The sequence below is a fragment of the Bos javanicus genome, chromosome 3 (assembly GCF_032452875.1).
Source record: "Bos javanicus breed banteng chromosome 3, ARS-OSU_banteng_1.0, whole genome shotgun sequence".
NCBI classification, from domain to species: Eukaryota; Metazoa; Chordata; class Mammalia; order Artiodactyla; family Bovidae; genus Bos; species Bos javanicus.
Window position 1 is genome coordinate 24,430,437 of NC_083870.1, and position 288,358 is coordinate 24,718,794.

General features: G+C 41.8%; 1 protein-coding gene, 1 long non-coding RNA gene and 1 other non-coding gene across 6 annotated transcripts; 2 read left to right on the forward strand and 1 right to left on the reverse strand.

Moving 5' to 3' along the window:
- The first annotated feature begins 7,444 nt into the window (after positions 1 to 7,444).
- TBX15 (T-box transcription factor 15) lies at positions 7,445 to 133,254 on the forward strand. Of its 4 annotated transcripts, XM_061409613.1 has the most exons (9): positions 7,508 to 7,592; positions 7,858 to 8,932; positions 82,263 to 82,476; positions 87,519 to 87,620; positions 89,510 to 89,681; positions 90,866 to 91,033; positions 102,456 to 102,520; positions 118,601 to 118,698; positions 130,758 to 133,254. In XM_061409613.1, exons 2-9 carry the CDS (start codon positions 8,728 to 8,730, stop codon positions 131,540 to 131,542), a joined length of 1,809 nt encoding a protein of 602 aa, XP_061265597.1. In that variant the 5' UTR covers positions 7,508 to 7,592; positions 7,858 to 8,727; the 3' UTR covers positions 131,543 to 133,254. The 4 variants fall into 4 exon arrangements, with proteins under 4 accessions (XP_061265626.1, XP_061265597.1, XP_061265605.1 ...); XM_061409642.1 differs by lacking the exon at positions 7,858 to 8,932 and having other exon boundaries at positions 7,445 to 7,592; XM_061409621.1 differs by lacking the exon at positions 7,508 to 7,592 and having other exon boundaries at positions 7,639 to 8,932.
- LOC133243128 (uncharacterized) lies at positions 61,860 to 79,344 on the reverse strand. The gene is made up of 3 exons (XR_009734981.1): positions 78,962 to 79,344; positions 63,767 to 63,872; positions 61,860 to 62,534 (listed from the first exon to the last, which is right to left on the reverse strand). It is a non-coding gene; the product is annotated as an uncharacterized LOC133243128 (long non-coding RNA).
- A 129,158-nt stretch (positions 133,255 to 262,412) lies between the features above and the next one.
- On the forward strand, positions 262,413 to 262,519 carry LOC133245408 (U6 spliceosomal RNA). Its single transcript, XR_009735672.1, has one exon. It is a non-coding gene; the product is annotated as a U6 spliceosomal RNA (small nuclear RNA).
- The last annotated feature ends 25,839 nt before the right edge of the window (positions 262,520 to 288,358 follow it).

The following is a 288,358-nucleotide window of genomic DNA, read 5'->3' on the forward strand; positions in this document are numbered from 1 at the left end:
CCTCCCCCAAGTCACAGGCAGAGGGAACCTAGGTGTGCAAATTGTATTTATGTGTCTTTGTACCAAGAGAGGTTTCAGTTCTGTTCAGTTGCAGGTATAGAATTCTAGCTCTAGAGCTAGATTGTGTGTATCTGTGTGTGTGATCAGTCACTCGCTTTGTCTGACTCTTTTATGACCCCATGGACTGTAGCCCGCAGGCTCCTCTGTCCATGGGATTTCCCAGGCAAGAATACTGGAGTGGGTTGCCATTTCCTTCTCCAGGGGGATCTTCTCAACCCAGAGATAGAACTCTCAGTCTCCTGCACTAGCAGGCGAATTCTTTATCGCTGAGCCACCTGGGAAGCCCCTAGAGTTAGATTACCTGCACTAAAAGCTGTGAGACCCTTGCCAAGTTACATAACCTCTCCCTACCTCAGTTCTCTCATTTGTTAAATGGGGCTGGTAATACTATTCTTGGTTCATAGAACTTGAAATGGGTAAAACAGGCTAGTGGGCATAAAATGCTTAGCACAGGGCCTGACACAGAATAAAAGGTTCAGTAAATACTGGCTCTTCATAAGAGGTGCAGACCAGAAAGAGTGGAGATACAGAATGAGATGTGGTAGCAAGAGAAGAAGGCTGCAATTCTTCTCATCTTTTCTCTCTGCCCTTCCTGGAAGCAGGGGCCTCTGGATGGCATTGCCTTCTGTTGTTTTATTGAGCTGGGTCAAAAGTTCTCTTTCCCAGTGAAGATAGCCAAGGAGAGCAATACTAAGGGCAGGTGTCCGTGGCGCAGTTCCAGGCCACCCCGGGGCCACTGGCCTTTGCCCCTTAGGAGCCTCAAGCCTCCTGCGCCCCTGGTGCTGCACAGACCATTGAGAATTAGGCGAATGTGGGTTCATGGGTTGTCCTGTCCTGGAAATGCTTTCAGTTACCTGAATTTGTTGACTGTCTTATGAGATCCTTGGAAAGCATGTGACGTTAAGTGAATATTTTTCCTAATTAGGGATAGACAACTTTCCTCGCCCCTGGTTTTCTGGAGTCGGTGGCTGTGGGCCAGAGTTCAAGGTCTTCTGCAGTTTGAATGCGACCAGCAGTGGGACTTCCCTCACCTACCTCTTTCCCAGTGGCTAGCCTTGGAACTCTGGCAATGTCTGGCTCTCCAGACACCCATCATGTTTCTTTGTTCCAAAAGACTTTTTGAGTTATTTAAAAAAGCAAATAGTTTGTTTAGTTATAAAACAATATACATAACTGCTTTTGTATTGCATGTATGGAGATTACCAAGGAGGAAAGCCCTATTGTTTGGACAAATGAGCCCTCAAAATTGTTTTTTATATGTGTAAAAAATCCACTTGATATGCATATGTTATATGCCATATTACATGTGGTATATATTATATACATCATACCATAGAATACAAAACCATATGGCTTTATATTCTATGGTATGTAACATGGTTTTATATTCTATGGTATATAATATGGTTTTATATGATATATGTGTAATATGTATATAATATATACCATCTGTATAATACGGCATATAATATATGCATATCAAGTGGATTTTTAACATATATAAAAAACAATTTTAGGGCTCGTTTGTCCAAACAATAGGGCTTTCCTCCTTGGTAATCTCCCTACCTCTGCTAGTTTAGGTGTCACCAGGGACTCAATGCATGTAACCGGAGAGTTCCAGATTCTTTTCTACCCCCTTTGGTTTGGTTTTGTCCAAGAAGGGTCAGAGAGGTGGCCTATGAATTATGGACCAAAACTAAGGAAAAGTCTCCTATGATCTTGCTAATGCCTTTTACCAGCCCTTCATCTGCAGCCTGAGAACAGAGTCAAGCACACCTCTGGCCACCCTAGCTACCCCAAGAATTCAATTCCTCAGCCCTTCCTCATAGCTTCATGGTCAGAGAGCTGTTTTTCAGTCTTTCTTCCATGATGGACAGTTTGTTCTCCAGTCATGGGAAGGGAGAGAATGATCTGTAAGGAGGCTGAAAATTCTACTTGGTCTCATTTTTGGGTGACAGTTCGGGGCCTGGTTAGCTGGTGTAGTTCTATCGAGGACATTTTGCTCTTGGGTGGCCTATTTTTATTAGTGAAATGTAAACAATTCTGGCAAAAAAAGTCATCACATCAAGACCCTAATACCACAAATCCTTTGACTTTAGCTGCTGGTCCTTGTGGACAGCCCTATTTCAGTGTTTCAGGAGTCCCTCTCCCTTGCCTCACTACCGCCAGCCTCAGCTCCCCCTCAGGGATCTCAGGGAACTCTCTTGATCCCAAGGTCCCTGGCAGGCAGTCTTAGGTTGTGGGGCCTGGCGCTTCTTTCCGCAAGCTTTAGATAATCCTTCCTCTCAGTGGAAACACTAGAGAGAACTGTTAGCCTTGATTTAGCTAAGCACCTGCAAACCTAGCAAGAAGGGGGAGATGGGGAGTCACAGTTACGGGGCAGACCTGGAAGACCTGGGAGGTGGCAGGGCAGAAAGAACTTGAAAAAATGCTCTGCCTGGGAAGTATCTGGCTTCCCAGGTTTGGGGAGGCTGGCTGGCTGAAGGGTGGAAGGGGCTGCAGGCAATTAAAACCAAGCAAGACAAAATCCTACTGCTTCTGCTTGGTCCTGCTGTTTTTTGTGGCCCAGGCTCCCAGTCCCTGCTGGGCTCCTGCACTTTGGAGAGTGTCCTGGTCTCACCCATGCATTGTGTGACCCTCTCAGGCCTGAAGGCTGGGTACTCCTCATTTTCCCCTTCTTTCCTTGCTGGAGAAACCTTGACCATCTCTGTGCAGATGAAAAAGAGCAGACTAGGGACAGCCACCTGAAATTAACCTTCCGGAGGCAAGGGAGAGCCCCAGGGAGCTGTGGAGTGGGGAACTGCAGTGGGGAGACCTGCCCAAGGGCCAAAGGCTTGTAGATTTTTGCAGCCTTTGGGGTCAGCTGAGTGTGTGACCAAGATGTTTCCCCCATGCGTGTGTATTATACTGTGTATATACCCAAGCACGTCTTGTTCCTACATGCATGCTTGATTCTACAAAGGCATGTGGCTACACGCGTGTAGCTGTACACTGTGTGTACCAGCATGTGTGTGCTGCCAGATAGCTGTAACCATGACTTTGTGTTGGTCACGCAAAATAATGCATGAGCCTTGTACTTACGAGCTTCCTATAAAAGAACGTAGTGGTTGCCGGTGTACCCGCATTTATTTCAAGGTGCATGATATTTCGCTGGCGGCCTCAAAATCCGCTTTGATTTGAGTTGCCTAGGGCGGCCAAGCAACCCTGAGCTCCTGAGGATGCGGAATGTTACCTTCCAGCCCAAACCAAGCAAGGCGAAGAATAGGGGATGGAGGGCATTCCAGGAAGCCCTCTCGCCTGGAGCCCCAGGCCCGCCTTCAGTAGGGCCTCGGTACCCAGAGGCTGGCTCCTCCCTCGCGCTCAAGGGGGCTCAGCGCAGGCTCGAGGTTTCGCTTCTTGCGAAGTCTGGCCGGGCCGAGCCGGCGCCTGGGGCGGCGGGCGCACACCGAAGGCCTAGGGCAGGCTGCCGCTGCACGGGACGCCCTGGGGAGAGAGAAGCCGGACCTGAGGGAACAGGATTTCCTCGCCTCTTGGGCGCGGCTGCTCGGCCGGGCCGCACAAGGCCCCCTTTGTGGAGGGGCCCGTCTCCGGCGCAGAACGAAGTAGGCGAACAATAGCGCAATGTTGCCGCCCGCCGGGCCAGGCTCTCCCGGTTACACCACGGCCGCCGAAGGCGAGGAAACCGGGTGGCGCTTTTTTATAGTCGCAAATATAAAATCGGGGCTTTCTCCCCTTACGCTCGCCCCCTACCCCAACGCCGATAGAAAGCAGATAAATTTATGAAGGGCGAGCTAAGAGAATAATTACAGGGTGAAGGCCGTTAAATTTTATTTCCAGTCCCAAAGGCAAAACCTGCGATTTTATTGCAAACATCTGGAAGGACCGAGAGGTGGGCACGCTGCTGGTTTAAAATAAAAACAAAAGATTTTATTTCGCGAAAACAAAAAAACATCATTAAAGACCCTTTTGCCCCCACGGACTTTTATTTTTAAAAAGTGCGAGGGGATGGTTGAGTAGTCGAAGACGCACGACGGCCCCACAGTTCCCAGTATCTGGACGGAGCCGAGCTACTGGAGATGAGGTCCACAGGAGTGAGCCCGGGCTGGTTCTCGGGACCAGCACTAGGCAGGACTTTCCGGAAATCCATTCCCAGCCCACGCCCACGTGAGGGCTCCAGGCCAATTGTGCCACCCAATAACTGGGCGCCAATTTGGGAAAAGAAGTGAAAAGTGGGTCCATTGGCCTCACATTCCCTGAAAATTCTAGCACAACAGTAACAAAACCCCAGATCTGCCCAGTTTCCTACCGATTATCTTGCCTGCTTTGCTTGGTTGTAAGGTAAAATTTAGGAGAAGAAGGGGGCGACAGAGAATGAGATGATTGGATGGCATCACCGAATCAATGGACATGAGTTTGAGCAAACTCCAGGAGATGGTGAAGGACAGGGAAGCCCGGGGTGCTGCATTCCATGGGGTGACAAAGAATCGGACATGACTGAGCGACTGAACACAACAACAAAGGTATTTGGGACCCCTTCACTCTGCCATCAGGGAAACTGAGTCCATGGGGCATTCATCCATGTGCCTAAGGTCCTATAGCTTAGAACTGAATGGGACCTGGTTGCTAGGCTCCACCTGCCTTGAAGTCCTCTAATGGTTTCCTCGAATCCCACAATTGCCTTATAGACCGATTTGAAGTTTTTGTTTAAAAATTTTTGTTTTTAGTTCGTTCCTCAAAACTGCAAAGCCACAGCATTTGGTGGATCACCTTAGTATTATGGCTTTTCACAGTGGTGGTGTTTAGAGGTATTTAGTGTGGAGAAACAGAAGGAAAGGACAAAACATGTGGAGGATGTAGGGTTCCATTTCTTGTATTTTTGTTCCTATCTTGCAGAATTCTGATGTTCCTTTGGAAAATCAAGTTACCTGGACGCAGTCGGTTTTAGGTGAGCAGGCACTAAGCTGCCCTTCTCGTGGCTTGACTTTCCTCCTGTCAAGGCTAGGCCTGAACGTCCACTGTCCTTATGCGATGGGGGTCCTTGAGCGGCTCTTCCCTCTCCCCTGCCCCTCTGACATCTCAGGTGCTCAACAACTTTCTCATCCTTTTGGGTACCCTGCAGTGGGTAGAGTAGGGCTTCCAGCTTGGTCCTTGTCAATCATCCTTAGGCCCGAAATAGACCTGAACTGGACTTACCACCTGTAGATTTCACCCAAGGGTGAAACAGGGCCCAAGGGTGGAGCCTATGTTGGGGAAACCTGGGGAGTGCCTTAGGAATTAGAGTCAAATATTGGAGACCCCACTCTCATTCCTAAAGGTTAAAGAAGAGAGAAATTGAGATAACAAGAGGGATTTTGAAAGCCCCTTGATGTAGCGAGTAGAAGGAAAATGCAGACCATATTCCCAGATAATTACATTTAATACCCCCTAACTCTGTTTTTCTTCTTCTCTCTAGTTGCATAGCCCTCCTGCTGAATCTTTCTCCAGACCTTCTGCCCTGTCAGCACAAGATCACACACCAAGTGCATGCCCCTGGGAAAAACTTAAAATTGATCCCCGAATTCACAGAAAGAAAATTTCCCTGCCCCTCCCTTTTACCCAGAGGAAAAGTCCTATTTTCATGGCTGTTCTAAACGAGTGTGGCTTTGTTACCATCCAATTTGTTTTAATGGCCTAACCCACAACTCTGGGATACATGTGTATGGGGGATGGGGGTGAGACAAGGTATGTGCAACCTGAAGGAAGGGTATAGGAGCTCCTTTGAAAACTTTGTGTAGATTATATGCTCTGGCGAGGGGTGCAAATGCAGGATGTTGAAAGTACATCTCATTTTTCTGTGTACAACTCTTGGACATGTGTGTATGGACATTTACATTGTTCAGGCCTTCTAGATCTGCATCTAGGTGGTGGGTAACGAAAATGCCCTCTTTTTGAGAAACTTTCATGACCTTGGAGTGGGTGTGAGGCCTATGGTGCAACACCCAGGCTCTGAGCAGGGTCTGAACCCTAAAGACCTGCTGGGGCCTCGCTGTCTGCTGTTCACATTGGGTTTCGAGATCTGTGAGAAAAAGGCAGGCAAGAGGCTACCAGAGGGAGATGGAACATACAGGGGGCAGGGGAGGAGGAAAATGCTGGGAAGGAATAGAGGTCTGCCCCATTGCTACTCCATCGGGACTGATCCTGGCAGGTGCTGGCCAAGGGTGGTTATATCAGAATTGGGAGCCAACAGAGAGGTCTGAGCTGTAGGGGGAAGGTAACTGCGGGTTCCTGGCCTACCTTCTGTCCAACCCCTGGAAATGGTGGAAGCCTGGGCAGTGGTCTCTTTTGGCAAGGTCACCTAAAAGCAACCCTGAGTGGTGAACTGAGGTAGGAGACCCTGCACCTGGTCACCCTGGTTTTTGCCTGGCAGTGAGGTGGGAGACGCTGAAGGGCTGAGTGCTGGATCCCAGGGTTTGGAGTGCTGCTCAGGGACCCCCAAGCCTGAGACGCAGGCTCCTGGAATGCCGAGGAGGCCAAGCCTAGCTGAATCATCCTTATCCGGTGGCTTTTCCATTATTCTTTCTGCATTGGCTGAACGGGATAGCTTCATCTTCTCCATGCTGGAGGCCCATTGGAGGGGGCTCCAAAGCTGGCCTTTTTCTCTCTCCTCTCAGAGAGGCCCAAGGTACATTCAGGACATACATTGTTGCCTCCAGAACCAGAGCACATCCAACTGTAATAGCAAGAACTAGATTTCCTGGCTCTTCCGTGGTCAGTAGGGGAACGTGGCTTTTCAAAGGTCCATCAGGCCCTCCCTTCTCTCCCCAAAGGTGGAAGGACCGATAAGCGCTCGTTCTTGGGGAGGGTTGGGGGCGCTGCTGTGGAACAGCGTGGGCTCCTCTGCCCTAGGCTTTACGGTTCAGACTCTGCTCAGAGCCTGGGTGTCGGCATGACTTTTCTGCTGGGGCCTCTCGGTCTGCCCTTCGCATCCGGGAGCCGGCTCTTTCCTGCCTCTTTCTTGCGCTGGGATAGAAGCTCTGGACCAGAGCGCTGGGACGATCGGATCGTGGCCTGGGCCGTCCTCCGCGAAATCCGAGACTTTTGCCAGCTTGGCAGGATAAACTTTTTGGCCCCTCTAAACTCACTCTGCGCTGCATTGCGTGCGCTCAGGGTCTCCAGCGGCCCGAGACCAGTAGCGTAACCTGGGAGGGAGTGTGTGAAATCAGGATGGCCCAAAGTATTGGATTTAACTCCCTTAGAAATCCCGACAACCACGCTGTCCTGAAAGATTTTTTTTTTTTTTTTTTTTTTACGATGGGGAGGATCAGTGGGGCGGGGAGAGCCGGGCTCCCGAGGTGATCGGGTTTGAAGGGAATTTTGAAAAAGCTTCGTTTGCGCTGTCAAAGTTCCCGTCTGCCCTCGGCCAGCCCCTCTCGGCGGGTTCTCCAGAGCCAGCGCCCCGAGCAGGCGAAGCTCGGTTTAGCATCCACGCCGAACGGAAGGACAGCATTTGCTGCGTGCGGGGGCACAGTCAGGATCCGCCTGCCGAGCGCTTGGTAAGCCGGGTGCCCCTACGCCGGCCTCTCGCTTTGAGGGCGCCTACGTCACCTTCTCTACCAGGTAGAGCTGGAAGGAGGCAGCGATCTTTTTGTTTCCAATTACAAGACCTTGGGTAGTAACGAGGCTTTCTTGTTTGTTTCTTTCGTTTTGCCATAATCAGAGTTGCTTAGGAACCTATGAAGCGAGGGAACTAGCAGATCTGAAAGCATCTGGGGGGCAAGCGCGATTTTATTGGAATCGTTTTCTGGTGTATTTGGACAGGTTGACGTTTTGTCGGAGCCCCTCAGTTCCAGCTCCGCATTTAAAATGACCCTACGCTTGCAGCGACTATGAGACCTAGCAGATTTGAAAGGAAAAGGTATGAATTTGGGACTTGCAGGAGTTTGTAACGGCACAGATCTGACCTCGACTTTCACCCCCGCCCCCCACTACGAGGAACCGTGGGGGACCGGGAAGCCAGGAGTTAAAGTCGGCCCAGGAGCATCCCGGGGACAGCCAGCGCGGAGCCTTGGCGCGAGCCTCAGTCTCTCCCCCCTTTTCATTGGCCCGCGTTCTCAGGGTTTCTCCAGTTCCCTCTTCGCCATTGGTCGGGGGCTGGCTTTTTTTTCCCCCTCAGTCTTTCTCTTCCTCCCCCCTCCCTCTCCCTCGCCCCTCGGACAGGAGCGCACCGCCTGCCCCCAGCTCCTCGGGAAGGGAGGAATTTAGAAAAAAAAGTTTCCCAGAAGTTTGGATCAGAGCAAGGACGGGAAGACCAAGAGAGGAAGAGGGAGAGGGAGGAGAGAAAGGGAGAGGGAGGAGGGAGAGAGAATAAAAAAATGATGAAGTCCAGTCTACACCGCCTGTGAGCGCCTGCCCGGGTGGGTGGGAAGCAGGACTCGGGCGCTCATGCAGCGAGCGGGTGGCGCTCCGGGCGCACGTTCCTAGCGGCTGGGGCAGCCAAGGACGTCGGTCCTAGCCGGCCGTGCAGGGCGCAGGGGGAGGGTGCCCAGGACCCGCGGAGCCGCTGCCTCAGTCTTGGCCGCCTCGCCGCCGCCTCTCCCGGGCCCGGCCCGGTGGGCGCTCGGAGCGTGAGGGCTCGGGCTGCTCCCTCTACAGTGGGGGCGAGCGGGAGCCGGGGTGCGGGCGGCTAAGATGAGTGAAAGGAGAAGATCTGCAGTCGCCCTGAGCTCTCGAGCACATGCCTTCTCCGTTGAAGCCTTGATCGGCTCAAATAAAAAGCGGAAGCTGCGAGACTGGGAGGAGAAGGGGCTGGACCTGTCCATGGAGGCGCTGAGCCCCGCGGGCCCACTCGGAGACGCGGAGGACGCGGGTGCGCACGGCCTGGAGCCTAACCCGGGTGAGTGCGTGGAGCCGGAACGCGGGAGGCGGGCGGAGGGGGGACGCGGGGAGGCGAGCCGGCGGGGAGAGTGGCGAGTAGGAAGGCCCTGACCGTGACGCCGTCTTATTCCAACGCCGGTTTCTTTTTCTTTGCGCAATGCCTTGAGGTTTCCCCTAATTCGCTGGAACCAATTTGGGGGAACTGGCCTGAGCCTTGCAGTTTCGTCGCCAACCTCAAGCCAGAAGGCCTACTTGCTCGCATCCCCTTCTCTTTTTGGGAGCAGAATGCAGTGTTCTCCGTGTCCGCCGCTGAGAGGGCTGCAGGCCCCTGGGGTTAAGAGGGGCGAGGATCGAAGGCAACGGCCCGATCGCAGAGGAGCTGGGATTCGCTTCTGAGAGCTCCGAGGACTGGCACGGAATTCTCCGTCCAACACCCCTGTGGAAATTGCCGTTTGTCCCGTTTAGCCTGCAACCTCGGTCCTTTCCCTTCCCCCACCAACTTTTCTGGGACTCAAGTTGTTGTGTTTCTCCTACTCCCTTCGACGAGGGAGCACAATTATATTTCTACTTCGTCCGCATTTGTGGAAAGAGGAATGGGTGTTAGCCCCCTTACGCTGCGTCCGGGACCACTCTTCAGAGCCCATGTCTTTGCGTATTTGTGGGGAACGGTGCAGTATCGTGTTGAATTTGTACGCATTCTATGCACAGTTATATGCACATAAAATGTAAAACACCGGGCGGATGTCGGTGTCAATATTTTAACAGAATCTTAGAAGGGGCGGGGAACAACTTAACGTTTTGTATTAAGTGCCAAGATTTCAACTGTGCAAAACAGTCCGGGGGAACAGCTGTTGTCGGAAGAATTTTGCGCGCGCGCGCGCGCGCACACACACACAAACACACACACTCAGGCTACGCTCACTGCTTGGTTTAGCGCTTCAGAAACTTTCCAGCCAGGATTTGTAAAACTTTTCGGGAGATGCTCCTGCTGACCAGCTAGGGCTGGGGAGTAGATTTGGGTCAGAGCGCCGGCAAGTCGGAAGGGGGCGGCGGATCGTAAAGAGATGAGGGGCGGCCGCAGGCCCATGAGCTTGGGGACTCAACTTGAGGCCCAGGAAGGAGCTTGGGGGCTGGAAAACTGGCCGATCCAAGGAGAGACAGCTGTCGCTTACATTTTCTCTTTCGGCAGTGACAGTTCAATTTCCATGCTCCCGAGGCTAATAATAACGCGATTAGCGGGTGACCTGCAGAGACAGAGTTTTATGAATTCTCCGTGTTCTTGCGGCCGGTTACGGTATTTGGGTTTAGTGCTGGGGAATTATTTTTATTAGTCGATGAAAAGAAAATTAAAAGGAGATTTATTTCATCCGCTCAAGCCTTTCCCTGTATTTGGATGCGGGTGCCTGTCCACGCGGACCCCTGTGTGGGCAATCCAGAAAGGAACGCGTGGCTAATGTGTGTTTCCCATCTCTGGACAGACCCTATTTCCTCACCGCACTTATTTGTTGTCAAAATCTCCTTTGGGCCTTCACACAGTTTAGTGGAAGTTCTTGCAGGTCTTAGGACAGCTCATAATTGGGGAGGTTATTTTATTTTATTTTTGCGATGGTGGAAAAGGGAGAAGTTACTTAACTGAGTATGCAGACGCTCTGTCCTGTCCTCCGGTACTTTTCTCTGGGAGAGGGGATACAGGTCATAGGGAGCTGGTGTAGGGTCGCGTGTCCAAAAGGATCAACACTCGGATCATAATAGGGGACTCAGCTGGCAGTTTTCTTTCTGAAGTTCTTCTCAGAAAATAATGAGGAGAGAAAAATGAAGATTTGGAACAAGGAGAGACCAGTTCAGGGATGTGAACAGGAGGACCTGGTGTCCAGAATGCTGTTTCCTCAATCCTCCAGGATGGGGGTAGGGGTTGAGGACCTAATAGAGAACTTTACCTGACAGAGAGTTGAGGTAATGAGTTCCCATTACCTTTATAACTTTTTTTTTTTTTTAAAGGGCCTTTGGGTTAGAGAAAACGAAATATGTTTGTGGGGCAAAGGTCCAGGAGGAGGAAATAGCTGGAAGCCAAGAGCACTGGAGGCGCCTTCTTCAGAGCCGGGCTGCATCCTGCTGAGCCTCGTTCGGTGGTAGACCAGGGGAATCTCCAAGGTCCCTGCAGTGGCCAAAACTCTTAGGACCAGGACAAACAGGATGTAGAATGAAAAACAGATCTTTCATTCAAAGTGCGCTCTGATGTGGAGGCTTTGCAGTCAGGGGAGTGGAGGAGGCAGAGCTTTGGGCTTTGAGCCTGGAGGGTAACACTGGAGGGCTTGGGGTTCCTTTTAGACCTTTCTTTTTGTCTCTAATACAGGCCGCTAACAATACAAAGGCAGGGCCACATGTAAAGATGTGTGTATGATGGAGGCGGGAAAGGGGGCGCAGGGACTCCCATCATGCCCAGGGCAGTGTCTCTGCCCGGCTGGGCCTTGCCACTGTCTTTAAACTTTCTTCTCCCAATTAGCACAAGAGGGGCTGGACTCACTGTGGGGCTCAGCTGCCCTAGGCCGATGAGAAATCAGGAACGGGAAAAAATCCCACCACGACAAGAATATTACCAAGGGCCTGGGGGATTAAACAAACATGCATACGTACACTGGCCATCCGCCTTAGATCAGCTGTATTTATCATTCTCTGTTTATCATTCTCACCATACCCCTCTCTGACCCGTACCATCGTTTTCAGCCCTCCCTCAAAATCCCGGGATCTACAGGTAACTTAGGGGTCCGATTTTAATGCTCAGCTTTTATTTATTTATTTATTTTTCTCAAAGACGTGGCTTTTGCTTTTTCACAGCCCGTTTTTCTTTCGGCGTCCGGACAGAGCTGGCTTTAGTTGGCGCCGAGCGCGCCCGCAGCCTGGGGCGCCAACCTGCAGCAGCAGGGGACCGGCCCGGCCTGCTCGCTGTAGGTCTTCACACATCAGAGGACACACAGTATGTATTTCAAAATTTTCCACCAAGCCTGGTGGTTCCCCGCCTCCCCCAGACCCTGAGGCCCTCAGGGCCCTGGAGGAGGGCCTGCGAGGTACCCTCATTTTCACACCCAGGCCAGCACTCTAGTCTTTCGGAGAAGCCGCCAGGAAACAGCCTCTGCGGGCTGCGGAGGGTCTCAAAACCCGTCTCCGAAAAGCCTGGCTCTCGGGTTGGCTTGCCCCCCGCCTCTCACACAGCAGCAACGGAGGAAACTTTCGAGCCACGATCGCCGGGAACAGCTGCTCCGGCGGCTGCGGCCTTGGAAGTATATTTCGGGCACGCGGCGGCGCCATCTGCGTTCGGACCGCAGCCTCTGCTCCACCCGGCTTCCCCAGCTCCGGTTTGGGCCTTTCCCGCCCAAATCCACAGCCCAGTGCGACCGAAGCCCGATCTCCCGCGGAGAAAAATAATTTAAACCTTCTGCGAAGGGATTTCCCCTTCCGAAGTCCGTAGGCCTGAGCCTCTGCAGCCAAGGCGTTCGGCGGCGGCCTAAGGAGGTGGCGACGCACGCGGGTGGGCACACAAAGCAGGCACACCCAATAACGCCAGGGAGATCCGCACGCACACGTGCACTCACGTCAGGCGCTCGCGTTGTCCCAGGCGGCCGGCTGCGCAACCTGTAGTAGAATAAGACAAGAAAAAGCCCTCGCGGTTCCCAGGGCCCTTGCTTCCTTCGAATGATCAAAATTAACTTGTCACGGGGATTAATCTGCCAGTTTATGGTTTGTTCGCTCAGAGTAGAACTCCAAGATTTTAATCCTGTCCTCACATCTCTAACCGACTCCCCCTCTCCGCAATATGGAAACACAAGGGTCAAAACAGAGGAAATGATTCTTCACTTATGTTTAAGTAAAGAGGAAAAGCGATGCGTTTGAGACTGTGGGGGAGAATATACTTGTGCAAGGCAAGCACCAGCCAGGGCGCAGGCCGCGGCTTGGACCCTAGTGTTAGGGTAGGAGGCGCGCGGCGCAAGACGCTTAAAGGTCTTTTTCCGGAAGAACTTCGGTTCCTTGGTGGTGCGTGCGTCCCGACGCCCGTGCAGGCCTAGAGGTGCCGGCTCTGCGCCCTGCAAAGAAGCCAAGTGTGGGGCCTTCTGAACGTGACCTGGGTGTCAGGTCAAAACAGTCTTCCACTGTGGCTGCCTCTTTGGTAATGACATTGTGTCACGAATCCGAAAGGGAGTGAAGGGGTAGGCAAGGTCTGAATTCGTTGTAGGCCGGGTTAGGATGGTGGTTTGCTGGGGCCTGACTGCCAAATGCCTTTTTTTTTGCACGGTCTGGGAGAGCGCACCGCAGTGTCCCCAGAGAGGTGGGGAAGGGAATGGAGACGTTCTGCGTAAAACTCCAGTCCTGGCGTGATGGCAAGACGGAAGGCACTCGGAAGGAGATTATTCTAACGCGTTTTATCCCATGAATCGAGCAAAGTGCTCGAGGGCAGTGGGGAGGACAGAGAATGGAGGAAATCCTGATGCCCAGAGTTTGGACTGTGGTGGAAGGAAAGTGGATTGGGCTGTGGTTTGCACCTCCGCAGGTCGCCCCCTTGTATCCCGCCACCTCCACTTGCAGGTGAGGGAGGTTTCAGAAACGGGTGTAAAGCGTGTGGAAGGCGCGCGCGCGGGAGATGGGGTGGGGCGGGGCGGTGTTTTGGCTTCATGGCTACTCGGTGCAGGGCAGCCCCTTGCCCGGCTGGCTTCTGCTTCTCGGAGACCGGTCCGAAGAGCGCAAGCCTAATGGGCGGTGAAGGCTTTCCTAGACAGATCAGCTTACAGCCTAGGTGCGCAGCGATTCTAAATTCGCGTCTTCCACGCCCCACCCAACGCTGTTTCTTATAGAACACTTTATTTGGATTCAGAACTAGCGCCTTTGGGTTTCCTGATTTTATACGCAAAAACTCCCAGAAAGAAAAGTTCACGAGGTGACGTTCATGCAGGGGGAAAGGGGAATTAAATTTCTTACAGTGGAATTTGGATCTAAATTATATTGATATATATCTGCATATCGGCTGCCATTTCCTGTGCGTTTCCCCATTACTTCAAATGGTGTCTTGAACATCTTTTAATTATTAAAGAAAATTAGATTAGCATATTTAATTAATATACCTGGCACGTGAGGAGCAAGCCAAAAATGGTATGAAATGCTTAACCTGGGAGCTAAAACTGAAATGATTGGGTATTGGTGGTTTGTGTACCCCGATTTATTTGTATAATTTCCTTTGTGTGGACAAGTTTAATGGAAGCAAGTCCCTCATCATGAATCCTTCATTTTGGGCCACAAAGAGGGAGGGACAAATACATTTTGGCTCAGAAGACCGAAACATTTTGTTCATCCAAGCCTCTCTAAGGGCATTGCTAGCATTAAAGAATGAAATATTCCAGGTCTGTCACAATCCTTTTCTGTATTGCCAAAATTATAATATTAGTAAGATGAGAGCACTTTTTTTGAGATCCTGGTTATGGACTCTAACAGAAGTTTATTTCTCATACCCCAGGAGAAAAATGATTACTTCTTAAATCTGAAAGTTTCTTCTCTAGGTGATGGTAGGTTTTTTTTTTTTTTTTTGTAAGCCAGGCTGAACTGTGCAAATTCCACAGGGATAAAGAACAGATTGGCATTTCACTTTCCTTTCTGGAAATGCAGAAATCTGTCCAATGATTGTTCAAGGGTGTAACTGGTTATTGCTTTCTTACTCCCAAAAGACAAAGTAGTTAAGCAAGGGGAGAATATTTGAGTGGCTTTTTAAGTTTTAACTTTTGGGGATATTTTTTCACAGAGAAAAGTAGGGAGCTGATGGAACGTGGAATCTTTCTCCCTTCTTCCTCTCATCCAGGTGATTTATTTTTGCTTTGCCTTTTCTGGTTTCTAGTGAGCTTTGAATTTTATATGTGCATGACTGAGATACTCAGGGGTCTACACTGGTTAGAGCAATTAGCAAATTTAGAAATTAAGGTCTGTTTACACTTCTCCGGGCATGGATAATCATTAGTTAATTTAAGTGAGGCCCTTGTTCTAAGTGTCAGGGTGGAAAATGAGACTCAGTAGGGAGGACCGGAGGTGAAATGGAAAGAGGTGGGGAATTGCAACTGGTGACAACAAATCAACATTTATTCCCTGCCATTAATGGCTTCACTTTGAGGCAGGGCAGGACATTTTTACTGACTACAAACTGATGATGAGTTTTTGATGCCAGAAGTGAAAATAGGCCCTGAAATCACTACTTTTTATTCTGTAAAATTTGCATGTGTTTATATACAAATTTATGCATTAACATCAAGTTCTGAATAGGTCATAGATAAAATTTCAGAGAAAAGAAACTGCTTTTTTTTTCCTGTTTGGAGCCAGTTTAACAAACTGGGAATATCTAAAATCTGGGGGGCCAGAGATTTTGTCATATCTAGATATCCTTTGACAATTCAAGAGTATCCTGGACCTGAAACTTACAGTTACTGGAATTTTTATTTAACTTTCAAATTAATTGATTTTGACTAAAGGCTAAAAGAAAACACCAGAAAATGAGACTGTGCAGGTGTAATTGAAAAGAACAAGGAGAGTGGAAATTTTTCTAATGTCTAAATTTTTCTTTATTTTGTGAATAATGCCATCTTCCTTTTGGATGGACAGAGGCTGCCTTGTATTCCGAAGAGTAATTTCATCTTCTCCCAAGAGGAGACTTAAGGGAACCACTAAGAGAAGTCTGGATAATAATGATGGTTAATAAAAATCATGAGAGAAACACTGTGATTTGAGGGAAATAATTTAAGAATATAGGAAATGTATTTAAATCTTGTCTTTATATTGTCTGCAGTATATTTGCTGAGCTATTTCCCAGTTGTCACACACTTTAGAGGATTGCAAGAACAAACCATCAACCCCCTAATTGTGGATTGCAGGAGTAATCTCCTAATATAGCCTTCTTTTAAAAACCAAAACGCTACAGATAACAGTAGAGTTCCTCTTACAAGATCTTCATTATACACCTAGCTGGATCATTAGAGTTCAGTGCCTAGTTCTCCACCAGGTGAACCAAAATTCTGACCCCGAACACCCCCTGACTTTATTTTGCTATCCCACAGCCCAGAGCGTAATGTCAAAATCTCCAGACCGGGGTTTGGAAAGCAGTTAGGTCCCCTTAACTTTCCCCTTTCCCGTCATCTCCCCGCACCCCGACATCCTTTTCCCTTACTCCAACCTCCTACACACACCTCGGTCGCTCATTTTTACCCCCTTAAAAAAAAAAAAAATTCAGATGACGTTTCATTGAGGAAGGCATTGGGATTGCATCTCTTAATGTGAAACCATCCCTGGGAAACCAGGGCCCCTCGGGTGACTGTCACGAGTCGGCGAATTGGGCCGCTGTCGCGGCTGCCGGCCCTCCGCCCCTCGTTACTTGCCCGGGTGTCGGCCGTCTCGGCGAGGGAGCGGCGGCCGAGCCTCGCGGCGCGCGGTCCGGGGTTCCCTGCTCCGGCTCTCGAGGCTGGGCCTGGCCGATCCGTGGGCCCGCAGTTGCCGCGGGGCCTTTGAAACCAGGGCCGGCATACTGAGGGATGGTGGGTGCATTTCTCAGCTCTACTTACATCCTGGAGAAATGCAGGGACAGTGGGGGTAATCAGGAGGGCTTTGATGGAAGATTCCCGTCCCCCCTCCCAAAGAAAATTCGGAGGCGGTGGTGGCGGGGAACCCCAACCCAACTTTAAATCAAACTGGATCCAAGGATCTTACACCTCGCGCCCTGGGGGAGTTTGAGCTTTTGCTTTCATCAGGCTAAACACATTTTCGGGGAATCAAACGCACTTCAAACATCAGCAATTAGAAACCAAGAAGCCCTCGGCTCGTAGAGTTTTAAAATCCCTAACCATTTCCAAATGGGTGATTTCTAGGGTCAGTCACTATCATAGCCAGCCCGTTAAAAAGGAAAGTCATTTTGTCGGTTCGAAACGCAGATGATTCCCGGATGCGTGGGACTCATAACCCAGAGATACTTCTTTTCAGGAAGCCCGCGTTGCCCACCGAGACAAAGGGACAGCAGGCAATTGTTCTTCATGCTGTTCTTGGAGATTTGAAACAATGAAGTAATGCGTTTCTCAGAAAAGCAAAGAAATCACTCAGCTTTACTAAGTAGATTGAGAAATGACTATATTCTGCAAGAAGCCAGCCAGATGGCCTCCCTTCAAGAGCTGAGCGTTCGCTGCGAGGGAAGTCCCGCCTCGAGGCATCCTGGTTCCCAAGCGTCAATCACACCAGGTCCCAGGGCCCAGAATTGTAGCCTAGTGGATAGGTGACTTGGCTGTTTCAGGCCTCCCATTCTTGCTACTGAAAAATACTCGCTTTTCACAGTGGGGAGGGGCACGCATTTGGGCCGTAAGTGGTTGTGAATGCAGCAGTGCTCTCCCTGGATATGACAAATCTTTCTTAATTCAGTTGCCTAATACTTTGATTTCTTTGCAGCAAAACTGGAGAAGGGCTCCGTGTATATATATCTATGCACTGTATATGAAAAGAAAGGGCTTAGTTAGAAAATTAATTGTATACGCAAGCTTGCAGAGGAATACTGAATTGTGAAACATTTCAGAAACTTTAATTGCTTACATGGTTATCTTTGAGTCTTCACTACACTACATTGGACACAAGCCCTTGTATTCTAGATTATATCCATGTATTAAGATAGGAAGTGGGCTACACTAACTTAAATTAGACTAGATTCTAGTGCAAGCTTTGTTATTAATGTTGGAACCGAGGATATTGGTTTTAAAGGCAGACATATAAATGGTGAAAAAAAAAGTTTTAAAGTTGGTTCGTAGCCACTGATGAGGCCTTGGTTCCTGGTTCATGAAATACGAGAGAGGCTTAAATAACACCTGAGGCCCCTTTAGCTATAAGATTCTGTAATCCTGTTAACTTAAAAAATAATTTTTATTTTTTCCTCCTAATACAACTTAGCTATCATTTGACTCATCTGGGAGTTGGTGATGGACAGGGAGGCCTGGCGAGCTGCAATTCATGGGGTCGCAGAGTCGGACACGACTGAGCGACTGAACTGAACTGAACTGACATCCTTTACTTTGTTGGAATGAGGGAAGTTTTATTGCAGTTGTAGAAAGTAACAGTAATAGCAACATAAGACCAAAAAAAAAAAATTTTTTTTGTAGCTAGAATTAAGAGCTTCCATAAAGCTCTTGAAAAGTTTTTAGATTAATATCACATGTTCAGATGTCCCGGATCAGTGATTTCTAGTCTTTGTGTTTGATATAACCTATTGTTGCTTGTGCGAACGCCCAGGGCTCTCCTGCCAAAAGAGTTCTATGGCATTACTGAATTTAAAAGAAATACAAGTTATTTTTGCTTCTAACATTTTTTCTGCCATTCTCAGAAATAGCTGGAAAAATTCTATGGATTTGAAAAAAATGAAGACTGAGGAAAGCAACTTAAGCACTGGTAAACTGAGTTGGTGGACCACCCTCCCACCTGGCTCCACCCCCCAGAATCAGTTGCCCCTCATTTCTATCTGAGCCTGATAGAAAGCACTAGGAACTATTTTCCATGTCCAGTCTGCTAAGCCGAGATCTTGATCTGGCAGAGATGTGAGAATGCTAAAAGGATGACTTAGTAACAGGCAAAACGCTTGTCAACAAGATAGATCAGAAGACAGCTTAGCATTCAAGACCTCTATTCATAGCTTCTGAACTTGAGGGCAGGGTCAGACGAAAAGACTGGGCCCAGGACACACTGAGGAGGGTATCTCATGTTTCTATCTTGTGGGACTTTATTTCCTTATAGACTTCTACAGTTGGAACCCCAGTGACAGCTCCCCGCCTCAGTTGCTGCCCTGTTCTCTGCTGCTCTAGCCCCTGTGCAGAATTTCTTTTGTTATGGAATTTTAGATTTACTGGTCATCCTCTCTCACTGTTGCCCTATAAACTGCTGTGGGGCTGTCTTCATTGCTTTGTATGTCTAGAGCCTGGTGCAGGTGGCTGGCACAGAGCAAACACTTAGTAAATAATAAAAATATACTGATAATGCAATAAGAGCAATGATAACCAATTTATTGAACACTATGTGCCAGCCACTGTGCTGTTATATAATTATATACTATCAGTATAATGTAATATGTGTAAATATATATTGTTATATATTATAGTAATAATGTAATGTGATATATAACAATATATATTCCAAATAATTATATATAACAATTATATATGTATGTAGATTTTCCAAAACACTCTAATGAGATAGTTATTTGTATTATCGTTTCAATTTGTTACAATGGGTGGATTGTAGAATGGTTAAAAGCTCAGGTTTCTGGGGTTAAACAGCTTGTGTCTGAGCCCTAGTTCCAACACTTGGGCAAATTACTTAATCTCTATCAACCCCAGTTTCTGCATCAGTAGTAAGAAATGTATTCATCAGAAGGTGGTTGTGAGGACTAAATGAGATAGTGCACATTTAAAGAAAAAAGAATTTAGCATGGTGCCTATTATTCCTATCAATTGAACTGATAGTGATTACTCACCTTAGTGACTAGTTTACATAAGAAACTGTTGCAGATTGTAAATTACTATAGCCCGTATCCCTCTCCCCCAATCTTTTGGTTTAAATGGGATGTTTGGGACTTGAAGTGGGATCCCCACTTGGTGTACATAGCCTATGGTTGGAGACAGAGGACAGGATTTTAAGTGTGCATGCCTTAACTCAAACTGAACTTTGAAAGCCATTGCTATTCAGGGTTCCACTGAGGCAGGAAGCCAGCACCTGAGTGAGCACCGGAGGGAGGGAGAGAGGGCTTTCAAGGGTGGGGATCAGCCAGCTGACAAACATTAGGAAGAGGGTCTGGGCAGGGGCTATGGCTGGGGAGCCTCAGCTTTACCAGCTCTTCAGGAACTCCATTCTGGCAGCAGACAGAGGGGCCTTTCTGGATGCAGGGAAGTGGAATAACTCCTGTGTGTTTCTCTTTGGTTAGTTTTTGGAGCCCAGAAATCCCCCAAAGGTCAGGTTTTATTGTATAGGAAATAATGTTCATCTTCATAAGGCTTTGTTTGTAAAGCCTGTCTTCTGATGGACCCCAGGATTCTGGGCAGAATGGCCAGTTTAACCAGTGAGCTGAGGCTGCTGTGAAGGATTTTTAGGTGCTGCTTGGTTGAATTAAAGAGAGAGAGGGAGAGTAAAGGGACTAAATGAAAGGGAATCCTATAACTAAGCTGACTGTTGGGAAAGAAGACACTGGGAAGTCTTTTTCCAGTGAAGCAGAAGAAAATGCAGCCATTCTGTGAGAACTCATATCTGGCTGCACACTTTTGCACAGTTTTCTTCCTTCTGGAAAACAGAAGTCTGGATTTGATCATTTACTATTAAAAAAATATAGCTACACCTCAGACTTTGTTTATATTGATTCTCCACCACAGTGGGAGAAGGTGCATTCCTGGGGAAAGAGGAATAGAGAAAGGATCCCTCCCAAAGCCTCCCTCCTTCAAGGAGCTAGGGCCCTTCACCAGCAGCACTCAGGTCCTTCCTGGCCATTCAGAGGAGGGACCTGCTTTGCCCTGACTGGAGGCAGGTCTCGGTCTTCAAAATAGACTCTCTGCTCCACATTTGATCAGATGTTTCCATACTTCCAATCTTACAAGCATCATCTTATCTCAGCATGCCCACAGTGCTAGCTATTAAGAGCTTTCATGGCTAGAGAGTGGACCCTGTACCAGTCACCATGCTGATGGTTTTACTCACCTTCTCACTGTATACACGCTATACACTGTATAGTCCTCCAAGGGAATTAATTGTTTCCCTGTTTACAGAAGAGGATGCGTGCATGCTGCTAAGTCAATTCAGTCGTGTCCGACTCTGTGTGACCCTATGGACTGTGGGCCACCAGGCTCCTCTGTCTATGGGATTCTCCATGCAGGAATACTGGAGTGGGTTGCCATGCCCTCCTCCGGGAGATCTTCCTGACCCAGGGATTGAACCCGTGTCTCTTATGTCTCCTGCATTGGCAGGTGGGTTCTTTACCTCTAGCTCCACCTGAGAAGCCCGCAGATGAGGAAAATAACTTGCCCACAGGCACATAGCTCTAGGTTACTTTAGCTGGCTGGGCCAGAGTTTAAACACAGCTCCACATGGCTCCAGAATCAGTCTTAACCATTAGACTGTATTGCTCCCCACTGTGGATGACTCTTCAGTGCTTTAGAGAGAACTTTGTACTTTTGTAGATGGAAACTTATGCTTGCTGTCTGTGCTGTTCCCCTAAAGTGATTGTTAAATCGTAAATAAGAGAGATCTCATTTATAGTTTCTGGTTCTCTATCTTCCTTTCCTGTTTTAAGTCCCTCTAGCCCGAAGGTGGGCTTCCCTGGTAACTCAGTGGTAAAGAATCCACCTGTGATGCAGGAGACTTGGGTTTGATCCATGGGTCAGGAAGATTCCTGGAGGAAGAAACAGCAACCCTCTCCAGTATTCTTCCCTGGAAAATTCTATGTACAGAGGAGCCTGGTGGGCTACAGTCCACGGAGTCGCAAAGAGTTGGACATGACTTAGTGACTGAACAACCAACAACAAACCCTAAGATGCCTTCTTCATACCTGCTGTAGAGGCCTCTGTGACAGCAATTCAGGGTTGAGTTTATAAGCCATAAACTCAACTCATATAAGCCATTTTTGGAATGGGACAAATACAGCCTTTTCAGCATGACTTGCTTTGACTTTAATGCACAGAAATCTCAATGTTTGAAATACAGTGGCTATATATTGAATTTTATCTAAAACCTCCTCATCCTAAATCCCCTCCTGCAGTGAAATTCAGGGGAAACTTTAACTGCTCTGTTTTACCCATTCCTTTCTCCATTCACAATGGGATGGATGGAATCTTATTGGTAATTGATTCAAAATGGAACAGCTTAGAAACGTATCAGTTGCAGTGACGAGCAATTCGTGCATTTCTAAGTGCTGTTGATTTTTTTTTCAAACTCAGCAATCACAGCTGAAATCCCTTTGCCATGGATTGAATTTACAAAGGAGGAGATTCTGATTTCCACAGTGGCTTCTTTCTAATGCCCAAAGATTAGGAAACTGCCTTGAGGACCCACAGCAAGTACACTCGCTCTCAGAGTCACGGCTTTAACTTTAACCTCTGAGTGACTGCTCTGATTCATTTATTTTGTAACAGCTCTATTTAGAGCAGTCTAGTTCCGTATGGGATCAGTTATTTGCAGAAGTCTCTCATCCCGATAAACGTTTACAACCCAGAACTCCTTTACTCTTCTGACGCACTATAAGTGGGTATGATCCAAGCAGTGAGTTTCAGGAAACTTAGCAGTGGGTTTCAAGGGTTTTTGGTTGACCTGTTCACTGTCTTTCCATCATTTCTCACCCCCTCCTTCACTCAGAGTAACCGTTCTCTCTTAGGAAGTCTGATGCCTCCAACAGGGATTTGGAGGAAAAAGAATCCCCCACCCCTACCCCCAGTTTCAGTGTGTAGACTTAAGTATTAATGTGTTTCTTGGCCCTTTAATGGTAAGGTCTATCATATTCCTGTCTATTGTGCACAGTGAAAGAAAAATGGCTTTTAGAAGCTAAAAAGAGAAAGATGTCAAGTCAGTCTCTGTTTTCAAGCTTTACTTTCTCCTTTTGCCCACCTTGCTCTGGGCCGGCAGTGATTGATGAGATTTGATATGCTCTCACAGCAACAGAAGCATATGGATCTCTGGGCCCATTTCCTTTCCCAAGGAACCCATGTGGAGCCAAACTCTTGAAATATAGAGTGTGGCAGAGGATGAGATGAATGCTGCAGTCTTGGGTGATTTGCTGGATTTCATCCATGAGATGCGTCCATTTAGAAATGTAGATGCTTCAGGGATCTGGAATCAGCCAGGCCTTGGCCAGTTCAGTGTTCCTTCAGTTCCTTCAGTGTTCGGAACACTGGTTGCATGACCAACATTAATCCTGGGAACGTTAGATCCCATCTGCTGCAACCGTGCATTACCCAGATTAGACTGTGACATTACAGAGATTTAAGGCATCTCTGTGATATTCTGACTGGGTGGTAGGTACGACAGAAGGCACTTCCTATGGACACAGGACAGTTTGACTGCCGTGGGAGCGAGCAAATAGTAAACCATGGCCTAGAGAGTGACTCTGTGTGTGTGTGTGTGTATAGGGAGGGCTGGGGGGTGTTATGGAGAGCTGGGTGTAACGGTTCCCCAGCCTGCGTGGGCGAATTGGTTCCGGATGTTAACATTTTTTCCTTGGGGCTTGACTACATTCTTCTTTTTCTTTGCCTGTCTGTTTTCCTGCCCAAATTGTTAGGCCTGTACAGCTGTGTGGCTCATTGCTGGTGAGTGTTGAGAATGACAGATCTGGCTTTAAGGCAGGGGCAATTTGGGGGCATGTGTGTAGGTAGACTTTTGAGATGTTTTCATCCAGCATCTTTCCTAAACTTTGAGGATTTTTTTTTCAATCCATCATCTTGCCAGCTGAGTACCAACCCTATACTGTATTGGATGGCCTCTGTTGGGGAATGAGTATGAAATTCTGTAGAAAGCAGACGGTCCTTCATATCCTAGAAGCAGAAGAAACCAGCCAGTGTGGGAAACTAAGATAACAGATGGAAGCCAAAGAGGCAGCCTGGTACAGTGGAGAAGAGCATGGGGTGCCGGTTAGGGAGGCTGGACCAGTGGACGTGGTTCTGACTGTGTAGCCTGAAGTTAGTGACTGACTTCTGTGCCTCCAGTGCATCCGTGTACAATGAGGGCAGTAACACATGCTGCAGAGCTGTTGTGAGAGTTAAGTGAGATAACAAATGCAAAGTGCTTGGCACAGTGCCAGGCCTATGGAAAGTGCTCAGTGTTTCCATGCTCATAGTTATGCTGTTGGTAAGTTGAGAACTCAGAAACTCTCCAGTGTTCTTATGAGAAACCTTTTGGTGAGTGTCGGACAGCATTGTCCCGAACTACCCTTCTTAGCTTATCTCCACTGCTTGCCCTATTCCCTTTACACAGGCTGACTTTTTAAAAAATGACATACACATTGTATAAGTTTAAGTTATACAGTGTGTTGATCTGATACATCTATATACTGAAACATGATGACCGCCTTTTGTGGTGAGAGCATTTAAGATCTGGTCTCAGCAGCTTTAAGGTACATAGTGGAGTGTTGTTGAATATAATCGCAATGCTGTGTGTTAGGTCTCCAGGACTCATTTACCTTCTCTCTACAAGTTTGCACCCTTTGACTAACATCTAAATTCCCCCACCCCACCCCTGCTACTCACCATTCTACTCTGTTTCTATGAATTCAGCTTTTTAAAAATGCAATGTATGGGTGAGATCATATAGTATTTGTCTTTGTCTGACTTATTTCACCTAGCGTAATGCCCTCAAGGTCCATTCACATTGTGACAAATGGTAGGATTTCCTTCTTTCTCCTGGCTGAATAATATTCATACACACATATGAGTATATATATGTATATGCCCATTTCTTTATCCATCCATTGATGGACACATTATTTTATTTTTTACTTTTATTATTATTATTTTAGCCTTTTTTGGCCATGGCACACGCCTTGTGGGATCTCAGTTCCCTGACTACGGATTGAACCCCGGCCACAGCTGTGAAAGCGCCAAATCCTAACCACTAGACCACCAGGGAAGTCTCTTTTATTTTAAAATTTATTAAAGTATAGTTGATTTACAAATTTGTGTGACTATCTGCTGTACAGCAAATTTATACATGTATATACATTTTTCGTATTTTTACATTTTGGCTTATCGAAGTATATTGAATATGGTTTCCTGTGCACTTAGTGTTTTTATGTCTTAATTATTGTGAATAATCCTGCAACAAACATGGGCGTGGAGATCTCTTTTTCAGTTCAGTTCAGTCGCTCAGTCGTGTTCGATTCTTTGCGACCCTATGAATCGCAGCACGCCAGGCCTCCCTGTCCATCACCAACTCCTGGAGTTCACTCAAACTCATGTCCATCGAGTTGGTGATGCCATCCAGCCATCTCATCCTCTGTCGTCCCCTTCTCCTCCTGCCCCCAATCCCTCCCAGCATCAGGGTCTTTTCCAATAAGTCAACTCTTCCCATGAGGTGGCCAAAGTATTGGAGTTTCAGCTTTAGCATCAGTCCTTCCAATGAACACCCAGGACTGATCTCCTTTAGGATGGACTGGTTGGACCTCCTTGCAGTCCAAGGGACTCTCAAGAGTCTTCTCAAACACCACAGTTCAAAAGCATCAATTCTTCGGTGTTCAGCTTTCTTCACAATCCAACTCTCACATCCATACATGACCACTGGAAAAACCATAGTCTTGACTAGACGGATCTTTGTTGGCAAAGTAATGTCTCTGCTTTTTAATATGCTGTCTAGGTTGGTTATAACTTTCCTTCCAAGGAGTAAGATCTCTTTTTGGAATATTGCAATTCCTCTGGACAGAGGCCTAACTTTTTATCATTCTCCATGCAGTTGTTTCTGCTCCTCCTTCTGTTTTGAGTACTTTTTGCCTCTCCTTCCCTGAAATTTCCTCTGAAAAAAGTTAATACTGCTTCTGAGACTTATCCTAAGCATCCAATGTAACAGGAATATTCCAAGATGAAAAAGAATAATTTGATATAAATGTTAATTGGCATGATGTACAGAATCAAACATAGGATGGCTTCAGAAGAAAATTACATGTATCCATGCAGAGCTCATGTACAATTTGGGTATTGCCATAGGGAATGAATTTCTCAGATGTCACCAATTTTATCTTCATTTGGAGTCCACTGTAGGGAACTCCTCTTTTAGGGGCCTGTCTGTAATCTCCTCTCAAAATTGTGCCAATGTGCTGCTGTGATTTTATAGTCATAAGGCAGTCTCATTTAGACAGCCTACAACTATCAAGTGTGTAGCCAACATGGTAAAAATACAGAGGTCCCCCACTGGCCTTCATTATCACAAAGCTCCTCTTGAGGGGAGGTCTTCACCAAGTAACCTGATTTAGACTGTTTATGAGGAAGACTCCCATTCTGCCTCTGGTTTCACAGAATTCCTGCAAGCTTCACATTGCCAGCAGGGAAGTAATTAGTTTGTTTGTTTGTTTGTTTTATTGGGGTATAGTTGCTTTACAATGTTGTGCTGGTTTCTGCTATGCAATGAAGTGAATCAGCCATATGTATACATATGTCCTCTCCCTTTGGATCTCCCTCCCACCCACCTCCATCTCACCCATCTAGGTCGTCACAGAGCTCCGAGCTGAGCGCCCTGGGCTATGCTGCAGGTTCCCTCTAACTATCTATTTTACACAGAGTAGTAGTGTATATATGTCAATTCCAATCTCCCGGTTCATCCGTCAAGCCCCCCCTCTCCACTATGTCTGCATGTCCATTCTGTATGTCTGTGTCTCTATTCCTGAGCTGGGCAGTAATTTGAATTTAGCTCTTTCTTGCCTTAACATCGTTTATACCTATTATCCTCTTGTTATCCTAATAGATAGGCATTAATCTTTACACTCGGGCAGTTGATGCCTTCAGCCAAGAAGACAGTGACTTTGTCTGTCTCTCTTGTGTGGCCCTCTCTGTGCACATGCACACGCTTGTACACTCTCACAGTACTTTTGATTGGTCTTTTCTACATTTTAAAATTGGTTACAGAAGAAGAGGTAAAGTCAAAGCCTGTAAAAATCAATACTTTGTACCTTTCTTATGACACTTAACACATTTTGCCTTGAGTGATAACTTTTTGGACAGCATATTTGTTTTGTAAGCCAACTAGACTGGAAAACCCTGGAGAGCTCTATGTCTCTCTCATCTTTGAATCCCTATTAGGTCTCCATGAACATTTGCTAAACTGAATCAGTAGTTGTCAAACTTTAGTGAGGGGTATGGTAAGCACAACAGCCACTTTAGAGATGATTTGGCTTCTAGATGCTCCTGGAGAACAACCTGAGGTGTTTGCCAGTTGCCTCTAGGTGTAGTCTTGGACATGTGAGTTGATATCTTTATACTCTTAAGTCTCTGTCTCTAATGGAGATAAGATCATCAGATTTTAGTGAGAAGGAAAGAATTTCTAGTTGTCCCATTAACAAGACATTTTTGTAGCTAGGATTTACCCAGTGCTGTCTGCTTGGAGTCTATTTCAGAGCTCTCTCTCTGACCAGGCTTTAGCATTTGGAAGCACAATTAGTTTGTAGGAGTAACTGCCTCATCTTACTGTATATGTCTCAGGTCTTATGTCCATGGCAGCCTCTGCTTTCTGCCCAGCAAGGGAGAAAAAGAAATAGAATAAAAGGCAATCTGAAAACCCCCAGTGTTAACAGGACAAAAATATCTCTAAATGAAAGACAGATTGCACAAGTTTGCCTGAGAAAGTAGCATTGGGTTCAGCTGAAGCAGAGTGTTAGAAATTCTCCTGGTCATTCCTTCCATGAGCAGCAGGAATACATGAACCAACTGGCAGGAGGTCCCAGCTCAGGGCCCGGTCCCATGCTGGGAATGAAGGTGAACTGTCAGGAGGAAAAAGGAGGAAGCCCTCTGAGACACAAGGGAAACTTTGAGGAAGATGGAGAGGCACATGTGTGGAAGCTCTGAGAATACTTTTCAGAACAAGCACCATCATAATGAAGAGTCAGGGGCTGAGATACACAAAGTGACAGGTACTTTTTGGTACCTGTCAAATCACATATAAGACCGTTAATACTGTCTGGGAACTGACTCAGGCCGTCAAGGAGAAAAACAGCCTCACTTCACTCTTTCTTTTCATTCCTCATGTCCTGTCTCACTGCCGTGTGTGGCTGGAACTCACTTTAGAGGATATGGCTCTCCAAACTTGTCTTTGTTTGGGCTCTTGGTTTAGTGTGCTCACGGTGGCAGCTGACTGTTGGGACTGACCCAGTATCATCGTGGGTTCTGCAGGGCTCAGGACTTTCAAACCATCATTAAATTTAAAACACAGCAGAGGGAAAACAAACTCACATGAAAGCTGACAGACCTGAGGTGAGTTGATGCCTTGAGCTCCAAGCTGTGGGAAAAAAGACCTTCTCCGCAGTTCATTTATTTATTTTTTATTGGAGCACAGTTGCTTTACCATGTTGTGTCAGTTTCTGCTTAACAGCAAAGTGAATCAGCCATATGTGTACACACACGTCCCCCCTCTGCTTTGGATTTCCTTCCCGTTTAGGTCACCACAGAACTTTGAGTAGAGTTCCTTGTGCTCTACAGTAGGTTCTCACTGCTTATGTCTATTATATGTCAGTCCCGATCTCCCAATCCATCCCATCCTCCCTTCCCCTCTTTGTATCTGTATCTTTGTTCTCTGTGTCTGTGTCTCTGTTTCTCCTTTGCAGATAAGTTTATCTATATCATTTTTCTAGATTCCACATATATGCATTAATATACAATATTTATTTTTCTCTTTCTGACTTACTTCATTCTGTATGACAGTCTCTAGGTCCATCTGCATCTCTGCAAATGGCATCATTTCATTCTTGTTTATGGCTGAGTAATATTCCGCTGTATATATAGACCACATCTTCTTTATCCATTCATCTATTGATGGACATCAAGGTTGTTTCCATGTCCTGGCTATTGTAAATAGTGCTGCAGTAAACATTGACGTGCATGAATCTTTTCGAATTACGGTTTATATGTAAACAGCAGGGTGATTTTGAATCTGTCTTCCTCTAGTTGACTATTTTTGCTCCTGAATCATGAAGATGCTTCTTCAAAATGAGTTTGTGGGTCCCTAAATGTTAGTAGCCCACAGATTTTAGGAAATGTTGGTATCTTTTGGGATTCCAACATTCAGACCTAAGGCTTATTCTGAATCCTCTTTAGAAAGGGAATGTGACCCAGGAACTCAGACTTAGGAGGGGTACCCAGGAGAACTCACCAAGATCTAGTTGTCAGTCTTGAGGTATCATATTTGCATATCTCTGAAGGACAGCTGGGCTCTTCAGACACTGAAGTGCATCTTGATGGGTATGTGCTGCCCATACGAGGTTTAAAAGTTCATTACTCATTTATAGACATCCCGATCCTTATCTGAATGTTAAGCTTCCCTCTAGATCTCTCACAGTCCAGAAGGTCAGGATCAATAATTAGAGATAGTAAGCCCAGAAGGTCACTGCTGCATAGTCCCTTAATAGTCACACAGATGGAGTTCTTTCCGGTTTCACTGGAAAGACTTTGTCCCCATCAAGTGAAGGAGAAGGTGGGATGATCTTGAGTTTCAGGATTCTGGGAAAGGCCTCTCCTTTGAGCTGCAGTAGGTACAGAGGGTGAGTAGAGTTGTCCAGGATGCTCAGGGACTTGGTGCACATACTCTGGGAAAAGAGGTGTTTTGATTGCTGTGTCATTTGCCTTTCATGACTCACCAGACAGCTTAACCCAGATCTTGTTAACCATCCCTGTTAGGTGATAATAGTGATTATGACATTTGGGCTATTTTGTCTCAGGGCAATCCAAAAACTGACTTTTAATCCCACACACATTTATTCTTTCCAAAAAAAGCTTGAAACACCCAGTAACTCAAGATTGAATTTGAAGCTTGTTTTTGTTATCTGGCAGTGAATCTGGGCAAACAGGGAAGCTCCCTGTACTTGGCTCAGGGACCATGTTCTTTACAGACTGTAATCCAACATCCACATCACATGCTTCTCTACAGATGGGAAGCGTGGCACCAACACCCTTTTTTCAGAAGGTCAAGCCAGAACCAGCAACCCCTCAAATTGTTCAGTAGTTTCTATGCTTTTAGAGCTTCTAGGTCTTTCCTTCTTAATCTGGCAGCAACAACAAAACAGCCTGTTTACTTAGCATAAAGTCTTATCAGCACCAACTCCTCTGATATCTGAGTAGTCTCTGTAAATAAATTTATACTTAATTTTAACCACTGGGACTTACAGCTAGGTGCTGTATATTTTTTGAGGTACATGAATTTTCACCAAATGCATACGTGGACTCTTTGAATGATAGACTTACTTTTCAATGTTCAAAGGATGTTTGTTGTTTATAGGTATTATAGAATGAAATGCTATGAGGGCAAAAAAAAAAATCCATAGATAAAATGACAAATTCCTATCATATTGGTAATGCTAGATTTTCATATACCAAATTTGCTAAAAGTCATATCTTCCTATAACCAATTCTGTATTCTTTGTTGAGACTTGAAAATGGACCCATTTTGTATACTTGATGACTTAGATTTTACCTCCCTACATTACCATGCTCAGAGATTCAGTGTATTTCTAACTGAAAATAGCAGCATCTATTTTCAGATAATTTCTTAAAGAAAAATTCAAAATATTTCAGAAAGGTCAGCCTCTAAACATTGCTTAAATTATGATTAGGGAAAAGCCCTAATTCCATGTGTATAGTTAGGATATTGAATGGAAAGGCTCCTCTAAAGGAAAAACGGCACCTACTATTGGTAACAGGCGACTGGCAATGGAGGGAAGTCATTTATCCTTTCTCCACTCTTATTCCTCCATGGAGAATGGGAGAGAATGCAGCATGCCAATCAGCTGTCTTTCAGAGGTTGTGGAAAATAGACTTTTATGGTAGAGATGGGCTCTGGTTATTATTATTGTTCTGTTTCAGATAATTAAAAACATGTTATTATGAAAATTTCTCAACCTTAAAATTCCGTGAACTTTCGTGAACCCATCATCCATCTTCAGTGCCACCAATATTTTTGCTTGTCCCCATCTTTATTTCTACTTTTTGGCTGGAGTATTCTAAAGCAAACCTCAGACTTCATGTCATTTTACAACAAAGTTCTTTGGTGCTTGAGTAGACCTCAAAAGAAGGGTCATTTTCTGACCTAAATAAAATGCCATCATCACATATAACATGATTGATACTAATTTCTTGATATAATCTTAGTTAGTCCATATTCAACTTGCTTTGATTTGTCCAGAAACTATTCAGCCCTCATTATTATCAACTTTTCTTCTCTGATTTGCCTAGTTGGTTCTTTTAATGACACCACACACCCAACAGAATTCTACACTGGGGCTGATGCCCAGTGTACCTGAAGGGTATGTTACCAGGCTAGATTCTGGGGTTCCAATCCAAATATTCCTTTCAGAATATCTGGATGAGGACAAGGGGGTGAAACTTGTATTTTAGAAAAGTCCTCAGATGATTTTGACAGGCAACAGGTATGGAAACTACTGTTCTCCACCACTGTCTTTTCATTAGGAATGCCTAGGGGACAAGGGACTGGTTAGTACAAGTTTAGCTTCTTAAATGAGTGCTCTGGACCCTGTATTTTTAAAGCAATTGTAATAGTTCTGCCAGCACCCAAATAAATGTCATAACTGAGAACATTCGTTATTGTAGCAAGGACAGAAAATTACTTTCTGTTTTAATAGGAATGACTTGTGGCTATTGAAATAACGTGGGGCAGTAAAGTAAGATCTGATTACAGGCTCCCTAGGCAAATGAGGCTCAGGATGTTTTTCTGGTTGTGGCAAATACAACTTGTTATTTTATAGAGGTCATGGAAAATGAAACTCCTTCAGGGTTTTAACATTGGCAACAGAATACCATTCTGGAAGTGAATTAAATTAGAATTAAATTTAATTTTATGCAGGTTAACTCAGGGAGCTCTGCCCAACATTTGCAACTCTTAGAAAGATGTTTAGAGCTGAATGAAGCACCAAGCTGAATGCAACACAGGTTTGAAAATGAAACATTTGGTTAACCTTTTCTTTTGTCTCCATGGCTTTAAACAACTGATTTGTCTATTTTATCTTCCCTTTGTCCCTTTTCTGCCTTTAACTGATGGTTAGGATCCACTGAATTGTTGGATGAGTTGCTGTTTTGGTGGAATACAGCTCTGTCTGTTAGGCATATGGGGAACATAAGCCCTGGGCTTGATGGTGGTAAACATATTATTTGAAGTTATCTTGATTGAAATATTGCCTAATAGTGCTACTACTGACAGGTCATTTCTTTAATTTTTACTTGGTGTTCCTACCACTGTGAAATGTGAAATGACTACTAATTGTGGGGTCATTTTGGGTCCTTTAGTTTTGCAATTATTCAATGAGAGACTTGACTAAATCCAAACAATATTAAACAAATATGTTGATTAACTTTTCTGCTACAAAAATCACTGTTAATTGCTTGCAGATTCTTTAACAAATAAATATGTGGTTTAGTGAGCAGTTGTCACTCGTCTGTATCCCTAGGTAGTTGGTGAGTCTGTATTTGGAGGTTGATCCTCTAAGCATCACAGGGTCAATCCTTTTGTTTTTCTCCCATGGCATCTCTCCAGTACCTCTAATAGAATATGGTCATGGTGATATTGGATACAGTTGTTCACATGTCCTCTTGACCAGACCTGGCATTTCCTATAGGTCAGGAATCTGTCTTTAGGCTGTTATCTGCAGTCCTCACACCACCCTCACCTTGCAATCCTATATAGTTATATATAATAATAATAAAATATGTGCATGGCAGTTAATGGAATAATCATAACTTTGGGTTTTGTTTGCCTGATTGACTATTTTGACTAAACCATCAGCATTCAGAAAACTAAGATCATGGCATCTGGTCCTATCACTTCATGGGAAATAGGTGGGGAAATAGGGGAAACAGTGTCAGACTTTATTTTTCTGGGCTCCAAAATCACTGCAGATGGTGACTGCAACCATGAGATTAAAAGATGCTTACTCCTTGGAAGGAAAGTTATGCCCAACCTAGATAGCATATTCAAAAGCAGAGACATTACTTTGCCAACAAAGGTCCGTGTAGTCAAGGCTATGGTTTTTCTAGTGGTCATGTATGGATGTGAGAGTTGGACTGTGAAGAAAGCTGAGCACTGGAGAATTGATGCTTTTGAACTGTGGTGTTGGAGAAGACTCTTGAGAGTCCCTTGGACTGCAAGGAGATCCAACCGGTCCATCCTAAAGAAATCAGTACTGAATATTCATTGGAAGGACTGATGCTAAAGCTGAAACTCCAATACTTTGGCCACCTCATGAGAAGAATTGACTCTTTGGAAAAGACCCTGATGCTGGGAGGGATTGAGGGCAGGAGGAGAAAGGGACGACAGAGGTTGAGATGGCTGGATGGCATCACCGACTTGATGGACAGGAGTTTGGGTGAACTCTGGGAGTTGGTGATGGATAGGGAGGCCTGGCGTGCTGCAATTCATGGGGTCACAAAGAGTCGGACACGACAGAGTGACTGAACTGAACTGAACTGAAATGACTTTATAATTCAGTCAAGTTGCTGGCTTTTCACCAAAAAAGATCACCAGTGTCATATTGCTAATATTTTATATTTGTGTGACAGTTTGTTTTCTCAGAGCATTGTCTGTCCTAGGATGGAAAATCACGATAATCTCATTTGATTCTCTCAAAACCATACAAAATGGAGCCAGTAGTCACCGTATTTTGGAGATGGGGAGACAAATGGCCCATGATCACAGCCAGGTGTGAGCAGAGCCCTGGGAGAAAGCCATTGATTTTCCATGAGCAACCTCCCCCCAGACTCAGTACCCTCTCTTCCCTTACCCTGGGTTGGAAGACGAGCTGGAGGCAGGTAGGATGCGGCTTTACACTCTGAGGGCCTTTGAATATACACTGAGGCTCCTCTGGTTCTACAGGGCTGAGCTGGCCTGAAAGTACATGGTGGTGATGTGGAGAGTTTCCTTCATTCTTTTTGAGGAGTCACTGTTTCTGGGCCCAGAATATCTGCCTGTCTGTTTCCTTAGCTGCTGCCCAGTAGGCTCAGGAGCACCTGCTCTGTACTATTTGTTAAATTCCTGCTGAATGACAGTGATCAGTAGGTACCTCCTTCTGGGGATGGGCTTCTGTTACCTGTACACCTGTTAAATCACTGACTTCTTGGCAAATGTGTTTGTAGGTTTTCCCAGACAGGCTGAGTCAAAGCCTAAGAATCACAAGGTAGGTTCTGTATTTTTCCTCTTAAAAGTACCAGGCTCACCTCTGCATCTTAGAGGTCATAGTTGTCCTGCAAGATTCCATTCCTTAATAGAATGTAACAGTTGTTACTTATTTTTCTTTTTTTCTTACAAATTAAAAATACTCAAATAACTTGTACACATATTAAAAAATTCAAATAGCATAAGAAGTAGTCACTGAAATGCACTAAGTGAAAATTAATCTCCCATCGCTAGTGTCCTGGTTTATCACTGTAGGGTCAGTCACTGTTACCACTTTGTTTTGTATCATTCCAGGTAGAGGTATAATGTATATGAGTTGTTATATGAATGATTATATGATTATAATCATATGATTATTCATTATATGAATCATTATATACACTTACATACATATGTTTATATACAAACCTTTAAAATCAAAACACAGATTTTGGCATAATACACCCAGTACTTTGGACTTTATGAAGTTAGTTTCAAACTGTTATACTGGAGATTGTTAAATAGACATACTTACAGGTTTTCCCCTTCCTGCTGTTTTAAAAGTCCCATAGTATTCCAGTGTGTGGATTTATCATCATTTTTACCCAAACTACTTTAATGGACCTTTACATTGTTTTCAGTCATTTTCTTCTGTAAATAAAGCTCCTAGACTATGTGAGGGGGGGGCATTTTGATAGCATTTATGGAATAAATTCTAGAAGTAGAGTTGTGTGGTTGAAGTTACATCATTTAAAATTCTGATGGATGTTCCAAAATTGCCCTCCATAAAAGGTTGTGCAATTTACACTTCCACCCACAGGACATGACAGCCTAGTTTCCCACCCACTTGCCAACAGTATATTAGAAAATGTTTCCATCTTTGCTAACTAATATCCTTGTCTTTGAAAACTGTTTGCAAATTGATCTTGTCATAAATTCTTTTCAGCTCTCCCCACAACTTCCCTATTTTTTCAAGGTACAGAACTTAAGTTTATAGGGCTTTAGGGCAATTCCTTCTTCCCTTAAAATAGGCAGAGGGTTTCATTTAATCTCTCAGGCTTCCCTGTTCCTGCATTTATTACCAATCATTGCTTTAACTTATTCTTTTAGGATCCTGGGGTGCAAGTCATCGTTGCCGGAGGCTTTCAAGGTGTTGAGTCAATAAGAAATGGCAGCAAACATTTCTTGTTAGTGAGGGAGAGAATAAAAGGCATGTCACTCAGGCTTTCTGGGTGCCACTTTGGTTCAATTATCTTCAGATGTTTAAAATCAAGGCTGTTTCCAGACCATTTCAAAGAACAGCAGGGCAACCTGCTGAGAACTGTGTGAAATGAACACCCTGTTACAACTAATTAGTGTTACTGTTTTCCTTGCAGTTGGGGGTGAGAGGAAATATATGAAGGGTGTTTATCCCTTCCTGTAGTAGAAAGAGGTGGAGCCACTAGAAAAGCCTGGAGGGGGACTCAGAGTATGATTCCTACATGACTGTTCCCACTTTCCTCCAAAGAATGGCTGTGAGTAGTTATGATCCAGGCTACTCGTTCCATCCCAGAGCTGCTGCCTTCCTTGATCCATGCACAAGCTCTTCGGGTTGTTTGTACAAGAGGCCAAAGACAAATGGTGCATTCAGTTAAATTCAACAACTATTTATTCAACACTTATGGTGTGTAGATGAGTGAGGAATAGTCCCACCCTAAGGACTTTACATTTAGTCTTGAAGTATGAAATGAAGCAGGGCAAAGGCCAACAGAGTTTTGCCAAAAGAATGAACTGGTCATAGAAAACTCCTTCTTCCAACAACACAAGAGAAGGCTGTACACATGGACATTACCAGATGGTCAATATCAAAATCAGATTGATTATATTCTTTGCCAAAGATGGAGAAGCTCTATACAGTCAGCAAAAATAAGACCTGGAGCTGACTGTGGCTCAGATCATGAACTCCTTATTGCCAAATTCAGACTTTAGTTGAAGAAAGTAGGGAAAACCACTAGACCATTCAGGTATCAGTTCCCTTCAGTTCAGTTTAGTCACTCTGTCGTGTCCGACTCTTTGCAACCCCATGAATCGCAGCATGCCAGGCCTCCCTGTCCATCACCAACTCCCGGAGTTCACCCAAACGCATGTCCATTGAGTCGGTGATGCCATCCAGCCATCTCATCCTCTGTCATCCCCTTCTTCTCCTGCCCCCAATCCCTCTCAGCATCAGGGTCTTTTCCAATGAGTCAACTCTTCGCATGAGATGGCCAAAGTATTGGAGTTTCAGCTTCAGCATCAGTCCTTCCAATAAACACCCAGAACTGATCTCCTTTAGGATGGACTGGTTGGATTTCCTTGTAGTCCAAGCGACTCTCAAGAGTCTTCTCCAACACCATAGTTCAAGAGCATCAATTCTTTTGCACATTCAGGTATGACCTAAATCAAATCTCTTATGATTATACAGTGAAAGTGACAAATAGATTCCAGGGATTAGATCTGATAGACAGACTGCCTGATGAACTATGGATAGAGGTTTGTGACAAGGTACAGGAGGCAGTGATCAAGACTATCCCCATGAAAAAGAAATGCAAAAAGGCAAAATGGCTGCCTGAGGAGGCCTTGCAAATAGCTGAGGAAAGAAGAGAAGCTAAAGGCAAAGGAGAAAAGGAAAGATATACCCATTTGAATGCAGAGTTCCAAAGAATAGCAAGGAGAGATAAGAAAGCCTTCTTCAGTGATCAATGCAAAGAAATAGAGGAAAAAAATAGAGTGGGAAAAACTAGAGATATCTTCAAGAAAATTATAGATACCAAGGGAACGTTTCATGCAAAGATGGGCACAGTAAAGGACAGAAATTGTATGGACCTAACAGAAGCAGAAGATATTAAGAAGTGGCAAGAATACACAGAAGAACTATACAAAAAAGATCTTCAAAGATCACAGATAACCATGATGGTATGATCACTCACCTTGAGACATACATCCTGGAATACAAAGTCAAGTGGGCCTTAGGAAGCATCACTATGAACAAAGCTCATGGAGGTGATGGAATTCCAGTTGAGCTATTTTAAATCCTAAAAGATGATGCTGCACTCAATATGCCAGCAAATTTGGAAAACTCAGCAGTGGCCACAGGACTGGAAAAGGTCAGTTTTCGTTCCAATCCCAAAGAAAGGCAATGCTGAAGAATGTTCAAACTATTGCACAATTGCACTCATCTCACATGCTAGCAAAGTAATGCTCAGAATTCTCTAAGCCAGCCTTCAACATTATGTGAACCGTGATTTTTCAGATGTTCAAGCTGGATTTAGAAAGGCAGAGGAACCAGAGGTCAAATTGCCAACATACTTTGGATCATCAAAAAAACAAGAGAGTTCCAGAAAAACATCTATTTCTGCTTTATTGACTATGCCAAAACCTTTGACTGTGTGCTGCTGCTGCTGCTAAGTCGCTTCAGTCGTGTCCAACTCTGTACTACCCTATAGACGGCAGCCACCAGGCTCCCCGTCCCTGGGATTCTCCAGGCAAGAACACTGGAGTGGGTTGCCATTTCCTTCACCAATGCGTGAAAGTGAAAAGTGAAAGCGATATCACTTAGTTATGCCCGACTCTTAGCGACCCCATGGATTGCAGCCTACCAGGCTCCTCCATCCATGGGATTTTCCAGGCAAGAGTACTGGAGTGGGTTGCCATTGCCTTCTCTGACTGTGTGGACCACGATAAACTGTGAAAAATCCTTAAAGAGATGGAAATACCAGACCACCTGACCTGCCTCCTGAGAAATCTGTATGCAGGTCAAGAAGCAAGAGTTAGATCTGAACATGGAGCCTCAGACTGCTTCCAAATCGGGAAAGGAGTACGTCAAGGCTGTATATTGTCACCCTGCTTATTTAACTTATATGCAGAATATATCATGTGAAATGCTGGGCTGGATGAAGCACAACAAGCTTGAATCAAGATTGTCAGGAGAAATATCAATAATCAGATTGCATATCATTAATCACATATGCAGATGACACCACCCTTATGGCAGAAAGTGAAGAAAACCTAAACAACCTCTTGATGAAAGTGAAAGAGGAGAGTGAAAAGTTGGCTTAAAACTCAACATTCAGAAGACTGAGATCATGGCATCTGGTCCCATCACTTTATGACAAATTGATGGGGAAACAATGGAAACAGTGAGAGACTATTCTTTTGGGCTCCAAAATCACTGCAGATGATGACTGCAGCCATGAAATTAAAAGATGCTTGCTCCTTGGAAGAAAAGCTATGACCAATCTAGACAGTGTATTAAAAAGCAGAGATGTTACTTTGCTAACAAAGATGCATCTAGTCAAAGCTGTGTTTCTTCCAGTAGGCATGTATGGATGTGAGAGTTGGAATATAGAGAAAACTGAGTGCTGAAGAATTGATGCTTTTGAACTGTAGTGTTGAAGAAGACTCTTGAGAGGCCCTTGGACTGCAAGGAGATCAAACCAGTCAATCCTGAAGGAAATCAGTCCTGAATATTCATTGGAAGGACTGATGCTGATGCTGAAACTCCAATAGTTTGGCCACCTGATGTGAAGAACTGACTGATTGGAAAAGACCCTGATGCTGGGAAAGATTGAAGGCAGGAGGAGAAGGAGTTGACAGAGGATGAGATGGTTGGATGGCATCACCGACTCAATGGACTTGAGTTTGAGCAAGCTTCAGGAGCTGGTGATGGACAGGGAAGCCTGGCATGCTGCAGTCTATGGGATTGCAAAGAGTTGGACACAACTGTGTGACTGAACTGAACTGAAATACTTTAAAATATAGAGAAAAAGGATAAAAGAGTAAATATTTGTAGCCTCTGAAAGATTTTGAGGATAGTGGTTATAAGGTTCAGCTGGGTTTGAGTTGTGATTTTTTTTTTGTCCCTTACTGGCTCCAAAAACTTACTTAGCTCCTCTTGACTTCAATTTCCTTGTTTACTTAGGTCTGTTATAAAAATTACATAAAGGAATCCATAGTTAGTGATCAATTAATATTAACATATTTTGTCACCAGGACTGTGCCTTAGGAAGAGCTGTATGATAGCAGTATTCAATAAATAAAATGATAAAGTGTGTAATGGGGAAAGATGAGAATGGGGAGATCAGGGTTTAGTTAGGGTAGGTGAGGTCACGTGGCAGCGATGAGTAAACCCTAACTGATGCTCTTTTGCCTGAGCAAAGATGGCTGCCTTATCCCAGCTGGTGCCTTGGATGCAGAGAGACTTCAGTACAACCCAGCAGCACCCGCTCAGGTTTCAGCAGAAGGAATGAGTCAGACTTGAGTCATAGTAGTAGTTCATTCACTCATTCAACAAGCATTAACCTAGGCAGATAGGCCACTAGGTGCTGGGAGGAAGAAAGATGAAAACATACAGTCCCTGCTCTCAAGACGACAGACAGACCAACACAGAAATGTAATACAAGGTGATGAGTGCTCCAACAGAGCATGTGCAGGAACCCCTGACCCAGTCTGGGTTGCGAAGAAGCCAAGAAGTTATTTTTAAGAGAAATTTATTGGAGTGTAGTTGCTTTACAATGTGTTATTTTCTGCTGTACAGTAAAGTGAACCATCCACAGTATACATATATACCTCTCTTTTGGATTTCCCTCCCATTTAGGTCATCACAGAGCATTGAGTAGAGTTCCCTGCATACAGTAGGTTCTTATTATTTATCTGTTTTATACATAGTAGTATATATATGTCAGTCCCAATCTCCCAATTCATCCCTCCATGCTTTCCCCTCTTGGTGTCCGTATGTTTGTTATCTACGTCTGTGTCTGTCTTTCTGCTTTGCAAACAGGTTCATCTGTACCATTTTTCTAGATTCCACATATATGCATTAATATGCTATATTTGTTTTTTCCCTTTCTGACTTATTTCACTCTATACGATAGTCTCTCGGTCCACCATGTCTCTGTAAGTGGCACTGTTTCATTCCTTTATATGGCTGAGTAATATTCCATTGTGGGGGCCTCCCTCGTGGCTCAGTGGTAAAGAATCTGCCTGCCAATGCAGGTGATGCAGAAGACTTGGGTTTGATCCCCGGTTTGGGGAGATCCCCTGGAGGAGGAAATGGCAACCCACTCCAGGATTCTTGCCTGGAAAATGCCATGCACAGAGGAGCCTGGTGGGCAAGAGTCGAACATGACTTAGCAACTAAACCACCACAACCCGTATTTTATCGTGTAAATGTATCATATCAGGAAGTCAGTTTTAGTTTCCTGATTGCCACCACATTTCCCAGAAGCAGGGTCTAGATGAAGGAAGACCTGGCGTGAATTGCAGTCCCTGTGCGGCTACCCCTCTCCCGCTGCCCCCACAGCTCAGTACCATGGCCACTCCCGTTCTGTCCCTAACCTCTCTTGCAACTGCTTCCTGTGGGGCTCTGGCTCTGCCTGCCAGTGTCCATGACAGCAGGAGTAGCAAATTATTTCCCCCTCACACCGAGAGGGTGGGTTGGGCCAAGCCCAGGATAATTAAAATTGCACTTCAGCCACTCCTGTGTTGACCAGATCTTGGTTTCTGCCCTCCCTCCTCCCTTCCAAGAAATGAATAGCAAAAATTTGCTATGATTGAGTCAGAGTGGCCACTTGTCCGTATTTGCTCACACCCGCTTAGCTTGGAACATGAAAGCCTGATCATGAGGGGAACTCTTGACGGCTCACACACTAGCCTGCTTGGGAGGCTGTGTCATGTCCTATAAATGACAACCCTGTGCCTCTTGCCCTGGCATGCATTCCTGCAGCCTTTCCTTTCAACCCCCAATTTGGCCTCCTGGTCACCCTACCTTGTTATGTAAACTTTGGTGCTTTGGGGGACCAGCTCCTTTTTCTGTGGTCCTGGGAAGCTGGCATCTGTGGACATCAAAGCCTGGAGAAGCTTGGACATGGAGTCTGGCCACTGAGTCAGTGACCTTGAAGATGGGGGAGCTGGTGGCAAAGATGAAGGTACAAGTGTAGTGAAGAACTTCAGGTGTTCTCTGGGTCTGATTTGCATCACTGTTTCCATCCAGTTGCAAAAATGCATCAGGCTCTTGAAACTAGAGCTTGCTGGTGTGAATCAGATGAAACCTGAACTGTGTGGAAGGTGGCAGGTTTTCCAGTGCAAGCCTAGTGAGTGTACTTGGGTGGAAAGTCACGTCAGGCCCATAAACACAGAGAGATGGAGACACCGCCAAAAGCAGAGGCAGAAATAGCTCAGGGGTCCCCATCTTGCTTCACTCAAACCCACCAGCTCCTGCCAAACATTCCTCTCTCTTGCTCTGCCTTCCGCTTTCTCCTCTTGGTTTTTCTTTCTCTCTTCAAGTTGTATTTTGCTTTAGGGACTCTTCAGTTATATAGGACAACGGTTGTCTTGCTGGTCTCGAAGTGGCTAGGTCTTTTCCTGGACTGCAAGAGACGTGCAGAGAAGCTGGTCTCCTCCATTGGCTTCTTTCTAGGAAGCCATAGGAAACATGCCTCTCTGCTCAGCCCAAACACAGTATATCCCAGGTGTCTGACCAAGAAGGAGAAATTGGCTCCCAGCTTAGGTTTTCGTAAGAGTGTTTTTGGATGTGTTGAATTTATGGCAGATGCTTGTGCTTATTCTGGTTTGGAAGTCAGATTTCATCTCTTTCTCATTTGGTCTGTGGATAGCGCTATATTTGGTAGTAATGAATTAGGAGACTGATGTAGGACTGCCACCGACAGTGAAGAACAAATCTCTATACTTTGTTAGTGCTCAGAATGTTAAGGTGATTTGGGGAGCTGGGTAAAATACAAGAGTAATGAAACAGGTGCTGTAGCAGCAGTAACTCCAGGGAGGGCTCAGCTCAGCTTGGCAGGAATGGTGTGTTTTTTTTCCAGCTATAGAGACTGGAGCCCCTGCAGTGCTGACAGAGGTCAGGTATTGGGAATGTCCAGGACCTTCATCTCTCAGGCACCAGCCTGAGACACCTTGTACATTTCATATTCAGATGCAAAAGCCTTGCACACCTGGCAGACCACAGCTTTTTGCTTTCCAACACAGAGAGATGATGGTCTCTTTCACAGATGTCTGTAGATACATACTCTCACATACTTGAAAGCTTTCTCATATAGGGGCAGCGTGTATCCCCCATAGCCCAGCATTCAAAGTTGGGAGGATTCAGTGAGGCATTGTGGGAAGCATTTAGCACAGACCTTGGTGCAGATCAGACAGTTGATGTTTTTAAAATTTTATTGAAATATACTTGATTTACAATGCTGTATTCATTTCTGCTGTATAGCAAAGTAATGGAGAAGGCAATGGCAACCCACTCCAGTACTCTTGCCTGGAAAATCCCATGGATGGAGGAGCCTGGAAGGCTGAAGTCCATGGGGTCGCTGAGGGTCAGACACGATGGAGCGGCTTCACTTTCACTTTTCACTTTCATGCATCGGAGAAGGAAATGGCAACCCACTCCAGTGTTCTTGCCTGGAGAATCCCAGGGATGGGGGAGCCTGGTGGACGTCCGTCTCTGGGGTCGCACAGAGTCGGACACGACTGAAGTGATTTAGTAGTAGTAGTAGTAGCAAAGTAATACAGTTATATTTATATTCTCTTTCATATTCTTTTCCTTTATGGTTTATCGCAAGATATTGAATATAGTTCCCTGTGCCATACAGTAGGACCTTGTTTATCCATCCTATATAGAATAGTTTGCATCCGCTAATCTCAAACTTCCAATACTTTACTCTGCACCCTCCTTGGCAACCACAAGTCTGTTCTCTTTGTCTATGAGCCTGTTTCTGTTTCTTCGATATGTTTATTTGTGTTATATTTTAGATTCCATATATAAGTGATACTATATGGTATTTGTCTTTCTCTAGGCACTTAATTGTTGACCTTCCTTCCTCTACTCCACCTCCCTTTTCTGCCTTATCCCTACCTTCTCTCTCAAGGAAAGTTACTAGGACTTGCAATTAATTTCCCATTACATATATATATATATATATACACATATATATACATATAATGGAAGATGTTATGCTCTTTGATGATGGTATGACTTCTTTTCTCTGAGTTTGACTCTCCATTAAATAGTATTTATAATACTGAAACACTAAGCGTGGTCTTGTTCTGATCTTTTAATGAATTTGCCCATCTCACTTAGAACCCTAATCTCTATCTTTGCCTTTCCTAGGGTGAGACATGCGTTTGAAAACAGTCACTGGAAAGCAGAAGAGTCAGGGCTGGCTGAGGGGAGTTGGTAGGGAGTTGGTAAGCACCTCACAGTCACCTGACAAGGCAAGATATTGTAAAATGTGGGCTGGAACCATGGGGATTTGGTTACTTTGTGGGGAGACTGGGCTGGTGGTGATATGTGAGAAATACTGTGGGAGCAGAGTGAAGCCCTAGACTGTGCTCCCTATGGTGGGGCTGGGACTAGGGTGAGAAAAGGTATACTACACTAATCAAGATAGACAATATTACTTTAGTGAAGTATTGACAATATCAAAGTTAAGGTGAAAAAACCCATAGTGAACTAAATATCAAAATATTGGAGTGATATTTGAGCCTGAAGCAAAACGAAAAGTTAGGAGTACTGAACTTGTCTGTGTTAGTCCACTAAGGCTGCCATAACAGAATACCATGGACTGGGTGGCTGAAACAACAGATATTTATGTCTCACAGTTCTGGAAGCTGAGAAATACCAGATCAAGGTCCAGCAGGATTGGTTTCTAGCAAGAGCCCTTTTCCTGGCTTACAGATGGATGCCTTCTCACTGTGTTTTCACATGGTGGTGGGTAGGGGGAAGAGAGAGAGCTCTAGTGTCTCTTTTTATAAGGGCACTAATCCTATTATGAGAACCCCATCCTCATGACCTCCTCTAGCCCTAATTACATCCCAAAGACCTCATTTCCAAATATTATCACACTGGGGTTAGAACATTAACATATGAATTTTGGCAGGAATATAAACATGCATTTTATATTAGATTATATATAGACTTATATAGAATTATACAATTATATAGTTTATATATTTATATAATATATGTTTTAAATATGTATAATATAATTACATAATAAGAGCTTTAACATGAATTTTGGCAGGAATATAAACATGCAGTTTATATTAGATTATAATATATATAATTATATATTATTATATATATAATTATTATATATAGTTTATATATTTATATGCTGCTGCTACTGCTGCTAAGTTGCTTCAGTCGTGTCTGACTCTGCACGACCCCATAAACGGCAGCCCATGAGGCTCTCCTGTCCCTGGGATTCTCCAGGCAAGAACACTGGAGTGGGTTGCCATTTCCTTCTCCAATGCATGAAAGTGAAAAGTGAAAGTGAAGTCGCTCAGTCGTGTCCGACTCTTCATGACTGCATGGACTGTAGCCTACCAGGCTCTTCCATCCATGGGATTTTCCAGGCAAGAGTACTGGAGTGGGGTGCTATCGCCTTCTCTGATATATAATATATTATAAATATAATAATATAATATATAGTAATATATAATATAAATTATATTATAAATATAGTTATATAATTATAATATATAAAATATAATACATATAATTAATTATATTAAAGATAGGGGTATGAATCATTATCTTTAATATTTTGATTTTTTTCATCACTAATTGTTGTATTAATTTAAAAAATATTGCATTGAAATATCATTTATCTGGATTACTGAATTTTTTGGTGCTTCCTTAAAATTGTCATTCCTGGCCCTGCCTTAAGGAAACCACTACTCCTGGATCTGGGGTGGGGCATTGGGTTAAGGCATCACCCTGAGCTAAAGGATCAAGGTCTGACCACTCATTGGATTGTCCAATGCTGACCAAATTCTTCATTTCCTTCTTCTTCCTTGTTTATTTTCAAGTGTATAGTTGCATTTTCAACACTTGATTATTTTTATTGTTTCACAAAAAGTGGAAAGTGAAGTTGTTCAGTTGTGTCAAACTCTTTGCGACCTCATGGACTGTAGCCTACCAGGCTTCTCTGTCCATGGGGTTTCCCAGGCAAGAGTACTGGAGTGGGTTGCTGTTTCCTTCTCCAGGACATCTTCCTCATCCAGGGATTGAACCCAGGCCTTCCACATTGCAGGCACACTCCGAGCCACCAGGGAAGCCCCTTATTGTTTGCATTTCATCCAACACTGTGAAAATTAAATATAATATTCCATAATCAAGTCTAATTTCCTGAATTTCTCCTATGAATGAAGGTAGTTAGGAACCAGAGAACCCATTCTGAATCTTCAGTTTTGTTATCAGACTGGTGGTGACTTCTGTAATTTCAGTGTGTCAGCAGATTTAGCCTAATTTTAAAGATTACAAATGTCTCTTCAGCTCTCTGATATTATGGTGACTTTTTGAAATTTTAAAAATATTTTCTTAAATATTTTAAAACTTCTGATTTTGATATAATACTAAACTTACAGAAAATTTATAGGAACTTCTGTCTATACATATTACTCAGTGAAACTGAGTAATTGATTATATTTTGTTTCATTTGCTTTTTTGTGTGTATACATGCACATACACACATATATAATTGTTTTCTGAACCATTTATGAGTAGATTAGAGACCTCGTTCATTGATGACATGTGCTATATAACCAAGTCTATATTTAATTTTCATTATTTGTCCTAATCTTCATCACAGATATTCTTTTTTGCTGATTCAAGATCTAATCCAAGATCATGCATTGCATTTGATTGTTCAGTTCCTTTCATCTCCTTTAATCTGCAGTATAGTTCCTTAGCCTTTCTTTATCTTTTCTGACTTTTTTGAAATGCACAAGCCAGTTATTTTGTAGATCAGTTATTTTGTGTTATCTGATGTTTCCTCAGGCTTAGATTTAGGTTAGACACTTTTGGGGGAGAAACACCACAGAACTGCTTTGTCCTTAGTACACCGTATCAAAGTGCATGGTGTTGATTTCTCCCAATTTTGGTGATGTTACCTTTTTTGTTGTTGCTGTTGTTAAGAAGACACCACCTAGCTGCTTTCCTCTCCAGTTTTTGTGCCCAGTATTATAAGATATAATTGATACGTGACATTGTGTGAGTTTAAGATACACAATCTGTTGATTTTGATACGTGTATTTATGTGAAAGAGTAACCACAATAAGGTAATTAACACATCTGTCTTGGTGATGTTTACATTGATCACTTGGTTAGGGTGGTATCAACCAATTCTTTCCACTGTAAAGTTAATTTGTTTTACTTAGAATTCAATAAATTATTTATGGAGAGATATTTTGAGACTATCCAAAATCACTGCAGATGGTCATTGCAGCCATGAAATTAAAAAACGCTTACTCCTTGGAAAGTTATGACCAACCTAGATAGCAGATTAAAAAGCAGAGATATTACTTTGCCAACAAAGGTGCGTCTAGTCAAGGCTATGGTTTTTCCAGTGGCCATGTATGGATGTGAGAGTTGGACTGTGAAGAAAGCTGAGCGCCGAAGAATTGATGCTTTTGAACTGTGGTGTTGGAGAAGACTCTTGAGAGTCCCTTGGACTGCAAGGAGGTCCAACCAGTCCATTGTAAAGGAGATCAGTCCTGAGTGTTCATTGGAAGGACTGATGCTAAAGCTGAAACTCCAATACTTTGGCCACCTCATGCGAAGAGTTGACTCATTGGAAAAGACTCTGATGCTGGGAGGGATTGGGGGCAGGAGGAGAAGGGGACGACAGAGGATGAGATGGCTGGATGGCATCACTGACTCGATGGACATGAGTTTGAGTGAACTCTGGGAGTTGGTGATGGACAGGGAGGCCTGGCATGCTGCGATTCATAGGGTCGCAAAGAGTCGGACACGACTGAGCGACTGAAATGAACTGAACTGATCTTATTCCTAATCTAACTTTGACCCACTTCTTTTAGCATCCATTGATGGTTTTGTTCCATTTTTATTTCATTCAAAATATTAAAAATTTGTATTGATATTTCTTCCTTTACCTGTGTGTTATTTATTAGTGTGTTGCTTAATTTCCAAGTATTTGGGGATTTTCTAGCTATCATTCTGTTATTAATTTCTAATTTAATTATATTGTGGCATGAAAGCAGACATTGTATTATTTTTTTTTTCTTTTAAACTCATAAGCTTTGTTTTATGGCCCAGAATATGGTCTGTCTTGGCATATGTTCCATGTAAATGAGAAAAATGAGTATTCTTCTACTGTTAGATGAAGTAGTCTATAGATGTCAATTATATCCAGTTGATTGATGGATATAATACAGTGTTGGATTCAACTGTGTCCTTACTGATTTTTCAACCTCTGAATCTGTTTCTGATGGAGTGATATTGAAGTCTCCAACCGTAATAGTAGATTCATCGGTTTCTCCTTGTAGTTCTGTCAATTTTTGCCTCAGGTGGTTTGATGCTCCGTTGTTAGGCACATATACATGAAAGATTGTTATGTCTTCTTGGAATATTGACCTATGCTATGTAATCACCTTCATTATTCCTGATAATTTTCCTTGCCCTGAAATCTGCTATGTTTGAAATTAATATAGCTACTTCTGCTTTCTTTTGATTGGTATTAGCATGGTATGTTTTTCTCTACCTACTTGCTTTTAATCTATGTGTGTCTTTATCTTTTAAGTGGGTTTCTTATAGACAATATAGAGTTGGTTCTTGTTTTTTGATTCCCTCTAACAATCTGGAAAAGGAGTACATCAAGGCTGTATATTGTCACCCTGCTTATTTAACTTATATGCAGAGTACATCATGAGAAACGCTGGACTGGAAGAAGCACAAGCAGGAATCAAGATTGCCAGGAGAAATATCAGTAACCTCAGATATGCAGATGACACCACCCTTATGGCAGAAAGTGAAGAGGAACTCAAAAGCCTCTTGATGAAAGTGAAAATGGAGAGTGAAAAAGTTGGCTTAAAGCTCAACATTCAGAAAACGAAGATCATGGCATCTGGTCCCATCACTTCATGGGAAATAGATGGGGAAACAGTGGAAACAGTGTCAGACTTTATTTTTCTGGGCTCCAAAATCACTGCAAATGGTGACTGCAGCCATGAAATTAAAAGACGCTTACTCCTTGGAAGGAAAGTTATGAACAACCTAGATAGCATATTCAAAAGCAGAGACATTACTTTGCCAACAAAGGTCCGTCTAGTCAAGGCTTTGGTTTTTCCAGTGGTCATGTATGGATGTGAGAGTTGGACTGTGAAGAAGGCTGAGCGCTGAAGAATGGATGCTTTTGAACTGTGGTGTTGAAGAAGACTCTTGAGAGTCCCTTGGACTGCAAGGAGATCCAACCAGTCCATTCTGAAGGAGATCAGCCCTGGGATTTCTTTGGAAGGAATGATGCTAAAGCTGAAACTCCAGTACTTTGGCCACCTCATGCGAAGAGTTGACTCATTGGAAAAGACTCTGATGCTGGGAGGGATTGGGGGCAGGAGGAGAAGGGGACGACAGAGGATGAGATGGCTGGATGGCATCGCTGACTCGATGGACTTGAGTCTGAGTGAACTCTGGGAGTTGGTGATGGACAGGGAGGCTTGGCGTGCTGTGATTCATGGGGTTGCAAAGAGTCGGACACAACTGAGAGACTGAACTGAACTGAACAATCTTTACTGTGACAATCTTTAACTGATATATTTAGACCATTGATGTTTAAGTGATTTTTGATATAGTTGGATTAATATATACCAATTTGTTGCTTTTCTATTTGTTACCTTGCTCTTTGATCTTGTTTTTGTCTCGTACACTTTTTCTGCCTTTTGTGGTTGTTAAGTATGATTCCATTTCTCTTTTCTTAGAATATCAATTATACATCTTTTTAAATTTTTGCTTTTATTAATGGTTGCCTAAGAGTTTGTAATATACATTTACAACTAATCCAAGTGTACTTTCAAATAATATTATACTACTTCCTAGGTAGTGTGAGTGATACTTTCTTTTTCTCTTTTTCTTTGGCTGTACTATGAGGCATGTGGGATCTTAGTTCCCAACCAGGGATTAAACCTGAGTCCCTGCAGTGAAAACACTGAGTCCTAACCCCTGAACTACCAGGGAATTTCCTGATAATTTCTTATAACAACCAAATATTTCTAATTATTTCTTTCCATTCTTTTTTAAAATTGAAGTGTAGTTGACTTACAATGTTGTGTTGATTTCAGATGTACAGCACAGTGATTCAGATGTTATTGTTGTCTAGTTGCTAAGCTGTGTCTGACTTTTTGTGACCCCATGGACTGTAGCCCACCAGGATCCTCTGTCCATGGTATTTCCCAGGCAAGAATACTGGAGTAGATTGCTATTTCCTTCTCCAGGGGATCTTCCCGACCCAGGAATCAAACCCATGTCTCCTACATTGGCAGGCAGATTCTTACCACTGAGCCACCTGGGAAGCCCTGTATATATGTGTGAGTATATGTGTATGTATGGGCTTCCCTGGTAGCTCAGATGGTAAAGACTCTGCGATGTGGGAGACTTGGATTCAATCCCTGGGTTAGGAAGACCCCCTGGAGAAGGGAATGGCAACCCTCTCCAGTATTAAAGCCTGGAGAATTCCATGGACAGAGGAGCCTGGTGAGCTACAGTCTATGGGGTTACAAAGAGCTGAACATGACTGAATGACTAACATACACACACACACGTGTGTGTGTCTGTATGCATGTGTGTATTTGTGTGTATTTGAATATGGGCCTTCCCTGGTGGCTCAACAGTGAAGAATCCACCTGCCCATGCAGGAGATGCAGGTTCAATTCCTGGATCAGAAAGATCCCTTGGAAGAGGAAATGGCAACCCACTCCCTGGAAAATCCCATGGACAGAGGAACCTGGTCCATGGAATTGCAGAGAGTCAGATACAACTTAGCAATTGAGCATGCAGGCATACATATATATGCATATATTCTTTTTCAGAATTCTTTTCCAGGTTATTCCCTCCCATTGTTGAAACATTTCTGTCATTCATTTCACTTATACATATGCATATGTTTGTATGTCTGCATATATATAAATGCTTTTGCATGTATGTATATGCACATAAGCATATGAAAATAAGCATATACATATAAGCATAAAGAAATACATAAACATGCATAATCAAATACATTGTTATTATTACCTGTTGGGAAAGTCAAAGTTGCTCAGTTATGTCCAACTCTTTGTGACCCCATGGACTATACAGTCTGTGGAATTCTCCAGGCCAGAATACTGTAGTGGGTAGCTGTTCCCTTCTCCAGTGGATCTTCCCAACCCAGGGATCTAACCTAGCTCTCCTGCACTGCAGGTGGATTCTTTACCTTCTGAGCCACCAGGGAAGCCCAAGAAAACTGGAGTGGGTAGCCTATCCCTTCTCCAGCGGATCTTCCTAACCCAGGAATTGAGCCAGGGTCTCCTGCATTGTGGATGAATTTTTTTTTTACCAGCTCTACTACCAGGGAAGACCCAATAAAAAAGGTGCATGGGATCTTAGTTTCCTGACCAGGTATTGAACCTACATTCTCTGCATTGGAAGCAGGAGTCTTAACCACTATACCATTAGGGAAATCCCAATTACATGTTAGATCAATTAATAAGAAAGATAGAATATTTTGTTTTACCTTCACTTATTTATTCTTTTCTTTACATAGATCCAAGTTTCTGACCTGTTTCATTTTTCTGCTCTATGAAGAATAGTTTTCAACATTTCTTACAAGGCAGGTCTCTGGCAGCAAGTTCCCTCAATTTTTATCTGAGAAAATTTTAATCTTTCCTTCACTTTTGAAGGATAATTTAGGTTGGTTGGTTCTCTCAACTCTTTAATTATTTCACTCCACTCTCCTCTTGCTTGTATGGTTTCTGGGAAAGGTCAGCAGTAATTCTTATTTTTATTTTTCTATAGGTAATATGTTTTTCCCCCTCTGGCTTCTTTCAAGATGTTTTTCTCTTTATCTTTGATTTTTTAAGTTGGAATATTTGTGTTCAGGTACAGTTTTTTGTTTGTTTTTTAATTTATCTTATTTGGTGTTATCTTAGCTTCCTGGATCTATAATTTGGTGTCTGACATTAATTTGGGGGAAATTCTCAGTTACTATTGCCTCAAATATTGCTTCCATTCCTATTACTCTTATTTTTTTGGTATTCTCATTATGTTTATGTTATACCTTTTATAGTTGTCCTACAGTTCTTGGATATTCTGTTCTTTTTTTTTTCAGTCTTTATCTCTTTAAGTTTTCATTTTGGAATTTGCTCTTATTATATCCTCAAGCTCAGAGATTCTTTCCTCAGCCTTTTCCAGTCTACTGGTGAGCCCATTGGAGAAGGCAATGGCACCCCACTCCAGTACTCTTGCCTGGAAAATCCCATGGATGGAGGAGCCTGGTAGGCTGCAGTTTGTGGGTTTGCTAAGAGTTGGACACGGCTGAGTGACTTCACTTTCACTTTTCACTTTCACACATTGGAGAAGGAAATGGCAACCCACTCCAGTGTTCTTGCCTTGAGAATCCCAGGGACGGGGAGCCTGGTGGGCTTCCGTCTATGGGGTTGCACAGAGTCAGACACGACTGAAGCAACTTAGCAGCAGCAGCAATGAGCCCATTACAACCATTTCCCAAAGTGTATTAAAAAGCAGAGATGTTATTTTGCCAACAAAGGTCTGTCTAGTCAAGGCTATGGTTTTTCCAGTAGTCATGTATGGATGTGAGAGTTGGACTGTAGAGAAAGTTGAGTGCCGAAGTATTGATGCTTTTGAACTGTGGTGTTGGAGAAGACTCTTGAGAGTCCCTTGTACTGCAAGGAGATCAAACCAGTCAACCCTAAAAGAAATCAGTCCTGAATATTCATTGGAAGGATTGATGCTGATGCTGAAACTCTAATAGTTTGGCCACCTGATGTGAAGAACTGACTGATTGGAAAAGACCCTGATGCTGGGAAAGATTGAAGGCAGGAGGAGAAGGAGTTGACAGAGGATGAGATGGTTGGATGGCATCACCAACTCAATGGACTTGAGTTTGAGCAAGCTTCAGGAGCTGGTGATGTACAGGGAAGCCTAGGGTGCTGCAGTCCATGGGATCACAAAGAGTTGGACACGGCTGAGCAACTATACTGAACTGAATAACTATTTTCCATTTTGTTACAGTATTTTTAATCTGTAGCATTTCTCTTGACTCTATCTTAGACTTTTCATCTCTCTGCTTACATTATTCATTTATTATTGCATTGTCTCCTTTTTCCATTAGAGCCCTTAGCACAATAATGACAGTTGTTTTAAATTCCTAGCCTGATAATTCCAACATCCCTGAATCCAACATCTGACTCTCATTGTGCTGCTGTTCAGTCTCCTCAGACTGTAGTTTTTTGCCTTTTAGTTTGCCATAGGGGCTTCCCTGGTGACTCTGGTAAAGAATCCACCTGCAGTGCAGAAGACACAGGAGATTCGAGTTCAGTCCCTTCATCAGAAAGATCCTCTAGAGGAGGGTCTGGCAGCCCACTCCAGTCTTCTCTCCTGGAGAATCCCATGGATTGACTGCTACTGCTAAGTCGCGTCAGTCATGTCCGACTCTGTGCGACCCCAGAGACAGCAGCCCACCAGGTTCCCCGGTCCCTGGGATTCTCCAGGCAAGAACACTGGAGTGGGTTGCCATTTCCTTCTCCAATGCATATAAGTGAAAAGTGAAAGTGAAGTCACTCAGTCGTGTCTGACCCTTCGCGACCCCATGGACTGCAGCCCACCAGGCTCCTCCGTCCATGGGATTTTCCAGGCAAGAGTGCTGGAGGGGGTGCCATTGCCTTCTCCATGGACTGAGGAGCCTGGCAAATACTGTCTAGTCCATCAGGTCACAAAGAGTCAGACACAACTGAAGCAACTGAGTATAGCACCTGCCTTGTAATTTTTGGTTGGAATCTGGACATGTTGTACTATGTGAAAGGAACTGTAGTAAATAGGCTTTTAGTGGTGTGGTGGTAGGTGTGGAAGGGAGAGAAAGAATTAGTTCTCTAATTGGGGCACAGATGAGCCTGTGTCCTGGACTGTAAACTTCACCAGTGATTCTCAGTTTTCTCCTCCTTTTCCCTTGAGTGGGACAGGATGGATAGAGGGGTGCTGAATTTGGGTAATTTCCTTCATCCAGATAACTATAGTTACTTCTTAGGGAAGGCCTTGTTGGGAAGAGAATGCTCTGGTGTATTTCAGAATGGTTCCCTTTCCATGCTGGAAGTATGAGGGAATTTTTCTATGATAGTCACTAAAAAAGAGCTCCTGGAGGTAAAACTCACAAAAGTGTGGGATACCACCTATAACTGGCTCTCCAGAGTTGTCTCCAGCAGTTGGTCAGTTAACAGGTTAGGTTTTCCTACCCTGGCACCAGTTCCTGCAGAGGTTTGTGCTCATGGGTTTCTGCTGTACTTAAGTTGTGATTCTCAGTATCGCCACCACCCCCTCTTTGATTGGGAGAGTGATTTTCCTTGTGGCCTCATTTCTCTGACATATCTAAGCAAATCTGTTGATTTTTCAGTTTTTTTTCAGGTTTTCACTTGTTGTTAAAGTGGAATGATGACTTCAAGGTCTATTGGTAAGGATATTTTTATCTCCATCATTTCTTTTCTGTTTATTAGTTGACCTTTTACTCTAAGGTCTTTAGTTAATTTTCTTTGAATTTTCTTTGGTTCAACATTTCAAGCCTAGGTGTGACTTACACAGGTGCATGGCTGTATAATTATTATTAATTAATTTATTTTTGGCGGCGCTCAATCTTCATTACTGCACTTGGGCTTTCTCTAATTGCTGCGAGTTGGGACTACTCTCTAGGTGTGGTGCATGGGCTTCTCACTGCACTGATTTCTCTTGTTATGGAACACAGTCTGGGCATGTGGGCTTCAGTAGCTGTGGCCATGGGCTTACTTGTCCAACAGAATATGGGGTCTTCCTAGACCAGGGATTGAACTCATTTCCCCTGCATTGGCAGGTGGATCCTTAACCACTAGACCACCAGGGAAGCCCAATGTATAATTTTGATTTAGGTAATTGATTTATTTGAATGTTTGTTGAGAACTGCAATAAATCCACCAATTAACTTAATATGCTTTTGTCTAGTGATGGTTGATTGTTTGGTTAGTCCTCATAGAGTCTGTAGAGCATAAACATGGTTCCTGATCTTAAGAAGTTTATATACTTATAGGGAAGAGAAGATGAGCATATACTAAGCCATGGCCAATGTCATATTAAAGTATATAAATCATCACTGTGTTATATAGGTACCAAGAGTAAGTCTGTACCAATTCTGAGAAGGAAGTTATGGATGAGAATGAGAAGGCAGGCAAGATCTTATAGCTCATAGCCATCAGGAGAGGAGGTCTTTGCAGACCTGGGATAAACTCTGCACATTTACCTTGCCTGGAAAGATGAACTGCTTTATAGGTGAATTTTTACATGGGGCTTATAAATCTTGATGGGACACACATAGGGAAGAGTGGGCTGCTGTCACTAAGCCTTGGGTCTCACTAAATCTCCATACCCAAGCATTCCTTGGAGCCTAGAACAAGGTCATAGAGTTGAAGCAAGAGACCATGACCCAAGTAATTCTCTCCTTTTTTTTTTTTTTCCCGTTCCCTGCTTATCTTAGAGGTGGAAGCGCTTTCTTTTTGTGAAATTGTTCTGTGAGCTGTGTTTCCAGACCCTTGCAGAAAGAATATTACCTATTGATAGCAGAAAAGCATGACAGAATTTTTTTTTTTCTGACTGAACAATTTTGTGTTTCCAGACTGCCTACCCTCTGGTTGTGAATGCTTCAGGGGCAGGGCCCTGCATTATATTTTATGGCACTCCCCATTCCCTATGCCCCCGCATGAATTATCCATCTACTGACTGGTTTTCTGAAAAACACTGACTGCTTTGGGATGTGTGTGATAGGAGACAGAATGATGAAATTTGTTGACTCTTGTAAATTTAAAGCTTTTGCTGTGTTAGCTTAACATTGTGACCCTGGAGTGGCTCTACATTCTCCATCGCAGAATAAAAATCACTATAGTAGTTCCAGACCTCACTTTTCAATATATATTTACACATACATACACATATATCTCTGGAGAAGGCAATGGCCACCCACTCCAGTATTCTTGCCTGGAAAATCCCATGGACAGAGGAGCCTGGTGGGCTGCAGTCCATGGGGTCGCAAAGAGTCGGACATGACTGAGTGACTTCACTTTCACTTTTCTCTTTCATGCATCGGAGAAGGAAATGGCAACCCACTCCAGTGTTCTTGCCTGGAGAATCCCAGGGAGGGGAGAGCCTGGTGGGCTGCCATCTATGGGGTCACACAGAGTCGGACACGACTCAAGTGACTTAGCAGCAGCACACATATATCTCTATTATATATATATATATATATGTACACGTATATATTTTTCATGGAGAAGAAAATGGCAATCCACTCCAGTATTCTTGCCTGGGAAATCCCATAGACAGAGGAGCCTGGTGGGTTACAGCCCATGTGGTTGCAAAAGAGACAGATACGACTGATTGACTAAACAACAACAAAAACAGTATATATTTTAACATATTCTTATGTATTTATCTACATATATATATTAATGTAGTCTTCCCTATTTAAAATGCTGGTGACCTTTTAAAAGAAAAAGGCCCTTATATATTGAAAAGTTTCTTTGAAATAAAAATAAAACCATGACCTAGATGACCTCCAGTGGTGGGCTGTAGGCTAACTTAGAGTGAGGGAGGCATTCCTGACAACCCTAAAATGACACTATGTAGGTGATTCTATGTTGTCCATGAAGGTGGCTTCTGGAAAGATGGCTCAGATTCTCCATACTCCCTTCAGCCTCTCTTGAGCCTGATGAACCCTGAAGCTTGGTATCTTATAATTCTTCCAACCAAGGTGGTACTTAGAATTCTGCCTTCTTAATGGTATGGTTAGATCTTGTGGAACTTTAAGTCTATGCTGAATAAGAACCTGTTAAGTCACGCAGTGCTCCCAGCTAGGATGCCTGCATATATCAATCGTGGAAACCAACAGTTGGATCAAGGAAATCCCCCAACTTGAAATGAATATTGACTTGAGTTATTAAGCCCAGAAATATTTCCTGTCTTTGAGATTTGCTGGTAGGCCATGCTTGCCTTAAGTTAAAGGGTCAGATTTTCCCGTAAGCACTTGAGCTCTCTTGCTATTTCGGGTAACCACCTCTCCACACACGCTTGCTTCATCAGGAGTCGGAGCAGGGTGAGTCTTGTCAGCTATGTCCTGTGCCGCATTGGGATCTCTTCCTTGGCCAGGTTCAAGTGAATGCACTTGATGAGTTTGCCTCCTTCTGTGATCATGTTGTAGGGCTTTTGATTACACGTTATTGTAGGTAATCCATCCCCATGTTAACAGGCATTCCTCCAAGTGAGGACAAGACCTGGCCCGTGGTAGATGACGACTCTCCCTTGGGATCTCCTGGGGACAGGCTGGTGCTTTTAGAACTGCAGTGTGCCTTGATCTTAATTTATCTGTTGTATTCAATATCATCGGAAGCCAGGGAAAGGCCAAATACCTGACCTCCATTCCAGGGTTGTGATATTGCACCCATTCCAAGCTTCCTTTGATCCTTGCTGCAACAAGTCAAGTAGGAGAACGCCTTAGCTTTCCTTGGTACCCCCAAATTCATCTGACTTTGAGAATTTGAGCCATTTAGTTTTCAAAATACAGATTGTTTTGGTTGCTGGTTGGAGAAAAAAGAAAAAGCTTTGACAGTCTCCTAGAAAGTAGCTGATGAGACTGATGCTTTTCCAAGCGTCCATGTGAAGATTAATATTCCTCCCAGCCATCACCTGGATGTCATGAGATAAGATGATTCTTGAGGAGTAGTACATTGGGTTTCGTTTGATCTTCCTGAGAACTTAGAAAGGCAGGCAAGGGCCACTAATTTCAGTTTACAGTATTCATGTTAAGTCCACTCCTGCTTCAAATGAAGACAACTGCTTGGCCTGGTTAATTTTAGAGTGTTTATTTAGAACAAATTCAGGTCTGCTGAAATAATATCTACCTTTGTAGGGGGCAAGAAAATCTTCACCAAAATTCATGAAAATTTTTCATTTAGGGAAGAGAATTGTTGACTTTCTTGAGTGTAAAGGTCGATAAACTGAAGGAGAAAGAAAGAAAGGGAAAGAAAGGAAGAAAGAAAGAAAAGTGAAACAACCTGTGTGTAAAACATTAGTGCTGGGTTAAGAAGACATTGATTTCAGATAATTCCCATATGTGTAACATCATACATATTATAAGCACATGGCCTTTCTCATGTATCATCCATTCCCATCTGAAATCTTCTGGTGTGAACTGTGAAATAATGAAACTGAATTTTAAAATCTGTTTTATAATTAGAATCAGTGGCTTTGTTACAAAATCCAGTTTTAAAGAGTATAATCTCAGCTGTCCACAGGCCAGAAACCAATTCCTTGTAATATGGAAAAAATGCCAGTACTGGGTCTAAATATTTTTTAAAAAATGAAATGTCCCCATTTTCTCCAGCCTTCTTTTGTGGCTACTTTCTCTGTCTCATACTGCTCAGAGGGCTGAGCTGAGGATAGATCTAAATATAGGATGTACTGTTGCTTCAGGTGCTAAGAGCCTTTTCCTGATGGTTTCCTGCTCTTGGTTTTCTGAGACAGCAGAATTTCAAGAAAAAGAAGCACTCGATGTCTGTCTTTTGTGGGCTTCGGTGCAGGTTCTTAGCCAAAGAAAAAGTCCTTGGCAGCTTTCTGGGAGCCCAAGAGTAGCTGTGTTTCTATTTGCTGAGCCTCTGAAAGGTAGTTCACTTGGGAAATTCAGCCATACTCATGTGGGTGCCCAGTCTGGGCATTTGTGGGTGTTGGAGAAGGCAATGACACCCCACTCCAGTACTCTTGCCTGGAAAATCCCATGGACGGAGGAGCCTGGTAGGCAGTCCATGGGGTCGCTAGGAGTCAGACACGACTGAGCGACTTCACTTTTTCACTTTCCTGCATTGGAGAAGGAAATGGCAACCCACTCCAGTGTTCTTGCCTGGAGAATCCCAGGGACGGAGGAGCCTGGTGGGCTGCCATCTCTGGGGTCGCACAGAGTCGGACACGACTGAAGCGACTCAGCAGCAGCAGCAGCAGCAAGCCTATGTTAGGGCAGACTTCCCAGGAGACAGAGTAATTAAACACCTTGAACTGATGGTTGGCTCCAGGGTTGTAAAAAGTCTTATAAAAAGAGTGGACCTAAGGCTGTTGCCTCTAAAGGCCCTGGGTGAGAGGGGAACTTGCACTTAAAATAATTGAGAGTCTTGGTTTCAATCTGTGAAGGCGTGTTTGGTTTTTGGTTTTGTTTGTTTGTTGGTTTTGTTTGTTTGTTGTTGTTGTTTTTAACTTTTATTTGGAGGCCCACTGAAGTTCTTTTCTTTATTTTTGGCTGCACTGGGTCTTCATTGCTGCACATGAGCTTTCTCTAGTTGCCGCAAGTGGTAGCTACTGTTCATTGCAGTGTGCAGGTTTTTCGTTGCGGTGGCTTCTCTTGTTGCGGAGCACGGGTTCCAGGGCTAGCGAGCTTCAGTAGTTGTAGGACACAGGTTCAGCAGTTGCAGCTCATCGACTCTAGAGTAGGGGCTCAGTAGTTGTGATGCACAGGCTTAGTTGCCCCGTGGCATGTGGGATCCTCCCAGGCCAGGGATCAAACCAATGTCCCTTACATTGTAAGGCAAATTCTTAACCACTGGACTACCAGGGAAGCCCTGTTTTTGTTTTGTTTTGAATGCATGGATAGTTTTAAGCACAGAAAATTCTTTAAAAAATTACATTCCTTGTTTAGACCTGTATTATCTTCCCAGCAACTGATGGCACTGCTGGAGAGTCACATTCAGATTTCTAACACTGGTGGGGACCAGCCCCTTTCACACTTGCAGCAGGAGGGGCGGCACAGGGAAGAGAGAAAACTTTATAGGGGCTGTAGGTCTGGGGAAGCAAGGCCCATGTCGAGACAGGGGGCTCTGACATCAGGCCATGACCTTTGGAGTATGTGATACAGACTGGCAGGGTTGGGAGCAGGAAGCAATCTTGGCTGAGGTCAGTGGTGACCTTCAGGTTTCAGCACACGGATCGGGGACAGTGGGGTGTTGCAACCGAGGCCATGAGGTTGAGCAGAAAATGGCACCTGTGGTTGCAGCAGGTGAACTGTAACGACTGCCAAGGAGAGCTCAAAAGCCATTTGGAGACCCTGCCAGCCAGAAGGCGAGGCCTGAGGCCTGGGATGCCACAGATCTCCTGCTCCAGGCTCAGGGCCAAGGACTGTTGTTATTGTTACCCCAAAACTCCTCCAGTCGCCCTTCTCCAGCCGGGAGAAGTAGTAGGCAGAACAGGCTACTCCTATTCTTTAACTGAGAGACGTGCTGCTTCTTATTCTGGGGAATTTCATGTCAGCAGTTGCCTGCATGTGAAACTCCACAGAACTCAGTGTGGAACTCTGCTAAGAACTTAGGATACCAAGCCAACTGGGGACGGTGTCTCCTACACTGTTGGGAGATGAACTTCTTCCTAATTATTTGATAATCTTCTGACAGCTGCAGTTCGAACATTTCTAGTCTCCAAGAGCTTCTCATGTGGTGCAGTGGTAAAGAACCCGCCTGCCAGTGCAGGAGATGCAAGAGACTGGGGTTTGATTCTTGGGTTGGGAAGATCCTCTGGAGTAGGAAATGGCAACCCACTCCAGTATTCTTGCCTGGAAAATTCCATGGGAAAAGGAGCCTGGCAGGCTACAGTCCATGGGTCACAAAGAGTTGGACACAACTGAGCATGCATGCATGAGTCTCTGGGAAAGGAGAATCTTTGCTGCCAAGTAAATTTATTCCGAACTAGGTGTTTTATGACATTACTGATAAAGTTTATGTCTAGTTGTTGTTTTCCTGAAATATTCTGCTCTTACTGAATATAGCTGGAGGGCATCCGAATGAATGAGTCTGGCTGTTCTTAAAAGTTTACACTTGTTGCGGTATGAAAATTGCTCCTGTGTGCTTTTTGGTGGCATAAATGGCAGTAGCTATTCAGAGTGCCACAGTGACATGCCCAGCTCCCCTGTCTTCACTACCTCATTTGGCAAAGAACCAGATTAGAGTGACTGAGGCTGTCTCTTTCTTATTTGTTTTTTGGTAATGGTATTTGAATTCTACCTGGTGTTTTGATTAAATCTTACCTTCTGTAGAATGGTGAGGGGTAGCCCTGTAATTATCAAGGCATAAATATCAGATATTCATTAGAAAAAAAGTAACAGAACAGTAACAGCAAAGCCACATCAGCGGTCATGCAGCTTAGACCAGTGCCCCTTAAAGAGGGTTTTTCTGGAGGGCCTCAGCTCTGCGCTGTATTTAGAATTTGTTCTGAGAGGAAGGTAGTCATGTGTTTTCTACTGCTATTGGCAGATACCTCAGTGGTCCAGTGTGGTACTCATTTAAACTATCTTTGTGGCCAAAAATGAGACCACACTGTGAGGGCTTCTGCCCTAAGGCTCCATGAAGAGAGAGGTTCTCTTTTTCTAACTTTTTATTTTATATTGGCTTATAGCTGATTTACAATGTGATAGTTTCAGGTGGACAGCAAAGGGACTCAGCCATACCTATACATGTGTGCTGCTGCTGCTGCTGCTGCTAAGTTGCTTCAGTCGTGTCCGACTCTGTGCGACCCCATAGACGGCAGCCCACCAGGCTCCCCGTCCCTGGGATTCTCCAGGCAAGAACACTGGAGTGGGTTGCCATTTCCTTCTCCAATATACATGTATGCATTCTCCCCCAAACTCCCCTCCCACCCAGGCTGTCACATGACATTTAACAGAGTTCCCTGTGCTATACAATAGGTCCTTGTTGATTATCTATTTTAAATATAGCAGTCCTCTTTATGCCCCTGGCTCTTGGCTCTGCATTAGCCGGCTTCATTCTGGGTCCTTCGTCCCCTCTGTCCCCTCATGTTCCCTCCCAGTGGAGAAACACAGTCCTGCCCCCTGTGAAGCCTCAGGCCTCACATTAGCAGGGGAATCTCTCCTCCACAGCCACACATGCCCGGTCCCCAGGACTGTGTCACGACCTGTGGAGGGGTATTTTCTGCTTCTGTTCCATAAAAGCAGCCGTTTACAAATCTTTTGGAATCATGACACGTCTTTCTTCTCCCTCCCTATTCATTCCTCCCAGCTGTGCCTTGTAGCCAGAATGCACTAAATCAAAAGTAAAGTATTTGTTGTGTACTTATGCTAAGGGATGGTTCTTCAAGCTAGATATTAGGATATTATCTCCTATCTTTACATTTTAAATGTAGATGTATTTCAAGGGCCACAAAATGGACTACTTGATATTAGGACTGTTTTAGAGAAATCTGGGTTGGATGATGGCTACAACTATGGGACATAGAAAATAAATGAGAATCAAGAATCACGCATTCTTTATTAGGCATTTCCTTGAGAAGGTTAAAGGAAGCTGTAGACATTACTGAGTCCTGCCACAGCAAAGAAAGGAGACAGGCTTTCATGCAAGAGCTATTCTGAGGCTCAGAGAGAAAAGAGACAGGAATGCCTTGAGGTTGCTTAGAGATTTTGTGAACCTCATTGAGAGGTCTGGAGACAGCTTGAGTCTTGGATCACAATTTCAAAGCATTTGTGTTTTCTTTCCATCTGCTCACAGTTCTCTGGGTTCTGGTGATCTGGACCACCTCAAGACACTGTGCTGACTGAGAGGCAGAAAAACTAGCAGCTGCTTCTGTTACCCTCAGACTGGAAGGCCTGGGCTAAGGGCCTTGCTGTCAGATCCCTGCCAAGGCCTTTGGCTTTCTTGAATGACTTGATCACACACTGATGTTTCAAGGCTGGGTGCTCCCCAGCTGGAGCCCTGAAAATGCTTGCGTGGCATCCCCAGAGAAGGAAACTAACTTGAAAGAAACTCCCACAAAGTAAATCACCAGGACCGGATGGTTTCCATCCAAGAGTTGGGGAAGGAAATGAAGTGTGAAATAGCACAGATACTGATGAAGACATTAGTTCTCCATTAAAACCACAACTGTGTCAGAGCAGAGGAAGTTTGCTAACATGATGACCTTATTGCAGGAGGAGAGAGATTAGTGGCCTATCTGCTGCCTCTGGAAAACCTGGTCCACGTGGAAAGAATGACACAAAATATGCACAAGGACACAATAGCCTTTATTCCCTTAAAGTAGGGAAGAGGAACAGCATTGTAATTCATGCATGGCAGCATTTCAGTGGAGGCCTTGGAAAGAGTATGATAGCGAATATGTAATAACCTGTGGGCTGCTAATCTCCTGTTCCCATGCTGATGGCAGACTTCACTAATTGATCTGGCACTCATCTCTCTAAGCTTGAATCAGGTTTTATACTCCTCAATTTTGTGATCTTCACTGCCACCATCAAATGACCAGAGTTGACATATATGTTGAAATGCATTTATCCTCTTTGTCTAAGAGGATGTATTTTTATCATGGACCACATGAACTCGTCATTAAATTGCAAATAATGACAGAAGAAAGTCTTTCACAGGTAGTTCAGGAGCAGACAAGAGACATGTTACATTATTTCTTCCAAAGACTAAGTTAGCAGAACATCTAACTCCAGGGATAAACAGCTTTATCCTGGATTCAGGAACTGAATCCTAATGTGTTATCCCAATCCAAACCATGGAAGGGTCTTTCTGATGGGGAGGAAAGTCAGCTCCTCTGAACAGTCAGCAGCATGTCCAGAAGGTCCTTTTAAGAAATGAGAATCAAGTCAGCCTCCATCATTAGGCATTTCCTTTGGAGATTAAAGTTGTAGACGTTGTTGAGTTCTGCCACAACAGTAACTCTGTGGGCAAAAAAAAAGTGAGACAGACTTCCAGGGAGGAGCTACTCTGAGGCTTGGAGAGAACAGAGATAGGAATGTTGGACCCTGGAGAAACAGTAACTTTTTGAAAAACCTCAGGTTTCATTGGGACGGGCCTTCATTTCATAGAATGGGAGCAGCCTGACTCTGCTGCAGGTATGGGAATTCCATGGGCCTAATTGGAGAAGGAAATGGCAACCCACTCCAGTGTTCTTACCTGGAGAATCCCAGGGACGGGGGAGCCTGGTGGGCTGCCGTCTATGGGGTCGCACGGAGTTGGACACGACTGAAGCGACTTAGCAGCAGCAGCAGCAATGCACAAAATGTTTTGCCTTTGGACAAAACTTCTGTCACGGGTAATGATTAAAGTTGTTTGGTTATAATAGCTTTCCTACAGCCTCATGGCCTCCATATAAAGGGATATGTGATAGAGCAGACCTCCTGGAATGGACTGTAAATGATCATCTAGAGAAGGAATCTGCTTGCCTCACTAGATGGTGGGCTGTTTTTCTTGATCAATGAAAAGGTGCTACACACTTTGTTTAACAGAGAATCTATAGTAAAATGTACTTATCATGGGAGACACCCTAACTGTACTGTGATTTCTTGCTGATAAATCAGGATCTTGTCATATCACAGGGCTATCACTTGGGAGATGAGCAGGTGCTGGGGTTCAAGAGGACAGGGCAGCAAGGATATGATGGGGTCCCTGGTCATCAGATCTGGGTGCCATTAATAAGTTGCCACTCCATCGCTAGATACTCTGTGACTTTGCTCACCTCTAGAGGAATCATGGGTCATGGAATGAGATGCTGGGGAGGTCATTGTGTCTAGATCTTTGCCTTACAGGAGCTAGGGATAATCATCTTACTGTACAGCACAGAGAACTCTAGTCAGTGATCTGTGGTGACCTAAGTGTTAGTCACTCAACTGTGTCCAATTTTTCGACCCCATGGATTGTAGCTGCCCAGGCTCCTCTGTCCATGGGATTCTCCAGGCAAGAATACTGGAGTGGATTGCCATTCCCTTCTCCAGGTGACCTAAATGGAAAGGAAACCCCAAAAGGGGACATATGTGTATATATATATATAGCTGATTCTCTTTGCTATACAGTAGAAACTAACACAACACTGTAAAGCAAGTATATGCCAATAAATTTTTTTTAAATATTTAAATTAAAAAATAAAAATAAAGATCATAGTTGATTAGAGTACCTTAAGGGTGCAGTGTAGGGGAGGTGCAGATGAATGAGAGGAGGGAATCCAGGTCTTCTCATGTCACCACCCTGCTTCTGAGCCTCAGTTTCCTATCTTTAACAGGCTATATAAAAGAAATGTGGATTTAGCATGCTGTTTAGAGCACAGGGAGAAATCTCTGTGAATTAAATGATTAAATGCCATGCCGATTACTTACATTTCCAAGTCATTTGTAGTTTACAAAGTGCTTTCATCTGCATTATTTTACCCTGCTGATGACTCCCTGAATTGGGTAAGCAGTGAGATTCCTAATCCACTTTCCACAGCTATTTCAACTGAGACTCAGCAGGGTTAAATGGCTTCCTCAAGGTCACACCAAGGTCAAAACCAGGGGTCAAGCTCCTGATTTCTGATTCTGAATCCAGGGTTCCTTTCCCCGTACAGTGATAGCTCATGGAGAGTTGGTTCTATATATCATTCACTTTAATGACAGCAGAGTGTTCAGCGTCACGGCGTGGTAAAAATAGACTGTGAGGACAAGGAGGTTCTCGGTAGCAAACAAACTGAGCTCACCAAAATGTTCTCGTGGGCAGACTCGGTTGCTGTGGCCTTTAGGAAAGCCTTGGCAGTCCTGCCGAGGGCAGCGTCACCTACTCGCCACGTCCAGCTTTCTCTGAGAAGCTGCCTCTTGGCTCCAAGGCCAGACACAGGCACTGCCCTAGAGGACACAGGCAGGGCTGGGGGATGGGGAGGGGGCAGGATTTCTTCTGAGGTGTGGAGTTCGTGGGCTGAGAGCACATCTCTGATGTTGGGACTGGACCATGTGTCCACAACAGCGAGCGGGCTGGGTTTTGGCACACAGAAGGAGAAATAGCCTGGGGAGCCTGGGGTTTCTGTGCCCCCGAGGGTTTTCTGAGGGGCAGCGGGGAGGACACAGAGAGTATGAAAGAGTAAAAGTAGCCAGGCCAAAGGAAAAGCCCCATTTTCATTCACGTAAAGATAATTCATAATCACCCTACTTTTCAACGTGATGTGATATGGATTATAGTAAAAAAAAAAAAATCACACATGTATGCCATTGTTTTGGAGAAGGCAACGGCACCCCACTCCAGTACTCTTGCTTGGAAAATCCCATGGACGGAGGAGCCTGTTAGGCTGCAGTCCATGGGGTCGCAAGAGTCGGACACGACTGAGCGACTTCACTTTCACTTTTCACTTTCATGCATTGGAGAAGGAAATGGCAACCCACTCCAGTGTTCTTGCCTGGAGAATCCCAGGGATGGGGGAGCCTGGTGGGCTGCCATCTATGGGGTCGCACAGAGTCGGCCACGACTGAAGTGACTTAGCATAGCATGCCATTGTTTAGTTGCTAAGTCGTGTTCAACTCTTTTATGAGCCCATGGACGTTCTGTAGCCCTCCAGGCTCCTCTGTCCATGGAGTTTTCCAGGCAAGAATACTGAAGTGTATTGCCATTTCTTCCTTCAGGGGATCTTCCTGACCCAGAGATGGAAGCCAGCTCTCCTGCATTGCAAGCAGGTTCTTTACTACTGAGCCATCAGGGAAGCCGTCACTTGCATGTATATGTGGCTAAAATAAAGATAAATGGGAACTAAGGGATCATACAGAGAAAGTTGAGGTGGTCTCATATGACCATTTAACACTCCTAGACAACACAACCACTTTGTAAGGGAGACAAAGAAAAAATATATGTGTGTGTGTGTGTGTGTGTTTCTATTAGGATGCAGCACTAGTATTCCGTGTAACAGTCTTTTAAATATTTCTTCCTTTGGAAATGTCCAGCTAAAGGGAAATGCTTTACATTACAGCAGAAGAGAGCTTGGAAAATAGACAGTTATCCACTTAAAGAAATCCTATTAAATCAGTGGTCCTTGTCCTTTTAAAGTCAGTAGATTCCTTTGATAATTCCATGAATACCATTTATCCTCTTCCCAGAAAAATGCAAGCTCCTACAAATTTAACTTATAATTTTATGTCATCTATAAAACTCCAAAGCCCATTCATTGATTTTAGGTAAATGACCTCTCAATTTAAAAAATTAGAAATTTATCCCTAATTTCAGAAATGTTGTCATAATGGTTTTTTACACTTTTTACTCTTCCTATTGATGCTATTTTGTTAAATAAGAAACAGTGCTGAAAGATTTTGTGGGAGTTTTTATACAGTTAAAAATATCTGAGGTTTCTATTTTTGTTTTAACATTTTCATAATGTTTTTTTAATAATTGAAGCCATATAAGAAAGTATGGGAGGTGGAAATTGTGTCTTGTTTAAACAATTTTGCTAATTTTTAGGCTAGAGTTTACCCTATATTTAATTAAAACCAATATTTCTCTTAAAAATAAAATAAAAATTTAGAAATTAACATTTTATGGGATAATTTTTTCTTTACAAAAAGATTCAGTACATACAGTTTAGATGATTATAATTAAAATGTAGATATATAGCCAAGTCACATAAAATATTCTGATTTCTCTGAAATTCCCTATCCTATGTCATTGTATTTTACATATGTAGTCATTGCACATTCACATATAATTTTATCTCTGTCTTTTATTGGTTTCTCTTAAAGACGTGACATAGTGTGTATTCCATTGTAATTTATATCTGATAATGTGCAATATTTGGTATAATAAGGAAAATCTGCCTTCACTGTAAATCAATTTTGATTACATGTAGAATATGGCATATAAAACAATACTTTAATACCTACAACAGCCCACACGCCATCAATAAGATCTCATCCTTCAGACTTGTGAATTCTTAGAAAAAATTACTTCCACATGTTCCTAAAACTCCTTAAGGTTTTTGACTGGTTGGTGGTCTATTGATTCTAAATATCTGACCTGTCAAAACGCCATCTTTAAACTTCAGTGATGCATAGAGGCTTGGAATTAGCCAGGGCTGAATTTATTACAGAACAAAGGGAGGTGATGATTAACACACCCATCTGAGCAGTAGGGGGGAAAAATAATCCTTGAATGGATTAGATGCCATGATCCTAAAACCACATTCTCTGAGTGTTGGGCCCTTGCCCAGAAATGGGAAGAGGCCAAACTTTGATGCCTTTTAAATGACAGGGTATCTCCAAGGGACTCTGCTCAGGGACACTGGGGCAGAGAGTTGAGGGTCAGTTGGGAAAAAAGGCCTTTCTCTCTCCTGTGGTCTAGCAGAGTTGAGCACCTAGACCCACTGTCCGTGCAGTGACTCTCAAAACTGACAGCCCACCTTATTAGTGTTATATAATTATCAGTCTGCCTGCCTGGTGGTGATTACATTAAAGTGTAAATAAATTAAAATTTATTTTGTTAACCACTAACCAGGAATCCCTTATAAATTTTTTTGGACTCCAGTAGGCTACTTTCAAGACTGGCACAGAGCCTGCTGAGAAGATGAGGTGAATTATTATGCAGTGTCCCTAGAAGCTGAGTCATAGGCTGGGTCTCTCCATTCACTGGCAATATCTGGTAGATTCTGAGCGTTCCCAGGGTGTAATCCCAGGGAAATGTACCTTTGTAAGCATAGTCCATAAACAGAGCACCAAACCCACTTTCTAACTGGTTTTCTCTTTTTCCTCTGCCACATCTTATAAAGTTTATGAAAGAATTACCGATTTTTAAAATAGCATTGTATAAAAATGTTGATGGAGATTGACTCCTTAAGAGAATCCTCCAACAAATGGGTACCCTCCTGAGAAGGAAATGGACCATTAGGAAAGTGCTTTTGACTCTCATTCTCTGGGAGGAGGAGCCCTTGAATCACAGGCCCAGGTGCTCAGGAAATCTCCTGTCACTCTGAGATGGGCTAGGACATGGTACCAAGTCCAAAGCTTCTAAATACAGTTCAGGCTGGGTCATCATGACAGTTGCTGAACTGGCACCACTATGGGGATTGAAGTGGGAACTTTGACAGTGCTTAAATGCCACGGCCCCTGGGCTCGAAGTCTTTCTGGGCTGAAATAGGGAGAGGCTGTGCAGAGCCTCACAGGGAGGAGGGTAGGAACAACCTTGGCAAGGAAATCCTGCTGCCTCGGCGACATCACCACTCCTTCAGAAGGCAACAGACACCCAACAACACACCAGCTATTTTAGAAGCTGTCAGTTTCTGAATTGCTGACACACTTGGAGGACACTGTTTCTTCAAAGGTCATTCTGACCATTCAAGGTAGGTAGGCCTGGGGAAAAACAGAGGCATGCTGCATAGCCAAGGTGTTGGCCGAGGAATGAACGGAATTAAGTGACCTGGTCAAGATGACGCAAAGAGTCAGAAGTGGGGGTAGGAATATTGACCGTGGATTCCCAAAGCAACCTTTACCTAGAAGACAGTGGTAGGCTTGCTTTCTTTCCTTTTTAAACCCTGCTCCACCCTTTTATTGGCTATCACCAAAAAAAATCCACCAGGTTAGCTTCCTTTGACTCACTCTCTCTGGGGAGGGCTTTGAAGGAAAGAAAGAAGACAGGAGAGACTTAGGAGGTGGGGTTTACAGAGAAATTTTGTTGGGGACTTGGGACATGAGGGTGGGATTCTAAGATTGGCAAGCATCTCAAGGAGGGGGTTGGTAAATTGTAAACATAAAGATACTGCTACGAATACAATTAATCCAGAGTGTTTGTCTCACTCTTAATGCTTGCCCTGTGTCCCCAAAGTGGGTTCATTTCTACTATTAAAGAATTCAATTTTAGAATTTTTGGAGTGGATGGATGAAGTGGAGTGAAGTGGATGGGGGATGAATTCCAGCTTTGGGGTAAGAGAGGCCGGAGTCCTTTTCTTGTCTCTGATGCTCTTGTGTAAGTGGCCCTGGGCACCTAGATTAGGTCTCAGTAATCTCACTTGCCAAAGGGGTTATAATGCACAAACTTAGGTCTCACCTGCGTGCTCTCTGGGAGACTCCCTTAGGCACCAGATCTTTGCTGCCTCCTCAGGGTGTGTTTTCCTCAGCCTGAGCCATAGCATAAGTACTTTTGACAAGGTTGTCAATCTGGGGCCCGGGGACCCTGCCGGCTCCCAGCTCTTCCCTGTCGTTCCCACCTCTTGTGGAGCAGTGCCCTTGGGCTGCTTCTTCAGCCAAGGATGATCGCTCTGCTTTTCTCTTCAGGGCTAGAATTTGCTTCCCTGGCCCTATTTCCTTACTGAAGATCCAACATACATCTCTTCTCAGTGGTCCACCCTGTTTTCTCTTCTTTCAGGTTCTAGTCATTTTCCTTCTCAACTAGTGTGGCAGCCATCACAAACCAGGATTCAGTTCAGTTCAGTCGCTCAGTCATGTCCAATTCTTTGAGACCCAATGGACTGCAGCATGCCAGGCCTCCCTGTCCATCACCAACTCCCAGAGTTCACCCAAACTCATGTCCATTAAGTTGGTGATGCCATCCAGCCATCTCATCCTCTGTCATCCCCTTCTCCTCCTGCCCTCAATCTTTCCCAGCATCAGGGTCTTTTCCAGTGAATCAGCTCTTTACATCAGGTGGCCAAAGTATTGGAGTTTCAGCTTCAACATCAGTCCTTCCAATGAACACCAAGGACTGATCTCCTTTAGGATGGACTGGTTGGATCTCCTTGCAGTCCAAGGGATTAGACCCACATGAAAACTGGCCTTCTTAGCTGGCATTTCCACTGTTCCTTTGCTTTCCCTCCTTCTACCTTTCCACAATCTCTCCTTCTAACACATTCAATTCTGATAGCCTTTGTTCTAGCCCCTGAACTGTTGTCTTCATTATGTGATATTTTTCAGTTCTACATCCTAAGTTCTCTTTGCTAGAATTTGCTTTTCTCTTTTTGAAAGAACCTTCTTTCTCCCTCTCAAATATGTATTGGGAAGTGATTGGGGAAAGATCTAATCCTGTGGCCACCTCCTTTTCCAAATTATGGACAGAACTAACATTTAATATACTCCCACAGTGTGCTAGAGGCTTTGCTGGGAGCCATGGACATATCTGCTTTACTGAGGAAATTGACTCAGGCAGGTTAAATCACTAGGCCAAAGTCATAAAGCTGGGTCTTCGTGATTCTGAAGAGGGACTGTGCTCCTTCCCTTTCTTGGCAGCGTCTCTGGAAAGCCCACTTCATCACAGATAGCAGGGACACTTGCTGTGAGGGTCTGGAGGGTGCAGCAGCTCTGTGTGCAGGAGCCATCCTTTTCCTGAAGGAGAAGTCATCTCTGCACCCCTGCAATCCTGCCAGAGAGTGTGTGTGCGCATGCATGCACACACACACACACACACACACACACACGCATTACTAGTTCCAGCACTTGTAGAAGGGCTTGCTCCTTTCCTCATTTTACTCTCATTATCACAGGCACCTTTTCTCCTTAAGTTCATGTGGAGGAGAGTTAGTGTCAGGAATTTTTAAGATGACTGACTGATTGCTATTCATAGAGGTGACCAAATTCCCTGATGCCCCAAAAGATTTCAGGTTAGATGTTGCCAATTAGTTTTAATGAAACTCATAGTCCTGGAAGGACTAGCTAATGGGATTCAAAAAACTTAAAGTATGCCTGGAGGTGACGCTGTTGGGTTTTCATTGGGAACATGGCATTTAATTAAGACATCTCATTAGTGGGGATATTTTGGTCTCCTGAAGAAGATCAGAAGAAGAATAGCATTCAAGATTCTTGATATGGCTCCAGCCTTCTCTGGCCTCACCTCTTTTCTTGCTTTGCTAAACATATAGCACTTCCTTCATTCATTCATGAATTCAACAAAAACAACATTTTATTGAGTGCATAATAGATGCCAGACACTGTCCCGGGTGCTGAGGATTCAAGAGAAATCCCACAGATGTGGTCTCAATTACTAGCTGTTCTCTAAACCTGTCTGGTAGACTTTACTGCCATGCCTCTGCCATAAAATTCCCTTTCCCTGGAATATCTTTCTTCTTCTTTCCCTCTCTCTTCCTTTTCATCTTGAAGATATCTCTTCATTAGGCGCAGAAAAGACCCCTGCACTGGAAGAGGTTCTTGTCACCTCACAATTCCTACAACATTTTGTTGATACTCCTTTTAGATAATAATGAAAATCAGCATTTATGTATCCCTTTCACTGGGCTTCCCTGGTGGCTCAGAGGTAAAGAATCTACCTGCCAATGCAGGAGACATGGGTTCAATCCCTGGGTCAGGAAGATCTCCTGGAGTAGGAAATGGCAACCCACTCCAGAATTCTTGCCTAGAGAATCACATGGACAGGAGCCTGGCGGGCTGCAGTCCATGGGGTCTCAAAGAGTTGGACACGACTTAGTGACTGAATAACAACAACACAGCAATCTCTTTCAGTACTGATAAAGTATTTACATAAACCCCCAGACACACACTTTGTTAGTGATTCATAGAAATTTCACAAAGTAGGTATTAATGATATCCTCAATTTGTAAATGATGAAACTAAGGCTTATAGAGGTTAAATGACTTGTTCAAGATTAGACAGTTGGGAAAAAAGAGATGAACTTCAGAACTTGGTTTTTTGAATTGCAGCCGCTCAGCATGCTGTATGCTATGCTGGATTGTAACTGTTCAGTTAATATTAGATTCCTAATTAACCTGACCTATCTCCTAAGTGATTTTGTAAATTCCTGAGGACATAGGAACTTGGCTTGTTTCATTTTGTGCCTTCACAGTATCTAACACACTTGTGGGCCCAGGCTAGATAGTCAATAAGTATTTGTTGAATAAATGAGTGATTGATTGAATGGATAAATTTAGAAAATTACTGGAGAGGTTGTTACATTTTCTAGCCACATGGCTCTTCTGTTAATTAAACAAGATGGTCCATTATATTTGTCTTGATAGGTTGGGTGGATTTTAAACTAAGTGTAGCTGGTGGTGTCCTGAGTATAATCTAAGGATATGGCATGTTCCTGGCTATCTTTGAATGTCTGTGTTACTTACATGTTTGAAATTGCCACTTCCAAGTGCAGTCACTCCAGGAGTCATAGTTAAATTATAATTGTTGACTGCAAGTCAGCTGCTTAATTCTTCCCCTTTAGCATGTTAGCTTGGATTTGTTTTTTTACTGGTGCTCAGTGAGAATAGCCTAACAAGGTAGAGCAAGTTCTTCTAGAGCCTTTAGGGGAAGGCCTCCTTTTCACATCATGGAAATTTGGCAGATATTTGATGGTGTTTTGGTGGTGGCTGCCGTGGAGGTGGGGGTGGTGGTGGGAGGTTGGGAGTAGTTGTGGTTGCCAAGAGCAAACAAGCACTGGTTTAGGGATGAGCTAATGTGTCAATTCACCCAGAAAAAATGCCATGAGCCTCGGGGAGGGGCATGTGTTGACAGCTGCTGGCCTAAAATTGACTAGTCAATCTTGAAGACCACCCATTCAACCAGGATCAAATTTTGGAAGACCTCTGGGGCAAGAGGTTTTTAGATTTCAGTATTGCCATGTAACTTATGATCAATTTTTGGTTATTCCACTTATGCATTTTATGTACTTTGATCAAGAATATTTTTTGAACCAAGAGTTGGTCTCAAAACTTGTAATTTTATAGGGGTGGGGGGAAGAAATAAAATATTTGAACTTAGGATTGTTCTAGAAAAATCCAGGACCCATAGTTGTCCTTATTTATTCTTAGCCTTCCCAACTAACTTGATCATTGCCTTGTAATCTTATATATTAATTTGATGCTTTACTGTTTATAAAGTGCTCTCACATGTTATTATCAGATGATTTTTCCTTAAGTATGCTGCTGCTGCTAAGTCACTTCAGTCGTGTCTGACTCTGTGTGACCCCATAGACGGAAGCCCACCAGGCTCCCCGTCCCTGGGATTCTCCAGGCAAGAACACTGAAGTGGGTTACCATTTCCTTCTCCAGTGCATGAAAGTGAAAAGTGAAAGTGAAGTCGCTCAGTCGTGTCCAACTCTTAGCGATCCCATGGACTGAAGCCCACCAGGCTCCTCCATCCGTGGGATTTTCCAGGCAAGAGTACTGGAGTGGGGTGCCATTGCCTTCTCCACTCCTTAAATATAGGTATACATTTAAGACTATCAAAAGCTTTTGTGCCCTGAACTCTGACCTCAGCTTAAATAAACCAAATTATGCACAAATAGGAACTACTTCAGCTGTGTTTTCTTGTCTTTCCATGCTGTCATTTCACATTTCACAAAGTCCAAACATTTTCCAATCCAAGTATCTTCTAATGTTATTTTACTTAATTTCTCAGCTAAAGCATAAGAGTGATCTTTAGTGATCTGTCACATTTGGATCTTTTACCCAGGGAGGGCTGGAAACAGGAGGTGAAATACAACAAAAAGGGCCTTTTACATTTGTATTTATGTGTTAAATAATGTTAAGTTGGTGAAGAGACCTAAAATATTCCTGAACATAACTGCCCTCTGACTGAGAAAGGAAAATTCCCATCTGACCTTGGTTTGAATTTTCTCTTTTCTAAGGATGTTTTAGCTTCCGCAGAGCTATCTTCTCACCCAGCAGCCTGGACATTAGCTCGGTGTTTCCCACTTCAGAGTGGGAAGCTCACAACTTTGCAGGACTAGCTCTAAAAACTGGGCAACAATTGATAGTGGAAAGAGCATTACCTGTAGTGTCAGACTAACATTGCCTGCAGTGTCAAATCCCACTCTGACCCCTGCTAGTCATATAACATGAGAAAAGCTTCTTCATCCTGCCAAACCTCAGTTTCCTCACTTATAACATGGCAGCAGTAATGCTTATTCCGTAGGATTTTCTGTGAAAATTGCATGAGGCTTACATATAAATATATACCAACTATTTAGTGTAGTGCCTGCTATTTCTCTTCTTTTGTTTGCTTCCACCTTTAAAGCATGCTGGAGCACTAGAGGCTGAACCTTTGGTGACATTGAGCCTTTGTCTGATCAACAAGAAACAGATATAAAAATGACTGCTGCCACTTCTTTGCAAAGCCTCTTTAAAAGGCTTAGATCGCAGGGATGACATTGGGTCCTTGCCTGTGGTCTGCTTGTCAGTGAGAGAGGTGCTGGTTGTCAGGTGCAGAGTGCTTTAGGCAGCTGAAGGATATGTGCTCTCAGTCTCCTTAATTGGATTATTGGCATGGGAATTGCAGGCTTCAGGTTACCGCCCCCCCCCCCCCCTTTTCCCAAATAAAACTTGGACGGCATGGAGGGCTCAGAAACTTCATTCCATTACTAAAGTCATCTAACAGGCTCATTTGAGTGTTTGCTATCATCATAATTTTAGTTTAATCCAACCTGGGTTATAGTTCATTCCCTTGAAGCTCTGGAAGGGGTATCAAATTTGGGCTCAGTCCGCACTCAGGTCTGTGCCAAATGTTCTGCCTCTGCCGTATTTAGAATTACTCTATAAAAAGTTTCATCACCAGATTTTGCTAAGCTACCTGATAAAATCTGATGTCCCAGGACCAATTTCCACTGTAGAGGTCCTCTGGAAATAGGAATTACTTGAGCCAGGTACAGGGAGTGCTGCCTGGGTTATAAGCTTCTGATGTCTGCAGTGGTATGAATGGGGACACCTGAGATGACTGTGGGGGTATTGGTTTCAGAGATTTGGGGACTTAAGATGTAAATCAAGGAGTGGTTGCTCTAGCAGTATCTGATAGAGGGTACTGCTCAATATAGTCATGTCCCAGTTATTGGCAGAAACAAACCAAGAATGATTGTTTGATTATCATCTGGGTTGGGTCTTTCTCTTTTGTCTCAAACTACTTTTTCCCTTGGCTTAAAATGACACCTGAAGTCCAGTCTCATGGAAGTGACTGTCCATCTAATCTCAGAAAATTCAGCATCTCCTATCTGCCTCTAGAGTAGTCTTCTACCACCAGTCTTCCACATTGAAACCAGGCTATCATGTATCATTCATTCAGGAGATGTAGCAAAGTGTGAAGCTCAGTTTATGGAATTCATAGTCTAGAAGGGAACACCAAGCTATTTTCACTTTCATTTAAAAGAAAACTTTGGTGTAAACAAAATAAAGTCTAAACTCCATATTATGACACGCAAACATTCCTCCTAAAATATAAACTCCATGAGGCCAGGGTTTTTTGTTTTTTCTCAGATGATGTCTCAAGAATTTATTGATAGAAGAGTAATTAGTACATCTATTATGTACCAGTAAGTCATTGTCTAGTTGAGTTGAACCTGATTTTTCCAATTTATCTCACTTTCCCTCTTCCCTTATGTATTTTAAGCTCTTGCTGTATCAGTGTGCTTGTAATTTTCTAAAAATGACAAGTTCCTAATGCTGTTCTCACTATGTGAGATTCCGTCCCGATAATGTCTTTGCTTGCTCATATTGAACGCATATAAAGCTCATAGAGATTTCAAGCCCACTCTTAAATTTCACCTCATGAAATTTTCGATCCTCTCATCCATTGGCTTGTTTGCTCTTCAGAGTTTCCATTAGTGCTTTGCTCCTACATTTGTCAGAGCACCTATCAAAGACCACTGTCTTTAACAGGTTCTGTGTCCTTCCTATCATTGTGAGCTCCCTCAGAGCAAGAACTGATTTTATCTGTCTTGGAACATTCATATACAACCTGATGTATATAAAGCAGAAATGTTTGGTTGAATAAAACTGACAGTAAATATAGTTTAATATGCCTGCAATCCTTAGGAGGTAGAACTGATGTAATCTGAATTAGGCTGTCAATATTACTTGAAATGGAGAGAATACTAGTAACTCTTAGAGTTGTTTTGTTAACTGATGGTATGTGTGTAAAGTCTTAGCAGAATGCCAGTAAGTGCTCAATATATGTTGACTACTAACTCTTTGGGCTTCCCTGGTGGCACTCGTGGTAAAGAATCTTCTGCCAATGCAGGAGATGTAAGAGATGTAGGTTCAGTCCTTCAGTTGGGAAGATCCTCTGGAGGAGGGCATGGCACCCCACTCAAGTATTCTTGCCTGGAGAATCCGATGGACAGAGGAGCCTGACGAGCAACAGTCCATAGAGTTGCAAAGAGTCAGACACGACTGAAGTGACTTAGTATGCACGCATTAATTCTTTGGTTGGGACAGTTCTTATGAGCTTATCTCACTGTCCACAGTTATTCTTCTGATAACATTAGATTCTGTTTTTATCATAAAGATATAAATGTAGTTTTTGAAAAGGAAGGTATCTTCCCCTTGACTCTAATAGTAAAATAAGGAGATAGCAAAGATAAGGAAACTAAGGTACTGCAAAATGAGGTGGCTTTCCAAGACCCTACTCTTGGTTTTTCAAGCCCCAAAAGTAAATATGCCTTGTTAACTGTAGTAATAAATGATTACTTAAAATTATTAGTGAAGTGGAGATGAAATTCACCTGGCAGACTCTGATATATGTTTGGTCAGTGTGTGCATGCTAAGTCGCTTCAGTCATGTCTGACTCTTTGCCACTCTATGGACTGTAGCCCACCAGGCTTCTCTGTCCATGGAATTCTCAAGGCAAGAATACTGGAGTGGGTTGCCATGCCCTCCTCCAGAGGATCTTCCCAACCCAGGGATTGAATTCATGCCTTCTGACTTGCAAGCGGGTTCTTTATTGCTGAGCCACCAGGGAAGCCCATGAAATATGTTTTCATAATATCTAATTTTGAAATTAAGTCAAAGAACACATAATACAGGCTTTTCCTATACATGTTAACTGAATCAGTTTATCATGGTTGGGTTGCTGCTGTTAGACTTGGTGTTCTATAAGCTGTACTACAAATCCTTTATTAAACATTAAACTTAAAGGGGACTTTATAGTATCCCTAATTATATGCTCATGTGCTGTGCTATAAAGATTAAGGAAAATAGGGACCAGAATAGTCATGTGACTTGTTGTTGTTGTTCAGTTGCTAAGTTATGTCTAACTCTTTTGCTTTCCCATGGACTGTAGCCCTCCAGGCTCCTCTATCCATGGGATTTTCCAGGCAAGAATACTGCAGTGGGTTGCCCTTTCCTTCTCCAAGGGATCTTCCTGACCCAGGGATCGAACTTGTGTCTCCTGCATCAGCAGGCAGATTCTTTACCACTGAGCCACCAGGGAAGCCCAGTTATGTGATTTGGCCGAGATCAAACATTTAAGCCATTTCAGTTGTAAGGATGGCCAGCCAAAACAGTTGAAGGGTGTTACAGAATTGCTGACTGCTTTGGCCAAGGATGAATGTAGTATGATCTTGGGGAGACCTGATCATTGATTCAGGAAGCAGAAGACCAACTTCATAGGCCATGTTGTTTTTAGTTTTTCTTAGTCTTAATTTCCTCATCCACAAAATTGACATAAACATAATATGCCATATATTATATAGTATATTAATACTATCTATTAGAAACTATTAGAAAGAAACTATTTTATTATTGCTATTGTTTTGCATGAATTGAGAACTGGAATCTCTCTAAGCTAAATTGAGCTTTCTCTGAGAACTTAGTGTTACAGTATCCAGCTTGTCTATATAAAACAGGTCAGAGAGAGAAAATGAGTGACCCTATGAACTGATGGTTAGATTCTCTTTTGGAAAGCAATAGATATGTTGGTTTGACTCGGAGTCACATGCGGTTCTCCAGTGACTTGTAACTGGCTTAGTGCAGGTTCCCAAAGTTTTCTCTTTTAACTTCCTTAGTTATGCGTAACTTTTCATTTATGTTCCTGACTTCCTAAAACTTCCCTCATTACAATATTGTTCACAAGAGACATCTGATAGCCAAAACATCTATCCAGGTCATTCAAATGAGTTCCTAATGGTTATTTTTTGAAGGCAGGAAGTCACAAATTGCCAAGAATGAAAGAACCTTGAAAACACAGAAGTATTTTCTGATCTTCAAAAGACATTATATTTCTGAATGGAGGACCTGACTTAATTGAAATAACGTACTCACTATGCACTTAGGTAACCTGAGTGTACATTCTGATTAACAGATGAAATAATTTATCTGGCTAGCCTAAATATTTTATGTAACTATGATTTGGAAATGTACTTTACAAAGGAATAAATTTTATTTTTACCTCGACTGTTGATCTGGACTCTGAGATGACTATTTTAAGGGTACTGTAGAGTAGTTAATGTCACAGGTAGCCCTCACTGCTCTAGAAGTTAAAAACCAACTATATAGAATCAGTGATATATATATACACATACAATTGAATATTATTCAGACATAAAAAGGAAAGCTCTGTTGATATTTTTAATAACTGAAAATGTAATTTTTAATAACTGTTATTATGTTACAGCACCACAGATGGATCTTGAGGGCATTATGTTAAGTGAGATAAATCAAATAGAGAAAGATATTGCATGATCTCATTTATGTGTGGAATCTAAAAAACAAAAAGCACAAAACAAACAAACAAAAACCCCTAAACTCTTAGTTGCTGCTGCTGCTAAGTCGCTTCAGTCGTGTCCAACTCTGTGCGACCCCATAGACAGCAGCCCACCAGGCTCCCCGTCCCTGGGATTCTCCAGGCAAGAACACTGGAGTGGGTTGCCGTTTCCTTCTCCAATGCATGTAAGTGAAAAGTGAAAGTGCAGCCGCTCAGTCGTGTCCGACTCTTCGAGACCCCGTGGACTGTAGCCTACCAGGCTCCTCCATCCATGGGATTCTCCAGGCAAGAGTACTGGAGTGGGTGGGTTGCCATTTCCTTCTCCAAAACTCAGTTATAAAGAACAGATTGGTTGGTTCCCAGAGTCAGGAGCTGGAGGGGAGGTGAAATGGGTAAAATGGTCAGAAGGTGCAAATTTGTAGTTACTAAAATAGATACGTCCTGAGGATATAGTGTACAGCATGATGACTATAATTAATAATACTGTACTGTATATTTGAACCTGCTAGGAAGAGAGATTTTTAAAACGCTGATTGCACACACAAAAATAACTAGGTGTGGTGAAGGATGTTAACTAGATTTATTGTGATGATTATTTCACAGTATATACATACATCGAATCTTTATGTTGTACATGTGAAACTAACATTAGGTTATGTGTCAGTTAATATCTATAAATGTAAATTAATCTTTTAGAAAGATGAAGTTGGTAAATAAAAGTTGCAGAAAATACCCGAGAATGCTACACTCACAAAAGTGTTTATTTCTACATGATGAGATTAAAAGTGATTTGTTTTTTTGTCTTTTTGATCATCTATAGTTTCTATAATAAAACATACATGTTCCTTTATGAAAAAACAAACTATATAAGCTATAATATTAATTTTGTTTCCAACCTGTGACAGTTAAACAACCAAGGATAGAAAATTACATGCTGCGTTCGTGTGATTGAAAATACGAGCTGGTACCTGCATTCTGTATGTAGAAGTCGTTTGGGCTTTATTTTGTGAGAGAGCGAGACTTCAGGAGCACAGAGTATTTCTAGGCAAACAACTGTTTCTGAAAATCCTCTTCATGGGAAAACAGTGTCTCTGCCTCCACATCTTGTCCATTCCTTTCTTAGTAACCATGGAATGTTCCAGCCTTCTTAGATCTCTTTCTTCCCTGAATTCCTATGTGACATACAGAAAAATATGTAATGGTATGGAGAACTGCATGGTAGTATTTGTCTCGGTCTCTGATTATTTATGAACATTTCCAGTTTCTACTTGTTCTGTAAAGAGATCCATTGTGTACTTCAGTATTTTCCAGAATCTAGCACAGTGCCGGGCACATAATAAGCACTCAATAAACACGTAATTAATCAACACTAACTGGGAAATTTCTCAAGGTCTGGATTCTGTTTCAAATTACCTACATCGTACCTTGTATAGGGCCACATGCTGATAGGTGCTTATTGATGGATTTGATTGAAACTATAAACAGAATACTCAATTCTTCAACTCCTATGATAATGTGAATTTGGATCCTCAGTCTTTTCCTCTTTTCATTATCTTGCCCAGACAGTTTATAATTTGATACTTCTGCAATTTTTTTCAAGTCCAACATCAAATTTTTCTTTCATGAATCATGGTTTTAGTGTTTTACCTAAAAAAACAAACAAACATTGAACAGCTAACAATCTATTGGAAATAGTTGGCCACTGAGTACTTAGAACTAAAGTCCCAATTAAGCAATTTGTATAATGATCTTTAAAAAAGCTTATCTCTTTTGACTTATTTACACATGTTTTGGACTTTTTCCTAAAGTTTTGAAGTAGAATTAAAAAAAAATGATGCTTCTAATTGAGGTAGCTTGGGTTAATCCTGAAAGTTGCATTAAGAAGGATTCTTACATTCTTCAAACCACTAGAGGTAGAAGAGATTATGAAAGTTTTCAGTTCAGTCCTTCTAATTGTACTATGAAGAAACAGGTCCAATGTGGCTAAATAATTTGCCCAAGATTATTCATTAGTCCATTTCATGTTACATTCTGAATACCTATTTTATTCCAGATGATGAAGGGAGTTAAGAGCAGAGACATTTACTTCCTTACTCTGCAGCCACCATTCCCATTCTAATCCCTACCTCAATTTGGCTACCTTTAGAAATTGATCACTTAGTGCAGCAGTATCTTTCCTTTGTTTCCTCCTTCCCAAACACATGCTAGAGAAATCATGTGTCAAAAATGTTTGCTGGGCTCTACTTAGGTGGTTTATTTCCATTTGTTTCACAATCATAGCATGCTATGATAGGGAGATTTCATAGTACTTTGCTCCCAAAAGTACGACAAAACTGTTTTTTAAAAATCTTGCCTTGAGAAGATCTTGAAAAAGTCACAGTTTTAGTGATAAGCAAGGAGCTCTTGGCGTATCACAGAAACAAAATGGGATTTGGGAATCCAGACCTCAGGGGGTTGGATTACTATTGTTTGGAGAGTGTGTGATGATGTCATGGCTCTGCTGAAAGGCAGACTGAATCAGGCTGGGATAGAGATTTGTCGCTGAACTACAGCTCTCACCTTAGATGAGTAGCTCCACTTTTCTATACTTGGAAGAGATCAACATCAGCTTCTGTTTAGTCCAAGGTATAAAATGATATGCTTAGACATGGAAAATCTGGCTATACAACTTTTTAATGTTTTTGATGAAGATGATGACTGGATCAGTGATTGTGGATAAACTAAAGATTATGGGCAGAGGCTTCCCTGTTGTTTGGGAGCTTGGTTCAGTTCTGCGGTGTGTTGAATGTCTTCAGCAGTGAGGGTGAGGAATTGGGGAGGATGGAGAAAAACGACACTTGGCTTCCCATGGGCTTGCAAAGCTGTGATAGATTCTTGCTAGAAATGCTGCCTGGGCTTGAGAGAGGAACACTTTAGGACTGGAAGGAAAGAAAATTAAAGGTGTCGTGAGAGGCGTTGTTCACAGGCCTGGAAACCTGCTCCAGTTAGTGAGGATGGCTGCGAGATGGTCTGGCATTGTGTCCCAGCCTTCTTCCGTCATGTTAATGTCAAGGACTGGTGCCCAAGAGGTCCTGACCTTTGACAGCATTGAAAAGCCAGTTGTCAGAGTAAGACATTGTTGTTTTTAACCTTTCTTTATGTATGTATTTAATTAGGGGGTAGAAATCAAAATCCTAGATGTTAAGGGTGAGTGGAAGAAATACGTTTTTAGGCTTGGTTCGCAGTATCGTTTGACATAAGGAAACTACTAGCTACTCCAAGTTTGGAAAATATTAGGAGATACAATTCTTCTACAAGTAAATTCTGAAAAATTACAGATCTGCCTCTAGCATTCTCTTTGGTCTGCATCCTCCCTACTCCCCCACCCCCAACCCTGCCCCTTCTTTGAGAATAGAAGACGCAGGAGGAAAGGACCATCTGGCCCAGCATGCCAGCTTTTTATTTGGTTGCTCTCAATCCTACCTTCCTGTTTGCATCAGCCCTCCCCTCTACCCATACTTTAGAAACCAATCAAGGTGTCTCCTAAACTCATTTATTCCCTTTGTTTTAACCGCCTTCTTGGGGTAACCTTTTCCATATGCTTACATCCTTGCCTCACAACAGACTGGTTTTTTTTTTTTTTTTTAATCCAAAATGGCCTGATTGGGCTTTAGGGAAAGCCATTTACTCAAATATACAACAAGGTGTTTCTGAAGATCCCTAACAGCTTTTCATTACTTGTGATGACCAGGATATATAAATGGAGGAAAAGTTGCTGTGTTTAAAAGTAACTGACTGATGGACAGTGATGCTGCATGGTATGGAATTAGAGAATACATTGCTGTTAGCATGGAATCTTTTCCCCCAAGTTGAGAAGTCTAATCTGGGTTTGCAGCTGGAGTCTGTGATGATGATTCTTTCTTAAAATTTGGCCTTTGTTTATTCTGTTGCCCCAGTTTGGTTTTATTCCCTTCAACACGGTGACATTCACACTCTTTCTATTGCCTATTGTGGGTCAATTTTCTTCAGCTGTTGCTAGAACTTACTAAAATGCCAGATTTCATGTTGGAAACATGAAACCTCAAAGAAGATCATAAATCACAAAAACAAACCACACACACACACAAATACCCTGAGTACTGTGCACTGGAGCTTCCCAGCTTTAAGCCTCCTTTTGTTACCCCTCTCCCCACCCCATCGTGCCCCCCACCCTGCCTCCATCGTTTTGAGGCCAGGGGCATGGGGGGAGTCAGCAGTTTCTCACCTAAGGCTCAATTATTTATTTTGCAGATTCCGAGCAGAGCACAGGTTCTGACTCCGAGGTGCTCACTGAGCGGACTTCCTGCTCCTTTGACACTCACGCTGACCTGGGCCCTGGTGCTGCAGGCCCTGTGCCTGCCGCCATGTCTTCCATGGAAGAGATTCAGGTGGAGCTACAATGTGCTGACCTCTGGAAGAGGTTCCATGACATTGGAACCGAGATGATTATCACCAAAGCAGGCAGGTGAGGACAATTTCTTTAATAGCCAGATTCGAAGACCAGGAGAACAAACTTAGGAGCTGTTACGTTTTTCTTTCTATTTATTTGTGGTAGGTGGCCTTGGTGAAGCCAAAGCCACTCCCATTCACTTTTCAGCATCTGGATATCTTGATAAAATGCTTTTTTTGTGTTTATTGGGTTTTGCTGTTTTCCTCCAAGGATCACTCAAACTTAAATCACCTCTACCCTCACAAACATTTTCTGCTTGCAAATGTGTTCCAGCCAGTACTAGAGATCCATGGTACCTAACAGTCAAACAATAGATCGCCAAAGCTAGTGTTACTTCACCAACCAGTGTTTTCAAGAGAAAAAGCTTGCATCTTCTAAGGCATTTAAATCAGCCAGATATTTTTGTAAGAATTTTGTTTTTGGTAAAATTTGGGCTTAGTGCGTGCATTTTTGGAACTCTGCTGATTGATTCATTGTGTTTTACTGTTGGCTTTAAATTATCACTTTAATGGGACCTACTGAAAACTCTTTCAAAACGATTTATGTAGGATGATAAAAGTTTTAAAAACACAGCATTTCTTGAAATAAACACCGTTAATTAAGCTACTTCTTTATTTGTATCTTTACATATGTTCAGAGTTAGGTATCTGTTTTGTGCTAGATATTCAACATGTATTACATTATTTAAACTTCACAGGAGTCCTTTGAGGGAGGATATGATAATCCCATATATAGATGAGGATGCAAAAGCTGGAAGAGGTTAATTAACTTGACTAAGGCCACACAGGTAGTAAAGGACAGCTCAGAATTCTACACAAATCTGTTTGGCTCCAAAACAATTGTCTTAAGTATTTATGTCTGTTCTGCCCTTTGAATTCAAATGAAAATAAATCTGTACTGAATTTTTTAGTGTATAAGAATAGTTCATTGAAATTAAAGCAGTTATAGTGGTTTCATATTTACAGAGTCAGTCCACGTAGTCTCACATCACAGAGACCAAAAAGACTCACCTCACTGATGGTAAACCATGGACATTCAAAGCAAAAGCATGTTTTGACTGGGTCTAGTTCACTTGAATATGCATTTAGAGAAACCTCTCATTAAGATGTTACAAAAAAATGATCTTAAAATGAACCAGAAGTCTTATTCAGTTTCATCCTCCCCTGTAAACCCCCTTCCTTCTTTAAGTTTTAGTAGAGAATAAAGTCATTAAAAAAAAACTTTATTTGGAGGAGCAATTTGAGTAATTGAAGGAGAATTACTTTCAAAATACCTTTCAGAATTATTTTTTAAAAATTGAAGTATAGTTGATTTACAATGTGTTAATTTCTGCTGTTCAGCAAAGTGATTCAGTATATTCACACACACCCCTGCGCCCCCCCATATATATATATATATATATATATATATACACACACACATTCTTTTAAATATTCTTTTCCATTATGGTTTATCACAGGGTATTGAATATAGTTCCCTGTGCTATCCAGTAAGACTTCGCCGTTTATTCAGAATTACTTTCAAAAGCCATCTTTTTTTGTTGCTTGAGTTTCATTCTACATTTTGAGATGTTATGACTTGGACAGAAACAGCGATTCAAGGAAGATATTTTTATTCTTTTTCTTAGTGTTTGTTAAGGGCATTAGTTTGGTGAGAGGGGAAATACTACTTTTATTGTCTATCAGATTTTCCAGTTTTCTTTGGGGGGCAGTTTACTTACTACTATTAACATTATGTCTGTGTATTTTAATCACATTTGTTCCTGATATCATTCCCTGTTCCCTACACATCAATGAATTCAGTTTATTCGAGCACTTCCTTGACAACTCTCCTGTGATGTCATTTCATGATTTATTCTGCATTGTTTTCTTTTCTGTATCTCTACCTTCACAAATCACTTTGGTCTGAATATATGGGCTTCGCAGGTGGCTCAGTGCTAAAGAACCTGCCTAAAGAACCCACCTGCCCTTACAGGAGATGTGGGTTTACTCCCTGGGTCGGGAAGATCCCCTGGAGAGGAAAATGGCAGCCCATTCCAGTATTCTTGCCTGGGAAACCCCGTGGATAGAGGAGCCATATAGCCATGGTGGGCTACAGTCCATGGGGTCACAAAAGAGTCAGACATGACTCAGTGACTAAACGACAACAACCTGAATAGATCCAGGCATTCTGAGCACAGACGTGCAGTTTGTTCTTTATTCATATCCCTTTGTTTAGATTTAGAAACTGTACTTGTTGCTCCCATGTTGAAGTGCCTCAGCTATTAATGTTACTGTCAGTAACTCTGCTCAAGTAATTCTGGAACCACTGAGAAACATGCAAAGAAGTGTTTCTCTTCTGTAAATTTTCTTCATTCCCTCCCCATCCCAGAAATTGATTCTTTCCTTTTCTCTTCATTTTTCTTCCTATGTAGTGTCCTTTTCAGTTTTAATTTCAGTTTCCATTGTATTAGTTATGTATGCCTCTCTGTTCTTTTTTCCCCTCTCAGACCTTAGTCACCATCTACTTCTTTTCACATTCCGAACTGTAAACTTGTTGATTCAGAACTACTGTAGTCTACAGAACCCTCAATCTTTGAGTGCACCAACAGAACCTGCATGGTCAGCACCATGGACAGAGGTGTTTGTAGGGATTAATGGGTTTGGAAGTCAAAAAAATTGACCTAAATTTAGGCATAAAATGAAAACTCATCTCATTTTGTGAATATGAAAGATTAATTTTTCCTTGGGTGTTATGACGTTGCTTGATATTCTGTGCTAAAATACTGACAAAAAGAAAAAGCAACTTTGGTAAGATTTTAATGAGAGAATTCAAATATCAGCATAGAATTGAAAGCAGGAGTCACTGTGAGTATTGTTTAGTTCTTTTCCTTTGTTTTATAGATGGTGAATTTAAATGACTTCTCCAGAGCCATATAGCTCATTCATTTTAGAACTTAAGTTCTAAAGAACTGGAAAAAGACAGGTAGCATCTCCACTCAAGGTCATATAAATGTTTTGGACAAAACAGGTATTGAGTTTAAAACCATCTGACCCTTTTTCTTGAAGTCATCAGGAAATAATTTCATCTCTTTTAGTGTAGTGTAGCCCTGTGTTGCTGGCTGACAGAAACCACATTTTCTTATCTCAGGTAGTAAGAGAGAGGATTTTTCCATCCCCAGAAAGATGTTCTCCAAACATTTATATAGACAGGGCAATCATAAGTCACTGTTATTAAGAAGGGAATTAATGATCTATACATACATGTATATACCAAGGTTCCCAAATTTTTGGAAAGAGTTAATGTGAATCAAAGTGCCTCACCTACAGTGAATGATAGATTTAGTCATTGTGAGCAGCCCACAATAAAATTTCATTAGCTCGCCATAATACTAAAATAGAAGACTTTCTAATTAAACTTTAAGAATAGAGAAAGAAAATCTAAAACTGAAATACCAATAGAAGCTTCTGAAAGTTATAAAGTGAAAAAGATTTGGTAATACTGACAATTATTCTTTGCAAATATTTAAGAAACAGCCACCATCCCTATTGAAGATCTATGGTCACTCTTGTGCTTTAACCTCAAACAAGATTATGATGTCACCAACCTATAACCAGAGGACTTTTGTTTTCTGAGTAATTTTTGATGAGTAGTAGAGTGTGTGACTAGCACAGAAAGCCCCTCATGTAAACAACCAATGCACATTTGTGAGATGACTGTCTGGGGTCAGGGTATGGTCTATGGCTGTGAAATGGAGCAAAGCCAATTAGGCCATATGTGGATCAAGCCTGTGACCTTGACCTCATTAGCACCGTGCTCTGCCCAGTTCAACTAACTGGCCCCAGATGGTTAAACTTAATGCAGCATTTTGTGTACAAGTACCCTAGAGCACATTCAGGGCAATCCACATTTTTTAAAAAACTGAACACTTTTTATGTCTGGCTCCTAAATGAATGACATGCAAAATAGGCTGATGTTTTTCTTCTTTCTTATGGTTAAAGAAGAATGGCAAATTTTATTTTAGTCTCCTTGAAACTCAATACCTCTTTGGGACTGCTCCCTCTCCTCCTCTTCAATTATGAGAGTAGTTGTAAAGTGCCATATCCTGACCTCGCTTGCTTTGGCAAGTTTAACAAGCCATTGTGGTGGAAACAAGGTATTGCCCAGAGGCCACTAGAATTCATTTGGTATTTGCTTCTTATTCCACAGGGTCCTTCCTCTGACACACACGTTGACAGCCTGAGAACTTGCAGAAATTTTTCTACAGTTTTATGTGTTTAAAAAAAAAAAAACCGTTGGTGGTCCTTTGTTTGAGAACTGGTAGCACCTTCCTTCTTTTTTTCTTTTCTTAAGATATTATTTTTAGAGTGGTCATTTTCAAGTAGACAATCAAAAAGTACTTCATGATCACTGCAATTAACTGTGATAAGCTACTTAGGGAATAAGAATATAAGTTATTCAAGTGTATTAAGTATAAAAGTGTATTTAAAGATGTTTTAGGGAATTCCATGGCTGTCCAGTGGTTAGGAGATGCTTCCACTGCTGCTGCTGCTGCTAAGTCACTTCAGTCGTGTCCAAATCTGTGCGACCCCATAGATGGCAGCCCACCAGGCTCTCCCGTCCCTGGGATTCTCAAGGCAAGAACACTCAGGCAGCCCAATTCAATCCCTGTTTGAGGAACTAAGATCCTGCAAGCTGCATGGTGCAGCCAAAAAAAAAGAGACGAAGAATGTTACAGTCTAATAGGGAATGTATATACATGCACTTTATCTATCTCTTGTCTCTCCATCTGTCTCACATTAAAGATTAATGTAAAGCATGCTATGGTATAAGATCTTTGAGTGTATGAATAATCAAACAGTTCAATTTAAGTTCAGAAGAGGTGTTATTTCAGCAGTATACATCCTCAGGATATTTGATAGTGATAATTTTCAAATTGAAAAAAAACAGCCAACTTTGAGAATTAAAGGATATGGGATTTCGATGTGCTTCCTATTAAGAAGAGACTCATCAAGTGTTTACTCTTGCTACTTCTTCCCCTCTGATTGCTGAGCTTCCTGCCTTGTTTCCCATCATAGGAGGATGTTTCCTGCCATGAGAGTGAAAATCACTGGCCTGGATCCACACCAGCAGTACTACATAGCAATGGACATTGTACCTGTGGACAATAAAAGATACAGGTAATGATGACTGGCATGTGGAATTGTGGGCATCACCAGCACCCAGGATGTTCTGTAAACTCATTAGATGACACATTTTATCAGTGCACTGCAAAGAGTTGACTCACTGGAAAAGACTCTGATGCTGGGAGGGACTGGGGGCAGGAGGAGAAGGGGACGACAGAGGATGAGATGGCTGGATGGCATCACTGACTCGATGGACGTGAGTCTGAGTGAACTCCGGGAGCTGGTGATGGACAGGGAGGCCTGGCGTGCTGCGATTCATGGGGTCGCAAAGAGTCAGACACGACTGAGCAACTGAACTGAACTGTACAATGTACTGGGTGGGGAACAAGGATAGAGGATGTGCCAATGGCCTGTGGCAGAACATCAGACAGGAGAGAGGCAGGGAGTCAGAACCAGTAATGGTTTGGTCTGGATCCTCCTAACATTTCTATAAAGACTGGGATTATATAGGGACTTCCCTGGCAGACCAGTGGTTCAGACTCTAAGCTTCCTCTGCAGGGGGCATATCTGGTCAGGGAACTAAGATTCTGCATGCTGCATGGCACAGCCAAAAAAACAAAGATAAATACTTTTTTTTAAAAGTGGGATTGTGTAGTGTATGCCAGGGTAGCAAAAATCAAATGGATCTTAAGTCTAAAACTAATTCAGTTAACACTGAAAGTGATTAATGTGTTGAATGATTTGGTTTATGAAATACTAGGTGAGCTGAGATGATTTATTTTGAAAAGTGGTCAGAGAAGTGCATTAATACAGTATATTCAATTATATACGTGGTGGATTATCCTGTTGTTGATGGAGGGGAAGAATGGGAGAATTGGGTAAGGCCTCAGAAGAATATCTATTTAGGGGAATTATTGGTAATTAATATGGATTATGAACAAGTTTGCTAAATAACCTTCCTTCAGAGCCATTAAAAGGCAACATAGTCTCCACGTGTCTCACTCATAGTTCTTGTCGGAAACAGGTTGTGGCTTAATTGATCTCCTGAGTTCTCAATCAACTCAGTGAGTCATGGCTCATTTTTGAGATATTTCAGAACTTGGCCCTAAGCCCATGAATTTGGAGGTTAGAGGTGAATAGAGAAGTTCATTACTTGTATGTTAGAGGGAGTGCTGGTTAAGAAAAAAGTGGTCTTGATGTTGGACTTAGTAGGGGAGATGCTCCTTTCTTTAAAAACTTCCTTCATTTCAGTGAAAATGGAGACCGCTGTCTTAGTGCAGCCATTCCCAGAAACACCAGGACTTCCCAGTTAGTTTTCTTTGATTAACCTAGTCTCATTCCAGTGACTTTGTGGGAAAATAATGTGGATGTTCAAAACTAAGTTTTCATCAAAATGCTTCAAAACGCAGAGTCTTAGCTAAGAAATGGTTAACAAGTGAGAGGCTTGGAAGGTCTCTGCACATGGCTGTGTTTTATAGGACAATATGGAAGATGTTTTTAATAAGGAACCAAACCCCGAGCAAGTGGCCAATGGATTATATGGTTTGCATTTGAAAGGTGAAAGGTTGCAGTAAAATACCTTTTCCATAGCTAAACACGTGGATTCAGGATGCCTGTGTGCACACAGGGGTGCAAGGCAAGGAGAGGAAGAAGAAAGAAAAGGAACTGTGAGAATGTTTTCCTTGTGAGAGCTGCGGCTTTGATCATTAACCACAACACTTTTCTGCCCTCCCCCACCCATCTTGTTTCCCATTTCCATCTCTATTTCATTTTCCCTGGTTATCCACCCTTCCCTTTTGCTCCTTTGTATTCTCTGTTTAATCCTCCCTCCTCCATTTTTTTTCTCATTTGTGTCTCCTCCCTCCTGTCCCTAATTGTTTCCTGGGTCTCTGCTCCTCCCCTGCATCTGTCTCTGAATTCTCCTCTCTCCCTCTCTGTCTCAGATATGTGTATCACAGCTCCAAGTGGATGGTGGCTGGCAACGCTGATTCCCCCGTGCCCCCAAGAGTTTATATACACCCTGATTCTCTAGCTTCTGGAGATACTTGGATGAGACAGGTGGTCAGTTTTGACAAACTCAAGCTGACCAACAATGAATTGGATGATCAAGGACATGTGAGTCAAATAACCCCATCTCCTCTACCTTCCTCTTTCCCTTTTTTTCCTCTAGAACTGACTAGTCCCAGGCTGTTTCAAATGGGTAAAAAAGAATCTCTATGCTATTTTGAGTCATTTTAAGTAATTAAGCAAGCATGAAAGTTTTTTTTTTCCTCTTGTGAAATTACATTTATTACACATCTAACATTTAGCAACTGTCTGTTATGTATCAGATTGTGTTTATCAGACAGAATTCTTGTGCTCCAGGAACTCACTGTCAAGTCAGGAGAATTCAGACAGAAACACAGGACGCATTTCAAAATGCTGAAATAAATCATATCGTTTAGTAGAATAATTCTTATTATTCGTACCATATAATTCATATTATCCTCTGAGGGCAACCAACTCAGAGAAACTGTTGTAGGGGCATTTCTGGCTGATTGGTCAAGAAATTTATGAATTTATAAGAGAAGTCTAGGTCTTAAGGCTGCTGCTGCGGCTGCTAAATCACTTCAGTCGTGTCCGACTCTGTGCGACCCCATAGATGGCAGCCCACCAGGCTCCCCCGTCCGCTGGCCAGGTGTAATTGGTGCCCCTGATTTAATTTTGGCGGTTAACACACTGAATTTTCACTGAATGCCAGAATCCGCACTGGATGCTATGCATGAAGACTGAAGAAACGAAAATCATGGCTCCTATCTTTAGGGAAATGGTAACTTTCTGAGGAAGAGAGAACACCCATATCCCCTTAGCTCTCCCATAACATGAGAGAATGTCCATAAAATCAATAACAAAGTTCAAATAATGGCTTGTAAAATTTAAAGACAGAGGAGCCCATCCTGAAAATGTGAAGCAGGAAGGAACATCCGTCACACAGCAGGGGTTCTGAGACCTTTTAGTGGAGTGGAGTCTACTGGTATCAGAACCAATTTGCTCAATATTTATCCAAATGAAGAAGACACATTGCACTCACCACCTATGATTGAGATCCTCTGCTACGGGTTCTGTGTGATGTGATGCTCCAGTCACTTAGTCCTTCCAGCCATGGGCAAGTACACTGATTTCCAGTTTCCTGTATGTCTCACCTCCAATCTGTGTTTTCCTATAATGCTTTTATCCTGTAATTTGTTTGCATAAGAACTAGCAAAGATGTAGGGATCTTAGAGGCAACCCTGGAGTAATGTGTCCCCTTCTCATTTCAGATCATTCTTCACTCTATGCACAAATACCAGCCTCGAGTACACGTGATTCGCAAGGATTTCAGCAGTGACCTTTCACCCACCAAACCCGTCCCTGTTGGGGATGGAGTGAAGACATTCAACTTTCCTGAGACAGTGTTCACTACCGTCACAGCCTATCAGAACCAGCAGGTACGAGGCTGCCTTTGAGAGTCGCCTGCTGCAGCTGCCTTTAATGGAGTTTATTCATCCTTTTGTAAGAACTGCTTAGTCCTTCTCCATGGCACTGAAATGCTGGAGTGAGAGCCACCAGGCTGGTGGCGCACAGACAGCACTGGTGATGACAAGGCGATAATGCCTGGTAGCAGCTGTCAGAGTCTAGATTTAGATCAGAGACAAGATCTTTGACCAAGAGGACCAAACCTAAGTCATTTTCAGGTCTCTCTGTACTTGTACCCTTGTTTCGTGATCTCTACTACATCCTGGCAAATGTTCCTCATCACTTGAAATTCCTGAGGTTTGATTCATTCTTTCCCTTTTATCCTCTCCGGGGAGCCCTCCATCAGGCTACATCAAAGTCATCAAGCCTCTCAGACTCTATGTCAGACTCACCACTTCCATTTATACTTTCAGAGGTAGTTGGCTTGTGCTCACCAGCCACACCCTAAGATCTGTATGATTTGATGTCAGTAATATATTCATTCATTCTGTTAATATTTATTGAGAACTTATAATAGTCTCAGCTTAGCAGATTAAGACTCATTTCTTAATCTCATTTCTCCCTAAGCAAAGAAGAGTTTAAGTTGAGTGAAAGACACATAAATACATAATGATAATACAGTGGAATAACAGAGATGTGGACAGGGTGTTTTTTTTGTATTGGTTTGGTTTGTTTGTTTTTTTTTTTCTTTGGTGTGGGAAATGAGGGAAGTTTTCCTGGAAGAACTGAAGCTTTTTCTGTTGTTGAAACACACATAGAAATTAGCTAGTTGGTGGGGGAGAGGAAGAGAGAGGCCAAGTCTAGGATTACTGTGGGCATTTCTAAAAAACATTCTTTTTTTTTTTTTTTAAGAGAATGACTTGATGGATTTACAAGTTGTCTCACTTTATGCAGTTCTCTAAAAGTTACATATGAATCTCATTTTGTAAGTTAGATTGTATTTCACATTTTGGTAAATTGTCTAATTAATAGGATCCTGCAGTGAATTCTTTTCCAAAACAAAGATTTTTTTGCTTGTTTATTTTACTTGAAACTCTGCATACTTTTGTTTTGGGCCTGCTTGGAGCAAAATGGACTTATACTGTAGAACTCAATACCTTTTATATTGGACACTGTGCTCTAAGAAAGAAAGAAATAGGAAAGCTTCATTCCCTAAATATTTATTGAGGGCTTACTATGTGCCAGGCAGGTGAAGGTATGTTACACAATCTTCAGTTCATATTGAAACTTTTTCTACCTTTCATAGTACATCCTGGTAAGATTCCTTGGATACTTTTTATCTTAGGGGAATTTGATACACAACAATCCCTTAGTCGGACAAAGGTTAAGTGCTATATGGTTGTTGCACTTTCTCAGCAGCTGTAAAGTGTTCCCAACTTCAGACTTTCCTCTTAGATGCTGTATTTGATCTCAGTTGGAGAAGGCAATGGCACCCCACTCCAGTACTCTTGCCTGGAAAATCCCATGGACGGAGGAGCCTGGTAGGCTGCAGTCCATGAGGTCGCTAAGAGTCGGACACGACTGAGCGACTTCACTTTCACTTTTCACTTTCATGCGTTGGAGAAGGAAATGGCAACCCGCTCCATTGTTCTTGCCTGGAGAATCCCAGGGACGGGGGAGCCTGGTGGGCTGCCGTCTATGGGGTCGCACAGAGTCGGCCACGACTGAAGTGACTTAGCAGCAGCAGCAGCAGCAGCAGCAGCAGAAGGGCTTTACTTTGTGATGAGCCCTATTTAAAATTGTTTAAACTCTCTCAAACCCCTCAGACAGTAAAATTGCAGAGGCCATGGAGGGTTCTTACAAAAAAACTTTAATAATCAAGATTTCTTAAGCTCTGATATAAGATAGAGCAGCAGTATCAACATGACTTTTGGAGCAGTTGGGACTTTGGGATTAATTGTATTACAGAAGAGGGGAAATATAAGTTCTTCGAATAATTGAACTTTTTCCAAGACTACACCAGCCATCATTTTAATTATTACTTTCTCGTGCAGGTGGAGAGATGTGGCAATAAATATGACTCTAGAATGTAGCTTGTAGAGCAAAGTAGAACACTGTTGAATGACCCTTCCACTGCCTCACTGAGATCCATTCTAGATGCTAGGAGAGTCAGTACTGTAACCCAAGCTAAAGCTAAAACTCTACAACTCACCAGACAAAGAAAACCAAGCATGAGCATGAAATCTCTTTCAGTTCCTTTGCATTTCATAGACAATGTTCCAGCATCTGAGTACATTCTACTCATATAAATATTTTGCCTATGTCTGGACTTGAAAGAGAAAGTGAACTTTGCTCAGTCGTTTCTGACTCTTTGTGACCCCATGGACTGTAGCCTGCCTTGCTCCTCTGTCCATGGAATTCTCCAGGTCAGAATGCTGGAATGGGTAGCCATTCCCTTCTCCAGGGGATTTCCCCAACCCAGGAATCAAACCTGAGTCTCCTGTATTGCAGGCAGATTCTTTACCAACTGAGGCACCAGGGTAGCCCACATATGGACTTGAATAGGGGCAATGGTAGTTTGGCAGGGGTAGGATGCTATGACTAAGATCATGGGATTTGGTAGTAGACCTATCTGTTTGGTTTCTACCTTTTTATTGGCAAATTGTGTGACCTTGGGCAAGGTCAAACAATTTGTGTTTTCCTCTCATCTTGTGTTTCCTGGCCTGAAAGTGTCCTGACCTTACTAGGACTACATGAGGGGACATGTACTGTCACTGACATAAACCTGGCATCTGATTAATAGTAGTCAGCCTATATTGCTAAATGCCTGGGTCTGCACAGGCATGAAAGATAATGGGGGAATAGAGGCAATTTTAAAGAATAAATTTCTTATTAAGGAGAAAGAGGATTCTTGGGGACTGGAGGAGGTACGTGGGCTCTCGAAGGAATTATATTCAATAGGTAACTACTTTGATCTCTCTGTTCTCATGTCACATTGGTGAATTCATGATGTGCTGACATTCAAAATAGATGAGTCATACTCAATTCCACCCATTTTAAAATCCAGATAACGGCTTTTGCCTGTTTAACAAGCCTCCATTCCCTGGATAAATCAATAAGCATGATTGTTTAACCTTCCCTTTGGCTGTGTAGATATGATTTAATATAACACAGTGCCTTCTAATAAAGCAAACTAACCTTGGCTCTCTCCCCCAGGAATCTAGAGGGCTGCATCCTATAAGGCAGATCTGTTATGTACAATAATTTTCAAACTTGTCGTGAGGATGCCGGGTAGCATAAACTGTTCTCTTTTGTGAGCTGCATTCAGTGATTACTGTGTTTTTATTTCCTCAGCCTTCTAGATTGAGAACAAATAATACCTTAAAGCAAAGTTGTTTACTTCATATTTTTTTTTAAGGAAAGGGTTAGGGAGGGCGATGAGTAAGGAAAGAGCAAAGAGTCAGGGATAGATTCTCATTGTTCTCGGGGACTTGTCCGGAGGAGCACACAGCAGGAAGGACAGTAGAGGGGATGGAATTGAAGTGAACTGTTGTCCAGCCTTCCTAGGGAAAGGCAGTGCATTGTTCCACATACAGCAAAGGGCTAGACATTTGCAGACCTGGATTTTAGTCCTACATTTTCCACTAGCTTCCCTGTGTCACTTTGAGCAAGTTATTTTGTCTTTTGGGGCTTCAATGTGTTATTAAAATGTCATTTATTTTAAGAAATAGTGATGGCAGGAAGAGATAGTGGGGAGCTATTAATTCTCTTTATTTGGTAGAATAAAAAATTGCAATATCAATATTGATCCTTCACATGGTGGAAGGGGAGGATTTGGAATTAGCCTGTGGCATTTTGAAGCCCTGAAACCACTAATTAGGAGGAAGGACCCTTCCATCTCCATGGTGCTGGTGGTTTTGTCACTAAGTCATGTCCAACTCCTGCAACCCCATGGACTGTAGCCCGCCAGACTCCTCTATCCATGGATTACCCAGGCAAGAATACTGGAGTGGGTCGCCATTTTCTCCTCCAGGGGATCTTCCCAGTCCAGGGATTGAACCCATGTCTCCTGCATTGCAGGCAGATTCTTTACTGACTGTGCCACCGGGGATGCCCTAAAACTGAAACCACTAATTAGAAGGAAAGACTCTTCCATCTCCATAATTCTAAGCTATTTATAGTCCATGCAGGGCTGACTACATGCTTGGAACATGACTGAATATATAATTAGCCAACATACCTCTACTACCAGGTTCCTGAAGTATCTGTGATTCTGCTTCTTTGCATAAAAATAGGAGTGGCATGTGAAGAAAGAGTTTCTTTTTTCATGAAATAATTGATGCTTTTCTTGCCCATACTCTCTACTGACTGACACATAGACTCCCAGGGCTGCTAACATACTGAAGTTATTATTGCTGTTATTTGCTCTTGGAGTGCCAACTTGGCAGGCCCATGGCAGAGAGAAAAGTACACGATGCCCAGACTCTCATCGAGAAGGACAAGAGGGTAGAAGTGGGAATAAAGGTGATTCTACCCTTAATGCTTTTTCTTGGAAGAAGCTAATGCCAATATATGTCCTCATGGAATTAGCAGGAAATTTCCATGGCAGAGTCTTTGTCCTCTCTAAGGGAAAAAGACTGCTAAACCTTGATTTTTTTTTTTCCCTCCAAATAGGAAACTATATTTCAAAATGGCACAGCCCTGTCTTCCTCAGGTCACACAGTCTTATTTCTTGATGAGAATTGGCTACATGAAACCACAGCCAGGCCAGGCTTGTGTAAGCAAATCCAATAGGATTTCTGAGCCACTCATTATACCCCAAACTACTGAGCCAGTTTTGCCTTAACTTTGCAAATTAGTATAGAATTTTTGTTCATATTGGATTAAAATTTTTTTATCCTTATGGAATACTTTTCAAGCAATCTGGTAAAAAAAATAAGAGTATGTTAATGAGGGAAGTCCCTTTGAGCCTTGGTCTGGTGAAATTATACTGAGGATATTCAGATTTTCTTTGTAGGTTGTGTTCTTTATGTCTGCACTGTGCATGGTGAGGTATACCTGATTTATTAACGGCATCTATGTTACTAGGCAAAACAGTGAGGGAAAACGATTAAAATGAATAGTGGCAAGCCATAACCACCCCCTTATGTGCCATTGTCTTCAATAACTCAGACTACACAAATCAGTATAAGATTATGGAAAGAAAATCAGTGAAGAAAAATGTTTCCATAAGCCCTGTATTTTCCACGTTGCCTCATTATCATTGGACCAAGTTTGAACACAACTGCTGTAGAATAGCTTTAGTTACAACGGAAGTTACTAATAGACCTTGTTCTGATGGGAAAGGCATTTAAGATTTTTGTCTGTAATCCCTATAGTGAAAGCAAAAAGGATTGGTGGAGTTGTTTGGTCTATATTCTCTAAGGTTTATTATGGCTTTGGGACTGGTGATTTCTGTTTCACCAATGAATGAAATTCATTCACTCCCTCACTCTATGCATTCATTGAACACAAATAGCATGTCATCCTGGCTGGCTGTGGCTGTATGCATGCTCAATCATGTCTGACTCTTTGTGACCCTGTGGACTGTAGACCACCAGGCTCCTCTGTCCATGGGATTATCCAGGCAAGAATACTGGAGTGGGTTGCCATTTCCTCCTCCAGGGGATCTTCCTAACCAGGGATTGAACCCACAACTATATTTACATATATCTATCTATAATATATAGATATATATTTTCCTCCCAAATCTTTATGGATGCTGTTGTAAATAATAAAATATATCTTTAATATTGTTGAAAATAAATTTCATTTTATTTAATTGTAACCTGCATATTATAATGTTAGGCTAAGTGCAAATTTTGATTTACTACTACAATCGATGGGAGATAAACTAGCTATGAGAAAAATATAAGATAATATATCAATTCTTCAATATCCCTTTTAAATAATTGATTTATGTGGGAAAAAACCCAAATAAATTATATAATTTGGAAAAAATAAAGAGAGTGTAGTTAAGAGAGTGGCAGAAGAACCCTATATTGGAGGGGTAATCAAGGAAGACCTCTCTCAGGAGGTTAACATTTGGATTGAGACTTAGGGTGAGGAGGCAGTTATATGAAGAGTAGAGAAGAAAACATTTTAGTCTGGGGGTAGAATGGGTTTCCCTGGTAGCTCAGATGGTAAGGAATCTGCCCGAAATGAGGGAAACCCGGGTACAATTCCTGGGTTGGGAAGATCCCCTGGAGAAGGGTGTGGCAATGGCAGTCCACGACAGTATTCTTGCCAGAATCCCATGGACAGAGGAGCCTGGTGGGCTATAGTCCATGGGGTTGCAAAGAGTTGGACACAACTGGAACGACTAAGCACAGCACAGAATGCATGTGAGGGGTCTGAGCGGGGAAAGAGCTTGACACGTTCCAACTCTGAGAGCAGCTCAGTTTGCCTGGAGCCTGTGGACCAGAGTTAGGGGAGGGTGGGGAGGGATGGAGAGGCAGGCAGGAGCCAGGGCATGCTGACCCTGCAAGGCCAGGCAGAGCTTGGATTGAATTCTGAGTCCAGTGGTAAGCACTGAAAGAATGACATGGTCTGACTATGTGTTAACAAAGATCACTTTGGTTGCTGAGGGAAGAGAAGAGATTGGACAGGGACATAAGAGACGTAGGTTCAATCCCTGGGTCAGGAAGATCCCCTGGAGGAGGGCATGGCAACCCACTCCAGTATTTTTGCCTAAGGAATTCCCATGCACAGAGGAGCCTAGCGGGCTACAGTCCATAGGGTTGCAAAGAGTCAGACATGACTGAGGTGACTTAGCACACAAGAGTGGAAGAGGAGAGATTAGTTTGAAGGGAATTTAGAGTAGTTTAGTCAAAAGACAACAGTGACCTGGTCTAACTAAGATGGGAAGGCAGAGGTCAGCAGTCCTATTTGATCATAATAAATAAATAATATTAAGGGTACGGCTGATCATGAAGTATTCAAACGAACCTCCCCTGCTACTCCAGATGTACAGTGCGTGGGCAGGGATGGGTGCAGTGGGGTTTATGAGTCCTCTTTGTGGTTGCTTGGGGGCCCGTGTGCTGTCCTCTGGTCCTCACTGGCCTCTGCCGGGGGTGTGGCCTGGGGCCAGGTCTGGGCTGATCCTTGGGTTCCTTGTGTTGATATGCTGTACCAACAGGAGACCGTTCAACTTGTGCTTTTGTGTTCCTGCCTCAGTCAGACCTCCCGGGCTTCCCTGGATAGCTCGGCTCCACCTCAGGTTTCATCTAGGTCCTCTGGCTCTGGTCTGGACTGCAGCACCGCTGTGTCAAGGTCACCCTGCCTTCTCCTCTGAGACCCTGACCCACTGCAGAAGGGCCATGGAAGGCTTGGGAATCCTAACTCAGGCCTCTTCTGTATTTGTGCTGGTGCAGCCACCCCATGTGTGTCTGGAGGTGACCTGCCGGTGTGCCTCTGAGTCTCCCCAGCCCTGCCCCTGGATCTTCGTTTGAGTAGAGAGCAAAAGCACATGTAAACCTAACTACTTGCTTTTCTTTTGTCTGTCACCTCTTTTCTCATGTCCCCCTGGAGTAGAAAGGGAGGATTTTTTTTACTTCTTTTTCTACCTGATGAAAATTCATCTCATGTCACACCTTTCCTTATATAGGACAGCAAGCTGTCATTTGCATCCCTTTCTATACTGTATCTGGAGAAGGAAATGGCAACTTACTCCAGTACTCTTGCCTGGAGAATCCCATGGACAGAGAAGCCTGGTGGGCTATGGTCCATATGGTCTCAGAGAGTCAGACACAACTGAAGCGACTTAGCATCCACTATACTGAATCTACTAGGTGGCTCTTGATATGGGAACTATGGGATTATCGATGTTGTGAATACATTGATTTACTCCTCCAAAATACTGTCCATGTTAACCTTGATATTTGTGTGTGCACACACGCTTAGTCATGTCTGAATGTTTGCAACCCCTTCAAGCTCCTTTGTCCATGAGATTCTCCAGGCAAGAATACTGGAGTGGGTTGCCATTTCCTCCCTCAGGGGATCTTCCTGACCCAGGGATAGAACCCACATATCCTGAGCTGGCAGGCAGATTCTTTACCTCTGAACCACCTGGGAAACTCACCCATAGCCAAAGTTGTTGGCATAAGCATTAATTGGGGTTGTACTTTGGTGTGGACAGCTAATATTGCTCTCTTCTGCCTACAGGGTAACTAAATGTCTGCAGGGTGGTAAAGGCTTTTCATGATGTGGCCTGAGGTCAACCTCTCACGTTCTCTTCTTGTACCTTGTGCTCTGGTTACATCAGACTCTTCAGTGTTTCTTAAAAAGGTTTCATTCTGGAACTTCTCTGGTGGTCTGCTGGTTGAGAATCTGCCTTCCAGTGCAGGGGATGTAGGTTCGGTTCCCAATCAAGGATCTATGATCCCACATGCCACAGAGCGACTAGGTGTATGCACGACTAGAAAGTCCGCACACCGAAACAAAGATCCCACATGATGCAGCTGAGACCAGTGCAGCCAAAACAAATGCTTCGTTCTTTCCCACTTCAGTTCTATGACTTACGTAAGAGCTTTCTTCTTAAATGCTTCCCTTGTTCCTTTCTCCCCTTTTTGCAGATTTCATTAAAATCCCATGCATCCTTCCCAGCTTGGCTTACATGCTTCCTCTAAGGTGAAACCTAGGAGCCCTTCTGCTAGCTTGAAGCAATTATTACTTCCTCTAAGCTCTTATGGCACTTTGCCTTTATTCAAAACCTTATAACTTTTTGTTTTATGTTGTAATTATTAATACATATATATATCTTCTTTTTTCTCCTTGAAGATAAGCTTTATTGGGGAAGGCACAGATGATACACAGTACTGACTGTCCACCACTCTGCAATTGCAACCGGTCACATGGTTTTGCACACAAATGTAATGCAATGTGTATGCTCACTCATGTCTGATTCTTTGCAGCCCCATGGACTGTAGCCCATCAGACTCCTTTGTCCATGGGATTTCCCAGGCAATAACACTGGAGTGGGTTGCCATTTCCTTCTCCAGGGGAATCTTCCTGACTCAGGGATCAAACCTGTGTCTCTTGCATCTCCTGCATTGGCAGGCGGATTCTTTACCACTGCACCACCTGGAAAACCCTTGATAATAAATGAGTAAGGAGTAGCACCATCACTCTCTTCATAAAACTCTCTAAATCCCACATTAAAAACTGAAACAGGTAGAAAAGTGTTGTATTTCCTAACATTTGGTAGTATTTGTCTATTAAATCTCCATGCAGACTCCTTGGCCTGAGATACAGGGAACTGTGGGAATCAGGTTTTCAACCGTTTCTCCCAGGCCCATAAAATAGAACGTCATTATATTTGCAGGGGTCTGTGCCCCCAAAACACAGCAGCGCAATCATATATCACAAGCCGCTATCATAAGTGAGTCGGACAGGATAAGCCAACTTGAAAGAGAATATAAAATATTATAACTCCAACTTGAAAAGAAAATATGGTGTGTGGTTTATTGCTATGGATTATGGAGGAAGAAAACTGATTTTAAGTCAAAAACAGAAAAGCAGTGACAGTCTTAAAAGTCAATACAGTACTCACAGGGCAGACACTAGACTTTAGAAAGCCGAAGCTCTGGGTTCCTGCTCTGGTCTATAAAAAAATGTGAAATTGCTTTTGCTTCATTATTAGTGCTACGTTATTAGTGCCACTCCGAAGCAAAGAATGTTTAGGGGGAAAAAAATAAACTTTGGTACTTTCAAGGCAGAGTCTCTTTTTCAGAATCTCACTTTGTATTTTAAAGACCTTCAGACTGCGGCTTTAGGAAATTCTGTTGTGACAAAGGGAGACAGAAGAGGGACCTGGAAAGATTTGCAATGTTAAGAAACACTGATTAGACGTCCTAGTGATAAGTTCTGCTGGGATCAGACATGGGAAGATGTCCCTAAGTCTGTTCCCTATGTCTGCATCTCCATTCCTTCCCTACAGATGGGCTCATCAGTACTATTTTTCTAGATTCCATATATATATATGCATTACTATACGGTATTTGTATTTCTCTTTCTGACTTACTTCAGTCTGTATAACAGGCTCTAGGTTCATCCACCTCAGTTCAACTGACTTAAATTCATTCTTTGACCACCTAGAGGGGTGGGATGGGAGGGGGACAGGAGGCTCAAGAGGGAGGGGATATATATATATATAACTATGACTGATTCATGTTGTTGTAAAGCTGAAACCAACACAACATTGTAAAGAAATTATCCTCCAGTTAAAAAATAAATGAATGAATTTTAAAATTCATTTTAAAAATAAATGAATTTTAAAAAGGTAAAAAAAAAGAAATGGAAAGATGATCTTAAAAATGAAATTTCCTTAATTCTAGAATTACCATTGAGGATGACTTTCTTCCTTTCCTGAGCTTCCTAGGCCCCACCTCTAAGTCTCTGTTGTTTGAATGTAGTGAGTCATTACCATCCAGTTCAGACAGAAGATATCAAAATGCCTCCCATGACAAAGGTTAAAGGCAGAAACACAAGAGCGCAGATGGAATTTGTTGGTCAGGCCTGTTCTGGTCTGAAGGCAATAGGGTATTATATACCGAGGCAGAATGGGAGGGGATGAAGATAGAATGCAGTTGAGGGGGAATCTTGTGCTGAGTGGTGGTTGAACCAGATGACTCCTAAAGACCCATCCAACTTGGGTTACAATTGTTTGCACTGGATTTGCTCAGCCTTAGGAAGCTGCTTCTTTGTTTCTTCTGATTAACTTATGGGACTTAAGAGACTGGGTAGATGCCCTGCATCCTGCCTCATCCCGTCCTCCATTTCTAGATTTTTCTTTGGGTGCAGCCTTGACAAAAGTCTAGCTACTTTTTTGTGTTGTCTACAAGATCATTTTAGGTCATATCAGATGAGCCATACACAAAGGCAAAAAAGGCACAGCTTAAGTGGGACAGGAAATGCAGGCAATTATTTGGTTCTGTCAGGCTGAGGCAGGTTGTCTGGTGGTCTAATTGCACCTGATTGGATTGACTAAATCCATTCATTCATTCTTCACTCACTTGCTCACTCATTCATTTACTCATTCATTCAACAAGCACTTTTCAGCTACTTCCTGTGTGTCTTGTATCTGACCATTGTCCGGTTTTCCATTTGGATACCTTTGTTTGTCTGGGCAAATGATTTATCACCATTTGGGGGCAAGGAAGGTGAGCAGAAGAGAGTTTACAGAGTCACATACTGGGAAGACCTTGGTTTTTAGGAAGAAGTGGGTCAGGTGGGTCAGACATCTGTGTGCCAGGCCCAAGTCCTATGTCAACTTCAATCTAAATCTCAAACTAAAAGGAAGTTAAATAAAAATAACAGCTGTTGTTCACTGCGTGATTTTTGTTAACTTTCTAGGAGCAACCAAAAAATAAATCAGTTAATATAAATACAGTTCATCCTTTTTTTGTTTGTTTCCAGATCACCAGATTAAAAATTGACCGAAACCCTTTTGCTAAAGGATTCAGAGATTCTGGAAGAAACAGGTGAGCAAATTGGTTAAGACTCACTGACCTTTCTTTTCTATGTGGCATTATTTTCCCCACGCCCTATTGGTGGCTCTGGCTCCTGCTTTTTGGAGACATTTGCACGCTAGATAGATGCAGGCCAAGAGAAATGGGTAGTTGTTCAGGAATCAAAAAGCTGCCTCCCAAAGTTTGAATTATTCAGTTCTTTGTTTGTAATTTGTGCTTGTGTTCAGTCGTGTCCGACTGTGACCCCACAGACTGTAGCACTCTGTCGCCATGCTCCTCTGTCCCTGAGATTCTCCAGGCAAGAATACTAGAGTGAGTTGCCACGCTCTCCTCCAGGGGATCTTCCCCATCCAGTGATTGAACTCTTGTCTCTTGCGTCTCCTGCATTGGTAGGTGGCTGGCTTCTTTACCTCTAGTGAAACCTGGGAAGCCCAGTTAGTGGAATAGCCTAAGGAAAATGCCTTCCTGTTAATGAGTCTTTAAAATAAGACAAAGGCCTTTGTTTTCAAAATGTAGCTAATGAAGAATGGTTTCTATTCTGTGCCCAATGGTCAAGTCAAGAACATGCTTGTAAGATGTTTCCTGTTGCCTCCTTTTTGGGCCTCTGCCTTCTGGGCTTATTGAGAACCTTGTTAGTGAAGAGGAGCTCAAAATAGAAGCTGGCCTTTCATTAAGAAGCCTCTATGGTGTTTAAGGTGTTTACTTGGGGATCCATGCATATTTCATGGGTTTTGTGAGTTACCAGATAGTGAAAGAAAAGTTGTGAGTGAATGACCAGGTGTGCATTTTTCTAGGGAGAGGTCCATAGCTTTCTTCAAATTTTCAAAAAATATCTGTGACCAAAAAGTTAAGAATTTCTTCTTTAGACATCACCATCTGTCTCCAGAGACCAATCCTAGTGACTTTAGTTATCCAATTACTTTCTTTCTTTCTGTATCTTCAGCAGCATTTCATGTTTATTTTCTTGGCATTCTAAAGAATGCTTTATTTTTTTCTCCTTTTTCCCTTTGTTTTGTCTTCCCATTGGATTCCTTGTTTTTCAGAGGCATGACTTAGAAGACAAAATTAGAACAGAGAGGGTGTATTGACCAGGACTGGAGCTTGCACTGGGAATTGGAGGCACACTTTAATCTTGAGATTAAGACCTTGTGTCATGAAGCATATATCTCTGGTTAGAAAATTGCGATAACAGCTCAGTTCAAGTCCTGAGGGTCTCCTGTCTCCTCACTAGGCTAGAAAGGACCTTGACACATCATTTGGCCATGGCCTGTGTCTGCCTTAAGGCTGGTGAATATCTTACTGCTTAGGACAGACAAATGTCTGTCCTGAGTGATGGACTGCTCTTCCTTGTAAGAATGCCAGGAAAATAGAACTAGAGATCCTCATTAGCCCATGTGAGTGTCTTATTTATTAATTTCTGATAGCATGGAAATTCTTTATTATGTCGTATTAAAACCTGCAGGCTGTTTTCAGTAATATCAGTAATTATAGAAGTTATCTGTTATTGAACACTACTGTGTTCCAGACTTTTTACTTATATTCTTTCTAAGTCTTGCTGCTGCTGCTGCTAAGTCGCTTCAGTCGTGTCCGACTCTGTGCAACCCCAGAGATGGCAGCCCAGCAGGCTCCCCGTCCCTGGGATTCTCCAGGCAAGAACACTGGAGTGGGCTGCCATTTCCTTCTCCAATGCATGAAAGTGAGAAGTGAAAGCCAAGTCATTCAGTCGTGTCGGACTCTTTGCGACCCCATGGACTGCAGCCCACCAGGCTCCTCCGTCCATGGGATTTTCCAGGCAAGAGTACTGAAGTGGGGTGCCATTGCCTACTCCGTTCTAATCTTTAAGGCAACCTATTTGTTACCAATGAAGAAACAGGCTCAGAGAGCTTAAGCAGCTTTTCTAATGTCACACAGTAAATCTGGGAGTAGGGAAGATAACCCAAGTCCACCTCACATCAAAGTCTGTGCACTTGAAGCTTTATCATGCTAGCAGTTTAATCTTGCTTATTTTATATTCAACAGATATGGGGAATAGAGCTCTTTCTCTAAAAATCATTCTTCTACTTCAAGATCCTACTCAAGTAGCCAGAACTTTCCCTTTCCCAAATAAATCTCGCTGTCTATGCAGATTATTCACCACGACTTTGTTATTTACCTCCTCTGTGTGTGTGTGCGTGCGTGCATGCGCTCAGTCACTTCAGTTGTGTCCGACTCTTTGTGGCCCTATGGACTGTAGCCCACCAGGCTCCTCAGTCCATGGGATTCTCCAGGCATGAATCCTGGAGTGGGTTGCCACGCCCCGTCTCCAGAGGATCTCCACAACCCAGGGATTGAACCCTTGTCTCCTGCATTGCAGGCAGATTCTTTAGTGACTGAGCCACTAAAGAAAGCCCTATTTACTCCCCATATTCCTGTAAATAAGGGGTCCCTAGTAGAGGACAGGAGGTCAAGCTGAACATCCCTAGCAACTGAAACTGTGATATGATGAAAGTGAAGTCATCTGTGTCATGAAGGGACTGGGATGAATTAGCGAAGGTAGAAGCCATTCTTATCCTCCAGCTCCCTGGGAAGCTAGACTAAAATAAACTTGTTGGGGCAAATACAGGAGTCCCTGTATTTTCTCTTTAAGAAGCTCAAAATTGCCTGTTAACCACACTTTAATTCTTACTGGCTGCCTGCAGCATGACAGCAAGAATTATTAACGCTGTTTGGCAGATGGGAAAATTGATGGGTGAGGATATAGAGGATTATTTATAAATCTCCAGGAACTGGTGGTCTATGCCAACACCAGAATCCAGTTAGTTCATCACCTTCTAATCAGTGGCTCATTGATGGCCTTTCTTGTGCTAACAGAGTTCTTAAGAATCTATGATTTTCCCCATGAATTTTAGACATCAGATGACTCATACAGACGTGCATGGTTTGATGAGTTGCATAGAAATGTACCCGAAACATATGGATTACATTTCCTTTAAAGACACATGGGCTTAAAAATTAGGAGGGAAAGTGCTTGGCCAGTGTCTTTTGGTTTTGTAGAACACAAAACATTTGTGGAATACTGTGGAATTACAGAAATTGCCAGACCTCAAACCAAAACACGTTCAGGTTTGTCGATCTCCATCAATCCCAGTGTGATCCTGAGGTTCCAGAGGGGCGTGTGAGAGGAAAGATGGGAGGACGCAGCTGCCACTGCCCTCTCTTAAAAAGCCTCTCATGAGTCTCCCTAGGCTCATAAACCTCTCACTCCAGTGCTGGGGTGACAGAGCGTGGCTAGGGTGACAGCAGTGTCCTCTGAGGGTTGAGAAGAACTTGAGGCAGCTCTTGTGAAGACACTTATTTCCCATTCTTATTTATTTGTCTTTGGCTGCCCTGGGTCTTCACTGCTTTGCAAGGGCTGTCTCTAGTTGCGGAGAGCGGGGCTACTCTTCCTTGCGGTGCATGGGCTTCTCACTGAGGTGGTTTTTCTTGCTGTGGAGCACAGGCTGTAGTCACGAGAGCTTCAGGAGTTGTGCTCACTGGCCCTAGAGCACGCGGGCTTTAGTAGCTGTGGCACATGGGCTGAGTTCCTCTGTGGCATGTGGAATCGTTCTGAGCTAGGGGTGGAACCCATGACTTCTGCATTGGCAGGCAAATTCTTATCCATTGCCACCACCAGGGAAGTCCTCCCATTCTTATTTGAATGAAAGGAGAGGTCTATGACAAGTATTCGTGGCTTGTAGCCCCATCACTTTCTCCTTCCCCTCAGTGGGAACCAGGGTGATGGATGTGATTGCTGAGTCTGGAACTCTTCAGGACTGCTTGCCTGCAGAGAGTATGCAATCTGGGCTCTTCCAATTGCATGGTAAGCCCAGCAGAGGAGGCCTGTAGGAAGTCAACTCATTTCAGGGGGTTCTAACACACTCTTTCAGCCTTCGTACCTGTGCTGTCATCTTCAAATACTTTTATCAATAGTAAAACTGGCATTTTGGTCTCCATGACATCAGGCTCCTAGGTCTTTCTCAGAAATTTATTCTGAGTTCAAATGAGGACAAGAGGTGATAACTGTTGGGCGTTCCAGAACCCCAGTGGGAATCCCAGTGAGTTCACTGTGTCAGCCCTGTGACATCATCAGAGCCCATAATGGTTCCTCCTGCTTCTTTAGGAAGCATCATTCACACGCTACAGTGTGAGAAGGTCACTGCCCTTCGACCTTTACTTATGGAGCTCCTACTTTTCATTCCCATGTAATTATGTCCCTGAATAGAAGTGTCTACCAAAGTGTGTGTGTGTGTTCATGTTATGGAGAAGAGTAGTAGACATCTAGTCCTTTTGCAGTGAAAACACTGACAGATTTTGCTTCCAGGCATTGTCTCTGCAATGGGAGGGAGATTGTTTATTTCTGTTGTTCTTCCTTCTAGATTTCTCAGAAATTCTGTAGCCCAAATACAGCTTTGGGTGGAAGCATCAATATGTATTTACCTTTAGCAGGCCCAGCCCAGGGTGCAATATCCAGCATCCCCTCTGGGAGATTCCTCATAAGGAGGAGGCAGTAACACCTTCTTGTTGCTGAGGGAAAACAGATGCCCTTAGCTTGAGTTAAGTTTTGTCTTGTGGTCTGTGCTCCTGGGCTCTGTTTGTTCCCTGCTAGAATGAAGCTCCTTGCAGATGGGGCTCCACCTTTTTCAGGTTCTTATTCTTATATTTTCCCCCCTGTAGTGCCAGGTATATAGAGTAAAATAATAATTGTCCCTTTAGTTACAAGACATTAAACAGAGTTGATGGGAGGCAGAGAAGTTAAAAATTGGGATCTCTGGAGTAAGAAAGCCTTAAGCCAACCAGGGGTGAGTCAGGTAGAACAACAGTGGGGAGCTGGTTTTGGGCGCTAAGAACGGAATAAAGAGTGAATCTATAATAGTCTTTGTAGGAAAGACTAAGGGCAATTTTAATTCAAATCTGAGATGGACTGCTGTGGTAAGACACTGATTTAGCTTAATTGTAGATTAGCAATGTTCAGGCCATTTGAACTGGCCCTCTACAGTGAGGGCATGTCTGGGCTGCCTGGCTCCCTGAAGAAGGAGAACATCCAGCAAGTTCCAGAGGTGTGAGCCTCAGGGAAGACGGGCTCCCAGAAGATGAGCCCAAGCAGAGTAAGTTTTGGTTGAGAAAGGTCATTCAGGAGCAAACTGAGAGGTCAAATTACATCTTTGGCGATGACCACCCCAATGGGCATCTCTGTCCAAAGCAAAGACAAAGGTCAGGAGGCTGAAGAGAAACAGGAGTCTTTGCGCTGAGTCTCATAGTCGAGAAGCAGCCTGGGAGGTCTTATGTGTCCACGTGCCTGGAGAGCCCATGTGCGCAGCTAGAGGGAGCATTGCTACGGCAGAGACCTTGCACTTGAAAGGGGACAGACAGAGGAGCAGCAGGAAAGAGGACTCTGCAGGTCTCAGCCAATATCTAAAGTGAAAACCTTGTTCCTGTTAGGATTTTATAAGATTTTACAGAAAGCCTCAGTTAGTTTGGGAACATCTATATAGTTCCCAGGGACTTCCTCCAAAGCAAACACATACACAAAGAGGAGAGGATTAAAATTATGACCTGTCGATGGAATGAAGGTTCTGTGAACTTGTTTTAGAAGTGGTGTGAACTGTGTGACCCTGGGTTCTCCTCTGTTAGCAGCCTTCATCCTGTCTCTGACCTTGGCCTTTGCCTATACTCCCAGCTTCCGTACAGTCTAAGACAACGACAGGGGGCTTGTCCCAGGTGACATGGTTTCCTCCAGATGCCCCTTGCTGGCATGGCACTCCAGGAGTCACTGTTGTGATTCCATGACAGGTCCCCCTGGGAGTTGCCCTTCTGCAGCCCAGGGAGTTGCTGCAGTTTTTTGGGAAGGTGTCTTTGTCTCGATGGAGTTTGCCCTTGGAGGCTTAAACCAGGACACTCAAATTCCACAAGGCAGGGACTGTCAGAGAGGGCCAGTGGCAGGCCCTATATTATGGGGAGCTTGGTTTCAGGGGAAAGTAGTTTTAATAGGTTGCCTCTCACTAAAAACACAATAGGGCCTGCACTGTTGTTCAGTCACTAAGTTTTATCTAATTCTTTGTGACCCTGTGGACTGCAGCATGCCAGGCCTCCCTGTCCCTCACTTTCTCTCAGAGTTTGTCCAAGTTCACGTCTATTAAATCTGTCATGCTATCTGACCTTCTCATCCTCTGCCACCTTCTTCTCCTTTTGCCTTCAGTCTTTCCCAGCATCAGGGTCTTTTCCAATGAGTCAGCTCTTTGTGTCAGGTGGCTAAAGTATGGCTTCAGCATCAGTCCTTCCAATGAGTACTCAGGGTTGATTTCCTTTAGTATTGACTGGTTTAATCTCCTTGCTGTCCAAGGGACTCTGAAAAGTCTTTCCAGCACCATAGTTGTAAAGCATCATTCTTCAGTGCTCAGCCTTCTTTACTGTCCAACTCTCACATCCACACGTGACTACTGAAAAGACCATAGCTTTGACAGTATGGACCTTAGTCAGCAAAGCGAAGTTTCTGCTTTTTAATTTGCTGTCTAGGTTTGTTATGGCTTTCCTTACAAGAAGCAAGCCATCTTCTAATTTCATGACTACAGTCCATACTGATTTTGGAGCCTAAGAAGAGAAAATCTGTCACTGCTTTCCCTTTTCCCCCTTCTATTTTCCATGAAGTGATGGGACCAGATGCCATGATCTTAGTATTTTTTAATGTTGAGTTTAATAGGTTGCCCCTCACTAAAAACACAATAGGGCCTGTACTGAGTCTGAGCTAATTTTCAGAGTGTTTCCAGCAAGCACTGCTGCTTTCTGGGAATGTGACTGGTGGTAGTGTTTCCTGGTGCCTAGTGTCCCTTACATGTGTCGGGGGACGGTGATCTAAAAATGGAACCATTGACTGCCTTACAGGAATGGATGTGTCTGTTTACTGGAAGAGGATGCTTAACGCGGCTGAGACTTAATGCAAAGGAAGGAATCTCTACTGGTGGTGGGGAAAATATTTGGGAGTAAAGTTTTTTTTTGTGGTCCCTCCAGTTAAGCAGCTGCTGTCCCAAGGCCATGTTCACTGAATGGAAAGCCATTTCCTGGCAAGAAAGAGGACTGTGAGATGAGGAATTAGAGTGCTGAAAATTAACAGGAGGAAAAAGGGGAAAAGGTTAGCCCCAAGGCCACATCCTCTGAAAGAAACTTTTCTTTGGGAGTTAAGGTGCATGTGGGTCTCAGTTAAAATCTGTTAGTTGAGTTCTCTAGTATAACCAAGTATCTCGAATACTGTGTACATACTTATCTATCTGTTCAGCTGAACATATGAAATTTTGTTAGTTGTAGGTCAAAATGGTGAGATATTAGCTATTTCATGCAGTTCAACCTTGTATATTTATTTCTAGGCATTCAAATCATAGTATATAAATAGTAGTAGTAATCATTTCATTTAGTATCTGTGGTCCAAATTTTCTACTTTTACCTCGGAGCTGATTGGTATCAGTATAGAGTTTCCCATTTTACTGATGGTAAGACTGAGTACAGTGAGGTAGTTGCTTTTAGAGCTGGCAAATCTGCCAGTAACAGCATCCAGAGAATCGTGTCACACTCCTCTGACAGGCATCACTTGCCGGTCAGCAGACACACTTGCCCCTGTCCACCTCTGATTCCTTGTCACTCCTGAAGGTAAGCTTAGAGCCAAGGAGCTGACCGCTTGCCTTCCTTTCAATCAGCACCACTTTCCAAGTGTTTCCCTCACTTGAAATTTTTATAGTTTTTGTTTGTTCTCCCTTGAGCCATTGGCTGTATTTTTCCAGCCAGTCTTATCCTGCTCAGTCCTGGCAATCTCACTAGCCCCTGGAGATTTTGTACACTCTTTTGTTATCCCTGGCTTGGGTGCCATTTAACAGATCTATGGAAGCAATCAGTGCTGGACTCCCTGGTAGGCGTTGCTGCATCTGCAGCTGAAGGTAGCTGGCTTCATAGTGGACTCTGGCAGCAACATCCTTCCAGGCTCCTCCTGTTCATCCAGGCCATAGCTGGTTTTCACGTCCCCAGGCTTACGGTCCTTCAGCCAGTGTTTAACATTTTTCTCTGCCTTGTTATTTGTTCTCCCTCCTGTGTCATGAATCTTTCCCCCTATTGTCCTCTTGGCCATGTGGGTTTGCCAGAGAAAGTTGGCAGTTGTTTTATTATCTATGGCTCTTGCCCAGCGATGGTGTCATCTAACAGAGTGACGTCTGTTTAATGGCTAACATATTGGAGTCTGAAATATCTGCAAGATAATGAGGCCTACAGAGGCTTGAGGGACACGTTTTTTTGGTTCTTAGAGGAGAGAATGAGAAACGAAATTAGGAAATGTACGGATCCTTCCCTATTCAATCCAGAACCAGAGGGCTGACAAAGCTTTGTATTCCAATTAAGTAAGAATGTTTTCTCTTGTTCCATATCACAACCTGAGCAGATGGTGGGATTTCTGTTACTTGAGTTAGACCAGTGGTCATCATGCTTTTATTGTATTTTCTCTCTTGTGTTGAAATATTTTGTCCTAATCAGTGTGCATTTATTAAGTACCAATTAAGAGGGAGTAAGAGTGTCTCCAGTTTACAGGTAGGGAGCTTTAGGAGTGTGAGGTTATATAACTTGGCAAGGTTGCACCAGTTAAGTGGCAGGGTTGCAGCTGGAACCCTGGTCAACAGCCTGGCTGCTGACCTCGTGCTCTTAACCAGTAAGCTAATCTGTGCCTTGTGTAATTTAGCATTACTGTACTTACTCAGACTCCAAGTGGTTACAGCACTCCCATGTTGGAAATCCCTGGGTAAGGAACAGTTTTAACTCAACTCTAATCATCTGTCCACTGGATACCTGTTCTTTCAAACCATTGTAAAGTACCAGTTCATCAGGTAGATGTATTTATTGCACAGCTAAAGCCGAGGTTTTTAAAAAAATTTTAATTAGAAGATAATTACTTAACAATATCGTGTTGGTTTCTGCCATATATCAACATGAATCAGCCATGCTGCTGTTGCTGCTAAGTCGCTTCAGTCGTGTCCGACTCTGTGCGACCCCACAGATGGCAGCCTACCAGGCTCCTCCATCCATGGGATTCTCCAGGCAAGAATACTGGAGTGGGGTGCCTTTGCCTTCTCTGAATCAGCCATAGGTATACAATATTACCCTCCCTCTTGAACCTCCCTCCCTCCTCCCTCCCCATCCCACCCCTCTAGGTTGTCACAGAGCCCTGGCTTTGGGTTCCCTGTGTCATACATCAAACTCCCACTTTTTATCTGTTTTACATAAGGTAATGTATATGTTTCAGTGCTACTCTCTCAAATCATCCCACCTGCTTCTTTCCCCCTACCCTGCGCCACCCCCTGCCCCATGTCCGAAAGTCTGTTCTTTATGTCTGTGTCTGCTTTGCTGCCCTGCAAATAGGATTGTCAGTACTGTCTTTCTAGATTCCATATATATGCGTTAATATATGATATTTGTCTTTCTCTTACTTCACTCTGTGCAACAGGCTCTAGGTTCATCCACCTCTTTGGAACTGACTCAAATGCATTCCTTTTTATGGCTGAGTAATATTCCATTGTATATATGTACCACAACTTCTTTATCCTTTCATCTGTCAGGTGGACATCTAGGTTGCTTCCATGTCCTGGCTGTTGTAAACAGTGCTGCGATAAACATTCAGGTACATATGTCTTTTTCAATTATGGTTTCCTCAGGGTATACGCCCAGTAGTGGAATTGCTGGGTCATATGGTAGTTTTATTCCTAGTTTTGAATGATGGCTTCTTTGCCAATTTGCAGACCTTCATTGGGAGGTATTTAAGACCATCCCTGGAGAAAAAATACCCTGAGGAATCTTAATATAGGAGAAGATTCCAGATCTAGTGAAGAAGAAGGACATGTGGAAGGTTTGACCTGACCACAGTGGACCAAGGACAGTCTAAGACAAAGGATTAGAAAGTTGACATGTGGTAATTAGACTTGAGAAAACAGAATATTATGGTTTTGTGTCTTTTCAAATGTTGGAACAGGAGGAGAAAGGAGAAGAGTTCTGAAGCACAGTATCGACCGTGGGATATAACCCAAGAACCTAACGTGGAATAAATACTCATGGTGTCTGGCCCCCACATCCTCCACCCTCCTCATCTTGCACTTGGAACTCCAGTCACCCTGAACTATTTTCAGTTCCTAGAATACATCTTCTTTTCTATGCCTCCAAGTCTGTGCATATACTATTAACTCTACTGTGAAAGCTCTTTCTTCCTCTTATCTGTGTGAAAAACTACTGAGTGCCCTCTAATATTAAGCTTAAATAACTGGCCTTTTATGGAACACCCCCCTGCCCTTGAGTTTTCCAGGTGTATTCAAGATATCGTGCTCAGTGCCTCATGGCATCTTCTGCATATCTCCAATATAGCATGTGTCACACAGTTCAGAAATCAGTAATTTACAGGTCATTATCTTTTTGTTGAGCAGAATTCTCCTTAAGAGTAAATGTTTTTTACCTTTATATCTCTTGAAACTAGCACATAATTGTTTTCCTGATTGAATAACCTCTTTTTGACTTCAAGACCCCATCTCAGTAGACTTCCGTTAGTCCTTGACTGTCTTCTATTGAGAGCTAATCAGTTATCTTAACAATCCCTAGCATAAGTTCCCCTTGTTAATGGAATCACCAGCAAAGAGTAAGATGTCAGAATTACAAAGAAAATAAATGAAAGAAACCTAAAAAATAATTTTCTATCTGAAGATAAATAAAAAACAGAAACTATGCATAGATGTGTTATCTAACAGGTTATGGGTGTAGTTGTAATTATTATAATCATTAAATATTTGATAAACCTCAAAGGGATGGCGGAGAAGGCAATGGCACCCTACTCCAGTACTCTTGCTTGGAAAATCCCATGGACGGAGGAGGCTGGTGGGCTGCAGTCCATGAGGTCGCTAAGAGTCAGACATGACCGAGCGACTTCACTTTCACTTTTCACGTTCATGCATTGGAGAAGGAAATGCCAACCCACTCCAGTATTCTTGCCTGGAGAATCCCAGGGACGGCGGGGCCTGGTGGGCTGCCGTCTATGAGGTCACACAGGGTTGGACACGACTGAAGCGACTTAGCAGCAGCAGCAGCAGCAAAGGGATGGTCTCACTTTTTTTTTGGAATGAGAAGATTGGAAGACTATTTCTTTTCACTTTGGTGGTTTTTCCAAATCAGTTGATCTCAAGGCATCATCAGTTTACAGAAGAGCTCATTGATTTCGCTTCTTCGCTTTCCCTTTCTCCCTCCTCTTCAGTGTGTGCTGTTGGCTTGGCCAGTGAGCAGACGGAAATGTCTAAAGAGGAGAGGCCTGGAAATCAGAGAGATGATTACAGCCAAATGACTAAACAGAGGGGGTTTAGATATGGTCTCTGTTGTCACTGGAGCAAGAGGGAAAAGTAAGCAAGACGGGGACACTGGCCAATTTGATCATCTTTGATTGGAAGCTTCAGAGATGACATCAGGTCTCTGGTGTTTAGCAGACCCTTTGAGGCCCACCATGTGGAACATGTTAATGACATGTAGGTTACCTAAGACTACTTTTTTTTTATCTGTTAGAGAATGAATTCACTTTTAAAACCCTTGAGATGAAGTTTTAAAAACTGGGATATAATGATGATGAATAAGTAAACAACATGTCATTGCTTAGTATAAACTTTGAATAGATATACAAGTGGCTGAAGATGTTAATGGGTAGTTGGCAAGGATTCTTATAAGAAAAGATGAGGGTAGAAATGACTGGCCTGTGCTAGGGGACTCACACTCTGTTGAAGGTTAGAAATTCCATGACCAGAACAGAAGAAACCAAAGAAAAACTGAAACCTCTCTGGGACCTGAGTCAAGAAAGACACAAACAGCCATATGTAGATGCAATTCCCGTCTCTAGTACTAGAGAATTCTTTCTGTCTTCAGAGTTTTGATGGGATATCAAGTTGTTTTCCTGTTTTAGGCTTGGAAAAATGAATGCTGATTAAAGTTTGGGAAATAGTGACTCAGTAATAAAAATAGTAATAAATATTAAATAAGTAATAAAAATGATTCCTTTATTTATTAATTTAATACATATAAATTGAAATCTTGCCATGTAAAAGGCATTGTGCTAAGTATGGGACATAGAAAAGCATGGTTGTGGGACTTCCCTGGTGATCCAGTGGTTGAGAATCCGCCTGCCAGTGCAGAGGACATGGGTTCGATCCCTGATTGGGGCAGATCCCGCATGCCGAGGGGCAACTAAGTCCATGTGCCACAGTGACTGAGGCCCACAGGCCCTAGAGCCCATGCTCCCTGACCTGAGAAGCCACTACAGTGAGAAACCTCACACACCACAGTGGAAGTGTAGCCCCTGCTTTCCACAACTAGAGAAAGCACATGTGCTGCAACCAAGACTCAGGGCAGCCAAAAATAAATTTTAAAAATATGGTGGAAAGTAAATTAGCTAATACTTACCTTGCTGCAGCACTTTACCAAATCCTGATAAAGAAAAAAAATAGTGCTTTTGAACAATTTGATCTATATAATAAAGCTTAGTGAAGTCTGAAGACAGATATGATGTGGCATATAGTAAACAATAACTATGCTTGTGCTTAGTCAGATCCATCTCTTTGTGACCCCATGGACCGTAGCCCACCAGGCTCCTCTGTCCATGGAGATTCTCCAGGCAAGAATATTGGAGTGGGTTGCCAGGCCTTCTTCCGCCAGGGAATCTTCCCGACCCAGGGACTGAACCTAGGTCTCCCACATTTCAGGTGGATTCTTTATCATCTGAGCCACCAGGGAAGCTCATAGTAAACAGGATTGATTTTTTTTTTTTTTAAAAGAGACCCAATCTGAATATATCAATAGATTCAGTAAGGTCTAGGATGAATCTATAAGAGATAGATCCACAGAACATTAGTAAAGTGTGGTCAGGAATGTATGGACTTAGCTGTTAGTTTTTGGTAGTCATGCCCAACCCCAAATTCACCACCAGAAAACCCTCCTGTGACAGACACCTGGACTAGATGGGCCATGGGCATGTCCATATGTGGCATGTCGCACATTATGTTACGAGCTAAGGAAGCTTTTCCTGATGAGGATGTGGAAGGTGTCTGGCACTCTTTTTATTTACTCATTGGCAGTATTCTTGCCTAAAGTGTCCCATGGACAGAGGAGCCTGGCAGGCTGTGGTCCATAGGGTCACAAAGAATTGGAGACGACTGAAATGACTTAGCATACAGAACAATAGGACCAGGGGCTTCCCAGGTGGCTCAGTGGTAAAGAATCTGCCTGCTAATGCAGGATGTGCTGGTTCCATCCCTGGGTCAGGAAGGGATGCAATTCCCGTGTCTAGTACTAGTACTTGGAGAAAGGAATGGCAACCCACTCCTGTATTCTTGCCCAGAGAATCCCATAGACAGAAGAGCCTGGTGGGTTGCAGTTCATGGGGTCGCAGAAGAGTCGGATGGACTTAGTGACTAAACAACAACAATAACAACAACAATGGAACCAGAGGGTAAAAGTTACATCAGTTACACTGGAATTTTCTGCATTACCTTTGATACTTCTATAAACCTAAAAGTATTCCAAAATTTAAAATGTTTATTTTTTTTTAAACTAAAAATGTTTATATTTTTAACAAGAAAAAGTTACATCAGAGATTTCAGCTCAAGGTCAGAAAGAACTTTCTAATAGATCTGTCACAAAACTATATATTTTCCTTGGGAAATACTCAAACCGAGGCTAGATAACTCTCCATCTAATAGATGGTAACATAGGGAGGAGATTTTAGATTTGGATAATGGATGAATGTCTGCTATCCTTTTTAAAGTTAACAACTTATATAAAATTATTAATACCTTTGCCCTTTTTGCCTGTTATGTAAATAAGATTAATGTTCATTTTTTTTTCCTTTAACAAATATAACATTGGCAGTATAATCAGTGTATTGTGACTTCTTCACAGTGTTCTATCACTTTATTATGAAGTGAGAAGGACCTGTTCTTTGTCCTTGAACTAATATTTTGTCCCCATCATTGGTACATGTTGCTGGGAAGAATGGAATAGGAGGTGGAACAATAGAGACTTTGGCCATTTTCAGTGAGCCTCTCATGCCATTAAAGAGAATCCTAAGATGTTCTGGTGAGCCCCCAACATTCCAAAACAAGGCAGTAAGAGCTAAGCCTGGCCTGTCTATTTTTTATGTTCATCAAGGCTCAGCATGGCTTTATCTGTCTATCCCCTTATTATTCTGAACTCCCTAATTGCCTGGACTGTTTCTCTCCACAAATAGTTTCATGTACTGTATTCAGCATTAATGTACGGTGACTATGTGGAGATGTCTTCTATTCCTACTTTTAACAGATTAACAGCTAATAAACACCATGCAACGCCCTCTCCTCTCAACCTCTTCTAAAAATACAGAGTTTGATTTGCCAACATTGGTGTATTTAAAGCCTCCAAGATTCCAGGGAAGACTTTAGAAAGTTAACTGTGCAAGTATGGCCAGTTCAAAGAAGAAATTTTACAACACAAAGAGTCAATCAGTGTATCAGCAGCTCATCAGAGAAGAACCTCGGGGGATCTTGTAATCATTTCTTAGGGAAGGATATTTGTTCCCACTTAAAATAAAACTTCTCACATTATTCTTGCTGTGCCGGACTGAAGAGAATGCTGGATATGTATTACCTAGGGAGGACAGGCAGCGTAAATTTCATCTCAAGAGGAAAGCGTATCTTTTCCAGGAAGGGACACTGTGTTCCTTTCCAGTGACTTTGCAATGAAAGGATTTATGCTCCCTACTCTTCTTTAACTTTCTTCTCCTACCTTCTGCCAGAATTTCCCCTGCCTCCATGTGGCTGCAAGTGAAACAATTAGTTTTAAAGAGTGAATAATCAGAAGCTGTGTTTCAAAGCTGTAAACAAAGCACCAACCAATATTCTCTTTTGAGGCTATGGAATATCAGCAGTAATATACTTAAGATTATCCAGATAACCTAGATAATTATGTTAAAACAATGTCTATCAACCTCATAAATTGTTGTTGTTTAGTTGCTAGGTCGTGTCTGACTTTTTTTAACCCCGTCGACTGTAGCCCGCCAAACTCCTTCTGTCTCTAAGATTTCCCAGGCAAGAATACTGGAATGGGTTGCCATTTCCTTCTCCAAGGGATCTTCCTGACCCAGAGATTGAGCCCCTGTCTCCTGCATTGGCAGGTAGCTTCTTCACCACTAAGCCACCAGGGAAGCCCTAAAGATATATACATATATATAACAGAATTTATTGAAGGATAAACTAGGCAGTGTGCATACAGTTCAGTTAATGGAATTTCCAGTATCAATGAAGCAGAAGCCTTAAAGTAATATATTATAAAAATATTGGCTGTTCCTGAAGTCCCAAGTATATGACTCTCAAAGACCACTTTGGTTATTATATTACAGAATGCAGATAAATATTTGCAGAAATGTACTGGTCCTTTTGTTTGAGGTATAATTTTAGGGACCAAAACACTTGTTGTGCCTTCAAGTAGGCATTTCCTGTTGCAGCAGAAATTCAAGTGTATTTGATTACTTATCTCTCCTTCTATTTCTATTACCCTGCCTGTCTCGGTTGATTTAAGAAGCCTTTAAAGGCACAGCAATATGACGGTTTCATTGACTCCACATACCTGGTGGCGGAGTTGACTCTGGGGCGGACTATATCGGTGCACTGTGGTAGTGATGATGACATTGTCTTGTAGGGAAATGGTCACTGCTGCTCTCTGCTCAGATCTGTTCCTGACATCCAGGGGCCTTGACCTTTAACATTTAACGTGTATTTTTCATGCAGGCTAAACCTTCTCTGAAGAAAGGTCAGAGTGAAATTCTATCATAGCTATGACTCTTTTGCAGATAATCTGAATTGGGTTAATTTCTTCTTTCTCCTGTAGTCTAGCAACATCTGTACCTGTGCTCTTCCAGACCAGTTTACCACAGTGATGATATCTCTCAGTTCTTATGCATATACTGATTGTCACAAAACCACCTCAGGATTTTTTTTTTTTTTAAGTCAATGAATTTCTGGGGATTATTTAACAACTTGCTGGCTTTTCTCTCTATAGAACGGGACTGGAAGCTATCATGGAGACTTATGCATTCTGGAGACCCCCTGTGCGCACACTCACCTTTGAAGATTTCACCACCATGCAAAAGCAGCAAGGTAAACCCCCGGGCAAGGCCTCTGCTTAGAGACTGTGCGGGGGAGGGAGTGAGAGCTGAACTGAATATAGCACAGCTGGCCCCAAGCCAAGCCACGAGTTACATGGACTCTCCTGGAACGAAGAGTACCAGATAGCTCCGTAAATAACCAGAGCATCACCGATTGTACAGATAAGCTGGTTTCAGAGGCAGGGTTTTACCTTTTCCCGAAGCAAGGTTATGTTCATGATCACTATGGTGGTGAGATGATTGTTTCTATCACTAAGCATTCATGTAGCCCTTAGGATTTGGAAAGTGAAAATGTTAGTCACTCAGTCATGTCCGACTCTCTGTGATACCATGGACTGTAGCCCACCAGGCTTCTCTGTCCATGGGGTTTTCCAGGCAAGAATACTGGAGTGGGGTGCCATTTCCTTCTCCAGGGGATCAAACCTGGGTCTCCTGCATTGCAGGCAGATTCTTTACCAACTGAACCACCAGGGAGCCACCAGGGGTGGAGACTGGGAGATAATAATAATTTCATTTGTTACTCATGGCAGCCTTATCTGTTTTCTTATTCTAGTTTGTAGATAAGAAACAACTTAGCCTCAGACAGTGGGAATGAATCACTCAAGTCTGACAGTGAGGCGGGGGCTGCTGCAAACCCCTCTGAATCTTCTCACTTGTGCCTTCTCCTGTGGCTGGTGTGGAGCCACACCCATCTCAAGTGGATGGGCAGAGTAGACTTTTTTCTTCCACTGCTTTGTGCTTTTTATCCGATTTCTAATCTCCCTTCTCTTCTCAGGTTGGGAAGCCTGTGGCCACGTGAACAGGCTCATGGGCTGATTTCACCTCCTCTTTTCAGTCCAACCACTGGCTCTCCCTGGGGCAGCACCCATTCACCGGGGTACCCAAGTGAAAGTTTCCCAAATGTCAGACGCTTAATGAGTCTTCCTCTCCAGCCTCCTCTTGTCTTGAAGTGACAGTGATCAAAATTAGTTTGAACTCATTCTATCAAATAGTTGCTATTAATAGAGTCCTAGTTTTTAAAATATGGCTCAGTGATATAGGAATCCCTTCTAGGACTTGATAACATATTATATTTCACCCCCTTATCAGGGAGGTTCTAGCAGTCTGCACACTGAATTAAGTTTTATGATGTGAATTACTGAACTCCCTCAGGCTTTAACATGAGATAGTGATTAAAAGCATAGGTTCTGGAGTCAGACAGCTTGAGTTAGGCTCTTATCACTGTTCTTTGCTAGCTTGGTGACACTGATCAAGTCCCTCATCCTTTCTGACATTTAGTTTTCTTATCTGCATAATGGGAGATTGTAATAGAATTCATGTAAGGATCAAATGAGATAATACTCTTAAAAACACAGGAAGCCCTCAGTATGTGCTTTCTGTCATTGTCGTCATCATCATCATTGTTGTCATTGTCTTCACCCCCATGTCCCTCATATCAATACCAGAGAAGAAAGCACACCAGAGACAGGAAATGTTGCTGTTCTGATAATTTATTCATAACATGATTAGACCATTCATCTTCACAGGGATCTGGGGAGGCAGGTGGTCCAGAATATCCATCTCTTTAAAAAACTTTTTGTTGCTTTATTTTATATTGCTTTTTTACTATGAGAGAACAAGTAGGCCTATTTTATTTTTGGCCATGCTATATGGCATGTGGGATCAAGCCCACACCCCTGACATTGGAAGTTCAGAGTCTTAACCACTGGACTGCCAAGGTAAACCTTTTATTTCCTTTTTGAATAAAGGGAGGAGAAATGGAAGCCATTTGTTGGAAGCATCTTGCTCCTTCTGATGCTGTCAATATATATTCAGGGTGTTGCTGATGCTTTGATGCCTTCATGGCCCTTCAGTGGCAGACTTGTGTGGAAGTTGGGAAATTTGGGCCTTCATCTTGATGGTCACTAAACTGTCTGTATAACCTTGGTCAAGTTACTTCTGAATCCATTTCCTCATCTCAAAGAAAAGTAATTATCCCGAAGAGTGATGATGTTTTTTGTGTGTGTTTGTGAGGGCATTTACATAAACATGCTTTATAAATGAAGCTGCCATGCAGAGACACTTACTTGATCCTATTTATTTCTGAGGTGTCTCCTTGCTATCTGCCTTTGCTTTGCTCATTGACTTTCCAAGCCCTAGCTGAGCAGGAGTTTGTATCATGAAGGCTGGTATGAGAAGGGTGGTAGGGGTGCCAGTTCCTGAAAGCAGGCATGGGTGGTAACATTGTGTTCATTGCTGTGTCCCCAAGATCTACCCCAGGGCCTGGCACCCAGGAAGTGCTTAATGAATAGTGAATGAGATCGCTTGGTGGCACTATGGCTCAGGCAGGCAGGGTCACCATCTGGTTAAATCCTGGAGCACAGTCTCTGGATGTGGGCATGGATACCGATGTGGAGTAATGGTTGGGGGTGGCTACCCGCATATCGCCAGCATGTAGAACCGCTGGGCAGGTGCAATAGACATGGGGAAGCTGAAAGGGAACCTGCATTGCTAAGGTGTGCAGCATAGCAGGGTTCATGATGCTTCTGTTGAAAATTTATCCATCTGAAGACTTATTATTGACACATGGGAAACAAAGGTTTAAGAGAAACTGAACTTGCACAGCAAGATGTCACACTTGTTCATTGAGTCTCTTTTTATACTGACGAGGGGAAATGAGCATAGAATTATTGGATACATATGGTGGTGAGATGGTGCTAGAGGAAAAGCCAAGACTCTATTCAATAGTTTAATTGGAATATATTTTTGAACTATACATTGAACTTGATCCAGATTCTCATTATTAAAAAATAAGTGGCTTGGGTTTCTTGACATTAACAAAGGATGTAAAAGTAACAATACTCATTCCCTCTTCCTTTAAAAACTGAGGTTTCCAGTAACTCTGGACAGTATCAGTCATAAAATGAACAAAAGAGACATAGCTGTCTGTGTTAAACTGTTTTGTGTCTTAGAAGTAAAGAGTGGTGAGTTTCTAGTGGAAGCTTCAATGGCAGACTGGTTTTGTACTAACTCCCTTTTGGTGAAGGGACTATTGGGAATGTTGGCACCCAACTAAAGATCCAAGCAGTGATCGACCCACCCAGGTGTCCACATTACCTCATTGCTTCAAGCAGATGAATATCTGGATGTCAAACACTTAGCCCTGGGACAGTTTTGTGGTGTTGCTGCTGCTGGAGGCTGGATCAGCCATTCTGCTTAGATGAAGCGAAGGGTGCTCTTTCCATCTTGCCCTTGTTGTCAGTTAAATTTCTCTTTCATTAAGACCCATCTGTTGATAACATTTCAAGGAATGTGCTTAGGTGAATTAACCACAGTTTTAAAAAAATCCAAATCCTTCTATTTTAAAAAATATATTGAATGGATGCTCTAAATAGTTGTTTTCTCTTATGGAGAAGAATGCATGGGAGTCATTGTCCTTTGACTTTAACACAAAAATAAACAGAGGCATAGAGCAGCCTAGGAACATATCTGCAGTTAAGTGCTGGCAGAACTGAGTTGAGGACTCAGTGGATCTCCTGCTTCACTGGGCACTTTCCTTTCCACCAGACTTTCTTCCTTCTTACTTACCATACACACACACACACACACACACAGTTTATTAATCCATTTGGTGGTTAATTGTCAACAACTTGAGCATTAGCTCTATAAATAGTAAATCCATATTTCATTTTTATGAAGTCAAGTGTATGGTTTTATTTTCAGACATCTTCAGAATCAGCAAGGGAGTTTATACTTTCGGATAGTCTGGAGATGGAAATTATATTTCAGGAATGGCTTCTGCCTAAACACTGCTTGTGGCAGGGACAAAGAGAACTAACCAAGTAAGTTGTGCTTATGGAAGTGGAGTGAGGCAACACAGACAAAGAAGTAAAAAGAAATAAGAGCCCAGGTCAGTTATAGCCAAGTTTAATCCTGTTGTTGTGATGAGGTTGTTCTGATAATATACAAATGGAGCTACAAAGAAGTAAAAAGAAATAAGAGCGCAGGTCAGTTATAGCCAAGTTCAATCCTGTTGTTGTGATGAGGTTGTTTTGATAATATACACAATGGAGCTACTTGTATGACCAATACTGAGAGGGTTTTTGTGAGTGGAGTCTCCAAGTGATCTGACAACGGTTATGTGAAAAGGAACCATCCGGGACCAGTGGCTCCAAAGCTGGTCATACGTCTCCATCTGCGAATGTAAGGAGACCTGCCATCGACAGAAAAGCTCCCTTCCCCTCAACTGGTGGCAGACATCACTAGACGAATTTCAGCACCTTTGTGTTTTTTAGTGTTTATCAGGCAGTTAAAAGTTAGGCTCATGAAGGGCTCTCTTGGGGTTGTCAACAACTTGAGCGTTAACTCTAGTAGGTCCTTATTTTTACCAGTTAATTTGTGTTGATGAGAGGTTGGTCAGTGAAGGAGATCAAATACTGAGAAAATTCATACTAGTAAAGAGATTGGGAATGGAGGAAAGTTCAGTAGACAGAGGTCTTTGATCATTACAATGTTTCAAAGATAGCCAGTTTATGTTGATCTCATTTATCCCTGAGGTAAGGAATAATGCCCGAGAGGAGTTCTTGATGAGGACTGGAGAGTGTCTCAATTTAATCCATAGAGCAAATAGCTGCTCGTGCTTCTGGGGCTTAGTTGCTCAGTCATGTCTGACTCTTCCTGACACTGTGAACTATAGCCTGCTGGGTTCCTCTGTCCATGGAGTTTTACAGGCAAGAATACTAGAGTGGGTTGTCATTTCCTCCTCTAAGGGATCTTCCTGACCCCAGGATGGAACCCCAGTCTCCTGCATCTCCTGCCCTGGCAAGTGGGTTCTGTTCCACTGAGCCATCTGGGAAGCCCCAGGGCAAGTGGTTATTGGGTACATATTCTGTTTTGTCCTGTAGTCCCTTATGCTCAATACATCCAAAACGGAGCCCATGATTTGCCTCACAGACTTGGCGCCCTCTCCTGGGGGAAGGACGCTGCTGCCCATTAGCCATCTGAGACAGTTCCCTCCCTCCTTACCCACCACATCCAGTTCAGTTCAGCTCAGTCTCTCAGTCATGTCTGACTCTGCAGCCCCATGGACTGCAGCATGACAGGCCTCCCTGTCCCCACCATATCCAGCCATTACCAAGTTCTTGAATCTGCTCATATCTCTAATCTCCCTTGTTACTACTCCACTCCAAGGCATTATCATCTCTCACCAGACTTCATCCTCAGGCTCCCCATGGTGGTGACCTAGCTGCCAGCATTCCTGGACCTGCATCTTTTAGGTTTAAATTGGATGAGAAAGGTCATGTATCTCTCTTTAAGATTTCTAGCACAATCTTACTGAGTTTCATTGACTCTAACTGAGTTGCCTCTGAATTAATTACTGTGGCAGGGATGGGTTGCTTAGATCATCCAGGCCTGAGTCACATCCCTTCCTTGGAGGTATGGGTGAAGGGTGAGTGGGAGAGGGAGTGTTTCTCAGAGGGAAAAGTGGATGCTATTGCCAGGAACGAGGCAGGATTCCAAATGACAGTAATAGCAGATGTAAACTGCAGCAGAGAAGGCAGTAAAACAAGTATCAGAGAAAATAAGCAAGTTAATGGAAAGTGAAAAAATGGGAGTGTGCCACTTAGGGAATATGGTTATTGTTGTTCACTCAGTCATGTCTGACTCTTTGCAACCCCAGCACACAGCACGCAAGACTTTTCTGTCCTTCACCGTCTCCCAGAGTTTGCTCGAACTCATGTCTGTTGAGTCGGTGATGCCATCCAACCGTCTCATCTTCTGTTGTCCCCTTCTCCTCCTGCCTTCAATTTTTCCCAGCATCAGGGTCTTTTCTAATAAGTTGGCTCTTTGCATCAGGTGGCCAAAGTATTGGAGCTTCAGCTTCAGCATCAGTCCTTCCAATGAATATTCAGGACTGATTTCCTTTAGGATTGACTGGTTGGATCTCCTTGCAGTCCAAGGGACTCTCAAGAGTCTTCTCCAACACCACAGTTCAAAAGTATCCATTCTTGGGCACTCAGCCTTCTTTATGGTCCAACTCTCACATCCATACACGACCACTGGAAAAACCATAGCTTTGACTAGATGGACCTTTGTTGGCAAATTGCTGTCTCTGTCTAGGTTTGTCACAGCTTTTCTTCCAAGGATCAAGCTTCTTTTAATTTCATGGCTACATTTGCCACCTGCAATGATTTTGGAGCCAAAGAAAATAAAGTCTGTCACTGTTTCCATTGTTTCTCCATCTATTTGCCATGAAGTGATGGGTCTGAATGCCATTATCTTAACTTTTTTGAATGCTGAGTTTTAAGCCAGCTTTTTCACTCTCCTCTTTCACCCTCATCAAGAGGCTCTTTAGTTCCTCTTAGCTTTCTGCTGTAAGGGTGGTATCATCTGCATATCTGAGGTTATTGATATTTCTCCTGACAGTCTTAATTCAAGCTTGTGCTTCATCCAGCCGGCATTTTGCACAATGTCCTCTGCATATAATTTAAATAAACAGGGTGACAATATATGGCCTTGATGTACTCCTTTCTCAATTTGGAACCAGTCTGTTGTCCCATGTCCGGTTCTTAGTGTTGCTTCTTGACCTGCATACAGGTTTCTCAGGAAGTAGGTAAGGTGTTCTGGTATTCCCATCTCTTTAAGAATTTTCCACAGTTTATTGTGATCCACACAGTCAAAGGCTTTGGCATAATCAACAAAGCAGAAGTAGATGTTTTTCTGGAATTCTCTTGCTTTTTCTATGACCTTGGAGAATTTTGAGCATTACTTTGCTAGCATGTGAAATTGGAGAAGGCAGTGGCAACCCACTCCAGTACTCTTGCCTGGAAAATCCCATGGATGGAGGAGCCTGGTAGGCTGCATGCAGTCCATGGGGTCGCTAAGAGTCAGACACGACTGAAGCAACTTAGCAGCAGCAGCAGCATCATGCGAAATGAGTGCAATTGTGTGGTAGTTTGAACATTCTGTGGTAGGTATGAATGTGGTGGGGAATGTGGTAGGTATGAAATAGGGGCATTTAAGAAGCAGAGAGACTCATAACACAGAGAACCAATGTGAAAAATGAGAATTGGGTGAATCTAAAACTGTTTTAAAAGGAAGAGGTTTGAAACAATGTATATCTTTAAACTTTATGGAGAGATGCACTCTTTCTAGGATTGAAAAGACTCATACAGACTCTTTCTAGGATTGAAACCACATAATTCCCATTAACACCATAATGTTTATATTTCTGTTTTGAGAAGAGTGCTCATTTCAACTAAGGGTTATTCCTTAGTTAGGATAAACAGGGGTCTGATCATTAAGCTTTATGGCCTCTGGGTTTATTCTCTGGCATTCATCTATAGGATTCTGACGTTCTACCTCTTACCTGTTTGAAAGCCTTGAAGAAGGCTACTCAAGGGCACCTGGTGAATCAGCACTCCTCAGGGACAGATGCCATTGAGTTATATGAGAGAAGAGCCTGGCTCATGGAACCAAGTAATTATATGGAAATTTATTCATCACTAGCCCAGATGGGGTTTTGTTTCACTGTTTTTCAATTTTGGGGGAAGCACAACAAAATAAACCCACAAGGACACTGTTTGTGAAAGTCTCCATGTTACAATCTGGAAGTGATCAATCTAAAGATGCAAAAGTCAGCAGGTTTGGTATTCAGGATTTTCATGGTCACATTTAACTTGTCTTCATGCTACACAAGTATATTCTAGGTTATTGCCCTTGTATGGAATCACTGCTAAACATGTATTCTTTTTGGTTATTTTGGCTGTTGGCCTTGAATGTTGGAGCAAGTTAACATTGGAGTGAATTTTGAGTACCTCCTCACTTTGGGTTGTGGGTCGAATAGCCTGCAGGGAAGTGGGGTGGTGGAGGATTGGTCCTGAAATGCTGGAGTACGTTTAGCTACTTACAGCATTACATTTTAATCATCTCTCAGAAGTGGGGCCCCTAGTGGTTCAAATGGTAAAGAATCCATTTGTAAGGCAGGATACCTGGATGTTACTCCTGGGTTGGGACGATCCCCTGGAGAAGGGCATGGCTACTTAGAGAATTCCATGGACAGAGGAGCCTGGTAGGCTACATACAGTCCATGGGGTCGCAAAGTTTGGGACACGACTGAGTGACTTCACACTTCAGAAGGATTAAGATCTCTGAGGACAGTGAGAAGGACACCCACTTACCTAAATTGTTTGTATTCAATTTCACTTCGCTGGATCTGATCTGAGGAGAGATGGAGACATGGGGCATCTTATTTCCATCCCAAGGTGGGAGTGAGAGGGAAGGGGCAGATAGTTCAGAGAGGAAACAGTTGATTTAGCCTTTGGGATATGGACCTGGTGGGTGTCCAGCGCTCCACCATTCACAGCCTTAGAGACTCCAAAAGCCTGTTACATTTGGGCAGTTCACTGTGACATAATGCCTCCTACAGCGTAGAGTGGCCAGGATGCTCAGCTCCGTGAACAGGGGCCAACCCACAACAGCCATCCCCACTAGGACCCAATCTTTCCCAGCATCAGGGTCTTTTTCAATGAGTCAGCTCTTCAGCATCAGGTGGCCAAAGTATTGGAACTTCATCTTTAGCATCAGTCCTTCCAATTCAGGGTTGATTTCCTTTAGGATTGACTGTTTGATCTCCTTGCTTTTCAAGAGGATAATATATTATTTCATCCATTTCTCTGTACATGCTTACAATGTTGGTATTCAAAATTCCATCTATATGGAGAAGCCCACTTGCCAAGGTCCCATCATTAGAAAGACCACTGGGATTAGAACTGGGTTTGTTTGACTCTATAGCCCTGTTCATCCATTAAATAAAGTTTAAATCAACACTCTTAGAGCATTCCAGACCTGGCTGTTCAGAGCAGATGGGGACAAAGACAAGGCTACACAGGAAAGGGAGGCATGATTTCCTTTGAGAGACAACTCTGACTGCTGTGTATCAGAGAGGCCTGGCCTCCCACTTGGCCCTGGCTCTTCTGGGTTGAGAGGCCTCTAGGAAGCTAAGTGTTGAAATGCACAGGGAGGGCAGCTTGCCTCCTTATGCTTATTTAGCACTTAGCTGGCACTCCCAATCTTGTTTAACAGCTGACAAGCTGTTAGATCATAAGAGAGTAAAGACTTCTCAATATCTTGGTTTGCTTCTCAGCACAACAAATGCCATAGTCTTCTCTCTTTTGTGTGGACTTTGAAAAAAAATGGCTGTTATCTTTATTGATTATTTTAAGTACATAAGAGCATTTCTTCAAAGTGGAATGAAACAACATGACCTTCTCTCAGACAGGCTTGCTCTCCCCCTTCAAACACTAGTTTGTATGGGGGCTCTCACCCCTTGAAGCTCAGCAGGCCACCAAGCCTCATTTCCAGTGAGTGTCATTTAAAAGCCAGAGCAAGCTGACTACAAACTTTTTAACATGTGCCTCTCATCTGCTCGGCAGAGATCCCTGTAACTTGTTAATAGTTCCCTTCTTATTTTTTTCTAGTGAAACCAATTGAGGCCTTAAATCAGTACCATTCGTTCCATCATGGGCCCTCCGAGAAAAGCATTTAGAGTTATAAAAAGTCATTTGCTCCATCTTGCACTTCCTGCTGCACGGCTCAAGCTTGGCCTGGTGGAGCGTATACCTATGACGGGATGGTACGGCATGCCGAACAGGGGGTCTCTTCCAGGACCACATAAACACCAGATCTGGAAGAGCCAGGATGGACTTTCAAAGAGAGGAGACCAGATACACATCCCATAAAACGCAGATCTCTTTACAGCTGGAGTTGAGTTTCTCCATTTGTGCATAGCACTTATTTCACTGACGTGCCTGGAAGTTAGGGTGGAAGAGGGAGAAAAAAATGTAGGATGCCTCAGAGAGGAACCACATGCTTGCAGAAAATGAATCCCTGAGCTTCATGTAAGGGTCTGTAGGCTAGGCCACTCAGTGGCACAAAATTAAGAAGTGTGTTCTCGCTCATCCTTGTTGTTTCCCCTTCAAGAACTTCTTCATTGTGTTTAAATGACTCCTGGGAAAGTACTTGTTATTAGCAATTCACACTTTAACAGAAATGTAATCCGCCAGACATAAATATAATTCTGAGAAGGACAGAAACTGAAGCCTATCAGTTCGAGCCCTTGTTTCCCAGGTGAGGAGATTTAAGATGTAGCTTGCCCTGCCCATGGATGGAAGCTGGATGGAGGCCAGTGAACCTAGAATCAGGTTTGATGCCCTTCTTTCTGTGGTCAGCTCTGACTTACTTCTCTTAGAGGTATTTACAGTGTTGGTCTTATCTCAATTTGTGGAATAAACATCTTTTTATCTCTCTTAAGGGAATTTTCCTGTTGCTGGGAAAGGTTGAGGGCAGGAGGAGAAATGGGAAGCAGAGGATGAGATAGTTGAATGGCATCACCAACTCCATGGATATGAGTTTGAACAAACTCCAGGAGATAGTGAAGGACAGGGAAGCCTGGTGTGCTGCAGTCAATGGGGTCGCAAAAGTCAGATATGACTTAGTGACTGAACAACATCAAAGAGAATTTAAGATTTAAACAAGAAACAAAAAGGAGAATTTCCTGAAATGATTCTACAATCAGGAGCTATTGATATCTAAATCCAGTTCTACCTGGGGAAATTCTTTTGACCAAGCAAGAGATGTTGGTTGGGCTTTGTAAAAAATTAACTTTGAAAAAACTATTAACAAGAGCTAAATTTATGCTTCTATAGCCAAAACTACTGTAATACTTGTGAAGGTAGGCTAAGACTTTTTTACCCCCTGTGCTAAACATTAGCTTTGGGTTTCTCTTTGAGGTATCTGCCTCTCAACTTGCATATGTGGATCTTCTTCATTTGTACATTGTGGCTGGCTTCTTTGGATCCCATTATCTCTAGAATCCTGCTAGTTTTCTTCACATTTTTCCCTCACTGACAAAAACCTTATTTCTGCTCCTTTCCATGTTAAAGTTCCTTTACTCTTGTATAGCAGCTCAAGTTACCAGGAGTCCCTACATGAGTTGTGGATGGCCTAAAGGGCACAGTGCTCCTTGGGGAATCACAGCTCTCAACAATTCTGGGCAAGTCCCAACCTTGCCCTGAAAAAGAAATTCCATGAGGGGAGAGTCCCAATGAAAGACAAAGTAGCTGCTCCTTCTGGATTTCACCTGAAAGGCTCAGCAGTCCTGACACTCATCACTGCCTTCAGCTTCCAGTAGATGGGACAGGAAGTGGGTGCAGAGCTGCTCTTCACAGTCTGGTAAAGGGGAGGCTCAGAAAGGTCATTTTTGACCTTCTTAAACTACTTGAGGGCTTCCCTGGTGGCTCAGATGGTAAAGAATTCGCCTGTAATGTAGGAGACCCAGGTTTGATCCCTGGGTTGGGTGGGAAGATCCTCTGGAGAAGGAAATGGCAACCCACTCCAGTATTCTTGCTTGGAAAATCCCAATGGACAGAGGAGCCTGGTGGGCTACAGTCCGTAGGATCGCCAAGAGTTGGACACAACCGAGCAACTAACACTTTCACTTTCAAACTACCTGAGAGCACATTTGAAGTAGATTGGGTTGAACTGGCCCTTTGTCTATCTGTGCATCAGCCACCAATGCAATTCTAACATCTGCGGTATTATAGCAGCTCTCTCAAATAAAATTCAGGGATTTTAGGAGATAAAATGGTCCTAGACATCATCTAACCAAAGAGTGGTCCCTGGACTGGCAGCCTCAGGGTCACTTGACAACTTGCTGCAAATCCTCAGGCTCTGTCCCAGACTTTTTTTTTGTTCGGTCGCTAATTCATGTCTGAGTCTGCAACCCCATGGACTGTAGCCCACCAGTCTCCTCTGTCCGTGGGATTTTCAGGCAAAAATACTGAAGCGGTTGCCATTTCCCATTCCAGGTGATCTTTCTGACCCACAGATTGAACCCTGGGTCATTCCTGAGTCTCCTGCATTGGGAGGTGGATTCTCTACCACTGAGCTACCAGGGAAGCCTGTCTCAGATCTATAGAATGAGAATTCTGGGGGTGGAATCAGTGATCTGTGTTCCAACAAGCCTTTCAGGTGATTCTCATGTCTCAAAAGAATTTATGTTTTATTTTTCAGGGGGCAGCACAGGCACTTCCCCAACCACCTCCAGCACTGGGACACCATCTCCTTCAGCTTCTTCTCATCTTTTATCTCCATCCTGTTCTCCTCCAACGTTTCATCTGGCCCCCAACACCTTCAACGTGGGCTGCCGAGAGAGCCAGCTGTGTAATCTAAACCTCTCCGATTATCCACCGTGTGCCCGAAGCAACATGGCTGCCTTGCAGAGCTACCCAGGGCTGAGTGACAGTGGCTACAACAGGCTCCAGAGTGGCACCACTTCGGCTGCTCAGCCCTCTGAAACCTTCATGCCTCAGAGGACTCCATCCCTGATCTCAGGAATACCAACTCCTCCCTCGTTGCCTAGCAACAGCAAGATGGAAGCCTATGGTGGCCAGCTGGGGTCCTTCCCTACTTCCCAGTTTCAGTATGTCATGCAGGCAGGCAATGCAGCTTCCAGCTCCTCATCACCACACATGTTCGGGGGCAGCCATATGCAGCAGAGCTCCTACAATGCCTTCTCTCTCCACAATCCTTATAATCTGTATGGATACAATTTCCCTACTTCCCCTAGGCTAGCTGCAAGCCCAGAAAAACTGAGCGCCTCTCAAAGCACTTTACTCTGTTCTTCTCCTTCCAATGGGGCCTTTGGAGAGCGGCAGTACCTGCCTACGGGGATGGAGCACGGCATGCACATGATTAGCCCTTCCCCCAATAATCAGCAGGCGACTAACACCTGTGACGGCCGGCAGTATGGGGCGGTCCCAGGCTCCTCGTCCCAGATGTCTGTTCACATGGTTTAGTGGCCAGTCCCAGCACCACGGAGCCAACAGCAGCCGAGGCAGATCCGGAGTCTCCAGGGGCAGATCCTCCTCTCTGGGAGCCCAACGCCTTTGAAAAACAGGAACTGTGTATTATTATTATTATTACTTTCTGGAGGAGGAAAGCACATACCCAACAACAACAAGAGACACTTAAAGCCACTGAAGGAATACTTGCAGTGGAATCATCTCTGACTCAGTGGCCATTCTCCTGCCTTCCCAAATCTTAGCATCGTCTGTCTACTCAGAGTGGCCTTTGAAGAAACTGAATAATCGTTTTATAATGTTAAGGGAGATGCTAGCATGTAGCAGCCATGAAAAGTTACCCACACACAGATACATACCTACCTTTACATACACACATACATATGTGCATGCATACATACACACGTACATAAATATATTCATACACAAACTCATCCATACACAAACATGCATGCACAGTGACTCGGAACTGGGTGAACTCTGTGGAGGGAAGCCCAGCATGGGTGCTTTCACCAAAAATTTGTCTATGTACAGCAGTAGACGGACTGGGTCAGCAGTAGCTGCCTGCCAACATTTCTTCCCTGCAGCTTACCCTTTTTCTGGAATGAACCATGTATCCTGAAACCCCTTCCCATCAATGGGGGTGGAAAGACGTCAGTACTACAACCGGACTTGGCTTCCTGAAAAAGATGGCCTTTGAACTTTGGCTCTCTTCGATTTGTGTGCTAGCATTGATGTTCCCAGTGGTGCCCGTGAAAAGAGGGAGTAAGAGCAGCTGAAAGAGAGAGAAGGAGAAAGAATAGAGAGCAAGAGAGAGGTGGAGAATAAGACTGAATGAGGAAGTGAGAGCAGTGATGAGAGTTTAAATTCACTGAGGAAATGGGTTTGGTCCTCACCCCTGCCCCCCAGGTTATGGAAAGAACCATGGAGTTGTTGAGTAAACCTCTCTGGGACACTATGTATGGTCAGGGCACGGGTGAGAAGCACCCAGGCAGGGCATGAGTCTCAGTCCCACAGTTCTGACCACTGTGAGCCAGAAGAGAGGGGCACCACACAGGAAGTGCTGATTCCAGAGCACGCAGCCTGGCAGGGGAAGGGAAACAGAAGGAGTGTGAGAAAGGAAGGGTTTTATAACCTCAACAGATGATACCAAGAACAGAGGCAACACAGGGAGGTCTGGCCTTCTGAATGCCAGATCCAGATGCCTGACCTGGATTGCTTTCCCCATTTCCCCTGTGGCAGGAGGAGTCCTGTCACCTTCCAGAGAACTGAGAATGGGCCTTCTGGAATACATCCTTCCATCTGCTCTTAGATCGCCACTTTTTTTTTTTTTAATCAAATAGTTCGTTGCAATTTTGAAGTTTTGGATTTCTCCTTTCATCTTTACCTTCCCTTTCAAATCCTTTAATGATAAGAAAAAGTGAAGTTTGGTGCCAGCTAAACTTTTTAAGTGGTGTGGAAATGAAGATAGTACCAAGTAAAAGAATTCAGATATTACTAAGATTTTTTTGGTTTTGAGGTGTTGTAGATAAATGTATTTATGTGCCTAGTGGGGAATCCAATATTATGAATATTAAAAAAGGGGGCAATAAAAAGGGTATGTAAAATATGTATGAAGAAAAGGTGTATAAAAATTTGCCCTTATGCACGGAACTCTGTTTCTAAGTGCCAAGCACAGAAAGCCGCTAAATAAAATCTTTGCAATTGTTTTCTGCGTATCCGTTCATATGGAATAAGAAAGCAGCAGCCCATGCCTTTGAATTGTGCTGTGCATAATAAGCACAGCATTCTCATCTCTACTACTTAACATGATCTTGTTCAGAACACACGAAGTCTGTATTACCATCCTCATTTAATGATCAGTAACTAAGCTTCATAGGGACTGATTTATCCAGATTACACAGCCCGATGGAGAGAAAACTAGGACATGAAGCCAGGACTGTAGTGGGATACCTGGTTTCATGTTAGCTGCAAAAACCTATGAGTCAGCTGCTGTATGACACAGGGAGCTCAACCCTGTGCTCTGTGAGGACCTAGAGAGATGGGACTGGAGGGGTGGGAGGGAGACTCAAGAGGGAGGGGATATATGTATAATTATAGCTGGTTCACATTGTACAGCAGAAACCAACACAACATTGTAAAGCAATTATCCTCTAATTAAAAATAAAAATTTTTAAATTAAAAATATAATTAATCTATTTCATGAAAAGTTGTAGAAACAAGAATAAATCTATATGCCATTTAAAAAAAAACAAAACCCGTGAGTCTAATAGCCATCCTCATTGTAGCTAAGTGCCAGATATTACACCATGTGTCTTTACATAGATATCTCATCCAATCCTCCCACAATTCTATAGTAGGTATTTTTTTATGATCATATTATAGATTTGGAAACCAACTTAAAAAAGTTAAAGTCTTTGACCAAGGCCCTCAGGCAAGTGATTAAGCTGGCAGTTTGCCTCATGGTCTGTGTAATTAGCATTATGCTTTTCTGCTGGAGCCACAGCAGACTCAGAATGCACGGGGACCATCAAGAAAGAATTCTGAGGGGTTCGGGCCAGAGTTTCTCTGAGGCAGGATTTACTTAGGATGTTTAATCATAAATATATATCCTCCCTCTTGAATGTGCTCCTCCGGCACAAGAGGAGTGATTTTGAGTTGTTAGGCATCAAATGACTTTTTAGAGACTAATAACATGCCCAGGGCTATTCCATTTGTAAGCATTTACGCATCATCTCATTGGAGCCTCACAATAACCGGGAGAGGTGAACAGAGCAGAAACTATTGCTTTGCAAATGGAAGGCTAGGATTTTGAAGGTTGGGTTCTGTCCATACAGAAATGTCACTGGGAAGCCATAGTTCAGTTCAGTCCAGTCACTCAGTCGTGTCTGACTCTTTGCAATCCCATGGACTGCAGCACACCAGGCTTCTCTGTCCATCACCAACTCCCAGAGTTTACTCAAACTCATGTCCATCATGTCGGTGATGCCATCCAACCATCTCATCTTCTGTTGTCCCCTTCTCCTCCCGCCTTCAATCTTTCCCAGCTTCAGGGTCTTTTCCAATGAGGCGGGTCTTCATAGCAGGTGACCAAAGGATTGGAGCTTCAGCTTCGGCATCAGCCCTTTAGGACTTAAAATCTCCTGCTCTTGCACCTACCTCAGACTGTCTCCAAGTGGACAGTTACACTGGACGCTCACAGACCCATTTCACCAGGGCTTGATTTCGTGGGGGTGAAGTTGCTGGACCACCACACTCTTTCAGTGGAAATGGAGCTTGGGTTGGGAAAACAAAAACTTTAGTCATGGCTTTGGTTTAATGAATAATTTAAAAGAGTGGCCAGTTAACTCCATTAGCCATCAGCTCAGTTGTGTCTGACTCTTTTGTGACCCTGTGGAGTGTAGCCTGCCAGGCTCCTTTGTCCACTGAAATTTTCCAGGCAAGAATACTGGAATGGGTTACCATTTTCTGCTCCAGGGGATCTTCCTGACCCAGCAATCAAACCTGCCTCTGTCTCCTGCGTTGGCAGGCTGGTTCTTTACCACTGTGAAACCCAATTAGCCTTCAGATCATTGCTAACATAGCCAGAACAGTAGCTGATTGAGTATCTTCATGGATTGTAAGCTCTCTGGGTGACATCTCAAAATATAAAAAGACACTCCTATTTGAAAATCTAGCAGTCAACCCCTGGTTTCACAGTGGTAGACCAAGAACAACAATATATGAAGCTTATTGTTATTTCTTACTGATTTAGCAACATACTAAATATTGTTCACTGGTCTACCAGTGTTGGAGGTTTTAAGTAATAGGAAAGCATAATATACTGAGCAACAAATGACATAGAAGCTCCATATTTTCATTCAATAGTAAAAATAATTTCTTACCTTATTTTTTTCTTATTAAAGAGCAATAATTATGCAAGAGTATTAAGTACCGAAAATATCTATAATTTGGATAAATTAGAACAGTCCAAGTTGGTTACTTGGATCAAATTGCCAACATCTGCTGGATCATTGAAAAAGCAAGAGAGTTCCAGAAAAACATCTATTTCTGCTTTATTGACTATGCCAAAGCTTTTGACGTGTGGATCACAATAAACTGTGGAAAATTCTGAAAGAGATGGGAATACCAGACCACCTGATCTGCCTCTTGAGAAACCTATATGCAGGTCAGGAAGCAATAGTTAGAACTGGACATGGAACAACAGACTGGTTCCAAATAGGAAAAGGAGTACGTCAAGGCTGTATATTGTCACCCTGCTTATTTAACTTATACACAGAGTACATCATGAGAATCGCTGGGCTGGAAGAAGCACAAGCTGGAATCAAGATTGCCAGGAGAAATCTCAATAACCTCAGATATGCAGATGACACCACCCTTATGGCAGAAAGTGAAGAGGAACTCAAAAGCCTCTTGATGAAAGTGAAAGTGGAGAGTGAAAAAGTTGGCTTAAAGCTCAGCATTCAGAAAACGAAGATCATGGCATCTGGTCCCATCACTTCATGGGAAATAGATGGGGAAACAGTGGAAACAGTGTCAGACTTTATTTTTTTGGGCTCCAAAATCACTGCAGATGGTGACTGTGGCCATGAAATTAAAAGACGCTTACTCCTTGGAAGGAAAGTTATGACCAACCTAGATAGCATATTCAAAAGCAGAGACATTACTTTGCCAACAAAGGTTGGTCTAGTCAAGGCTATGGTTTTTCCAGTGGTCATGTATGGATGTGAGAGTTGGACTATGAAGAAAGCTGAGCACTGAAGAATTGATGCTTTTGAGCTGTGGTGTTGGAGAAGACTCTTGAGAGTCCCTTAGACTGCAAGGAGATCCAACCAGTCCATTCTGAAGGAGATCAGCCCTGGGATTTCTTTGGAAGGAATGATGCTGAAGCTGAAACTCCAGTACTTTGGCCACCTCATGCGAAGAGTTGACTCATTGGAAAAGACCCTGATGCTGGGAGGGATTGGGGGCAGGAGGAAAAGGGGACGACAGAGGATGAGATGGATGGATGGCATCACCGACTCAATGGACATGAGTTTCAGTGAACTCTGGGAGTTGGTGATGGACAGGGAGGCCTGGCATGCTGCGATTCATGGGGTCGCAAAGAATCGGACACGACTGAGCGACTGAACTGAACTGAAGTTGGTTACACTTGAATTGGCATATACACTTGAGTTGGCATATATTTCTCTCTATAACTGAGAAAGTAATAAAAAACTTTCAACACAAACTGGATAAGGATTGTCAAGAATATATTCTACCCAGTTATTTTTAATGAAATGATGAAAGCTTGTTTTAATTGGCACAATGACTGCATACAAAGGGCTATTGAAAGCTTACCCTTTGAGTTAAGATGCTCATGTTTTTGAGAAAAGGCTGTCTTGCTCCCCTTTGATTCTCAAGGCCCAGTATGAATCCTAATACATAGTCATTCTTATTGTTGAATTTATTGGCCAAACCAACTTTTTCAATAGTGCAAAATGGTTACATGGCTGAATTCACTCCAAATTAATAGGACCCAAATTAAAGATTTATTGTTTTTCACACAGCATTCTGTGACAGAGTAATGAAAATTTACTTTACATTCATAGCTTGACAGAATCCATTACACATAATAGAGGACTTAAAAAAATACATGTCATAGTTTTGTCCTTGAAAGTGTTCACTTTTCAGGGAGTCATGCACATGTGAAGCAAATGAAAAAAATGTCTCTCAAAACTCGATGAAGATTTTCAGTGTAAGAAGGTGAAATTGGGATTGTTTTCACTGCAGAGGTAGAACTTGATTATTTGGACATAGAAATGAATAATTAAACTTGATCCTGTCTTCAGGGAGCTCATGATCTGGTGTGAGAGTGACATAGAATATGCTAGAAAATGAATAATGTAATTTCAGATTGCAAACATCATTTTGAGGAAATTTAAAAAGATGATAAGGAATGATTGGGGAATGAGGATGAAGGTTCATTCATCCTTAATAACCCCTGAAGACAGCGTTACTAATAGGGCTGGGGTTTCGCGGGTGATACTGGTGGTAAAGAACCTGCCTCCCAGTGCAGGAAACAAGAGACCTGGGTTTGATCCCTGGGTCGGGAAGATCCGCTGGAGGAGGGCATGGCAACCCACTCCTGTATTCTTGCGTGGAGAATCCCCATGGACAGTGGCCCTCCAGTCTCCTCTGTCCATGGGGTCGCACAGAGTTAGACACCACTGAAGCAACTTAGCATGAATGAACATTACTAAGAGGGCTACATTTGAGTTAGTACAAATGAAGACTTATTTTAGAGTTTACTTACTCCTACTTCTGCCAAGGCAGCCATGTCCTCACTGGAAGATGTGCTTTGCTGGTTTTGTGTTAGCTGAAGCCAGGCATTGTTGTCCTTTTCCAAAGGCTTTGTGTTAATGGCACTGATACTTATTTACCAATGCCCTGCTGCTGACCTTCTGAAACTGGGGCCATTTACTGACTCCTCAAATTTGAATCTACCTTCTACATGGTCCCAATAAGGTTTTATTTTTCACGACTTCCTTGGCGGAGGAAGAGAGTCATTCCTTCTCTCTGACTTTATTAAAAGGTTAAAATAAATGCTCAAGCAACCAATTAATTAATTAATAACAGACTAATAATGAACAATAATAAATAAGAAAAATACTAAATACAGCTTAGTATTCTAGTTTTCTCAGAACTATTCTGTGTGATAGATATTGAAAACTTATACTTTCAAAAAGATCCCAGCCTGGTCGAGGAGTCAAGATATATGCATATAAAGCAGTGAACAATGAAACCATTAAATTGGTGGTGGTAGAGACCAGATGCATGGCAGAATTTTAGAATGAAGCACATTTTTAGTGAGTCTTTGTTATATGTTACACGTTATGCAAGGTTATCCTATAATCCTTGCAACGATCCTCTAGGATTTGTATTTAAATCCCAGTTTTACAGATGGGGAAACTGAAACTAATAGAGGTTTAGTAATGTGCACAAACCCACTCCAGTGTTCTTGCCTGGGTAATCCCAGGGACGGGGGAGCCGGGTGGGCTGCCATCTATGGGGTCGCACAGAGTCGGACACGACTGAAGTGACTTAGCAGCAGCAGCAGCAATGTGCACAAAATGAACAGAGCTTGTATGCAACAAAGACAGGGCTCCAACAAAGACCTTTCCGTTAGTATGTTTTTCCCCAAATTAGATTTATAAGGTCAATAATAAAGAGAGGCGTTCCTGGAGAAGGCAGAGCTTGAATAGTCCTTTGAAGAATTCATAGAAACCATATAAACTGAGGAGAAATGAGGATGGTGGGAGGCAGTGCAGCAAAGACAAGTAATCTCTATGGGACTATGAGTTACGGTGGTGGGACTGGGGGAGAGGATTGTTACTCTCTTAAGTCAGATCTCAAAAATCACAAGTCCTATGTTCTCCCTGCTGCCCCCAGTACCGTGACCTTGGACTCCCTTTTCTGATACGAGTTGTTTTAGCTCTGTGGATGGTCAGGCCACTCAAGATGGCTGTTCTCTTGCTCTCTGGACAACCCCAGCTCAACCAGTGCCTGCTTCACCTACACCCTACTCACAGACTGACTTCCCTACATACTCACCCCAGGCTCCAGATAAGGATTGCTCAAGCTTTAGATCAGAATTCTCCACTATGCTTATCAAAGGGGCATTGAGGGGTGTGCCCCTCTGCTGGTTTCCCTGGTAAATTAGAAGCCCACCTGACCTCAATTCCTCCTATAACTGGTAACTGCCCCTTCACGCTGCTGGGAGTGAAGCCTGCCGCCATGATCTACTCACCACGGGCTGCACACGGAGGGGTGTCATTCCAGGATCTTGCTTCAGACATGTAAGATCCCCGCTGTCCATTAAACCAGCAGCCCCCAACCGTTTTGGCACCAGGGGCCAGTTTTGTGGAAGACAGTTTTTCCACGGGCCCGGTTTCAGGCCTGGTGTGCTGCAGTCCAAGGGGTCGCAAAGAGTCGGACATGACTGAACAACGGAACTGAACTGAGGTTTCAGAATGACCTCGGTTTCGGGATGATCCAAGTGTATTGCATTTATTTTAAAAATTTTATTAATTAATTAATTTATTTTTGGCTGTGTTGGGTCTTCCTTGCTGCTTGGGCTTTTCTCCAGTTGTGGCGAGCGGGGGCTACTCTCTAGCTGCTGTGTGCAAGGCTGTCCTTGCAGTGGCTTCTCTTGTGGTGGAGCACTGGCTCCAGGGCCTGCGGGCTTCAGTAGTTCTGGCACGTGGGCTAAGTAGTTGTGGTTCACGGGCTCTAGAGCACAGACTCAGTAGTTGTGGCACACAGGCTTAGTTGCTCCACTGCATGCGGGATCCTCTGGGACCAAGAATCAAAACCCTTTCTCCTGAACTGGCAGGCATATTCTTTACCCCTGAGACACCAGGGAAGCCCTCAAACACATTACATTTATTGTGCACTTAATTTCTAATCTAACACTGCCGCTGATCGGACAGGAGGTACCAGTTTGTGGCCTGGAGGTTGGGGACCCCTGCTAAACCATTGAAGGTGGGCAAGCGTAGAGCTTCCAGGACTGCAGGGTGCAGCCTAACATCCTAACTTGGGCAATTCAGGATTCCCTCCAGTGTCTCAGTGGGAACCTTCACCTTGGAAAGGACCAGTGGGGACTAGGGGGTGATTGAAGAGTCATGTTATATCCTCCCAACCTTCCCACCCCATCGGTCTAACCCGCTCCCACCAAGTCCCCAGGGATAGGTGCAGCTGCCACACTCCTTGTGTCTAGCTCTGCACGAGCCTGTTGCTTTCTCCAGCTGTGCATGCTGTGCCATACGGATGGTGAAAGGTGAACCTTGCTTCTTAAGGCTGAGAAAACATTCATCATGTTTTCCTTCTTAGCTCATTGCACTGTGAAGGGGAGCAGAATATGCTACCCCAAAATATGCCACTTTGGTGTGTGGATTATTTTTAGCTGAAGGCAATCAAGACCCTACAGATTGGAGAAAAGCTTTACCTCTCCTTTAATTACCTAAATGAGTTTTGATGGGGGAGTGGGGCAGAGGAAATGGACCAGGAAAAAAAAAATCCTATTATGAGAAACACCTTTTATCTGATTGCTTGTGCTCCATGCAAACTTCTAACCACCAAGCATCATCTGCTCTTAACTTCCTATGAATTGCCCTCCTCCCCTTTGAAGCCCCAGACTTCTAGTACATCCCTTGGCTCAGGAAGGTTCCTAAGGCCTCAGTTGCCCTACTTGCTCTTTAGTTTCATATCTTTGGGGGCTTCTTTACAGAGGTGGCTCAGTGGTAAAACAATCTGCCTGCCAGTGCAGGAGACTCAGGAGACGCAGTTTTGATCCCTGGGTGGGGAAAATCCCCTGGAGAAGGAAGTGGCTAATCCACACCAATATTCTTGCCTGGAAAATTTCAATGGACAGAGGAGCCTGGCGGGCTACAGGCCATGGGGCCTCAAAAGAGTCAGAGACAAACGAGCACACACACAGAGACAGAATTAAATTTATTCTCCTTCTGTTAATCCGTCTTGCATATGTGTGAGCTAAGTTGCTTCAGTCATGTCTGACTCTTTGCAACCTTGTGAACTATAGCCCTCAGGCTCCTCTATCCATGGGTTTCTCCAGGCAAGGATACTGGAGTGGGTTGCCTTGCCATCCTCCGGGGGATCTTCCTGTCCCAGGGGTCGAAACTGTTTCTCTTGTATCTCCTGCATTGGCAGGCAGGTTCTTTACCACTAGTGCCACCTGAGAAGCCCTGTTAATCTGTCTTATGTTAATTTAATTATTAAATCAGCTAAAGAACTTAGAAAGCAAGAGGGGAAACTTTCCATCCCTACAGCTGCTCAGAGCACTTATCTTTCATGGGCCAACCTAACAACATTTCCTACTTCAGATGCTGTATACTCATACTGTTTGCTTTTGTTGAACTTTATTGCAAGCCCTGTTGGCTCAGCTGGTAAGGAATCTGTCTGCAAAGCGGGAGACCTGGGTTCGATCCCCGGGTTGGGAAGATCCCCTGGAGAAGGAAATGGCTATCCACTCCAGTATTCTGGCCTGGAGAATTTCATGGACTGTATAGTCCATGGGGTTGTAAAGAGTCAAACTCAATTGAGTGACTTTCACTTTCATTGTAAGTCCAGTATAGGCACAGAAAACCAAAGAGATTTTGAGTCCTTGTTAGTACTTTCATTCAATGAAGCCAAAATGAAGTGGGTTGCCAAAGAATGGCCAGGTCAACCTTCATACAATTCTAATTCTAGGAGAAGTTCCTGGACTCCGTGAAGAGGAGTCTTGGAGTTGTACATGTCTTGCCACACTGCACATCCTTCTCCCACCCATGGGTATGTAAAGTACCCCCTAAGCTGTCTCTAGATGATGTAACAGATAAACCCCCAAACGTTAAGAAATTAATGTTTATTTCTCATTCACTTCACAGTTTACATGGGCTTCCTGGTTATGTGGCTCTTCTCCAAGCAATGATTCTGAGAACCAGGCTCTGACCAGACTTCACTATCTTCAGCATGTAGCTTGGTAGTTCTCCATTCAGGCAGCAGATGGAGGAGTAACGGAAACTTGAACATAGGAGATATTTACAAGCCAGGCTTGAAACTGGTTACCTGACTCCTTCTCCATTTTTGGTTAGAACTCTAACCACACCTAACTGCAGGAGAAGCTGGGATATATAGTCTAGTTGAGCACCGAGAAAGGAAAGGAAACGTGTGTTAGGTATGAATTAGGAGTCTCTGCAAGTCCATGAGCTGATCTAGGCTTATTTCCTAGGATATGTTTTTCCTATGAAACCAGTAGGTAAGGGTAAGTCTAGCTTCTAGTCCCAGCTTGACTGTTTTGCAAAACAACCTGCAGTGGTTGACTTTACCCCATTAGGGTTCAGTTCATCAGTAAGATATATGTTTCAGGAGTTCTTTCCACTCTCCTAAAATATATTGAGGTTTTACAAAATTGCAGATGAGATTTTCTCAAGTGGTAATAACTAGAAAACAATAAACATTTATCAAGTGATTATTACATGCCAGCTAAGTGGTTTACATACATCATTTTGTTTAATTATCAACAGCAATCTTCTGAGATAGTTACTATCATTATTATGCCCATATTGCTGGTAAGAGAAAATGTACAGAGGCTAAGAATCTTGCCCAAGGGCACACTCAATCAGTCCCATTCAAAGCCTTCACTATTCATTAATATGTTAGTTACAGCAGGCTTTTTCATTCATTTGTTTTTATATTTATTTACTCAGCAAAATGCTGAGAATGCTATATTAATAGATAAGTCATGTTCCCTGCTCTAGAAAACTTAATATAAGGAATAGCCTCTTTTTTTTCCTTTTTTATATGGAAGTATAATTGTTTTACAATGTTGTATTAATTTCTGATGTACAGCAAAGTGATTCAGTTATATATATATATATATATATATAGATATATATATATATGTGTGTGTGTGTGTGTGTGCATGTATATATACTTTTTCAGATTTTTCCATTATACTTTATTATAAGATTTTAAATATAGTTCCCTGTGCTATACAATAGGATCTTGTTTATCTCTTTCATATATAGTAGATTATATCTACTAATCCCTAACTCCTCATTGGAAGGACTGATGTTAAAGCTGAAACTCCAATACTTTGGCCACCTGATGCAAAGAATTGACTCATCTGAAAAGACCCTGGTGCTGGGAAAGATTGAGGACAGGAGGAGAAGGGGACGCCAGAGGATGAGATGGTTGGATGGCATCACCGACTCAATGGACATGAGTTTGAGTAAACTCCAGGAGTTGGTGATGGACAGGGAAGCCTGGCCTGCTGCAATCCATGGGGTCACAAAGAGTCGGACACGACTGAGCGACTGAACTGAACTGAACTCCTCGTTTATCCCCCCTCCCTTTTCCTTTTGGTAGCCATAAATCTGTTTTCTACGTCTGTTGGTCTATATCTGAAAATAAGTTCATTTGTGTCATATTTTAGATTCCACATGTAAATGATATCATATTTGTCTTTCCCTTTCTCACGTCATGGAGAAGGCAATGGCACCCCACTCTAGTACTCTTGCCTGGAAAATCCCATGGACAGAGGAGACTGGTAGGCTGCAGTCCATGGGGTCGCCAGGAGTCGGACACGACTGAGTGACTTCACTTTCACTTTCTTACTTCACTTAGTATGATAATTTCTAGGTTTCAAGTCCATCCATATTGCTGCAAATGGCAGAATATCATTCTTTCATGACTTTCCGTGTACGCACACACACATACCGCATCTTCTTTATCCATTCATCTGTTGATGGACATTTAGGTTGCTTCCTTGTCTTGGCTATTGTAAATAGTGCTTCTATGAACATTGGGGTGCATGTAGCTTTAAATTAGAGTTTTCATTTTTTCTGATTATATGCCCAGAAGTGGTATTGCTGGGTCATATGGTAGCTCTACTTTTTAATTTAAAGGGCTTCCCTACTGTGCTCCATAGTGGCAGCACCAATTTACATTCCCATCAGCAGTGTAGGAAGTGAAAATGAAGGTCACTCAGTTGTTCCAACTCTTTGTGACCCCTTAGACTGTATCCTGCCAGACGTCCATGGAATTCTCCAGGCCAGAATACTGGAGTAGCTGTTCCCTTCTTCAGCAGATCTTCCAAACCCAGGGATCAAACCCAGGTCTCCCACATTGCAGGTGGATTCTTCACCATCCAAGTCACCAGGGAAGCCCATGATGCCTGCTGTGCTGTGCTCAGTCGTGTTTACTCTTTGCGACCCCTTGGACTGTAGCCTGCCAGGTTCCTCTGCCCATGCGATTCTCCAGGGAAGAGTACTGAAGTGGGTTCCCATGCTCTCCTCCAGGGGATCTTCTCAACCCAGAGATCAAACCTAGATCTCCTGCATTGCAGGTGGATTCTTTACTGTCTGAGCCACCAGGGAGGGTTCCCTTTTCTCCACACCCTCTCCAGCATTTATTCTTTGTGGACTTTTTAATGGTGGCCATTCTGACTGGTGTGAGATGATATCTCTCTGTAGTTTTGACTTGCATTTTTCTAATAACTAGCAATGTTGAGAATCTTTTCATATGCCTATTGGTCATCTGTATGTCTTCTTTGGAGAAGTGTCTATGTAGGTCTTCTGCCCACTTCTTGAATAGTTTGTTGGCTTTTTATTGTTGAGCTGTATGAGCTTTTTATATATTTTAGAAATTAAGCACTTGTTGGTTGCATCATTTGCAAATATTTTCTCCCATTCTGTAGGTTGTCTTTCCATCTGGTTTATGGTTGCCTTTGCTGTGCAGAAGCTTCTGAGTAGGTCCCATTTGTTTGTTTTTTATTTCTTTTGTCTTGGGAGACTGACCAAAAAAAACATTGCTACAATTTATGCCAGAAAATTCTTTGCTTATGCTTTATGGTGTCATGTCTTATATTTAAGTCTTTAAGCCATTTTTTGTATATTTTTGCAAGAGGGTATGTTCTGTTGATTTACATATGGCTATCCAGCTTTCCGAAACCACTTGCTGAAGAGACTGTCTTTCCTCCATTGTACATTCTTGCCTCCTTTGTTGAAGATTAATTGATCATAGGTGTGTGGGTTTATTCCTAGGCTCTTTTTTTTTCTGTTCCATTGATCCACATGTCTGTTTTTGTGCCACTACCATGCTGTTTTGATTTCTGTAGCTTCATTGTATTGTCTGAAGTATGGGAGAGTTATGCCCAGACTTCTTTTTTATTAGGATTTCTTTGTAATTTCTGTGTCATTTATGGTTTCAAATAAGTTTTAGGATTATTCTAGTTCTGTGAAAAATGTCGTTTGACAGGGATAGCATTAAATCTGTACATTGCTTTGGGTAGTATGGCCATTTTAACAATATTAATTCTTACAAATGAAGAGCATGGAATACCTAGGAACAGCCTCTTACTCGGTTTCATCCAAAAAGATGCCACATTTGACACTGTAGTGTGAGTACCTAAGGATTAACTTCTTTGGTTTTAATGTTCCCAGGTAGCACTAGTGGTAAAGAACCTGCCTGCCACTGCAGGAGATGAAAGTGACACGGGTTTGATCCCTGGGTCAAGAAGATCCCCTGGAGTAAAAAATGGCAACCTACTCTTGTATACTTATCTGAAGAATCCAATGGACGGCGGAGCCTGGTGGGCTACTGTCCACAGGGTCACAAAGAGTCAGACACGACTGAAGTGACTTACCTCAGTATATGCTTTTGATTACTAAGGCATCCACTTCAAAGACATCCATCCTCAACAAATGCATTGCCACCTACACAGCTAAAGCCCACCCCACACATAAATTTCCTCTTTTAGAAAGCCCTCAGTCACCTAGATAACTGAGGGCTTGAGTAACCATGCTTCGACCTTCTAGCACCTTAATTCCTGCTCTTAAGTTTTAAGTTCACCAGTAGCTGGTGAATCCACAAAACGTTAGGCACCCCACCTTCAATTCCAGCAGAGGCAGAACCCAAGGTCCACACTCTTTCTATTCGTGACCTGTTTGTGTGGCTCTGGGCATGCCATGTACTTTTCAGGACTTGGGAAGAAACCTTGTTTTGTCAAAGTTCCCCAATGGCTGTTGCTAAGGTGCATCTTGCAATCATAATAAGGACCACAAGGGCTGGTTCAGCCACAACATTGGCTCTGGAGAGGAAAAGCCTGTGGGGGCTTCTCACAGCAGTAGGGCCCAGGTGAGCACCCCCTGTTGATGACATCATTATTCCTAGTTGATGACATCACTATTCATAGGCTGAGACAACATGAAATAGACACAGGTATGGAAGCCATCTTGAGAGTTTCAGGATCATAGTCTTTTTTTATTTGAACTTTTAATTTTGTATTCAGGTATAGCCAGTTAACAATGCTGTGATAGTTTCAGGTGAAGAGCAAAGGGACTCATCCATACATATACATGTATCCATTCTCCCCCAATCTCTTCAGCCTGCAGTTCTGCAGGCCTGTGGAATGACCTTTCCTATCCCTAAGTAGGAGCACAGAAAGCCTTGTTGTGTAATGTTCTGCGCAGTTGCCAAAGACCCAGTAAAATTTTTTTGCATGGCTTCCAAACTAAGTTTCTAGAACTAGGTTTTGTCTAACCCTATGATAACACCCACACTTTTGTCTCAGAGTGTGGCTAGTGATGATCTTCAGAGAGGAAGCTCAGGAAGCCGCACCCAGTAGAATAAGCCCACCACCATCCTGGTATGCTCACCAGTTAGCTGTCTGTTCCAAGGAGAGCTGGTTCAACAATCCCTTCATCCAGAAGTGGGTCCCAGAAACATGAAGGTTCCATTTCCCTTTTCTAGAATGCTTTGTTCTAGGGAGTGTTTCATGCTTCATCAATAGAGTCTTTTTCCTAAATTCTGGTTTTGTTTCTTTGCAATATATGTTTACATACATCTTTTCCTTAGAGCTCTCCAAGCCTTACACTAACATGGGTTAATTCTTCTGAAATATGGCCTGGGAAGGGCTTCCTTAACCATTCAGAATTAGAGAAGACTGAGGCCCTAGTTGAAACAGTCAGGGCAAAAGCCAGAGGATCCACAGTTGGAAAGACTCTTTTTTTTTTTTTTTTTTATATACAAACCTCCAGGATGCAAGATTCCTCGAGGACATTCTCTATTATGTTGCTGAACAGGACTATACTCAAGCAAACTGAAGGTGTTGCGATTGGGGAAGATTATCTCTGGGGTTCTCAGTCTGTATCTAAGATAGGAACACCAACACGCTTGTGAGGATGAGGCTGGAAAGCTGATGCAGAGGGTGAGGCATCCATATGTCATAACAGATAGTTGGATTTCATAACATATATGAATCCCAGCAGAGCCTTTCAGGAGAATTTAAAGAAGATACTGTCAGAGGATACTGAGTTATAGACCAATCCAAAGTGGCTGCTAATTTCTTGCCTCCTATAAGGTGAGAGTGTGGGGGAAGTCAGTCATCCCCCTCCATGTGGCCTCTGCAAGACCTGCTAAATACAGTTATCCTCTGAGTGTTGAACTAGTTAGTCTTTCTGTGGTAACTGCAGTTGGATGTGTGTCCTTCCATGTATCAACATAAGCCATATGTAACATTTCATGACAAAGTGATACAAAAAAAGTTTCTGAAATAGAATTAATTCACAGGCCTGGAAATAATTTTCATCTAAACTCATTCAACTAAGCCTGCAATGGCTCTTCAACATGTCCTGAAAATCTGTTTTGTGCAGGACATGGTGCTAGATGTTGGTAATATATTGTTGTTCTTGTTTAGTCCCTAAATCTGACTCTTTTGTGACCCCATGGACTATAGCCCACCAGGCTTCTCCTTTCCATGCGATTTCCCAGGCAAGAATGCTTGAATGGGTTGCCATTTCCTTCTCTAGGGGATCCTCCCGACTCAGGGATCAAACCCATGTCTCTTGCATTGGCAGGTGGATTCTTTACCAGTGAATCCCATTGTTAATATATAGTCCTTACAGTTTAGGGGTTCACAGTCTAGTATGGATACAGACCATAAACAGAAGCAATTAGTGTAGTGTTTTGTAGGAATGAGATTGTAGAGACAAAGGTGGCTGCGGCAGGAGCACAGAAGAGAAGTAGTTGGGTCAATTCAGAGTTCAGGGAAGACATCCTTTGGGTACTGATAGGTGGTTAAAAGCTAGACTGCTTCACACAGATGTAGAATAAGCTGAAGACCAGTGATTGTAGTCAAGATGGCTGTACTGATGCTCCAAGGAAGTGCAGAAGCCCACTGATACATGATGCAGTATGCTAGTGGGATTCTGGGAAATTTTGTATCAGCAGATGTGGAATATTTGGAAATCCCAAAACTTGGGTGAAGATTTAAAGCTCAAGGAAGCAGGTGCCATTAGATCTGTGTAAACTCATTTTGATAAATTAGAGTGCTAGCCAGCAGAAGGCGCTACAGGAAGCAGCATCATGGAGACACGTCAGGCAAACTTCGTCACGCCATATCCATGTTTATCCCAGAAAGGATTGCAGGAACCCCAGCAGCACTCTAACCTATCTGGAGAGCCACACCATGGACAGCCGCCACGTCATCTTCCCAGCATGAACCTGATGACGCAGATGTGTGCAGGCACTTAAGCCACCACAGAAAAGCTGAGCACTGAGTGAAAAGGTCACTTGTGGGAAGGTGTGATATGTGTGGGGGAAGCCAAATCACAGGAGAGTTACCCACGCCAGGGCCAAGGCGAGCACGATTCAACAGGAGCCGTCCGGCCTGTTCAGTTCAGGCATTTCCTAAGCCCACACTCAAAGAGTGCTAGCAGGACCCAGAGATCCAAAATTATGCGTTATTTAACTTGGCCGTGAGCATGACTAGCTCTTTTGTGACTTGGCTGTTCTTGGGGATGTCACACCTTAATTCCATTGGGCTTCACCGAAGAATATTTTTTTAGGTGCGTTTTATACTTTGAATGACATAGTCCTTTCTGTCTCAAGAAATAAAGAAGAACCAGTAGTAGGGGGTACATTCACTCCAGCTCATTCTCTCAGGGAATATGCTGCTTTGTAAGGAGTTGTACTGCAGCACACAAGCTCCAACAGGACATGCTGCTGCACAAAAAGCCATCTTTTTTCTTCCACTGCTTTAAGCCTGATCAGAACTAGGAGACATTAAGGAGGAAGTAGGAGTGTGACAGAGCAACCCTTAGAGTTACTTGCTTACACACATATCCCTGGTGACTCAGATGGTAAAGAATCTGCCTGCAATGCAGGGGACCCAGGTTTGACCCCTTGGTTCTGGAAGATCCGCTGGAGAAGGGAATGGCTACCCACTTGAGTATTCTTGCCTGAAGAATTCCAAGGACAGTGGAGCCTTGGCGGGCAACAGTCCATGGGATCTCAAGGAGTCGGACACAACTGAGTAACTAACACCTTCACTGTAGGCTTAATTGAAGAACATCTATTTTTGGCTTCTGCTTTCCTGAATGCCCACTTCAAGAATCTCACAGGACAAGATTTATTGAATTTTGAAACCTGAGCTCTATCATCTGTTCTAAGAGAAGACAGATTTCACAGACTGTCCAAGTACAGAATGGAGTGCTGTTGTGATTACAAGAGAGAAGGAAGCTGGCCTGAAGACAAGATTCAGAAATCTGCAACAATGAGAAGTGAACAGAGACTTTTGTAGGGCCCAGAGGCAACAACTGTCCAGGAGTCCAGTCTTCTAACTCACTTTTATAGGTCAGGAGATGACAGAATGAAATGTACTCTTATTTGATTTCAATTGACTCTCCCCTACAGAAGCAGAATTTTATTAGTGTGTTTTGCTTTTAGAGAAGCTACAGTCTTTGGGCCATATCCAGTGCTTTTTCTGCTATATAAGGGCAGACAGCATACAAGGAACATACCCTAGACATATTTTTAAAGGCCTGGATTTGAGTCTTTGGTTCTGTGAAATGGAGATAATCATGTATTTCTGAGAAAAGATAAAGTAATCAAAAGTTCTACTTGTAGGGTCGTGGTGGTGATTTAGTTGCTAAGTCGTGTCCGACACTTGTAACCCCATGGACTGTAGCCTGCTGGTCTCCTCTATCATAGGATTTCCCAGGCAAGAGTACTGGAGTGGGTAGCCATGTCCTTTTCCACAGGGTCTTCCCAACCCAGGGATCAAACCCAGGTCACCTGCATTGCAGGCAGATTTCTTAGTGGTTGAGCCACCAGAGAAGCCAGGCACCTGAGAAATGCTGGTTATGCTGGTATTTGTCCATTTGTCTTCCTGTTAGAAAATAACATTGAGCAAAAACTGTTTTAAAAAAGACATGATTAGGATGGCTTTCCTGCCTGCTCCATTAAAGTTGACCTAGGAAATTCTGAACTAGTGAGAATCTTGCCTAGGTCAGACTGCAATTGGTGGGAGCACCTGCCTGGTAAACTGGGGTACTGAAGAATTCTACTTTGATGTCTTACTAACTGAGTCATTCATGGGAATGAGCATAATGTGGGTAGGCTGAAACAGTAGAAATTTTATGTTCCAATCCTGTCTTTAATCAGCTGTATTACAGTCCTCAGGCCTTTCTAGGCCCTTTTTTCCTGTCTTTAAAATAGAAGTGTCACAAGAGGTGGTTTGGAAGATTTCTGGCATTTCTGATGTTCTATGGAAGGTAGCTGGGTCTCATTCATGATCCATCTTTGGAATAGATTCCACTTAATAAGTGAAAAGATAGATCAACAATAAGCTGAAAAATCTCACTTGCACAGAAAGGAAAATGGGTGTCTCATCTCTGCTCAAGCACTTCTAAATATTTCTTCATTAGTTTCTATTGCAATGTCCTTTCTTCTTCATAGTCATGACACTCTAAGAAATAATGAAACTCCAAAGCTTAAGGAATTTGGTAGTGAAGATGCCTGGATTTAGACCCTGGAGTGTTTATCAACATCTATTATTGACCTACTTCTCTATATGTATATATTCCCCTCGTGGACTATAATACTCAAGGATAGGAATTTTTCTCATATTATTCTTGATATGTAGCAAATATTGGAGTCACAATAGGTGCTAAATTAATTATGAGTTGATTTGATAAGGATTAAGTATTTTCTTTACATATTCATTTTTTAAAATTTACAAAGTGACTTCTTGTTTCAATGAAATAAAATGCCAACAAATATTCAATGAAAATATAGCACACTATTGTTAATTCTTTAGTATATATCTTACTAGATTTTCCTAAGCCTATTCAGCCCATACAGTCATATATTTACTCACACTTATATAGTTGGTGATGGACAGGGAGGCCTGGTGTGCTGCAATTCATGGGGTCGCAAAGAGTTGGACACGACTGAGCAACTGAACTGAACTGATACATTCTCATGGATTTTTATTTCCTTCCTTTACTTGTTTTTAATGAAAAAGTGATAGTACCATAGATAATATTCTATAGATAGCTCTTTAAAATTAATTTTATTTTTCCTATAGTTGGCTTTGTACTACTTTATAGTATGATGCACTATAATTTTTATCCAGTTCTCTACAGATAAACATTAAGATTGCTTTTATTTTATACATTTGTTTTGAAAATCCAGACAAAGTTTAAATAAAAATTTAAAAATATGTATTTTGGCTACTTGTATGCATTAAATCTTAGAAAACTCAGGTTCTAGCCTTTATGGGTTGAATCTGCTGGAAAATCTATTGTATATTCCAAAGATAGACTCTTAGTGATTTATCAAGCCTTCTCCAGATCTCTCATAATCCTCAAATGAGCAAGGCTCACTCAACAGCTGCCACCAGCCCTGGTTTCCCCAAAAGGGTCGTCTTGTGGGCTTCAGTTAACCTGACTGTGAACAAATTAGGTTCTGGCTCCAAAAACCTCCCCCTCTCTTCCACAGATGCACAGAACAGGATAGGTTCTCCCTGCCTCTAACCATACATAGACAATTTTAGCAACAGCCTGCCTGGCATCTGTTTCACCAGGTTCTTAATCTCAGCACCATTAGTAATTGACACCATAAATAAGATCACCGGTGAGTGCCTGGAATCTTGGGATGGGCTAGGAATTTGACCTGGAGATGCTGGGGGATCTGACAAGAGCAGTCTTGTGGTAAATTAATATCTGTGGCAAAAAAAAGGGTGACTCTAGCACATAGCTGAGTAGACACGCAGGTTTCCCAGTCTGGAGGTGCTCCATAAATAAGATAAAGTTTCCTGACCTATCTCTGGGATTATTTGTAGCCATGGTTACAGCATGTGATAGCTACAAGTGCTTTCTGTAACTAGGGGAGTGGGGCTTCTAACTTCAGGCTTTTTGCCAGAGGTTGCAAACTTCTGGTATGTTGTCAGTAAACATGTAGAATGCTAAATAGTAAAAATAAATAATTTGCCAACATTTAAAAATTGGGAGGTTTGGCATAAAATTCTGAACTTCTGGTATCTTTGGGGGGAAAAGCAAAGATTTGGCACCACCAAGACCACAGTTTCATGTGGGGGCCAGACAGGGCTGCCATCTTCAGTAGGGTTGTGAGCGCTCCAATTTGACAGTCTTCCTCTGGTCTTCTTCCCTAGCCTGTAACTGCAGGCCTCTGGCTAGGATGTGATGCCATTGACAACCCAGGTGTTCTGTGGCTACTCATGGCTAAGCAGATGAGCTAACCACTCACACAGTGTTAATTAGTGGCAAACTTTGGGCCTCCCAACTCTCAAATATTTATTCTTTCATTTACCTAGAGGGCAAAAATGCTAACATTAAGATTCACTCAATGATAAGAGGCGACATTTACTCTAGCAGAATTATTACCCCTCTTCTCCAGATAGATAAACTGAGGTTCAGAGAAATTAAGTGAATTGTCAAGCTCACAAAGGTAGTAAGTAGTAAAGCCAGGACTTGGCTTCCCGTTAACGAAGATTCTCATTCCAAAAGTTATGCCTGGAACCACTGTCCCTCGCTTTATCAGTTACTTTCAAAACTGAAAATGCCTCCAGGTAAAGGGAGGCTTGGGCTTCCCAGGTGGCTTAGTGGTAAAGAATCTGCCTGCTAATGCAGGAGATACAGGTTCAATTCCTAGATTGGGAAGATCCCCTGGAGGAGGAAATGGCAAACCACTCCAGAATTCTTGTCTAGAGAATCCCATGGACAGAGGAGCCTGGTGGACTATAGTCTATAAGGTAGCAAAGAGTCAGACATCACTGAATGAGTGAGCATACATACACCCAAAGGGAGACTTGGCATGTTCATTGGCTGATACTAAAGAATCGTTCATTGACACCTATGTTTTTAGCTTATAAGTAGTCCATGTGGGTACAGAATGCACTTGAAGGAGGGTGGGGACTGAGATGAACCTTCCACTTGAAGACCAGGACTACATAGAAAGAAGGGCATGGGAGGATGGGGTTCAAAGAACAGGGTTGGTATAAAAATTTTTCACTTCTGATAAGAAGGCATGTCCCAAGGACCCTGAGGAACCAAATATTACCAACACAAAAAGATTTTAATGGGGGATGAACATGCAGAATAGGAAGTTTGTGGGGAAAAAAAAAAAGAGATAAAGCTCCTTTTGTTAGAACACACTCATTTGGAGAATGCTTAGAATAAATGGCAGATATAGGAAGGAGCAAAGCACTGAAGTTGTTTCTTTTTATCCTTTTTTTCTTTTTCGGGCTGCACTGGGTCTTCGTTGCTATGTGCGGTTTCTCTCTAGGTGTGACAAGCAGGGGATTCTCTTTATTATAGGGCAAGAGTTTTTATTGTGGTGGCTTCTCTTGCTGCGGAGCAAAGGCTCTAGGCACACAGGCTCAGTAGTTGTGGTCCATGGGCTTAGTTGCTCCACAGAACATGAGATCTTCCTGGACTAGGGATTGAACTTGTGTTCCCTGCATTGGCAGGCAGATTCTTAATCACTGGACCACCAGGGAAGTCCCAGCACCTCAGTTTCTGACAAGTTCTCGTTTTCTTCACCAAGGAGAAGTGTCTCAACTGTAAAGTATAGAGCAGATGTAATTAAAAGGAAATTGAAGGCCAAGATAGGTGGGAAGAGCGAATTAGAGTCCTAGTGAGAAAGTAGGCATGGTTCAGTGGATGGAACATAGGTTGTGGAGTTGGACAGACTTGGGTTTGACTCCTGACTCAGCCTGACTTGTGTTGTGTAACCTTGGTCAGCTTTCTTTTCTGAACCTCAGTTTTCATGGTTGGGATTAAATGAAGCATGTGTGTTAAATGCCTGGCACATTGCACACTCCGAGTGCATAACTGAGTGGGCATGCGGGTTTCTCAGCCTGAAGGTACTCCTAAGTAAGACAGAGTTTCCTGACCTATCTCTGGAATTATTTGTAGTCACGGTTACAGTATTTGGTAGCTACAAGTGCTTTTTGTGACCAGGGGAGTGGGGTTTCAGACGTCAGTAAGTTCAGTTGTTTAGATCAAGATGAGTCATACCCTGGGTACCAGGAGAATTTATACATGAGATGGGGAAACTCTTGTTGGTAATGGTTAAAAATTCACAAATACTGAGAGAGGTCCTAGAAAAATTGGAGAAGGGCAAGGGGCAAGAGTTTTTGAAACAGCGGTTGAAAGAGAGATTCAATGCTATAGACTTAGTGTCAAATCCAGGCAAAATTCTATAATATATTAATTGGATAGTTAAAAGACAGCAATGATTACTAGAAGTCAGCCCAAAACTGTTAAGAAAAAAGTCATTCCAAGTAAATCCCACTTTAACTTTTGTCTCAAAATGTTAAATTAATCGATTAGGTAAATGCTGTGGATTAGCAAATCACACTATTGATGTGACATTTGACAAAGATTTCAAGATATTTTGTGGACAAGATGGTGAGGCTTCAATTGAATGATAGTACAGCCAGGCTTATAGAACTCAAATATTGTGGGTGAGGGAATAATTCTTGAGGGAACCATTAAGGTTATGCCACAGGTTCTCTATTTGGTCTTATCCTCATTGACATCTTTAGCAGAAATTTGGATGAAAACAGATTATATGTCATAAAAATTCAGAGCACATATAAAAACTGAAAGAGGAAAATATCAATAACACATTGAATGAAATGATCAAGATTCAAAAATATATTGCCCATCTTCAAAATGGACTGGTAAGGAAGATCAGCAAAACTATCAGAGATGCATATTTATTTTTACTTTAAAATTTGAAAATTTTCAGCTCTTGAAAATACACAAAAAGGGGAGGACTATGTTGGAAAGAAGCACATGTGAAAAAAGATCTGGATCTTTCTTTTCAGAGTTGCCTAAAATTTCATTTTAAGTCAGAGTATGCTGTGATTTACTTCCCAGGTGGCTCAGTGGTAAAGAATCTGTCTGCCAAGCAGGAGATGTGGGTTCAATCCCTAGGTTGGGAAGATCCCCTGGAGAAGGAAATGGCAACGCACTCTAGTATTCTTGCCTGGGAAATCCAATGGACAGAGGAGCCCAATGGGCCATAGTCCATGGGTGTGTCAAAGAGTCAGACATGACTTAGCAACTAAACAACAACAACAACATGCTTTGATTCATAAACTAGTAGATTCACTCAGATTCTGTCTGTAGTAGGGGTAACTGCAATATTAGTAGTGATAAAAGTGCTGTTAGTAATAACAGTAGCTCATATTTATTGCACACTTCTTCTGTACCTAACATGTGGTTTTACATGAATGAATTAGTCTAGTATACACAGAAGAATTAGACTAATGGCTGAAACAACGCTAAAACCTCAGCGACTTAATATCATAAAATTTTATTCTTGTTTACCTTACACACCTTTGTGGGTCAGGGAGGAGAGCTGGGGATGAAGGGACACAGTTGTGCTGAGACTCAGGCTGTATTTATCCTGTGGTTCCATCCTCCTCTAGGTCCTTGGAATTCTCTCCATTCAACAGGCAGATGGCAAAAGAAAAGGAAAATCACCTGCAAGAAATTTTGGGGGTGAAATAGAACAGATCTGAAAGTGGTACTTATTGTTTCTGCCCATGTTTCATTGCCTGAACTCAGTGACCTGCCTCCTCTAATTTCAAGGGAAACTGGAATGTATACTCCAGCTGTGTGCCCTGGAGGATGGACAGAACACAGATGCAGGTAAGCACTAAGAGTCTGGATCATTTATTTTCCTATTGAACACATATATATGAGGTAGATACTGTTATTAATCCCATTTTAAAGAAAGGAAAGACATTCAGTGGTGTAACAGTTCAGAGCTCGGTATTACACTTAAAGAAGATTCAAGACAAGTTTAATATTTTAGAGAAAAGGGACCAGTCTCTTCATGGATTCGTGTGAGTTTGACAGAACTGTTTATGTGTAACTTGGAAAGGAGAAGATGAATGGATGCTAGGATAAATATCTTCAAATAATTGAAGAGTTTATTTGACTGAAAGTAAAAGAAATCATTTTCTAGAAGTTGGAGTCATTTGAAAAAGTCACAATTTCTGGCATTGCTAAGAGGTCTTTGTCCCCAGAGAGTTCCTATGAAGACAGTAGTACTTTTGAAGGATATTGTTATGGGGCCCTCCAAATTGGGTAGAAACTTTGTTCTATGATTTTCGTGGGGGGATAAAAGACACGATGCTTTTTTTTATTATTAAATGTTAAATTTCCAGCATGGGCCTTCACTTTCTCACTGGCATTATGGATAGAAACAGACTTCTACAAATTTACCATGCAAGCACAGTAAAATTTCTTTAAATTAACAGAGCAGGGTGTGTATGTATGAAGTTGTAGGAGTGTTGGTAAAAAGGAAGTAGGATATAAGAGAGTTGGTCTGTATTATGGATTAAGAATGAATAAAAGAATATTTTTAAAAAGAATTTGGTTTTATTCTATTATTTTCAACCTGATTAAATCTTACCTCTTTTTAATATCTGTTTTTAGTGAACAAGCCTAACTTAAGATGTGTTTTCCTTTTTTGATAAATAAATCAGTGATTCTAAATGAGTAAATAATTTTTAATTTTCATTAAAGTGAGTTAATAGCAAATTTCCCCATATTCTTGTTATGCCCCCTCACTAATTGGTTAGATCATCTTTCTCAATGTATGCTAGAAATAAAAACTAAATTTCAGGCCCTGTTGTCAGCATGAGAAATTTTGAATTAGGCACAGTTGAGTGAATCAGAAACATAAACTATAAATAATTCTTGTTCCTTAAGGCAAATCTTTGAAGAATTTCTACTAAAACTTCACTTAGGTGAAAACAAGAAAGTCAAAGTGAATTGAATTTGAATACATTCCTGTATTTGGATTCTTGCCTATTTAGGTCTAGACGTCTGACTCTCTCCTCCTCCATCTTCTCCTCTGCCCACCATCTGCTTACTCTGGATTACTGAAGTTTGACTTCTTTCTTATCATCTTCCCTTCTCCCTCCCATGAAAGGTAGCAGTGATTATATATCCTGGGCTCTAGAGCCCTAAGAAAGCTTGGGAGGGAGTGTGTGGGACTGGGGGATGGTGTTGAGCTGCCAGAATAATGGTTTGCTGAAATGACTAATATTTTCTATGATTCACTTGAAGACCTTTATTGGTGTTGCGTAGACCCAGTCTTCCTGGAGGAGGGCAGAAGGCAGGGCTAGAGTTCCAGCTCTGCATTTTATGAGCTATGGAAATTTGGGCAAGTGGTTTAACCTTTCTGAATCTCAATTTCCACATTTCTAAAATGAGAATAATAAGATCACTTGATCTGTCTTCACTCACTTCACAGAGTGATGGGTCAACATAGTGATGTAGGTGAATGTTCCTTGTAAGTAAGAAGTTTCTTTCCTCCTCCCTCACTCCTATTTCCTTCTTTATTTCTTTCTTTCCACTTCTTTCTGTAAAATTATTTCATGGACCATTAGAGCCAAAAGATAATTTTTGAGCAATTTCCCCTCAATGACCCTGAATGGAATTATGTCTCTATGACTGAATAAATCTCTTCTCCTGGGCTCCAAAAACCCATAGTTGTGTTGAGAAGCCCCAGAAGAATTTTGTGGAAATGTTTCACTTCCTCAGAGAGACAGGACAAAGGCATCCTCAGCCAACAGGCTCTCTGTGTCTAAGAGCAGGCAGGATTGCCAACTCTAACAGAAAGCTATAAAACACTGGTGAAAGAAATCAAAGAGGACACTAATAGATGGAGAAATATACCATGTTCATGGATCAGAAGAATCAATATAGTGAAAATGAGTATACTACCCAAAGCAATCTATAGATTCAATGCAATCCCTATCAAGCTACCAATGGTATTTTTCACAGAGCTAGAACAAATAATTTCACAATTTGTATGGAAATACAAAAACCCTCGAATAGCCAAAGCAATCTTGAGAAAGAAGAATGGAACTGGAGGAATCAACCTGCCTGACTTCAGGCTCTACTACAAAGCCACAGTCATCAAGACAGTATGGTACTGGCACAAAGACAGAAATATAGATCAGTGGATCAAAATAGAAAGCCCAGAGATAAACCCATGCACCTATGGACACCTTATCTTTGACAAAGGAGGCAAGAATATACAGCGGAGAAAAGACAATCTCTTTAACAAGTGGTGCTGGGAAAACTGGTCAACCACTTGTAAAAGAATGAAACTGGAACACTTTCTAACACCATACACAAAAATAAACTCAAAATGGGTTAAAGATCTAAACGTAAGACCAGAAACTACAAAACTCTTAAAGGAGAACATAGGCAAAACACTCTCTGACATAAATCACAGCAGGATCCTCTATGACCCACCTCCCAAAATATTGGAAATAAAAGCAAAAACAAACAAATGGGATATAATTAAAATTAAAAGCTTCTGCACAACAAAAGAAACTATAAGCAAGGTGAAAAGACAGCCTTCAGAATGGGAGAAAATAATAGCAAATGAAGCAACAGACAAACAACTAATCTCAAAAATACAAAGCAACTCTTGCAGCTCAACTCCAGAAAAATAAGCGACCCAATCAAAAAATGGGCTAAAGAACTAAATAGACATTTCTCCAAAGAAGACATACAGATGGCTAACAAATACATGAAAAGATGCTCAACATCACTCATTATCAGAGAAATGCAAATCAAAACCACAGTGAGGTACCATTTCACGCCAGTCAGAATGGCTGCAATCCAAAAGTCTACAAGCAATAAATGCTGGAGAGGATGTGGAGAAAAGGGAACCCTCTTATACTGTTGGTGGGAATGCAAACTAGTACAGCCACTATGGATAACAGTGTGAAGATTCCTTACAAAACTGGAAATAGAACTGCCATATGACCCAGCAATCCCACTGCTGGGCATACACACCGAGGAAACCAGAAGGGAAAGAGACACATGTACCCCAATGTTCATCGCAGCACTGTTTATAATAGCTAGGACATGGAAGCAACCTAGATGTCCATCAGCAGAGGAATGGATAAGAAAGCTGTGGTACATATACACAATGGAGTATTGCTCAGTCATTGAAAAGAATACATTTAAATCAGTTCTAATGAGGTGGTTGAAACTGGAGCCAATTATACAGAGTGAAGTATGCCAGAAAGAAAAACACCAATACGGTATACTAATGCATATATATGGAATTTAGAAAGATGGTAATGATAACCCTATATGCGAGACAGCAAAAGAGACACAGATATTTAGAACAGTCTTTTGGACTCTGTGGGAGAGGGAGGGGGGTGATGATTTGGGAGAATGGCATTGAAACATGTATAATATCATATAAGAAATGAATAGGCAGTCCAGGTTTGATGCAGGATACAGGATGCTTGGGGCTGGTGCACTGGGATGACCCAGAGGGATGGTATGGGGAGGGCGGTGGGAGGGGCGTTCAGGATTGGGAACACGTGTGCACACATGGCGGATTCATGTTGATGTATGGCAAAACCCATACAATATTGTAAAGTAATTAGCCTCTAATTAAAATAAATAAATTTAAAAAAAAAGAAAAGAAAAAAAAAAAAGAAAGCTGTCCTGCTCTTTGAGAAAGCAATGGCTCAAGAACAACTTCCTTCACATTTTCTGAAGATGCTGGGCTAGCTGAATTCCTTGCAGGAAAGAGTAAGGTGTATCTTGCTTTGGCATCAACTCAGTGAACTGTGACATTGTGGCCCTGAAAATGCTGCTCTGTGCTAAGTCACCTCCGTCGTGTCCGACTCTTTGAGACCCTGTGGACTATAGCCCATGAGGCTCCTCTGTCCATGCGATTCTCCAGGCAAGGATACTGGAGTGGATTGCCATGCCCTCCTCCAAGGGATCTTCCCAACCCAGGGATCAAACCTGCATCTTTTATGTTTCCTGCATTGGCAGGTGGATTCTTTACCAGTAGCACCACCTGGGAAGCCCAAGGTTCAGCTCACAGCTTTCCAAATACAGGCAGAACAATTGACCAAGGACCTAAATTCTGCTCCCTGAAATCCACAGCCTGTTTTATACAAGGCTGTGCCTCCCATGAGCTGTTCCATTCAAAGATGGTGTTGCTAGGATACTAAGGCAAGGCCATGCCTGGGAGATGTGGGATTCTGCTAATGGTTGACTCTGGCTAGCTCCAGAACTCCCCAGTGGCCTTGATGAATCTTCCTTAAATGATGTAGGAGTCTAGGAAACTTTTGCCCAACTTTCTGTTCTTCCTTTAACTCAGAATCAGACTTGCCTCCTGGCCTGACAGCTCTCTCTTTTATTTTTTTGGCTCCTTCTCCATTTTAGCTCACACAGGCATTCTCCTAATTAAATCAGTGTACATTTAATCCCAGCTTGACTTCTGTACTTGGCAGATCATTTAAACCTCTCAGTTTCAATCCTTATATCTCACAAATTGGGAGAGTCAGGGGATGGAAAAAAGGCGTAGAAGAGGGAAAGGCCTTATTCAGTGTCTACCATGGGCCAGGCACTTTCTCATTCGTTGATTTGCATAATGATCACATCAACTGTAACGTGGCAGGTAGTACTGCTCTTTTACAGAAGGGGAAGCTGAAGATCAGAGAAATGAAATCACTAGCCCAGGATTATGGCAGACCCTAGATTTGAACCTAGATCTCTCTTGTCTTCAAGGTTACATCTTCTTTACCACTTTCTCTTCTCTTTTGGCTACTTAATTGTGAGGATCCTATGGGACAAGAGATGTGAACACACTTTAAAAATGTAAAAAATGTTATTCCAAAGCCAAAGATTAATATTTCCATTTTGCAGTCAGGGCCATTACATAATATGCAGGATTCAGTGCAAAATGGAAATGTGGGGCTCCTTGTGGAAAGTGTATTGAGAATTTCAGCATGGTGTAGCAGAGCATTTAACCAAATGTGATCCTTTCTGAGTGTGGAACCCACAGAGCCAACCTGGCAGGTGAAATATCAATACAGGGGCAATCATATTGAGCTTGTAGGAAATTTTCTAGAAGAATAAGTCAAAAAGTTAGTTGTTCAGAGAGGTGATATGGAAAAGAAAGCTTTAGACCCTGGTATTCTCAATGCCCCAGAAGTGACCTAATGATGATTCATGTATTGCAAAAATAATTGCAATATTGTAAAGTAATTGTTCTCTAATTAAAAAAAAAAAAAAGAAATGACCTCTGGAGATCTTTAGGGGAAGTCACTATATTTCAAACAAAAACAGAGGCTGCTGAGCCAAAGGGACTCAGTAATGTTTATAACAAAGCATGAGCCAGTGGGCATGAGGTCTGTAGCAGTTCCTTACCAGCTCCAGTATTTCTGGCTCTGGATATCTCAGCTTCTTCTGAAGGCACTGGGGGCCTCTGTCCTAAGGCATAGCTCATGGAAAAGCACAGGCCCTGTTCTTTTCCCCACTGAGCTATAAAGTTGTGCCTGCTCAGTTAGTTCTGGACTCTGTTTTGGGGGCAGTCAGCTCTCTTGAGAACAGTGCTGCTTTCTTCAAGTATGGGCCAAATACTAAGTTTGCGATAGCAGAAACTCACACCCACTTTGCTTAACCAGATGGATGGCAATATTGTTCTGTGGAGGCCTTAGATTCAAGCAGCCTCATTATGGGTGCCTGGATGTAGAATGCATGATTATGAAACATTAAGGCAGGCAAATCACCATATGATTTCCTATGTGGTTGGGGGCATCTTTGTTTGGGTCAAATATCCACTTGTCAGGAAAAGCCTAGATTATCCTCTTTGTTAGGCATGTGTGAAAGGGAAGGTCGATCAGTCATGTCTGACTCTGCGATCCCATGGACTATATAGTCCATGGAATTCTCCAGGCCAGAATACTAGTGTGGGTAGCCTTTCCCTTCTCCAGGGGATCTTACCAACCCAGGGATCATACCCAGGTCTCCCACATTTCAGGCAGATTCTTTAACAGCTGAGCCATAAGGGAAGCCCAAGAATACTGGAGTGGGTAGCTTATCCCTTCTCCAGTGATGCATGCTCAGTCACTATTGCAACCCCAGGACTGCAGCCCATCAGGTTCCCCTGTTCATGGGATTTTCTAGGTAAGAATACTGGAGTGGGGCCATTTCCTCCTCCAGGAGATCTTCCCGACCCAGGGATCAAACCTGAGTCTCCCATGTCTCCTGCATTGGCAGGTGGATTCTTTACCATTGTACCACGTGGGAAGCCCTCTAGTAAAGCAACCTGAAGTATACATGCACATGATCTTGGCCCTTGGTTAGTTTTTAGTGAGCATACGGATCCTCTTAAACTGTGCAGGGAAATCCATCAGCATTGTCCTCATTCTGGCTTCGGTTTGACCTTCCACTTTGAGCTTTTGACATGGTTAACAAGAGCTACTACATCATTTCATGGCACAAAAGCTGGTGACAGCTTGGTGGAAAATAGTCATGAATCTTGCAGTTACTGAATAGCGGAGTACCTTAGTGGTCCACTCCTGTGCCTTTGGGCAATCTAGCACCAGCCTCATCTCTCGCCACTTCTTTATCTGCTCTTTGTGCTAACGAATGCTATCCTGTTTTACACTTATTTGCTTTTGTGGAGAACATTTAATTGGCCTGGAATGCCTTGATCCCCTTTGTCGATGGAAAGAACTACTCTTTTGAGAGTGTGTCAATTGCTTGCTCCATCCTCTGGGCTCTCATTCTCTTCTCAGTACTAACGCACACGTGCTCATCATTCATTTGCATGCTGTCTTCCCAACTGGTGGGTGTGTATCTAAAGAACTGGAGTTCTCTCTGGTCTCCAGAAGCTTGGAGACTGCAGTGTGCACACCATAGTAAATTTTGATTAAGTGATGGATTGACAGGAAGAGAATAAATGAAGCATCCCAAATCCAAAGGCTGTCTCCCAGCATCTTTCCACAGAATCAAACTGTTTCCTACTCCAACTTATTCTTATTTTGGCTTCAGTGGAAATGTCGATATCATTTCTTTCTTTTTTTTAAGATTTATTTGTTTATTTAGCTGTGGCGGGTCTTCATTGCTACACTCAGGCTGTCTCTGGTTGTGGCGAGTGGGGCTGATCTTTGTTGTGGTATGCAGGCTTCTCATTGCGGTGGCTTCTCTTGCTGTGGTGCGTGGGCTCTAGGCTTGCAGACTTCAGTAGTTGCAGCACGTGGGCTCAGTAGTTGTGGCTCTCGGGCTCTAGAGTGCTGGATCAGTCGTTGTGACATATGGGTTTAGTTGCTCCAGAAATCCAACTGGTGTCCCTTATATTGCAAGGCAGATTCTTAACCACTGGACAGCTAGGGAAGTCCCTAGACATCATTTTAGTATAACAAACAGCAGACCCTCCTGAGCCTTCACTTTTCACAGAGAAACAATTCTTATCTATTTAATAAAGTCATGCTGGCCTTATTTTTCAACTGTTTGGCTATATCCAATATTCTTCCTGGAAATTTCCAGAGAAAATTGACCAACAAAAGAGTTCATTCTTTGGATTTAGTTCTCAATATCGAGGAGGCCAGGATGCAGTCAGCATGGCTTGATAGAGCCAGGAGTATCCAGCTCTATAAAATTCTTCTGGGTGGTATATGATTTAGTGTCCAGGTTGTGTGAGAAGAAAAACTCCCCCAAAGATCAAAAGGGACCTATGTCTTGCGAACCAGGATAAGGTGAGCCAATGTCACCAAATAATTCTATAGATTATAATATATTACAGTTTGCCAGAGGCCCACTTCTGGATTAGTTTTTTATATCATTTACAAATTATATCCAATACTCAATCTATTTTATTTCACTCTCTCTGTGAGGGTCAGGGAGAAGTCATTTTACAAGAGGTGGCCTATCACCTAAGTATTGTTTATGATTTCAGAGGAATATTAAAAGCAATATATAGGACTATGATCAAGTTATAACAAATGGGAAAATTTTTTTCAAAGCCATGAACATTTTGTTAGCATAGATCTTCTAAGTGGAGAAATAAAAAAATTATGACAAAAATCCTATATTTTTGGCTAAGAAAACAGATGATTACTTTATTAGTCTGTGTCTTCAGTTTGTAGTGTTTGCAGATGCCTTCCATGTTCTGGGCACTGCACAAGGGGATAAGGTTATAGGCTTATCCTTAAGCCTTATAGGGTAAGGCTTGTTTTTAGACACCCAGGTTTGTCAGAAGTATAGTGAGAGTGGGTTTGTTTCCATGGCAACTATTACAGAGTAGGTAAGCTATCTTTCATTGGCTAGCTCTGGTCCTTTATATCTTTATCCCATGAATCAGAGAGGATGCTGTTATAACCTCATGGGGAGAGGCCTCTGCAAGAATCCGTAAGCTCCCACAGCCTATGCACTTGGCTTCTGAGTGGCTCATATCTGTGAAGCATAGGAGGCAATGCTCTGGGAGGAGCAGGGGAACCTCATGATTACCCTGGGAGAATTTCAGAAGTAATCTGGGATTAGGTTAGTGGCACCAGCCCCCAGGCTTCTGGTGAGGGGCTGAGGCCAACTGTAAGGGAGAATGGAGGGAAGGTTGTATTTAGAAGACTCATATTTGTTTAGGTCTGTCCTGATTTCACATCTCTTGTCTCATTTTTAGACTATGTGTCAGATCACATTGCCTGATTTTTAGTTCTAAAACTATGATTATGAACATGTGAATAATTTGCAAAGGACACCTTCTCCCCTTCAGATGATGTATGATTCTCTCTGAGGGATCTCTTTGAAATTTGGTACCTGAGAGGATCAGTGCATTGGGTCTCTAATACTTCAGGAAAGCATTTTCCGAACTGCTTTCCAAGAAACTGTTAATAGGTGTTTATTAAAAATCAGGGCTGTGGTTTAATAAATAAATTGGGAACATTAGGTTAAACAAAATGAAACAAAAATCTTTAGTCAGTGATCAGAGCCTTTAATTTGCTAATGTAAACTGTGGCTAAAACAAGGTGTGTGTGTTTTCCAAACTTACTGCATAAGGAAACTTATTGCTCTAGATATCTCCTGGTGTAATCATTCAAAAGAACACTCTTTAGAAAACATATATGGGAAACAGAATGTCCCTATAAGTTTTCATCCAAGCCAGAACAATTTTGAAAGGTTTTTTGACAATATTTAAAGGTATATAATTTCGTTTACATGAAATATTTTTAAATATTAAATACGTACTTGAAAATTTAGTGTATTTTTTAAAAAATTTATTGGAATATAGTTGATTTACAATGTTGTATTCGTTTCAGGTGTACATCAAAGTGATTCAGTTTTACATATATACATATTGATTCTTTTCTCATATAGGTTATCACAAAATATTGAGTAGAGTTCCCTGTGCTATACAGTAGGTCCTTGCCTTATATATAGTAGTGTGTGTATGTTAATCCCATGCTGCTGATTTATCCCTCCCCCAGCACATCTCCTCTTTGGTGGCCATAAGTTTGTTTCGATATCTGTAAGTCTGTTTCCATCTTGTAAATATGTTTACTTGTATCATTTTTTTTTTCTTCCAATTACTTGTATCATTTTTTAAAAATTAGATTCTACACATGAGTGATATCATATGATATTTATCTTTCTCAGACTTACTTCACTTAATATGATCATCTCTATGTTCATCCATGTTGCTGCAAATGACATTATTTCATTCTTTTTATGGCTGAGCAATATTCCATTGTATATGTATATAGCACATCTGTATCTGTTACTCTGTTGATGGACATTTCAGTTGCTTCCCTGTCTTGGCTGTTGTAAATAGTGCTGGAATAAAATTGGGGTGCCTGTATCTTTTTGAATTATGTTTTTTTTCTGGGTATAACCTAGGACTTCCCTGGTGGCTCAGACAGTAAAGCATCTGCCTACAATTCGAGAGACCTGGGTTCAAACCCTGGGTCGGGAAGATCCCCTGAAGAAGGAAATGGCAACCCACTCCAGTATTCTTGCCTGGAGAATCCCATGGATGGAGGAACTTGGTAGGCTGCAGTCCATGGGGTTGCAAAGAGTCGGACACGACTGAGCGACTTCACTTCACTTTACTTCTTCATAACTCAGGAGTGGGATGCTGGATCATATGGCAGTTCTATTTTTAGTTTAAGGAACCTTATTATTGAAAGTTTTGAGAGAGAAAAGCCAGGGTATTAGTATATCTGCATAGCAAGTATAGATTAGAACTGTCCCAGGTAAGCTGGAGACATCTCGTCACCCTACTTGGATGGCATAGGCTTGGCTTCTCATGGAACAGGCTGGTTGGGATGGCTCTGCAGGACTGGGATTTTTAAGAAGAAGGTAGTATTGATAGAGACTGTTGCCAGAGACACAGGAGGCATCAACAGCAAATTCTCAGTTGACTTGGAGATTTTCAGTGCTCAGTGAGGGAGGAGGGCTTTGGAAGGCTCCTTGGCGGAGCTGCAAACAGTAGCCACCAATAATGTAGGTGGGAAATGCGTTGCCATTCTGGGACCAGGCCTTCCTGCCATTCAGCCAACCCTACCCAAGCCCTGTATTTCTGCAAAGTAATATGCTCACCAGTGGCATCGGGTCTCCATGTGAGTGCCCGTGACCCCTACTTGTAAAACGGCCAATTGCAAAAACAAATAAGCAGCTTCAAGGACCCTGGGAAAAGAGGATGCCATTTCACCCAGGATCTGCCAAATAAAACAGTCTGGGAAAAACAAAATAAATAACTTTCTTAGGCCTAATGAGAAACAGCAAGTGTTTCTAAATCAGGCTTCCTCTGGGCCTCTTCTCTCTGATGGGCCATTGGAACCTGGTCTTGCAAAAGGGGCTGCTCTTTGTCCAGATGATTGGGCCTGGTTCACAGTTGGCTTGGCTGTCCTGGGTCTCTTCTGAATGGCTGCATGTATTCCAGGTAGCATGGTGCTCATTTCCTCCTTCCCACATCAGACAGTTTTTCAAATCTTTCATCAACTGAGATCTTCTGTTTATTTTGCCTGATTCCAATCCTAGTGCCTCAATCAGAGGGAGGCTAGCAGGAGACCATCCCAAACTCCTCTCTCTGCATCAGAATTAGGCAAGCTCATTATTTAAATATGTGTATATATGAGCTCAGTCGTGTCCGGCTCTGTGTGACTCCATGGACTGTATCCCACCAAGCTCCTCTGTCCATGGGATTTCCCAGGCAAGAATACTGGAGTGGGTTGCCATTCCCTGCTCTAGGGGAAAAAAAAAAAATATATATATATATATATATATATATATATATATATATATATATATATAAGGCTTTTAAGCAGGAAGTAAGTAACATGATTAAAATTTTTAAAAAACTGTGAATAACTCTCTAGCTGCAGTAGGAAGAATGGATCAAAAGGGATGATTCTGTAGGGAAGATTTTTCAGGAGGCCATCTCCAACTGTGCTTGAGGGTGAGACATTGTAGATCCCTCAGCATTCAGAGTGATTCTCCCATTTCTCTCAAAGTTATAGAAAAAAGACCAGAGTGGGTAGCCTGTAACAAAGGCTTACATTTACATATAAGTGAAAGTGAAAGTCACTCAGTCGTGTCTGACTCTTTGTGACCCCATGGACTATACAGTCCATGGAATTCTCCAGGCCAGAATACTGGAGTGGGTAGCCTTTCCCTTCTCCAGGAGATCTTCCCAACCCAGGAATCGAACCCAGGTCTCCTGCATCGCAGGCAGATTCTTTACCACCTGAGCCACAAGGGAAGCCCAAGAATACTGAAGTGGGTAGCCTATCCCTTCTCCAGGGATCTTCCCGACCTAGGAATCAAACCGGGGTCTCCTGCATTGCAGGAGGATTCTTTACCAACTGAGCTATGTACATATAGGTTACTAGTAATTTTTTTAATTGGAGTATAATTGCTTTACAACATTATGTTAGTTTCAGCTACACAGCGAAGTGAATCAGCTATATGTATATATACATCCCCTCCCTCTTGAGTCTTCCTCCCACTCCCCCATCTTACCCCTCTAGTTCATCACAGAGCACTAAACAGATCTCTTTGTCCTGTATGGCTCTTTGTCCTGTATGGCAGTATCCCACTAGCTACCTATTTGCACATGACAGTGTATATGTATCAGTCCTCTCTAAGTTTCTCCCACCCTCCCCTTCCCCTACTGTGTCTCCATTTCTGTTCTCTATATATGTCTCTATTCCTGTCCTGCAAACAGCCTCATCTGTACCATCTTTCCAGATTTTATACATATGCATTAATATATACTTGTTTTTATCTTTCCGACTTACTTCACCCTGTATGACAGACTCTAGGTCCATCCACATCACCACAATGGCCCAATTTCATTCCTTTTTAATGGCTGAGTAATATTTCATTGTATATGTGTACCACATCTAGTACTTTTAGAAGAACTTTCACAATTATCCAACATGATTATCACAGCTATTTTGTGAATTTGGAAGTGTAGGGGCCTGTGTTTCCATTTCTGAAATAGGGAAATTCTGAGGCTCAGAGGAGTTTAGCATCTCTGCTGATGACCACTGTGATGGTTAGTGATAAGGTTAAGGCTAGAATCCAGCTCTCCTAATTTCCTGTCTTAAGTGTATTTTACCTTAGCAAGCTTTTCATGAGACAGCAGTTCTTTTGGGGTTCACAGCATGAGTTTGGAATGGGACATGGTAGGTATACCTCAGCACGCCATGAAGAGAAATTGAGTGTTCTCCATGGAGGGAGGGCATGGGCTCCTGTTTCCTTAAAAGAACAAATTTAGCCTTTATACTGGGATTCCCAAGTGGCTAAGTGGTAAAGAATCCATCTGCCAATGCAGGAGATGCAGGAGACATATTTTTGATCCCTGGGTTGGGAAGACCCCCTTGTGGAAGGAATGGCAACCCACTCTAGTATTCTTCCTGGGAAATCCCATGGACAGAGGAGCCTGGCAGATTACAGTCCATGGGGTTATAAGAATTGGACATGACTGAGTGACTGAACAGCAACAAAAGCCTTTATATTGGATTGTGTCTCCAAAACTCATGTTCTTCATGGATTCTTAGAATGTGACTTTGGAAATAGAAACTTTGCAAATGTAATTAGTAAGTTAAAATGAAGCCATCCTGGGGTGGGTAGGTCCTAAATATGACCAGCATCCTTATAAGAGAAAAAGACACAGACTGAGAGACACACCAGGAAGACCATGTGACAATGAGACAGAGGTTGGAATCATGCATGCACAAGTGAAGAAGTTCGAGGGGTGGTCAACAACCACCAAGAGCTAAGAGAGCCATGAGACAGGACTCTCCCTCAGAGCCCCGAAGAAGGGAGCGAGCTTGATGGCACCTTGATTTCAGATTTCTGGCCTTCAGAAGTGTCAGAAGCAGTTCTGTTGTTTTAAGCCACATTGTTTGTGATACTTTGTCATGGTAGCTCTAGGAGACTAACAGAGCTTTGCCATGAAAAAGCATTGTCCAACAGAAAGATAGTGGGATGTACATATATAATTTTAAATGTTTTAGTAGTTTCATTAAAAAAAGTCAGAAGTAATATATTTTGTTTAACCCGTGTCAGTTATACAGGATGAATAAGTTTCAGAGATCTATTGTATGACATTGTGCCTATAGTTAACAATGTGTACTGTGCTCCCAAGGCTTCCCAGTTGGCACCAGTGGTAAAAAACCTGCCTGCCAATACAGGAGACGTAAGAAACACGGATTCAATCCCTGGGCTGGGAAGAAGCCCTGGAGGAGGGCATGGCAACCCACTCCAGTATTCTTGCCTGGAGAATCCCGTGGACAGAGGAGCCTGGAGGGCTATGGTTCATAGGGCTGCAAAGAGCTGGATACAGCTGAAGCGACTTAGCATGCATGCATGCACCGTGCTCTTAGCACTTTTCATTAGAATGATAGATCTCATGTTAAGTGTTCTTACCACAAAGAAAGCAAACAACAATGCCATGAAGGGATGTGAGGAAGCTTTTGGTGGTGATAAGTACATTTCTTACCTTGATTGTGGTGATGGTACATGGTAGTATGCATGTGTCCAAACTCATCAAATTGTGCCCATTAAATATGTGTAATTTTTTGTATATCATTTATACCTCAATACAGCTGCTTAAAAAAATCAGGCTGAAAAATGAAAACAAAATTATCATTTAAACATGTAATCAATATAAAATTATTACAGTCTTTGAATTTAATGTGTCTTTTACATGTACAGCCGGAGAAGGCGCCGGCACCCCACTCCAGTAGTCTTGCCTGGAAAATCCCATGGACGGAGGGGCCTGGTAGGCTGCAGTCCATGGGGTCACTAGGAGTTGGACATGACTGAGCGACTTCGCTTTCACATTTCACTTTCATGCATTGGAGAAGGACATGGCAACCCACTCCAGTACTCTTGCCTGGAGAATCCCGGGGACAGGGGAGCCTGGTGGGCCCCCATCTATGGGGTCGCACAGAGTCAGACACAACTGAAGCGACTTAGCAGCAGCAGTTACATGTACAGCACATCTCAACTTGAGACCAGCTGCATCAAGTCTTCCACTCAGGAGAGACTAGAGGCTTCCGTTTTGGATGGACCATGGCTGAACTTTCCCTGTGTCAAGCCTGTGTGTGTTGCACTACTTTAATGAAGTCAGGAGAGGGAGCAAGAAAGGAAGACCTTTGCCCTTTGTACTATGCCTTCTGATGCTCTCTCAGTTCCTGTTGATTCATCCCAGCCCCTCAAATACACACTGAGCTACCAGGAGCATCATGTCCAGCCCTGACCCTGGTACCTGCAGTGCATGGGACAGAGCAGAATTCCTTTCCAGACATGCTGATTCCTCACCATCATTTCAGAACACATCCTAGGACCTTCTCCTTGGCCTGGCTGAATCTTGCTTCAGCTTTCTGTCTTTTCCCAGGAACAAGATATTCTTAGTCTTCCGGCTCCTTCTTGGAGCCCCCGGTATCCATTGTCTTAACGCATCTAATTAAGCCCACATTCTTCCTTCCCTCCCTTACATTGCTGCTTCAAGTGAGGCAGCAGGCACAGGGCTGAATCTGACACTGACAGATTCTCATGCTGATTTCTAAAGAGATGCCCAAACCAAATGTTACAAAGACAAACCATATGGGAGCTCCAGCTCTCTGCACCATTAATAGGAATTTTTAAACGACTGTGATTGATGGTGCGGCTCTTACAAGTCCAAGATCAATGAAAATGCATCTTGATCTTTTGAACTCCCTCATTTTTTCTTGAATCCTTTTCCTGTACAATAGGGCCTTTTTTTGTGATGCCTGAAGGCATCTGGGGCCCCTTGGATGAATTTGCCATCCATGTCCTTGCCAGCCTGCCTGTTGGTGGAACAGCAGAGGGTGAGGAGAGGGCCTTGGAAATCAGAATACATATTATGAGGTTAAACACTAAACTGGGCCTTTCGGAGTAGAAATTCCACATTTTACCTAGGAAAGGACTCTGGACCAAATTAGGAACATCACTCACCTCATTACAGATGAGGGGGTAATAACATTAAGATAAACATTTATGTTCTTGAGTTTTGTTTTGTTTTTACTGTACACTCATTCACCTGAGCATGAAAGGAACTCCTCGCTCCAGCCTCTTGCACTGTACCAAGATGTTGAAGAGGGACTTTGGAAAGAATTATCTTACTTTGGGGTCTTGGCCTTCTCTTTAAGCCTGAAGATCCTCCTAAGAATATATATACAAATACAATTTTGCATGCAATTTCAGGGCCTTCACAAGCCTCCTGTAACCCATCCATGAGCCTCACATTAGGGACACTTGGTGCAGAGTAACTGTTATGGGACTAAAATGAGGCAGTCAGATAGAGATGGGATATTGTAAAAAGGCAGGAAACCATAGCTTTTTTTCTTGTTTTATGTGGTTCTCAGAAAGCCACAACCACATTTTACAAAAATGGATTCCTTGGTGAAATAAGTTTGGGAAACGCTACAGAATTCTCTCTGCACTTCTACTTTGGAAGTTTATGATGGAAAATAGTATATTACATACCCTAAGAAATCTTGGAGAAATTCCAAATTAATTTGACAAAAGAATCTTTTACAAAATTGTATTTATCTTGGCTGCATTGAGTCTTCGTTACTGTGCTCAGGCTTTCTCTAGTTGTGGCGGGCGAGGACTGCTCTCTAGCTGCGGCGTGCAGGCTTTGCGTGGCAGTGGCTTCTCTTGTTGCAGAGCATGGTGTAGGGCACTCAGGCTTCAGGAGTCGTGGTATGTGGGCTCCAGAGTCGTGGCTTACAGGCTCTAGAGTGTGCACTCAGTAGTTGTGGTACAGGGGCTTAGTTGCCCTGTGGCATGTAGAATCTTCCTGGAGCAGGGATCAGACCTACACTGGAGGCAAATTCTCAACCACTGGACCACCAGGCAAGTCCAAGAATCTTACTTTTGTATAACACTTCAATAGAAGTGAATAGAATAGAGCTCACAGAATAGACCCTAGGAAATGCTGCTTGCTTGTGCTTAGTTGCTCAGTCATTTCGGACTCTTTGTGACCCTGTGGATGGTAGCCTTGGAGAAGGTGATGGCACCCCACTCCAGTACTCTTGCCTGGAAAATCCCATGGATGGAGGAGCCTGGTAAGCTGCAGTCCACAGGGTCACGAAGAGTCGGACACGACTGATTGACCTCCCTTTCACTTTTTGCTTTCATGCATTGGAGAAGGAAATGGCAACCCATTCCAGTGTTCTTGCCTGGAGAATCCCAGGGACAGGGGAGCCTGGTGGGCTGCCGTCTATGGGGTCACACAGAGTCGGACACGACTGAAGCGACTTAGCAGATGGTAGCCTGCCAGGTTTCTCTGTCCATGGGATTCTTTTAGGCAAGAATACTGGAGTGGGTTGCCATTTCCTCTTTTCAGGGGGTCTTCCTGACAAGGAATTGAACCTGTGTCTCCAGTGTCTCCTGCTTTGCAGGTGGATTCTTTATCTGCTGAGCCATCAGGGAAGCCCTAGGAAATACTGGCCCATGTTCAATCTGGACCAATGCATGGGCCATTCCAATCTTGGTTTTTCCCTTTGGAACTACTGGGTCCTACTTTTCCCTCTACTTCCAACCACAGTGTGTACTCCAGTTCCAGCTGTGTCCTGAGTAGCATGACCATCAATGTACATGGCTAAGTGCAAGGAAGTAAGGCCCTGAATGAGTACAGTAAAGCTGCCTTTCTGCACACACTCAGGAGGGATCATGCAATTGTATTTTGCTAGCTATAAAGAGGGCTTCTCTGGTGGCTCAGATGGTAAAGAATCTGCCTACAGTGCAGGAGACCTGGGTTCAATCCTGGCTCGGGAGGATCCCCAGGAGAAGGGAATGGCTACTCACTCCAGTATTTTTGCTTGGAGAATTTCATGGACAGAGGAGCCTGGCAGGCTACAGTCCATGGGGTTGCAAAGAGTTGGACATGCTGAGTGATCAACACACACTAACAATAGAGAGCGCCATTTTCATAGAATCAGGTGTTACTGATGTGCCTTGAAATCATACACTGGCGTACTACTGAAGTGCAGACTTAGTTCTCAGAAGTGGTCATTGGCCTTTGCTCTTTCTCTGGTTTGTGGGCAACTGGGATTTCTTTTTTGGAGAAGACAATGGCACCCCACTCCAGTACTCTTGCCTGGAAAATCCCATGGATGGAGGAGCCTGGTAGGCTGCAGTCCATGGGGTTGCTAAGAGTCGGACATGACTGAGCGACTTCACTTTCACTTTTCACTTTCATGCATTGGAGAAGGAAATGGCAACCCACTCCAGTATTCTTGCCTGGAGAATCCCAGGGATGGGGGAGCCTGGTGGGCTGCTGTCTGTGGGGTCGCACAGTGTCGGACATGACTGAAGCGACTTAGCAGCAGCAGCAGGGATTTCTCTTTGGTGCCAGATGTCTGGAGCCACCCAATTGGAATCGTAGTTGTCAGGCTGTGTGGGAGACCTGGATGAAAGAAGGTCAAAGAAAATGTCTTGAAGAAGTTGGCTCTGGAGGTGTGCCTTGAAGGCCGTGAGCGGGAAAGGCCCTCCTTGGCTAGAGGATGATGTGAGCAAGGGCATGGAGGCTTGAGTCTCATGGAGCCTGGGGTCCATGGAGCACATCCAGTAAGTCCCCTACATACAAATGAGTCTTGTTCTGAGAGCACATCTGTAAGTCCAATTTGTTCTTAAGCCCAACAGAGTTAGCCTAGGTACACAGCTAACACAGTCATTTATATAGTACTGTAATGTAATAGGTTTATAATACTTGTCACACAATACATAAAAGCAAACACAAAAAATAAAGAAACATTTTTAATCTTATGGTATAGTATCTTGAAAAGTACAGTACAACAGCTGGCATATAGGGGCTAGCATCGAGTGGACAGGCAAGAAGAGTGGAGGACTGGAGGAAGAAGAGGGGGAAGGAGATGGCAGAGCAGAAGGATCATCAACCATAGGAGATGGAGGGCAAGTTGCAATTTCACTCACATCTGACACTGATGGCTCAGAGCTTGCCCTTCCTTGCTAGAACCAGATGCGTGTTCGCATCTTTGAAAGTTTGCACCTTGAAGATTTGTATAGAGGGGGCTTACCACACTAGGTTGTTGTTTAGTTGCTTAATTGTGTCTGACTCTCTGTGACCCCATGGACTGCAGCACACCAGGCTTCCCTGTCCTTCACTATCTCCTGGAGTTTGCTCAGATTCATGTCTATTGAGTCGATGATGCCATCCATCTCATCCTTTGTCATCCTCTTCTCCTCCTGACCTCAATCTTTCCCAGCATCAGGGTCTTTCCCAATGAGTCACCTCTTTGCATCAGGTGGCCAAACAACTAAGAGTCATCCGACTGTATCATGGTTTATATTTTGGAGGAGGCGGCAGCATACACCAGCACACAAACTTAATTTCGTGGAAGTCTCCATAGTGGTGGTGTGTAGAAAAGAAAGGACTTGACAACGCTAGGTGTTTGCCAGAACACCCCAAATCCTCCTTCAATGGCCAAACACGTTTTCCCTTCTTCCTTTTTTTTGTTGATTAATTGGTAAACCCTGGGCATTCTGTGTAAAACTTAATCCATCTGTTTCTGATTCTTTCACACTTAACTTATCAAGATGTTATTTTGCAAAAAATGTTTTGGATAGCCAAGTGCCTTTCAGAACCATTTCCATAAGCCTTTAAATCCTATTTACTTTGAAGCAGGAAGTTGCTATTTTGCCAAGAAAACATGGGTTTTGAGACTGAGAGCCCCACAGCGGGACATTCTGCCAACCTCATGGGATTCCCCACCTGGCCAAAGCATCTTTCCATTCTGGGCACGAGACTGCAGGATTCCCCCTCCCCCAATTTCATGACTCTGAATGCAGAATGGATCCAATATTTTCTGTGCTAGCTGTGGAGGTCATTGTACCTATGAGATCGATCAGTTTTCTTTGCACCTTCAACTTGCTTAAAGCATTGGGGATAGTGAGCTCAGCATGCAATTTTCAAATGTTTTTTCCAAATCAGATTTCTGCAAACAAGGTAACTCATAGGCACATGTGGATACCCACTCAGAGGGTGGCTGCCTCTCCAATTTCCCTCTGACCATGATGTCAGGAACTTTTATCTTTCAATCTCCAGGATTTACTGTAGGGCTCAGCATAAGATAAGTGTTCAGGAAATGTGTGCTGATGAACTGATTGCTAGCTAAGGGGTCACTTGGTAAAAACAGAAATCACAGAAGTTCTTGTCAACCGAACTAAAACTTAAAAAAAAAAATCCCCAAGGGACCCTTGTCTATTGAATATTAAAGCATATATCAATTCTGTGGTCAAATTTTACCTCTACTATACAAAGAAAATAATTAGTGCTTCAATGAAAAGAATATCATGTTTACCGGAATCCCAAGTGGTTTAATTTCCATGAGGGAAGATGGATGGACTCAGAAAATATAACTTTTTTTTTCTCCTTTGGAAAGTGAAAAACTTGTTAGACTGTATTGGTCATGGTCACTGGTCTTAAGGTTTTTGTCATAATGGTTTTGATCAGCCTACTCCGAATTTCCAGAGGAATTTGAGAGTTTGAAATACAAATGCTTCTGATCTGAGGGAATGAAGACACTGAAAAGTGCAATCAGATTGGAGTTATGGACAGAGACAGCAGAGAGGGGTGTTGACAACAGAAGACTGAGTTTGATGGTAATGATAAAGCCTGATTAAGTTCTTTCCATCTGCCAAACACCATTCTAAATGTCTGATTTGAAATATGTGATTTAATGCTCACAACAATGTATGAGGAAGGAACCATCATCTTCTCTATTTTCCAATGAGGAAACCAAGGCACAGAGATGTTATCACTTGCCTAAGGCCACACAGCAGGGACAGGATTTGATCCCAAGCAGTAAAACTCCAGAATCTGTGTTTATATCCCCTGCCCAAGTTGCCTGCACTGCTCCTCAGCTCTGTGTTATTGAGAAGGCATTCTGAACCTTTCTGAGCCTTAGTACTCAGGATAGGAATAATAATGATCTAATACTGCTTGCAAATGTAGGAGATGTAAGGGATGCGGGTTTGTTTCCTGGGTCGGGAAGATCCCTTGGAGTAGGAAATGGCAACCCACTCCAGTGTTCTTGAATGGAGAATCCCATGGACAGAGGAGCCTGGCAGGCTTCAGTCTGTGGGGCCTCAAGGAGTTGGACATGACTGAGCACACACACACACAATAATAATAATAATAATAATTGCTTTTCTGTGTTACAGGGTAATTCTCAGGACAATTTCAGGTAATAAACACATTTGTAATAAAGCCTGAGATAGCAGTGCATGCCTCAGAGAAATGGCCCAATAAATATTTTTGAGTCACAGAATGAGAAAGAACAAATTTATAATAAAGTAAAAGTTACTTTTATTCCCAAATCTACTGTGCTACTTACTCACACAGGTTCTTTTAACAGATTTTAACACACAGTAACTTTTTTTTCAAAGCTATTCCCCTTGTGTCTCTGGAACTCAGTGTATAAATGGAAAATCTACTTCTTCCTAATGTCCCTCTCGTTTTACCCTCTTGTTTAAGTGTTCCCTAAGGATATTACTCCCTTCGTGGTCCTCTCTCAGGGTGGCTGATTTCTCTCCCACATTCCTGGTACCGCATGGCCTGGACCAGGATAAATGTTCTCCTTCTTATTGCTGGTCCCAAACCACTGTCCCACATTCCTCCATAAAAGCATCCAGATTTGAAACTCAAGCTCGGACGATATCATCAGCCACTTTCCTCTGGGCAACCATCTACTGACCCAGCATCACTTCTCCTCATTCCTGGCTCCCAGTCTCTTTCTCCATTACTATGCTCATTATATCCTTGACAATTTCAACATCGTATCTTGCTGAATCTTCCAGTACACTGGCCTTTCAGCTCCTTGACCTCCTCTCCTCCAAACATTTCATACTCCATCTTACCTCAGCAATTGACTCTGATGATCATACCCACATGTTCCTGTCTTTACTAAGAATCTTATTCCCCTCAGAATCTTAATTTCAAGCATCTCAATATCTGACTACTACTTCTTATCTTGTTTATTTGGTACTATTGCATTTGTATCTACCTATATCGTCCTTCTCTATTCCATTTCCTTATCTTGTCTCCAGAAGTAACCACTGTCCCCAGTTTTGTGCTTGTAATTCCCTTGATTATTTTTTTTGCAATATGGTTTATGTATAATATTATATTAGTTTCAGGTGCACAGCACAGTGATCAGCATTTAACTCCATTACCAGGTGACCACCATGATAAGTCTAGTAACCATCTCTCTGCATACAAAGTCATTACAGTATTATGGGCCATATTTCTTAGACTGCATATCACATCCTCATGATTATTTTATTACTGGAAGTTTGTACCTCTTACCCTCTTCATCTATTTTACCCAACCCTCAACCCTTCTCGCCTCCTGGAACCACCCATTAGTTCTCTGTATATATGAATCTATTTTCATTTTTCTTTGTTTTTTGTTTATTAGATTCCACATGTAAGGGAGATCATGTGCTATTTGCCTTCTTTGTTGCTTATTTCACTTAGGATAATACCCTCTAGATCCATCCAGTTGTTATGAATGGCAAAACTTCATTCATTAAAAGACACTTACTCCTTGGAAGAAAAGTTATGACCAACCTAGATAGCATATTCAAAAGCAGAGACATTACTTTGCCAACAAAGGTTCGTCTAGTCAAGGCTATGGTTTTTCCTGTGATCATGTATGGATGTGAGACTTGGACTATGAAGAAGGCTGAGCGCTGAAGAATTGATGCTTTTTTTTTTTTTAATTTTATTTTATTTTTTAACTTTACAATATTGTATTGGTTTTGCCATATATCAAAATGGATCCGCCACAGGTATACATGTCTTCCCCATCCTGAGCCCTCCTCCCTCCTCCCTCCCCATACCATCCCTCTGGGTCGTCCCAGTGCACCAGCCCCAAGCATCCAGTATGATGCATCAAACCTGGACTGGCAACTCGTTTCATATATGATATTATACATGTTTCAATGCCATTCTCCCAAATCATTCCACCTTCTCCCTCTCCCACAGAGTCCAAAAGACTGTTCTATACATCAGTGTCTCTTTTGCTGTCTCGTATACAGGGTTATTGTTACAATCTTTCTAAATTCCATATATATGCGTTAGTATACTGTATTGGTGTTTTTCTTTCTGGCTTACTTCGCTCTGTATAATAGGCTCCAGTTTCATCCACATCATTAGAACTGATTCAAATGTATTCTTTTTAATGGCTGAGTAATACTCCATTGTGTATATGTACCATAGCTTTCTTATCCATTCATCTGCTGATGGACATCTGGGTTGTCCAACTTTCACATCCATACATGACTGCTGGCAAAACCATAGCCTTGACTAGATGGACCTTTATTAACAAAGTAATGTCTCTGCTTTTTAATATGCTGTCTAGGTTGTTCATAGCTTTTCTTCCAAGAAGTAAGCATCTTTTAATTTCATGGCTACAGTCACCATCTGCAGTGATTTTGGAGCCCCCCAAAATAAAGTCTGTTGCTGTTTCCACTGTTTCCCCATCTATTTGCCATGAAGTGATGGGACCGGATGTCATGATCTTAGTTTTCTGAATGTTGAGCTTTTTCTCTCTCCTCCTTCACTTTCATCAAGAGGCTCTTTAGTTCTTCACTTTCTGCCATAAGGGTGGTGTCATCTGCATATCTGAGGTTATTGAGATTTCTCCTGGCAATCTTGATTCCAGCTTGTGCTTCATCCAGCCCAGAATTTCTCATGATGTAGTCTGCATATAAATTAAATAAGCAGGGTGACAATATACAGCCTTGACTTACTCCTTTGATGCTTTTGAACTGTGGTGTTGGAGAAGACTCTTGAGAGTCCCTTGGACTGCAAGGAGATTCAACCAGTCCATTCTGAAGGAGATCAGCCCTGGGATTTCTTTGGAAGGAATGATGCTAAAGCTGAAACTCCAGTACTTTGGCCACCTCATGCGAAGAGTTGACTCATTGGAAAAGACTCTGATGCTGGGAGGGATTGGGGGCAGGAGGAGAAGGGGACGACAGAGGATGAGATGGCTGGATGGCATCACTGACTCGATGGACCTGAGTCTGAGTGAACTCCGGGAGTTGGTGATGGACAGGGAGACCTAGCGTGCTGTGATTCATGGGGTCGCAAAGAGTCGGACATGACTGAGCGACTGATCTGATCTTATCTGAACGTTCCATCGCATATAAATACTGCTGTTGCTGCTGCTGCTGCTAAGTTGCTTCAGTAGTCTCTGACTCTCTGCAACCCCACAGATGGCAGCCCACCAGGCTCCCCCGTCCCTGGATTCTCCAGGCAAGAATACTGGAGTGGGTTGCCATTTCCTTCTCCAGTGCATGAAAGTGAAAAGTGAAAGTGAAGTCACTCAGTCGTGTCAAACTCCTAATGACCCCATGGACTGCAGCCCCTACATGTGCTTTATTCATTCATGTATCAATGGACACTTGGGTTACTTCCGTATCTTGACTATTGTAAATAATGCTACAATGAAGACAGAGGTACATACATACTTTTTGAATTCATCTTTTTGTTTTCTTTGGATGTGTACCCAGAAGTGGAAGTTTTGGTTTACATGGTAGTTCTATTTTAATTTTTGGAGAAACTTCAATACTGTTTTCCATAGTGGTTGCAATAATTTATAACTACCAAGAGTGCATGAGAATTACTTTTTCTCCACATTCTCGTCAAAGCTTACTTGCTGCCTTTTTAATGATAGCCATTTCAGGTGTGAGGTTGATATCTCATTTTGGTTTTGATTTCCCTTTCCCTGATAATTAGTAATTTTGTACACCTTTTCATGTGTCTATTGGCCATCTGTCTTCTTTGGAAAAATGTCTACTCAGGTCTCTGTCCTTTTGAAAAAATCTAGTTGTTTGGTTTGTATGTGTGTATGTGTGTGTGAGCTGTGTGATTTCTTTATATATTTTGGTTACTAACCCCTGATTGGATATATAGTTTGCAAATATCTCTTCCTATTCAGTAGGTTGTCTTTCCATTGTGTGTTGATGGTTTTCTTCAATGCACAAAAGCTTTTAAATTTGGTGTAGTCCCATTTGTTGATTTTTGCTTTTGTTTCTCTAGACTGAGGAGGCAGATTCAAAAACATACTGTTGAGAGTGTTATCAGAGAGTGTGCTGACTCTGTTTTCTTCTAGGCGTTTTATGGTTTCAGGTCTTACATTTTAGTCTGTAACAGTTTTATTCTTTTGCATGGAGCGGTCCAGTTTTTCCAGTATCATTTATTGCAGAGATTGTTTTTCCCCTGTTGTATATTCTTGCCTCTTTTGTCATAGAATAATTGACTAAAAGTCTGTTTTTATTTCTAGGCTATATATTCTGTCCCATGGATCTATGCATATTGTTTTGATTATTATAGGCTTACAGTAGTGTTTAAAATTAAGAGCATGATACCATCACTAACCAAGATTGCTTTGGCTCTTTGAGTTCCTTTGTGGTTCCATATGAATTTTAGGATTACTTGTTAATTCTGTGAAGAATTCCTTTGGTACTTGAAATGGGAATGCATTGACTTTATAGATTGCCTTGGGAAGCAGGAACATTTTAATAATATTAATTCTTTCAGTCCACTAACATGGTATATCTTTTTATTTATTTATGTGGTTTTTAATTTCTTTCATCAATGTCTTATAGTTTTTAGAGTGCAGGTTTTTCATCTCTTTGGTTAAATTTATTGCTATGCATTTATTCTTTTTGGTACATGTATAAATGAGATTATTTCATGGTTTCTCTTTTTGATCAGATCAGATCAGTTGCTCAGTCGTGTCCGACTCTTTGCGACCCTATGAATCGCAGCATGCCAGGCCTCCCTGTCCATCACCAACTCCCGGAGTTCACTCAGACTCATGTCCATCGAGTCGGTGATGCCATCCAGCCATCTCATCCTCTGTCGTCCCCTTCTCCTCCTACCCCCAATCCCTCCCAGCATCAGAGTCTTTTCCAATGAGTCAACTCTTCGCATGAGGTGGCCAAAGTACTGGAGTTTCAGCTTTAGCATCATTCCTTCCAAAGAAATCCCAGGGCTGATCTCCTTCAGAATGGACTGGTTGGATCTCCTTGCAGTCTAAGGGACTCTCAAGAGTCTTATCCAACACCACAGTTCAAAAGCATCAATTCTTTGGTGCTCAGCCTTCTTCACAGTCCAACTCTCACATCCATACATGACCACAGGAAAAACCATAGCCTTGACTAGACGAACCTTTGTTAGCAAAGTAATGTCTCTGCTTTTGAATATGCCATCTAGGTTGGTCATAACTTTCCTTCCAAGGAGTAAGCATCTTTTAATTTCATGTCTGCAGTCATCATCTGCAGTGATTTTGGAGCCCAGAAAAATAAAGTCTGACACTGTTTCCACTGTTTCCCCATCTATTTCCCATGAAGTGGTGGGACCGGATGCCATGATCTTCGTTTTCTGAATGTTGAGCTTTAAGCCAACTTTTTCACTCTCCACTTTCACTTTTATCAAGAGGCTTTTGAGTTCCTCTTCACTTTCTGCCATAAGGGTGGTGTCATCTGCATATCTAAGGTTATTGATATTTCTCCCGGCAATCTTGATTTCAGCTTGTGCTTCTTCCAGTCCAGTGTTTCTCATGATGTACTCTGCATATAAGTTAAATAAACAGGGTGACAATATACAGCCTTGACAAATTCCTTTTCCTATTTGGAACCAGTCTGTTGTTTCATGTCCAGTTCTAACTGTTGCTTCCTGACCTGTATACAAATTTCTCAAGAGGCAGATCAGGTGGTCTGGTATTCCCATCTCTTTCAGAATTTTCCACAGTTTATTGTGATCCACACAGTCAAAGGCTTTGGCATAGTCAATAAAGCAGAAATATATGTTTTTCTGGAACTCTCTTGTTTTTTCCATGATCCAGCAGATGTTGGCAATTTGATCTCTGGGTCCTCTGCCTTTTCTAAAACCAGCTTGAACATGAGGAAGTTCACGGTTCACGTATTGCTGAAGCCTGGCTTGGAGAATTTTGAGCATTACTTTACTAGAGTGTGAGATGAGTGCAGTTTTGCAGTAGTTTAAGCATTGTTTGGCATTGCCTTTCTTTGGGATTGGAATGAAAACCGACCTTTTCCAGTCCTGTGGCCACTGCTGAGTTTTCCAAATTTGCTGGCATATTGAGTGTAGCACTTTCACAGCATCATCTTTCAGGATTTGGAATAGCTCAACTGGAATTCCATCACCTCCACTAGCTTTGTTCATAGTGATGCTTTCTAAGGCCCACTTGACTTCACATTCCAGGATGTCTGGCTCTAGGTCAGTGATCAAACCATCGTGATTATCTGGGTCGTGAAGATTTTTTTTGTACAGTTCTCCTGTGTATTCTTGCCACCTCTTCTTAATATCTTCTGCTTCTGTTAGGTCCATACCATTTCTGTCCTTTATCAAGCTCATCTTTGCATGAAATGTTCCTTTGGTATCTCTGATTTTCTTGAAGAGATCCCTAGTCTTTCCCATTCTGTTGTTTTCCTCTATTTGCAACGATCGCTGAAGAAGGCTTTCTTATCTCTTCTTGCTATTCTTTGGAACTCTGCATTCAGATGCTTATATCTTTCCTTTTCTCCTTTGCTTTTAGCTTTTCTTCTTTTCACAGCTATTTGTAAGGCCTCCCCAGACAGCCATTTTGCTTTTTTGCCTTTCTTTTCTATGGGAATGGTCTTGATCCCTGTCTCCTGTACAATGTCAGGAACCTCATTCCATAGTTCATCAGGCACTCTATCTATCAGATCTAGGCCCTTAAATCTATTTCTCACTTCCACTGTATAATCATAAGGGATTTGATTTAGGTCATACCTGAATGGTCTAGTGGTTTTCCCTACTTTCTTCAATTTCAGTCTGAATTTGGCAATAAGGAGTTCATGGTCTGAGCTGCAGTCAGCTCCTGGTCTTGTTTTTACTGACTGTATAGAGCTTCTCCATCTTTGGCTGCAAAGAATATAATCAATCTGATTTCGGTGTTAGCCATCTGGTGATGTCCATGTATAGAGTCTTCTCTTGTGTTGTTAGATGAGGGTGTTTGTTACGACCAGTGCATTTTCTTGGCAAAACTCTATTAGTCTTTGCCCTGCTTCATTCCATACTCCAAGGCCAAATTTGCCTGTTACTCCAGGTGTTTCTTGACTTCCTACTTTGCATTCCAGTCCCCTATAAGGAAAACGACATCTTTTTTGGGTGTTCGTTCTAAAAGGTCTTGTAGGTCTTCATAGAACCGTTCAACTTCAGCTTCTTCAGCATTACTGGTTGGGGCATAGACTTGGATTACTGCGATATTGAACGGTTTGCCTTGGAAACGAACAGAGATCATTCTGTCGTTTTTGAGATTGCATCCAAGTACTGCATTTCGGACTCTTTTGTTGACCATGATGGCCATTCCATTTCTTCTGAGGGATTCCTGCCCTCAGTAGTAGATATAATGGTCATCTGAGTTAAATTCACCCATTGCAGTCCATTTCAGTTCTCTGATTCCTAGAATGTCGACATTCACTCTTGCTATCTCTTGTTTGACCACTTCCAATTTGCCTTGATTCATGGACCTGACATTCCAGGTTCCTATGCAATATTGCTCTTTACAGCATCAGACCTTGCTTCTATCACCAGTCACTTCCACAGCTTGGTATTGTTTTTGCTTTGACTCCATCCTTTCATTCTTTCTGGAGTTATTTCTCCACTGATCTCCAGTAGCATATTGGGCACCTACTGACCTGGGGAGTTTCTCTTTCAGTATCCTATCATTTTGCCTTTTCATACTGTTCATGGGGTTCTCAAGGCAAGAATACTGAAGTGGTTTGCCATTCCCTTCTCCAGTGGACCACATTCTGTCAGATTTCTCCACCATGACCCGCCCATCTTGGGTTGCCCCACGGGCATGGCTTAGTTTCATTGAGTTAGACAAGGCTGTGGTCCTAGTGTGATTAGATTGACTAGTTTCTGTGAGTATGGTTTCAGTGTGTTTACCCTCTGATACCCTCTTGCAACACCTACCGTCTTACTTGGGTTTCTCTTACCTTGGGCGTAGGGTATCTCTTCATGGCTGCTCCAACAAAGCGCAGCCATTGCTCCTTACCTTGGACGAGCGGTGTCTTCTCACTGCCGCCCTTCCTGACCTTCAGTGTGGGATAGCTCCTCTAGGCCCTCCTGCGCCAGCGGAGCCACGGCTCCTTGGATGTGGGGTTGGTCCTCCCGGCCACCGCCCCTGGCCTCGGTGGAGCGGTTGCTCCTCCCCGCTGCCGCCCCTGGCCTTGGGCTTGGGGCGTGGGTTGCTCCTCCCGGCCGCCACCCCTGGCCTTGGACGCGGGGTAACTCCTCTCGTCGCCACCCCTGACCTCGGTTATGAGTGTATAGTAAGTAACAAAACAGATTTCTGTATATTAATTTTGCATCCTGCAACTTTACTGAGTTCATTTATTAGTTCTAATAGTTTTTATGGTGTCGTCTTTAGGATTTTCTATATATAATATCATGTAATCTGCTAACAGTGATAGTTTTACATCTTCCTTTCCAACTTGGATTCCTTTTATTTCTTTTTTCTTATTTGATGACTGTGGCTAGGAATTCCAATACTATAATGAATAAAAGTGAAGAGAGTGGGAATTCTTGTTTTTTTTTTTTCCCTGATTTTAGAGGAAATGTTTCAGCTTTTCACTGTTGAGTATGTTAGCTGTGCATTTGTCATACATGGTTTTCATTATATTCAGGTATATTCTCTCTATACTCACTTTTTTGAGAGTTTTTATTATAAATCGATGTTGAATTTTGTCAAAAGCTCTTTCTGCAGATGTTGAGATGACCACATGGTTTTTATTCTTCAGTTTGTTGATACTGTGTCACATTGATTATTTTGTGGATATTAAGCTATACTTGTATCCCTAAGATAAATCCACTTCATCATGATGTAAGACCCTTTTGATGTATTGATTATGGATTTTTGGTTTGTGATTTCTGAGAGGGTAACAGGCAGGAAGGCCAGGGGTCTCCAAATAGAGGAAATAGCCTGCAAGTGTCAGACATTTTTATCTCTCTTAAGCGGCAGGAGGAAACAAACTAGCAATATTTTTTCCTTCTCTATACAAATTTAAAGGGAGGTTTCTCTTAAAATATTGTGTTGCCATAATGACACCGGGTTTCGCCTGAAGTTAGCTATTCTCGAGTCTAGAGATAACCAATGCCTTTTTCTTATGGAAATGTTTGTCTTAAGCTATGCTAATGTACTATGCCTTTATCCCAAAACTCTGTCTCCAAGTCGGTTCCGCCTCTTGGCCCAGAACCTACTTGACAAACCAGTATGGATATTGTTCCCCTAATCTATGTAAATGAAACTATTTGTATGGTGGTCTGCCCTTCTTTAAGATTCAAGTTAATCATTTTATGGCCCAGGATAAACCATTTATCCCAAAATGCATCTTATGGGTGAGGGGCCTGGTGCCATTCTGAATTTTAAGACATTCCTTTCTTTCATTAACAGACTGCTAGTGACTATATAACATCCAGCTAAACACTAGCAGGGGGGTACTCTTTCTGCCCCCTTCTGATGCCTATGTCAGAAGCTTTCTCTATCTCCTTTATACTTCAATAAAACTTTATTACACAAAAGCTCTGAGCGATCAAGCCTCGTCTCTGGCCCCGGATTGAATTCTTCTCCTCCGGGGGCCAAGAATCCTGGTGTATTCGCGTGATTCAACAACAACCTTTCATTTCCATGAGGTTCATTTATAAGAAACCGTAGCCCTACTGAGTGGCTAACACTTTCCCTTTTCCTTTCCTTTCCTATAATCCTACATTTTTACTCTCCCTCCATATTTTATATTTTTGACATCATATTTTACATCTTTTTATTTTGCGTATACCTTAACTGGTAGGCTGCAGTCCATGGGGTCACGAAGAGTTGGACATGACTGAGTGACTTCACTTTCACTTGCTTAACTGCTTATTGTAGACAGATGATTTTTTTTTTTTACTTCTTTTGTGTTTTAACCCTCCTACTGGCTTTATAAGTGGTTGATCCACTACCTTTACTATATGTTTGTCTTTATCAATGAGTGTTTTCATTTTATAATTTTTATATTTCTAGTTGTGACTTTTTCTTTTCTGCTTAGAGAAGTCTCTTTAACATTTCTTATAAGGCCAAAACTTCTTAAGCTTTTGCTTATTTGTAAACTCATTATCTCCCTTTAAATTCTGAATGATAACTTTGCTTGGTAGTGTATTTTTGTTTGTATATTTTAAATTTCATCACTTTAAATATATCATACCACTCCCTTCTGGCTTGCAAAGTGTCTTCTGAAAAGTCAGGTAATACTCTTGTGGCAATTCCCTTGTATGCAACTAGTTGCTTTTCTCTTTTTACTTTTAAGGTTTTCTCTTTATCTTTACTTTTTTCCATTAAAATTACAATGTGACTTTGTGTGGTTCTCTGAGTTCACCTTGTTTGGGATGTTTTGTGATTCCTGAACCTGAGTTTCTGTTTCCTTTCTTAGGTTAGGGAATTTTTCAACTATTATTTCTCTGAAAAAATTCTCTGCCCTTTTCTCTCTTTACTCTTTCTGGGATCCTATAATGCAAATGTTAAAACTGTTCCTCTCTATCACCTAAACTGCTGTTGGTTACTCCTAGTGTATTTTTCACTGGAGTTACTGTATTCTTCAGCTCTGATTGGTTCTTTTTTATACTTCATAACTCTTTGTTCAAGTTCTCACTGTGTTCATCCATTCTTCTCCTGAGTTCAGTAAACATATTTATTATCATTACCTTGGACTGTTAATTAGGTAGATTGCTTATCTCCATTCCATTTAGTTCTTTTTCTGAGGTTTTGGTCTTGTTCCTTCACTTGGAATATACTCCTCTGCCTCCTCTTTTTGCCTAATTCTCTATGTATTAGGTAGGTCTGTTATTTATCTCAATCTTAGAGCAGATGTCCTAGCAGATGTCCTCAGGCCACCAGAGCTATATGCTTCAAGGATGTCTCCAATGTGGGCTGCACGCACTCTTCTGTTGGGGCAGGATGGACTACTGTGGGTGTGCTGGCAGGAGGAACTGGCCCCCATACCTTGCCTCATGCTGTTGCTGCAGGAGTGTTGTTGAGCAGAGCAGGCCCCTGGTGTTGCTGTGGGTATGCTGGTGGGCAGGGCGGGCCCTTGTGCAAATAGATTAGTGGGTTCAAGATTCCAAAATGGTGCCTGCCGGTGCAAGTACCAGCACAGTAGAATGAGATTATGAGTGGCTGCCGCCAGTCTCTCAGTTCGCATGAGGAGTCTCAATTGCCTCCTGCCTCTTCCTCGAGAGGCTCTCTAACTTCAGTAATTAGGTGTGGCTCAGGCACCTCTTAAACTACTACCTTTACATTGGGATTCAGAGCATTTTGCCCATGCCCTTTGAGATTAGAGTCTTGATTTTCAGAGCCAGATATTTTGGGAACTTATTTTCTGATGCAGGACTCCTTGGTTGGGGAGCCCAATGTGGGGTTCACACCCCTCACTCCTCAGGGAGTAACTCTGTGATTTTGATATCCCTCCCACTTGTGAGTCACTAACCTGGGGGTGTGGGTCCTGACTACCCCCTGTCTTTGTCACTCTTACCCATTTCATTATGGCTCCTTTATGCCATTATTTGTGGTGAATATTTCCTGCTTGTTTTTGTGTCGTTTTTGGAGATAGTTGCTCTGTAAGTAGTTGTAATTTTGCTGTGCCTATGGGAGGAGGTGAACTCATGGTCTTCCTGCTCCACCATCTTGATCCTTTCTCCACATAAATAACTCTTGAAGTCATGTCTTACACTTGACATAAAAGTAGCATAGACCTAAACACCTCCCAGGGATTATCTACATTTCAGGGTCCTTCTTTTTTTGAAATCATCTCATTTAATAGTGAGCATCCAGTAAGGTGGCCATTTATGGACTTCTAATTGTAGAGAGGTAAGATTTAAACCGTGCTCCCTAAATAGTAGCTTTATCTTTATCTTTCACAAGCCACCTCATGCGAAGAGTTGACTCATTGGAAAAGACTCTGATGCTGGGAGGGATTGGGGGCAGGAGGAGAAGGGAACGACAGAGGATGAGATGGCTGGATGGCATCACTGACTCGATGGACGTGAGTCTGAGTGACCTCCGGGAGTTGGTGAGGAACAGGAAGGCCCGGCGTGCTGCGATTCATGGGGTTGCAAAAAGTCGGACACAACTGAGCGACTGATCTGATCTGATATGAAACACAAATTTAAACATATATATATGATATATAGATAACTTATCTCACCCCATTGTTGAAAATTATTATAATTCAGAATTAAGGAGGTCAGTATCTCAGTGAATAGCTCTGTGAGCTCCATTACAGCAGGAAATGTATCTGTCTTATTTAATGCTTGATCATTAGAGCCTAATATAGAGCCTGGCTTATAATATTGAGTTCCATCTCTGGGACAGGGAGATGTCCTGAAGAAGGGAATGGCAACCCACTCCAGTGTACTTGCCTGGAGAATTCCCTGGACAGAGGAGCCTGACAGGCTACAGTCCATGGGGTCACAAAGAGCTGGATACAACTGAGTGACTAACACTTTCGCTTTTCACTTTCATGATATTAATAAATGCTCAGAGAGCTATTCAATGGACTAATTTTATAGAGCTGATTCCTCTGTCTTTCCTCTTCCAAGTAGAAATGAGAGCCCCGGAAGAGGCTGCAACTGGGGCCAGATCAGCAGTTAGTGATGCACTGCCTGAGCACTGTGTAAGGTGAGTGCCGTCCCAGGAGCCGTCATCCACGAGGCATTCATCCCAGGCTGCTGCCTCTAGTGGCCTTCCAACGCAGCCACAGGGCACTGGTTTTCTTTTTATAAAGCTCCAGACTTTACTGTGCAGCTAGAGGTCTCGTTCAACAACCAACAGCTAAGCGCTTAGTGACAGGGTAAAATGAGCTTAAATAAAGTCAGTTCAGTTCAGTTCAGTCACTCAGTCGTGTCCGACTCTTTGCGACCCCATGAATCACAGCACGCCAGGCCTCCGTGTCCATCACCAACTCCCGGAGTTCACTCAGACTCACGTCCATTGAGTCAGTGATGCCATCCAGCCATCTCATCCTCTGTCATCCCCTTCTCCTCCTGCCCCCAATCCCTCCCAGCATCAGAGTCTTTTCCAATGAGTCAACTCTTCGCATGAGGTGGCCAAAGTATTGGAGTTTCAGCTTTAGCATCATTCTTTCCAAAGAAATCCCAGGGCTGATCTCCTTCAGAATGGACTGGGTGGATCTCCTTGCAGTCCAAGGGACTCTCAAGAGTCTTCTCCAACCCCACAGTTCAAAAGCATCCATTCTTCGGCGCTCAGCCTTCTTCACAGTCCAACTCTCATATCCATACATGACCACAGGAAAAACCATAGCCTTGACTAGACGGACTTTTGTTGGCAAAGTAACGTCTCTGCTTTTCAATATGCTATCTAGGTTGGACATAACTGTCCTTCCAAGGAGTAAGCGTCTTTTAATTTCATGGCTGCAGTCACCATCTGCAGTGATTTGGGAGCCCAGAAAAATAAAGTCAGATACCGTTTCCACTGTTTCCCCATCTATTTCTCATGAAGTGATGGGACCGGATGCCATGATCTTCGTTTTCTGAATGTTGAGCTTTAAGCCAACTTTTTCGCTCTCCACTTTCACTTTCATCAAGAGGCTTTTGAGTTCCTCTTCACTTTCTGCCATAAGGGTGGTGTCATCTGCATATCTGAGGTTATTGAGATTTCTCCTGGCAATCTTGATTCCAGCTTGTGCTTCTTCCAGCCCAGCGTTTCTCATGATGTACTCTGCATAGAAGTTAAATAAGCAGGGTGACAATATACAGCCTTGACGTACTCCTTTTCCTATTTGGAACCAGTCTGTTGTTCCATGTCCAGTTCTAACTATGTATATATGTGTCCATGCACATATTTGACACTCACACATCCATATACACAACACACACAGATACATGAGCTCCAACTGAACTAAACTGGGAAGCTCTGGCTGAATTATTGAACTCAGAAACCATTTATGAATCTCGTTTTGAACCTTGAACTGAATTGAAGCCTCTCCAACAATAATAATGATAATAAAACCCCCAACACACACATATGCACACTGAAGAAATAAAAACACTCTTAATGAATCAGTTTGAACTAGAACTGAACTTCATATTTGTAAAAAGTGTTGAGCCCCTAGATCAAAATATTATCTAAACAGAATGTTAAACAAATTCAATTTTTGTTTATTTAAGCTCATTTAAATACAGCTTCACTATATTTTATAGAAAAGGAAAGTTCAGTGAAAGGTGACTCTATCTGGTTTTTGTGAATCAAGCATATTTTTAACAGTAGCAAAGAATGGGATAAATAAAATAATTCTATTCTGAATAGTTTTATAGAGAAAGATTCCATTTGTGACAAGGATAATTGGATCCTGATTTATCTTTTAAATCAGTTCAGACTTCCATAACTTGGCTTTTCTTAAACTAGCCATCATATACACGTAGATATATTTCAACACCCTGGATCAGCTTGAGTCTGAGTTTCCACCACTCCTTGCAGCCTCCCTTGCCACTGAACTCTGTCTTGAAGTACTTTACTAAGCCAGGTCTGAAAAGTTTCCACTGCTATGGCTTCCTGTCCAGGTTTCCAGTCAAGGTGCTGGGGACTATACAGCTACCCATGTCTTGAAAAATAATGCCATTGTTCCCAAGATGTAAGACAAAGAATGTCCAAACACCATAGTGGTGAAATTGCCTCCAGCTCTGATCTAGAGGGATCTGCTGCGACTCAGGACTTCATAAAGGAGTTGGGTAATGGTGGTGTTTAGACTCATCCTGGGATACCCTTGAGATTGCATGCACATCACACATACCTGTGGCCCCAGGTCAGCCTTCAGTGATTCATATACAAGTCAGTAGATGATTTGATTTCCCCATTGTAAAATGTCAAGGTTCTTCTGTTTGTTTGAAATTATTTTATTGAAGTATAGTTGATTTACAATGTTATGTTAATTTCTACTGTACATCAGAGTGATTCATATATATGTGTGTATATATATATATATATATATCCAAACACATATACATGTATATATACCCATACACACACATTCTTTTTCACATTATTTTCCATTCTGGTTTATAACAGGATATTGACTATAGCTCCCTGTGGTATACAGTAGGACCTCGTTGTTTATCCATTCTATATATAATAGTTTGTGTCTACTAATCCCAAACTCCCAACCCATCCCTCCGCTAACTCCTCTCCCCCTTGGAAACTAGAGTCTGTTTTCTATGTATATGAGTCTGTTTCATGGATAAGTTCATTTGTTTCATATTTTAGATTCCACATATAAGTAATTTCACATGGTATTTGTCTTTTTGCCTTCACTTAGCATGACAGTCTCTAGGCCCATCTATGTTGCTGCAAATGGCATTATGTCATTCTTCTTTATAGCTGAGTAATATCCCATTATATATATATACACCACATCTTCTTTATCCATTCATCTGTTGATGGACATTTACATTGTTCCCATGTCTTGGCTATTGTAAATACTGCTGCTATAAACATTGGAGTACATGTATCTTTTTGAATTATGGTTTCCTCTGGATATATCCCCAGGAGTGTGTTTGCAGGATCATATGGCAACTCTATTTTTAGTTTTTTGAGAAACCTCTGTACTGTTGGCTATGAAAAGTCTGTTCATAGATACCTGGACTGGTGAAACTGTGAAATGTAAACTGTTAACTAATCACACTGCTCTGTCACTGAAATTCATCATCCTGATTCATTCCTTTTGTAAAACATCCTCAAATACTCTACAATCATTTTCTAAACTTTGTGATTTAGTTATATAAGCCTGGATATCTGTCAGCTGTGATTTGTGAAGGTTAACATATTTCATTCAGCACTATCTTGACACTTTTTCAAACTGAATTTTGTTTTTAGTTTGTTTTGTGATCATTACTTTTTTATTTTTATTTTTTACAATTTACAGTGGAGTGTCTCTCCCCTTTTCATCTGTAAAAATTCATTCCAGGGATTCCACTGAAGCTACCTCTTTATTGTATTCCTCTGTCCAAGTTCACAGTTTTCAGTAAGATTTTCCTAGGAATTTTACCTGGGTCTATATTAAAGAATCACAATAAGTAAGCTGTATATCATTTTCAGCTTTGACAATGTTAAAGTTCAGTGCTTATTTCTGTTACTCAGAAAGCATTGCTTCTGGAATTTTCTCTCCATAGCTTTTCTTAAAACATTAAAAGTAAGTATACATTTAAAACATGAACATTTCTTGCTGTAAAAATTCAAGCTACGTCTCTAGTAAAGAGTTATAATTTTTCTTCTTCCTTCAATTCCTTCTCAAGAAAAATGGTTGGAGTCTAGTGGCCCTTGTGCCTAAACAGTGACCTTTTTGGACTTTGTTATGTGAATGTTTCTAATTCAGGAACTATTGGTTACTCATTGGTTTTCTATAATAATTATGGCTCTTTTAGCTGAAGTTAATAATCAGTAACACTCACTCTTGTGTGTGTCTATGTGTGTGTGGTCAGCTGCTCAGTTGTGTCCAACTCTCTGTGACCCCACGGACTATAGCTCACCAGGCTTCTCTGTCCATGGGATTTTCCAGGCAAGAATACTGGAGTGAGTTGCCATTTTCTCCTCCAGGGGATCTTCTTGACCCAGGGATTGAACCCACATCTCTGGCATCTCCTGCATTGCGTTTAATGAGTGTCTATCATATGTTCAACGGGCTTCCCTGGTAGCTCAGAGGTTAAAGTGTCTGCCTGCAATGCAGGAGACCTAAGTTCGATTCCTGGGTCAGGAAGATCCCCTGGAGAAGAAAATGGCAACCCACTCCAGTATTCTTGCCTGGAGAATCCCATGGACGGAGGAGCCTGGTGGGCTACAGTCCACGGGGTCGCAAAGAGTCGGACACGACTGAGAGACTTCCCTTCACTTTATCATATGTTCAACATTTTTATTTAGATTTGTATTTTAAACTGTTTTATTTTCATTACCTTTGTTTAAAAGATGAGGAATCTGAGGCTCAGAGAGATTAACTAACTTGTCCAAGGTCACATAGGCAGGAAGGGGCAGAACAGGCATCAGAGTTTACTGTTTGATTCCTAAAATCCATGTGTGTGTCAGTGACATGATGAAGCCAGCTCATTCCAATTCACAGCTATGGATTCTGCCCACCTCTTTCCAACCCTGTCTTTAGTGACATCCTATTGGTAGTTTGAAATTCTATATTTACCTCCTGGAAATTTGCAGATTCTACAGACTAATGCTTTTGTGCCCTTTGGAGACTTTATTTTACCCTGCTCCTCTGAAGAAGATGACTATAGCATTAAGCCATGGGAGTGGTGAAGTGAAACTGTTTCCAGAAATTTTAGCCCCAAGTGTATCATACTAGTTTTTGTGACTGAATGAGCTGTAAGACATTCCACAGTTAGAGAGCTCCCATTGACAAGCACTTAGTATCTATCTTGTATCCCTCACAAAGCACATTTTATGGAAACTGTGTCAATGTTTGCACACTCAAAACAAGGCAGTGTCTCACCTCCCGGTACTTGCTCATCTTCTCTGAATTTCTCACAGGCTCTTGGGTGGAAAGAGGATTCTGCAAATCTAGTTGTCAAATCTTCAGGGACTGATTATACGGGTCATGGATACTCCAGGCTCTCTTTCCTCATCTTCCTCATCACCTTCTGGCCTTTTTACTGCTCATTAGCACCTCCACCAGAGACCCGGGATTGGGAAGGAATGAGTGGGTGTGGAACGCTCATCAGACCTTCTGGCTCCTTGCCAGCTGCTCATGTAGGTTTTGTTGGGAGGAGTAACTTAGAGACAAAGTAATGGATCCCTAGCATGGGTGATTTTATTCAACTGAACTACCCACTTTGGCCTCACCCACTCCCAACACAGATCATTAAGTGTTGGTTGCATTAGCTTATTCTGCTCCATGATGTTTTATTCACTTCAGTACATTCCACTGGTGGCTGGTTTAGTTAACTGTGGATCTGGCCAAGCATTGTGCAGGATCAGAGTGGAGAGAAGATTCGAATTAAATAATGTTCACAAATTAGACCTTGAAAAAAGTGAAAGTGTTAGTCGCTTGTCGTGTCTGACTCTTTGCAACCCTATGGACTTTTGTCCACTAGGCTTCTCTTCCATGGGATTTTCTGGGCAAGAATACTGGAGTGGGTAGACATTCCCTTCTCTAGGGGATCTTCCAACCCAGCGATTGAACCTGGGTCTTCTGCATTGCAGGTAGATTCTTTATGGTCTGAGCCACCAGGGAAGTCCAAGGAGAGAAGATTCAAATTAAATAGTGTTCACAAATGTGATCTTAGGATAAGTAAAAGGCAACTGTGCTGAAATTTCAGGGACATCTCAGCTGCTTCCCCTTAATGCTTCTTGCAATTGTACTCAAGGATGTACAGTAAACCCTCCACATAATTATATTATTAAAAGTAAAAACATTAGTCAAATCTTTGGTTATGGATGTTTACTTGGCTATGAATTTACCTCTTTCATTAAGGGATTTGTTTATCTTGCTTTGGAATTTCAAGCAAGAGAAATATGGTGGGCTATAGTCCATGGGATTGCAAAGAGTTGGACATGACTGAGCACATGTGTGCGTGCGTGTTAGCACTTGTAGAGCTAATAAGTAGAGTGCATCTATGTACAGTAATGGAGGGCCACATTTTAGACATAGTGAAGACAGTCTTCTCTATGAAGAGATGCTTAAACAGAGACCCAAGAAATGAGGAGAGACCAGCCAAGGGGAAAGCTGGGGGAAGAGCATGAAGAATGAGGGACAAGCAAGCTCAGGAACTCTGGAGTGAGTTGTAAGTGCTGAGGAGCTGAAAGAAGGCTAGTGTGTATGATGGAGGAGGAGTAGAAGGAACCTCTGTTGGAGAAGTACTTGGGGATGAGGGTAAAAGACAGACATGTTATACAGGGCTTCAAAGACCATGGCAGGGAATTTAGACTTAGTGTTCTAAGTGCAATAGGAAAGGACTACAGAGTTTTAAGCTGGGGAGTGTGATGAAATATACATTTTAAAGTCCACTCTGGCTGCTGCATGGAGAATGCCTGGTAGGGACAGGAGTGGAAATAAGGAGGCAAATTAGGTGGCTATGTTGAGAGCTTCTAGATGAGAGAGGATGGTGAGCTGCATCATGATGATAGCAGTGATGTTAAAGACAGGTGGATAGATTCAAGATACTATTGAGAAGTAGGATTTATGGGAGTTATTTGATCAACTGCATGCATGTCTGTGTGGGATAAGAGAGCAAGGTGATGCCTAGGTTTCTGCATAGATGGTGGTTATCGTTTCTGCAATGGGGAAGACTGGGGTAGAGTTAGGTTAGATGGTAAAGAGGGATTAAGAGTTTGTTCTGAATATGTTTACCTCTAGACACTTCTCATCTGAACTCCAACTCACCATGCCCATGAAGACATTAGAGAAGACTTCCTGAAATAAAAATAAAAGAACAGTTGCTAATGACAACTGAAATGTCTGAAGTCCATGCATTATGTATTGTAAATGAACCTACACTAGCTTCTAGTGATACTTTTTTCCTGTAGGTCCTCATAATCTAATGCACACATCTGCTCTAGAATTTTAGAAGCCATTTGAGTTTCTCAAAAGCATTGTTTTGCTCTTTCTGAAGATTAGTCGGTATAGTTATCTTCAGTTTTCCCCCACTTTTCTTCTATCATGAATGCACATAGAATCACTGATGCTGATTCTGAACTCTCATCTGCTGGCTTTTTCAGCATTAATAAGAACTATGCCTAGGTCCTTCCCTGGTGGTACGGTGGATAAGAATCTGCCTGCTAATGCAGGGAACGTGGGTTTGATCTCTAGACTGGGAAGATTCCACATACCGTGGAGCAGCTGAACCAGTGTACCACAATGACAGAGTCCGTGCTGCAGCGCCCATGAAGCCTGCACGCCCTACAGCCAGTGCGTCACAACAGGAGAAGCCGCCACAGTGAGAGGCCTGTGCACGGCAGTGAGGAGGAGCCCCCACTTGCCCCCCTAGAAAAGCTCACGCAAAGCAATGAAGACCCAGTACAGCCAAAACAACTGTTAAGCATCTAAGAACTACACCCATACATTGAGCACTTACTATGTGACATGAGATTTTTGAAGAGTATGACATGCATTTACTTATTTAAACCTCACAACAACTCTGGGAAGTGACTAATAATACCTCTGTTTTTTATATGGGAAATTGAGGAACAGAAGAGCTTATTTACTTTTCTAAGTTCGTGGAGCTAACAGGTTCAGAGTCAGGATTATATCCTAGATTATTAGGATCTGTTATATCCTGAGAGATATATATCCCAGAGATAGTACGTATATATATATATATCATATATATATGATATATATATCCCAGAGATATTATATCCCAGTCTCATAATCATTGAGTTCCATTGCCTCTTGATGATATACCTTAGAGAGTAATCCATGTGAATTTGCCAATTTATGCCACTTTAAACCACTAAACTATTTTAATTGTCTGAGTCAATGTTCTAAAACTAGCTGCTCATCAGATTCACCTAGAGAGCTTATTAAAATGAGATTCCCTGGTCCATCCAGACCTAAACCAGTGTCTGTTAGACTTGGTGTCGTAATCTGTGCCACACATTTTCCAAGTGATTTTGATGTAGCCAATCCATGGGAAATATTGAGGAATGAAAAACATGAATTACCTTTCATTACCTTGTCTCTGTCTCAGAATAAATTTCCTTCCTAATGGCATTCTTCCCAGTTTTCAAATCATTCTTGATTATAAGATAGAAGCTCAGTAACTGGTAACTTTGCTTTCTGTAACCAGTTCAGATTATTCTTCAATATCTCTCCATTTAATAAAATTCAATGAACAGTTGATGAATTGTGTTTTCACTTTCTGCTATTCATGAAACAGAAATTCAAACTATCTCAAAGACATTTTCAATATTTCACTATTTCACTACAAGGGCTAGTACAGTTTAAGTATAGAATGAGACCTTTGTTTTATGTTTTCTTGTCAGGAACATCCTGATTTATCCAGAGTAAAGGAAAAGTTTTGAATATTGTTCCTGTTTTATAATGTTCATACCTTTTAGTCCCAAATAAAAACTGGACTAAAGGTTTTCCTCAGTGAAGACCTAGGCCCTTAAAGATGGTGATGGAGCCAAGTCAGTCTAGTACATCGTTTCCTTTACCATTTCCATGCCACTCTCCAGTCCTGACGCACCCCTCAGTGGTGTGTCAGTACTGGACTTGGTGTGGTCTGACAGGACGACCAGCTCTGGCTTCCCTGGGACAGAGGACTTTCCTCAAGTGTGGAATCTCCAGTGCTAAAACTGGGGCAATCCCAGGGCTGGGACCATTAGTCACCCTACCTGTGTGGTAGCAAGAGGACCAGCAGAGGGAAGGATTGCTGTTATCTTCTGTGTTCCTGGGATGCTATCAGCAGGTGTCCCAGAGTAAGAATAGGCTGATGTTCTAAGTCTGAAACACACCAGCTGTTAAAATTATAGACAAACCACACTGTTGGTGGTTCACTGTTTCCATTGTTGCCCTATCTATTTGCAATGAAGTGATGGGACCAGATGTGACGATCTTAGTTTTTTGAATGTTGAGTTATAAGTCTACTTTTTCACTCTCCTCTTTTACTTTTATCAAGAGGCTCTTTAGTTCTTCACTTTCTGCCATAAGGGTGGTGTCATCTGAGTATCTGAGGTTATTGATATTTCTCCCGGCAGTCTTGATTCCAGTTTGTGCTTCATCCAGCCTGGCATTTGGCAAGATGTACTCTGCATATAAGTTAAATAAGCAGGGTGACAATATACAGCCTTGATGTACTCCTTTCCCAATATGTAACCAGTCTGTTGTTCCATGTCTGATTCTAACTGTTGCTTATTGACCTATGCACAGATTTCTCAGGAGGCAGGTCAGGTGGTCTGGTATTCCCATATCTTTAAGAGTTTTCCAGTTTGTTGTGATCCACACAGTCAAAGTCAATAAAGCAGAAGTAGATATTTTTCTGGAACTCTCTTGCTTTTTCTATGATCCAGCAGGTGTTGGCAATTTGACCTCTGGTTCCTCTGCCTTTTCTAAAACCAGCTTGAAGATCTGGAAATTCATGGTTCACATATTATTGAAACCTTGCTTAGAGAATTTTGAGCATTACTTTGCTAGCGTGTGAGATGAGTGCAGTTGTGTGGTAGTCTGAACATTCTTTGGCATTGCCTTTCTTTGGGATTGGAATGAAAATGACCTTTTCCAGTCCTGTGGCCACTACTGAGCTTTCCAAATTTGCTGGCATATTGAGTGCAACTCTTTAACAGCATCATCTTTTAGGATTTGAAACAGCTCAACTGGGATTCCATCACCTCCACTAGCTTTGTTTGTAGTGATGCTTCCTAAGGCCCACTTGACTTCCTATTCCAGGATGTATGTCTCAAGGTGAGTGATCACACCACTGTGGTTATCTGTGTCATGATCTTTTTTGTATAGTTCTTCTGTGTATTCTTGCCACCTCTTCTCAATATCTTCTGCTTCTGTTAGGTCTACACCATTTTTGTCCTTTATTGTGCCCATCTTTGCGTGAAATGTTCCCCTGGTATTTCTAATTTTCTTGAAGAGATCTCTAGTCTTTCCCGTTCTATTGTTTTCCTCTATTTATTTGCATTGATCACTGAGGAAGGCTTTCTTATCTCTACTTGCTATTATTTGGAACTCTGCATTCAAAAGGGTATATCTTTCCTTTTCTCCTTTGCCTATAGCTTCTCTTCTTTTCTCAGCTATTTGTAAGCCTTCCTTAGGCAACCATTTTGCCTTTTTGCATTTCTTTTTCTTGGGGATGGTTTTGATCACTGCCTCCTGTACAATGTCATGAACCTTTGTCCATTGGTTTTCAGGTACTCTGTCTATCTGATGTAATTCCTTGAATCTATTTGTCACTTCCACTGTATAATTGGAAAAGGTCAGTTTTTATTCCAATCCCAAAGAAAGACAATGCCAAAGAATGCTCAAACTACCACACAATTGCACTCATCTCACACACTAGTAAAGTAATGCTCAAAATTCTCCAAGCCAGGCTTCAGCCATATGTGAACTGTGAACTTCCAGATGTTCAAGCTGCTTTAAGAAAAGGCAGAGGAACAAGAGATCAAATTGCCAACATCCGATAGATCATTGAAAAAGCAAGAAAGTCCCAGAAAAACATCTATTTCTGCTTTATTGACTATGCCAAAGCCTTTGACTGTGTGGATCACAATAAACTGTGGAAAATTCTGAAAGATATGGGAATACCAGACCACCTGACCTGCCTCTTGAGAAACCTATATGCAGGTCAGGAAGCAACAGTTAGAACTGGACATGGAACAACAAACTGGTTCCAAATAGGGAAAGGAGTACGTCAAGGCTGTATATTGTCACCCTGTTTATTTAACTTCTATGCAGAGTACATCATGAGAAACTCTGGGCTGGAGGAAGCACAAGCTGGAATCAAGATTGCTGGGAGAAGTATCAATAACCTCAGATATGCAGATGACACCACCCTTATGGCAAAAAGTGAAGAAGAACTAAAAAGCCTCTTGATGAAAGTGAAAGAGGAGAGTGAAAAAGTTGGCTTAAAGCTCAACATTCAGAAAATGATCATGGCATCTGGTCCCATCACTTCATGGCAAATAGATGGCAAAACAGTGGAAACAGAGGCTGACTTTATTTTTCTGGGCTCCAAAATCACTGCAGATGGTGACTGCAGCCATGAAATTAAAAGACGCTTACTCCTTGGAAGGAAAGTTATGACCAACCTAGAAAGCTTATTAAAAAGCAGAGACATTACTTTGCCAACAAAGGTCTGTCTAGTCAAGGCTATGGTTTTTCCAGTGGTCATGTATGGATGTGAGAGTTGGACTATAAAGAAAGCTGAGTGCCAAAGAGCCGATGCTTTTGAACTATAGTGTTGGAGAAGACTGTTGAGAGTCCCCTGGACTGCAAGGAGATCCAACCAGTCCATCCTAAAGGAGATCAGTCCTTGGTGTTCGTTGGAAGGAATGATGCTGAAGCTGAGACTCCAATACTTTGGCCACCTCATGCGAGGAGTTGACTCATTGGAAAAGACTCTGATGCTGGGAGGGATTGGGGGCAGGAGGAAAAGGGGATGACAGAGGATGAGATGGCTGGATGGCATCACTGACTCGATGGACATGAGTCTGAGTGAACTCTGGGAGTTGGTGATGGACAGGGAGGCCTGGTGTGCTGCGGTTCATGGGGTTGCAAAGAGTCAGACACAACTGAGGTACTGAACTGAACTGAACTAAAGAAAGGTAAATGACAAGAAGGTTATATGTCTATTAAGTAGAAGGGGTGGGGAGGTTAAAGAAGATGACATCTAGAATCTCTACCAGCTCAAGAAGTGTGTTAATTTATTTGACAACTAACTCTTGCCTGAAAGGAATTAACTCCCTGCCCAACCCACTGGCCACTAATACACTCACACAATGAACTCCCATTTCTGAGGGGCTTAGTGTATGGCCCCACAAACAGGAAGAAACTAAGCAACTATTAAACTAAAGAAGAGTAACCAACATTGTAAAGCACGTGGGACAGGATCAGCGGCTCTATGAGGACTGAACATTAAACAGATAAACACACAAGTAAACATATACTTATAATCCATGCTATACACTCTACAGAAACAGATCATGGTTCATTGAGGGAGGGCAACTGATGGGTGACATAAGAAAGGCTGGTAAAGATTTCCAACCCTCTTCTTGGAAGAGCTCTAAATTTACCCCAAATGCCACATTTAGCGTCACAAACGATTTCCCAACATCATCTTTCAACTTATTTTCACTCCCTTTCCATTTAACCACCACCTTCGCATGTATTACCTCTCAGAAACATATGTAAAAGACTATATGGGATATATAGGAGACTGTATGGGATATATAGAAGAATACTTTAGAATGCTATTGTAAACCCTGAAACCAAGTTTTAAAGCATAGATGGTCATGCAAGTCATCCACCCTTTAAGTCCCTGGAGTGAAATCTATTTATGGGTCAAAACATTTTCTTCCAAAGCACCGAAGGATATGAACTTTCCCAAGAACTCTCCCAAGATGCACCATGCTTTTCATTCCAGGAAGAAGTCTGCTTATGAGAGAGTCCATGTCTGACCTATTAGTAAAATATGAATTTGTTGAGGGATTATGTATGACACTCTGTCCATTCTTTCGGCATTGAGTAAGAAGGGTATAAAATCTGCTTGTGATTCTTCAAGAGGGGACTCAGTGATTACCCATAAAATTCTTGCAATGTAAATACTGACAGCAAAGAATAGAAACCTAGACTCAGAACATCAGGATTAAGCAGTAGAATTCAGGCCTAGTAAGAAATGTTTACTCATCTGCTGTGGAAGGATCATCAGTTAAATGTACAAGAGACTATGGGACTACCTTAAAGTTAAAACAGAAAGATTGGACCACACCTTTCATATATATATATACACTAAGAAAGTGTATTTTATTTCTTGGTAAAGCAAAGAGTTGAACATGACTGAGCAACTGAACTGACTGAACTGAATTGACTGAAAAGAAGAAAAGAGGGTCCCTTCAGGATAATTTAGTTCATTTTCAACTTCCCTTTCACCAAGGTTTATCAATAGTGTCAGTTCAGTTCAGTAGCTCAGTCATGTCCAACTCTTTGTGACCCCATGAACCACAGCACGCCAGGCCTCCCTGTCCATCACCAGCTCCCAGAGATTGCTCAAACTCATGTCCATCAAGTTGGTGATGCCATCCACCAATTTCATCCTCTGTCATCCCCTTCTCTTCCTGCCTTCAATCTTTGCCAGCATCAGGGCCTTTTCCAGTGGGTCAGTTCTTCTCATCAGGTGATCAAAGTATTGGAGTTTCAGCTTCAGCATCAGTCCTTCCAATGAGTATTAAGGACTGATTTCCTTTAGGATTGACTGGTTTGATCTCCTTGCAGTCCAAAGGACTCTCAAGAGTCTTCTCAAACACCACAGTTCAAAAGCATCAATTCTTCAGCACTCAGCTTTTTTATGGTCCAAATCTCACATCCATACATGACTACTGGAAAAACCATAGCTTTGACTAGATAGACCTTTGTTGGAAAAGTAAATGTCTCTGCTTTTTTAATGCAAAAGTAGGAAGTCAAGAGATACTAGGAGTAACAGGCAAATTTGGCCTTGGAGTACAAAATGAAGCAGGGCAAAGGCTAACAGAGTATTGCCAAGAGAACACATTGGTCATAGAAAACCCTCTTTCAACAACACAAGAGAAAGCTCTACACATGGACAACACTAGATGGTCAATACTGAAATCAGATTGATTATATTCTTTTCAGCTGAAGACGGAGAAGCTCTACACAGCAAAAACAAGACAGGGAGCTGACTGTGGCTCAGACTATGAATGCCTTATTGCAAAATTCAGACTTAAACTGAAGTAGGGAAACCACTAGACCATTCAGGTATGACCTAAATCAAATCCCTTATGATTATACAGTTCAGTTCAGTTCAGTTGCTCAGTCATGTCTGACTCTTTGCAACCCCATGAACCACAGCACACCAGGCCTCCCTGTCCATCACCAACTCCCAGGGTCCACCCAAACCCAAGTGCATTGAGTTGGTGATGCCATCCAACCATCTCATCCTCTCTCGTCCCTTTCGCCTCCTGCCCTCAATCTTTCCCAGCATCAGGGTCTTCTCAAATGAGTCAGCTCTTCACATCAGGTGGCCAAAGTATTGGAGTTTCAGCTACAACATCAGTCCTTCAAATGAACACCAAGGACTGATCTCCTTTAGGATGGACTGGTTGGATCTCCTTGCAGTCCAAAGGACTCTGAAGAGTCTTCTCCAACACCACAGTTCAAAAGCATTGACTCTTCAGCGCTCAGCTTTCTTTTTAGTCCAACTTTCACATCCATACATGACCACTGGAAAAACCATAGCCTTGACTAGACAGACCTTTGTTGGCAAAGTAATATCTCTGCTTTTTAATAAGCTTTCTAGGTTGGTCATAACTTTCCTTCCAAGGAGTAAGCGTCTTTTAATTTCATGGCTGCAGTCACCATCTGCAGTGATTTTGGAGCCCAGAAAAATAGTCAGCCTCTGTTTCCACTATTTCCCCACCTATTTGCCATGAAGTGATGGGACCAGATGCCATGATTTTCGTTTTCTGAATGTTGAGCTTTAAGCCAACTTTTTCACTCTCCTCTTTCACTTTCATCAAGAGGCTCTTTAGTTCTTCTTCACTTTCTGCCATAAGGGTGGTGTCATCTGCATATTTGAGGTTATTGATACTTCTCCCAGCAATCTTGATTCCAGCTTGTGCTTCCTCCAGCCCAGTGTTTCTCATGGTGAGTCTCAGTGAACTCCGGGAGTTGGTGATGGACAGGGAGGCCTGGCGTGCTGCAAATCATGGGGTCGCAAAGAGTCGACACGACTGAGCGACTGATCTGATCTGATCTGATCTGACTCTGCATATAAGTTAAATAAGCAGGGTGACAATATACAGCCTTGGCGTATTCCTTTTCCTATTTGGAACCAGTCTGTTGTTCCATGTCCAGTTCTAACTGTTGCTTCCTGACCTGCATATAGGTTTCTCAAGAGGCCAGTCAGGTAGTCTGGTATTCCCATCTCTTTCAGAATTTTCCACAGTTTATTGTGATCCACATAGTCAAAGGCTTTGGCATAGTCAATAAAGCAGAAATAGATGTTTTTCTGGGACTTTCTTGCTTTTTTGATGATCCATCGGATGTTGGCAATTTGATCTCTTGTTCCTCTGCCTTTTCTAAAAGCAGCTTGAACATCTGGAAGTTCACAGTTCATGTATTGCTGAAGCCTAGCTTGGAGAATTTTAAGCATTACTTTACTAGTGTGTGAAATGAGTGCATTTGTGTGGTAGCTTTACCATTCTTTGGCATTGCCTTTCTTTGGAATTGGAATGAAAACTGACCTTTTCCAGTCCTGTGGCCACTGCTGAGTTTTCCAAGTTTGCTGGCATATTGAGTGCAGCACTTTCACAGTGTCATCTTTCAGGATTTACCTTTCTTATCTTTGTCTTAACTTTTCCTTCATTTCCTCACCCTTGTCCCCACCATTGGGGTGGGTGAGGAGGAATGGGCCTAGCAGTAGAAAAGCAGTTGGGCCCCCTTACACTGAGTATCAATCTCACTTCAGTCTTTCCTCTCTCCTTTCAATGGCCTTGTCTCTAATTTCTAACTGCACAGATTCCACCCCTTCTTCAGTGTGGAATGCTACCTTTTTCTGAAGCCTTCAAATGAAAAGGCACAGCACTCTCCCTTTTAATTGTCCAGAGCATTTTATTGCTGATCATATTCTAAGTTGCCTGTGGCCATGTGTGGGCACATCTCACTTTTATTTTATAATCTCTTCAGCCTGAGACCTTGTCTATACTTCTTTGCTTCTCCATCTACACTTAGCCCAAGTCCTGGCTTTAGTAAATGCTTGTTGATCGTTGCCACTACACCTTACAGGTTCCCATTTCCTTTAACATACTCTAAGATAGGCCAGTCTTTTATGGGTTTTTCTCACTCATTTTTGCAGCCATTTATAGTTTCATCTTGCATCCCTTCTTGGCAGTAATAAGTTCCATAATCATAGAACCTATGGTGGAAATTGACATTTATTTATTTCCTCTAGGTTTGCCTCTTTCCAGCTTGAGGCAGTTGTCTCCTGTAAAAGAGTGTGTTCACCAGATGAACAGACATGATTCAGTAGATCCTAGTATGTTCTCATTCAGTCTTGTTCAAAAGTCTTAGCAGCTCATCTAATCACTCACTCCATAGGTCCTTCAATCATGTCAATTACTCTTCTCCTGCTCTTCAGCTCCATGTTGTATTTCATATTGTAGGTGGAGCCTTACACCAGGAATGACATAGACATGTGATGGGAAGAAGTAAAGATACAGAGAAAGGGAAGCTGAGCTGCATGTTCTCAAAGACCTTGCATTATTGAGGGATGCTGCATTTTTGAGGTGTAAATATCTCTTCTCTTTGCTGGATAAGGGGCAGTGGAAGCTAAGTAAAATTGGAACTCTGAGCTTTTGGAGAAAATAAGTCATATATAGATATCCACAGGTGTGTGAAGGTGAGTCTATATGTATTATTTACCATCGGACCACATGTGGGGTTGTACTATTTTATATGATAATAGCCAACATTCAGAAAACAAAGATCATGGCATCTGGTCCCATCACTTCATGGGAAATAGATGGGGAAACAGTGGAAACAGTGTCAGATTTTATTTTTTTGGGCTCCAAAATCACTGCAGATGGTGACTGCAGCCATGAAATTAAAAGACGCTTATTCCTTAGAAGAAAAGTTATGACCAACCTAGATAGCATATTGAAAAGCAGAGACATTACTTTGCCAACAAAGGTCTGTCTAGTCAAGGCTATGGTTTCTCCAGTGGTCATGTATGGATGTGAGAGTTGGACTGTGAAGAAGGCTGAGCGCCGAAGAATTGATGCTTTTGAACTGTGGTGTTGGAGAAGACTCTTGAGAGTCCCTTGGACTGCAAGGAGATCCAACCAGTCCATTCTGAAGGAGATCGGCCCTGGGATTTCTTTGGAAGGAATGATGCTAAAGCTGAAACTGCAGTACTTTGGCCACCTCATGCGAAGAGTTGACTCATTGGAAAAGACTCTGATGCTGGGAGGGATTGGGAGCAGGAGGAGAAGGGGACGACAGAGGATGAGATGGCTGGATGGCATCACCGACTCAATGGACATGAGTTTGAGTGAACTCCGGGAGTTGGTGATGGATGGGGAGGCCTGGCGTGCTGCAATTCCTGGGGTCGCAAAGAGTCGGACATGACTGAGCGACTGAACTGAACTGAATGAGAACAACCACAAAATAGCTACCATTGAATACAAACATCCATTTCATATCAGGAAGGTACTATGCACTTTTATAACTTGTTTCATTTAATTTCCAAGACAACACTGCTAGCTTGGTATTATGTTTTCTATTTTACAATTACAGTTACCAAGCCTCAGAAAAGTTAATTAACCCAGGCTGGGTATCTAAGACAAACAACCAGGATTTGAGCCCTGATCTATTTAAATCCAAAGTCGATTATCTTTCTAATATACAGTAAGAGCACCTTTCCCTTAGGAACTCAAATGGTAAAGCTGCAATTTTAGGACTTTTCCAGATAAAAGACTTTGTAAGACTTGTTTTTCTTTGAAAATCTTTCCTAAGTGGGCAGGAATTCTGATGAATTGTCAAGATTGACAAGGAAATTCACCCAGCAATAGTAACTGCCTGGCCTTGCTTGAGGAATGCCTAACCTTCATATTCTTCATAAAAATAAGTTAGACTCTGAAATTAATTAACTCTTTCAGGCCACTGGTGTACCATTTAGATAATATGAGGAAACTATGCTATTTAGATAATAGCGTAAAATGCTATTATGAAGTCAATATGTTGACCAAAATATATTGAGCAATAATGTAGCCTGGAGGATGCAAGGAAGTTTAGTAGGGGTGCTGGCCAGAGTAGGATGGTTGAGATCTACTCTGACTGAAGAGTACCTCTGCTATAGTCACGTTAAATATTTTGAATATGATGCTTAAGTATTAGACATAATTCCCATCTTCAAGGAAATTACAACCCAATTGTAGAAATGGGATGTACACTTACAAACTTTAAATAATGACAACAGAATTAGGTAAAACAGAAACAACACTCTGCCCACTTAAACTTGTTCCATATCTCTTCCTAGCATGTATCTGTGTGTGCTCAGTCATGTCCAGCAGTCATGTCCAGGTCACTTTGTGACCCTATGGACTGTAGCTCATGAGGCTCCTCTGTCCATGAGACCATTCCAGCAAGCATACTGGAGTGGGTTGTCATTTCTTTCTCCAGGGCATCTCCAGGATCAAACCTGGGTCTCTTGTATTGGCAGGCGGGGTCTATGCTTCTGAGCTACCAGGGAAGCCCAGCATATATCCCCCACTGAACAAATTTTATGTTGGTTTAGTTTCTTATTGTTCACTGATATACCTTCAGCACCTACAACAGTTCTTGATCCAGTTGAGTAAATGAATGAATGTGCTAGGTATTTAAAGCAGAAAGCATGGCTGGAGTGGTCAAGAAGAATGTCATGGGGGAGTGGAGATGGGGCAGAATCTGGAAGGAAAAAGTGATTTTGGGGAGAAGTGGTTCAGGCAGGCAGGGAGAATGATGTGGGCAACAACATGTGTTAAGATAGCACACTTCATGTATAGGGTTAGAGAGCAAACTACTTTCGTTGGAACATAGGAGGCCCTAGAAGTGGCCAGATTTTTCCAAAGGTACAATGCATAGCCCATGGTAACTCCTTGAAGCATTAATTTGGGGACTGACTATAAAGTACCTTGTAAGTGAAACTTGTAATGGCTGAAACCTGTCATACTAGTGCTGAAACTCCCTCCCTCTTATCCCCTTGCATAAAGTAGCATGGATTAAAACATCATTATGGAAATCAACAAATGGAGTTATGGGTCTTTCTGAGCTGATGCTTAGAAAAGAATGTCATCATGAGAAATGTGCAAATGGGGAGGGCTGACTGAGATTTTCAGGATATTGCATGAGGTTCTAATTTTTCCGTTGAGGTTCTGCTTTCTTTTGGTGTCTCCTTGTCATATCATGACTTTTCCATTCAAAATCAAACACTTTAATATCAATTTAAAGACAGACACATGCACACATAATCACGCACTTGTATACAAGCATGCACTTGTGCACACACTCTCACGCACATGCTCATGCTCCCAGGCACACAGCTTGCTTCAGCCTCCCTTCCATTTCCTCTCATCTGGCAGCTTTCAGAATAATCTCACCCACCTGTTAAATCAGAGAATGTCAAGTTTAATTTATAACAGTGAGTAGAAACAGGATGCTACAGAAAGCATTTTAATTAAAATCCTTTAATTGGATACATGCTTCTTGTGAAAAGGGAGCTGTGGAGAGGGCCTCTTTGTCGGCACCTTTCACTCCAGTTGCCAGAGATTGCTGCAGGAATGGCCCTGCAATTGGAACCAGCCCTCTGGGATGAGGGCGGGGGCAGGGTGGAGGCAAGAGAGGGAAATTGGGAGCAATAGAGGAAGGACAGAGGGGGCAAATGGCCATGGGTTCTGTGCAGAAACACAGCTTTGGTGTTTTCCGGAGGCAGTTCTGCCGAAACCTATTGGTATCCTTTCAAGTTGGTTTCTCCTTAATCCTTTCATCATCCTTAGGATGGGACAGTCTCCAGAGAGAATCCACAAATACTCCCACTTCACACTCTGGCTTAGGAATTCTTGACAGTATAGGTCAATTGGTGAGTGTGGGAGGTGCACAGATGACAGGGTGGGGTGGGGGAGGTCCAGCCTTTGCACCTGGGGTTCCTTAAGTGACAGCATTTAGCACTATCCAGCCCACACTGCAGGAAAGAAAATGTTGGACTCAATTAGAGCCCAGTTTAAGGAAGGGACTATGTGCTAAAGTGGGGGGCCCAGCCTGGAAACCATCCCAAAAGCTCATGTGGGGTGACAGCCATAGAGTATGCCAAGAGAGCGGAAAGGCATGGAAGTATTTACTGGAAACACTCAAAGCAGCTAAGAAAAGTGGGAACTGGAAGTAGTTTTAGTGTCAGGTATGTTGCCAAGGAAACAGAAGACCCTAAACTGAGCTCATTAAAGATAGGGTGGGGTAAGTGGGTTTTTACCTTCTTGGTTTTGCTTCAGCTTGTTGAGCCAGAAGGTGATTTTAGAGGGCTTACAGGACACTGATTTCTTTCCAGTGAGCCAAGAAAACCAGTACTATGACCTCCTGCTATGGAGAAGAGACACACCTTGAAGGATTTTTATGTATTATTCATTCATTGCTACTGTTGGCCTCCTAGAGGCCCTGGTTGCCGAGGAAATAATGGTAGACAGTTTTGTTTACAACTATTGGTTCCTTCTAGTGGTGTGCTGGTAAGTGTTTAACAAGTGGCTCTTAGGGCAGACAGAAGTCTGATTTGTAGCATTTTCCAACTTTCACGGTGTAAATATTTCCATCATGGTTGATTTCAAAATACTGATGATTTAACAACCAGTCAGCCAAATTCCTGAAATTAAAATATTGGCTCTTGCAAGTCAGTATAAGCTGGCTTCAACACACCACTGCCTCTTTTCTGTCCTTGTTAAGCTTTCTTGTAGGTGCTTATTTCCCACTCTCATTGACTTTGGGTCTGGCCATATGACTTGCTTTGGCCAATGGAATATAAGCAGATGACACAAGACACTCCAAGCCAAGGTTTGGCTCTGCTCTTCCCACCCCTTTTGAGTTTTTGCCCTCCATTCTGAGAATAGCTCCAGTTAATGACTGATTCTTCAGTCTGGTCTCAGAATGTGAAGACACACAGAGCTGCCTAAATTGAGCTATTTTCAGCACAGTCTGGCAGAACCACAGCCAAACTGCAAATCTTGTGTAATGTGAGCAGAGAAAGAAATGTTTGTTTTTATAAGGCACTGAGATTGGGGATCTGAGTAATATAGAGATCTTCACCTAATTAATAAATATTGAACCACTCCGTAAGAGCAAATACTACGGAATTGTATCTAAGTCATGGAAAGGAATTAGAGGTTCTCAGTTCTGGAAGAAACCTAGGAGACCAATCATTTCAGCCATCATATGATACTTAAATCCCTTCTGCAAGGTTCTTGCCAAATGTTTGTCTGCTTTGGTTGTCCTCTTTACACTTGAAAGCCTCTCCAATGATGGGGATCTTAGTATCTTTGGAGAGTGTCCACACCATCTTTGGCAGTCTGAATGCTGGAAGATTCCTCCCTATGTAAACCAGAAGTCCTTTCCTTTTAGCAGATGTCTCATACCATAGTTCTGTATTGCAAGGTGACATGGAGAGTTTAATAATTATTCTGTAGGAGAAATCTTCAGCTATTTAAAAAGAATATATGTTATCCACATTTAGTATTTTCTCCATGCCAAACTCCTCAAGAATTTGAGGAGGAAAAAATGTACACCTAGAAGTTTTTTTTTTTTTTACCTAGTAAAAGATTTAAGAGTGAGGATAAAATAAAGCTATCTTTCAGACAAATAAACACTCTACTTGACATGATTTTGACACTTGTCACCATCTGAGTTTCTCTACTTTGTATATATTGACATGAATGTCTTTACTGGAAGTACAGAGGGATATTAAACTCAGGTATAGGTCCAAGAAACTAGAAGCAGTTGTAGACCTATGAAAGGGAAGGGCTGAAATGCAAACCCCTGTAACAGAAGAGATGAGGTGATTGCCTAGAATGTGGCATAGATACACAAAAGCATAGAAAATATGAACAAGAGTAAGAAACATGGAGGTTAGAAATAAAAGGATAATATATATCTAACAGAAGCTACGGAGGAGGAAAACTGAGAGACTAAAGGACAGGTAATATTAAAAAATAAGTAATTACTAAGGTTTTTTTCAGAAGAAAAATTCTTAATATCTGTTAAAAATGTACTTGAGCAAGACTAAGAAAAATATATTTAAACTTTATAGTCAAACAAACTGTATTACAAAGAATAAAAAAAAGACAGTTAAATGTAACAAGAGACTAAAGAAGCTGTCTAAAGGAAAAATTAGATAAAGTCAACAGAGTAAAACCCATAAAGAGCTAAGTCAGAAGTCCCATCAGCCTAGATTTGTAAACTCTTATTCAAGAGTATTGTCAATTCATATATTTCACTGAAAGGCCATTTTGCAGAAGAAAGGGACTCAAAAGGAGGAGAAAGCTGTAAGAAGGAACAGAATGCCAAGGAATCAGTGAACAGGTAGATTTTTAAAAATCACAGAATATGGGAGGTAGGTATCATAGTTAATGAACTCAGGGTCCTGCATTTTTCTGAAGGACAGAATATTGATTCTTAAATAGCTTTAAATTTTATGTTAAATACCCATGTTGAAATTTGAAGGTACCTGAAGCTGAGTGCCGAAGAATTGATGCTTTTGAACTGTGGTGTTGGAGAAGACTCTTGTGAGTCCCTTGGACTGCAAGGAGATCCAACCAGTCCATCCTAAAGGAGATCAGTCCGAGGTGTTCTTTGGAAGGACTGATGCTAAAACTGAAACTCCAGTACTTTGGCCACCTCATGCGAAGAGTTGACTCATTGGAAAAGACTCTGATGATGGGAGGGATTGGGGGCAGGAGGAGAAGGGGACAACAGAGGATGAGATGTCTAGATGGCATCACCGACTCGATGGACATGAGTCTGAGTGAACTCCGGAAGTTGGTGATGGACAGGGAGGCCTGGCGTGCTGCGATTCATGGGGTCACAAAGAGTCGGACACGACTGAGTGACTGAACTGAACTGGATAAAAAGTAGTAATAGAAGGTCTAATGTCCATACCAGTAGAGCAACTAAAAATGCAAATTTGGATTAATATATTTTAGGTAAAAGTATGAAAATACTGAGAAGAATGTACACTAGCTCCAGGATATTGGTTATTTTTTTTTAGAAGAAAAGGAAAGAATAGGATGTAGTAGGGGAGGAAATTCATCAACCATATTTGAAAATTTTATTTATTTAAAAAACTGTAGCAAATAGGCAAAATATCAAAGTGTTAAATCTGGAGAGTGGGTACATTGCTTACACTACAATGTAACATTAATTGTTTTACCTTTTTTATGCTTCCACTTTACACAATTAAAAATTCTAATAACTATGAGTAAATTCAAATGGCTACAAGCCAGTAAAATGATGCTAAAATTCACTAGTAGAGAAACACAAATTCAAATAATAATGAGATATTAAATTTAGGCCATTAAATAGGCAGAACTTTAAAGGAGCTCTAGTAAGAATGGGTGAAAGAGATGTATGAAAAAAAGATAGTTTTTTTCTTCTGGTTGAAACATTATAACTTTATTGGAAACTGAAACCAAGGTATATACATTCAACATACATGAGGGATCTATCTCATCAAAATTACAGTAATATTGGTATGTGCAAATGCATTTTGTTAATTCAAATATTATTTTCTACAAGTGGGAAGGTTGTATACATATCTGTCTGGCCTAGTGTTGTCCAGTATATTCTGTGTCAATAATTAGGAAATCTTTTTCTTTTTTTCCTATTGTATAAACCCTTCAGATGTCATCCTGGCTGTGGCATCAGAAACAAAAGTTTATCCAGTTAGTGTTTTGCTGGGAGCTTGCTCTTAATGCTTTTCCGCCTAAATGGGGTTTACATCTGTCCAGTGGAAGTTTATGTAATTTTTGTAGGAATTTGAGCAATGCTTTCCAAGTGGCTCTGGTGGTAAAGAACCTGCCTGCCAATGCAGGAGACATAAGAAATGTGGGTTCTGTCCCTGAATGGGGAAGATCCCTGGAGGAGGAAATTGCAACCCACTCTAGTATTCTTGCCTGGAGAATCTCCATGAACAGAGGAGGCTACTGGGCTATAGCCCGTAGGGCTGCTAAGAGTCGGACATGACTGAACGACTTAGCACTCAGAGCAGTGGTCACCGTCAGCACCTCAGTGCGGACCAGAAATCCTCCTGAAATCATAATGAACCCTAGTTACTCTTACTGTTGGCTTCCCTCTTTTTACTGTGGAGACATGGCTTTTAAGAAAATATATCTGAGATAAATTCTATGTATAAAGTTCTAAAGCTCAAATAATATTTTCAGAAGTGGATGCTTGTCCTTTGTAAATTTTAGGTTCCTGAGAGGCCTTCTTCTTTCCTGAGTTTCCTTTATGGGGAAAGAAAAGTTATTTCTGTTGACACTATTTATAAGCTAATAAATACTTGAAATTGGAACCATTAAGAAGAGCTTTTTAAAAGACAAAAATCGCAGGGTTTAATTTTATGATAAAACTTTTTTTAAAATAAGAGGTTGATATTTGCTCCAACCCTGAACAATCATAAAAGAGCTACTTTTACACCCTGTCAGATACTGAGTTGTGTTATTTCCTTCAAATGTGGCAATGGATCTACATAATCAAAACGTACAACTTGAGGCCAGAGGGCCATTTATTTTTTCTGAATCACCCATTACAGGTAGAATACAGATGCTTAGTATATAAATATGTAGACCTTGATGTTCATGTAGAGAAAATCTGATTGCGGTGAGATGACCCAGGTGAGGTTCAACATAGATATTTTTCCAGGTTTTTCATTCTGCCTGCCTTCCCTTAGATCCATGATTCTTGTATAATAGTATTATTTGAAAGGCCTAGGTAGACTGAGGGTTGCTCTTAGATAATATTCACATTTTTTTATAATGCTTGATGCTATTATTATGAATTCAAGATTTACTTCTGATGTTAAATAAAATCTAAGCATTTTATTTCAGTTTCACCAAAGGCAGCTTTATATATCAATATTTTATTGGGATTGTCTTCACAGTGTGGTGCAGTCAGCAGGTCTACAATCCTGCTATAGTCCACAGGCTAACGATCAGAATTTTTGAGCCTGTCCAAGATGTACCTATTATGGCATTTAAATTTAGAAGTTAGTTCTAGTTTCATAGGCTTATTGATTAATGTTCCATTGTTGTTCAGTCACTAAGTAATGTTCGACTCTGTGACCACATGGATTACAGCATGCCAGGCTTCCCTGCTCTTCACTATCTCCTGGAGTTTGTTCTAACTCATGTCCAGTGAGTTGGTGATGCCATCCAACTCCTCCTCCTCCTGCTCTCAATCTGTCCCAGCATCAGGGCCTTTACCAATGGGTCAGCCCTTCGCATCAGGTGGCCAAAGTATTGGAGCTTCAGCATCAGTCCTTCCAATGAATACTCAGGGTTGATTTCCTTTAGGATTGACTAGTTGATCTCTTTGCTGTCCAAGGGACTCTCAAGAGTCTTCTCCAGCACCACAGTTTGAAGGCATCAATTCTTCAGTGCTCACTCTTTTTTATGGTCCAACTCTCACATTGGTACATGACTACTAGAAAAACTATAGCTTTGACTACATGGAATTTGTCAGCAAAGTGATGTCTCTGCTTTTTAATATGCTCTCTAGGTTTGTCATGGCTTTCTTTCCAAGGAGCAAGCACCTTTTAATTTCATGGTTGCAGCCACCATGCACAGTGATTTTGGAGCCTAAGAAAATAAAATCTCTCACTGCTTCCCTGTTTGCCACAAAATAATGGGACCATATGCCATGATCTTAGTTTTTTGATTGTTGAGTTTTAAGCCAGCTTTTTCACTCTCCTCGTTCACCTTCATCAAGAGGCTCTTTAGTTCCTCTTAGCTTTCTGCCACTAGGTGGTATCCTCTGTTTATCTGAGGTTGTTGATATTTCTCCTGGCGATCTTGATTCCAGCTTGTAAGTCATCCAGCCCAGAATTTTGCACAACGTATTCTGCATATAAGTTAAATAAGCAGGGTAGCAATATGCAGCCTCGATCTACTCCTTTCCCAATTTTGAACCAGTGCATTTCTCCATGTCCAGTTCTAACTGTTGCTTCTTGTCCCATGTACAGGTTTCTCAGGAGATAGATACGGTGGTCTGGTATCCCCATCTCTTTAAGAATTTTCCAGTTTGTCATGATCCACACAGTCAAAGGCTTTAGCACAGTCAAAGAAGCAGAAGTCGATGTTTTTTGGAATTCCCTTGCTTTTTTAAAAATAATGTCCCCTAGTGACTTCTTCTAAGATCTGTTAATGTTCTGAAATATTGGGAAAATTCATATTGGCTGTTTCAGACAAAAGATGGAAAGCATTTAGGGAGACAACAGAGATTGTCTCATCTATTCTTATTCATTCCACGGTGCCCAACATGAATAAAAAAAAAAAGGAAGATGATTTTACTCTCAGGTATTCTCCCAATAAATATTATTTACTGGTTGGTCCCCAGTAGCCACACAGTTGCGACCTCCACATCCTCTCATCAAGTCCTAAGGAATCTTTAGCCAACCTCAGAAAACATTAGTTTCCATTTTCTTCCAGAATAGATACATCTCAGTTCAGTTCAGTTCAGTTCAGTCGCTCAGTTGTGTCCGACTCTTTGCGACCCCATGAATCACAGCACGCCAGGCCTCCCTGTCCATCACCAACTCCCGGAGTTCACTCAAACTCACGTCCATTGAGTCGGTGATGCCATCCAGCCATCTCATCCTCTGTTGTCCCCCTCTCCTCCTGCCCTCAATCCCTCCCAGCATCAGAATCTTTTCCAGTGAGTCAACACTTCGCAGGAGGTGGCCAAAGTACTGGAGTTTCAGCTTTAGCATCATTCCTTCCAAAGAACACCCAGAGCTGATCTCCATCTACTCAGTATCAAAATAGGTTGATTTAAAAAAAAGTCTTGAGTCAACCAAACAGGTCTTTTTTTGCAATCCAACGCCTTGCTGAAAATGTTTGTCACTTTCCTTCTGTCCGTCTGCCTCATTTAGCTAGTAGGTATGGCCATTAAGAAGAATGTTCAAATCCAGCAAAGCCTATCTGTTTTAATTAGAGGCTATTAATAGCTGCATATTTCCATCCTGGAAGATCTTAAAGAGTTTTAAAATTTCCACCATGCTCAAGTATAAACTCTCATTGTTAGACTCATTCTACCTTTCACTACATGTGTCTACATTTGAGGTGGAATGCAGCAGCTGCTTAATGCTGTTTCCTAGCACTTGCAGACATGGAATGAATTCTGTATCCTATTTCCTCTATGGTTTCAAGAGACAGAGTTTAGATATATTGTTGCCAGACTAGAATCTGCCAAGTCTTTCAATCAGTGGGAGTCAAATAAGTGCAAATGATCAAGGTCTTATGTTCAGGACCTTATGGCATACACAGGTAGGAGATGGAGAAGAGAGGATTTTAGCTACCTACATTTACTGTCATTGAGAAAGTATGTGAGTCCAGAAGCAATTTAGAGGGAGATTCCATGCAGTCAGTACTTAGAAGAGGTGACTAATGAAAGATGAGGGGTAGAGTTCAGGGCTGTGATATGAAGACTTGGGAATCCTTCATCATGGGTGAAGACAGAGCACTGTAGACAAATTCTAGGGAACTGAAACTCATCTAGATGGAGAAAACCCAATTAAATGAGAGCTCTGGGGCCTACAATTATTGTGGTCTTTTCAGTCTATTTTCTTTTTTGTCTTTTGTCAACCTGTCCTACTTATTTGAAAAGTGATCCATTATTCTAGTCAAAAAAACTTGAAGACTTTATTTTTATTTAAAAAAATAAATAACTCTTTATACCACTATTCATAGTTAATTGTCACTAATATTTGGGTGCATTTCCTTGTACAGTTTTATATTCATATGAAGAGTAGAAGTAAGGAAATCCTTAGCATTTATGATCTGCCTAGGCACAAATAAGTAGAATGTGATTGGGGTTGTGTGGGTCATCATTGTCATCCAAATACAGTATTACCTTTAGCAGAAGAGGAGTTTAGGAGCCAGAATCTATTGCTGATGATAGTATTATACAATGAATTGTCTGGATAATCTTCTCAATTCTTGAATCCCATACAATAGGCATGCCTTATGAGTTTGTTAGTACTTGTACATCAGAGCTTGGTTGGGTTACAAACAAGATAAGAATATTTTGAAATTCTGAAATATTGGGAAATTATGATTTTATTTGGTATAGATAGACATCTGTATAATGGCGCAGTCTTCCAACACATCACATTTATTGATTTATGCTTTTGAAAGAGAGGGTTGTGGGAAATGGAAGATTTTGTGAAATAATGCCAATTTAGAGGAGCAGTTGAAAGATAAGCCATCTCTGACTCTGAAATTTAGTGCTTAGACTTTCTATGTCTGTTTCAGGCCTGTTCACCTATTCAAAAGGAATATTTTCACTTTCACCATTTTACCCACATTCGCTTTGGCTGTGTAACAAGCATAATTAATTAGTAAGATAACAGAGATAATGCACTGATGACAGCTCAAGTTAATTATAAAACCTCAGAGATGCCCCTAAGGGTCCTGTTTTATCAGATACTTATTATCCTAAAATGAATCAAGATGTTCACTCATCATTTCAGGTTCTGGTAAATGTGTTAAATAGTGTGGAATTTTATGGCTATAAAAGGTCAAATTTCAAGAGTTTTATTTTTAAAGGAAATTTCGTGGAATCTAAAGTGTGAAGTTCAATCATACTGAATTCACTGGCAACCAGACGTGCTTAAAAGTGAAACCTTATTTCCCCTGGGGGATTTCAAGGCAGAGAGGAGAAAGTCCCCTCCGGTTGCTCCCCCTTCTGCCAGGTTTCAGTTATAACAGAGAATCTTTTCACAAAATGTAGCCAATCTATATTTCAGGAATTTAAAGCATATTTCATTGGCTCATCTGGACACTGGAAAATCTTATACTCTTTCCCCAGGTGATTTGGTGCATTACATTGGCACACACTAGGACTTACACACCTGGAAAACCACCTTGACTTTCCTGACGCTCAAAAGGAGGTCTTCAGACCTAGAGGCATGTTGGATGGTGAACTCTGTTGAATGTTCCCAAACACAAGAGTCATGAAAACAACCATTCACATTCAGAGATGGGGAGAGGGACCTGAGGATAAGGCAGAGGAGGAAGAAGAGGAAGGCAGAGGCGCAAATGAGAAAAGAAAAAGAGATGTGAGGGAAGGGAGGAACAGGCAAAAATAACAAATAAACAAACAAAAAAAAAGAGATACGGATATGATCCTTTGGTCAAAGTTTAATAAAGTCAAAGACTTATCCCAAAATGTTCATTCTCAGATACTCAGTTATCCACTGTGACTAACTTGCAGTCAGATTTCTTGTAAAGCCTGGGTGTAATGCAGGAAGATTGTTGAGAGTCCCTTGGACAGCCAGGAGATCAAACCAATCAATCCTAAAGGAAATCAACCGTCATTGGAAGAACTGATGCTGAAGCTGAAGCTCCAATGCTTTGCTCACCCGATGCAAAGAGCTGACTCATTGGAAAATACCTTGATTCTGGGAATGATTGAGGGCAGGAGGAGAAGGGGGAGACAGAGGATGAGATGGTTGGATGGCATTACCTACTCAACGGACATGAGTTTGAGCAAACTCTGGGAGATAGAGAAGGACAAGGAAGCCTGGCATGCTGCAGTCCACAGGGTTGCAAAGAGTTGGGCATGACTTCACAACTGAACAACAACAAATCTTATAACATTAAATAATACCCCAAACCAGTATTTATCCTGGTGGGATCAGACTTCTGTAAATACAAGCAAGATCTGTGACATCTGTGACTGGATAGCTACAGTTGCTTGTATTAGCTATGACTCACTTATTGGCTTCACAGCAGCCAGGGGACTCTGGAAGTGTGGGGAGCTGGAGGACTCTCCTGGACATGCAGACTCAGTGTAATAAAACAGTATCCAAGGACATCGTTCATGTTCCATAGTAATGATATTTTATGACATGTGAAAAGTGTCCAGTACAGTGCCTGGCACACAGGAGAGGCTCAGTAATGTTGGTTTCCCTATAATCATCATCAGTGAAATGGGATTCAGCACTAGGAGTAACTTGGCACATCAGTGCTAGGAATAAATTCTCTTTTGCCAGATTTTGATTACTGAATTGTAACTCCTGGAAGTATATTTGGATCATTATTGCTAATAGTGCTGAAAAGTAACTCAGTGTTTAAATTTTGTTTATTTGTATGTTTATTTAGGCATTTCTATTTTTGAAGTTTAGGTATAATTGACATATAATATTTGTGAGAAGAATGAATGAACTAGTCCATGAACACATGAATGATTGAAATTAGGGTTTGAAGGGGAGCATAGCAAGGCAAATAGGTATTTTTTCCTGGGTGCTGTTTTCTCTTGAATGTGTTTTAGTTTTGCTCTGAACTTGGAGTTAGAACAGTGTTTGTCTTATCTGTGGGGATCAGTAGGAAATAGAAGGAGGCTGGGAAGGGATAAAGGAGATGTCCTGCTGTCTGGAAACCAGGGCCAGCTAGTGAGGATGGAGGAAATAGTTCTGGAAAGCCAGACAATCTTGGGCATAGAGCTGGATTCTAGGGTTTGGAAAAATATATTTTTCCATAGAATTTGTGGGATAGCAGGTCACAGTTAAAAGGAAGAATCATAAAACATTTTACTGACCCATTGATGCATTCATTATTTATCCACATTTATTCATTTCCGAAACATGTATTGAGTATTTACCATATCTTAGGCACTTTGTTACTTACCAAGACACAGTAGTGAACAAGACAGATACAGCCCTTTAAAGTCTAGGTGAAAGAAGAAGGCAAAGGGACATCATTTTAAATTCTACACATTGAGTTCTGCATTCTGGGATCTCTTGCCAGAGACAAATATTTCACAAATAGTGTCTCTTTTAAGTAGGGCTCCACTGAGGAAAGCTCTCTTATCTAGGCTGGTATTCCAATTAGCAACTTTTCTTTCTTTTTTGGTGTGTGTAGAATTTCTAATTGTCCCAGTGGATTTTCCTCTAAAGCCAAAAAAAAAAAAAAAGAAAAGAAAATTTAGTTGCATGGTGAAATATGTGGGCAATATGGTCCATGAGAGTACTCACTGGTAATGACAAAAATGATATCTGTGGCCATGGCTAACAGGGAAAAGAGAGATGGAAGTCTTTTTTTCCTAGCAGAAAGAGAGAATGTGGTGGCATAGTTGGTTCTGGCAGGAAAAACGAAGCCATGGCAAGGGAGTTAGGTATCACAATATCCAAATTTTTCAAAATTATAGTCTGTAAGCTGTATATCTTAAGTCATAATTAATTCAAATAGGGCCTGTTTCCTTGGAATGGTTTTCAGGTATTTGGGAGTGATTTTTGAGCCATATTTGGTACAACCAAATTGCAGAACCCTGGAAGCATTCGAGCAGTCCTCCACACTACTTGAAGCTCATTGTCATGGGATTTGACCTAAAAACACTCTTTCCACAGCCAGCCAGCTCTTAGTCATTTGTGGGAATGTAGGCCAACATTGATATACTTTTTTCTGCCCATTTGAGACAATTCCAGGTGGTGTGAAGGACCGGCAAAAGTGTGGCAATGATCATTTATTTCTGGTCCAAGTGCGGTTTTATGACTGCATCTCCACAGAACTCTATGCCGTCTCTTCTATCTCAATCTTGCTCCTAACAATAACACCTTATATAAGAGCCTTTAAAGGTCTAACACAGCAGAGCTACATGCATGGAAAGACCATTTGTCAAAAGGCAAAAATAAGTTATAGTTCCTAAAAAATTACACTTCCCTCAATGACTAGTTCCTGACTGCACTCTATTTTAGTGCCCATTACTATTCTTTGGCTGCTCTATCTTACTTTCTGTAATTCTCTCTTTGAATTGCTGTGGGATAAGTGTAGGTCCTGGAAAAACGGTGATGTCAGTGATTTGACTTTCGCTGCCCTGGAAGCCTCTCCCATATTTTTTGGTAGAGTCTTTCCATTTTCTATTTGTTGTCCAACCACTATGAAAGTTTCTTCTCAGGAAGAGATCTGTCACTAATCATTCACACCTTGACACAAATTTAGACCAGCATGTTCCCTCTCCCTGGGGTGCATGCCCTTTTAGATTTTCCTCTAAATGTGTAACAGCATTTTGCCTGTTTCTAGAGGCATTTAGCTCTATTCCCAAGCAGAGTCCTTAGTATATTTTACTAGAAAAGAACCCTCCCTTACGTTCTTGATATTCCACCAGGCAGCTCTTAAGTGTAAGACTCACTCTTCCCATAAAGTCTACTTCAGTTTCCATGTGGATGTAAAGGCCTGAACTCACCCTGACTTAGGGTCCACTGAAGCTAAGAAAGGGCCAGTATTTATCTCTGTAAGGAGACAGAGAGAAGGATCTGTAGAAAACTGGCTGGGTGTGGCCCATCTTCTTTATTTATGTGCTCGCAGACCTACAGTTCAGTCGCTCAGTCGTGTCCGACTCTTTGCAACCCCATGGACTGCAGCATGCCAGGCCTCCCTGTCCATCACCAACTCCCAGAGCTTACTCAAACTCATGTCCATTGAGTCGGTGAGGCCATCCAGCCATCTCATCCTCTGTCATCCCCTTCTCCTGCCTTCAGTCTTTCCCAGCATTAGGGTCTTTTCCAATGAGTCAGTTCTTCGAATCAGGTGGCCAAAGTATTGGAGTTTAAGCTTCAGCATCAGTCCTTCCAATGAATATTCAAGACTGATTTTCTTTAGGATGGACTGGTTGGATCTCCTTGCAGTCCAAGGGACTCTCAACTCTCACATCCATACATGACTACTGGCAAAACCACAGCTTTGACTAGATGGAGCTTTGTTGGCAAAGTAATATCTCTGCTTTTTAATATGATGTCTAGGTTGGTCATAACTTTTCTTCCAAGGAGTAAGTGTCTTTTAATTTCATGGCTTCAGTCAGTCACCATCTGCAGTGATTTTGGAGCCCCCCAAAATAAAGTCTGCCACCGTTTCCACTGTTTCTCCATCTCTTTGCCATGAAGTGATGGGACCAGATGCCATGATCTTAGTTTTCTGAATGTTGAGCTTTAAGCCTACTTTTTCACTCCTCTTTCACTCTCAGCAAGAGGCTCTTTAGTTCTTCTTCACTTTCTGTCATAAGGGTGGTATTATCTGCATATCTGAGGTTATTTATATTTCTCCTGGCAATCTTGATTCCAGCTTGTGCTTCATCCAGCCCAGTGTTTCTCATGATGTTCTCTGCATATAAGTTAAATAAGCAGAGTGACAATATACATCCTGGATGTACTCCTTTCCCTATTTGGAACCAGTCTATTAATGACCCACATCTAGAATTCACACTCTTGTGTACTGCCCTCCCACTCTGAATCAGAGCTGGCTCTGGCTGACCAATAGATTATGGTAAAAGTAAAAGCACATGACTTCCAGAGGTCAGGTCACAGAAGGCACTGCAGCCTCCACCTTGATGTCTTATATCTCTCACCTTGGGGAAACTGAACTGTTATACCATGATGCATGCCTGCAGCTCATGAGCATGTCGTGAGTAGAGAGAAACTGAGGTCCTCACCAACCAACAGGACCTACTTGGCAACCATGTGTTTAAGACACTTAGAAAGTATCTCCAGCCCCAGCTCCAGCTCTCAGATGACTGAAGCCCCAGCTGACATCTGACTGCAAATGCATGAGAGACCCTAAGTAAGAGTTGCTAGCTGAGTCCTTTTTAGATTAATAATCCATAGAAACTATGAGCAGTGGTAAGTTATTTTTGTTGTTTTAAATCCTCAGAGATCAGATCAGATCAGTCGCTCAGTCGTGTCCGACTCTTTGCGACCCCATGAATCGAAGCACGCCAGGCCTCCCTGTCCATCACCAACTCCTGGAGTTCACTCAGACTCATGTCCATCAAGTCAGTGATGCCATCCAGCCATCTCATCCTCTTTCGTCCCCTTCTCCTTTTGCCCCCAATCCGTCCCAGCATCAGTCTTTTCCAATGAGTCAGCTCTTCGCATCAGGTGGCCAAAGTACTGGAGTTTCAGCTTTAGCATCATTCCTTCCAAAGAAATCCCAGGGCTGATCTCTTTCAGAATGGACTGGTTGGATCTCCTTGCAGTCCAAGGGACTCTTAAGAGTCTTCTCCAACACCAGAGTTCAAAAGCATCAATTCTTCGGCGCTCAGCCTTCTTCACAGTCCAACTCTCACATCCATACATGACCACTGGAAAAACCATAGCCTTGACTAGACAGACTTTTGTTGGCAAAGTAATGTCTCTGCTTTTGAATATGCTATCTAGGTTGGTCATAACTTTCCTTCCAAGGAGTAAGCGTCTTTTAATTTCATGGCTGCAGTCACCATCTGTAGTGATTTTGGAGCCCAGAAAAATAAAGTCTGACACTGTTTCCACTGTTTCCCCATCTATTTCCCATGAAGTGATGGGACCGGATGCCATGATCTTCATTTTCTGAATGTTGAGCTTTAAGCCAACTTTGTCACTCTCCACTTTCACCTTCATCAAGAGGCTTTTGAGTTCTTCTTCACTTTCTGCCGTAAGGGTGGTGTCATCTGCTTATCTGAGGTTATTGATATTTCTCCTGGCAATCTTGATTCCAGCTTGTGTTTCTTCCAGCCCAGCGTTTCTCATGATGTACTCTGCATATAAGTTAAATAAACAGGGTGACAATATACAGCCTTGACGTACTCCTTTTCCTATTTGGAACCAGTCTGTTGTTCCATGTCCAGTTCTAACTGTTGCTTCCTGACCTGCATACAAATTTCTCAAGAGGCAGATCCTAGGTTTGGGCATAATTTGTTACTTAGCATCATTTCCCAGCCTCACAGTGGTAGTTATCTATCCTGGAAATCTTGATATAAAATGCCAGCAACAAGCTTGCTTTAGAATGAGTTACACTGTTTTTCTCTAATGAGATAGGGTGATTTAGCTGATTGCAATTTTGCCAAATGCAATTTCTTATGAAGTAAGCTGACCAATATGATATTCTGTTGGAATACTAATAGCCCATCTTTAGTTCCAAGATATGGTTTATTTTGGTATATCATGAAAAGTTTTTCTTGTAATTCCTTATGAATTCTTTGGAATTTTCATCTGCCTTTCAGTATTTGGGAAGTTTCTATTTTTATTTGCTTTCAGATTTTTACTTCTCCAGTAACTAGGATGTAGTTTTGACCAAATTGTTGAAACACTCTAATTCAACAATATTGCTTTCAGTCCAGGTGGTTTTGGCTAGATAATCATGAAGAAGTATTTCTTTATACCTCCCTCTAACTTATCTATAAAACTTTAAGAAACACATTCTGTGAAAAGTGAAAGTGTTAGTCGTTCAGTCGTGTCCAACTCTTTGCGACCCCATGGGCTGTAACCTGCCAGGCTCCTCTGTCCATGGAATTCTTCAGGCAAGAATACTGGAGTGGGTAGCTGTTAGGGAAATTAAATGAACCATCTAGTTTAGGCTTCAGAGACGAAGCAGAGCAGGCCTCTGACCTTGCTTCTAACCTGCCTGGACACTGTCCTGACTGTGAGTACCTGCGAGTGACTGCCTGCATTGTGTGCAAGATGTGCAGCACCATAGATGAGATGGGGGAGAAATCTTGAGATTGTTGAGCCCCTGGAGGGGGCCTGACCAACCAAGCCCCAGGGTTAACTACATTCCAAGTTTTATGCAACAAAACAGTGTTAACATGAAACCAGAGCTGCAATTTGGTCACAGACTGATGATAATATCAATTCACGACCATCCTAGTATTATAAGTGGGAACCCCAAAACGCAATCTTTAAAGTCTCACCCATGGAGCAGAGGCACTGCCTGGGACCCTTTCCCAATTGGGACTCCACATGTGTTGTGACATAGGACTTCCCAGTGCTGCACAGGTCTGGGTATTGGTCAAAACCCAATTTGGTGATGTAGTTTCTGATCTTTCTGTTTCTCTTTTAATGCTAGTATGTTGAAAGTAAGCTAGATAATTATCTAATAAAAATCTGACTGTTTCTTTGTATATAATTAGTGGCTTATTTTGTTAACAAATCCTTTGAACTTGAGACAAAAGTGAAAACTTTTGGCAAAACAGTAGCCATTCCCTTCTCCAGGGGATCTTCTCGACCCAGGGATAGAATCCGGGTCTCCTGCATTGCAGGCGGATTTTTTATTACCTGAACCACCAGGGAAGCCCAACACATTCTGTAAATCCATGTGAAAACCAAAACCTTTAAATTAACATGAATTTAGATAGAGGATGTAAGGCAGCCTCCAAGATGGTCTTAATTATCCTTAATGTTCAGGCTCCTATAATTCTCTCTTCCTGAATGTGACCTGGGCTGACTGATATATTTCTATTGAATGGAACATGGCAAAAGTTCTGGGATATAACTTGTAAGTTGCACCCTTCTCTTAGAGCCTTTTATAGCCTTCTAATATTAAGTTGCAAAAAGACTGTGGCTTCTATTTTAGGAATACTCTTTTGCCATCTTTCAGATTACTCACCCTGGGAAAAGCCAGTTGGCATGTTATGGGACATTTCTGTGGAGAGACCTCAATATAAAGATCATATAAAAAGCAGATTGGGATTGGAGAGAAGACCGAGTCATTGGACTAGTCAGTGTTTTTTTGTTTCAGTTACATCAAACTCCCCACACCATAGGCCAGGTGTTCTTGAGGGTATTTGGACAGGTTCAGTATTATTTTCTGGTATCCTATTCTGCACAGCCACTGGAACTAGGAGAATCTCTGGAGTGAGAGATCATGTCCTGCCAGCAACCATGTGATCCTTCACAGCCAGACCTTCAGATGAGACCACAACCCTGGCCTATGACTGCAACCTCATGAAAGAATTTGAGCCAGATGTACCTTTCTGAGCCATGCCCACATTTCTGATCCAAAGAAACTATGAAATAACAAATGTTGTTTTTGAGCCTGTAAGTTTTTAGAGTAATATTTACATGGTAATGTAGTACTAATAGGAGAAGCCAATGGCAACCCACTCCAGTACTCTTGCCTGGAAAATCCCATGGACGGAGGAGCCTGGTAGGCTGCAGTCCATGGGATTGCTAAGAGTCGGACACGACTGAGCGACTTCACTTTCACTTTTCACTTTCATGCATTGGAGAAGGAAATGGCAACCCACTCCAGTGTTCTTGCCTGGAGAATCCCAGGGACGAGGGAGCCTGATGGGCTGCCGTCTATGGGGTCGCACAGAGTCAGACATGACTGAAGCAACTTAGCAGCAGTAGCAGCAGCACAGTACTAATATAGGGGATGAGACTGTAGTATCATTTCCTAAGGGTGGGTTTACATCTTTGCTTTATACTTTCTATAAAATCAAGACTTACTCCTGACCTTGTCTACTAATTCAGCAAATTGGTTTACTGGGGTTCATTACTAACTGTTCCCTCTTCCTTTCTCTTCTGTTTTTGAGGCAGTCATACCCTAACACATTTGCTTTACTCACCAATCACACCCTCGCTCCTTCCACCCGCCTCCCACCTCCTTCCTTATTTTCATTCAGAGTAAAGAAGGGATTTGAGTTAAAGTGAGACAGTAGTGATTCTGAGCAGATGCACTTGGGAGTCATGTGACAGAATGTGCAGGAGAATGCGCTGGGGACCAAAACGTGGTTGATGATCACCCTAGAAGGCATGCAGAAGTGGGAGTGAGGGACCCAAGTGACAGCTTTTGTTTTTATGACCTGACTTTGGTGGTGGTTTGGGAGGGATCTCCTCTGCTCTTTTTTGGGGGTGTGAGGGAAAAAGGGAAAGGGGAATCAGGATTTAGGTTTGTCCTTAGAATCTAGAGTCTTTCTGCTACTGCTGCTGCTAAGTCGCTTCAGTCATGTCCGACTCTGTGTGACCCCATAGATGGCAGCCCACCAGGCTCCCCCATCCCTGGGATTCTCCAGGCAAGAACACTGGAGTGGGTTGCCATTTCCTTCTCCAATGCATGAAAGTGAAAAGTGAAAGTGAAGTCGCTCAGTCATGTCCAACTCTTTGCTACCCCATGGACTGCAGCCTTCCAGGCTCCTCTGTCCATGGGATTTTCCAGGCAAGAGTACTGGAGTGGGGTGCCATTGCCTTCTCCAAGAGTCTTTCTGAGTAGCAGTAAAAGTTGAGTTTGGAGCATGCTATCTTTATTTCTCCAAAATCACCTCTATTCCTTATTTCTTGGGTCAAGGGAAGAGGTGGTTGCTAAGTGAACAGCATTTGTGTTTCTGCTGAACACAAGGAATGAAAAATGCCTACTTAGGTAACACACCCTGACTTCCTTTGCAAACTCCAAAACATATGTCTTAAGAAAAATATTTCCATTTGAAGTTATTGCAAAAGTCATAAGGCCACTCAAGAGTAGTTGATAAGGTCATTCAAAAGACACCTTCAGGGATTTACTTGGTGGTCCAGTGGTTAATACTCTGCACTTCAAATGCAGGGCGCATGAGTTGATTCCTGATCAGGGAACTAAGATCCTGTATATTCTGGCATGGCCAAAAGTTAAATAAAGAAAAAGATACCTGCAGTGTAGGAACTCAGAAGGGCAGGGTTTACTAAGGATATTAATAGTCTTTGGTGGCAACTAAACCTCTAATCAATGACCTTGACAAAGAGAAGCTCCTATTAAAGGATTATAGCAAGCATCGATGAGATAAAAATTAATAAAAGTAAAAAGTCCAGTCATTAATCAAGTATCTCTGACTGAGCTTAAGTTCCAAGGACAGAGTGTACAGAAGGAATCTTAAGAAGATGGCCTTCTCACTTTCTTCTGAATACATAGCTGGATGAAACACTTGGATATGTCGTAGGATGGTGACGTTGCAGAGCTAGCTCTATGAGATCAGTTTCTTTCCCCTACAGAACACCACACAACACCTGACCTTTCACCTTTGGTAGGCCAATCAGATTCTGTCTGAAAGACTATATCCTATGGGCTAAAGCAGGCAAGTGGCCTATCTTTGCACACTAGATAGCTTCTGTTTGTTGGCTGTATCAATGGATACTTTTTCTTTCTATTGTCCAAACTATAATGACAAACATGCCAAACAAAATAAATGAGAGAATGAAGCCAGAACAAAAAAGAACAAGAGGCCAAGAAAAGGGAGACAAGACAAGAGGTTGTAATCTCTTCTGCTTTTCTCCTCTGCTTCCTTTTAGGGTTATTTTTCTCTTTAGATTTTCCTCTGAGTTCACAGTGGAATAGAAAGCACCAATTCCAATCCCTATGAGTTCTTTCTTATTTTAATTCCTATTTAGAAATAACTCAAAAAAGATCAAAACTCAAGATACAAAAATCAGTTGGTGACTGGATAGAAGATTGAATAGTTGGACTAGCAACTGTTTCTTTGTGTCAATAACAACAAATTCCCCAACAGATGCGGAGTGGTGGGCAACTTTGGCCTTTTCTGGGTCCTTTTTTCCACAGGGTTCTCACTGAATTAGAAAACACTTGTTCAGTCGCTCAGTCATGACAGACTCTTTGTGATGCCATGGACTGCAGCATGCCAGGCTTTCCTGTCCTGTACCATCAGACTGTTAAGCATCTGTCTACAATGTGGGAGACCCGGGTTCGATCCCTGGGTTGGGAAGATCCCCTGGAGAAGGAAAAGGCAATGCACTCCAGTACTATTGCCTGGAAAATCCCATAGACAGAGGAGCATGGTGGGCTACAGTCCATGGGGTCGCAAAGAGTCAGACACGACTGAGTGACTTCGCTTTCACTTTCACTTTCACCATCTCCCGGAGCGTGTGATTGCTAGCAAACACTAGGCCTAGCTGAGTCTGTGGTACAAGGGGCAAATTAAAACCTGGAAATTATTCTCTAAGGCCACCTGTTTCTTAGCTAGACAACAGTAGAATGACAGGAGTAAAGATAAATAACTGTCTCTTGTAGAAGACCATGTTCATACTTGGAATAAAGCAGAATGTTGAGACTCTTATGTTACTTTTGATTTAAAGTTGAAAAACATGATGGAGTACTGACCAAACTGTTACTGGTGCTCAAGAAAATAATCAGGTAAACACAGCAAAGGAAATTAGTATAGTGGTATGGAAAAGAACTTCCATGAAGGCAAAAGGCCTGCATTCTAGTTCAGTACTGTGCAATAGAAATGTATTTTGAGGCACAAATGTATTTTAAAATTTTCTATGAGTTCCATTAAAAATAAATGAACAGGAGTTCCATTAAAATAAATGCACAGGTTATATTACTTTTAATAATATACTTTATTTAACTCAGTGTAATAAAGTGTATTATTTTAACATATAATCAGAACAAAATGTTATTGAGATATTTTATGTTCCTCTTATACTGAGTCTTTGAAACTCAGTGTGTATTTTACTAGTTTTGACTAGTTGCACTTCACATGTTCAATACAAATGTAATTAGTGGCTACCACATTGGGCAGTGCAGTTCCAGACCATCCTGAGTACTCACTCTCTATACAACCTTGGCTAAGCTACCTTCTCTTTTATGGCTCATTCTTTTCACATATATAAAAAGAGAACTGGTCTACATCACCACTTTTTAGCACAGAATCTAATAAAAAATCAATATCATCAGGAAATAATACTAATGAATAAGATTCTAATCATAATTATTGAATAGGAACTTGTTATCTGTACTACTTGTTATGAATTCCACAATCTTTAGATTCCCTTTTAGACCTAACATTCTCTTTAATGACTGACCTTACTTTCAGTTTTGCCCATTTGTCCAACATTAACCACGTGAGAAACGCTGGGCTGGAAGAAGCACAAGCTGGAATCAAGATTGCCGGGAGAAATATCAATAACCTCAGATATGCAGATGACACCACCCTTATGGCAGAAAGTGAAGAGGAACTCAAAAGCCTCTTGATGAAAGTGAAAGAGGAGAGTGAAAAAGTTGGCTTAAAGCTCAACATTCAGAAAAAGAAGATCATGGCATCCGGTCCCATCACTTCATGGGAAATAGATGGGGAAACAGTGGAAACAGTGTCAGTCATTATTTTTTGGGCTCCAAAATCACTACAGATGGTGATTGCAGCCATGAAATTAAGACGCTTACTACTTGGAAGGAGAGTTATGACCAACTTAGATAGCATATTCAAAAGTAGAGACATTACTTTGCCAACAAAGGTCCATCTAGTCAAGGTTATGGTTTTTCCAGTGGTCATGTATGGATGTGAGAGTTGGACTGTGAAGAAAGCTGAGTGCTGAAGAATTGATGCTTTTGAACTGTGGTGTTGGATAAGACTCTTGAGAGTCCCTTAGACTGCAAGGAGATCCAACCAGTCCATTCTAAAGGCGATCAGCCCTGGGTGTTCATTGGAAGGACTGATATTGAAGCTGAAACTCCAATACTTTGGCCACCTGATGTGAAGAGTTGACTCATTGAAAAAGACCCTGATGCTGGGAGGGATTGGGGGCAGGAGGAGAAGGGGACGACAGAGGATGAGATGGCTGGATGGCACTACCGACTCGATGGACATGAGTTTGGGTAAACTCCGGGAGTTGGTGATGGACAGGGAGGCCTGTTGTGCTGCAATTCATGGGGTCGCAAAGAGTCGGACACGACTGAGCGACTGAACTGAACCACGTTTCAAATTTTGACCACATCTTCTCCAGTCCTTATGCAGCTTGGTACTAGGAAAGGGAAAGCAAAACAAGGAGGAGGATATGAGAGAGAAAATTGGAGCTGAAGAGGAAAGCAGACAGTGAGAGAGGAGACCAGTGGAAAATTTAGGAGTGGAGTGAAGAAAATAGTTTGTACCTGCTTAGAGATTGTGGAGCCAAATTAAGATAGAAAAGAAGAAAAAAAAAGATCACTGCTTCACCTCATTCTATTCTTCAGCCTCATTGATTCTTTCATAATCCTGGCCTGCCACACAACTTAAGGCCATGTTTGGTGAGAGGGACACCTTTCATGGATAGTCACTGTCTCTTGTCATTCTTTTGTTATGTTTATCAATGAATACACATTGTTCATTTGTTATAAGCCAGATACTTTGCAGGCACTGTTGAGGATTTGTAAGGATTCAGTCTACCCAGCCTACATCATCACTTCCCATTGCATCCATCCCATCCCATCTTAATGAAGAATGACATTACTGAGTGCTTCCATCTTGGTGGATTGTGCTGCAGTTAGGTCTACAGGATCAGAAAAGGGTTGCTGAACTAGGACTAGGGCTCTTAATGATGGACTCCCATGGAGACTATTCATACTCATTGCTATCTTTGTGCACCTCTGCATTGTCCAGTCTTGTTAGTTGGCCGTGAGTCTAGTGTAGCCTATGGGTTGTGAGAAGTGATGCTTGTCACTTATAGGGCTGACATGATGAGTATTTGATATGCCTTTTCCATATTCTCCCTTCCCCCATCTAACCATTGAACCATCTGACTTGCACTTGATTGTAATATAAGTCAGAAATAATCTTTAGCTGTATTAAGCTCCTAGAAGTTGGAGGCTTTCTACAGTTGCTGGTGTCATTGGCTCGATGGACAAAGTGACCCATGGTTGGTGAGTTTGTTCCTTTCCAAGGGACACATTGTACCTGGGTGGTGACCTGAGAAGGACCATGGAAACCAGGGATGTTTATTTCCATTCCATTGAGTACTTTGAATAAACACTGACCAATACCTATGGCTGAAGTTTTCCATATTAATGAACACACTTCCTAGTCATCCTAAATGAACAGGGAAACTGTGTTCCGAGGCAGTCAATTCCTAAGCCAGAATCCGTATTCAGGGAAGACTCTTACATCAAAGGAGGAAACATGTTTTTTCCATTGGATCATGTCAGAGAAAGTTCCGTATTTTTTAAGGGAAAACACAAAAGGCGCCTTACATTTTTATTGTTCTTAATGCTTTTCAAAGTGTATTCCTATCTACCATCTGAATTGACTCTCACTAGTATACATGAGATAAATGAGACAGGTATTATCAATTTTAAGAGGTAGAGGAACTGAAACTTGAAGAAGCCCAGTGACTTTTTCTGAGAATGCTGAGAATGGATCAGCTGAAACCTTGTCCAAACTATTACTGTGCCCCTTTTCTTTAAGTGGTTTGCTTATTAGGCTAATTAGGGTTTTCCAGCAGCATATGTAAAATAATGTGCCAACCATATCATTTAAACTTCAAATACAAATTATTTGTACTGTTAAGCTATATTGTTTATATATTAATGAAAACTTACATTTCTTTTATTCCCTAAATTAGTTTTCCACAGAGCTTTCATGTTTATTTCCTTATTTAATCCCTAGAAAAACTCTGCCAGGAAGACATACCCACTTTATAGCTGAGGAAACTGAGGCCAAAGAAGTTAAGGATAAGATAGGCAGAGCCAGTATTGGAATATATAATATGTCTTTAATTCTAAAATTAAAGCTCTCCCCCCCTGACATGCTGCTTTAAGATGTATGAGAACATCTGTTCTACAAGTAATAAAATGCACTTTAAAATACCTAATGAAATGAGGTTAATTCCCTCAGCAAACTTTATTGAATATCTACTAAATGCCTGGTATGTTCCAGACCTTGAGTTCTGAGTGCCTGGCAGTGCTGAGCCTGGCCTGTCTTGTACCATCTGCCAGTTTCTGGCAAATTGATTCTGCCTTAGATGATGGACTTCCCTGGTGGTCCAGACTGTAAAGAATCTGCCAGCAACACAGGAGACCTGGGTTCAATCCCTGGGTTGGGAACATCCCCTGGAGAAGGGAATGGCAACCCACTTCAGTATTCTTGCCTGGAGAATCCCATGGACAGAGGAGCCTGGTAGGCTACAGTCTATGGGATTGCAAAGAGTCAAACACAAATGAGCAACTTTCACTTACTCACTTTAGATGCTGCCAGCTTTCCTTGAGGAGATAATCCAAAGTCCATTTGGTTCAGGCCCCCTAGACCTTCCTCATTCAAAGGAATGAAAACTGCATCTCCTCATGAGAATGCAGAAGGACCTGTGGGTTTAGGTAAGGAAGAACAAGAGACATGCTCAGGAAACACCCCAATTAACAGCTTTTCAAGGTGTGGGTAGAGGGCAGGGGCTTCCTTTGTAGTTATAAAGCTTCCAGTTGCTCCAGAAATCTCAGCTTCCTACAGCTCCTACCTGTGTCCCCACAGACACAGATGCAGCAATGCTTTAAGACTGCTCCTTCACCTTCAAATTTGCCTGTCTTACTTCACTTTCCAAAATGACTGAATAAACAAGGTTCAGTCACTCAGGAAATACTTATTGAATACAAGCTAGGCTGTGTTAATTTATACAAGTGTGCAAATAAGCTTGTATTTGTGCTTTTAGTGGGAACTTTCTAGAAACACTTTTAGTAATGCTTTCACCACAGGAAATACTCCAGTATCAGAAATGTGGCACCTGAATTATGCATTCATTTATTCAACTTTCTTTTCCTTTTTTTTAAATGAGTGCTGATCTTGTGGAAGGTACTAGCTGACCACTGGGCACAGAGGTGGGAGCAAATGTTGACATGATTTCTGATACTGCAGTTCATGTTTTTGGAGAAGCAAGCCTGTTTGTATATTATGAATCATCTAATACAGGGAGTCATTCTATACTGTCTTGTTAGCAGGGCAATCCTGCATATAAAGGTGGGAGTTAGTGGCTTGAAAACACTGTTTTGCCTTCGCAATGTTTCCAAGTACCCGATAAGTGCTTGTTGTTGATCCATTGTCTTAAACACCACAATAAGTTATATGGTGATGGTGGTTTAGTCACTAAGTCATGTCCAACTCTTGTGACCTCATGGCCTGCCAGGCTGCTCTGTCTGTAGGATTTCCCAGATAAGAATACTGGAGTGGGTTGCCATTTCCTTCTATAGCGGATCTTTAGACCCAGAGATTGAACTCGTGTCTCCTGAATTGCAGGTAAATTCTTTACCGCTAAGCCCCCAGAGAAGCAAATAAATTATCTGGACCCACGTTAATCAAGAGTCTAATTTTTTGTTTCCCGTCCAGACAGTTCTAGTGAAGTAAAGATGAGGTGAGTGAATTAAGGATATTTAAGACAATAAGGCATGATTGTAAAGGACATCTCAAGCAGAGTCTCACCCAACTTTGTCTTTAGTTCCTAAATTAACTGATTTCCTTTAGCCTCTCAGAGACCCAGATTTCTGAGGTGAGGAGACTGAAGGTAGGTCTCTTCATAACGCTTGTTGGTTATGTTCTGCGAGGAAAGGGGCAGTCACTTGCCAACAGCAATTTTTCATCATTTCCTCCCGGCGTGCAGTTCTGCGGCCTGCGGAAAGCTGTGCGTGACCCAGGCCTTTCTGTGAGGCAGCTAATGATCGTCCAATCCGCTGGAGAAAATTGATTGTGTCAAAGCTCATGAAGGGCTGCAGGCTGATCAATGTCTCACTGAAGTCAAGTTTCACACGAAACTGCCCAAAGCTGGAATTAAATGTCAGGTACAATTTAGCGCCAATGCCCTCTCAGTGCCTTTGGAGAGGGGGCATGGAGGCTCATTCTGCAGTCAGAGGAACTCCCCTATGGCAGGCTCCCCGGGCTAAGTGATCAGGGCCTGGCAAGCTGCCACACCACACGTCTCACAGGAAGGTCTGCAAAAGTGGGAGCTTGGTGCTCAGTCTGCACTGTGGCCGTGCATCCTGTCAAGGCTGGAAGGGAAATGTCTTGGGGAAGAAAGGAGAGAGGTGTTGGGTGTCAGGTCTGATTTAAATAAAGCCATGGCATTGAGTGGGGAGCCATAAATGGGAACTTTCTGGAAAGAGCCCTGTTGGAAAAAGAGGAAGACTAAAAGGGGAGCTGGGGGAGGTCTGCTTCAGGCCCTGTTGTGAGTAGCCTTCACATTCTGTGTGATTTAGTTCTCTTAACTTTTTGCCCTGATGCTTTGTAGATATTCTTTTTCATTTTTAAATTGGAGGATAATTGCTTTACCCTGTTGTATTGGTTTCTGCTGTACAACTATGTGAAACAGCCATTAGTATACCAATATCCACTCCCTCTTGAGTCTCCCTCCCACCCTGCCCTCATTTTATCCCTTTAGGCAGTCATAGAGCATGGAGCTGAGCTCCCTGTGCTATACAGCCGCTTCCTATGAGCTGCGTTTTACACATGGTAAGTATATATGTCAGTGCTACTCTCTCAACTTGTCCCACCCTCTCCTTCCTCTGCTGTGTCTTGCAAGTCTGTCCTCTATGTCTGCATCTCTATTCCTGCCCTGCAATTAGGTTCATCTGTGTCTTCTAATCCAGTCGAAGAGCTAGTTTGCTGTATTAAAACCATCTTCCGGGGACTTCCCTGGTGGTCCAGTGGTTAAGACTTTGCTTTCCAATGCAGGCAGTGAAGATTTGATCCCTGGTAGGGGAGCTAACGGAGAAGGTGATCGCACCCCACACCAGTACTCTTGCCTGGAAAATCCAATGGATGGAGGAGCCTGGTGGGCTGCAGTCCATGGCATTGCTAAGAGTCAGACACGACTGAGTGACTTCACTTTCACTTTTCACTTTCATGCATTGGAGACGGAAATGGCAACCCACTCCAGTGTTCTTGCCTGGAGAATCCCAGGGACGGGGGAGCCTGGTGGGCTGCCGTCTATGGGGTCGCACAGAGTCGGACACGACTGAAGCGACTTAGCAGCAGCAGCAGCAGCAGGGGAGCTAAGATTCCCACATGCCTCCTGGCTAAAAAATAATAAATAGAAGCAAAATTGTAACAAATTCAATAAAGGCTTTAAAAATGGCCCACATTTAAAAAAAGTCTTTAAAATTTTTGAAAAAACATCTCTGTACCTTTGCTTTCTTTTTTATCTTTCCTTTCTTCTCCATGTATCAAATCCTGTCATCCAAATATTCTTTCTCTCATAAATCTCACTTTGATTTCTCTAACTTTAAGGAATTTTTCATCTTTTGAAATCCCACAGAATCTAACTCTATCATTATTTGAGTTACTTTTAAGCTTCTATTTTGCATTATAGTTATTTATTTACATATTTTATCCTTTCTTATTTGGTCATAGATTGTTTGAGGATAGGATCTATATCTGATTTTCCCTTGTGCCCAAATTTCTACACACTGTTTTAATTACTTCTGAAATGTATATCCTACTTTTTTATAATGGAATTATTATGTTGATTATCTAAATATTTCTTTCATATTTCTCCAGTAGGGCCCTGTTTTGATCAGTTTGAGCTGTTATAACAAAAACATAGACAGAGGGGCTTATAAACAACAGAAACTTATTTGTCACTGTTCTGGAGGCTGCAAATCCAAGAACATGGTGCCTATATGGTCAAGTTCTGATGAGTTTACAGATATTCAACTTCTTGCTGTATTCTTACATGGTGGAAAGAGTGAACTCTCCGGCTTCTTTTTATAAGGGCACTAATCCCACTCATGAGGGCTCCACCCAAATACCCCCAAAGGCCCCACCCCCAAATACCATCACAGTGCAGTTAAGGTTTTAGCAATTGAATTTTGCAGGGACACATTCAGTACATTGCAGAGCCAGAGTCTTGAGGTGCCCAGTTGAGAGCATCTTACCTATCACTCTGATTAAGCCTGTTCTCCATATTTATGGCCAGTATCTGATGTGTAAATTAGAGACTTTGTTCTTTTTGACTGCTTGTGGCCGAAGTGAGAGTGCCTATTACCACATTACTCTTACATTTCTAATAAATTCAGATAACACATTTCAACTTCTTCTGGAGTCATTCAGTTTCTCTGCCAGCATATTTAATGTTGATCCATTGGTGGATTGCAAGGTCTCATATGCAGAGAGAAACATTTTCAAGGAAATCCTCAAGGACAGCCATCAAGGATAAGTCCTTCATAAACACCTACTCACATGTCCCTGGTCCCATCAAACTCAATCAACAAAATGAATTAGTGTCTTTACATATGAGAGAGGCTTTTTGTTTGTTTTTTGAAAACATGGTCATTGACCTTATTTACTTTTTTTTGGTTGCTGTGCATGGGCTTTCTCTATTTGCAGATAGTCGGGGCTACTCTTCATGGTGGTACGTAGGCTTCTAACTGTGGCGGCTTCTCTTGTTGAGTACAGGCTCTAGGGCAGACAGGCTTCAGTGGTCGTGGCTTGTGGGCTCTAGAGGTGGGCTCAGTCATGGCACAGGGCTTAGTTGCCTCATGGCACATGGAACCTTCCAGATCAGGGATCAAATCTGTATCCTGAAGACTGGCAGGCAAATTCTTAACCACTGGACCACCAGTAAAGTCCAGAGAGACTCTTATTAAATAACTTTGACTGGTACCTGCATATATTTTCCAACATCTTTGTTATGACTGCTATAATCAGATATGTGATAAGAATATGTGCACTCATGATTTGAAGTGTTTTAAGATACTGTCACTGGTAAAAGATGAGAGTAATAGTGTTGTTACCTGTCTCTGGGCTGACTGAAGAGAACAAAGAGACTAGCGAGTCAGCCATGTTCACTGCTAATGAGACAAGAGTGGAGGAATGATGGGATTCTTATCCGTGGCCTCTTTTCATCATATAAGTCCTTCCATGGCTGCATTATGATTTCAGAGGCTGTTTTCCTCAGGGTAAACTCAAAGCATTCCTATTCATTACTGAAACAAACTCTTAAAAAATAAAGATACCCCTCTGCTACTCTCATATTTATATTGAAATTTTGTATACCTCAGATCTTGGCCAAATGCTTCTTCTTAAAACTCTGTTCATCACAGTGTGAGAAGTCAGATTCTACTCTACTGTCTTGCCAAACATAGGGCCTGCTTTATTTTAATTTTTTTTTCAACTTTTACTCATCAATTTTAATTATGTTGTTTATTTTTTATTGAATTATAGTTGAATTTACAATTTTGTGTTAGTTTCGGGTGTATAGCAAAGTCAGTTATATATAATATAAATTTTTCTCAGATTCTTTTCCCTTATAGGTTATTCTGTAATACTGAGTAGAGTTCCCTGTGCTATATAGTAGGTCCTTGTTGGTTATCTATTTTATATATAGTAATGTATATATGTTAATCCCAAATTCCTAATTTATCCCTCTCCACCTTCTCCTTTGTTTTCTGTCTGTGGGGCTATTACTGTTTTGTAAATAAGGTCACTTGTATCATTTTTTTAGATTCTACATGTAAGCAATATCATATGATATTTGTCTTTCTCTGTTTGGCTTACTTCACTAAGTACGTTTTTATCTTTAGTACTTGGTACAACCCCTTGCTCAAGAGTGGTGTTCAATCAATATTTGATTGATACTTCAAAGGTGAATGATTGTAAATTCTAAAAGTTCGGTTCCCAATACATGAAGTCAGAGTCAGGGGTGACTTAGCTATTTCTAGATAGGCCCAGAGCTGATGAAGTTGCAGTACAGTAAAGGCAACTCTTTGCCCCTACATAGAAATATCAGTGAGTATCACAACAGGAAAAAAGTCCCCTAAGAGTGGGCAGTCAGAGCAGCACAGCATATATTTGTACCTACTCAATCTACTTCAATAATATCTTCTAACAATAATAAAGTGAAAGTGTTAGTAACTCAGCTGTGTTTGACTCTCTGCCCCCATGGCTGTAGCCCACCAGGGTCCTCTGTCCATGAGATTTCCCAGGCAAGAGTACTGGAGGGGATTGCCATTCCCTTCTCCAGGGCATCTTCCCAATCCAGGGATTGAACCTGGGTCTCTTGCATTACTGGCAGATTCTTTACCATCTGAGTCACCAGGAAAGCCCCAATAACAATAAAGTTTTATACAATTTTGTTTTTTGGTGATGTTATTTTTGCCAGTTTTATTGAGATATAATTGACACATACATTGCGTGAGTTTAAGGTATACAACATGATTTGATACACCTATGTACTGTGAAAATGTTTACCACAATGAGTTATTTATTTATTTTAATTGGAGGCTAATTATTTTACAATATTGTAGTGGTTTTTGCCATACATTGACATGAATCAGCCATGGGTGTACATGTGTTCCTTATCCTGAACCCCCCTCCCACCCCTTCCCCATCCCATCCCTCAGGGTCATCCCAGTGCACCAGCCCTGAGCACCCTGTCTCATGCATCAAACCTGGACTAGCAATCTGTTTCACATATGATAATATACATGTTTCTATGCTATTCTCTCAAATCATCCCACCCTCGCCTTCTCCCACAGAGTCCAAAATACTGTTCTATGTTCTATACATCTATGTCTCTTTTGTTGTCTCGCATACAGGGTCATTGTTACCATCTTTCTAAATTCCATATATATGTGTTGCTGCTGCTGCTGCTAAGTCGCTTCAGTTGTGTCCGACTCTGTGACCCCAGGCTCCCCCGTCCCTGGGATTCTCCAGGCAAGAACACTGGAGTGGGTTGCCATTGCCTTCTCCAATGCATGAAAGTGAAAAGTGAAAGTGAAGTCGCTTAGTCGTGTCTGACTCCTAGCGACCCCATGGACTGCAGCCCACCAGGCTCCTCCGTCCATGGGATTTGCCAGGCAAGAGTACTGGAGTGGGTTGCCATTGCCTTCTCCAATGCATGAAAGTGAAAAGTGAAAGTGAAGTCGCTCAGTCGTGTCTGACTCGTAGTGACCCCATGGACTGCAGCCCATCAGGCTCCTCCATGCATGGGATTTGTCAGGCAAGAGTACTGGAGTGGGTTGCCATTGCCTTCTCCATATATGCGTTATACATGCTTTAGTATACCGTATTGGTGTTTTTCTTTCTGACTGACTTCACTCTGTATAATAGGCTCCAGTTTCATCCACCTCATTAGAACTGATTCAAATGTATTCTTTTTAATGGCTGAGTAATACTCCATTGTGTATATGTACCACAGCTTTCTTATCCATTCATCTGCTGATGGACATCTAGGTTGCTTCCATGTCCTGGCTATTGTAAACAGTGCTGCGATGAACATTGGGGTACACGTGTCTATTTCAATTCTGGTTTCCTCAGTGTGTATGCCCAGCAGTGGGATTGCTGGGTCATATGGCAGTTCTATTTCCAGTTTTGTAAGGAATCTCCACACTGTTCTCCATAGTGGCTGTACTAGTTTGCACTCCCGCCAACAGTGTAAGAGGGTTCCCTTTTCTCCATACTTTCTGCAGCATTTATTGTTTGTAGAGTTTTTGATAGCAGCCATTCTGACCAGCATGAGATGGTACCTCACTGTGGTTTTGATTTGCATTTCTCTGTGTGCTGCGATGAACATTGGGGTACAGGTGTCTCTTTCAGTTCTGGTTTCCTCAGTGTGTATACCTGGCAAGTTTTATACAAGGCTGCCCTCCTTTTACAGTTATCACAGAATATTGGCTGTATTCCCTGTGCTGTACGATACATCCTTATGGCTTATCTTACATTCAATAGTTTGTACCTCCCACTGCTCCACCCTCAATCTTTATTTTGTTCAATGTTTCACATGTCGTTAACAGCACAAAAGATTCAAGATAAGCTGATTTTGCTAGCATTAATCAGTATAAACTAAATGATTTGCATTTGAGGTAGATAACTGTTATAGTAAAATTTTGAACAATGAAAGAAAAGGAAGAAAGGATGGAAAAGACTAGAAGATGAAAGAAAAGACTATCATGGGACTAGCAGTCAGACAAGACACTTAAGTTGAAATTTTGACTTCATCTCTGACTTGCTGTGTGATTGCAGGCAAATTCCATAATCTCCCTGAGGCTAGCTTTCTTCTCTAAAACTTGGCAATAGTAACTCCCTGGTAGGCTTGTTGTGAAGACTAAATGAACTAATGTCTGTAAAATGTCTAGTACAGTGCCTGGCATCTGATGCAAAGGCTCAGAAATGTAGCTGTTTGTTGAAGTGATTTTGGATGTGGCTATATACATGTGTGTGTGTGTTCATGGCTATTGGTTTTACAATTTTAAAAAGAATACAATTGTTAGTGATTTCATGAATGAACTCATGATCCTAGGAAAAGAGAATGCCTAATTTGTGTGGGTGAAACCACAAAAAAGAGGACTTTAATTACACATAATAGCAATAAACATTTATTTTACACTTATTATTTTCAGGAATAGATTTAATTATTACCTGTGTGTGTGTGTGTGTGTGTGTGTATGTGTGTGTATGTGTGTGTGTGTGTATGCTGTGCTCAGTTGTGTCCGACTCTGTGACCCATGGACTGTAGCCTGCCAGGCTCCTCTGTGCATGGGATTCTCCGGGCAGAATACTGGACTGGGTAGGCATTCTCTTCTCCAGGGGGTCTTCCCAACCCAGGGATCAAACCCACATCTCGAGTCTCCTGCCTTGGCAGACAGATTCTTTACCACTGTGCCACCTCAATTATCTTATTTAGTTCTTTATTGTAGCACCAAGAGGTATGTACTATTACTAATTCAATCTTACAGCTAAGGAAACCAAAGTTTAAAGAGATTATGTTATTTATCTGGGGTCAGCTAGTAGGTTTGGAAAGTGGATATAAAGATCTTTAACCACAAAGCCTTATCTGTTATTAAAAACTTTTTCATGCTTTTTTCATGCTTTCTAGGCTTATAATTACAATTCTTACATTTACACAGTATTTAACAGTTTACAAAGTAATTTCATATAATTCTTACTTGGTTCTCCCAGCAGCCATTTCAGAGAGTTAGCCAACTCTTTAAGATCAGTTGTTTTGGAAGCTAAGGCCTAGAGAAATGAGACCTGTTCAAGGTAGCAGCACAGTTGAGAAGAGGCAGACCTGCATTCAGCCCCAGATCTTCTGAATCCAACGCTGCTGCTGCTGCTAAGTCACTCAGTCGTGTCCGACTCTTCTCAACCCATGGACTGCAGCCCACCAGGCTCCTCAATCCATGGGATTTTCTAGGCAAGAGTACTGGAGTGGCGTGCTATCGCATTCTCCGGAATCCAACACTAGACCTCTTTTTTTTTTTTTTTTAACTTACTATCCTTCAGTTGTTTGTGGACTTTTAGAAAATGCACCCAAGATGGAATTGATTTTGGAGCTTAAAGCACAATATTTACCTAACATTAATAGAACAAATTATAGGGGATTGGAATGCAAAAGTAGGAAGTCAGGAAACACCTGAAGTAACAGGCAAATTGGCCTTGGAGTATGGAATGAGCAGGGCAAAGGCTAATAGAGTTTTGCCAAGAGAACACACTGGTCATAGCAAACACCCTCTTCCAACAACACAAGAGAAGACTCTATACATGGACATCACTAGATGGTCAACACTGAAATCAGATTGATTATATTATTTGCAGCCAAAGATGGAGAAGCTCTATACAGTCAGCAAAAACAAGACTGGGAGCTGACTGTGGCTCAGATCATGAGCTCCTTATTACCAAATTCAGACTTAAATTGAAGAAAGTAGGGAAAACCACTAGACCATTCAGGTATGACCTAAATCAAATCCCTTATGATTATACAGTGGAAGTGAGAAATAGATTTAAGGGCCTAGATCTGATAGATAGAGTGCCTAATGAACTATGGATGGAGGTTCGTGACATTGTACAGGAGACAGGGATCAAGACCATTCCCACAGAAAAGAAATGCAAAAAAGCAAAATGGCTGCCTGAGGAGGCCTTACAAATAGCTGTGAAAAGAAGAGAAGCGAAAAGCAAAGGAGAAAAGGAAAGATATAAGCATCTGAATGCAGAGTTCTAAAGAATAGCAAGGAGAGATAAGAAGCCTTCCTCAGAGATCAATGCAAAGAAATAGAGGAAAACAACAGAATGGGAAAGACTAGAGATTTCTTCAAGAAAATTAGAGATACCAAGGGAACATTTCATGCAAAGATGGGCTCAATAAAGGACAGAAATGGTATGCACATAACAGAAGCAGAAGATATTAAGAAGAGGTGGCAAATATACACAGAAGAACTGTACAAAAAAGATCTTCACGACCCAGATAATCACGATGGTGTGATCACTGACCTAGAGCCAGACATGCTGGAATGTAAAGTCAAATGGACCTTAGAAAGCATCACTATGAACAAAGCTAGTGGAGGTGATGGAATTCCGGTTGAGCTATTTCAAATCCTGAAAGATGATGCTGTGAAAGTGCTGCACTCAATATGCCAGCACATTTGGAAAACTCAGCAGTGGCCACAGGATTGGAAAAGGTCAGTTTTCATTCCAGTCCCAAAGAAAGGCAATGCCAAAGAATGCTCAAACTACCACACAATTGCACTCATCTCACACGCTATTTAAGTAATGCTCAAAATTCTCCAAGCCAGGCTTCAGCAATATGTGAACTATGAACTTCCAGATGTTCAAGCTGATTTTAGAAGAGGCAGAGGAACCAGAGATCAAATTGCCAACAACTGCTGGATCATTGAAAAAGCAAGAGAGTTCCAGAAAAGCATCTATTTCTGCTTTCTTGACTATGCCAAAGCCTTTGACTGTGTGGATCACAATAAACTGTGGAAAATTCTGAAAGAGATGGGAATACCAGACCACCTGACCTGCCTCTTGAGAAACCTATAAGCATGTCGGGAAGCAACAGTTAGTACTGGACATGGAACAACAAACTGGTTCTAAATAGGAAAAAGAGTACATCAAGGGTGTATAATGTCACCCTGCTTATTTAACTTATATGCAGAGTACATCATGAGAAACGCTGGGCTGGAAGAAGCACGAGCTGGAATCAAGATTCCTGGGAGAAATATCAATAACCTCAGATATGCAGATGACACCACCCTTATGGCAGAAAGTGAAGAGGAACTAAAAAGCCTCTTGATGAAAGTGAAAGAGGAGACTGAAAAGTTGGCTTAAAGCTAAACATTCAGGAAACTAAGATCAAGGCATCTGGTCCCATCACTTCATGGCAAATTGATGGGGAAATATTTGAAACAGTGGCTGACTTTATTTTGGGGGGCTCCAAAATCACTGCAGATGGTGATTACAGCCATGAAATTAAAAGATGCTTGCTCCTTGGAAGGAAAGTTATGACCAACCTAGATAGCATAATGAAAAGCAGAGACATCACTTTGTCAACAAAGGTCCGTCTAGTCAAGGCTATGTTTTTTCCAGTGGTCATGTATGGATGTGAGAGTTGGACTGTGAAGAAAGCTGAGTGCCGAAAAATCGATGCTTTTGAACTGTGGTGTTGGAGAAGACTCTTGAGAGTCCCTTGGACTGCAAGGAGATCAAACCAGTCCATTCTAAAGGAGATCAGCCCTGGGTGTTCATTGGAAGGACTGATGCTGAAGCTGAGGCTCCAATACTTTGGCCACCTCATGGGAAGAGTTGACTCATTGGAAAAGACCCTGATGCCGGGAGGGATTGGGGGCAGGAGGAGAAGGGGATGTTAGAGGATGCGATGCCTAGATGGCATCACCGACTCAATGGACATGAGTTTGGCTAAACTCCGGGAGTTGTTGATGGACAGGGAGGCCTGGCATGCTGCTATTCATGGGGTCACAAATAGTCAGACATGACTGAGCAACTGAACTGAATAGAACAAAACATTCTTTTCTGGAAAGCACCGTTATTCTGTGTAATGCCAGTGAACCCAATGCTGATCTAATGAACAATCCTGTTTCAGTAAAAGGAAAGATATAACTTTTAAATTAAGGACTTAGTTTTGTACATTTGCATGTGTATATGACTTGTAAAAAGAACTTTATAAAATACCTTGCAAGTGACAACCTAGAGGGGTGAGATGGGATAGGAGGCAGGAGGGAGGTTCAAGAGGGAGGGGACATATGTGTATCTATGACTGATTCATGTTGATGTATGGTAGAAACAAATGCAATATTGTAAAGCAGTTATTCTCCAATTAAAAATAAAGTAAAAATAACTGCATTTGGGGACTGATCAAGGCTGCTGGCTGGGGAGAGAGTTATGTGCCAATGTGGACCATTCTTTTTTATGAGTGACCTTCTGTATTTCTCAAGTAACCTATCTCATTGATGGACAGCCACAGTATATCTTTACTTGAAAGCTACCTGGGGTGTTAAAGGAGATGACAGACTTGGCCCTTGAGTGGTTTAAAAGCAAGTTGAAAGAGAAGATGGATGGAAAGTGCACAGGTTTTGATCATTCCACTTGGATTCTCCAGGCCACTGCCTTGGCTTATTTTCTCCCATGATCACATCATAGATTCTGATCACTGGTCACTGAAGTATTTAACTTTGGCTCCTTGCATGCTGTCTCAGATTTGAGATTCCAGCAGACAGGTGTGGAGAAATTTTAGCTCTGGGAAGCAGCCCTCTCTTCACAGGATCCTAATCACCATGGACAATTGCCATGAATGCTCTCTTCCTTCCCTGCTGGCACCTGCAGGAGAGCCTGCTTCGTGGAGCCAACTTATGCTGGATCACATGTTGGTAAAGAGCCGAGAGGAATTCTTTGTGAAAATGTGCAGTTGTCATATCTTTGGCTTAAGCGTATAATTGCTTAAAACTTTCATTGTGAATAAGTTATAGTATAAATGTCTATGCTATATATGTTCCTTTTAAAGAATAATGATAAAGCAAACATCTTGTGTTCACCGCTTAGTTTAAAACCTAGAACATTATCAGTGATTAAAAATCTCCTACAGCCATCCCCAATCACACTCCAGAAAGTCACTATATTGAAATTTGTGTTAATATTTTCATGTGTTTATAATTATATCACCTATATATGGATCTCTAAGAGGCAGATTCTATAGTTTTGCCTGTTTTAAAACTGTATATGACCTGTGTCATTCTGTGTATATTCTTTGTGACTTATTCTCCTACTCTAAAATTTTGTTTTTGAGATTCATCCATGTTAATGTTGTGGGTAATTTATTTCCAGTATTATAGAGTGCTCCATTTTTATCAAAGTGCCACAGTTTATTTATCCACTTTATTATTTCCATATTTTTTCTTTTTGCTATTTTGCACATTGTTGCTTTAGACATATATCTTAGTACACACATATACAAGAATTTCTCTCTTGGATATGTTCAAAGTATAGGAGTCAAATTTCTAGTCACAAAATGTAAGACAGCTTAGATTCACTAGGTAATGTCAAACTTTGTCCAAGTGTGCACCAAATTATACTCCCTGTGCTAGTGAGAATTGTTTTACATCCTAGCCATCTCTTTGTGATTCAAATTATTCAAATTTTTGTTAATCTAGTGGATGTAAAGTTAGATACCACTGAGATATTTTAATTTGCATATATTTATGATTGATGAGGTTGAGGATCTTTATATATTTAAGGGCCATTTGTGTTTTGTGTTCTGTAAAAGTCTGACTCATGCTCTTCTACCCATTTTTTAATAAGTCACTAATCTTTTTCTTTTAGTTCTTTGAATATTCTGTTGTTCAGTTGCTCTGTCATGCTGGACTCTTTGTGACCCCATGGACTGCAGGATGCCAGGCTTCCCTGTCCTTCAACATCTCCCGGAGCTTGCTCAAACTCATGTCTATTGAGTCGGTGATGCCATCCAACTATCTGGCCCTCTGTTGTCCCATTCTTCTTCTGCCTTCTATCTTTCCCAGCATCAGGGTCTTTTCCAATGAGTCTGCTCTTCATATCAGGTGGCCAAAGTATTGGAGCTTCAGTATCAGTCCTTCTAATGAATATTCAGGCTTGATTTCCTTTAGGATTGACTGATTTGATCTCCTTGCTGTCCTGTTCAGTTGCTCAGTCATGTGTCACTTTTTGCGACCCCATGGATTGCAGTACGCCAGGCTTCCCTGTCCATCACCAACCACCGGAGCTTACTCAAACTCATTTCCATCGAGCGAGTGATCCCATCCAACCAATCCATCCTCTGTCATCCCCTTCTCCTCCTGCCTTCAATTTTTCCCAGCATCAGGGTTTTTCAAATGAGTCAGTTCTTCGCATCAGGTGACCAAAGTATTTGGAGTTTCAGCTTCAGCATCAGTCCTTCCAATGAATATTCAGGACTGATTTCCTTTAGGATGGACTGGTTGGATCTCCTTGCAGTCCAAGGGACTCGAGAGAGAGTCTTCTCCAGCACCACAGTTCAAAAGCATCAATTCTTTGGCTCTCAGTTTTCTTTTATAGTCCAATCCTCACATCCATACATGACTATTGGAAAAATCACAGCTTTGACTAGACAGACCTTTGTCGACAAAGTAATGTCTCTGCTTTTTAATATGCTGTCTAGGTTGGTTATAGCTTTTCTTCCAAGGAGCAAGCATCTTGTAATATTGATATTTCTTCTGGCAATCTTGATTCCATCTTGTGCTTCATCCAGCCCAGCATTTCACATGATGTACAGTCAGCAAAAACAAGACCAGGAGCTGACTGTGGCTCAGACCATGAACTCCTTATTGCCAAATTCAGACTTCAATTGAAGAAAGTAGGGAAAACCACTAGACCATTCATGTATGACCTAAATCAAATCCCTTATGATTATACAGTGGAAGTGAGAAATAGATTTAAGGGCCTAGATCTGATAGATAGAGTGCCTGATGAACTATGGATGGAGGTTGGTGACATTGTACAGAAGACAGGGATCAAGACCATTCCCATAGAAAAGAAATGCAAAAAAGCAAAATGGCTGTCTGGGGAGGCCTTACAAATAGCTGTGAAAAGAAGAGAAGCTAAAAGCAAAGGAGAAAAGGAAAGATATAAGCATCTGAATGCAGAGTTCTAAAGAATAGCAAGAAGAGATAAGAAAGCCTTCTTCAGCGATCGTTGCAAAGAAATAGAGGAAAACAACAGAATGGGAAAGACTAGGGATCTCTTCAAGAAAATCAGAGATACCAAAGGAACATTTCATGCAAAGATGAGCTTGGTAAAGGACAGAAATGGTATGGACCTAACAGAAGCAGAAGATATTAAGAAGAGATGGCAAGAATACACAGAAGAACTGTACAAAAAAGATCTTCACGACCCAGATAATCACGATGGTGTGATCACTGACCTAGAGCCAGACATCCTGGAATGTGAAGTCAAGTGGGCCTTAGAAAGCATCACTATGAACAAAGCTAGTGGAGGTGATGGAATTCCAGTTGAGCTATTCCAAATCCTGAAAGATGATGCTGTGAAAGTGCTGCACTCAATATGCCAGCAAAGTTGGAAAACTCAGCATTGCCCCAGGACTGGAAAAAGTCAGTTTTCATTCCAATCCCAAAGAAAGGCAATGCCAAAGAATGCTCAAACTACTGCACAATTGCACTCATCTCACACGCTATTGAAGTAATGCTCAAAATTCTCCAAGCCAGGCTTCAGCAATATGTGAACCGTGAACTTCCAGATGTTCAAGCTGGTTTTAGAAAAGGCAGAGGAACCAGAGATCAAATTGCCAACACCCGCTGGATCATGGAAAAAGCAAGAGAGTTCCAGAAAAGCATCTATTTCTGCTTTATTGACTATGCCAAAGCCTTTGACTGTGTGGATCACAATAAACTGTGGAAAATTCTGAAAGAGATGGGAATACCAGAACACCTGATCTGCCTCTTGAGAAATTTGTATGCAGGTCAGGAAGCAACAGTTAGAACTGGACATGGAACAACAGACTGGTTCCAAATAGGAAAAGGAGTACGTCAAGGCTGTATATTGTCACCCTGTTTATTTAACTTATATGCAGAGTACATCATGAGAAACGCTGGACTGGAAAAAACACAAGCTGAAATCAAGATTGACAGGAGAAATATCAATAACCTCAGATATGCAGATGACACCACCCTTATGGCAGAAAGTGAAGAGGAACTCAAAAACCTCTTGATGAAAGTGAAAGTGGAGAGTGAAAAAGTTGGCTTAAAGCTCAACATTCAGAAAACGAAGATCATGGCATCTGGTCCCACCACTTCATTGGAAATAGATGGAGAAACAGTGTCAGACTTTATTTTTCTGGGCTCCAAAATCACTACAGATGGTGACTGCAGCCATGAAATTAAAAGACGCTTACTCCTTGGAAGGAAAGTTATGACCACCCTAGATAGCATATTCAAAAGCAGAGACGTTACTTTGCCAACAAAGGTTCGTCTAGTCAAGGCTATGGTTTTTCCTGTGGTCATGTATGGATGTGAGAGTTGGACTGTGAAGAAGGCTGAGCACTGAAGAATTGATGCTTTTGAACTGTGGTGTTGGAGAAGACTCTTGAGAGTCCCTTGGACTGCAGGGAGATCCAACCAGTCCATTCTGAAGGAGATCAGCCCTGGGATTTCTTTGGAAGGAATGATGCTAAAGCTGAAACTCCAGTACTTTGGCCACCTCATGGCAAGAGTTGACTCATTGGAAAAGACTCTGATGCTGGGAGGGATTGGGGACAGGAGGAGAAGGGGACGACAGAGGATGAGATGGCCGGATGGCATCACTGACTCGATGGACATGAGTCTGAGTGAACTCTGGGAGTTGGTGATGGACAGGGTGGCCTGGCGTGCTTCGATTCATGGGCTTGCAAAGAGTCGGACACGACTGAGCGACTGATCTGATCTGATCTGACTTTGCTATAAGTTAAATAAGCAGGATGACAATATACAGCCTTGACATACCCTTTCCCTCCATGTTCGGTTCTAACTGTTGCTTCTTATCTTGCATACAGGTTTCTCACGAGGCAGGTAAGGTGGTCTGATATTCCCATCTCTTTAAGAATTTTCCAGTTTGTTGTGATCCACACAGTCAAAGGCCTTGGTGTAGTCAATGACACAGAAGTAGATGTTTTTCTGGGTACCAATATTTCATCTTCTTAATGTGATGCAAATATTATTTCCTGGCAAAATACACCACTTTTCAGTATTTATCTCATATCTCAACCAGTAATAACCTGCTTATGCCTAAATGTTCTGTGATCAAAACTCTTGTGTTTTCTGATCTGCACCTGATTTACATTGCCATGCTGTTCAATAGGGGCCTTTGAACTCTCTTTTTTGTTGCTCTGCTTTTGATGCTTCAGAAATGGGATAGGCTACCCAAAGAACATAAGGCTTCCCTGATGGCTCAGATGGTAAAGAATCTGCTTGCAGTGCAGGAGACCTGGTTTCCATCCCTGAGTCAGGAAGATCCTCTGGAGAAGGGAATAGCTACTGACTCCAGTATTTTTTCCTGGAGAATTCCATGGACAGAGGAGCCTGATGGGCTCTAGTCCATGGGCTCACAAAACGTCGAAAATGGCTGAGCGACTAATTCTTTCACTTCTTACCCAAAGAACATAGGCCCTGGTGCCAGGTTTAATAGTTTTGCATTCAGATTCTACCATTAGTTATTGGATCTTGGGCAAGTTCTTTTTTAATACCTTATGTGCTGGAGAAGACTCCTGAGAGTCCCTTGGACTTCAAGGAGCTCGAACTAGTCAATCCTAAATGAAATCAGTCCTGACTATTCATTGGAAGGACAGATTCTGACACTTCAATATTTTGGTCACCTGATGTAAAGAGCCAACTGCCTGATGCCAGGAAAGACTGAAGGCAAAAGGAGAGGAGGGTGGCAGAGGATGAGATGGTTAGATAGCATTTCTGCCTCAATGGACTTGAGTCTGAGCAAACTCCAGGAGATAGTGGAGGACAGGGAATCCTGGCATGCTGCAGTCCATGGGTCACAAAGAGGCAGATGTGACTAGTGACTGAACAACAAAAATCTATCTCAGAGGAATGTGGTGCCTTATGGTATATTTGCACTTGGTGAAATTGTTTGACACATAGTAGGTTCTCAAACAATATTTGGCACTTAACTTTGCCTCAAATTCATTGACATAGGCAATTGTGGTACCTACAACTAAATAAAAGAATCTTTAACTACTCAGTGCATTTGAAAAAGTAAATTAGGAAACTTAAAAAAAAATTTTTTTTTTTATTTTTGTATTGCAGTATAGCTAATTAACAATGTTGTGATAGTTTCAGGTGGAAAGAAAGAGGACTTAGCCATACATGTACATGTATTCATTCCTCCAAACTCCCCTCCCATCCAGGCTGCCACATAACATTGAGTAGAGTTCCCTGTGCTAGCTATATAGTAAGTCCTTGTTGGTATTTTTATGATGTTTTTGTAATTCAGAATTTTTAGGCCCATTTTGTTTGGAGTGAGAATTATTCATGAGGTAACATAAGGACTCCAAAATGAATAGGGCACAGTCTCCTCCATTAAGGTATGCATATTTTAAACAGGATATTTGGAGAGGTAGAAGTTAAATGTTTTAGAGATTTAAACATTTTCCCTCTTCTGTATAATTGGATGCAGAAAACTACATTGAAATGGATGCTCTGGATTGAAGAAGTCACTGAAATTCTTCTTCTCAATTACAAAAACATATCACTACTGTCAATGGAAATAACAATCTGTAGTAGGAATGGAAAAGAGTTTTATTTGAGACAGACTGAGGACTTAGCCTGGGAGACACAGATTCAAAAAGCACTTGGATTGTGTTCTACCAGATTACAAAATATGGGAGGCTTATACAGGCAAAACTGTCAAAATTACTTAAGTTATTTTTCAAGAATTAGGATTGAATTTGGCAAGAATTAAGGGTGCTTGTTAAACAAGGACCGGTTGTGGTCCAGGATGACCGCACAGTTAGAAGAGGAGATCTTAAGGTCATGAGGTTGCAGCTGGCAGCTGGCAGTAGATGCTCCTTTGAGAACTGGGTGTTATCCCTGAATCTGATAGAGTTCAGAAAAGTCAAGTTCTCAGTAATACAGGAATGTGTCTGAAACCACATCCATAGTGGTCACCCAACTCCTGATACCTGAACCATGGTTACTCCACCTTGATTTTTAAATGCATTGTTTTCTTTAATGGTTAAAGCAGATGTACAAAGCATGTTTAATAGGTCACAAAACAGGCTGTTCTAGTTAGCAAAAAGTTGCAGTTAATCATGTATAAGGGCTTCCCTCATAGCTCAGTTGGTAAAAGAATCCGCCTGCAATACAGGAGACCCTGGTTCGATTGCTGGGTCGGGAAGATCCCCTTGAGAAGGGATAGGCTACCCACTCCAGTATTCTTGGGCTTCCCTTGTGGCTCAGCTGGTAAAGAATCTGCCTGTAATGCAGGAGACCTGGGTTCTATCCCCCGGTTGGGAAGATCCTCTGGAGAAGGGAAAGGCTACCCACTCCAGTATTCTGGCCTGGAGAATTCCATGGACTGTATAGTTTGTGGGGTGACAAAGAGTCAGACACGACTGAGCGACTTACACTTTCACTTTTTCACTTTCAATCATGTATAAACCAGAATGATTTTCCCATCCCTCAATATGTGAAAGCTTCTTCCTCAAAAATAGACACCCGTTACTCATTTTTTTCCCTACTTTTTTTTTTCTTGTATAGCAGATGCTCCCTTTCCACTTAGAGGACAGAGCTCTGGAAGAGGGTGACTTTCAGAGCCATCCTCCACTTCTGTTTCCTGAGTCTTTTGTATACCGACTCTGACCAAATCTTCTCCATTCTCCTTCCTTCACCATTTCTCAATTTGTTCCTTGCGCTGTGTGCCCATTGCCACTGCCTTAGTCCAGCCTTTCTCATCTCTCACTGGAACATGGGGATGGAATTCCACCAGGTCTCCCTTCTTCCATCATCATTCCCTCTCTAATCTATCCTTCATCCTGATGCCATAGAGTGACATATGTTTTAAAATTGAAATCTTATCATATAACCTCCTTGTTTAAGCTTTTTAATGGTTCCCATGGACCCCAGAAAAAACATCTTGTGTCCTTAGCGTGGCACATTAAGACCAGCCCTGTCTTCTCTTCCGCTTGTCTCTCACTTTCCATGCTGAACCCACCCACTCAGAGTCTTTGAGGCTGCCATACAGGTACATGCCCTGTTCATAGACTCAAGCTCTCGTCACCATCTTGCACCACCATGCTCTCCTTGTTATCACCTTGCTTGTCTTATAAACACTTGCTTATTCAACACTTAACCCAAATGCTGAATCTTCTTTGAAACTAGAGCTGAACCCACCAGGTCACACTGACAGTTTCTCTGTGGTTCATTTCACTGTGTAAATATTTTCTATTTAGATCACTCTTACTTGACTATATTTGGTCTCCCCTCACTAGACTGTGAGCTTCTTAAGGCAGTAGTATTACCTTATTCACTTGTGTGTCCCTTGCACTTAGTATAGTACATGGAACACCACAAATGCTCAACATAGGTTTGTTGGTAGAATAGATGGATGAGATGAATGTCGCTTATAAGGGGAAAGTGGTCTTTTGAGCTAATTTTTAAGGATACATAGTATTTCATGAGGTAGGAATGGCTGGAGGAATTTCAGGTAAAGTGTGGGATCCTTGGAGGCAGTGCAATTCAGTGATGTGTGAGTTATGTAGTAAAACTATAAAGAGATAAGAATCGTGGATTCAGGTCAGGTGTTAGAAGACTGTAAATGACAAGTTTGTGAGTTTGATTTTCAGTTGGGAAAGAATAGACATTTATAAAATATGTTTGAGCTGAAAACGACATGATTCAAATTGTACACTTTAAAAAGAGTTATCTGGAGCTCTGTATAAATTGGAATAGACAGGTAAGACACAGGAGGCAGGAGATAAGTAATGATGCTTTGCAAGAGCCCAGGCAAGAGGTAATAAAGACTAAACTTTATATCTTTATATCTGTCACAGGACTTGCTGAGTTCCTTGCTTATGGTAAGTGGCTATAAAATTTTTTGATCAATCAAAAGGATGAAAAATGAATGAAAGGAATGTAACAGAGTTCGTGTTTAGATGTGGGGCAGGGCAATAATGGCCTGTTGTTCTCATTCATTTTGCTGAAGAGGGAGATTAGCTTTGTGGGAAGAACCAGGGTTTGCTGGGGGACAGCTAGAAAATAAACCCCTAACTCCATGAAAATACAATGGCAGCATCTTCTGTTTCCAACCAGTTAGCAACACTACAAAGATGCCCTAGGCCAAGCTGGGAGAGTGCACCAACTTTGTTTTATGACTAGTCAACCAAGAACCAATTAGAGCAACATGTATTGAGCTCTTTATGTGGTAGGCACAGTCTTATGCATTTAATGGATTGTCTCATTTAATCCTCACTATAATGCTATGAGGAATTTACCGTTACTTTCCTCATTTAACAAATGAAGAAACCAAGGCACATATAGTTCAGTATTTTACCAAAGGTGGCAGAGTTGAGATGTGAATTAGGTGGTCTAACTTCAGTCTCATTGTTAACCTTAAAAGAGTCATGGTTAAAACCTGAATGAAGCCGTCACAGCTTGTTCCCATGCATTTGAATCATTAACCATGTCCCTTTCGCTCTTATTCTGCTGCTCAGCAGGTCACCATATGATTTCTTGTGCGTCTTGCTCTTTTACACCATTTTATTTTGATAAATTATGAATACCCTGCTGTTTCCTTCTGGTTATTTCGGGTCTAAGTTCTCCAAAAAGACTCTCTGGACAAGCTGCTTGCTCATCATTCTGATCCTTTACTTCTTCTTTCCTTGGGGCTTACAGGAAGTGGGGTGGGAAAGGCAATTAAGGAACTTGGCTTTACTGCCAGAGAGGGCTGGGTCTAGATCATATTTGCCATTTACTAACTGTGTGACAATAAGCGAATATTTAACCTCTAAACATCAATCTCATAATTGGCAAAGTGGAAATAATATTTGCCTTGCAGTTTTCTTTGAATTTAAATGAGGTGATGTATGTTTAGTGACTAGCACATAGTGGGAGCTCCCCTTATAACTCATCCACTCACTTCTTTGGTTAAAAAAATCTGTGGACCTACTATGGGAGAAAAACACTAGGCATAAAGTAGGGATACTACGGGACACAGGAGTGCTTTCACAGGGTGGGGTGTCTTCTCCCTAGATACTACTTGTATAAACTTGAAAATAATTTTCTTTCTTGAATCTGCTTTCTCTCTGATTCCATGAGGGGGAAAAATCTAGGTAGTTTTCTTATTTATAGTATAAATCTCACTTTAGTTTTTATTTTACCTTTTATTGAAGTATAGTTAAGTTAAAATGTTTTGTTAGTTTCAAATGTACAGCACAGTGATTCAGTTATATATGTATATCTGTGTATGTATGTATATATATGTAACTTTTGAACAAAGTTTTATTTTTTAAAGACCAAATTATTGTTGTTCAGTTGTTAAGTTGTGTCTGACTCTTTGTGACCCCATGGACTGCAGCATGCCAGGCTTTCCTGTCCTTCATTATCTCCCAGAGTTGGCTCAAGCTCATGTCCATTGAATCGGTGATGCCATCCAACCATCTCATCCTTTGTTGTCTCCTTCTCCTCCTGATGTCAATCTTCCCCATCATCAGGGTCTTTTCCAATGAGTCAGCTCTTTGCATCAGGTAGCCAAAGTATTGTAGCTTCAGCATCAGTCCAGTGAATATTCAGGGTTGATTGCCTTTAGGATTGACTGGTTTGATCTCCTTGCAGTCCAAGGGACTCTCAAGAGTCTTCTCTAGCATCAGTTCTAAAGCATTAGTTCTTTGGTGCTCAGCCTTCTTTATGGTCTAACTTTTACTGGTATTTACCTCCATATTTGAAAATAATATGTGTACAGCACTATCTTGTAGTTTATCAATATTGTATTACATGTGGACTCCCTATGGTAAATTGAATTGAAATTTCTTTCACACACCTCCTCTGCTTTTTTTGCTTCCATCCTTCTATAATAGTGATCTCACAATTTTCAGTTAAATCAGTGTTTGGATGTTTTTTTTTTTTTTTATCATGAACAATACAAGTATAATTTACTGCACAGCCAGCTAGTATGGATAATATTTTCTTTTTGTATAACTGTTTGCTTTCCTACAGTTAATGAGTACTTTTTTAAAAAGTCAGCTTTTAATTTTAGAATAATTTTAGATTTCCAGAAAAGTCACAAAGATAGTAAAGAGTATTTCTATATACCTTCCATAATGTAATGTCATCTTACATTATCATGGTACATTATCAGAACAGAGAAACCAATGTTGGTATATTGCTATGAAGTAAACTTCAAACTTTATTAGGATTTCATTCATTTTTTCACTGGGGAGAAGGCAATGGCACCCCACTCCAGTACTCTTGCCTGGAAAATCCCATGGCGGAGGAGCATGGTAGGCTGCAGTCCATGGGGTCGCTAAGAGTCGGACAGGACTGAGCGACTTCACTTTCACTTTTCACTTTCATGCATTGGAGGAGGAAATGGCAACCCACTCCAGTGTTCTTGCCTGGAGAATCCCAGAGACGGTGGTCATTTTTTCGGTTTCAGAATTCCATTCAGGGTGCCATATTGTATTCAGTGCCACATCTCCTTAGTCTCATCTGGTCTGTTACAGTTTCTTAGTTTTTCCTTGCTTTTCACAATCTTGAGAATTTTGAGTTGTACTAGTTGAGTGTTTTGTAAAATGCCTCTCAACATGGGTTTGTTTGATTTTTTTTTTTAATGATTAGATTGGGGTTATAGTGTTTTGGGAAGAACAGATACAGTGATGAATGCCCTTTTCATCATCATATCAGTGGATTCATGCTATCAACATGAGTCATCACTGGTGGTGCTAATATTAACCACCTGGCCAAGGTAGTGTTCACCAGTATTTTCCAGGGTAAAGTTATTGTCCCCCTCCACAACATTCTATTTTTTGGAAGCAAATCACAAAGCCTGGTTTACACCCATAGAAGGATATAACTATGCTTCACCTCCTGGAAGGGAGAACTATATTTATATAAATTATTTGGATTTCTTCTCTTCTCTTTCATGTGTTTACTCAATCGCTTGTTTATGTCAGTATGAGTTCATGGACTTCTATTTTATACTTTGGATTATCATTTTATATTAGGTTGTTTATTTTCTTGCTCACATTGTTCCAGCTTTGGCTATTGGGATATCGTCCAGGTTGAGTCCTGCATCCCTTTGACGTGCTTCCATGCTTATGTTTTTTGAGCACTTCCCCACTTTTTGGCACTATAAGATGATCCAGTCTCGTCTTGCATTTATCCACTTTGCCCTAGAATCAGCCATTTCTCCAAGGGTTTTTGTTCCTCTTATTGGGGAATGGTATTTAGAAATTATAGGGCTTCCCTAGTGACTCAGCAGTAAAGAATCTGCCTGCAATTCAGGAGATGCAGGAGACACAGGTTTGATCCCTGGATTGGGAAGATTCCCTTGGAAGAGGGCATGGCAACCTACACCAGTATTCTTGATGGAAAATTCCATTGACAGAGGAGCCTGGCAGGCTACAGTCCATGGGGTCACAAAGAGTTGGACACAACTGAGCAACTAACACTTTCACTTCTCACCCAAAGAACATAGGCTTTGTCGCCAGGTTTGAATAGGTTTGCATTCAGATTGACTGCAGCAGCAGCAGCATTTAGAAATCATGATCTAAAGTTAGGTTGTTTTAGTTTTCATTTGCTTGGTTTTCTATGTGTCTATCTCTAATTTTTCCCAAATGTTTCAATAGATCTGCCAGCTGCCTTTTAATTTTATTTACAAAAGCTCAAACAATCATAATGTCAATTTCACTTTCCTTTTCAGTTCCCCAAGTCTCCTGAAATCATCTACTCTTTTGATTCCATTTACCTTTAATACTGGGCCTGCTTCACTGCTCTATTCTTGGAATTTCTTCTTCTGTCAAAATAGGACTTTTCTTTGTCGTTAAATTATAATGGAATTCCTATCTCCTGAATTACAAATCTCATTCCATTTTTTTTTTTTTAAACTGGAGCATGCATTCTTTTGCTGGAATGAATCCTTGGTAGGTATATCTAAAAAGATGTGAAAGAAATAAAAAATTTCACCCATAGCTCTGAACATGTGCCTCTTCTTATACTAGATGGACAGGCCAGTTATGTACCAGAACATCCATCATTCCATTATTCTATTTTCCTGTCTCCAGTAGTTATATGAGGTTATCTGACATCATTTTTATTTGCAATTGTATGTCATTTGGTTTTTTTTTTTTCTCTTGCAATGCTTCTGAATTTTTCTGATTATATACTTTCTTTGTTCATAGAATTTTTTTTTTCACCCATAGTAAAGCACAGGATAGAATGTTCTCATCTGGAAACTCATGTCTTTCAGTTTCGAGAAGCTGTAATTTTTTCTTGATAATTTCTATCTTCTGTTTCTTTGGAGCTACTATTAGTTGAATGTTTTTTTCTGACTTGGCTACTTTTCTTTTATCTTCTATGGTCATTTAACTTATTTCCTCTATTTTTGAGATATTTTCTTGACTGTATATTTTCGGCCTTATTTTTGAATTATTATATTAACTTTCTTAAAAGTTTTTCAAGAATTCTTTCTCTCTTTATCTTTTTTCACATTCATCCCTTTTCATGGCATCCTGTTTTTGTTTTACAAATGCATTATCTTGTGTTTTCTCTCTGAAGATATTGATAGTAATGTATCATTTTCCTATCACCCTGGATAATTAGATTGTTTCTACACAGAATTCCAAGTTGAAAATCACTTTTTCTTTCCAAATTTTTAAGACATTCTTCCATTCTTTTATAGCTCCACTGGTCATGGTTGAGAAAATCTGACATCATTCTGGTTTCCAGTTCCTTGTTCATTGTCTGGATTTCCCCTCTCCACTAGACGCCTTTCTTTATCTCTTGTGTTCTGAAATTTCATGATTTATGCCCTTTTCATTCATAGTACAAGGTACACATTGGTGTTTAATGTGAATTTTTCCAATGGATAGCAATAATTCCTAACAGTTATTGAGTGCCTATTATGAACTAGACCTTATGCTAAGCACATCCTTTCATCGATACCCCAAACAATCCTATGAGATCGTGTTGTTACCATCTTAAAAAGGCATAAACTGAGGTACAAAAAGCAAAATGTCAAAAGTAAAGTAGGAAGGTAAGAACATTTTATTTATTTATTTATTGTTTATTTTTTGGCTGCACTGTGCAGCTTGAAGAATCTCAGTTTCCCCACCAGGGATTGAACCCATGCTATGGGAATGAAAGTGCTCTAGCCTAACAACTAGACACCAGAGAACTCCCAAGACAAGAGCTCTGTGATTGTAATGCTGTAGTGCATATAGCCATTGCCAGGTTTACAGTAGAGTCTCCTGGTCTTGGAAACCATCATCTCACCAAGGTGATTTTTCAGATCTTTATTGTGATATGTGGATTTTATGATTTAATTCCCAGATACTACTCTAATGTCAATATCTTGGCAAGGGGTGGATGTAGGGGAGGACCCATCTAATAGGAAAATTTTAAATTGGATGCAGATATTAATTTTAAAAATGTACCTTTTGGGCAAAAAATTAAAATAATATATAAATTTGATGGCTTAAAAACGTTGTGCTCAAGCACCTAAATCTCCATGGTCTTGAAAAGCCTGCTGGTATCAAAGCAAGTAGCTGTGCTGATGGGCAGTGTATGGACAGAGTTTCATATACTTTATCTTGCTTTTTAAGTAAGCTTTCTATTGTAACTACCATAATGTGGCTGCTTAGAAAAGCTGTGCCAACAACACAGCAGCCAGTGGGAGAGTGATTCAGGTATTTATTCAGACATTTTTTTAGGGGTGCTGATATAGGTAAGTAAATGAATCCTTGGAGACACAGTCTTCTCAGATGCTAAGGATCCTTCAGAGAAGAGAGCCAGGAAGACTGGAAAGCAAACCAGTTGAGTCAAGTGTGATGTCTTTTTACTGAATTGTCATCCAACTGGAGGGACTGGCCTTCCCAAGTTAAGCTTTTTGAACACAAGTCAAAATTGCTAGGCAGTTAATGGTACTTCTTTAAAATAACCTTCTGAATTATCCAAAATAAGCATTTACAAGCAGGCACTTAATTCTGAGTAATTAATGTCTGTCTGTATAACCCAGCAGCTTAATGAGCTGGGGTGTAGCAGGGATACATTGAGTCACTGGAGAACCCAGAGGGCTGGCTGTGAAAAGAGCCCCTCAGCTTGCCAGAGTTTTTGGTAAGAGCTGGAACATTTTTTATAGGCGCATCATTATTGAGTTCCAGCCTAAAGACGTATTGGCTCTAGGCAAGATTTCATGTACCCTATTATATTGCAGTTACAAATGCATCTCTGGATTAATTGTGACAGTCAACTCCTACATCCTCTATGGGCAAACATTTTGAAAGCATAATTTTCTGCAGTAAACGAGCCTCGAGCTGAAAGATAGATTTGGCCTAAACACTGAAATCATCAAGTGGATAATCTTTGATGCCTCCCTTTATGAACCTTTTCTCTCCCTTTTAAATCATCCTCTGGCATACTCCCCAGCCCCCAGGGTTTTCATCTTGATCCTGGTCCCTGTCAAGAGGAATGCTTTAATAGTTTACCAATAATAATAACTGAATTAGTATTATGCCATGATATTCTACCCAAGAGGATTTGCATTTAAGAAGAAGCTTTGTAGAAAAAGAGTCCAAAGGAATGATGTATGGTAGGATCTCAGGCACTATGTTCATTCATGGAACATTAATTGCTCCTCTGCTATGTGACACAGGCTGGGGAAACAAAGATTAATAAGACACGGTTCTAACCTCTGAGACTTTCACCGTTCATCAGGGGAGACAGAAATGTAAAACAACTAATTGCATAATAGAATATGATTTTCTGTTTTAATTTAGAATTAAGATGCAAGGTTGATTTATTATATCTGAAGCAGAAGCTAAAATGAGCCAAGGAAATTATGAGAGGCTTCATGGAGAAAGGGACATTTGAGTTAAATGATGTGTGGTGATAAATACTAATGCGGGGACTTTAAGCACCCAATACATCTAAAGGGTGAAGCTGATTGGCTTCTAGGAGGGAAGGAATTTTGGGCCTCAGGACTCCCTTGGACCCTGTTGAATCGTATTGGGTAGATGAACCGTTACTCTGCCTGTCATGAAGCAGCACCAAGAGCAGCAAAAGCTGAAACTGCCAGCAGAGCCAGAAATTACAAAGAGCAGGAGGTGTTTTACTTAGCTCTCCCTAAGGGAAACAGCAATGTCCATAACATTAAAAAAAATGTTGGGAAGGCTACTCTACGCCCTCATAAGTCCAGATTTATTAAGTGCACAAAAGTGGTGCTGCCAAAAGGAAATAACTGGAGAATTTTCTGGAGCCAAGGCGGGCAGAAAATGCAGTGATGAGAAGTTGGAAAGCAGCATTATCATTTTCCAGACTGGATTTCACTTTGTTCCACTTCAACCAGTGACCCACCATGGTCCAACACAAAATTTAAAACAAGATCTTAGCAAGCCTCTCTTCCAAATGAGAAGATGGAAAATAACAAATACAATAGAGGTAAGGAAATCCTTCTGCAAGCCTCCTTGGCAAGAAAAGGTGAGAGGGCAGGGCAGGGAAAAGGTGAAGGAGGAGAGAAAGGAAAAGAAAGGAACCAGTGGCTATTAATATTTTACACCAAGGTTGTGTGATGGTCGTACACGTTGTTGAAACCCAGAGTGGTCAATAACTCCTTACATCAAAGTGACTGTTTACTTGGAAAATGATTTTTGTGATCTGAAGCCCTCCTCTTATGTTTGAGGAGCCCTCCAGTAGTAATGAAATGGTAGTAATGAGTGCTGAAAGGAGGGTGCACCAGTGTGAATTTAAGCTTCTTTGTTTATAACATTTAGGCTGTGCCTATAGGAAAGCACACACGGAATTTAAAATAGCTTATTTATTGTTTTTGGCTATCACAACTGCTAAGTAGGATGCACAGATGACCTAATTTTTTTTTTTTTTTGGACTGAAGATGGTTGAAGAAGTTAAAGAAGTTTCTGAGGAAAAAAATTATTGCTCACAAACACGGCTTATGTATCTATCTGTTTGCCAAGGCTGAACATAAATTATTTTCTATTAGTTGCTGTTCTGTTCAACACATTCCGTATGTTTAGTTCTACAGAATGGCTTTATTCACCAAACAAATGTCTTTTTCAGTACTCAGCATGCTCGGAGCACTATTTGTATCACTTAAGATGAAACAAATATGAAGTAGAGTTGAATTTTATTTTCAAGGAGGTTACTGTCTCACACGGGAAATATATATAGGTCAAGATAGAAAGTGACAGAAGTCTTGAAAAGAGCATAGTTACTGTGCTGCCAGAATTTGGGTAAGGAAATATTGCACCATTTGTGATTCTCAGAAAAGATTTTGTGCATAAAAAAGGCCTAGATTTGGCCTTGAGAAACATTAAATGTGTATAGATGGAGCTGAATAGGAAGGTTATTGCAGTGGAGCATAGAATGGCGTGAGTAAACATAATGACACAGCAAAGCTGAAGGTGAGACAGAGATAATGAGTAGACAGTGACATTAGGAAAGCAGTCATCCAGAGGAATAGTGGGAGTCAAGTAAGATGAAGAAAGGTATCAGTGGATTACAGAGAGTCTTGAACACTAGGTCAAAACATTTGAACTTAAGTCAAAGAATCTGCCTGCCAATACAAGAGACTTAGGAGATGCAGATTCAATCCTTGGTTCAGAAGATCCCCTAGAGGAGAAATGACAACCCATTTCAGTATTCTTGCCTGGAAAATGCCATAGACAGAGAAGCCTGGCGTGCTACAGTCCATAGGGTCCCAAACAGTCGACATGACTGAGTGACTAAGCATGCAAGTAGGAGGTAGGTGCTCACTTGGGCAGTACATTTACTGAAATTAGAACAATACGGAGAAGATTAGCATGGCTCCTGCACAAGGATGACGTGGAAATTCATGAAGCATTCCATCTTTTTAAGAGCCCAATTAAAAAAAAAAAAAAACAAAAAAGGAATGGGAAAAACTGAAAGTAAAAAGGCACATTTAAAAACTGAAGGTAAAAAGGTATATTTAAGTATCTGTATAACATGGACTATCCTGGTGGCTTACATGGTAAAGAATCTGCCTGCAATGTGGGAGACCTGGATTTGATCCCTGGGTTGGGAAGATCCCCTGGAGGAGGGCATGGCAACCCACGCCAGTATTCTTGCCTGGAGAATCCCCATGGACAGAGAAGCCCAGTGGGCTACAGTCCATGGGGTCACAAAGAGTCAGACACGACTGAGCAATTAAGCACATAATGTGAACTTAGTGTTAGAAGAGGTTTAGAACAGTCTTTTGGACTCTGTGGGAGAGGGAGAGGGTGGGATGATTTGGGAGAATGGCATTGAAACATGTATAATATCATATATGAAACGAGTTGCCAGTCCAGGTTCGATGCACAATACTGGATGCTTGGGGCTGGTGCACCGGGACCACCCAGAGGGATGGTATGGGGAGGGAGGAAGAAGGAGGATTCAGGATGGGGAACACATTATACCTGTGGCGGATCATTTTGATATATGGCAAAACCAATACAATATTGTAAAGTTAAAAAAAAAAGTAGGAGGTAGGAAGAAGTCAATGGATTTTTTAAAAAAAACATTAATTTTTATTTTGTTGTGATGAGAATATATAACATGTGATCTACTCTCAATAAGGGCTTCCCCAGGTGGCTCAGCAGTAAAGAATCCACTTGCAGTGCAGGAGATGTGAGTTCAATCCCTGGGTTGAGAAGATCCCCTAGAGAAGGAAATAGCAATCCACTCTAGTATTTTTGTATGGAAAATCCCTTGGACAGAGGAGCCTGAGGGGTTACAGTCTATGGGGTAGCAAAAGAATTGGACACAACTAAACAACAACAACTCCCAATAAATGTTTAAGTGTACAATGCAATACTGTTAATTATAGGCTTGACATTATACAGTAGGTATCTATAACTTATTCATCTTGCATATCTAAAGCTTTATACTCATTAATTAACAGCTTCTGTTTCTCCCTCTCCTCAGCCCTTATCATTCTACTCTCAGCTTCTGTTTGATTACTTGTATTTATTTATTTATATTTTAAAAAGTCTTTCCTTTTCTTTTTTGGCTATGCTGTGTGGCATCTGGGATCTTAGTTCCCTGACTAGGGATCAAACCTGCACCCTCTGCATTGGAAGCACAGAGTCTTAACCACTGGACTATCCAGGAAGTTTCCTGTTTGATGACTTTTAGATAATCTGTATGGAATCATGCAGTATTTGTCCTTTTGTGATTGACCATTATCCATTTTGGAGAAGGAAATGGCAACCCACTCCAGTATTCTTGCCTGGAAAATCCCATGGACAGAGGAGCCTGGTGGGCTACAGTCCACGGGGTCGCAAAGATTCGGACACGACTGAGCGACTTCACTCACTCATTATCCATTTTGATGCGTATTGCAGTATGCCTTTCTTTTTAAAGGCTGAATAGTATTCATCGTATGTATATGTCATTTTCTTTATCTTTTCATCCATCAATAGACATTTGGGTTGTCTCCACATCTTGAGCATTGTGAATAGTGTTGTAATGAACTGGAAGTACTGATACCATTTTGAAATCTTGATTTAAATTCTTTGGATATAAACCAGGAGTGGGATTACTAGATCTTATTGTAATTCTATTTTTTTTTAATTTTTGAGAAATATCTAGACCGAAGCGACTTAGCAGCAGCAGCAGCAGCATACTGTTTTCATTAGTAGCCACAAAAATCTTATATTTCCAATAAGAGTGTACAAGGGTTTCAGTTTCTCACATCCTCATTGACACTTGTTGATTTCTAGTTCCATTCCATGTTGTCATAAAAGATAATTGGTATAATTTCAATCTTCCTATATTAAAGTTTATTTTGTAACATATCATTGATACTGGAGAATCTTATGTGCACTTGAGGAAAAGGTGAATTCTGATACTATTGTGTGAAATGTTCTACATGTCTATTAGGTTCATTAAGTCTATAGTTTGCCATAAGTCTGCTGTTTCTTTGTTAATTTTCTATCTAGCTATTCTGTCCATTTTTGAAAGTAGAGTATTGAGGTCTCCAATCATTATTGTTGTCTATTTTTCTCTTCAGTCTGTCAATGTTTGCTTTATATATTTCAGTGCTCTGATGTTGGGTACCTATATATTTATAATTTTTATATCTTAAAGAATTGGATCTTTTATTATTGCATAATATCCTTTTTGGTCTCTTGTGACAATTTTTGACTTTGTCTGTTTTTTTTCTGCTATGAATATAATCATTCTTACTCCCTTTTGGCTAACATTTGCGTGGAATATCTTTTCCCATTCCTTCACTTTCAGCCTATGTATGTCATTATCTGTGTCTTTCAGATATAGTTAAAATAAATATGTTATACACAGCATATAGCTAAATCTTGTTTTTAAAAATTCATTCAGCCTTTCTATTTCTTTTCATTGAGAGGTTTAGTCCATTTCCATTTAAAGTAATTATTGATAGGGAAGGATATACAATTGTCAATTTATTAATTGGTTTCTATCTGTCTTGTAGTTCTTTTGTTCTTTTCCTGTCTTTCTTTGTGTCTTGTTGATTTTTTTTTTTTTTTGGATTTATATGCTGTGATTCCTTTCTCTCTTTCTTTTGTGTTTATAGCTATTTTCTTTGTGGTTTCCATAGAGCTTACATAAAATATCTTATAGTTATAACAGTCTTTTTGAAGCTACTATCAACTTATCATCAATCACATACTTTATTATATACTTCACTAATGTCCCCTAAACTTTGGTATCAACTTTATAATTTACATCTAATTTGTATTTCATATGTATATAGTGTTCTGTGTACCATTAACATATTTTTATTATAGTTATTTTTGTACTTTTTTCTTTTGATTTTTACACTAGAATTAAACTGATTTGTCAACCACAATTATAGTAATACAGTATTCTGTATTTGTCTATATATTTACCATTACCAACAAGTTTTATATAGTTGACCCTTGAACAACACCAGTCTGAAGTGTATGGGTCCAGTTATACATGAATTTTGTACTATACTTCACAGTATTGAATCTGCAGATGCTGAACCACAGATATGGAGGACTGACTGTAAAGTTGTGTGTGGATTTTTGACTGCACGGGGGTTAGTGCTTCTAACCTCCACATTGCTCAAAATTCAACTGTACTTTCTAAAGCTATGGTGTTCCCCTTTGGTGTCCTTTCATATCAAATTAAAGAATACCCTTTGGTATTTCTTGTGAGGCATTTCTAGTGGTGATGAACTCCTTTAGTTTTTGTTTAAGAAAGTCTTCACCTCTCCTTCATTGTTTAAGGGCAGTTTTGCCAGGCATAATATTCTAGATTGTCAGTTTTCTTTTTCTATCAGTAATTTGACTATATTATCCCATTCCTTTCTGACTTGTAGCGTTTCTGCTGAAATATCCACTGATAGTGTTATGAGACTTCCTGTGTCATGACAAACTGTTTTTCTCTTGCATTTTAAAATTCACCTTTTGTCTTTATCTTTGGAAAATTTGATTATATGTATCACTGATTTCTTTGAGCTCATTTTACTTGGGATATTTTGGGTTTCTTGGATTTAGATGTACATTTCCTTCCCCAGATTTGATGAGGTTTTATTTCTTTGAATAGATTTCTTATCTTTTTTCTCCCCCTTCTTCTCCTGAGACTTCTACAATGTGTATATTGGTCTGCTTGGAATAATAAACCCCTTACTTTTTTTTTTTTCATCTTTTTGGTGTCTGTGTGGGTAATTTCAAATGTCCTATCTTCAGGTTAATTGAGTCTTTTTACTCTGTACTCTAGTCTGCTGTTGAACTTCTCTACTGAATTTTTCAGATCAGTTATTTTATTCTTCAACTCCATGATTTCTGTTTAGTACTTTTCACTAAATTTTCTTGAAATTTTCACTTTGTGCATTGTTCTTCTGAGCTCACTGAGCATTTTTGTGAAGTCTTTTTGAAAAAATATTAACGTAATTCATATACTTCTGTTTTAGTAGAGTGAGTTTCTGGATCTGGTTCCTCTGTTGAGATTGTGTTTCCCAATTATTTCATTTTCTTTGATTCTGTGTAGGTATTTATGCTTTAGAAAAAAGTGCCTCCTCTCCCAATCTTTACATGTTGACCACGTATAGAAGACCTTTACAAATCAACCTGGCTACAACTTCTGTGGGTCTTTCAAATCTTCATGCCAGTCTAAACTGCCATCTTTATTCTTAATGGCCCCATATTATTTCTGATAGGTTCAATAAATGCCTTACATTGGGTTGGGGAGCAAGGGGCTTTACAGTGCTCTTTTGTTCTTGTTCAAACCAATTTCTTTTTTCTCAGTGGCTCTCAAGTATCTAGAATATGTTGGATCTCATTAGCACTCTAAGACAGAAACTATTCCATGGGCAATCTTCAGAAAATATTTGAATTTTTGATATGAGGTTCAGTGCTTTCCTTCCCCAAGGAAAATCTGGGAGCTGGGTTTTTTCCTCCCTTATCTGCTTTCTCTGTACTGAAACAGGACTCCTTCTGTGGCCAGTGTCCACTCACTAGTTCAAACTGTCATGTTTTTTCTCTGTAGCCCCCAAGGGTCTAATATATGGAGGATCCCATCAGTTCTCAGAAATGGGCAAGTTAGAAACCAGTTCCTTGGGCACCATCTGAAAAGGTTGAAATGTTTTATGCACAGCCTATGTATTGTTGTTGAACTGGTGTGTATTCTGGTTGCAGAATCCATGTATTCTTGAATTGGTGTGCTCATGGGGAAAAAAGTGTGTCTAGGGCTTCCTATCTTACCATCTTACTGATTTTAGTCTCAGTAGGGTTTTTAATCAAAGTATTGGTGCAACCAAAGGGATAGTTTCTGAACATTTATGTGGCATGAGTTTTATGGGCTTACTAACAAGCATAGTGGTGTAGATGAATCACAGCTAGGTGTGTGCCCCAGAAAGTTCAGTTCTTTTCATTAAGATAAGGTCATAGAAACTACCTGTTTCATTGGTCTTGATGTATATTAATCATTAGGAATGATTTTTGTAATGTATGTTTATTTATCTGTTTCTTCCTTCATCCATTTACATCAACATTATCTCAAAGAGATTAATACTTTTCTATGTGTCCAAAGCTGTGCATTCTGATTACTTAGATTCTAAATCATGTAAGATGGGTATATGATTTCCAAGAATTTATAAACATAGGAAAGTAGCATAGAGTTAAGCTTTAAGGCAAAATTATACGTTCCAGTTAAAAGTTTTCTTGACTTGAGCAACTCAAATGAATCAAATAATGAGCAGATCAACTCTTTGATTTTGGCTGTGGAGGCTCTGGATTTATACCAAGCACAATGAAGTAGAGAATTAAGGCAATTCAAACCCCAAATTCTCTTGTAAAAGAAAAAGTAAAATTAAAAAAAATATATTTGGAGGATTGTGGGTTGACTAAACAGATTAATAACATCTAGTAACTATTTATAGAGTAATTGTTTGATTCTTTATTCAACTTGCCCCATGTATATACTATAAACAATAAAGTGCTTATTTAGAGGATATAAGAGTTTTTAACATAGTTGATTTTCTATCTGTAAACATAGTCCTGTCCCACAATGGTCTCTTGGTTCTATATTAGTCAGTGGTCCCAGAATGCTCCTCATAATGATCCTCTGGCAAACTCCATCAATATGGCCAAGATTTGAATCTGAAGTGTCCTAGGGTCAGGTCTTAGACACTTTCTCTTTTCTACTAACACTCACCACCTAATGATCTAATCTATACTCACACTTTTAAACAAAATCTTTATGCTGATGACTCTGAAATTTACATATCCAGTCTAAACCTCTCAAATCCAGAGAGGTTTAGTAAGTCCATGTGTCTACTTGACATCCCCACTTAAGTGTCTGAAAGGCTTTTCAACTAAAATGATTTCAGCTGGTTTTCTTATTGAGCTTTGCACTTCCATGTAATAAATAGCACCTCTATTCATCCAATTGCTCAGGACAGAAATACTGTTATTGTTTCTCTCTTCTATCACACTTTCAATTCAGTAGGAGATTCTCTCTGATCTACCTGTAGACTCTATCTGGAATTCTTACCACTTACTATGACTTCCACTGCTACCACTTTAGTTTAAGCCATTTCCAGAGCTTGCCTGCTTTATTGCAGTACTGTCCCTAACTGATCTGTTTCTGCCCTGAACCTCTTATAGTCTTTTTTTTTTTTTAATATAAAGTTATTTATTTTATTTGGAGGCTTATTACTTTACAATATTGTATTGGTTTTGCCATACATTGACATGGATCCACCATGGGTGTACATGTGTTCCCCATCCTGAACCCCCTCCCTCCTCCCTCCCCATCCCATCCCTCTGGGTCATCCCAGTGCACCAGCCCCGAGCACCCTGTATCATGCATCAAACCTGGACTGGTGATCCATTTCACATATGATAATATACATGTTTCAATGCCATTCTCTTTCAACTCTGTAGCAGGACTGATTTGCATAAGTAAAATATCTTTAGGCTTCTCCTCTCTTTAGCTTAAGTTTCTTGCTCGGCAGAGACTACCTACCAAGCTCAGTTCTGTTTGACACATTAGGCCTGGATTGGTGTGGCTCTGTGCCCAGAGCAATCTGGTTTTATTCACTAACAGCAGCTTACAGTTTCATTTGTACTGTTAGAGAAAAAAAAAATGTATGGAACTTCCCAAAGAGCATAATGCAGAAGCATATGAAAGGCAGTATTCCTTTCAGAGCCTTCCATATGTAACTACCTAGGATTTAGTGACTCTTGGTACATTTCACTGTGACTAGGATATGGATTGGGTGGATCATTTCAAGAGTCCAAGCTTTGTTGTTCATTGACTGTGTTCACTTAGAATGCATCTGCGTACTGTAATTCTCTAATAGCTAGGACCTTACATCTGTGACGTAGGATTATTAAACCTGTTTTTCTAACCACAACAACCTATGCTGGGAAGCTCTCTTGCTATTTATTCCCAGGAGAAGTAAGACTGCATTTGCTTTTCATCCATCTTAATAAACTATATAAATAGCAGTTGTGGTGTGCTGGCCCACTGTATGGACCCAGTTGTGTGGTTGCATACCATTAAGTGTGGGAATGCATCTGTCTCCTGCACATTTAACGTGAGCATTTTCCTACTTCGCCTTTAGAGCCTCTTGAGATGTGGTGTTAGTTGCAGGACACATAAGCTGACAGGAGAGTATCAATCAATCAAATATTTATTGAGTGCTTACTACGTGAAAGGCACTGTGCTAAGCTGGGTTTAAGCAGAGTATTAAGAGGAGTTGGAGGAAAAGTGTTCTTTTTTTAGAAACTCTCAGAGGCTCAGTGTCAGACAGAAGGGGAAAGCTGTGCAGAAGAATACTTTTCCAGACTATGGAAAATTGTGAATTAGGTGTTTGCACCTTGCTGTTTTCACTCATTTCTCTTTCTTGATACCTCCTCCTTCACACCTCTCCCTATTTACCGAAGCCCTATATACTCTCCCCTCTCGCAACCACACCACCCAGTACTGGCATTACTTTCTTCAGCTGTGCCTCAGCCTTCCCCGCTCCCCACTTATCCAAATGTATCATTTCCATAGTGACATCCCTTTTCATTACAACCTGGCCCCCCCATTATAAATATGATAATGATCAAAACCATTTAATTCGTTTATTTACCAGGGGTATTTACATTTTAATCTGTATACTATACATGCCCCTCTAATGATGACATTAAAAACACTAATAGACTAGAAGAGGGAGATTTGTTTTTTAGATGTATGTGTATTTCTGGAATCCTTCAAATCACACTTCTGTCGGCAGCCACCGATTTTGTTCAGAGGTATAATTAACTGTATTCACTACTCATTTACTTTTTTCTTACCATGGATTCAGTTTAAAAGAAACTTGCAACAGCTTAAACCACCTAATTTCCCTTTCACATTTTCATTTAGCGGGTTGTTGAAAAGAAGAAAAAGCTTGCATTTTAAAGTCCAAGAAGCCTAGAGGATTTTTTTTTTCTTTTCACTTTTTACTTGTTTGCAATGTATTCATTTGTGAGCAGATGATAGTGTCTTTAGATTTTCAATAAATTGCATTCACATCTCTCAAATTGTGTTCTGATACGATAAAATGTTGATGGGACTCAAAGATAAGTTTTAGAACTATTGTGCTCCATTCAAAAATTGATTACAATTTTGAGAAAAAGAAAAAAAAAAGACAAAGTAGGCTAGCTACGTGATGAATGAGGGTGAAGAGCCGCTTAGAAAGATAGCAGCCAGAGAATTCCTGGACTGCAGCAGATCTTCAGTGAAGAAGACTTGCTGAGGTGTGTGTATGTGTGCTAAGTTTTCAGTCAGGTCCGACTCTTTGCAACTTTATGGACTTGTAGCCCACCAAGTTCTTCTGCCTATGGGATTCTCCAGGCAAGAGTTCTGGATTGGGTTGCCATGCCCTCTTCCAGGCAATCTTCCCGACCCTGGAATCAAACCCACGTCTCTTGTCTGCTGCATTAGCAGGCCAAATCTTTACCATCAGAGCATGGTGGTAAAGCATGCAAGTCCATGGTCATCTAGATCTCTTGTGTGATCAGTTGGAGTTGTATGAGCAGTATGGATGGAGCGGGGAACTGTGCTCTTCTGATTGTGAGGGGAAGTCCTCAACTACAGAAGGAGGCAAGAACAGCCTGGCACACAGGACTGGATAAGGTCCTATCTAAAGAAGTGAAGTCAGCAGGGCATTATAAGGTTGGATGAAGGCTTAAATAGGTGAACTTTCATAGAGTGCTCTGAAGGCCAGAAACCCCAAAGAAATACAGAAGTTGAAGATAAGCAATGTTAGAAATAGAAGAAAAGGCTTTCCTGAGACCAGGCAAGGATAAGAGTTACAAATTAATGAAAAGAAATTGAGAGTAGCAATATTTGTAATAACCTATAAGGGAAAAGACAATGAAAAGGAATATATATATATATATATATATATTCCTTATATATATATATATATAAAACTGAGTTACTCATCTATACACCTGAAATTAACACATTGTAAATCAACTACAATTAAAAAAAAATAAATTGAGAGTAGAAAATATGAACACGATTAGACTGTATTCCTTTTTAGTCAACTTCCCTTATGGCCTTTAGGTACAACATAATCTTTTAAAATCAGTTGAATAATAATCAGTGATTTTATAGAAGAAACACTGAATTTTGTACATTTTCTCCTTCTCTGGACCACCAATTGCCGCAGTGTTGGACTGAGACTCCCACTAACATCAAAATATATTCCTATATGGCAGCTATAGAATTAGAAGCCTAGTAACATAAAACCTGAACAACACATGTTTAGGGTCGTTTTGTAGATAACTAGTAAAGGATAGAAACCTAAAACCCCTAGAATGCTGTTAGAGCCAGTATCTGGTGGGCACATTACAAATTTGAAAACTGTAGAGCATCTTAGTTAGCCAGAAAAACATGCCAGCATCCTGGTGTTTGTGGGTTTGCAGATGCCTGGCACTGACAGTGTTTGTCCCATGGCAGGGTGGTCAGAGCTAATGCCATCCAGATTAACAAATGTGTTTTTCGTTCCCCTCTAACAGTCTTCTTGAGACCACAGGCTCAGACCACAGGTCAGAAATAAGGCAGGATTCAGAATGTGTGTACAACTAGCTTAGAGGCATCTACACTCTGAGGAGCCACTTGTTCTCATGATTGAGCAATTAAAGGAATTTTCTACCACTTGGCAAAAGAGCCAGCCCCACCAGGCTGAGGGCTACAGGTGACAGCTTATGTCTTAGTTGCTTTTTGATTCTCATTGAGCAAATGTTTTTTTTTTTCTTTTACTATTTTGTCATGGGCTTCCCAGGTGGCACAGTGGTAAAGAATTTGCCTGATAATACAGGAGACCCAGGAGATGTGGGAAGATCCCCTGGAGTAGGAAATGGCAGTCCACTCCAGTATTCTTGCCTGGAAAATCCCATGGCCAGAGGAGCCTGGTGGATTACAGTTCATGGGGTTGTGAAGAGTCAGACATGACTGATCACACACACACACAGAGTGACTTAAGTCCTCCAGCCTCACCTCTTTTTTTATTGAAGTATTTACAATATTATATTAGTTTCAGGTATACAACATAGTGATTCAATATTTTTATAGATTATACTCTATTTCAAATTATTACAAAATAACAGCTATATTTCCTCATTGCTGATTTATTTTATACATATGTATGATCAAGCCACCAAAGGAGTCTGCTCTCTTGCTCTGTCTACATCCCCAGCTTAGCAGTGCCTGCTTCACCTACACCCTACTTACAGAGTGACCTCCCTGCGTACTTGCCTCATGCCCCAGCTAAGTATTGCTCTAACATTAGATCAGAACATCTCCACCAGGTTAGCCTATCAAAGGGGTGGTGGGGGGGGTGTGCTCCTCTGCTGGTTTTCCTGGTAACTGATGGGCACAGCTGACATCAATTCTATAACTTTTACCCTCCCCCTGCCCCTGGAAGCAAAGCTGCTGCTATGACCAGTCTGCTGTCTACTGCAGGCAGTGGGGGGCCACTCCAGGACCTTGTTTCAGACATGCAAGCTCCCCACCCCAATTGTTTAAACCCTTGGCATCTCTGTCCCTGAGTTCAGGCTCTTTCTTCAGTCTCGAAGATGGGCTGAAGGACTTGCTCAGCAGTTGTTCAGCATGTGAGCATGCTTAGTCACTTCAGTCTTTGTAACCCTATAGAACATAGCCCACCAGGTTCCTCTGCCCATAGGATTCTCCAGGCAAGATACTGGAGCAGGTTGCCATTGCCTTCTCCTGGGGATCTTCCTGACGCAGGGATTGAAACTGTGTCTCTTGCATCTCCTGCATTGGCAGGAGGGTTCTTTACCACTTAGCCACCTGGGAAGTCAACAACACAGTAGTTTATCTCTCTTAGTCCCATACCTCGATCTTGCTCCTTCACCTTCTCTCTTCCCACTGGTAACCACTAGTTTGTTCTCTGTATCTCCAAGTCTGCTTCTGTTTTGTTATATACACTCATTTATTTTTTAGATTCCATATAAAACAGAGTATTACGCTTTGTGAATTAAGTCAGAGACAAGCATTCTATGTTGCTGCTGCTAAGTCGTGTCAGTCGTGTCTGACTCTGTGTGACCCCATAGACGGCAGCCCACCAGGCTCCCCAGTCCCTGGGATTCTCCAGACAAGAACACTGGAGTGGGTTGCCATTTCCTTCTCCAGTGCATGAAAGTGAAAAGTGAAAGTGAAGTCGTTCAGTCGTGTCCGACTCTTCGCGACCCCATGGACTGCAGCCTACCAGGCTCCTCAGTCCATGGGACTTTCCAGGCAAGAGTTAGGCAAGAGTTCCTTATATATTAGTCTCACTTCTTGAATTCATTTTCTCTATAGTGCTGCCTACAGGTTCCTCAAGTTTAATTGTTTAGTTGAGAAGAGTCTGTTTATAAAGTTTGGGAAAACCATTTGTCTCATAAAATTATCTGAATTATTGAATGTGATAAAGTAAGTGATGTACCAGGCGCAGCTCTCAGAATATAGTACACGCTCAGACACTGGAGAAAAATACTTCCTTTCCTACCCTTCAACTCTTCCTGTTCAGCCTGTTCCCAAAAGAATCCCTTTCTTTTAGTTAGCTCTTCATATGTGAAATAAACATACCATTTGATAGCCTATTAAACAGTAAACCAGAAATGAATAGCAATTGTAGACCAGCATTTCTCAGTTTCATTACTGTTGACATTTGGGTTAAGTGAGTCTTTGTTGCAGGGGTGTATCTTGGGCATTGTAGCATGTTTAGTAGCATCCCCAGCCTCTACCTGCTAGATTCTAGGAGCATCCCCCTCATGACATTCAGAAATATCTCCAGACATTTCCATATGTCTCCTGGAGAAGCAAAATAGCCCTTAGTTAAGAACTATTTCTTCAGAAAACTGGATTCATCATACCCATCCCTTTTCTACTGCTCCTCAGCTCTCTGGTTTTGGAAATAAAAGCAAATGACAAAAGAAATGGACATCAGGCATATTTGTTTAAAACAGTAAGTATAACATCTGCAGACAGTACTGTCTTTCCATGGAATTCCATTCATGATGTGACTGCCACTTTGGAACCCAGTATCCAGCAGAAATGGTGTCCCCTGGGCTCCAGTAAGGCTGGGGCCCTCAAAGGATGGTGAGACCAGGAAACAGGCAGCCAAGTTCTTTACAGCTTCCACTTGGAGTCCTGGGCAATGAGAAACAGTGACACCTCACGTTTCCCAACAGCAGGAAAACTCCATTCTTTTCACCATGGTCTATGGAAAATCACAGATCATTTCCGAAAACATAGATGAGAATTATAAGGGTTTTCTGAATAATTTTCAGTTTACTAATTAGTATCTTTTAAAGAGAATGACTCATTCCCTGATTATTCTGTTTATTTGAGAGGATGGTTACTGTCTCAATAATAGTTGTTCTCCTATGATATTTTGGCAAACCTTGGCAATAAATCCTGGTTTTGGAATGGGATAGTTCATTGATTGACATTTGTTCCAGGATAAATTACCATCTGATAAAATCCACAAATCCAAATCCTGCCAGTAGTTTCAGATACATCTGTTTGTAATTATCCTATCATTTGCTAGTTATTTCTCCTGATGGTTCACAGCTCTCTGCATTCTCTGAATGTGTTACAAGCCAATGGCCTTCTCCTTAGCATAGGCTTTCCTCCTCCTCTTTAGCTAGCTCCATTCCTGGCACCCACATAAACCTTTTTACTACATTAAGCTTCTGTGTCAGTGGTCTAGTTAACATTTAAATAGCACTCTTTTTTTTGAATCTACAACTCCAAGGTAGGAGGGCATCTTCTTTCTGATATTGAAAGTGTCATCTGCCTTATTGCCATTTCCCCAAGCATCTACAGATGTTCAAGTTATTGGGATGGCCAGAAAGTTCATTTGGGTTTTTCCATGAGATTTTACAGAAAAATCTAAATGAACTTTTGGGCTAACCCAATATAAAGATTTTTAAAAAGTGATAAGATCTTTTGTTGTTGTTGTTGTTACTCACTATTTTTTTTTTTCCTGCAGGATTCCTTTTAATAAAGGCTCTGCTAAAAGTGTTTTGTGGGGCTAGGAGCCCCCAAAGCTGTTACTCACTATTTTAAAAACCAGGTGTTATTGTCTGTGACATAGCCAGATAAAGACCCAGTGTCTTGATTTGATCTTCCCTGCACATATCCTTTCCCTTCATTTTAAACAGTGCTGGGCTTCCCTGGTGGCTCGGTGGTAAAGAATCTGCCCGCTAATGCAGGAGGACCTGGGTTCAATCCCTGGGTCAGGAAGATCCCCTGGAGAAGGAAATGGCTACCCACTTCAGTATTCTTGCCTGGAGAACTCACCCACGGACAGAGGTGCCTGGTGGGCTAGAGTCCATAGCATTGCAAAGAGTTGGACACGACTGAATGACTAATACGTGCCTATGTGTGTTTATATTGCCTTTATTCCCTGAAAACATCCAGAGATTTATTCACCAGACATGCTCAGTCATTTTACGCAGGTGAAATCCAGATGAGCTGGAAGACAGTGATAGTGTGGTGAGAGAGGTTAGATGCCGATGATTGTACGCATGAAGACGAGAATTAGGCTTCTTGGCAGATGCAGGTGCTAGAGGGTGTGCTAAGAGTTGCTCGAATGTACAAGCAGGAGGGGCTGTCTTCAGAGAGCTGATGTCCAGCTGAGCTGTGCTTTGTGCACAGTTGTCACCTTTATAGCTCTGTGTCCAACTCAAACTCTATCCACTCCTGTGCTATCTCCCCTTTGTGTTTTTAAAGAACAATGTATGATTCTAAAAAAAACCTCTGCTCTCAATGTTAGTTTCCTTAATGGACACCAAGCCAAAGCTGCCAAAGCTACTTCTCTGTTTGACACCACCACCCTTTCTTTTCTTTAATATCATCATCATCTTTGCCAATCTTGTCTTCAAAACAGCAGATATTTATTGCATGACTATTATTTGCAGAATACTGGTCCAGACCTTGGAGAAGGTAATGGCAACCCACTCCAGTATGTTGCCTAGAGAATCCTGTGGACAGAGGAGCCTGGTGGGCCGCTGTCTGTAAGGTCGCACAGAATTGGACACAACTGAAGCAACTTAGCATGCATGCTGTGCATTGGCGAAGGAAATGGCAACCCACTCCAGTATTCTTGCCTGGGGAATCCCAGGGATGGAGGAGCCTGGTGGGCTGCCGTCTATGGGGTTGCACAGAGTCGGACATGACTAAAGCGACTTGGCAGCAGCAGTAGCAGAAGGCCCAGGCCTGGTGACTTGTCATTATGCTGTGAATCAAACTTTAAGACTTTGGGCTCCCTTTCAAGGTGTCATGTTAGACTGCCTCTGAGATTTTTGGAATCTCCTATTCTGCCATCCTTTCTCTTAGCTAATTTTAAACAAATCTGTTCAACATTCTTCATAATCCTAATCCTGCTTTTAACTCTTAACTTTGCCTGGACTTATCCCAACCCCCCTTTTTTCCTTTTTTTTTCTTCCAAAGAACTCCTGCATTATCTTCCACTGGGAGACCCAGCCAGACATAAGCAGCTTATATGCCCCTCTTGGTGTCAGCCTCCAAAAGTATAGAAAAGAATGAGGAGACCCAGGTGTTTTTATTCATGTAGGTTGCATATGTTCTGTGGGATTCTAAAGGGCAACAAGCTACTGATGCTGGACATGGTTCCTGAGTGAGGGCATTTTAAAGAGTGTGAGGGCTGACAGAGTGTGTCGTGACCAACCTGGTTTCCATCTGAATATGCAGTAGGGAAATGATTCCCTCATTCTACTGGAAGCAAAGTACAGGCATAACAGAAACATAATGTGTATTAATTATTTCCTCCTTGTATTCAGTTTTTGGTTAATTTCTGTGTGAAATACTTATGTTCATGTATTTTTCATTTTGTAAACTCCCCCAAAGACAAGAACTAAGACGGTTTACTTCCTTTGTACATTTCCCAACACAGGATTGTAGGTAAATTGATGAATGGACAGTTGAGGATATAGATACAGTGTTTTGTTGATGATGCTGTATAACTAGATGATTCTTTCCTAATCTTATGGTACTTACTATCAGTGATCAGAGCCTACCATATTTAGTTCCTGATTTCTGTAAAGTTACTTTATTTAACAAACATTTGGTCAAGGAACTTAGAAACTCTGAATCTTGCTTTTGACCACTATCTTCTACCTGTGAGGTCTTTCAGGAAATACAAAGAAGGCATATGGAGGTACTGCTAACCTCATAAGGATATAAAAAGAGAACAGAGATACTAAATTTTGATTTGTGAACTAGAAATTCTGAATTCCATGGTGGCATTTCACTGTATTTTTGTTGTAGTTATGATCACAACCTAAAACAATTTAAATCCTCGTGTCTACTTCTTTCCACTTCCCCTCCTTTCCATATAAGAAGGAAAAGTATAAGGCAAGTTATTAAATCTCTTTGGGACTCAGCTTCCTCACATGTAAAACGGACATAATAGTATATTATCTCAAAGGGTCATTGTGAAGATTGAGTTAATCTTTGTAAAGTGCTTAGAACAATATGTTGTATATGAGTGTCGCTCAGTTGTGTCTGACTTTGCAACCTCCTGGACTGTAGCCTACCAGGCTCCTTTGTCCATGGAATTCTCCGGGACAGAATACTGGACTGGGTAGCTGATTCCTTCTCCAGGGGATCTTCCCAACCCAAGGATCAACCCAGGGCCTCCTGCATTGCAGGCAGATTCTTTGCCTGCTGAGCTACCAGGGAAGCCCTATGCTGTGTATAGACAGTGCCAAATAAGTGTATATTATTATCTGGAGCAACTCTGAGTACAAGATATTAGTCAAGGGAATACCTTTAATGGTCATAAATACTTTTAACCTTTGAAAAGAGGCTCCTGGCAATTGAATTGCAATTAGCTATGCTTCTCTAAAAAAGGTGTCGATCCTTCAGTGGTTCACAGTGAAAAGTCTTATTACTTCTTATGGCTAATTTTTACAGAAATGTTGGGAATAGTCACTAGAAGTTTCTGCTTAATGAGTACAAATTTCAGTAAAGGTAATAGAAATTGAAAACATTCATTGTATTAATGATGCAGGAATTAATCAAAAAATAAACCATGGGAAAATTACGTTGCAGTGCTTTAAACCCCGAGTGTCTATATTTGTGTTGTCATCTCACACAGTAATCTTGCGGAAAGGCTTTTTGAAAAAACATAGTTATCACCATAAATTATTTAAAAATAATAAGTGAAAAATGTAATATACTATGAGGAAGAGGGCTTCCCTGGTGGCGCTGTGGTAAAGAATCCACCTGCCAATGCAGAAACACAGATTCTATCCCTGATTGGGGAAGATCTCACATTTGCAGAGCACCTAAGACTGTGAGCCACAACTATTAAGCCTGTGCTGTATGGCCCAGGAACCACACCTACTGAAGCCTGTGCACCCTAGAGCCCGTGCTCCAAAGCGAAGAGAAGCCACTGCAGTGAGAAGCTCGAGTACCCAAACTAGAGAGTAGCCCCCACTTTCTGCAACTAGAGAAAGCCCACACATCAACAAAGACCCAGTGCAACCAAAACCAAATAACTTGAAAAAATGAGAATGTGTGAGATTGAACCCAGGTTGACCCAGGGTTGACCCAGGGATCGAACCCAGGTATCCTGCGTTGCAGGCGGATTCTTTACTGTCTGAGTCAGCAGGGAATACTGGAGTGGGTAGCATATTCCTTCTACTGTGTGTGAGATGACAACACACATTTTAAAAAATGAGAAAGAAATAGTATTTAACACTTTAAAACTAGTATTTGAAAAATAAATTCAAAAAAATAAAACTAGTATTTTAAAACCAGAACAATTTTCCTTCAGTAAAGTACTTCATGTTCTACCCACATAATGTACTGTTGTCGTCTTAGTTTAACACTCTCCTTCACTTTGGTTTTGGGAGAGCTGAAAAACTATATATCAAAAGGTGAAAAAAACGAGTAAGGCAGAGACAAACAGCGCGGAATGCTAAGTGAGGGCAGAGAACAGTCAGGAACAGACATACCAAAAAGCCCAACACAGTCAGTGAATATGAGCTGCAAATTTGTCTCTGAATTTTCTAATGGCCGAAATAATAGGTGAAAGTATGAAGTACAAGATTGTTTTTGACAATATAATAAATAGACCACTGAGTTTTTAAGAGAAGCAGAGAGTTTCCTGGTTCTGAGGTCTAATAAAAATTTCTCCTGTAGGTTTTTACAAAGGCGATACTGGCTGTGTGGCAGATGGCGTTTGTGGTCACCGAGCTACCATAAACACCATGGTGTTTGAAGAGTCCTTATTGTGTCCCTCCGAGAGGCCAGGAGCAGAATACTAACTCACTTCAGTAGAAGAAACTCTGCAAGAGACCACAGTAAGGAGGTCTGGGCGGATAGGATTCTCAGACTGGGTAACCTGAGTACTACTTCTTGTAGCTGAATTACAGGGAATGCCGGTGGAGAGAGAAACAATGTGCTGGACTAGGAAGCAGAAGTCGTACATTTTTGTTCTGCTTTGGCCTCGAGTCGGGGTGTAGCCAGGGTAAAATCTCCTTCTGTCCCAGATGTGGTTTTCCCAGAAGCAGACTCCTGGATGTGAGTTCAGACACTAGGGGCCTATTCCTATCCTGCTCCTTGGAAAAGACCAGAAAGGAGCTGGAGGAGTAGAAGAGGAAGAGAGCAGAAGCCAAGTGAGGATGCAGTTTCAGGGGAAGTTCCTCCCTCAGCCTGAGCCCCAGGAATGCAGGGAGTTAAATCTCCCTGAAGAGTTTGCCTGGAGGCAAAGCCTCTGAATTTTGTACCATTATACTAGGTAGTACTTGACTATCCTGGGCTGGGGTGGAGGTTGGGTAGTGCAGAACTGAGCAGTCAATCTCAGACCCTCAGTAAAAGGCAAGGAGTCTAGGCTCCAAGAGTGATTCCCTAAAGTCCCAAAGGCAGATCATTAACTACAAGCAAAATGAAATCCCTCCAGTGGGGCATCAACAGGATCTGCCCCAGCTTCTCTTCTCTGGGCCTAAGGACTTCATCTAGAATATAAAGTAGTAGGATTTGATGATCTCTTGCTGCTGCTGCTGTGGATTTGATGATCTCTTAGGTAGTGTCAATCTGAGATTATAAATTCTGTGGATCTAGGGTTCCTTTTGAACTCTTCCAGAGTACTGTTTCAATTACTGCATGGCTACATAGCTTAAACAAATTGAACTACAGTCAGGTAGAAAAGCAAAGGAGAAGCCATGAACCAGCCAGATCGCTGTTTATTAACAGAGTCCCAGGACTCTGTATCTTGTGGTGGTCTCGAAGAGAGAATGAGCATTACACATGGAAATAGGCCAGCTGAGAATCAGCCAGGATGTGAACAGTTGTTGGGAGGTGGCACTTTGTAAACTGGGTTGAAAGTCAATTATGGAATATTGAGTAATGAAAATTACTCAGCCTTTGTGGCTGCTGTGGCACCTGTTCAGACCAACTGATGGTGGTGAATTTTCTCTCTTGCCTGGGAAAGTGCAGACTCAGTTTCAAGAAGAATTAGTGGTCTCTTGGAAGATTTCACCAACCCTTTTCTACCAGCTCATACCAAATCTGCCTGGAGGCATGAAGCATCTTCTATTGGGCACCGTCCCCATCCTTCTTCCTTGCAATCCATGAGGCTGGAAAGTGATGAGAAAGCTTATTTGTATTTAATACTCATTCTTTCCCTGCCCTGGTGGCTCAGACAGAGAAGAATCTGCCTGCAATGCAGGAGACCCAGGTTCGATCCCAGGGTCAGGAAGATCCCCTGGAGAAGGGAATGGCAACTCACTCCAGTATTCTTGCCTGGAGAATCCCATAAACAAGAGAGTCTGATGGGCTCCATAAGATCACAAAGAGTCGGATACGACCGAGCGACTAACACTTTGACTTTCACTCATTCTTTACTCTGGGTCTCTGGGAAAAGGCATATATATATTTTTTTTATCTCTTATCTCCAACTTTAGAACTAGAGATTTATTTCCTAGTCAAACCTATAGAAGGAGAAGGAAATGACAACCCACTCCAGTATTCTTGCCTGGAGAATCTCATGGACAGGGGAGCCTGGTGGGCTGCTGTCCATGGGGTCACACAGAGTTGGACATGACTGAAGCGACTTAGCATGCATGCATGCACGCTTTGGAGAAGGGAGTGGCAACCCACTCCAGTATTCTTGCCTGGAGAATCCCAAGGACAGAGGAGCCTGGTGGGCTGCAGTCTATGGGGTCGCACAGAGTTGGACACAACTGACATGGTTTAGCAGCAGCAGCAACAAACCTATAGATTATATGACTAGGGACAAGTCATTGAGCTTAAGTTTCCTTATGTGTTAAAGAGAATAACATGGTATCTATCCTATGAATTGAAGGATGAATTGAAATATTGTCTATACACCACTTAGAAAAAAGATTTGGCAATAAAACAACAGTCAGTATTGTCATCTCAGTGGGGTTTTGGAATCAAGACTTACTAGAAGACATTATCTCTCACAGATATCTATAAGAATAAAATAATGTGTCTTTAATTGAACACTGGTGAATTATTTTACTTAACCTCACTGCTGTAAGATGTCTCTCTCCTTTATAGATTCCAAGCTTATTATTAATGATTATCTTGTGTGTTTATTCTCTTTAAAACAACTGATCAAGATAATATCACAAAGTAAAACAAATAGCTTACACAAGTTTACCATGGAAAACATTAAGTCAGAATATCAGCTGTTAACACTAAATAGAAACAGGCTGAATCCCTTTATTAAAAGACAGGGATGATTTCTTTCAGCTAGGAAACAAAATCCAATTGCAAGTTATTTACAAGTAAGAAACAATTCAAAGTGATAAAGCAAATTTGAAAATAAAAGATAACAGGTACATGCAAATAAAAAGAAACCACAAGTCACACTATTAATATCAGATAAGATAAGTTAAAAGGCATAAACAAGATAAGAAGAGACACATGATCATAAGAGGTGCAGTTAGGATCATGTCTAGCGGTAAAGACATCTGTGTGCAACCAAAACTTACAGAAGCTAAATATGCGCACTTTGAGGTGACCTTTTATCCATGTATGGTTTTATAACATCATGCATTGGCAACGTGGAAAATATAGTTTCAATGAATTTGCTAATCTTCCAAATATTGTCAAAATCAGTTTTCATTATCAGAAAACTAACCTGACATCACCAATTTCATCATACTTAAGAAAATTCTTTAAGTATTAGGAAGGGGTCAAGCTCAAGGTTTTCTCAAAATTCTACTTTTGGTCTTTAGAAAGACCGTTAATTACTTTTCTACATGGTATATATCACACATACATTTCTCCAGTGGAATATATCTATATCTATGGCTATCTCCATATATATTAGTTCAGATCTCAACCCAATCACACAAGTGATTTTCCTTGAGACAATCATCCTACCTTCATACATAGAAGCATTCTTTGCACATTTTGCATTTCATCACACAGAATATTAAAAGTGAAGTACTTTAAGTTTTGATAAAGCAGCAAAAAAATTAATTTTGTGAGGAGATTCTTTTCTAAGTTCTTATTTTATGTTGGAGCATAGTTGATCTACAATGTCGTGTTAATTTCAGGTGTACAGCAGAGTGATGCAGCTTTACGTGTACATATATCCACTCTTTTTCCTATTCTTTTCCCATGTAGGTTATTACGAATATTGAGTAGAGTTTCTAGTGCTCACACCACTTATTGAAGAGACTATCTTTTCCCCATTGTGTATTCTAGCCTCCTTTGTTATAGATTAATTGATCATAGGTGCTTGGGTTTATTTCTGAGCTTTCTATTCTGTTCCATTGATCAATAAATCTGTCTTTGTGCCAGTACCATATTGTTTTGATTACTATAGCTTTGTAGGATAGTCTGAAGCTAGGGAACCTGATTCCTCCATTTCTCATTCTCAAGATAGCTGTGGCTATTCGGGGTCTTTTGTGTTTCCATGAAAATTTTAAGATTTTTTTGTTATAATTCTGTGAATTATGGCAAAAAATGCCATTGGTAATTAGATATGAATTGCAATGGGTAGTCTAGTCACTTTGACAACATTGGCTCTTCTAATCCAAGAACATATTGTATCTTTCCATCTGTTTCTACATCTTTGATTTCTTTCATCATTTATCAGGATACTGTTAAATAAAACAAACACTTTTTGCTTTATTGCAAATTTGTGTCAGTGAAAAATATGACTACCAGTACAGTTAAGTGTTTTGCCTTGATTTGTGCTAAACAATTTTACCAACCATTTATTTTTCACATTAGTACAAATGCCAACACAATGAAAAATGCAAATAATGTTTTATTAGGAAAATAGTTTTTACATGTGGCCTACTTGAAAAGCTCTTAGGAACCCTCAGGGCTGAGAAGATCACACTTTGGGAACTGCTGATTTTGTATGTTATATGCATCATATACAACATATATATATATAGATATTATGCATACATTTTACACATTATGCATTATGCAGATTATTTATACAAGGGGCCTTATTTCCTTTCATCACGTTGCTCTGCCATCATCTAGGGCCTATCATTGCTTGGCCTCAGCTGGGATTTCATAATTTCTTTCCTATTGGTATCAAGGGGAAATGAAGCATCGAGGAGGCCTGCCCATTATCTTAAGGCCCAAGCCTGGATGTTCATAATATGACTCAGAATTGAAATTCTAAACAATACTGTTCTTGTGGGAGAGGGGTGGGAAAAGTCCTGGAAATTTGAGAGCCTACTAGAGTTATTGCCTCATTGAGAGGAAGTTAGAGAATGTGAAAAACTTGAGAAGCATTATGTTTGAGTCTTGGTGTTAGGACAATCTCTGTAAAAATTAAAATGAAATATAATGAAGTTTAAACCATTAGGAAAAAATTTTGTTCTCTTCATTAGAGAGCAATGAAGTGGATAAACAAAAGTCTGAGAAATAGAATGTGAAATGAGATGATAGTAATGTTATAGCAATTGCAATGAATATCATATATTTATTGAGCTAAACTCAACAATTAAAAGTTAGACTTAATTTTGACTAAAAATCCTAAAAAACTTCATTCAATGTCTAAAAGTTAGAAATTATAACAAAAGGATACAGAAACTATAAAATAAAGAATAAGAAAAAACAGGATTTAACAAAAGATGAGATGTTAGCCATCTTAATATGTGATGAAATAGAAGTTAGCAAAAATTTGCAAAGATGAAGAATTACATTCAAGTAAAAGGAATAATAAGACAAGATATAATAATTATGAATATTCCTATATTACAATATAACCTCAAAATAGAATGACACCATTGTGGGAAGAAATTGGTGAATCAGGTGTTTTAGTTTCTGACTTTTAGCGTAATCTTCTTGGAATGAGGTAAGGAAAAAGTAGCCAAGATATAGAAGCCCTGAACAATGAAATCAATATGCACAAACTGTTAGTTATATGTAGAACTTTCAGTAACAATGAATACACATTTTTGTGTACTCATAGGATATTTATGGAGAAGGCAATGGCAACCCACTCCAGTACTCTTGCCTGGAAAATTCCATGGACGGAAGAGCCTGGTAGGCTGCAGTCCATGGGATCTCTAGGAGTCAGACACGACTAAGTGACTTCACTTTCACTTTTCACTTTCATGCATTGGGGAAGGAAATGGCAACCCACTCCAGTGTTCTTGCCTAGAGAATCCCAGGGACGGGGGTGCCTGATAGGCTGCCATCTATGGGGTTGCACAGAGTCAGACACTGAAGAGACTTAGCAGCAGCAGCAGCAACAGAAGCAGGATATTTACAAAATTTTACCATGTACAAAGGAAGCCTCAATACATACCAAGGAACAAGTAATGATGATAAAGTTAACATAATTACTAATAGTTAAGTGTTTAGAATGTTAAGAATAGTTAGGAACTTAGAAGTACAGTTCCAAGTAATATGAATCTTCATACAAAATAGGTCCCTTATTATTTCCATTTTGCAATTGACAAAACTAAGGTATACAAAAGTTAAGTAACTTGTCCAACTCACTCAACTGTCAGTTGATAAGATATCTATCATTTCATACTAGTAATGTTATGCTAATGAATTTGGTAAATTGGATAAAATTATATTCCTGAGAAAAATAAAAATGCCAAAATTGGTACCAGAGGAAATAGAGAACATGATATAAATGGTAATCAGTGTTGTACAGATTGTATTATTGTACTACTAATAAATAATACTTGGGTATAAACAAAGTCATTAGAGAAACTGAAAAATATTTAGAACTAAAGAAAATTTAAGAACTGTCAAAAATTGTGGGATATAGCTAAAGTCATGCTTATAGGGAAATGTGTAGTTTTACAATATTTTTTAGGAAACAAAAAGGGTTGAAAAACAATATTCTGAGCATTTAAAAAATAGGAAGAGGGCAAAGATAGAAGAACACAGAAGAACAAATGTATAGCAGTTAGTATTTGACTGGAAAACACTGCAACTAAGTGACATGAAATAAAATCTTATAAAATTGTGGGAGAAGCTGGGGCGTAAAGGTCTAAGAGAGGAAGAATGGAAAATCAGAGGTCTAACCAAGGACCACAGAGTAGAACTGGTGAAATCCATGAAAGGCTGTTGTTTGTATCTAATGGTGAGCCCTGTTGTGGGGATGAAATGAGTTGTGATATGTAAACAATGCTTAAGACAGAACTTGATCATAAAAAAAAAATGTTACTCTAATTTTACATATAATAATAATGATAATCAGAAATAGAGTTGGGGAAAAATACACTATTGTAACAAATCCATTACAACCAAGATGAGAAAGTCCTTAGAAATAAATTTAACTAGAAAGGTACTGGTGAATAAAACTATATCATTTTATTCAGGAACATAAATTATGATATAAGCCAGGTACTTGTAAAAATTTTCTGTAAAGGTCAAAATAATATTTTGAACTTTGTAGCACATATGGTCTCTATAGCAACTCTGTGGATTGACTGTTCAACTGCAGTTGCAGCATGAAAGCAACTATAGACAATATGTAAATGAATGGGCATGGCTAGATCTGGCCAATGGGCTATAGTTTGCTGACCTATTAAAAAAAAAAAGGAGTGACATACCATATTCTTGGGTGAAAAAATTTAACACATACAAATGTCACATTCTCCAAGTCAGTGAATAAAAGGGATATTCTGGAAAGAATAACTTAAAAAATAAAATCAGTGAGACTAAAGAAGCCCAGAAATAGCCTGCCATCTTCTTACTCAATTAGATGAAAAATAAGGTAAAATCTTTACTCATAGAAATGTAATTTTCAAAGTTAATTCAAAACTCTTAGACGAAAATTGTGGAGAGTGTATATAATACCTAAATTTGGCATGAGAACTTTTAATCCAAGATGGAAAACCTAAAAGCCATAAAAGGAAAAAATTGCTTTTTTTAATTATATGATAATTAGGAATGTTTTTATGGTAGGTACCATAAGCAAGATAAAAGGTAAATGAGAAAATGAGAAACAGTATTCAAATACACAAAATTCTCTCATATCAACATTAAAATGATGAAAGCACAATAAAAATGGGAAAAAGAAATTCATAGAATTTCAAATTCAAATGCTCATCAAAATACAAACGTTTGTTATATCTACCTCAGTAGTAGCAAATTCTCCTCTACTAGATTGGTAGCAAGGGGCTTCCTTGAGCTCAGTTGGTAAAGAGTCTGTCTGCAATACAGGAGACCTGGGTTCGGTCCCTGGGTTGGGAAGATCCCCTGGAGAAGGAAATGGCAACCCATTCCAGTATTCTGGCCTGGAGAATCCCATGGACAGAGGAGCCTGGCAGGGTACTGTCCATGGGGTCACAAGAGTCAGACATGACTTAGTGACAAAACCACCAGGTTGGTAACAAGGATGTATATCTCAGGAATCTTTGTCCTAGAGGACAAAACAGAAACAGAACAAATGTTTGAAAGTGAAAGTGTTAGTTGCTTAGTCATGTCCAACTCTTTGAAATCCCATGGACTGTATTTAGCCTGCCAGGCTCCTCTGCCCATGGAATTCTCCAGGCAAGAATACTGGAGTGGGTTGCCATTCCCTTCTCCAGGGAATTCTCCTGACCCAGGGATTGAACCAGAGTCTCCTGCATTGTGGGCTGATTCTTTACCATCTGAGCCACCAGGGAAGCCCTTCAAACAAATGCTTCTCAATCTGAAAATGGTTGACTATATTGTGACACATCTAGACTATAAATATTACCTGAAAATTAAAAACAATGGATTAGAATTTCAAGTTTAACTGGAGAGATTCCTATATGTACAGAGCAAAGCAAGATATAGAGGAGTGTCTATAATATGGTCTCCTCATTTATAAATTATGAGCCTCCCCAAATTTTATGTGCATAAGGATGTATATATGAGCAAAAAACAAAAAAATACTAAAGAACCTTGATTACCTGGAGAGATGGGGATACAGAGGAAGTGAAAGGAAGCCAGGCGCATGTATCCATACACAGTTTGCAAGGAAAAAAGTGTTAATAATTTTAAAAATCTCACTTATGTAAAATTTTATTTGTATATTCAGAGGTGGCATTAAAAATATTTAACAACCGGTATAGCACAGGTACAGACCAATCAGAGCAGATGCTGGCTGCTACATTGTACGGGTGTGTGCTCACTGAATATTGGCCCTATTATTTCCCCGCATACTTGTGCCTTTATTTCTGTGGGAGAGATTCCTAGGAGTTGGATTGCTGGGTCAAAGGGTATGTGTATTTC

Bases quoted from the DNA above. Each gene is read 5' to 3' on its own strand.
- TBX15 (XM_061409613.1), top strand. From the start codon at position 8,728: ATGAGTGAAAGGAGAAGATCTGCAGTCGCCCTGAGCTCTCGAGCACAT. The intron at 87,621-89,509 runs GTAATGATGACT...TCTCTGTCTCAG, and splicing joins GTGGACAATAAAAGATACAG to ATATGTGTATCACAGCTCCA. The intron at 118,699-130,757 runs GTAAACCCCCGG...TTTATTTTTCAG, and splicing joins CACCATGCAAAAGCAGCAAG to GGGGCAGCACAGGCACTTCC.